A 288,358-nucleotide genomic window follows, 5' to 3' on the forward strand; every position below is an offset into this window, starting at 1 on the left:
ACCTTGTAGAGTCTTCAGCTGGAAATTTCCTCGAAGTTGCCGTCACTCTGCCGCTGCAACCTCACCAGAAGCGTGGCTGATGCTCGATTTTTGGTGAAGTTACAGCACTGGAGTAGCAGCAGCTCTGGGGGAATTCCCAACTTTTATCATTCTGCAAATGATAGCATCCCTCATGCACCTTCGGAACATGTCCAATCTTGCGTGGTTCCGGGGAATTACTTATTTTGTCAAAACACATTTGGATTATAGAATGGTCTCCTTCCGTGCTGTAACCATTCGGCCTGTCGAGTCTGCAAGAGCACTTCAGCTAGTCCCACTCCCCCGCCCATTCCCCGTAGCCTTGCAAATTTTTTCCTTCAGGTACTTATCCAATTCCCTTTTGAAAGTAGTGATTGAGTCTGCCTCCACCACCCTTTCAGGCAGTGCATTCCAGATCCTAACCACTCACTGAGTAAGTTTTCCTCACGTCACTTCTGCCAATTACCTTAAATTTGTGTCCTCTGGTTCTCCACCAATGGGAACAGTTTCTCTCCATCTACCCCCCTCATGATTTTGAGCACCTCTATCAAATCTCCTCTGCTCGAAGAACAACCCCAGCTTCGCCAGTCTATCCACATAACTGAAGTCCCTCATCCCTGGAGCCATTCTTGTAAATTTTTCTGCACCCTCTCTAAGGATTGCTGATCCCATCTTTATAAATGCCAGGAACTGCATTAAAGCTCAGCTTTTTTTGACCTATACTAGAGGGGCATGGAAAGAATGCCACCAATCTAAAAATGAAGACCCTACAAAGTACCTATTTCATTATTTAAGCATTCATCATATACCATAGAAGGGTGCCATAGAAATTTATTTAGGAAAAGGGAGGCCCTATGAATGTGCCAAAACACATCTACTGAAAATATTGTCCTGGGTATTACCCAAATTTAAACAGTAATGTCTGGCTGGTGTGCGGGTGTAAGGAAAGGGTTAATTCATGATATCAGCTTTTCAAATGTGTTTTAGTAATGTTCAGTTAATCTGTGGGAATTAGAAGTGACCAGATAGAGATGTTTAGCTGATTAAAAAAGGCTGTAACTATTTACAACACCAGATTTCTGATTGGTCAAAAGTCACAAGTTCCCTTTGTTCCAGTCTCATAGGTCTTTCAGCTGCCCTGCCAGGACATGAACACAACAGTGCAAGACAAGTGATAACGTCCCCTGTAGGGGTGCATTTGTTCATTAATCGCTAACTGTTGAATGGGAGTTATTCTCGTTAAAACTGAAGTTTTCAAAGAGGGAGAACAGCTAATTGAATTTGGATTAGGTAGTGTAGAAACATCCAGATCCTCACATAGCCAGTGGAGAGAAAAGGTATTAAAAGAGGGTGTTGAGAGATATCTCAGAATTCGTGAAGGTTTGGCCAACCGACAATCTCAAGCTCGAGAACTAACATCTGAATTCTCCAGTGAACTCGCTATAAGTGTGCCGTTAAATGTATTTGTAATTGTTATCACTGTATGCTTAAAACTCTGTATATCAACAATAAATGCTTTTGAACCCTATTTTTAAGTTTGTTACTCAAATTAATAAGAACATCCATCCTCTAACAAGGAGTATTTCACGTAACGGCCATACAGACATTGCCAATGGAAATCTCACCGAGAAGCCCAGGAAGTAACTGAGAAAAGGTAACTTGCCCTTAACTGGAACTCCGGGACAGTTACGAATGGTAAGTGGTGAAATTTTGCTATTCACTGCATCATCATCAGAGTTACTCAAGGTTCTGTTTCCATGCGTCAGGACTTTTACCTAAAAGTCCTGGGTTTGCTGATCATATAGGGATGACTTTTCCATGGGGGTGCTCCCGATCATCCATTTGCACCATTTCTCCAGGGTTTCCACAGATCGGAGGAGATGTTAAACCAACGCCATCTTACCTCAGGTGGACGTAAAAGATTCCAAGGCACTTTTAAAGAAAAGCAGGGGAGTTCTCTTGGTGTCCCAACCAACATTAATCCCTCAACCAACATCACTAAAACAGATTATCTGGTCATCTAGCTCATTGTTGTTTGTGGGACCTTGCTGTGCACAAACTGGCTACTGTTTTATAATATAGGGGACTGGACTGAAAATATCTTAAAGTGCACTGGGGTAAGACAAAAGTTTGTGGTCAAATGGAGAAGGGTACCATTTCCTTAATCTATCTAAGTTTAGACTCTGCTGCCTAGCTGCTAGTACTGGGGAAATACTGGATTGAATGCATTTTGACAGTTTTTTTTAGGGTAAAAATATAGGGAAATTAGGCTTTTCTTAGCATAGAGGCATTCACCAGGTGAAGGCAACAGCCATAGACAGGGAGAAGCAACAGCCATTCAGTTACAGGCCCCACCTAAAATTGGACCAGGTAATATAATTTCTTGCTCAGTTTTGTTAATTACTTTGTTTTACTTCTCAAAATAAACTATTATAACCCAACAGTGTCAGCTCTAAGCTATTGGACTAAAAAAAGGTTTCTTACTCTATGGCTGTATCTATACCTCCAGCACGAGCACACACACACTATGCTTTTTTCACTCTGGCCTCGTGTGCACCCACCATTAATTGCAGAGCCATCAACCTTGACCAGCCACACAAATATTCCCCATAAACACCTCCCGCCTTGCTACTCCTCTCCTCCTCTTGAAAATCTCTCCCACCATCTCTTTAGTCACATCCTCTTACTTTTCCCATTTTATTGCTCAGCATGTTTCTCCTTTAAAAGCACTGTGGGTCATTTGCGTTATATAAACACAAGTTGTGAATTGAGCAATCAACTTCTAGGTTATCCTGATAAAAAGGTAGAAGAGCTTTTCTGAGGAAGGGTTTCTATTCTAACATTCATTTGCATGGAAGCAGTAATTAGACAGTCAACCCTAACTTAGTTTGATTTTAAAACTGTGGCCTACTTTTATATGCCAAAGACAAGCCCAGCCCAATAAATTACAAGACTTGAGCTCTGGTACTGTTTGGGCTCATAAAAGTCTCACTTGTGATAATGAACCTACCCTACCTTCAATAATAGGGATCATTTACAAGTCCCATGCTGGAGTCTCACACCTGGAGGTCCCATCAGTTTACACGAATACCTTTGAGAAAAGGGTGTATAACTTTACTCCTCCTCAGGGAGTCCATAGTTTGTGGATGGAGCAGGCTTCATATCCTGAATACAAGAGCAAAATACTGCAGATGCTGGAAATCTGCCAATATGCAACGGAGTTAATGTTTCTGATGAAAGGTCATCAACCTGAAACATTAACTTTCGCTCTCTCTCCACAGATGCTGCCTGACCTGCTGAGTGTTTCCAATGTTGCGATAAATGAAGATATTCAGTCTGACTCACCTGGGGTTAGATTTTAATATCGTTGTCAGCCTGGTCCCTCAGACAGGAGGCCCAGTCCACCGAGACGGGGCCTCTAACGTACCACTGACGAGCTGCAGATACCTTGCACTTGCTGCAGCTCCCATTGGAGGGATGAGAGAGACACTTGATAGTTAAAATCAACCCCCCAGGTGCAATGTTCCCTCAAATTGTGTGAGCGCGCGGCCCCTGTAAATTTGCTGTACGCCATCTTACGGGGAACAGCTTGAGCGGTATCTGCCAGATTGCTGCGCGACCACACAGCTTAGAGGAAACACTGCCCAGGTGTCTTAATAGTAAAACCATTTGATTTGTAACAATTACAGTCCTGTACCATTTATCCATTTTAGACGTGCAGGCTATTTCTACATCCTAATTTTAAACTCAACCAGTAAAACCACTTCCTGATAAAGAGAGAGATTATTCTTCACCAAAATAAACAATTGCAGCAATATGGAACATTAAAAATATAAATTTTCTTACTTCCCCCACCACCCAAAATATCAGTAACTCAGCACATGGAGAATTCAGACATCTGCATCCCACTAGATGTCAGATCCTCTATTCTAGAACAAGATAGGGTTTTAACAAGTTACTCGTATGAAATTTAAAAATGGAAAGATGTTTTGTACTTACAATAGCAAAAATCACACGGGTGTTAAAGGTTAACAGAAAATTTAATATTTTATTTATACATCCTCAAGTATGGAAAATACAGAAAGCATATCCTTTCGTCTCCATTTCCCAGTGTGTGTGATGGAGGGGCAATCCTGCCACTCATTCCAAGTTTCCTGTAAATAAAAAAGGTTTAAAAGAAATTCATATTAATACAACTCGGATGGAGAGCAAGTCTTCTACCTCAAGATGGAAGCTGTTGCATGCAGGATCAATTCAACAGCCTACCACTAATCACCACTGGTTTTATTTTAAAGTTTTTACACAAAAAAAACATATGAACCAGGTTCATAAACATTTATAGTTTTTTTACATTTATTATTGCAATCAAGGGAAAGAAACATTATTGAGGATCAATACAAGAACAGCAGCTCTGATTGTGCTGGAATGAACATGGTGATCCAAATACAATCTCTATACAGGAAACTTTCTGGTATCCGGTACTGACGGGACCGAGCTGGTGCCGGTTGATCAACACTGCCGGAGAAACCAGCGCTAATGTTAAAACATACGGAGCTTCTGAGCTCCGTATCTAGCAACAAACCCGGTTGCTTAACAGCTTCAAAACAGTCGGCGCAGCTTGCAAGCGTCTCTAGCTAAGCAACAGCTTCAGCTAGACGCTTGCAGAGCCAGGAATGGAGAAAAAAAAAGCAACGAAAAGTAAAAGTTATCTGAACCGACTCCTGAATTTTGCCGGTGGATAGAGCATTCCGGAGATTTAACCTCCGTTTAAACAAAAGTTTCCTGTATTGTCTGTCCTCTATCAATTGACTAGAAGAACAGTAACTCTCCAATATAGAGTTAGATTTGGCATAGCTCTATCAGCAGTGGTAAAAGCTTGCAATCCCACCCATTCACCTAAAAGGGAAGAACTGCACAGTTGGCTGCGCTTTAGCAAGCTGCAAAACTCACAACACATGCCAACGCGGTTCACGATTGAGATCTTTCACAGTGCAATAGTCTACTTGCCAGACATTTATATACAAGCTGCAGTCAATCTGCCCCACTGCTATGCCAAAAAGATCTTCGGAGTTGGCTGAAAGGAGACACAATAAGCACAGCCTAGTGACAATTCTCTCTTCAATTATCCCCATCCCTTGTAACGCACCTAGCCTTTGCTTGGTACCTTCCCATAGCAACAGCAATGCTCAGGAACAAGGTTTGAAGAGGGAAAAGCAGAAAGGTGGGAAAACTATACACTACACACTTGGTCCTCCAAAGCTATGGCCCAAAAATTGTCGTCAAAGTAACAATGAGGCTAATGGCACTTGCCGTTATGTATGTGCAAATGCCACAGCAATTTTAGGAGAGGGCAAATGTGCGATTAAACACAGAAATTGAAAAGTTGCCATCGTAGATACGCTGCTCCACCGTTAGCTTTGCGGAAATGGCATCTCGCTGTCTGGCTCCTCATTCAACTGCATCGAGCATGTGAAGTTGCTGTACTTGCACAGCAGTACGAAGTAATCTCACCACAGAAAGTCAAGTCGTCATTGCACCCTTTTAACAGCGTGATAAGTGCTAATTACTGCCAGTCAACTTGCCACTGAAAATTATTAACTAATACAAGTGTGGAGTCTCATTCTCTCTGGTTAGAGTTTTTATTAATATATATATTTTTTCTTTGTCTCTTTTCTCAATCCAATCTTTCTTTACCTGATTCGACATTGAATTTACCCATTCTAACTTACACTCGTTCAGATCGTGCTCAGTTAATTTCAGAATCCTTTAATCGGATTGGTTAAGGATATACACGGTTGCTTACCGTGCTCACTCAGGTCCCAGATGCCCTGTGGAGGGCGCGCACAATTTCCATCTCCCACTTCCATCGACATTAAATGGACAAGTCTAACTAACGGGCGGCGTTCGTTGGCCTGCCACAGCAATTTTTGGGACTTTTTGTTGTTGTAAAGTTATTCGGCATATTTTAAAACCACGATACTTTATATGTACTAATCATAATCTGTACCTACAGGACCCAAGTTTCAGATCCTGCCCTTCTTTTGACATCAGCCTTGGCAAGAGTGTAGTGTATACTAGGGAAAGTGATAGCAGATTCATTACATTCTAGTCCATCACAAACTTGTGAGCGGAAAATAAATTGTTCAGTGGCAGTTTTGGCAAGTGCATTGCAATAGCAATATCCTCGATTCATTTAATGACTTTAATGAAAATATTACTGTACTAGCCAATAACCATGGGATTACCTTCCTCAGTCACCTTTTAAGTTTTTATACCAAAAACTGGGCATCACTTAATCACTACTTCCTGATTTACCGAGTCTTCTATTCAACCTCGACATCCTCCACTATGGAGCTGGCCCTTGTTTTCTCAAAAAAAGCTGCAGAATTTATTTCCCTTCTCCCAAAATTATCTATTAAAACTGTTTCAACTGCAGTGTTTCATTCAGAAGAGCTGTTGAGACACAAGTGAACCTATACTTGCATTTAACAGCAATTTAAAGAATTACCTTTGCAAGAATCTAGTGGCTTCCCTTCTTTGGTTTCACACTTTCAAATACACCAGCTTCCCGCATGGCTTCAAAATCCTTCATGGCATCATATTTCTTATAGAAGTCAGCATAGGCTTTCTTCCTGGAATCACCTACCGCAAACTGCAATGGTTAAGAAACAGAGTAATTTTACACTTTCAACATTCTACCAACTTGAGGCATATCTAAACAGCTGTGCAAAAGGTGTTGTGGCATCTCATGATTGAAAGTTACAGCCTATGTGTAACAGATTTAGAAATGTGGGATTTGAATCAAGGGTCTGGGTCAATCAGGGCAAAACAAAGCACACCAAAGCAGCAAATCATGTATTTTGCCAGTGAAATTTATTTTAAAAACTACCTGCAGTATTAGGATGTTGCAGTTTAGGAAATAATTAAAACAACCATTATCTGAAGTACAACAGCAAGTATTTATACAACACCTTTATCGTATTACAGGAAAAATTTTGGGTTATCCGGAGGTTGTATGTCCGGAAACCTCGATCTAACGGCAGAAATCAGCAGCCGTTTTGTTCTTTTTTTTTCTTCTAGCATTTTAAATTTTTTTTATAAACAGTCAGTCTCTGGAAAGCCTCTCTAAAGCTGTTGCTAAGCTACAGAGACGCTTCCAAGGTACAGGCCGACTATTTACAAGCTGTTGCTAAGCAACAGTGTTTGTTATCAGATACGGAGATGAAAACCTCCATATCCTTCAACATTAGCGCTGGTCTGTCCGGAAGTTTTCATAGATCGGCATCACGCCGGTCCCGTCGGTGCCGGATATCGCGAAGTTTCCTGTAAAATGTCTCAAGACGCTTCACAGGAGCATTATAAAACAAAATTTGACACCGAGCCATGTAGGGAGATATTAGGACAGATGACCAAAAGAGGTAGGTTTTAAGGAGCATCTTAAAGGAGGAAAGGGAGGTAGAGAAGTGGAGAGGTTTTAGGGAGGGAATTCCAAAGCTTAGGGCCTTGGCAGCTGACGGCACGGCCACCAATGGTGGAACGATTATAATCAGGGGTGCCCAAGAGACCAGAATTGGAGGAGCACAGATATTAAACATCATTAAATCAACACCTTGCTAGTCACACGTGATCAGCTCCTAAGCATCATTAACCAGTATTATTTTGGGTCATCTCGTCAAACCTGTCTCATCAATTAAGGAAAGAATGACATGGATATTGGGACCAGATCTGTTAACACAATGTGACAAGGTGAGGAAAAAAATCCATGACATTTTCTTATGTCCTTACTACAATATACAGAACATCTCAAAAATAATGTTAATGAACCTACTTTACAAATGTTTGCAACTCATATAATGATACAGCACAGGAGGCGGCCACCTGGCCCATCATGCCTGTGCCTCTTTGGTAGAGCTATCCAATTAATCCCACTCCCCTGCTCTTTCCCCATAGCGCTGTAATTTTGTTCCCATCAAGTATTCATCCAATTCTCTTTTGAATGTTACTATTGAATCTGCTTCTACCTACCCCCCCTTTCAGGTAAACTCGCTGTGTAAAAAAATGTTTCCTCATGTCACCTCTGGTTCTTTTGCCAATCACCTTAAATCTGTCTCCTCTGGTTATCTACCCTTCTGCCACTGGAAACAGTTTCTTATTTAATCTATCAAAACTATTCATGATTTTGAACACCTATCAATTCTCCTTTTAACCTTCTCTGTTCAAAGGCGAACAACCCCAGCTTCTCCACATTAACTGAAGTCCCTCACCCTGGTACCATTTTAGTAAATCTCTTCTGCACCCTCTCCAAGGCCTCGACATACTTGCTGAAGTGTGGTGCCTAGAATTGACCACAATACTCCAGCTGAGGCCTAACCAGTGATTTGGAAATTGTGGTATAATTTCTTTGCTTTTTGTACTTTATTCCTCTATTAATAAAGCCAAGGATCCCACACGCTTTAACAGCCTTCTCCACTTGTCCTGCCATCACTTTGGTAGGAAAAATAGAAAAGCAGGGTATTTTTTTTACATGGCGAGATTGGGAAATGTTGGGTGTTCAGGAGGGACCTGGGTGTCCTTGTACACGAATCACAAAGTTAACATGCAGGTACAGCAAGCAATTAGGAAAACAAATGGTATGTTGGCCTTTATTACAAGAGGAATTTGAGTATAAGAGTAAAGACATCTTACTGCAATTATATAGGGCCCTGGTGAGACCACACCTGGAGTATTGTGTACAGTTTTGGTCTCCTTACCTAAGGAAGGATATACTTGCCATAGAGGGACTGCAATAAAGGTTCACCAGATTGATTCCTGGGATAGGGGGATTGTCCTATGCTGAGAGATTGCGTAGACTAGGCCTATATTCTCTAGTGTTTAGAAGAATGAAAGGTGATCTCATTGAAACATACAAAATTCTTACAGGGCTTGACAAAGCGGATGCAGGGAGGATGTTTCCCCTGGCTGGGGAGTCTAGAACCAGGGGTCACAGTCTCAGAATAAGGGGTCAGCCATTTAGGACCGAGAGGAGGAGAAATTTCTTCACTCAAGCTGCTGGTGAATCTTTGGTATTCTCTACCCCAGAGGGCTGTGGAAGCTCAATCATCAAGTATATTCAAGACAGAGATCGATAGATTTTTGGATATTAAGGAAATCAAGGGATATGGGGATAGTGCTGGAAAGTAAGAGTTGAGGTAAATGATCAGCCATGATCTTACTGAATGGTGGGGCAGGCTCGAGGGGCCAAATGGCCTACCCCGTTTAACCAAGCCATGCTAGTATATTACCCCCAATCCCATGAACCCTAATTTTGTTTAATAACCTCTTGTGTGGCAACTTATCGAATGCCTTCTGAAAATCCAAATACACATCCACTGGTTCCCCCTCAGCTATTCTGCTAGTTGCAACCTCAATAAACTCTAACAGATTCGTAAAACACGATTTCCCTTTCATAAATCAGTGTTGACTCTGCCCAAGCCTATTATTATTTTCTAAGTGCCCTGTTATCATGTCCTTAATAATAGATTCTAGCATTTTCCCTACTACTGATATCAGGCTAACTGGTCTATAGTTCCCCGTTTTCTCCCTCCCTCCTTCAATAGTGGGGTTACGTTTGCCACCTTCCAATCTAGAACCGTTCTAGAATTATGGAATTTTGGAAAATGACAACCAATGCATCCACTATCGCTAATGCCACCTCTTTCAAAACCCTAGGATGCAGGCCATCAGGTCCAGGTGATTTATTGGCTTTCAGTCCCATTAATTTCTCCAATACTATTTTTTTTACTAATTTATTTCAGTTCCTCACTCTCGCTAGAGCCTTGGTTCTCCACTATTTCCAGGAAGTTTTTTGCGTCTTCTTCCATGAAGACAGACATGAAGTATTTGTTTAATTTCCCTGCCAATTCCATATTCCCCATTATCATTTCTCCGGTCTCAGCCTGCAAGGAACCCACATTCGCTAATCTTTTCCTTTTTTACATACCTATAGAAACTTTTACAGTCTGTTTTTATGTCTCGCTAGTTTACTCTCATTCTAGTTTCCTTTTCTTTATCAATTTCTTGATCCTCCTTTGCAGAATTCTAAAATCCTCAATTCTCAGGCTTACTACTCTTTTTGGCAACATTATAAGCCTCTTCCTTTGATCTAATATTATCTTTAATTTCTCTTGTTAGCCACAGTTGGACCACTTTTCCTGTGGGGTTTTTGTGCCTCAAAAGGAATGTATATTTTTTATAAATTATGTATTAATTCTTCAAATGCTAGCCATTGTTTCTCTACCGTCATACCTTTTAAGGTAGTTTCCCAATCTACCTTAGCCAACTCGCCTCATAACTACATAGTTTGCTTTGTTTAGATTGAAGACCCCAGTTTCGGATTTAACTAAATCACTTTCAAACTCAATATAAAATTCTATCATATTATGGTCACTCTTCCCTAAAGGCCCCTTTACTACAAGGTTATTAATTAACCCTTTCTCATTGCACAATACTAGATCTAAAATAGCCTGTACCCTATTTGGTACCTCAACATACTTATCTAGAAAACTATCTTGCATACATTCCATGAATTTGTCCTCCACACTATTACTGCAAATTTAGTTTGCCCAGTCTATATGCAGATTAAAGTCCCCCGTGATTACTGTATTACCCTTGTTACATGTGCCTCTAATTTCCTGATTTATACTCCACCCTACATGACAACTACTGTTTGGGGGCCTATAAACACCTCCCACCAATGTTTTCTGCCCCTTGCTGTTTCTTAGCTCCACCCAAACTGATTCTACTTCTTGATTTTTGGAGCGAAGATCCTTTCTCTCTACTGTCTTTATCCCATCCTTTATCAGGGCTACCCCGCCTCCATTTCCATTTCGCCTATCTCTTCTAAAAGTTAAGTATCCTGGAATATTTAGTTCCCAACCTTGGCCACTTTGCATCCACGTCTCCTTTATGGCTATTAGATTAGATCAAACCTGTTCATTTCTATATTTTATTGCGAATGTTTCGCGCATTCAGCTATAGTGCCTTCAGCTTTGACTTATTTCTATTTTTCCTTGATGTCACCTTAGTCACTGATGCTTTATTACCTTTGTTACTCTCTCTGTCCCTTCCTGACCCACTCTGCTTATTTTTACCCAAAACTCTACTCTACTCTAGAGCCTTGACATTTCCTTCACTGCTTTTAAATTTACACTGTCCTGAATCCCCCCCCCCCAATCATTACTAAAGCCCTGTCTACTACCCTAGTTATTTGGTTCACCAGGACACTGGTCCCAGCCCGGTTTAAGTGGAGCCCGTCCCAACGGAACAACTCCTCTTTCCCCAGTACTGTTGCTAGTGTCCTATGAACTGAAACCACTTCCTCCCATACCACTCTGCCATGCATTTAAACCTCTAATCTGTTTGTCCCTATGCCAATTTGCACGTGGCTCAGGTAACAATCCAGAGATTATTACCTTTGAGGTTCTGCTTTTTAATTTGGATCCTAGCTCCTCAAACGCCCTCAGCAGAACTGGTCAGCAGAACCTCATTCCTAGTTCTACCTTTGTTGTTGGTTCCTACGTGGACCACGACAACTGGATCCTCCCCCCTCCCACTCCAAGTTCTTCTCCAGTCGTGAGATGTCTTTAACCCTAGCACCGGGCAGGCAACACAACCTTCAGAACTCTCGGTCGCAGCTGCAGAGAACAGTATCTATCCCCCACCAACCCCCCCACCCCGACTATACTGTCCCCTACCACAACTACATTCCCTTTCACTCCCCCCCCCCCCCCACTTGAATGACTTCCTGCTCCATGGTGCCATGGTCAGCTTGCTCATCCATCCTGCAGGCTTTTCCCTCATCCACAGGCACCAAGAACCTCATACTTGTTGGACAAGGGCAAAGGCTGAGGCTCCTCCAGCACTGCACCCGAGGTCCCCTTACCTGCCTGAGTTGCAGTCACACTCTCCTGTCCCTGACCACTAACCAGACCTGTACTACTACCTAACCCAAGAATTGTGACTGCCTCCTGGATCAAAGTGTCCAGGTAACTCTCCCCATCACTGATGCCCCGCAATGTCTGCACCTCGGACTCCATCTCAAAAACTCTGAGCTGAAGTTCCTCAAGCTGCAGGCACTTACTGCAAAGGTGGTTGTCTGGGATCACAATGCTCTCCACAAACTCCCACATGCTGCAGTTGCAGCACATCACCTGCACTGGCATCCCTATATGACCTTGTTTTATTTAATTCAATTAAATCTTTTATTGGTCCACACTTTAAATGTAAAGATTAATTACATTTGTGTGTAAGAATGCCCCACTCTATACCATGCATTCTCCTCAATGAAGCGTTGCGATGCACTCAAGTAGGAGAGGGAGAAGAGAAAATGTAGAAAACACTGTTGTGCCAAGATACTTATAAAAGTAGTAAGATTACCTTGAAGGCACCACCTACTGCAAAAGATAGAGCAAAAGCTATAGCCAGGTGAAACCGCAGACGTTTGGCCAACAGGCCTCTCATCATAGGTCTGGCAATTGCAGTGGCAGACATGGTTTATCTGGGGGGGGGGGGGGGGGGAAAAAAACAAGGTGATTAGGAACGTCTAAAACATGCACAATATTTAGTACTGGATCAATCACCCCCTCCCCAAAACCCCAGGGACCCTCCCCTGGGACCCTCAGCCCCCCCCCCCACTTCCCATACCCTCAGGACCCTCTGCCCCCTCCTCCCAAACCCCCAGAACTCTCAGCCCCCCCCTCCTCCCAAAACCCCGAGACCCTCAGCCCCCCCTCCTCCCAAACCCCCAGGACCCTCAGCCCCCCCCACCTCCTCCCAAACCCCCGGGACCCTCAGCCCACCCCCCCATCTCCCAAACCCCCGGGACCCTCAGCCCACCCCCCCCAAACCCCCGGGACCCCCAGCCCACCCCCCCATCTCCCAAACCCCCGGGACCCTCAGCCCACCCCCCCCATCTCCCAAACCCCCGGGACCCTCAGCCCACCCCCCATCTCCCAAACCCCCGGGACCCTCAGCCCACCCCCCCATCTCCCAAACCCCCGGGACCCTCAGCCCACCCCCCCCAAACCCCCGGGACCCCCAGCCCACCCCCCCATCTCCCAAACCCCCGGGACCCTCAGCCCACCCCCCCCCATCTCCCAAACCCCCGGGACCCTCAGCCCACCCCCCCCCCATCTCCCAAACCCCCGGGACCCTCAGCCCACCCCCCCCATCTCCCAAACCCCCGGGACCCCCAGCCCACCCCCCCATCTCCCAAACCCCCGGGACCCTCCGCCCACCCCCACACCCTCAGCCCAACCCCACCCCCCCATCTCCCAAACCCCCGGGACCCTCAGCCCACCCCCACACCACAAGACCCTCAGCCCACCCCCACACCACAAGACCCTCAGCCCCCCCTCCTAAAAACCCCCAAGACCCTCACAGGGAGCACGGGTTTGGGGGGGAGGGCAGTACTGTTCCCGGCTCTGCTACTTCCCGTGAAGCCGCTGTGACCCCGGGCAGCGGTTCCAAGGTGACCGGGTCGCCCGGGGCCCGGCGAGGAAGCGGGCGGATCCGCACCAATTCTCACAGTGCTGCCCCTCCCCCCCGGTGCCGGGCGCGGGTTTGGGAGCTGGCCTTGTGGAGTCGGGCTGGACTGACCTGGGCTGGGGAATCGGACTCCCTCACTCACTGTATCCGACTCGGCTCGGCACTCTGCTCTCTCCGGAACCAGGCCACCCCTCACTACGCATGCACCAAAACTCACTTCCAACTTCCGTCTTAGCGTTAGCGCACCCGGAGCCGTATATGGAATGAGTAACGGTTGGCACATCCTAGCATCGCCGCTCCACTGCACGTCATTAGCCCTGCCCCCTCACATCGCGTCATAGCCCCGCCCCTCGCCAGCGCGTCATTAGCCACGGCCCCGCGCCCGCGCCTCTGTCGACCGGAGGGGGCGGGCGGGGCGCCTCTGTGGACTGGAGGGGGCGGGCGGGGCGCCCAGCGCTCCGAAAGCTTGTGATCTCAAATAAAGCTGTTGGACTATAACTTGGTGTTGTGTGACTTCCTACATTTGTCCACCCCAGTCCAACACCGCATCGCCACATCATTAATAAAAACCATAAGAGGAGGGTTGCTCTCCTCTCCACACAACGAAGATGGTTTTGAGCAAGGGATGGTAACAGGTGCTGTTTTTGTAGACCTGTCAGCAGCATACGATACAGTGAACCATAGACGTCTCCTCTGCAAGATTCTAGAGATGACAAAAGAGATTCACTTAACAGAGCTGTTAGAAAGCATGCTTCAGAATCGCCGGTTCTATGTTGAACTAGGTGGGAAGCGCAGCAGGTGGCGTATTCAGAAGAATGGTCTTCCTCAGGGAAGCGTGCTTGCGCCGCTGCTGTACAACATCTACATGAATGACCAACCTATAGACGGTGTCATACGCTGTTTTATATATGCTGATGACTTATGTGTCACTGCCCAAAGCACTGATTTTAACACCGTGGAGAAAACGCTTTCTGAGGCCTTGGAGGGACTAAAATCCTACTATGAAAAAAATCACCTTCGCGCAAACCCATCAAAGACGCAAGTTTGTGCATTCCACCTCAGAAACCGTGAAGCCAAACGCCTGCTGAAAGTAACCTGGTGTGGAGCCACACTGACGCATTGCGAGCACCCTATCTACTTAGGAGTCACCCTTGACCGATGCCTCACCTTCAAGAACCACATCGAGAAGACAAAGGCAAAAGTGAGCGTATGAAACAACATCCTGAATAAGCTCACTAACACAAGATGGGGAACAAGCCCGAAAACATTGCGAACCAGTGCACTTGCTCTTTGCTATTCCACTGCCGAATACGCCTGCCCTGCACGGGAAAGGTCTACTCATGCCAAGAAGATAGATGCCGTTCTGAATGCAAGCTGCCGATTTATCACAGGTTGCTTAAAACCAACAAACACCAACAGTCTATATATCCTGGCGGGTATCGCTCCCCCTGATATAAGAAGAATGGTAGCCAGCAAGAAAGAGCGACTCCGTCAAACATCAGATGAGAGACACCCTCTGCATTGTCATACACCTACACCCAGCCGCCTAAAGTCAAGAGAGAACTTCATGAACAGTGTTGTTCCATTACAATCAACCTCATCTGAAGTCCGCATCGCCTTGTGGAAAGACCGGCTCGCCAGTCTTGAACAACCCCCAGCAATGGAAATTTTACTTGATGAAAGCCTTCCCCCAGGAGCTAATTGCAACTGGGCAACCTGGAAGTGCCTTAGCAGACTTAGGACCGGTGTAGGTTGCTCAAAGGTGTCACTAAGCAAATGGGGATATTCAACCAGCCCGACAACTTGTGAATGTGGAACTGAGGCACAGACTATGCAACATCTCCTGCAATGCCCATCGTTAGAGGAACCCTGTACTGTTGCAGATCTTGCCGAATTCAACAACAAGGCGCAAAAATGTGTCCAGTTCTGGCTGGGCTATGTATAGACTGTCCGTGGACACGATAAGAAGAAGTCTCCACCCATCCAGTGTCATTAAACAAATTACCTAACACAAGTTCCCTGTCTTTTAGAGTGGCAAGAAACACAGAAAGCTAGCATGCAGGTACAGCAAGCAATAAGGAAGGCAAATGGCATGTTGGCATTTATTGCAAGGGGGTTGGAGTATAAGTAAGGAAGTCTTGCTACAATTGTACAGTGCCTTGGTGAGACCACACCTGGAGTACTGTGCACCATTCTGGTCTCCTTATCGAAGGAAGGATATACTTGCCTTGGAGGTGGTGCAACGAAGGTTCACTAGATTGATTCCTGGGATGAGAGGGCTGTCCTATGATGAGAGATTGTGTAAAATGGGCCTATACTCTGGAGTTTAGAAGAATGAGAGGTGATCTCATTGAAACATGCAAGATTCTGAAGGGGATTGACAGGATAGATGCTGAGAGGTTGTTTTCCCTGGCTGGGGAGTCTAGAACTAGGGGGCAAAGTCTCAGGATAAGGGGTCGGCCATTTAAGTCTGAGATGAGGAGGAATTTCTTCACTCAGAGGGTGTTGAATCTTTGGAATTCTCTGCCCCAGAGGGCTGTGAATGGTGAATGAGTATATTCAAGGCTGAGATAGATAGATTTTTGGACTCTAGGGGAATCAAGGGATATGGAGATCGGGTGGGAAAGTGGAGTTGAGGTCGATGATCAGCCATGATCTTATTGAATGGCAGAGCAGGCTCCAAGGGGCCGTATGGCCTACTCCTGCTCTTACTTCTTATGTTTGCCATATTGTAAAAAGGATATAGAGGCACTGGAGAGGGTGTAAAAAATATTTACAAGGATAATACCAGCTATGCGAGGGTATACCTATCAGGAAAGGATGAACAGGCTGGGTCTCTTTTCTCTTGAAAATGGAAGGCTGAGGGGTGACCTAATAGAGATTTTTAAAATTATGAAAGATTTTGATAGAATAGAAATGGAAAGAGCGTTTCCACTTGTGGAGAAGAGCAAAACTAGAGGCCATCAATATAAGATAGTCTAAAAGAAATCAAATAGGGAATTCAGAAGAAACTTCTTTACCTAGAGAGTGGTGAGAATGTGGAACTTGCTACCACAGGGAGTGGTTGAAGCAAATAGTATAGATGCATTTAAGAGGAGGGCTAGATAAGCACAGCTCAGTCTTGGGTCTCACGTGCTGGAGGAAGCCCATGCTTAGGATCTCGGAACCATGGACGTATCTTATATGCTACAAGCTTAACCAGCATTGGGACTTTTCTGCCATTGAAGAAAGACGAGAAAGAACATAGGGCTAGATTTTCAGTTGCTTGCGCCAGCAGTTAGCGCCTTAAGAGAAGTGATTTTCGGGCGCTATTCGTGTAGCGCCCAGGCGCAGCGCAGTTTGCGCCCCGCCCCAAATTAAGTTGCCCGTTAGCGCCGGCGCAAAGTTTAGCGGCCGCCCGGATGCGCGCGCAGAAAATGACGTCACATCCTCGTGCAACGCCCTTTGGCCGCCCCGAATCCAAACTTCAGTCGGACCGCCCCATTGTGCGGCTGGCGTCCAGAGCGTTTGTAAAATGGAACGCAACACACCCTGGGGAGCGCAAATTAAAGGGCACTCCTCCTGCACTATAAACGGCAGTCTGCATGTGTTGTGTGGAAGGATCCAGTGTGTTGTTGTGAACGGTGTATTTATGTTTCCGGCCACCACCACCAACACCACCACCACCACCTCCTCCTCCTCCGAAAAAAACACATGCACCCTTCCCCTTTAAGAGCTCACTGGCACCAGAGTGTCTGCCGTGCGCTGCGCCCGAGCTCGGGCGCTGCGCTCTGCACCGCCGGCTTAGCGCCTAAAGATAGTAGTGGAACGCCTCTTTTAGCGCTCCACCAACCTTTTAGGGCGAAGCCACTGAATTTCCGGCAACGGGGCGCTACTTTGGGGCGGGCGCTAACTTCGGGCGGGCGCTAAGGTTAGCGCCCCAAAACTGTCTATACTGAAAATCTAGCCCATAGTGTCCTTGGTCTCTTCTCAGCATGGTCCTAAAGGCTGAAGTTGTCAACCATTCAGATACCAGGTGCCGATATAAATGAACAATTGGATTAGATGCTCTTTTTTTCAGTTACTACCTTAGAGATCCTCTCTTGGGCTGTCCAAAGCTACACTTGTAGGTATTCACTGCCGTATTCCACTGGTTAGCCCATTAAGCTGACGAGTGGAGCACTGTTACGAAATTTGGGTCTGCCTTAGATATGCTCTCTGGTTCAGCGGTGCTTGTAAAGTATGTGTCTATACTTAATCCAATAATGAAGAGACAGCTTGGAAGATTCAACGTAGGTCTTTACTTAATACCAACAGGCGGGAACTGAGGGGAGATCAGTACCCACAGTACTATTTATACCCCTATGGCCAGGAGTGGTACTATGGTATCACTACGCCCTACAAAGTAGTGCCGCCCTGGCCATAGGTTTAAAGTAACATACATATTACATACACAACATTCCTCCCCTTTTAATTAAAACGTACCCGTGCAATTAAGTCAACAGATGCACCATGACTAGGGCTAATAACATTTGGTAACACAATATACATAACATATTTACATCAGAGTTGTCTACCTATATATATATATAAAAAGAAACATGTTATAGATTCAGTCTCTGAGGAGGCTTCCTGTCTCGACTAGGATAACGTCTTTCTCTAGTCGGTCTCGGTGTAGGCGGTGGTACTTCCGTCACCACTTCATCGCTGGAGTCGTCGGTGTCTGATGGCACATCCTGTGCCGTTGAGACCACTGGAGTGCTGAACTCCTCGCAATCCTGAGACCTCTGTAACGACGAGCTGGGCCGTGATTCCGCTGTAGCAATGTGCTGAGACGTTTGAGGTAGTGAATCAGTTGGGTTTCTGGACTCCACAAGTTGATCAGCATGTCGTCTAATTATGCCGTCCCCTGTATCCACTGTGTACATCAAAGGTCCCTGGCGGGCCTTTATCGTACCAGACCGCCACTTTTCATTTCTATAATCACGGGCCAACACTTGCTGCCCCACCTCAAAGCTCCGTGTCTGTCTGTCAGGAGCCCTACGAAATACTCGGTTTTCCACATCTCTCCGGATGTTTGGTCTGAGCAATTCAAGGCGAGACCTTAACCTTCTATTAAAGAACATGACGGCGGGGGCCTGGTTGGTCACCGTATGTGCAGCATTACGGTACGCGAATAGGAAATTGTCCACCTTGTGTTGTAGTGGCAACCTTTCCTCCCCCATCGCCTTGATGGCCTTTTTAAAAGTCTGTACAAAGCGCTCTGCCAGCCCATTTGTAGACGGATGGTATGGTGCGGACGTATAATGTCGCACTCCATTCCTTTTTAGGAATGCTTGAAATTCTTCTGCCACAAATTGTGGCCCATTGTCCGAACAGACTTGCTCGGGCACGCCGTTTCAGGCAAAAATGGTCCTTAAGACTGCGACCGTCTTTTCGGCTGTCGTTGATGACATCGTTATGACCTCTGGCTATTTTGAGTGGGCGTCCACTACAATAAGGAACATCGCATCCAGGAAGGGCCCAGCGAAGTCCACGTGGATCCTTTGCCACGGCGTTGAGGGCCACTCCCGCGGATGTAGTGGGGCTTGGGGTGGTACGTTCTGTACCATCTGGCACCCTTGGCACGCTTTTGCTACTTCCTCGATGTCCCTGTCAATGTCGGGCCACCAGACGTAGGTTCTGGCGAGGCTTTTCATTTTGACACCCCCCAGATGACCTTCGTGTAAGTCCCGCAACACTTTATGTTGTAATTTTTGAAGGACCACCACCCTGGCTCCGCACATCAATGTGCCCCGGCAGACGGACAACTGGTCCTTCCTTGCCGAAAACGCCGGCAATGATGCGTCACCCTGCGCCGGCCAGCCTTTCACGGTCAATTCGTAAATCCTTGCCAGTGTCGAGTAGTTCTGTGTTTCCCGCTCGATACATTGGCTGGTGATGGGCAAGTGTTCCATAACAGCCATATGATATATTTCCACGGGGTCCTGTACTATCTCTTCGATCTCGGCAGGCAATGGTAGCCGCGACAGGCCATCCGCATTGCCATGCTGTTTGGTACCCTTATATTCGATAAGGCACTGGTGTGCGCCTAAGAACAGTGACCATCTCTGTAGCCTTTGGGCCATCATCAGGGGCACCCCTTTTGTTGGATTAAATATCGACACCAACGGTTGATGATCCGTCAGTAGTGTGAAACGTTGCCCATATAGGTAGTGGTGGAATTTTTTTTACACCCCACACCAGACTGAGGGCCTCCCTGTCGATTTGCGCATAGTTTCTTTCGGCTGTAGTTAACGACCTTGAGGCAAATGCTATTGGCCTCTCTGTCCCATTGGGAAATTTGTGTGACAACACTGCCCCTATACCATACGGGGAGGCGTCACATGCCAACCTCATTGGCATTTTTGGGTCAAAGTGTGTGAGCACTTCCTTTGATGTAATGAGTTGTTTACCCTTTTTAAAAGCAGCCTCACACGCTTCGTCCCAATTCCAGGAGACTCCCCTTTGCAGCAATGAATTTAGTGGATGTAAAATGGACGATAAGTTCGGGAGGAACTTATGGTAATAGTTTATAAGGCCTAAGAATGATCGTAACTGAGATACATTCTCAGGGGGCGGGGCCTTCACTACTGCCTCGATCTTTTCCGGGGACTTATGCAGGCCTTCCTTGTCTATAATGTGACCACAGTATGAGATACGTTCCTGGAAAAACTCACATTTCTGCTTGTTCGCCCTGAGTCCGTATTGTTGTAACCGCAGAAGTACTCGCTCCAGGTTAGTGAGGTGGTCGTTATCCGTTTGTCCTGTCACCAGGATGTCATCCAGGTAGCATTGCGTTCCTGGAATGCCCTGTAGGACCTGTTCCATGGTCCTCTGCCATATTGCCGGGGCGGACGCCACACCAAATACCAGGCGATTGTACTGGTACAATCCCTTGTGTGTGTTAATCGTTAGGAGCTTTTTCGAGTCCTGCTCCACCTCCATCTGTAAATAAGCTTGACAAAGGTCAATCTTCGTAAAGTGTCTACCCCCAGCTAACGATGCGAATATGTCCTCTATCCGCGGCAGCGGATACTGTACCGTGTGCAGGACTGGGTTAATAGTTATCTTAAAATCCCCGCAAATGCGAACCTTCTTTGGTTCCCCCGGTGTGTTATTTGCAGATTTCTTTATGGCCCACTCCACTCAATCTTTGTAAGGACACCTGCACTCTCTAAGACATCCAGTTCTGCTTCCACAGCTGGCCGAATGGCGTAAGGCACCGGTCTGGCCTTACAAAACTTGGGGTTTGCGTCTTGAGCAATAGTTATTTTTGCTCTAATGTCCTTTAAGGTCCCCAGCCCTTGTTGGAACACCTCTGGCGTTTTTGCCAATATTTTCGACAGCCTGCTTGTAATGGTTGTATCATCCTTGGTGGTCTCTACTTTTAACTCGTGTATCGACTTCCAGTCGAAATGGATTTTTCTTATCCATTCCCTACCCAAAAGTGGTGGTTCACCGTTTGGTAGGACGTATAAATAAAGTCCTGGCACTTTTCTGCCGTTGTATTTAACTGTTACTTGCATTTTTCCCTTCGGGTAAACTTTTTGTCCCGTATATGTTTTTAATTTAATTTCCGTATCCTTTAAGGGAATGCGTTTGAACAGCCTGTTATAATCTTGTTCATTAATTACTGATAGGGCTGAACCCGTGTCCAGCTCCATATTAACTTCGACGCCTGCTACCTTCATTTTAACCCACATTGTGCTGTGGTCCTCCGTTTTGTCTACACCATATAATTTGAGACATCCCAGACCTTTAGGCTCTGCTTTTGTGCCTTCCTGTGACTCGTCTGAGCTACTGTCAGACATCTTATGTATTTTTGTCCTTGCCTTGGTACTGCTCGGACTGCCCCCACTATTGGGTTTCGTACCCGACCGACAAACCTTCGCTATATGCCCCTTTTTCCCACACTGCCGGCATATTTTATCACAAAACCAACAATTACTTTGGTCGTGGGTGGTTTTGCCACAACGGTAGCATTTACCTTTGTGAAATGTCACCTCATGGGTGTCATAGCAGGTTGTGTTTTGTCACATTTGAGCAGCACCCTGTGCTGCTGCTTCATGGTCCGATGCTATTTCAATCGCCTGATCTAGGCTGAGCTGTTTCTTGGCTAGCAACCGTTTTCGTGTACTCTCATTTAACATGCCACAGACAAATCTGTCTCTGATCGCGTCCGCCAAAAAGGCTCCAAACTGGCAACGTTTGGACAACCTTCTGAGCTCAGCCAAATAGGCTGCCTGCGACTCATCATTCCTTTGGTCGCGTCTGTAGAAGCGGTACCTTTCCGCTATAAATGGTGGCTTAGGGTTTAAATGTTCCCTTAACGTATCAACAATTTGGGCATACGTTTTGCCTGCTGGCTTTTCTGGAGTAAGAAGATTCCTCAGCAGACCGTATGTTTTTGCCCCCATAAAATTTAATAAGGTTGCTGCCTTTTCGTCATCTTTCACCTTGTGTACTATGCAATAAAGTTCATGCCTTTCGACATAGGCATCCCACTCTTCTGTGTCCTCAACAAATTCTGACAACCAACCTTCTTTAGACATTTTAAATTGCTGAAGAGCTTTTCCCGCCTTTGTCCACTAGATGGCGTTTAAAAAAAAAAAATTATTTTAAACTGCTGAAGAGAAAAAACTTTTCCCCTTTGTCCACTAGATGGCGTTTTTCCCGCCTTTTCTCCCTCTGCTGTCAACGACCTCTCTCCAGCATCGTTATTTTTGGCCCTTGCAGCTCCCGTTATTGCCACCGCCGCTATTAACAATGGCCTTCCCCTCTCGTGGCTTGCTAGTCCTCGTGGCTCCGTTTGTTCCCCAGATCGCCTGCCCGTTCTGGCCCTTGCAGCTCCCGTTCCCCGGGAAGGATTTCAGTTTACCTGGCCCTGGGTGGACTTTTGCCCCGTGGCTGGAGCGCCCATTCAGCCTCTTCTCTCAGCTGCAGCAGCTTCTGTTGGAACCCTCTCTCTCTCTCTCTGTTGCTGCTGCTCCTCCCGAACCTGGAGTGCTGGGCGGTTTCCTTTGGTCGACGCTGGACTCTGCAGGCTGGCTGGTAAGAAGCCTCTCTCCTTCTCTCTCCGTACTGCTGCCGTTCCTTTGTTGCACCGTGTACTGGTGAGTTCGAACCTTACTCGTCGCCAGTGCAAAGTATGTGTCTATACTTAATCCAATAATGAAGAGACAGCTTGGAAGATTCAACGTAGGTCTTTACTTAATACCAACAGGCGGGAACTGAGGGGAGATCAGTACCCACAGTACTATTTATACCCCTATGGCCAGGAGTGGTACTATGGTATCACTACGCCCTACAAAGTAGTGCCGCCCTGGCCATAGGTTTAAAGTAACATACATATTACATACACAACAGTGCTGATCACTACAATAAGCAGTGTGAGTGTCTTACACCCAGGAGTGTGCCTGGACTGCTCAGTATCTTATTATTTGATAACATTTAGTGGGCTGGCTTAACTTTTCCTAGTCAGCCTTCTGGTTTTAACTGGCAATAACCTTCAAATGAGTGGGCTTTCCCTCGCTAGCTAGGCTCCCTTCCCAGACCTAACTGGACTGACTGACCTTCACATTTGTCCTTTTTCTCCCTAGGTGGTCCGAGGAAGTGGAAGAGCTGTTCCCTCTGACAGCTTCCCCGTTCAGTTATTCACCTGTAGGCTTGTCAATAAAACTGGTAACCTCTCCCCCACCCTCTTGGGGTGTGAATTTTTAGAAAGCATCTCCTGCTAGCCTCAAAATGAGTGGTGTGCTGCCTTCCTTTAGGAATTTATGTTAGTTTTCAAGTTAATTCAGGGGTTTAAGTAATTTGGGTCGATTTCCATTGTGTGCCGCCACCTAGTGGATATTTGGTACTTAGCAAGTGCAGTGAAGTGCAGTAAAATGCAGTAAAGTGCAGTAAAGTAAACTGCTGTATAGGACAGACCTGCAGCTCGACATATGGTCTTGCAGTTATTTTCTTGTTACGCTCCGGCCTTGGACACTATTTGTCTGTAAGTACTTGAGAATGTTATAGATGATTAGTGTACACTATATTTTGCAGAAAATGTTTAGTTTGTAACCTTTCTCTGTAAGCAAACTTGCACAGCTAGCCGTGAAGTGCTCGCTCTCTGTGTCTAGCTGGTTAACTTGTAGCTGTATTTTGATGCACTATGTACAGGGCTAATTTAAAGTGAATGTAAGAGAATGCCTTTCAGTTTGCTAAATGTATATTCGCAGTAAGCTGTGTTTCCACGTGTTTTGGTAAGTTACATGCCAAATGTACTGTGTTGCTCAGGCTTACCTAAATTTGTGTATGCATATCAGTTATGTGCTTGTGTACTAATGTGTGCTTCCATTTCTGTATTGTATTTCAGTTTCACAATAAGAATCTTTCAGTAAAGTTTACAAGAAAAGTCAAGCCTTGTAATTTTTATGGGAAGATATCAAATTGTTAGCTACCTGCCTAGCTCTGCATAGGAACATGCTGCAAGGGCAGAAAAAGTGGAGACCATCCTGACTGAATGGGTTGGATAGCAACAAAGAGGGAGAAATCGAGTGGTGAAGCCTACATCTGTTCTCACTGAACTTGATTTCCTTCCCCCACCAGGATGGTCACTCGCTGTTGTAGCAGTCGGCGCAGACTCCATGGATTTTTTAGATTATGAACATATGCCCTTATTAAAAACTGGACAGGCTGTTTGGGGGGAAGCAGTGGAAAACCAATCAAGCTGACGGTGGCTGACATAACCAGGTTGCATTCGTATGGTAACGGACTGTCCTTGGGAACAATGGCCTGAGAAGCCCACTCCCAAGACATGAATAACAAGGCTGGTGACTCATTGTTTCTGGAGAAGATGAACTCGTTAAGTTAATCGGCTGGGAGATCGAAAGGAGATCTAAACCATCCAAACCTGGGAGGAGGCCTGGAAACCATTTCCCTGAGGCCATGTGTTCATTAAAACCACAGACAGCAGTCTGTGTATTGGAGGGGTATATCAGAGAGCAGTTTGGATAGCTTTCTCTCTCCTGCCCTCCACACAACGGAACATCAAGAGGAGCTGAGCCTTGCTCTTCCAACCGAGATGGACTTCGACTCAGACTGGGACTCACATGCTGCAAGGCTGGTACGGAACCAGGTAGCCGAGACGTACCGAGAGGAAGCTACAAGCAAGATCAAAGGCAACCTAGGTGAGCATTGTCAAGCCTACACACCCACAAGATCACTTAGCTGTGTGAGGGGGTGCCTGTATGTTCCTACCAAACCAGAGGGGGTTTAGCATTGGAAGGGTCCTGTGATAGTTTAGTTCACGGGAGGGTGCTTTTAGGCCGTGGTAAGTCAGCACGGCAGGGGCTTGTTGGACAAGTCAGAGTTGTTCTGTTTTAAACTGTACTGTTGTGTTCACACCGCTCGTACTGTAGGCGAGTGGAGTGGTTTTGTCAACCTCAATAAACACTGTACGGGTGAGCCCGAAAATGCTGTCCGTGTTTAAATCTGTCCTCAGTAATCCCTATCATCTAGAACTTGTAGTAAGGGGGTTTGCGTGCTCGCTACGGGCGGGGCGAAACCACTTACAATAATTGGTGATTGCGGCAAGGCCATAGGAAATTGGCCACCGCAAAAAACGGTTACACTGTATGTCAATGACAGCAGTGGGACAGGGACCGGGTTCCAGGCCAATTTCCCTCCTTACCTCCATGCCCAGCGACTGCCAGGAGACAAGTGATGGTAGGCCCTGAGGCAGCAGTGTTAAGTTCCCAAAATTTATCAATGGAATGAGAGGACCTACTATTGGCCACCGCTCCCTCCACAACAGTCCCAAACACGGCAAACAATGACCTTTCGATGCCTCAGTCTTGGCTGAGGCCTGAAAAAAATGTTGCTCCCTCCTCTTTGGGGTACCTCCACCCTGCTTAAATATGCGGCCAGAATCTATTGCTGGAATTTCCCTTACTGGTAAAGGCGGACTCCCTCTTAGTGGTGGGACTGCCACTGGGGGTCCACTATACAACAGTTATGAGCTTCAATCCAGGAAAATGAGTCGGGTTTTGGCGGGGTCACAGCAGCGGGCAGAAATCCCACTCCTCGCTGTCGGAAGGAGAAACCAGTCAAATGAGCTTGGGATGAATCAATTGAATCTTAAGAGGAAAATTTAACTCGGGGGGGGGGGGGGCGGGATACTGGCGGGCACCTGCCCGGGAGTCTCTGTGGGACGCTCGGCCGAAATTAACTGGTGGGTCTTATTTCCATCCCGCCGGCCACCTGCCTGCCCAAAACAAGCGTAGAAAGGTAGCTGCCAGCAGACGAAAATCTCACCACCTGAAGGCCACCCGCCGACACTCAGGTTAAGTCACAGGGATGGGTTTTGGCAGAGTTTCACGGGTAGAAAGAAGTGACAGCCTGAGCAGCAGAGGCCTAGAGGACTTCAGTTCCTTCTGATGACACCAGCATTTCCCAAACCTTGCCACAAGTTTCACTAGAAATGTGTACCTGGACATGAAATATTTCTTATGTTCTACAGTATAATCTGCAGAGAGGGCATTCTTGCACAAGTTCCACATCCTACAACCCCTTGTTTACTCCAGCAAACTGTTGCAAAAACAGGAAGACTTTCAACAATTTTGAAAGGGTTCTGGTGTCATTAAAAAAAAGTTTTTGCAAACCTTTTATTTTCCATTTGCAAACACATAACACATTAGCGTAACCAGATCAACACGTACAACTGCAGCACTTACAGGTGGTATCATAGCAAAAATAGTTCACAGTTCTTCTGGCTTTTCTTTCTTGAGCAGAGAGGAATGTTTTCATAATATTTATTAATAATGCATTTATTAATATGTTCTATTTCTATTTGCATATACAGAGATGAAACAAAGCTTGCCAGTGCAAGGTAATGGTCAGACATGCACCCTTGGTACTTCGCTAAGCCCAGCAGCACTGAGTCACATACATATGCTACTCATTAGATCTCAAATAGCTCGGTACATTGTCGTACTCGGTGGGCCCATCCTATTCAATGGGGTCGATTTTCATTGACCCGTGGAGTTGGGATTGGAGGCATGTGGGGGGTTAAAGTCCCGAATTCGGGGGGTCCCGACACCATCCCGCCCCAACCCGCCTCCATGTAAGTTTCAAAGGAGGCGGGTACCCACCCCGCACTGGGACCCGCCTACCCGAGGCGGGAAGGGATTAGTGCCAATTAACTGCCTGTTAACAGGTAGTTAACAGGTAGTTTTTAGCCTAATTCCTATTTTAAAGCTTGAAGTGAGGGATTTCCGACGGCTCCAAACCACGCCAAGTTAGAGGAGTCGGGCCGTCGGGTTGAAGGACTTGGAGGGGTCGCGATGTTGGTGTTCAGGTGAGTGATGTGTGCATGAGTGCAAAGGTAAGTGTGTTTGGTGTGTCTAAAGTGTGTAAAGAAGTTTACATTACCTGTACTTACCGTTTCAGCCTTCCTTCCTTTAGGTTTCGGGAGTCCATCATCTAACCGGCACAGAAAGCAGAATGGCTGCGATCTGTCAAAAGTGACAGCCTGCAGCTTTCTGTGCCGGTGAGATTTCTAACTGAGTCTGTGTAGAAGGACTCAGGTTAGAAGTAAGACTGTCAGTGTTTGACAGCTTCAAATAGCTGTGAAACACTGATATTTCATCTGTCAAAATCTCTTGACAGATGAAATTTCAGTCTGTGACGTCACCTGTTGTCGGGTGGCCCTTAATTGGCCTACAACAAGATCAATCAAGTTAAAATTGCGTGGATTGGCCGCATCACGATGGAGGCGGGACTATAACCCTGAAAGTTGTAGTCCCGCCTCCTTCCCGACTTCTGAATGAAAATCACTCCTGATGTCTTCATCAATGGAGGCATCATAAGGGACGGACTGTTACAAGCATTTCTGAAAGTATTATGTTGCTGGCAACCTGAATATCCAAGGGATACTTTTTCTGAATGCATGATCATATGTGGAGCCTCATACACCAGAAACACATAACAGGAGAGCTCACCATGATTTGATGGAAAACCATGGGAAGCGCTCCTGCGATTTCCTAATATCACTCCTGGTAGGCAAGCTGTGCAACCAAAGCAGCGATTTGTCAAATTTATCCTCTGCTGCAATTGCCATATTTCAGGATCCTTTGACTGTTTTCCACAGAAAGGATTTGGAAGCGAGCTACATTTGAGTGTCAGATTTTAAATCGAAGTGGATTCACACAGTTTTAAGATGCTCTTTACAGCCATGTCCTGCAGCTGCTGAAACAAAGAACTTATTTGATAATGAACTAGGCACTGAAGATATGTCTTAAACCGAGGTGGATCAGTAGAAATCGAGCGGAACCTGAGTTAAAATTGAGAGGCTGTATTTGCCACTCCATTCCTGCCCCACCCTGCTGTTTTCAATGGCAGTTGAGGCACCCGCTTAACTCAGGGGGGGAGCGTCACTAATATATGCTAATCGGGATCCTATGACACATAGGACTCCAGTGGAATTTTAATGGCGCACTGAGCGGGGAGCATGCGCAGCGGGTGACGCGGAGTCCCTAAAATGTAAGTTTTAAACTTGACACTTGACAGCTCGCGATTTTCTGCCCATTCAGTGTAATTGTCCTGTCCTGGCCAATATTTATCCCTCAATCAACATAACAAAAACAGTTTATCTTGTTATTATCACATTGCTGTTTGTGGGAGCTTGCTGTGTGCAAATTGGCTGCCGCGTTTCCTACTTGACAACAGTGACTACACTTCAAAAAGTACTTCATTGGCTGTAAAGCTCTTTGAGACATTCGGTGGTCGTGAAAGGCACTATATAAATGCAAGTCTTTCTTTTTCTTTTAATGGTGGAGCTGGTGAGTGCAGAAATGGAAAACCCAAACCCTGATCTATGCCTTTGATCCAAAGATCAAGTTAGTTAGTTTCTTTAATGGGCAGCATTGATTATTTGATGTCAAAGAATTAGTTTGTCCTATTGCAATATTTTGTATGATTGATAGAGCCATGCAGTGTTTATATTATTTTTTAGGATGTGGGTATTGGTGGCAAGGCCAGCATTAATAGTAACCCCACTTTTAAAAAAGGAGGGAGAGAAGAGGGAACTACAGACCGGTCAGCCTAATATCAGTGGTAGGGAAAATGCTAGAGTCTATTATAAAGGATGTGATAACAGGACACTTAGAAAATATCAACGGGATTAGACAAAGTCAACATGGATTTATGAAAGGGAAACCGTGTTTGACAAACCTACTGGAGTTTTTTGAGAATGTAACTGGTAGATTAGATAAGGGAGAGCCAGTGGATGTGGTGTATTTGGATTTTCAGAAGGCCTTTGATAAAGTCCCACATAAGAGTTTAGTGCGCAAAATTAAAGCACATGGGATTGGGGGTAATATACTGGCATGAATTGAAAATTGGTTAACAGACAGGAAACAGAGAGTAGGAATAAATGGGTCTTTTTCGGGTTGGCAGGCAGTGACTGGTGGCGTACCGCAGGGATTAGTGCTTGGGCCCCAGCTATTCACAATATATATCAATGATTTGGATGAGGGAACCAAATGTAATATTTCCAAGTTTGCTGACGACACAAAACTAGGTGGGATTGTGAGTTGTGAGGAGGATGCAAAGAGGCTTCAAGGTGATTTAGACAAGTTGAGTGAGTGGGCAAATACATGGCAGATGCAGTATAACATGGATAAATGTGCAGTTATCCACTTCGGTAGGAAAAACAGAAAGGTAGAGTATTATTTAAATGGTCGTCATCATATGTGCCTTCATACTGTTCCCTTTGGGGAACTGTATGAAGTGGTGGAAGGATTTCTGGCCGCAATTAACACTCCTTCCGTGACCGTAACCATCTTCGTACCAGTTAGTCCTATGGTGGGAGGGTTTTACGGGCTCCCACAACCCATACAAGGGGGGGGCCACCCACACCCACGGACGCAAGTATCCCGCTGGATGTCAACCCAGAATTTAGAGCTGGAGCTCTGACTCCACTTGCCGGGACTGTCTGGAGCGGGGTTCGAAACCCTACGCCTTCTAGCCCAGCGGCGGGGATGCTACCGCTATGCCAAAGGCCCACTCCATTTAAATGGTGATAGATTGGGAAATGTTGATGTACAAAGGGACCTGGGTGTCCTTGTACACCAGTCACTGAAAGCAAACATGCAGGTGCAGCAAGCAGTTAGGAAAGCAAATGGCATGTTGGTCTTCATTGCAAGAGGATTTGAGTACAGGAGCAAGGATGTCTTACTACAGTTATACAGGGCCTTGGTGAGACCACACCTGGAGTACTGTGTGCAGTTTTGCTCTCCTTACCTAAGAAAGGATATACTTGCCATAGAGGGAGTGCAGCGAAGGTTCACCAGACTGATTCCTGGGGTGGCAGGACTGTCGTATGAGGAGAGATTGGATCGACTAGGCCTGTATTCACTAGAGTTTAGAAGAATGAGAGGGGATCTCCTTGAAACGTATCAATTTCTGACCGGGCTAGACAGACTGGATGCAGGGAGGATGTTTCCCCTGGCTGGGGGTTCTAGAACGAGGGGTCACAGTCTCAGGATACGGGGTAGGACATTTAGGACTGAGATGAGAAATTTCTTCACTCAGAGAGTGGTGAACCTGTGGAATTCTCTACCACAGAAGGCTGTGGAGGCCAAGTCACTGAATTTATTTAAGAAGGAGATAGATTTCTAGACACAATAGGCATCAAGGGGTATGGGGAGAGAGCGGGAATATGGTATTGAGATAGAGGATCAGCCATGATCGTGTTGAATGGCCTACTCCTGCTCCTATTTTTGTATGTTTCTATGTTATTGCCCATCCTTAATTGCCCTTGAGAAGGCTGTGGTGAGCCGCCGCCTTGAACTGTGTGGTGAAGGTACTCCCACAGTGCTGTCAGGGAGGGAGTTCCAGGAATTTGACCCAGCAACGATGAAGGATCGGCAATATATTTCCAAGTCAGGATGGTGTGTGACTTCGAGGGGAACTTGGAGGTGGTGGTGTTCCTATGCTCCTGCTGCCCTTGTCCTTCTAGGTGGTAGAGATCACGAGTTTGGGAGGTGCTGCCGAAGAAGCCTTGGTGAGGTGCTGCTGTGCACTACAAAGATTTCTAAATTCGAATACGCTCTTTGACCAATTGAAGATTTTCTCATTATTGGGTAAATCCACTGCTCCTGCATGCCCAGTGGGAATTTGCATTCAATGGGAGGTGGGTCGCTAATAGTACAACACCATACCTCCAATTCTATGAGCTGTGAGAGCACAGATTGGTGAATCTCCTTATATATGCATGTTTATATGTATTGTACTTTAATATTTGCCACTTTTTTGTGCTTCATATTACCTACCTAATTGTAAATAAAGGGAATAGTTGTAGTCCAAAAAACATGCAAAACTTCTGCCCGTATCCTAACTTGCACCAAGTCCCATTCACCCATTGCCCCTATGCTCACTGGCCTACCTTGCTTCTTGTCCAGCAACACCTCGATTTTAAAATTCTCATCCTGGTGTTCAAGTCCCTCCATGGCCTCAACCCTCCCTATCTCTGCTCCTCCCGCCCTACAACCCTCCAGGAAGTCTGTGTTCCTTAAATTCTTGCCTCTTGCACATCCCCGATTTCCTTTGCCCCACCACTAGCGGCCATGCCTTAAGCTGTCTGGAATTCCCTCGCTAAACCTCTCCACCTCACTCTCTTCCTTTAAGACGCTCCTTAAAACCTACCTGTGACCAAGCTTTTGGTCACCTGTCTTAATATCTTCATGTGTAGCTCAGTGACAGTTTTTGTTTGATAATCATTCCTGTGAAGTGCCTCGGGACGCTTTACTACGTTAGAAGTGCTATATAAAGGTGAGATGTCATTGTTGGTCTGTAAACCTCTGAGTTGTGTGCAATATCTTCTATTTCAAAGTATGTTTAATAGAGCAGCAAGAAAGAAAGAAATAACTTGTTTATAAAGCACCTTTCAAGACCTCAGGACACCACACTGTCTTTTACAACCAATGAAGTGTAGTCACTGTTGAAATGTACGGAACCGCGGCAACCAATTTACACATGGCAAAGTCCCACAAACAGCAGAGATAAATGACCAGATAATCTGTTTTAATGAGATATATTAAGAACATCAAGCATGCAGTTCTTTGAGGTCAGTTTATAGAAAATATACCATTTCTGGATCATAGTGGACAAGGTATGCTAACAGCAACTGCAATTAGGCTATTGAAAGAGAAAACAGGTCTATAAATAAAACTAAAATTAACAAAATTCTACTTTGTTCTCCACCACGACCTTTTGCATCTAATTGCGTGAGGAAACGGAATGTAATGCAGCATACAACAACATGTATTTATATAGCACCTTTCTTTTAAAAAGGCCAAAGGCACTTCACAGGAGTATTATAAGACAAAGATTTGACACATAAACCAACATTCCTATACAAAAAAAAAAGCAAATTTGATAATTTTATTCAAAAATTGGGTGGAGGAGCAAATATCGTCGATTTTTGCCGTTGTGGCCGATGGTGGTGTTCTGTTGTGTTTATCGTCACTCTGGAATTATTTCAGGACTTGCTCCTCCTGCTGGTGGGTTCTCAGCATTTCTGGCAACAACTTCCCTTGGCTGTATCACCAATAGAGTGAGAAGCCTATAAGGTGCAAGCAAGTGGCAAGTGTGATGTAATTTTAAAGTTGAAAATCACTTTTAACAATCCCCAGATTGCTGTGCAACATATATAGGAATCCTGCATTATTACTCCCCCCTCCCATTGAAGGAACGTTCTCAAGACTAAATCAAAGCGCAGGGACAGGTGACAGATGTCATGGCTTCTTTTTTTTTAAATTGCCCCATCCCAATTTTCTTTCCACCTCTCCTGAAGGTGCTGAGGTACATCATTAACTTCCCCCTCCCAACCTCTCAATGAACGTATGTCTTCAGCCATTTTACATTACTGGTAACAACTTTCATTCTTTGTAAAATGTGGATATGTACTTAAATAATTAAACAATATAGATGAACTGCCAAGATACTCTCATTCCACAAATTAAAAAAAATGAATCAATAAGGTGCAATAGTAGCTGCTTTAAAAATATCCTCACCAGCTGTAACTTTCATACCAAACTCCAGATTCAAATTACTCACATATACTAGCATCCCATCTTAAAAGTTTCAAATATCTGATACATGTGCGCGCTTTGCTTTCATAAATCTACAACCAACTACCAGCTCTGTTTTTTCAGAATTCCATTTGATTCTATGTCTGGGGATCTTAACTCGAATACACGGTGTTTCGAGTCATCATTTGCTGTCGGGAAGTGCAGACGACAAGTGAGGCATTTATTACTCAGGAGGTTCATGTGTGAGGAGGGCTCACCTGAATAGCTCTTTGTGGCTGGTTTCAGAGGTCTGGGGGAGATTGCCCAGCGAACCTCTTGGCAGAGAAGAAACCACAAGCACACTCCAAGCAGAAGAAAGCCAAGTCCATCTGTTCAAACTGCTCATTTTTAGTCCACATCAATGGCATAACTTAACAAATGATAAATTGACTACAGTTGCCATAGGAATAATAGTCCAACCACCATACAATTTTTTTAAAGAACTAAAATGATTGGACAGAAAAGAAAAAAGAAAAGACTTGTATTTCTATAGCACCTTTCACGACCACCAGACATCCTAAAGCGCTTTACAGCCAATGAAGTACTTTTTGAAGTGGAGTCACTATTATAATGTAGAAAACGTGACAGCCAATTTATGCACATCAAGCTCCCACAAACAGCAATGTGATAATGACCAGATAATCTGTTTTTGTGATGTTGATTGAGGGATAAATATTGGCCAGGACACTGGGGAGAACTCCCCTGCTCTTCTTCAAAATAATGCCGTGGGATCTTTTACGTCCACCTGAGAGAGCAGACGGGACCTCGGTTTAACGTCTCACCCAAAAGATGGCTGATACATAACATCACAGTGCCACTTGCACCCAGAGACACTCACCATCAGAGCATTGAGCAAATACCCACCAGCGTCAAAAATCAAGTAAATTCGGGCGCACGTCTGTTACGCGGGTAATTTTGCTATGTCCTAATTTCCGCAATCTTTTATGTTGTCTATCGATCCCTGCATCCAAATGCATCTCGCTCATTATAATGGCTCTGTCCCCTATGCTAAAGAGCCATACAGGGGATTTTTCTGCAAATGAGCTGGTTCAAAACAGGTGTAAATTACACACAGTAGGAAGCAAAGAGGGGAATTTTAACCCCCAAAAAACAGGTGGGTTGGGGTCAGGTGGGAGGTTAAAGAGTTAAGAATCTGAATCCTGACCCCAACCACTTCCGGTTTTAACAGGGGTGGGACAGGGACAGGCGACCAACTTGCTTGCAGGACACGGGTTGGCATTTTAAATATTATAATGAGGCTCCATGGCTCACGGTGAGCCACCATTTTAAATTTAACTCTGGGCGGGCGTGTTTCCCAGGCCTCAGGGAACACGCCAGCTAAAAGGAGGCAAGGACTGCTGGATCCAGTGTTCCTGCCTCACCAAACCCCGCGATCGCCTTCCGATCTCACCTCCCCCCACACCCCGAGGCCTGCGACCTCCACCATTAGACCTCGGATCTCCGATCACCTCTCTGACCCCCGATTACCTTCCGACCTTCCCCGCGCCAGCCACCAATCACCCTCTGGCTTTTCGACCTCCCCGCTCTGGCCCCCCGATCACTTTCCCACCTCCCCCCCCTCCGGCCTCCGATCACCTTCCCACCTCCCCACTCTGGCCCCTGATCCCCCTCCGGCTGTAATGATCAGTAACCTGTCATTCTGGAATGGTACACTAGGTGGTGCTGTATGTATATAAGAGTGGGCTACCCATGATGCACTAGGCTACCCACAAGGCAGCAGTCAAGATGGAGGCCTCTACAGATACTGTACCTAGTCCACATGTGCTCAATAAAGTGTCTAGCAAAAGCTAGCTGTTCTTAATAAAAATGACTAGTCATTAGTGAACATAACATGGTACCAGGATTGGTAAGATCTGCGGAATATTGTGCAATGCGACATGGAGAATTTGAAGCCACCAGAGCGTTTGAAACTCACAGGAAATGTTGACTACAATTGGCAGACTTTTAAACAACAATTCGAAATCTACATTGCTGCCATCGGGTACGGTACGAAGCCAGACGCAAGGAAAATAGTGTTGCTGCTCACGGTTGCAGGCCCACAGGCGATAGAGGTATTTAATACATTTGTATTTAATCCAGAAAAATTAGACAATGTGCTAAAGAAGTTTGATACACATTGTTCTCCCAAAAAGAATGAAACCTATGAGAGGTACATCTTCTGTTCTCGGACACAGCAGCAAAATGAGACTTTTGATAGCTTTTTGACTGATCTGAAACTGAAAGCACAGACATGTAATTTCTCTGAGCTGAAAGCATCCATGATTCGTGACCAGATTGTGTTTGGTATTCATGATAAAAAAGTCAGGGAACGTCTGTTGAGAGAAACCGAACTAATATTGGAAATTGCTGTGAAAATATGCCAAGCTAGCAAGCTAGCTCAAAAGCATGCCAAGACTTTCAGTGAAATCAATGATGATGCGATTGCAGTAAGTGCTGTTGTCGGTGCTGTGTCCTACAAGGGGAAGAAACATGGGCAGAACAGAAGTGAAAAGCAATCGGAGGAAGGAATTTTTAATTGTAAATGCTGTGGTTACAAACACCAGTTAAAACAATGTCCAGCGTTTGGAAAAATGTGCACAAAATGTCATGAAAAGAATCACTTTGCCAAACAATGCTTTTCAAAAGTAAAAACTAAGAAAGGGCAACGAGTTAATGTAATTGAGGACACTGATTTAAGTGAGATATGTTTTGTAGGAATGGTGTCATGTGACAATATCAAAAAGGATACAGAAAATGTGCAGCCCTCAGGAATTAACAATGCTGAACATAAAGTTAATGCAGTAAAAGAGGACAAATGGATGATCCCACTGCAGGTAAATGGAGCATTAGTTACATTGAAACTAGACATTGGGGCAAAAGCAAACTTAATTAGTATGAGTGACATTAACAATATGAAAGAAAAGCCCAAAATACAGAAAAAGTCAGTACTACTGAAGGACTATAATGGACAGAAAATAGATAGCTTAGGTGTATGCAGACTTAAAGTGACAGTCAAAGACAAAGTGCATCATCTCATGTTTTCTGTTGTGGCTGAAGGACTTGATTCACTACTGGGTGACAAAACTTGTGAGGACTTAGAACTGGTCAAGAGAGTCTACCGTATAAACTGTGCCATAAGCAGACCAGATGACTCGATGGATTCTGTAGTGAATAATTTCCAGGATGTGTTCAAAGGATTTGGAGTTCTACCATTCACTTACAAGATCCAGCTAAAGGAGGATGCTCAGCCAGTGGTACATGCTCCACGAAGAGTTCCAGCACCCCTGCATGACCGGCTCAAGAATGAACTGGACAGAATGACCACACTAGGAGTCATCAGGAAAGTCGAAGAGCCAACAGACTGGGTTAACTCCATGGTATGTGTAAAGAAAAAGAACAATGATCTAAGAATATGCATGGATCCAAAGGACTTAAATGCAAACATAAAACGTGAACACTGCCAGATTCCCAAGCGAGAAGAAATCACCAGTGAAATGTCAGGTGCCAGATACTTTACAAAGCTCGATACCTCACAAGGATTTTGGCAACTAAAACTGGATGAAGAGAGCGCCAAATACTGTACCTTCAACACACCATTTGGCAGGTATTGTTTCCTCAGAATGCCTTTCGGGATAATATCTGCATCTGAAATCTTTCATAGAGCGATGGAACACATAATTGAAGGTCTGGAAGGAGTTCGGGTCTATGTTGATGACATCATCATCTGGGGCTCCACACTGAAAGAACACAATGAGAGACTGGCTAAAGTGCTACAGAGCATACACCGGAATGGACTGAAGCTCAACAAAGCCAAGTGTCAGTTTGGCGTCCAGGAAGTCACTTTCCTAGGAGATAATCTATCTGGTAAAGGAATAGAGCCAGATATGGAAAAAGTAAACGCCATACTCAAAATGCCCCGACCCACTGACAAAAAAGGAGTGCTACACATCATGGGGATGATAAACTTCATTGGAAAGTTGATTCCTAACTTGTCAGCCAAGGCAGCCTGTCTGCGAGACCTGCCACGTAAAACAAATGAGTTCGCATGGACAGAAAGACATGAACAAGAGTGGATAAACCTCAAAACAGTGCTGACAACCACACCTGTACTCACCTTCTTTGACCAAACAAAAAGAATCAGTGTCAACAGATGCATCAAAAGATGGCCGAGGTGCGGTCTTGCTACAAGCAGAGGGTGAAGATTGGAAGCCTGTTGCCTATGCCTCCAGGTCTATGACTGATACTGTCGATACGCCCAGATTGAAAAGGAATGTCTAGGCTTGGTAGTTGGACTAGAAAAGTTCCATGGCTACATATATGGACTTCCCACCTTCACAGTTGAGACAGACCACAGCCCACTGGTTGCCATCATAAAAAAGAACCTGAATGAGATGTCTCCAAGGATTCAACGACTCATGATGAAGCTGCAAAGATATGACTTTGAACTGATCTACACACCAGGCAAATACATAATGTTAGCAGATGCACTATCCCGAGCACCCACAATGAGTCATGTGAGCTCTACTGAAGAAGACGTGGATGTTCATGTGAGTATGGTCACTGCTGCGCTGCCCGTGTCAGACACAAAATCAAAGCAAATAGCAGAAGAAACAGTAAAAGATACAGTATTACAAACAGTAATAGAGAACATTCATCATGGTTGGCCAAAAGGTTCCTGTCCAAAATATTTTCACATAAGGTCAGAATTGAGTGTCGCAAGTGGACTATTACTAAAACAGAACAGAATAGTAATTCCACAGGCTCTACATCAAGACATGCTCAAAAGGATTCATGAGGGACACCTCGGAATTGAAAAATGCAAAAGGAGAGCAAGAGACACTGTTTATTGGCCTGGCATAAATAAGGACATTGAGAACATGATAGGCAAATGTGAGACATGTCAGAAACACCAAAACAAACAAGCAAAGGAACCAATGATAGTAGCTGACATACCAGCAGCACCATGGCAAAAGGTTGGTATGGACCTTTTTCATTTAAATGGTAAAGACTATCTAATAGTGATTGACTACTATTCTAACTATCCTGAGATGGCGCTGCTCTCAAGCACCACAGCAAGCAGTGTCATAATGCATGTGAAATCCATCTTCGCCAGACATGGAATTCCCAGGATTGCCGTTAGCGACAATGGTCCGTGCTTCAACTGTAAGGAGTGGCAACAGTTTGCAGCACATTATGACTTTCAACACATCACATCCAGTCCTTTGTATGCTCAGTCGAATGGTAAGGCAGAGAAAGGTGTTCAAGTTCTCAAGCAGCTACTGAAGAAAGCAACAGAAAGCAAGTCTGATCCTTATCTCGCCCTGCTGAGCTACCGAGCCTCCCCTTTAGACTCTGGTTCTTCACCTGCTGAACTCCTAATGGGTCACAAGTTGCGTACCACGCTACCCTGCTGTGCAAAAGAAAAGCAGAGTAAGGAACTGAGACAGAGACTTCAACTGTTAAAGCTGAAACAGAAATCATACTATGACAAGTCATCCAAAACTCTGAAACCATTGACAAGGGATGATGTTGTCACGGTTGAGGATCCAGATGCATGGAACAGGAAAGCTACAGTTCTTGAGGAAGTAGGACCAAGGTCATACACTGTTAGAACTGAGGAAGGACAGATTCTCAGGAGGAACCGCCGTTCCCTCCTAAAAACACAAGAGACTATCAAAGAGCAAATCGATGACAATGCCGCAACTGAATCTTGTCACTCACCACCAGAACAATCTAACACAAATACACATACAGGCTCTCATGAAAACACATCAGACTTACCTGTGCTGAGAAGATCCACACGTGAAGTAAAAAAGCCTGATAGACTTAATCTTTGAGTACAAAGAAAACTACATTGAAAATGTATTGACTGTTGAAGATGTTTATGTTGTTATTGATTGATACTGATTTTGTTTACCCTCAAAGGGGGATGTAATGATCAGTAACCTGTCATTCTGGAATGGTACACTAGGTGGTGCTGTATGTATATAAGTGTGCTACCCATGATGCACTAGGCTACCCACAAGGCAGCAGTCAAGATGGAGGCCTCCACAGGTACTGTACCTAGTCCACATGTGCTCAATAAAGTGTCTAGCAAAAGCTAGCTGTTCTTAATAAAAATGACTAGTTATTAATGAACATAACACCTGCCTCCAGTCCCCCCCCACCTGATCCCTTCCTCCATCCAGTCTGCGGCCTGGTGCCGCAGGCCTACCCACCTGACAGCCAGCCAGCCTCTCCATCAGTAAGAGTCACGTTAAAAATTGAAAATCGTCCACGATTGCATGTTCTTAAACATGCTGGCCTGGAGTTTCCATTAGGTTGCGTTGGTTCCTCGCTCAAAATCAGCCAAAGCAGCGCAAAAGATCGAGGAATTTCAAGCACAAATTATGTTCAGCGTAAATCGAGTTTCTGCGATCTTTTGCCCCGCCCACACCCCCCGGATCAAATTAATCACCATGGCGAGTTTCCGCTCATTATGCCTGTTTACGGGTCTTTGAAGAGGCTCTTAAAATTAAGCTGCTTTTTTGGTGTGCAAGAACACCTAATAGGCACCTATTAAAAGCTTTTAAATATAATTTTTATTTTAGTTTACTAAGAAACTGACTACTGTACACCAATGAAACTAGTAAATGGTTCTGTACAGTTTTTTAGTCATTTTCAGTTATTTAAAATCGGGTTACTCACAGGTGGTGGGCTAGACGCTCTGATTAAAAAATGCTTATTTTTGGTGATAAATCCATTTTCAGCTGTAGTAATCAAGCTGCACCAGGTTACCACTCTTAAATACATCAAGGAATATTTTTTAATGCAAATTTAAATAAAAAATTACGTTCTAAAATGCTACTCGATTGTGCTGGTTCATGATAGATTTTACATTCGCCGATATGTAATTGAGTTTGAGCAGAAACTTGAGCAAATAATTCACTTTGCAAAACTGGCCCAATTTTGAGCGCAAAGCGGAAACTCTTGGCTGCTGTGCCTAATGTGCATGAATGATGATCAGATGGGTTTTTTTGTTAGAGAGCCATTCTTATAATTATTTTCAGGAAAAGTTTCGTGCCCAACAAGATGAGAGAAGTTAAGCCTGGGGAATGTAGGGGTAAAAATTCACCAGGGCGCTAAAAGTTAGCGCCCAGAGAGGGAAGAGTGCCCCATGTCCCTCTTGGGGAGCTTCGAGACAATATCGCGGCACTATGTGCTGTGGTACTGCAGACCTTCCTCCCCTTATAAAAGGGGAGGGGCCCGGCGCAGTGCTTCCCGGCGCCCAGCTGGGCCACCAGGGATCGGGAGTGCCGGCAAACGAGCCCGGCACTCGAGGCGTGACGGGCTCACTGAGAGTAGCCGGCACCCCACGGGGGGGCTTCACGGGCACCGGGGACAGCAACGGGGGCAGATGCTGGCATGCGCCCGCCACCTCCCCTTTAACTATCGCTGCCCAGGCCGCAGGTAGGCCCCCCAACCCCGGCAGATATAGCGTCCTGCGGTATGTCAGGGGGCGCCACCTAATATTACAGCCGGGGCGCTGCACACGGCGATTATGTCATCGCCGGCGGCGCAGTGCTGCCACTAACTTCCCGCTGAATTTCGCGGGAGGAGTTAGCAGCGCCGCGCCCAGGCGTTAGTTGATTTGCGCCCTGTTAGCGCTCTCAACTGCAAATCAATCGAATTTAGCCCCCGTAATATTTTTGTTTTAGGCACCCTATGTCAGTATCAAGCATTCCCAGGTCAGGTATAGGGTTAGATGTAAAGTAAATCTCCCTCTACTCTCCTCAATCAGTGTGTCTCCATCCTGACCTCACAAGAGCATCACATACAGCACCAGTATAATATTTTTCCACTTCCCCCATGAGCCGTCCACTGTGAGTGAGATTGACAATTTAGTGCCAATTAGTGAGGAATCGGGGCAGTTTGGTATTGTGGACCATCCTCACTGGGAAATCAAGCTGCTCATTTCACATAATGACTGAAAAGACTTTCATCCCAGCAGTCTGGGATAGATTGGAACCCGCAGCCCAGAGGTGAAAGTCTCGCACAGAATATGTTCAACAAATACACTAAACAATAGAATGTATATTAGTCCTTCTGTGGAAGCAGGAAAACGATCTGAGGTTGCAATTTTGCATCACTTCTGAAAGCCCAAAAAGACCTGGAGGACTTTTATGCTGGATTGTCAAAAGGCAAACCAGAGCCTTCCGCGACTCAGCCAACCACCCCAATTACAATTTGGGCCTCAACGTAAATGGGGAGGAAACCCATCGGATCCAGGTTCCGCCCTAAATTCCTGCCACTGGTGTCCTCTCTCAGGCTAGGAATTTGAGCCCCCCAGAACTTAAATACTGCAGCAGTCATTTCCTTTTTTCCCCATTTCTCCACCACAACCACCTATTCTTTAAAATATGAGGCTAAGTTTTCCTATCCCTAAAACCATGATACAGAAGCTGCTGAGAACCAGAAAACCTGGCTAATATCCGTTCAACCGGATGTGTGGCACTTTAGTGCCAAGTGCAAGTTTCCAGATATGGTTAGTTGGATTGTAGCCAGAAAAGAAGGAATCACTTCATTTAAATATTATAATACAGTTAAAGCGAGACTGATATCATTAATTGTTCTCTCTCCTCAGGTACTGTGTCCATCCCCTTCAAATCTGCCGTCATCACCCCCTCAAGAAACCGACTCTTGACCCCTTTGTTCTTGCAAATCACCGCCCTATCTCCAACCTCCCTTCCCTCTCCAAAGTCCTTGAACATGCTGTCACCTGCCAAGTCCATGCCCATCTTTCCCACAACTCCATGTTTGAACCCTTCCAATCAGGTTTCCGCCCCAGCACAGCACAGCACAGCACGGAAAAGACCCTTATCAAAGTCACAATTGACATCCTATGTGACTGTGACCATGGTAAACTATTCCTCCTCGTCCTTCCTGACCTGTTTGCAGCCTTTGACACATTTAACCACACCATCCTCCTCTAGCGCCTCTCCCATATTGTCCAGCTGGGTGGGACTTCACTCGACTGGTTCCATTCCTATCTATCCAGTCGTAGCCAGAGAATCACCTACAATGGCTTCTCTTCCTGCTCCCGCACTGTTACCTCTGGAGTCCCCCAAAGACTTATCCTTGGCCCCCTCCTATTTCTTATCTGCGTGCTGCCCCTCGGCGACATAATCGAAAAGGACATCAGGTTCCACATGTATGCTGATGACACCCAGCTCCACCTCACCACCTCTCTCAACCACTCCACTGCCTCTAATTTGTCACACTGCTGGTCCGACATCCAGTATTGCACGAGCAGGTATTTCTTCCAATTAAATATTGTGAAGACCAAAGCCATTGTCTTTGGTCCCTGCCACAAACTCCGTTCCCCAGCCACTGACTCTAACCCTCTCCCTGGCCACTGATTGAGGCTGGACTAGACTGTTTGCAACCTTGGTGTCCTATTTAACGCTGAGCTGAGCTTCCGACCCCAAATCCACTCCAAGACCACCTACTTCCACAACCGTAACATTGTCCATCTCTGCCCCTGCCTCAGCCCATCTGCTGCTGAGACCCTCATTCATGCCTTTGTTATCTCTAGACTTGACTATTGCAATGCTCTCCTAGCTGACCGCCAACCTTGCACGCTTCATAAACTTGAGCTCATCCAAAACTCTGCTGCCCGTATCCTAACCGGCACCAAGTCCCTTACTTCCCAAGTATTATCAATCTTTTTATACACCTCAATTAACTTTACATTTGTGGCCTTCTGCTACTCCAGAGCTAGACTGCCCACACCCACCATCGGGTCACCAACTATATCTGCAGGATCTGAAACAGCTATTTGCAATGACCATGTGGAACTGACTCCACAGGCTATAGGTCAGCAAGGAGCCAGTTGCAGATCTGCGGGCAACTGCTCCAATTACACCTGAAGCCAACCTGCCAATGGCAGTCAAGGTCAACTCCTCTCTTGACAGTTTTGCCACCACCTTATGCCACGCACTGCTGGGCTCTGGGGAGGGTGCCCTGGAGTGGTAAACACCCACCCCTCATGCAGCAACACCTCCAATTCAGACAGGAGGTTTGGGTGCTGTGCTGGTCCATCACTTGCCAACACACTATTTCTGCCTCCACATTCATTTTGCCTTCTCTTGGGTTTTGCCAGCTACTTCTTTTGCGCCATACAGACTTTGGAAAAGGCTGATAAATACCTGGGAAATATGTGCACATTTAAGAAAGGCTAAAACAACTTTCACCTCCTCTCTTTCAGTTTTCCAGAAGCCCTTTAAGGGGTGTGATTCATGTCATTTCCTGCCACTGCCCTTTTTGAAACTCTCCCAGTGGCAGGCCCAAAATCGGCTGGGGGTGCACTTGAATATTTAATGAAGGTTGCTCATGGAAAGTTCCGGGAGGTCAGCGCTGCTCCAAATCAGCAAGCATTGTGTTCACTGCTGCATTGCAGTGCTGGGTTGTAGCTGATTGTAGAACATATATGCAATAGTGTAACACCTGTAACTTAAAAGGTGAATTCTAGTACATTGGAGTTTTAATTTTTTGACACCGTTTGATCCCTGATAAGAGCAACTCTCGCTTTGGTAAAACTGATTTGACGACAGCGTTAAGGGAATTTCTATTATTTGGCGATCCCAGCAAGGAGTGGAGCGTGCAGGCGTTTCCCGGGATGTACCCCTTGCCAGAGGAACAGAGAATCACAAAATCGGCCCCAAAGCTCTACTGCACTGTAAAAATGGATACAGATTTCATCCGAATCCTTCAGTGTGGCTGTTTCTCATCTTCGTTCTCTTAAATGTGAAAAAACACCCCCCCCAAAAATAAAATAAGCAAACAAATAATGATTTGGAAGAGATTTTTGTGTTTCAAGATAAAACTGAAAAGAAAATTCAAAGCTCAGAGGATAAGTTCCTTTAGTCCACAGAATCCAGTCAAGTTTATTTTCAGCTGTCAGCCTGCCTTAGATGGGTTTTATTTCCTGCAAAAAAAACAAAACAAAGTTATTGTAACTTCTAACACTCGGTACCACCAGTGTGGTGACATACAGGCTTTATGTATAATTTCCCTGGCTGTAATCATTCAAAAGCTACTCGCAGATCTCCAGAGGCACTGACCACCTTGGAGAATGGACTAGGGCCGATTTTAAGGGCCCCCGCCTGGTGTAAACAGGGCGATAGTGGCCTGACAATGGTATTGGATCACTTTGCACTGCTGCTCCAGCCACCGCTATCTTGGTAGGGTCCTGAGATGTGCGGCCAAAGCACCTGCCAGTTTCAGGTGGGAGGCCACTTGTAATACGCGAATCGGGATCCTATAACATACGTAGACCCCCGATTGCAATTCTGTTGTACAAATGGACACAGTGGGCAGGATTTTCATTGGGCTGTGGAGGCGGGATTGGAGGCGTATGGGGGGTTAAAATCTCAAAATCGGGGGGGGTATGAACCCATCCCGCCCCCAACCCACCTCCATGCCAGTTTCAAAGGAGGCGGATACCCGACCTGTGCTGGGACCCGCCTCCCCGAGGCGGGAAGGGATTAGTGCCAATTAACTGCCTGTTAACAGGTAGTTAACAGGCAGTTTTTAGCCTAATCCCTATTTTTATTGCTGAAGTGTGGGATTCCCGACGGCTCCAAACCAAGTTAGCGAGGCGGGCCGTCGGGCTGAAGGGCTTGGAGGATTCGAGATGTCCGGTGTTCAGGTGAGTGATGGGTGCATGAGTTCAGAGGTAAGTGTGTTTGGTGTGTGTAAAGTGTTTAAAGAAGTTTTACTTACATTTACTTACCTTTACAGCTTTCCTTCCTTCAGGTCTTGGGAGTCCCTCATCTCACCGGCACAGAAAGCAGAATGGCCGCGAGCTGTCAAAAGTTGCAGCATTCAGCTTTCTGTTCTGGAGAGATCTCTAAATCAGCCTGAGAAGAAGGAATTAACTTGGAGTACAAATTGTCAGTCAAACGCTGATATTTCATCTGTCAAAAGCTTTTGACTGACAGATGAAATGTCAATCTGTGACATCACCTGTTGCTGGGTGGCCCTTAATTGGCCTGCTGAGCCCACTGGGCGGGCTCAACAAGGTCAATCAAGTGAAAATCGCGTGGGTTGGCCACAACTCGATGGAGGCGGGACTACAACCCCGAAAGTTGTAGTCCCGCCTCCTACACACCTCCTCAATCAAAATCCAGCCCTGTGTGTGCCACACAGGCTCCGCCCATTTGCACCAGGCACTGAAGAGCCTAACCAGCAGTCCTTAAAGGGACCGCTGGGGGCCGCTCAGGAAGCAGCCAAAGTTTTGTTTTAACTTTTATTTTTGTGGGGCCAGGAAAAGCAGGAGTGCTCCTTCTATGCCTACAGGAAGACTATGGGAGGCTCTCAGCCCGTGCAAGCCCCTGCCCCCAAATCCCCTCCCCTTTCCCCGGCTCAACGTGGGAGCCAGTTATTTCGCGCCCTCCTACAACTGGCGGAGTGTGCATCTGGTGCCCGCAGCTCGACGGCTGCACTTAAATCAGGGCCGTGCCTTAAAATGGCTCGGGCCACATGGTGGTAACAGGAGCTCTGCCTGCTGCCCGTCCATGGTGTGCCTCAAGTTAAAAATCGCCTCTTCTGTCTTATAAAAGCAGGAGCATAATATCATGTTGTGCACATCGCCTGGGAGAAATGGACATTTAAACCTCAAAATTGTATGTCTTTGGATCCCGATTTGCATATTACAGGTGGCCTCCCTCTTGAAACAGGCGGGTGCTTCCACTGCCCTTCTCAGAACCTTACCACGATAGTGGCAGCTGGGGCAACAGTGTAAATGGAGGTGTAATTGACACTACATCATTTTCAGGCTTCTATTCTCTCATTTAAGCCAGGCAGGGGGCCCTTAAAGTCAACCCTAACGTTTTCATCCTACTTACTACAATCAGTGTCACAGGTGATCTGCTGATGACTCTCTGAATAGGTGTTATTCTGTTGCTAAGGTGCAGCTACGTGTAACCTGGCCTGTCTCTAAGTGCTAATTGCTGTAAATAGGCACATCCTGAGGACAAATTAAATTACTGGATACATTTCTCTGTAGATTGGCAGCTGGTTCCTTCCCCAGGGTCAGAAAAAACAATGGAAAATGACTGGCTTTCTAGGGGTAATGCTACGAGTTTGCACTCCCAGCGTGAAGCTTTGCCTGCAAGGAGCACACATCAATAGATCAGCTGCACGGTCGCATGATTTGCTGTCTGGTTGATGTTGCTTTTAAAACATTGTGGCGTGGAAGCTTACGCCTGACACCCAAAATCTGACGGCGGCGACTCAAAACTTTTATATTTACCAGCTGATCTCCCACGGCATTGACCCCGATGAGTCTGAGGATATCCTGGGGGTCATGTTCCACCTGGCTGCCTGGGCGGTAATGTGGCGGAGTGGATTGTAAAACTCACCTGATTTCATTCCAGTCAAATCAATGGAATTAAAATGGGCTGAATTCCATAATGGGCGGGCGATCCCACTCCACCAGGTTACTGCCCAGGCGGCCAAGTGGAAAAATTACCCCCATTGTTTTATAGAGACAACAGTATTACATCATGCAGCACAAAAGTATTCTGCTGCTGTGTGCCTTAAGGCTGTAAACAGGTCCATCATATTGGTAGGGAAAATATTCCAGTATTTGCCAATTAACTACTGAAAAATGTAACCATAAACCCTTTTAACTGCAATTCAATGCACATTGCAACACCTACTCCTACTGTATTACGAAGTGCTGGTATAAACAATTTTCTTCAGACATGACTTTGATATTCAATATTTACCTCAACCGTATACATTCCTATTCCTTTTACTAAATATGAAGATGAATGGCCAAACTTTTATTCCAGCTCAGCAAATAGTTGTAAATACTTTTTAAAAATTTGGTTACTCACTATAGAACGAGTTGACTTTGGGTCTCCTCAATAAGTTGTGATAAAACAGATCTGATTAATTCAGATGAATCAACAGATGGCTATTTCAAGTCATCTGCTGTGGTGTGGTTGCTTGAAATTTCTGTGAAGAGAAAAGTTATTGTTGATGTTAATGTTAAGTTCCCAGGGATGGAAAATGGACTGTCACAAGGAGCACCAGTACTTCCTGAAGGGTTTTTTTTGGGCATGTTTTGAAGACTCATAACTCAAAAGTGCCAGCCACCTCTTAGATTTTTTTGATTTTTGCACTCAATCTGTGCTGAAGTATGGTTATGCATAGTAAGCAATAATGATGTATGGTTGTGTGAGGGCTTGGTATGGACCTGCAGTAAATGTAGAAGAGGTTGACATGCAATAATTTGTGGCATGCATGCCATCTATCTCACAAATGGCACTGTTGGCTAGTGTTATCTTGGTGGCTCCCTTAAGATGTGCTATCTTTTTCTGTAATAGAAACAGAAAATGCTGGAAATACTCAGCAGGTCAGGCAGCATCGTTGAGAGAGAAACAGAGTTAACATTTCAGGTTGATGACCCTTCGTCAGAACTGGAAAAAGTTAGAGTGTAACAGGTTTTAAGCAAGTGCAGGGGCAGAGAAATGAGGGAGGGGAGGAAAGAACATAAGGGAAGGACTGTACAATCATACCTGTTGTCATTTAATCTCGCCTGCCTTCCACCCGATCACAGACCTTCCCTTTTGTTCTTTCCTCCCCTCCCCCTTTTCCCTGCCTCTGTACTTGCTTAAAACCTGTTACATCTCTAACTTTTTCCAGTTCTGACGAAAGGTCATCGACCTGAAACGTGGGGGGTGATTTTATCAATGGGGTCGTGATGGAGGCGGGACTGCTGCTTGTCGGGTTTTAGTCCCGCCTCCATCGACCTCTGGCCAGCCCACGCTATTTTCCCTTGATTGACCTTGTTAAGCCCGCCCAGCGGGCTTTGCAGACCAATTAAGGGAAAGCCGGTGACAGAGAACGTCAGCGTATGACGTTTCATCTGTCAAAAATTTTTGACAGATGAATTGTCATCGTTTGACAGCTTTGAGAAGCTGTCAAACACCGACAATCTCTGTTCTTTGGTGAGTCATTGTACTCAAGACTCACCAAACCTCTTTCCTGAGCAGAAATCAGATGGCTGTTGCATCAGAGAATGCAGCAGTCATTCTGTCATCTCTGCCGTGGAGATGAGGTAGCTCCGCAGCCTAAAGGGATGAAGCCTGGAGGAAGAAGCAAAGGTAAGTAATCTTATTAAAACACTTTAGAATCACCTCACACACTTACCTCTCCACACTTGCACTCATCACTCACCTGCACACCGGACGTCTTAGCCACTCCGACCCCCGCAGACCCACGGCTCGCCTCGCTGACCCTGGTGAGGTTCGGAGCCGTCGGGAAGCCCACACTTTAGGGTTCAAAATAGGGATTAGCCAAAAAACTGCCTGTTAACTACCTGTTAATAGACAGTTAATTGGCACTAATCCCCTTCCCGCCTCGAGGAGACGGAACCCGGTGCGGGTCGGGTACCCGCCTCCTTGGAAGATGGCACGGAGGCAGGTTGGGGGTGGGATGGGCACCTGCCCCCAGATTCTGCCATTTTCCCGGCAGTCCCGCCTCCATACCCACCTCCCCAGGGCTGGCAAAATCGCCCCTGTTAACTCGGTTTCTCTCTCCACAGATGCTGCCAGACCTGCTGAGTATTTCCACCATGTTCTGTTTTTATTTCAGATTTCCACCCACCCACGGTATTTTGCTTTTCTATCTTTTTCTGTATCTGTTCCCAGGCAATTTACATGGCTTTGAGCCTGGTCACCATCTTCTGCCAGGCATGCTGCCCTCTTGTCTTCTGGGGAGGATGTCCTGGCATGGCAAAGAGGGTAAACCTTTTTGAGGCCACCTCATGAAGCAGCACCTCCACTTCGCCAGTCATCAAACAAGGCTTGTGTGCGATGCCACTTAATCACTTGCCCACAGACATAGTTCCCTGTTTCCAAATTTGCTTTACTTTTCCCTTGAATTTTGGCAGCCACATCATTCTCCCCACAAAGCCTTTGGACGGGTTGACAAATATTTTAAGACTAGCGGTACCCATTGGAATGGCTGAAATGCTTTTGCTCCTTTATGTGTACCTTTCAGCAGCTACATCCCATCAATCTTTTGCAGCAACCCTTTAAGGACTTCTTATTCACGTCAAATCTTGCCCTCGCTCCTTCTGTGAGATCTCACCTGTACACCAATGCTCCCTCTAAGCTGCGCCTTGCGCGGCTGTGCAGTAATTTGCGCAGGCCACTCACAAGTTTTTCCATTTGAAATACCGCAGAAATTTAAAGTGCATTAAAATAAACAGGGCGCGCACAACAAAGTCAATTTAAAGGGAACATTGCTGCACACACAAACTAGGCAGGGAGCTTGACAGTCTTATGTAAATGGGAACATTCTGCAAAATCACACAGGCTCAGTCTTTGGCAGAAACAACAAGCCTAACACTCACTCCGAGCTGACCTCACTGCCTCTGGAAAATTGGCACTTTCGTTAAGAATTTGCCGGAAGAACTATGAACCCTTAACAGTCAATCAAGCTTATGTAGGGTAGATTGCTGATTTGCTGTACAATGTCTTACCTATGTTATTACTTCTGTGAATCATTTTATTTAATAAATAAATCTAAATATTAGTTAGCAGGGGTGAAATTGGATAGCGTGAAAAAGCGGACGCGGGCACGGCGATGTGAGTTATGCCTGTTCAAGGAGCGCAGTCAGCATGTCAACTTTGTGCTGACTGCTAATTATAATGATTGTACCACACAGCCGGGCACTGAACACCCTGCTGACAAGCTGTGCGCTCAGCAGGGGGCTGAAGCTTGCGTTGTTCGAGCAAGGCTGGCTTTACTTAAAGCTAGCCTGCTCCTCTTAAAGGCAGTCTGCACCTCTTAAAGGTGAGCTGCCTTCTGCTGATTGAAAAATGGTAAAAGTGCTTCAGCACTAGGCAGTCTGCACCTCTTAAAAGTGAGTTGATGTCTGCTGATGAAAAATGGTAAAAGTGTTTCAACACTAACACAAATGGTTTAACAGGCCAGGGAAAGGGCACCCAGGGTCTCAGACGCAGCTCTCTAGCTTTGTGCAGAGGGTGAACACTGCAAGAGAGCTCTACTACCCACAGGCACCAGGAGGCCCTCCAGAAAGAAGGACCAGATCACCGAGGCCATCACTGACAGCAGTGTTACCTCCATGACCTGACTCCAGAACCCAAAGAAGCTTCAAGACCTCAGACCAGTGGTCAAGGTCAGTGAATACATCCTGAAAAGTCGTCTCCTACCAACTGCACCACTAGCCTCACACACTGCTCAATGCACAACGCCCCCCCCCACGCCCAATCACGCACCTACCAACAATCTGCACCAAACATGAGGCACATCTCACATTCCTAGCTTCACCTCACCCCCTTGGAGGAGCTGGCCATTCTTGGCAGGGACATGGCTGAGCCCTTGGTGAGCGACGGGGCTGAAAGAATACAAGATGCTGGTATCCTCATATGTTATCTGTTGTGTATGTAATAGGTATGTTACTTTAAACCTATGGCCAGGGCAGCACTACTTTGTAGGGCGTAGTGATACCATAGTACCACTCCTGGCCATAGGGGTATAAATAGTACTGTGGGTACTGATCTCCCCTCAGTTTTCCCACCTGTTGGTATTAAGTAAAGACTTACGTTGAATCTTCCAAGCTATCTCGTCATTATTGCATTAAGTATAGACACATACTTTATACTGGCGACGAGTAAGGTTTGAACTCACCAGTACATGGTGCAACAAAGGAACGGTAGCAGTACGGAGAGAGAAGGAGAGAGGCTTCTTACCAGCCAGCCTGCAGAGTCCAGCGTCGACCGAAGGAGGCCGCCCAGCACTCCGGGTTCAGGAGGAGCGGCAGCAACGGAGCAAGAGAGAGAGGTTTCCAGCGGAGGCTGCGGCAGCTGAGAGAAGAGGCTGAATGGGCGCTCCAGCCACGGGGCAAAAGTCCACCCAGGGCCAGGTAAACTGAAATCCTTCCCGGGGAACGGGAGCTGCAAGGGCCAGAACGGGCAGGCGATCTGAGGAACAAACGGAGCCACAAGGACTAGCGGGCCACGAGAGGGGAAGGTCATTGTTAATAGCGGCGGTGGCAATAACGGGAGCTGCAAGGGCCAAAAATAACGATGCTGGAGAGAGGTCGTTGACAGCACAGGGAGAAAAGGCGGGAAAAACACCATCTAGTGGGGAAAGCGGGAAAAGTTTTTTTTTTCTCTTCAAAAGTTTCAAATGGCTAAAGAAGGTTGTTTGTCAGCATTTGTTGAGGACACAGAAGAGTGGGATGCCTATATCGAAAGGCATGAACTTTATTGCATAGTAAACAAGGTGGAAGATGACCAAAAGGTAGCAACCTTATTAAATTTTATGGGGGCAAAAACATACGGTCTGCTGAGGAATCTTCTTACTCCAGAAAAGCCAGCAGACAAAACGTACGCCCAAATTGTTGATACGTTAAGGGAACATTTAAACCCTAAGCCACCATTTATAGCGGAAAGGTACCGCTTCTACAGACGCGACCAAAGGAATGATGAGTCGCAGGCAGCCTATTTAGCTGAGCTCAGAAGGTTGTCCAAACATTGCCAGTTTGGAGCCATATTGGCGGACGCGATCAGAGACAGATTTGTCTGTGGCATGTTAAATGAGAATACACGTAAACGGTTGCTAGCCAAGAAACAGCTCAGCCTAGATCAGGCGATTGAAATAGCATCGGCCCACTGCTCAAATACGACAAAACACAACCGGCTATGACACCCATGAGGTGACATTTCACAAAGGTAAATGCTACTGTTGTGGCAAAACCACCCACGACCAAAGTAATTGTTGGTTTCGTGATAAAATATGCCGGCAGTGTGGGAAAAAGGGGCATATAGCGAAAGTTTGTCGGTCTGGTACAAAACCCAATCGTGGGGACAATCCGAGCAGTACCAAGGCAAGGACAAAAATACATAAGATGTCTGACAGTAGCTCAGACGAGTCACAGGAAGGCACAAAAGCAGTGCCTAAAGGTCTGGGATGTCTCAAGTTATATGGTGTGGACAAAACGGAGGACCACAGCACAATGTGGGTTAAAATGAAGGTAGCAGGCGTCGAAGTTAATATGGAGCTGGACACGGGTTCAGCCCTATCAGTAATTAATGAACAAGATTATAACAGGCTGTTCAAACGCATTCCCTTAAAGGATACGGAAATTAAATTTAAAACATATACGGGACAAAAAGTTTACCCGAAGGGAAAAATGCAAGTAACAGTTAAATACAACGGCAGAAAAGTGCCAGGACTTTATTTATACGTCCTACCAAACGGTGGACCACCACTTTTGGGTAGGGAATGGATAAGAAAAATCCATTTCGACTGGAAGTCGATACACGAGTTAAAAGTAGAGACCACCACGGATGATACAACCATTACAAGCAGGCTGTCGAAACTATTGGCAAAAACGCCAGAGGTGTTCCAACAAGGGCTGGGGACCTTAAAGGACATTAGAGCAAAAATAACTATTGCTCAAGACGCAAACCCCAAGTTTTGTAAGGCCAGACCGGTGCCTTATGCCATTCGGCCAGCGGTGGAAGCAGAACTGGATGCCTTAGAGAGTGCAGGTGTCCTTACAAAGATTGAGTGGAGCGAGTGGGCCACACCCATCGTCCCAGTTATAAAGAAATCTGCAAATAACACACCGGGGGAACCAAAGAAGGTTCGCATTTGCGGGGATTTTAAGATAACTATTAACCCAGTCCTGCACACGGTACAGTATCCGCTGCCGCGGATAGAGGACATATTCGCATCGTTAGCTGGGGGTAGACACTTTACGAAGATTGACCTTTGTCAAGCTTATTTACAGATGGAGGTGGAGCAGGACTCGAAAAAGCTCCTAACGATTAACACACACAAGGGATTGTACCAGTACAATCGCCTGGTATTTGGTGTGGCGTCCGCCCCGGCAATATGGCAGAGGACCATGGAACAGGTCCTACAGGGCATTCCAGGAACGCAATGCTACCTGGATGACATCCTGGTGACAGGACAAACGGATAACGACCACCTCACTAACCTGGAGCGAGTACTTCTGCGGTTACAACAATACGGACTCAGGGCGAACAAGCAGAAATGTGAGTTTTTCCAGGAACGTATCTCATACTGTGGTCACATTATAGATAAGGAAGGCCTGCATAAGTCCCCGGAAAAGATCGAGGCAGTAGTGAAGGCCCCGCCCCCTGAGAATGTATCTCAGTTACGATCATTCTTAGGCCTTATAAACTATTACCATAAGTTCCTCCCGAACTTATCGTCCATTTTACATCCACTAAATTCACTGCTGCAAAAGGGAGTCTCCTGGAATTGGGACGAAGCGTGTGAGGCTGCTTTTAAAAAGGGTAAACAACTCATTACATCAAAGGAAGTGCTCGCACACTTTGACCCAAAAATGCCAATGAGGTTGGCATGTGACGCCTCCCCGTACAGTATAGGGGCAGTGTTGTCACACAAATTTCCCAACGGGACGGAGAGGCCAATAGCATTTGCCTCAAGGTCGTTAACTACAGCCGAAAGAAACTATGCGCAAATCGACAGGGAGGCCCTCAGTCTGGTGTGGGGTGTAAAAAAATTCCGCCACTACCTGCATGGGCAACGTTTCACACTACTGACGGATCATCAACCGTTGGTGTCGATATTTAATCCAACAAAAGGGGTGCCCCTGATGACGGCCCAAAGGCTACAGAGATGGTCACTGTTCTTAGGAGCACACCAGTACCTTATCGAATATAAGGGTACCAAACAGCATGGCAATGCGGATGGCCTGTCGCGGCTACCCTTGCCTGCCGAGATCGAAGAGATAGTACAGGACCCCGTGGAAATATATCATACGGCTGTTATGGAACACTTGCCCATCACCAGCCAATGTATCGAGCGGGAAACACGGAACGACCCGACATTGGCAAGGGTTTACGAATTAACCGTGAAAGGCTGGCCAGCGCAGGGTGACGCATCATTGCCGGCGTTTTCGGCAAGGAAGGACCAGTTGTCCGTCTGCCGGGGCACATTGATGTGCGGAGCCAGGGTGGTGGTCCCTCAAAAATTACAACATAAAGTGTTGCAGGACTTACACGAAGGTCATCTGGGGGGTGTCAAAATGAAAAGCCTCGCCAGAGCCTACGTCTGGTGGCCCGGCATTGACAGGGACATTGAGGAAGTAGCAAAAGCGTGCCAAGGGTGCCAGATGGTACAGAACGTACCACCACAAGCCCCACTACATCCGCGGGAGTGGCCCTCAACGCCGTGGCAAAGGATCCACGTGGACTTCGCTGGCCCCTTCCTGGATGCGATGTTCCTTATTGTAGTGGACGCCCATCCAAAATGGCCGGAGGTCATAAAGATGTCATCAACGACAGCCGAAAAGACGGTCGCAGTCTTAAGGACCATTTTTGCCCGAAACGGGGTGCCCGAGCAAGTCTGTTCGGACAATGGGCCACAATTTGTGGCAGAAGAATTTCAAGCATTCCTAAAAAGGAATGGAGTGCGACATTATACGTCCGCACAATATCATCCGGCTACAAATGGGCTGGCAGAGCGATTTGTACAGACTTTTAAAAAGGCCATCAAGGCGATGGGGGAGGAAAGGTTGCCACTACAACACAAGGTGGACAACTTCCTATTCGCATACCGTAACGCTGCACATACGGTGACCAACCAGGCCCCCGCCGTCATGTTCTTTAATAGAAGGTTAAGGTCTCGCCTTGAATTGCTCAGACCAAACATTCGGAGAGATGTGGAAAACCGAGTATTTCGTAGGGCTCCTGACAGACAGACACGGAGCTTCGAGGTGGGGCAGCAAGTGTTGGCCCGTGATTATAGGAATGAAAAGTGGCGGTCTGGTACGATAAAGGCCCGCCAGGGACCCTTGATGTACACAGTTGAGACAGGGGAAGGCATAATCAGGCGACATGCTGATCAACTTGTGGAGTCCAGAAACCCAACTGATTCACTACCTCAAACGTCTCAGCACATTGTTACAGCGGAATCACGGCCCAGCTCGTCGTTACAGAGGTCTCAGGATTGCGAGGAGTTCAGCACTCCAGTGATCTCCACGGCACAGGATGTGCCATCAGACACCGACGAGTCCAGCGATGAAGGGGTGACGGAAGTACCGCCGCCTACACCCTACACCGAGACCGACTAGAGAAAGACGTTATCCTAGTCGAGACAGGAGGCCTCCTCAGAGACTGAATCTATAACATGTTTCTGTTATATATATATATAGGTAGACAACTCTTGATGTAAATATGTTATGTATATTGTGTTACCAAATGTTATTAGCCCTAGTTATGGGGCATCTATTGACTTAATTGCACGGGTACGTTTTAATTAAAAGGGGAGGAATGTTGTGTATGTAATAGGTATGTTACTTTAAACCTATGGCCAGGGCAGCACTACTTTGTAGGGCGTAGTGATACCGTAGTACCACTCCTGGCCATAGGGGTATAAATAGTACTGTGGGTACTGATCTCCCCTCAGTTTTCCCGCCTGTTGGTATTAAGACCTACGTTGAATCTTCCAAGCTGTCTCGTCATTATTGCATTAAGTATAGACACATACTTTATATTATCCTCCTTCTCTCAGGCACCTCTTGCTTTCCTGCCCTCCCCTCACCACAACTCCACCCATGTACCTTCCTCATTTCACACACCCAAAAAATGGAGGCTTCCCAGCCAGTGGTTGGCCAAGACGAGGGAAAGGAAAGTGAAGAAGAAGAAGAAGAAAAGAAGAAACACCGTCACTTGATTTGACACTCCCAGCCACCAGCTCCACAGGTCCACCAGCAAGGCCATTTGCAGTGTCCCCCACTGAAAGTCAGCAGCCTTCCACCAGCTAAGCTGCAGCCACTGGGGTAGCCCTGCATGACATCAGTAGGATAGGCAAAGGCACACACTGTCACTAAGGGAATGCATAAGGGTGACGAGTTGATTTCTTGATGTCATATTGGATGGATAGATGTACAAAGTTGGATTGGAAAGTTTATTTCAGCATTGTGGCCAAGAGAATGCTGTGATGGTCAGTAACAGAGGGAAGGTAATGTGTGGGACAAATATTGAAATGGGAATTGGAGTTGTGGTCACTGGGACCGCAGGCAGATGAATCCATCCCGGATATCATGGCCAGGAAGGTGCCGTCTGGGTTGCATCCTTCCTTCTGCTTCCTCCTCATCTGCGTCTTCCTCTTCCCTCTAAGAGTGGATGCTGTAAATCTGAAATAAAAGCATAAATTGCTGGAAATACTCAGGTCAGGCAGCATCTCGCCCTGAAACGTTAAATCTGGGTCTCTCTCCGCAGATGCTGCCTGACCTGCTGAGTATTTCTAACATTTGGGGGGAAAAATTCAGTTGCTTTACGCCTCCCGTTGGTGTCCTAAGAGGGCGCTAATGGGGCGCAAAGCAACTTGTGCCCGGGCGCGGCGCCGCTAGCGCCTCCATCGAAATTTAGCGGGAGGTTAGCAGCGGCAGTAACCAGTAGTGCCCTGAGGCGCTGGCGATGATGTCATCGCTGTGCGCAGCTCCCCACTCGCGCCCCGGCCACGATCTTCGGGAGCTCCCCCGACTTACCGCCGGACGCTATGTCCAACGGGGTCAGGGGGCCTACCTGCGGCCAGGGAGGCGCTATTTAAAGGCGAGGTGCGGGGCGGCCATTTATGTTGCTGGCCGCCTGCCAGCACCTGCCTGCACTCCCGTCCCCGGCCTCCTTACCTGCCCCCCCGCAGAGTGCCAGTTGCGCTCCGTGAGCCCGGCACTTCTCTTGAGTGCTGGGCTCTTTTGCCGGCACTCCCGATCCCTGGGGGCCCAGCTGGGCCCCGGGTCGCGCTGCGCAAGGCCCCTCCCCTTTAAGAAGGGGAGGAAGGCCTGCAATACTGTGGCCCGTAGCACCACAATATTCCCTCACAGCGCCCCAAGAGGGAGGCGGGGTGCTTCCAGTAGCGCCCCGCTTCCCTCTTAGGTTGCTACCACTCAATTTCCGTCACAGGGGTGCTAATTTTTCCGGGGCGCTTAAAGTAGCGCCCCGGCGAAGTTAACGTTGCCTCAGTTTTTAGCCCTAAAAGTTTAAATACAAACTTACCTGAAAGATATGTGTGTCCCTTTAAGAAGTGCTGACAGCGTCTGTCAGTCTGCTGAATGCTGAGTTTTCATGGCGAGCTTAGGACCCAGTGCTAAGGTCGAGGTTTGCAGAGCGCGACGTTAAGTCGGTGTGACGTCACACTCTCCCCATTTGCATCTCCAGGGCCAGTGCTGCTATCGGCAGCAATAAGGCCCTCACCAAAATGGTGGCCGTGAGTCCCACGCCAGAGAAGGGCGTTAGAGTGGCGGCCGCCTATTTTCGCCAGGATTGCGGCACTAACTCGTGGTGTTAAGGTAGGGAATTTCTGGGTCCTAATGTTTTACTGTTCCTAATATTGTTTGCTGCAGGTGTGTTCAGAGCGGTACCCCGGTGCTTCCCATTTGTCACAGGGTATGGGGTGGTGTTTCTTCCCTTGTTTAGTCACAGGACAGCCTTTAGAAAGAACTGCAGCCCTTTAACAGCTGGATATCCTGATATTCCAAACCTGACCCTTTTGTGTTTTCACTGTGTCATGTTTTGTACACAGAGTGCCGCCGTATCATCTAAATGAACTAACCTCACTAGCACGCAGTCACTCCTCTGCACTACTGGTGAAGTGTCTAAGGAGCAACAGACCGTTGCCAGGACAGCATTATTGGCCCCATGATTTATGCCATAAAATTCTGCTTCTCAGTAATTTACACCAGTCTCAGGGTTTACTATTACATATATTTGTAAGGAAATAAGAACATTGTTCAATATATTGTGAATGTGCTGTTATATTCCTGCTATGGAGACTGTGCAGTTGTAAGCCTATTCTGAGTAGGTTTAAAGTTTGCATCTGGGCACACAGGAAGATTTGACCAACACCTGCTTTGACTAGATCCAGTCCCTAATCACTGTCTAAATTTGAAGATTTTATGGCCACGCTGAAAATTTCTCCATCCATTCTAATTTCAGTCAAAACTCACACTTATGCCCAAAAACGCAATTTCCCACCTGTCAAACAACAAGCAGGAAATTTGCCAACATCTGAATGATTCCTTTCACTATTTTGTGGCAGATATTCCAATTCGGAATAGAATAGATTTTACCGTAATATTAACTTCTCAGGTCCTGCAACATTTAGGTGCAGAGTAAAGCTCACTCTGTATTGCTCCAGCAAAACTGCCTTAAAGGGGAAGGATACTCTTTGGAAAAGTACTTTCAGTACGAAGTTCTTTCTCTCAGATGTTTCAGCTGCAGAATGTATGTCAGTGTTAGTTACTACCAGGATGCATTCTTACATAGGATTACAAAGGATTATATGGGATATACGGCACAGAAACAGGCCATTCGGCCCAACCAGTCCATGCCGGTGTTTATGCTCCACTCGAGCCTCCTCCCATCTTTCCTCATCTAAATCTATCAGTGTAACCCTCTATTCCTTTCTCCCTCCATATGCTTATCTAGCCTCCCCTTAAATGCATCTATACTATTCACTTCAACCACTCCCTGTGGTAGCGAGTTCCACATTCTCACCACTCTCTGGGTAAAGAAGTTTCTGCTGAATTCCCTATTTGATTTCTTGGTGACTATCTTATATTGATGGCCTCTAGTTATGTTCTTCCCCACAAATGGAAACACTCTCTGTGTCTACTCTATCAAAACATTTCACAATTTTAAAGACCTCTATTAGGTCATTCTTAAGAAGATCCAATAGTGCAGTTCACATGAGGGGCCTGATGTGCTTACCTGATATCAGGTCTGGGTCCTGTCAGTAATCACACAGAGTCATAGGGGGAAAGATTCAGTTGCTTTGCGCCTCCCGTTAGTGCCCTAAGAGGGCCTCCCACGAAATTCAGCGGGAGGTTAGCGGCGGCAGTAATGGTTCGCGCCCCACTCGCGCCCCGTCCACGATCTTCGGTAGCGCCCCCTGACTTACCGGCGGACGCTACCGGGGCGGCGCTAATTAAAGGCGAGGGGCCGGGCGGCTGTTTTTGTTGCTGGCTGCCTGCCAGCACCTGCCCGCTTTGCCATCCCCGGCCTTCTGTGAAGCCCCCTTGCGGAGTGCCGGCTGCGCTCCGTGAGCCTGGCACTTCTCTTGAGTGCCGGGCTCTTTTGCCGGCACTCCAATCCCCGGTGGCCCGGCTGGGCCCCGGGTCACGCTGTGCAAGGCCCCTCCCCTTTAAGAAGGGGAGGAAGGCCTGCAGTACCGCCGCGATATTCCCTCGCAGCGCCCCAAGAGGGAGGCGGGGCGCTTCCAGTAGCGCTTCCAGTAGCACTCCACTTCTCTCTTGGGGCGCTACCATTCAATTTCGGCCGCAGGGGTGCTAATTTTTTCGAGGCGCTAAAGGTAGCGCCCCGGTGAAGCTAGCGCCCCAAAGGGGGCGTGACTCAATTTTTCCCTCATAGAGTCATGGGGGGAAAATTGAGTAGCGCTTCGCCAGGGTGCTACATTTAGCACCCCGTAAAAATGAGCACCCCCATGACCGAATTTCATCGGTAGCACCCCAAGAGGGAAGCGGAGCGCTGTGAGGGAATATCGCAGCGCTGCGGCACGTTGCGCCACGGTACTGCAGGCCTTCCTCCCCTTCTTAAAGGGGAGGGGCCTAGTGCAGCGCGACCCGGGGCCCAGCTGGGCCACCAGGGATCAGAGTGCCAGCAAAAGAGCCCGGCACTCAAGAGAAGTGCCGGGCTCACGGAGCGCAGCCGGCACCCCGCGGGGGGGCTTCACAGGAGTCCAGGGACAGCAACGGGTGTAGGTGCTGGCAGGCAGCCAGCAACAAAAATGGCCGCCCCGGCCACAGGTAGACCCCCCTGACCCCGTCGCACATAGACTCCGGCAGTAAGTCGGGGGCGATACTGAAGATCGCGGCTGGGGTGTGAGTGGGGCGATGCGCACGCCGATGATGTCATCGCCGGCAGCGCAGCACCACGGGGCGCTAAGGGTTACCACCGCCCCAAACCGCCCGCTGATTTACGCGGGAGGTGTTGACGGCACTACGCCCGGGCGCTAGTTGCTTTGTGCCCTCTTCGGGTAACCAAATTTTTCCCCCATAGAGCCATAACAGCACAGGAGGCCATTTGGCCCATCAAGTCCGTGCCAGCTCTCTGTAGAACAATCCAGTCAGTCTCATTCCCCCGCTCTATCCCCATAGCCCTGCAAGTTTATTTCCCTCAAGTGCCTATTCAGTCTCCCCTTGAAAACATTGAGGCCTAGAAATTCAGTATAGCCACTTTTGGGGCGGTAAAGTCGGGCGGCTGCTAAAGTTTGCGCCCGGTGCAAAGTCGCGCCCCTTCGCTGATATTCAGTCACTTCGCCCCAAGAGGTTGCTGCTGCGCTAAAACAGGCGATGCACGACTATCTTTAGGCGCTAAGCCGGCGGTGCTGAGCGATAGCCCCGAGGCCGGGCGCAGCGCAGGTGCGGTGAGTTCTTGATTGACAGCAGACACTCTGGCGCCGGTCATCTCTTAAAGGGGGAGGGTGGATTTGTTTGCCTGCCACGCCCTGCACACTGCAGCCCTCAACCTAGGCCTGACCACTGTACAACGCCCAGGACTATGGAGAAGGCCAGGGAGAGAGCGCAGCGCTTCAGCGACGGTGACCTGAGGGTGCTGGTTGGCGGAGTGGAGCGCTGTGGTAAACCACTGTTTGTATTCCACTGTGTACATGCCTGGACATGCCTCGGCTGACTCCTCCCACAAGTCCTAGTATAAAGGTGACTGCTCCCCAGCCCTTTGTATTTCTGGACCGGTCGACCACTCGAGGCAGACCTTCATTCTTTTGTTAATAATAGCCTTTAGTTACTCTCTTAACTCTCAGTCTTTTATGAGTAATTGATAGCGCATCAAGCGCAGGCGCCATGTTTTGTTCCCAGAAGGTGGCAAGAGGCCGCTGCCCAGCGCCTACCGGAATGCCTGGAGGGAGGTGTCCAACAGGGTGTCTTCCAACAGCGTGGTTGCCAGGACTCCTGTGCAATGCCGGAAGAAGTTCAACGACCTCACTCGGGTTGTCAGGGTGAGTACCCTTTCCAGTGTCCTCCTCATCCTTGCATGTGCACCTCACATTATGGGCAAAGGGACCTGAAAGCCCTAATGGCCAGCCCTCATCCAGCAGCTATGGGACTGGCATGAAAATCAATTGCACATTCAGCAGTTTACACACTGTCCAAGCTATTCGACCATGGGAGGCATTGCAGACAAGATCAGGGCTACACACTGTCCAAGCTATTCGACCATGGGAGGCATTGCAGACAAGATCAGGGCTTCACACTGGACTAGCTATTCGACCATGGGAGGCATTGCAGACAAGATCAGGGCTACACACTGTCCAAGCTATTCGACCATGGGAGGCATTGCAGACAAGATCAGGGCTTCACACTGTACTAGCTATTCGACCATGGGAGGCAGTGCAGACAAGATCAGGGCTACACACTGTACTTAGAGGCCGTCCTTTCTCTTGCAGGCCAAGGTTGCGCACAACCGGCGCAACCGAACTGAGACCGGGGGAGGCTGTCCTGACCTCAAAGAGCTCTCCGACCTCGACCAGCGTGTGGAGCGCATTATGGGAGGCCGGCTGATTGGCCCTGTTGCCAGTGGAGATGCCGACCCTGTTCTGGGCACCAATGGTAAGGGCATCACCTTTTGGACCTCTCTCGTTCCACTTGCGCATCAAATCAGCATCCTTTGCCACTGTCCGACCAATGCGGTGAATGGCACCACTCATGCCTCCCTCGCTGCTGCCCTGTCCTCACTCTAAAGCTACTCTTGTGCCTTCCTGCTTTCAGATGGTGAATCGCCAGGTGAGGAGGCGGGCCCTCAAGCTGCCACTGTCAGCCCTTCGGAAGACGAGGAGGAGGAAGAGGAAGCCGGCCCATCAGTGCCACCCTCAGCCGCGCCAGCCCATGGCGATGTAGGGGACACGTCTTCCCTGGAGGGGAGCCGGGGGGAAGGGTCGGAGGAGAGTGAAGCTCCGGGGCCCAGCGGCCTGCAGCAACGCGGGAGGGGTGGGGAAGCTCGGCGGACTTCTCCCCAGAGGGTGAGTGCGGCCTCCAGTCCTGCGACGGTCAGCGCAGAGGAGGTGCGCCTCCTAGAGGAAATGGCCGTCCAGGCTGAGCGCAGGCACACTGAGCTCATGGCTGCAGTGGCAAGGATGCCTGACTCCATAGAGTCACTAGCAAGGAGTGTGCAGGAATTCGGGGCAGCACAGGCCAGGAGTCTGCAACAATTCAGTGCAGCACAGGCCAGGAGTCTGGAACTATTCAGTGCAGCACAGGCCAGGAGTCTGCAGGACATCGCGGCAGCACAGGCCAGGAGTCTGCAGGACTTCGCGGCAGCACAGTCGGCTTCTAGCCAAGTGCTCAGTCATACCGTCCATTCACTGGCTGGTGTCATGCGGACACAGACCAGGGCCACACGGGCACTAACTGCTGCCGCCCTCGCTGGATCAGCCAGGCATCGCCAGGGCACTCACCGCGCAGCAGCAGCCCAGCAGTCTGTCCTTCAGCTGTTTGCTGCGCATGCTGCAGTGCTGGCCCGTGCGAGTGCCAATGTGTCAGGCGACCAGCGAGCACCTGTGATCTGCCAGGTTGCCACCATTCCTGCAGCCGACACTGCCACTCCGCCATTGCAGCTGCCACGAGCTGCTGGACAGACTGCTGCCGCCCAGCCAGAGTTGGAGCAGTCAGCAGCCGGACACTCCAAGGCCAGAGCTGGTGCAGGCCGACCCCCAAGGGCATCTGCCGTCTCGCCATCTGCCCCTCAGCAGCCTTCCCCCAGCCTTGCTGCAGCCACTGGGCTCCCATTGAGGAGCAGCAGGGCGGGCAGGGGCCAGGCAAGGATGCACAAGGCATCGCCCTCGCAGGGCAAAAAGTAGAGGTATGCACAAATGCCTGGTGCTTGTTGTAAGGCCGACACTGGTGCAGTTGTTTTTGTGTAAGGCCGAGACTGGTGTCTTTCTTTCTTTTTGTAAGGCCGAGACTGGTGTCTTTCTTTCTTTTTGTAAGGCCGAGACTGGTGTCTTTCTTTCTTTTTGTAAGGCCGAGGCTGGTAGTTTTGTGTTTTTGGAGGGGGCTTCTCCACATGAGCATGTAATGTGGGAAAGGCAGAGGTTTTCAATAAATTATTGTTGTTAAATTGCAGTGTGCATGGTTTTTTGGTTAAGTCCTGGTTGCCCTGCTCGGCTGAGGGCTTGTGGAGCGGCTACATTCATCTGCTGACATTGGCACAAGCCAGTCCCTGAGAGGGGGTCTAGAACCGACGTTCAATATGCCGGCGACGGGCGGCCCTTGCACTTTCTGCCTCCCTCCTGTGCTGCTCCTCCTCCTCCAGTGGTCCTCCAATCTGTGCTGGCAGTGGCTGAGTCCTGCGGATAGCCAGGTTGTGCAGCATGCAGCAAACAACCACGAAATGGGAGACTCGCTCCGGCGAATACTGTAGGGCTCCACCGGAACGATCCAGACAGCGGAACCGTTGCTTCAGGACGCCGATTGTTTGTTCGATGATGTTCCTGGTCGCTTGATGGCTCTCGTTGTATCCCTCTTCAGCAGGGGTGCTGGGCGCACGGAGCGGGGTCATCAGCCAGGTACACAAAGGATAGCCTTTGTCCCCGATAAGCCATCCTCGTGGGTGAGGCTGTGCCTGGAACATGTCTGCCACAGAAGTCTGTCGCAGGATGAAGGCATCGTGGCTGCTGCCTGGAAAGCGGGCATTGACAGCTAGGATGAGCTGCCTGTGGTCACACACCAGCTGGACGTTCAGCGAATGGTAGCCCTTCCGGTTGCGGTAATCCTCGGCATTCCCCAGAGGTGCCCGCAAAGCCACATGCGTACAGTCAATGGCGCCCTGCACCATGGGGAAGCCCGCGAATGCTGCAAAGCCCATTGCACGCTGTTGCTGCTTGGCAAGGGCCATGGAGAAGGAGATGAACTGACGTCTCCTTTTGAAAAGGGCATTGGTGACCTGGCGGATGCAGCAATGCACGGCGAACTGGGAGATGTTGGCAATGTCCCCAGTAGCGGATTGGAAGGAGCCGGTGGCATAGAAGTTGAGAGCCACCGTCACCTTCACTGCCACCGACAGAGACGTCCTGCTCCTCAGCTGTGGCTGCAGATCACCGCCAAGCAGCTGGCAGATCTCTGTGACCACGTCCCTTCTGAATCGCAGCCTCCGAACACACTGCTCCTCAGACATGTTGAGATAGGAGAACTGCTGGCGGTATACCCTGGGTGGGTAAGGCCTCCTTTGCCGACGCCTGTTGCCCCCTCTCCGTCTAGCCAGGGCTGCCACTCTCTCACGGCGTCTGTGAGCCCTTTGGATGTAATTGAGAAAGCCAGCGTTGACACCCATTGCAGCCCCCATAATATGCTGGCAAACAATGAGATGTCAATGAAGGCAAAGACTAGTGGAAAGCTGTGGCCTGAAGCCAGAAGTACCTGTCCGAGTGTTGGGCCAAAGCAGAAAGCTATCTACCTTGGTCTCTCTCCAAAGATCCGTTTCGCAAGAGGGAGTGCTGCGAAATGGCAGCCTTTTATATTGCAGGAGGAGTGCCCTTTAATTTGCGCCCCCCGCGCCCCGCATCGGCTGAGCACCGTTCCACTCTACAGTCACTAGGGGCGCCAGGCGCACAATGGGGCATTGCCACTGAAGTTCCGGTTGGGGGCGCACAAAGGGCGTTGCACGAGGAAATGACGTCATGATCTGCGCGCGCAGCTGAGCGCGCGCAAAGACTTTGCGCCGCCGCGAAATCTCTAGTGAAGTTGGGGCGAGGTGCAGTTCGCGCTGCGTCCGGGCGCTACCCGCCTAGCGCCCGACATCTACTCCTCCTAAGGCGCTAACGGCTGGCGCAACCAACTGAATTTCTAGGCCTGAGTGTCTCCGCTTCCACCACTTCCGTCGGCAGCGAGTTCCAGGTCCTCACCACTCACTGCGTAAAAAAGTTTTTCCTCACATTCCCCCTGCATCTCTTGCTCAAAACCTTAAATCTGTGTCCCCTAGTCCTTCTACCATCAACTAGTGGGAACAGCCTTTCCCCGTCTAGCCTATCCAAACCCGTCATAATCTTGTACACCTCTATCAAATCACCCCTCAACCTCCTTTGCTCTAATGAAAATAAATCCAGCTTCTCCAACCTGTCCTTGTAGCGAAGATCCCCCATCCCTGGAACCATTCTGGTAAAACTCCTCTGAACCCTCTCAAGGGCCTTCGCATCCTTCCTAAATTGTGGTGACCAGAACTGGATGCAATACTCTAGTTGTGGCCTAACCAGCGCTCTATAAAGGTTCAGCATAACTTCTCTACTTTTGTAATTAATACCTATATTTATGAAACCCAAGATCCCATATGCTTTGTTAACCACTCTCTCAATATGTCCTGCCACCTTCAGGGACCTATGCACATTAACTCCCAGGTCCCTCTGTCCCTGCACACTCTTTAAAACTGTGCCATTAAGTGTATATTGCCTCTCCCTGTTCCTTCTGCCAACATGCATCACCTCACACTTCTCTGTATTAAATTCCATCAGCCACTTGTCTGCCCATTCTGCTAGCCTTTCTATGTCCTGTTGCAGTTGATTGGTATCATCATCACTGGTTGCCACACCCCTAAGTTTGGTGTCATCGGCAAATTTAGAAATTCTACTTTGTATTTCAATATCCAGGTCATTTATATATATCAAAAAAAGCAGTGGCCCCAGCACTGACCCTTGGAGCACACCACTGTCTACCAGCTACCAGTCTGAAAAACAGCCATTTACTACAACTCGCTGTTTTCTGTCCTTAAGCCAATTCCTTATCCAAGCTACCACTGTCCCACCTATTCCATGAGCCTCAATTTTGTTAACCAGCCTTCTATGTGGTACTTTGTCAAACGCCTTCCTAAAATCCATGTAGACAACATCCCTTCATCAATCCTCCCTGTTACTTCATCAAAAAATTCAATTAGATTAGTCAAACACGATCTGCCTTTTACAAATCCGTGTTGGCTCTCCTTAATTAGCTTAAACCTCTCCAAGTGCCCGTTAATTTTTTCCTTGATTATTGTTTCTAAAACTTTACCCACCACGGATGTTAAACTGACCGGCCTGTAGTTACGAGGATTGTCCTTACACTCTTTCTTGAACAATGGTGTCACATTTGCCACTTTCCAATCCTCAGGCACCTCCCCCTCATCTAGGGAAGATTGGAAAATTATGGCAAGCCCTTCCGCTATCTCCTCCCCCAATTCCCTTAGCAACCTGGGATGCAAGCCATCTGGACCAGACGACTTGTTCACTCTAAGCATACCCAGCCTTTCTCGTACATCCTGTCTATCAATTTGCACCCCTTCCACTGCTACCGATATTTTGTCAGCATCCACCTCCTTAGTGAACACCGATACAAAGTACTCATTGAGTATTCTAGCCTTGCCCTGCATATATCACCTTCTTTGTCTCTAATAGGCCCCACCCCGCCTCTTACTACCCCCACTTGCTGTTTACATGCCAGTAGAAGATTTTTGGGTTCCCTTTTATGTTAGCTGCCATTCTACTCTCATATTCTCTCTTTGCCAATCTTATTTTCATCTTCACTTCCCCTCTCAACTTATTGTATTTGGTCTGGTTCTCCCTTGAAGAATTCACCTGACATGCATCATACACCCTCTTTTTTTGTTTCATCATCTTCTCTATCTCCCTCGTCATCCAAGGAGCCCCTGCTTTGGTTCCCTTACCCTTCCCACTTGTTGGAATGTACCTAGCCTGTACTTGGAACAACTCCTCCTTAAAGATCACCCATTGTTCCGTTACAGTTTTTCCTGTCAGTCTTTGGTTCCATTTTACCCTGGCTAGATCCCTTCGGTTCCCATTGAAGTTAGCCCTATTCCAGTTTAAAAGTTCTACTCTAGATTGTTCCTTGCACCTCTCCATTGCTAATCTAAATCTTATGATACATTGATCACTTGTACCCAAGTGTTCTCCCATACACACTTGGTCGACCTGGCCCACCTCATTCTCCAGCACCAGATCCAGCAATGCCTCCTTCCTAGTTGGGCCAAGAACATACTGTTCAAGGAAATTCTCCTGAACACATTTCAGAAATTCCTCCCCCTCCTTTCCCTTTACCCGAGCATTAGCCAATCGATATTTGGGTCATTAAAGTCCCCCAATATCACCACTCTATGGGGGAAAAATTTGGTTGGTTATCGCCTCCCGTCAGCGCCTCGGGGGGCCGCTAACGGGGCGCTAGAAAGTTAGCACCCGAGCGTGGTGATTTTAGCGCCGCTCACGAAATTGACCAGTCGTTTTGCGGCGGTGCTAAACACTACCGCCACGAATTCCTGCGCCTACAGATCGTGATGTTAGTCAAGTGTGCAACACCCCGGTAGTGCCCCAGACCGGATATTGAGTCGCGCCCCCTGCCATAGCACCTGCTGCTAGGAACAACAGGTAGAGGGGAACTTTTTCAAGTCGGGAAGGGGCTGGGAGAGCGCTATTTAAACGCGCGAGCTTACTGTCTTTTCTTGTCGGCAAAATTTTTGGTTTTAATGCTGTCCTAAGGAGTTGTGGCCCTCACCACCACTTTTGAGGTTCCTAAGCGCCGAGCTCTTTCCCTGGGCCTATCCATTAGTGTTTCCAACACAATTGCTTTTGAGGTCTCTCCAGGCCGAGATTCAAGGCTGCAATGAGCAGGGAGTGGCTGGCCAGCAAGATGGCCCCTCCCCTTTAAGAACTGGCCAGCGCCAGTCTGTCTGTGTTCCGTTGCTAACTGACATCACTTGAGCTTCGGCAGCGCTATGAGGTAGCGTCTCACTCCTCGACATTAGCGCCTTGAGAGAGGTGTGTAGCACCTGATTTAGCACTCAAATCACCTCCAGGGGTGATAGAGGCCAAGTTTGCAGTCGGAGGCGATAATTAGCGCCTGGCGCTAAACTTTGCACCTGGCTGACAATAGTGCCCCAAACAGGGCGATACCAAATTTCTCCCTCATAGCTCTTGCACGTCTCTGCGATTTCCCTGCAGATTTGCTCCTCTACTTCCCTCTCACTATTTGGAGGCCTGTAGAACACCCCCAATAGTGTGATCATACCCTTTTTGCTCCTCAACTCTAACCAAATGGATTATTCAAGAGGATTATCAGCACCCTTTGTAGTTCTAGATGCAGCTTCAAAGCTGTGTGCCAGTTAAGTACAATACAGTGCTGTACCATTTTGGGAGAAATAGTGTTATTTGGGGATCTGCCCAGGCAGATTTCCCGGTGTTCTCTTGAGCACTTCAGTTTAAGTTTGCAATGGCGATTACCTGAAGGTACACTATTTACTGGTGCAGACTCTATTCTGGCAGCCTCACGCTCACTTAAAATCAGATCCTCTTCTCTAGTCAGTGCTTCTATGTATTTGGAAAAAGACCAGGAAAGCTGTTAAGGAAAAAAGTAAAATTAGGTTTCTGATTGACTCACTGTTAAAAGTATAACAGCAGCATTTTCATTTCCTACAGTATAAGATCTATTATTATTGACTAAATACAGGGTAGTGAATAAATTGCCTCAAAAATACATTGCATAATCCAATGACTGATGTTAAAAATTAAATCTAACGGGTGTAGCTATGCAGAAGATGGTAGAGCACACTAAGGAAGGCGATTGATCTTCTGTAAGTACAATGTAGGAAGCAAGCTTGGATAGATATTTTAGTGCAATAACAACAGAAAATGCAGGAAACATTCAGCAGGCCAGGCAGCATCCGTGGAGAGAGAAACAGAGTTAACGTTTCAGATCTGTGACCCTTCGTCAGAACGTTCTGATGAAAGGTCATCGACCTGAACCGTTAACTCTGTTTCACTCTCCACGGATGCTACCTGGTCTGTTGAGTGTTTGCAGCATTTTCTGTTGTTATTTCAGATTTCCAGCAGCCGTAGTATTTTGCTATTGTAGATATTTTAGTGCTTCATTTGAGTTATCTTATGGGGGTGGAGGAAGAAACTTCGCAAAACTTTCCCTCAGGATATTAAATAGCTTAGAGTGAGTCTACAATAAAGTACATTGTACATTGTGGAAAGAGGGGACTGAATGTCCCTTTCTCATTTTGCATTAAATTATGCTCTTAAATTTGTCGATGCACAATTATTTCATATGTATAGTCTTAACAACTAGAAATAACGTGCATTTATATAGCGCCTTTCATGGCTTCAGGACGACCCAAAGTGCTTTACAGCCAATGGAGTACTTTTGAAGGGAGTCACTGCTGTAACGTAAGAAATGCGGCAGCCAAACTGCATACAGCAAGCTGCCACAAACAGCAACGTGATAATGACCAAATAATCTGGGTTTTTTTTAGTGATGTTGATTGAGGGATAAATATTGGCCAGGACATAGGGGAGAACTCCTCTGCTCTTCTTCGAAATAGTGCCATGGGATCTTTTACGTCCACCTGAGAGAGCAGTTTAACATCTCATCTGAAAGATGGCACCTCTGACAGTGCAGCACTCCCTCAGTACTGCACTGGAGTGTCAGCCCAGATTTTTGTGCTCAAGTCTCTGGAGTGGGGCTTGAACCCACAACCTTCTGACTCAGAGGCTGAAGTCTTTTCCAATTAAAAATACACTTTCTGGATGAAGAACCACATCAAGATTCAGTAGTGGAGAAGGGTTTTTAGGGCTTTGTGATGGAACTCAGAGCAGGGGCAAGAAAATTGGAGAGATTAGCAGGAGATGACAAGCACAATATGGCCTTCCAAGAACTGGGGGAGAAAACCAGAGAGTAGAAAAAGAGGGCCACAGTGTGTGGAGAATAACATTGAGCCGATGGCCAGAAACCAAACCAGGCTATTAGGGAGACAGTTTCATTATTCCTTACCTTTTGCCTCTGCTTTGGAGCCTGCAAAGAAAATTTAAAGAAAAAATGAAGTTATAAAACTTAGTAAATAAAAATTCTGAAAGAGTGCATTACAGTTCAGGCATTTTCCAAGAACTTATTCTGTGCTCACAGCTTAAAGGCAATTTCTGCAGGCAGACCAGGTCTGCTATGAACTGAAACCTGTGCCCTTATACGTGACATGAGTGAGAAAGCATGTAGCTGATCTAAGAAGTACCTTTAGTTATGGTATATAGTGCACCAGAAATGACATGGGATGCCCACCACAATCTCATACCTTCTTTGAAAAGCAAAAAATATCATGCCACCGTACCAATATGTACAACATGAACCAATAGATTTATTTACAGGTAGAACAATATGGAGAGACACAACTAGATACAACAAGCTAACCCTCTGCACACCCACACCTCCACGATCTCTCCACGATCTCCCCCATCCCCTGATCTGTCATCTTCCCCCCCCCACGATCACCCACCCCCCAACCATGCTCTACCCACCCCCCAACCATGCTCTACCCACCCCCCCATGATCACCGACCCCCCTACCATGCTCTACCCACCCCCCCATGAGCACCGACCCCCAAACCATGCTCTACCCCCCCCACGATCACCGGCCCCACAAACACACTCTACCCACCCCCAATGGTCACCGACCCCCACAAACACATTCTACCCACCCCCCCACGATCACCGACACCCCAACCATGCTCTACCCACCCCCCAACCATGCTCTACCCACCCCCCCACGATTACCGACCCCCTACCATGCTCTACCCACCCCCCCATGATCACCGACCCCCAAACCATGCTCTACCCCCCCCCACGATCACTGACCCCACAAACACACTCTACCCACCCCCCCATGGTCACCGACCCCCACAAACACATTCTACCCACCCCCCCCCACGATCACCAACACCCCAACCATGCTCTACCCACCTCCCGCGATCATCAACCCCCCAACCATGCTCTACCCAACCCCGCATGATCACCAACCCCCCAAACACACTCTACCCACCCCCCCACGATCACCGACCCCCCCAACCATGCTCTACCATGGGTTATCATGGGTGACTTTAATCTACATATAGATTGGGCTAACCAAATTAGTAACAATACTGTGGAGGAGGAATTCCTAGAGTGTATACAGGATGGTTTCCTGGACCAATATGTCGAGGAACCAACTAGAGATCAGGCCATCTTAGACTGGGTATTAAGTAATGAGAAAGGATTAATTCGCAATCTTGCTGTGCGAGGCCCCTTGGGGAGGAGCGATCATAATATGATAGAATTCTTCCTTAAAATGGAGAATGAAGTAGTTGACTCAGAGACTAGGGTCCTGAATTTAAATAAAGGAAACTACGATGGTATGAGGCACGAGTTGGCTAGGATGGATTGGGGGTTGACGGTGGATAGGCAATGGCAAACATTTAAAGATCGCATGGAAGAACTACAGAATTTGTTCATCCCTGTTTGGCATAAAAATAAAACAAAAAGGTTGACTCAACCGTGGCTAACAAGGGAAATTAGGGATAGCATAAGATCCAAGGAGAGGACATATAATTTGGCCAGAAAAAGCAGCAAACCTGAGGATAGGGAACAGTTTAGGATTCAGCAAAGGAGGACAAAGGGATTAATTAAGAGGGGGAAAATAGATTATGAGAGTAAGCTTGCAGAGAGCATAAAAACTGACTGTATAAGCTTCTATAGATATGTGAAGAGAAAAAGATTGGTGAAGTCAAGCGTAGGTCCCTTACAGTCAGAATCAGGGGAATTTATAATGGGGAACAAAGAAATGGCAGACCAATTAAATACATACTTTGGTTCTGTCTTCACAAAGGAGGACACAAATAATCTCCCAGAGATGTCGGGGAACATAGGGTCTAATGAGAGGGAGGAATTGAATGAAATCAGTATTTGTAGGGAAATGGTGTTAGGGAAATTGACGGGATTGAAGGCCGATAAATCCCCAGGCCCTGATAATCTACATCCTAGGGTACTTAAGGAAGTGGCCCTAGAAATAGTAGATGCATTGCTGGTCATCTTCCAAAATTCTATAGACTCTGGAACAGTTCCCATGGATTGGAGGATAGGTAATGTAACCCCACTATTTAAAAAGGGTGGTAGAGAGAAAACGGGGAATTATAGATTGGCAAGCCTGACATCGGTAGTGAGGAAAATGCTAGAGTCCATTATAAAAAATGTAATAGCAGAGCACTTGGAAAACAGTGACAGGATCAGACAAAGTCAACATGGATTTACAAAAGGTAAATCATGCTTGACTAATCTACTGGAATGTTTTGAGGATGTAACTGGTAGAATAGATAAAGGAGAACCAGTGGATGTGGTGTATTTGGACTTTCAGAAGGCTTTCGATAAGGTCCCACATAAGAGATTGGCGTGCAAAGTTAAAGCACATGGGATTGGGGGTAAGGTGCTGTCTTGGATAGAGAACTGGTTGGCAGACAGGAAGCAAAGAGTTGGAATAAACGGGTCTTTTTCCGAGTGGCAGGCAGTGACTAGTGGGGTACCGCAGGGATCGGTTCTAGGACCCCAGCTATTCACAATATATATAAATGAGCTAGACGAGGGAACTAGATGTAATATCTCCAAATTTGCAGATGACACAAAGCTGGGTGGGCGTGTGTGCTGTGAGGAGGATGCAGAGAAACTCCAGTACAATTTGGACAAGTTGGATGATTGGGCAGATTCATGGCAAATGCAGTATAGTGTGGATAAATGCGAGGTTATCCACTTTGGTGGCAAAAACAGGAAGGCAGATTATTATCTGAACAGCAATAGATTGGGAAAAGGGGGAGTGCAACGAGACCTGGGTGTCCTTGTGCACCAGTCGCTGAAGGTAAGCATGCAGGTGCAGCAGGCGGTTAAGAAGGCAAATGGTACCTTGGCCTTCATAGCGAGAGGATTTGAGTACAGGAGCAAGGATGTCTTGCTGAAGTTGTACAGGGCCTTGGTGAGACCACACCTTGAGTATTGTGTGCCGTTTTGGTCGCCTTATCTGAGGAAGGATGTTCTTGCCATGGAGAGAGTGCAGCGAAGATTCACCAGACTGATACCTGGGATGGCAGGAATGACGTATGAGGAGAGATTAGGCTTATATTCGCTAGAGTTTAGAAGAATGAGAGGGGAGCTCATTGAAACTTATAAAATTCTAACAGGACTAGACAGACTAGATGCAGGAAGGATGTTTCCGATGGCGGGGGAGTCCAGAGCCAGGTGTCACAGTCTAAGGATAAGGGGTAAGCCATTTAGGACTGAGATGAGGAGGAATTTCTTCACCCAGAGAGTGGTGAACCTGTGGAATTCTCTGCCACAAAGGGCAGTTGAGGCCAATTCATTAAATATATTCAAGAAGGAGTTGGATATATTTCTTGAGGCTAAAGGGATCAAGGGATATAGGGAAAAAGCAGGGACAGGGTACTGAATTTGGATGATCAGCCATGATCTCATTAAATGGCGGAGCGGGCTCGAGGGGCCAAATGGCCTACTCCTGCTCCTATCTTCTATGTTTCTACCCATCCCCCACGATCACCGACCCCCCCAACCGTGCTCTACCCACCCCCCATGATCACCGACCCCCCAACCATGCTCTACCCCCCCACGATCACTGATCCCCCAACCGTGCTCTACCCCCCACGATCACCGACCCCCCAACCGTGCTCTACCCACCACAATCACCGACCCCCCCAACCGTGCTCTACCCACCCCCCACGATCACCAACCCCCCAACCATGCTCTACCCCCCCACGATCACTGACCCCCCAACCGTGCTCTACCCACCCCCCACGATCACCGACCCCCCAACCATGCTCTACCCCCCCACGATCACTGACCCCCCAACCGTGCTCTACCCCCCACGATCACCGACCCCCCAACCGTGCTCTACCCACCACAATCACCGACCCCCCCAACCGTGCTCTACCCACCCCCCACGATCACCAACCCCCCAACCATGCTCTACCCCCCCACGATCACTGACCCCCCAACCGTGCTCTACACCCCCACGATCATCGACCCCCCAACCATGCTCTACCCCCCCCACGATCAGTGACCCCCCAACCATGCTCTACCCACCCACGATCACCAACCCCCAACCATGCTCTACCAACCCCCCACGTTCACCGACCCCCCAACCGTGCTCTATCCACCCCCCATGATCACCGACCCCCCAACCATGCTCTACCAACCCCCCACGATCACCGACCCCCCAACCGTGCTCTACCCACCCCCCACGATCACCGACCCCCCCAACCATGCTCTACCCACCTCTCCCCCCACCCCCACAATCTCTCCCCCCAACCACCACTAAACCTAACTGCTCCGAGGTCGCAGCCTTCTGCGTCTGACAGGCAGCCCAAGCCCCGTCAATCAGGCTGGCTGTCAAACGGGGAACCTGGGGGGAAAAAGTTCAATCATGCCCTTGAGTTAAAACTCCACGGCGTTCGTTTCCCGACCATAACTCCTCCCTCCCCCACCCACCTCCCACTCCGAAACCATACCTCAGGAAATATCGGGGCCAATGAGTTCCCCTTAGAGTTAAAGTTGACTGAAGCTATTTTTTTTTTAGAAAATTAATTTATCCTACCTAAAATATACAACCCATTCAATGATCCAGCTGAAATGGTGCTGGAGGTGCTGTACTCCTGCGGGATTTCACGTTACTAGAGTGGCCAGCTGACCTCAAGGATGGTCTGTTGTGTATGTAATATGTGTGCTACTTTGAACCTATGGACAGGACTGCACTACTTGTTGGGCGTAGTGATACGCAGTACCACTCCTGGCCATAGGGGTATAAATAGTACTGTGGGTACTGATCTCCCCTCAGTTCCCGCCTGTGGGCATGAAGTAAAGACCTATGTATAGTCCCTACCTCCAACCAGTAAAGATCTGTTTGAGTTATACGTTTAAGTCTTTGTGTTAATTGTTCAATACAATATACATACTTAACATGGTCGATTGGCTCACTATGCATTTTTCAAAAATGCAATGTCTGAAGAACAACTCCCACTGAAAACCAGCTCATTTTTTTTTACCTGCAGCAAATCTCCAAGGACAAGAATGGAAGATGGGTAAAGGAAAGTGGCCAGAAGTTCCCCCTTTAATGAAGACAGCTTGGGTCTTCTTCTAGATGAGGTGTTGCAGAGGAAGGTAGCCTTTGAGGCTGAGCTGAACCCTGCTCTGTGCCAGAACGTGCAACAAGCATGGCAGGAGGTGGTACGTTCAGTCAACGTTCTCTCCCGTGCTCATCCGTAGTGGGAGTAGACAAGAAAAATGTTTTTGAGCCTGAGCAAGACTGTCAATATAAGGCTAGTCATAACGGCACAGAAGGAGGCCATTTGGCCCATCGAGTCCGTGCCGGCTCTCTGCAGAGCAATCCAGTCAGTCCCATTCCCCCGCTCTATCCCCGTAGCCCTGCAAGTTTATTTCCCTCAAGTGCCTATCCAGTCTCCCCTTGAAAACATTGAGTGTCTCCACTTCCACCGGCAGCCTTTCTATGTCCTGTTGCAGTCGATTGATGTCATCATCACTGTTTGCCACAGCCCCAAGTTTGGTGTCATCAGCAAATTTAGAAATTCTACTCTGTATTCCAATATCCAGGTCATTTATATATATGAAAAAAAGCAGTGGCCCCAGCACTGACCCTTGGGGAACACCACTGTCTATCATCCTCCAGTCTGAAAAACAGCCATTTACCACAACTCGCTGTTTTCTGTCCTTAAGCCAATTCCTTCTCCAAGCTGTCACTGACCCACCTATTCCTCCCCCTCAGCACACCAAGCCCCGATCTCTCCCTCCCGACTGACGGGAACTGTCCCAAAGCATTCCTGACTCCGGTTTCCTGCTGTTTGTTTTCCCGCCTGGCAGGCGGCCAGTCTGTCAATTTGGCTGGTTGTCGGGCGGGAAATGGAAGAAAATTGGGCGCCTGATTTCAATTTACCAGTTGCCATGCGGGTTTCGCAGGGCACAGGAAATCTGGCAGTGAATACGAGGTAGGAGCTGCCGGCTCCAAAAGTGCCTTTTTGCAGCATTCCCTGTGGGCCAGGAGGAGCAGGAGTGCTCCCCTCCCTCCCTCTCTCTCCTCCCTGCCATGATCGGCGACCTCCCCCTCACCACACCAAGCCCCGATCTCCCCCCTCCCGACTGACGGGAACCGCCCCAAAGCATCCCCGACTCCCGTTTCCTGCCGTTTGTTTTCCCGCCTGGCAGCCGGCCAGCCTGTCAATTTGGCTGGTTGTCGGGCGGGAAACGGAAGATAAAAAATTAGCATGAGGTCACGTCACTGGCCTTGCCAGATTTTCCCCGCACCCTCCCTGCCTCCCCGCAAATATCAAGGACAACTCTGATTCTCTCTCCACAGATGTTGCCTGACCTCTGAATTTGTTCCAGACTCTTCTGTCTTCATTTTTTGCTGATCCTTTGTTGGTTCATCACTTCCACCCTTTAAAGACATTTGACTTCCACTGGACTTGCTAACAGCATCGAAATATTGTCGCTCATTTTTCACATTCAGAACAACATTCTATAAAATAAAACCAAACACAGTCATCTTCAGCGAGTCACCTTATATGGACAGGAGCAAAAAGGTAATTAGATAAAGATAAGCTGATACAGTAACATGCTGCAATAAAATATACAATAAACTGAGAGCCTGGACTGTAGAATTCAATTGGATCTTCTGAGCTGTGTTTTTTTTGGGCAGGGAAGGGAAATATGTTACCCTCTGATTACTCAGGTCTCCTCTGCCCAAACACCGAATGGAAATGGACCTGCAATTTACTCCCATTCCCATATTATTCCCATATCTGCCATTCTTATGCTAACTGCCAGAAGGCATATGAAGGTGGCTAATGATAATGAGTCCCTGCCCCCTGCTAATTTTACTTTGGGTCTTTTAATATTCATTCTTGGGATAAGGGTGTCGCTGACAAGACCGGCATTTATTGCCCATCCTTCGTTGCCCGTGAGAGGAAAAAAAAACTAGTCTGTGGTAAAGCTCTCATCCTCCATCTCAGCACTTCTTCACAGAAACACAATTAAGATCAGCAATTCAGTGGAGTGCCAGATGTGAGTTCTGTAGTAATGCAGTATGATCACACAAGACCATGAAATAGGTTTGTGTGAAGAAGGTTCTTTCGTCCATTTGATCTCAGCCTTTTCGAATACTACAACCAACAACATTTTGCATTTATATAGCACCTTTAACATAGTAAAACATCCCAAAGTGCTTCAGAGGAGAGATTATCAGACAAAATTTAACACCGAGCCACATAAGGAGATATTAGAACAGATGGCCAAAAGCTTGGTCAAAGAGGTAGGGTTTAAGGACCATCTTAAAGGAGGCGGAGGGGTTTAGGGAGGGAATTCCAGAGCTTAGGGCCTCAGCAGCTGAAGGCACGGCCGCCAATGGTGGAGTGATTAAAATCGGGGTGTGCAAGATGCCAGAATTGGAGGAGCGCAGAGATCTCGGAGGGTTGTAGGGCTGGAGGAGGTTACAGAGATAGGGAGGGGCAAGACAATGGAGGGATTTGAAAACAAGGATGAGAATTTTAAAATTGAGGCGTTGCCAGACCAGGATCTGATGTAGGTCAGCGAGCACAGGGGTGATGGATGAACGGGACTTGGTGTGTGTTAGGACACGGGCAGCAGAGTTTTGGATAAGCTCAAGCATACACAGGGTGGGAGATGGGAAGTCGGCAAAGGAAAGCATTGGAATAGTCAAGTCTAGAGGTAACAAATGCATGGATGAGGGTTTCAGTAGCAGGTGAGCTGAGGTGGGGTAGAGACGGGCAATGTTACAGAGGTGGAAGTAAGCAGTCTTGTTGATGGAGCGGATATGTGGTTGGAAACTCATCTCAGTGTTAAGTATGACACCAAGGTTGCAAATGGTGTGGTTCAACCTCAGACAGTTGCCAGGGAGAGGGATGGAGTCGGTGGCTAGGGAATGGAATTTGTGGCGGGGACTGAAGGCAATGGCTTCGGTCTTCCCAATATTTAGCTGGAGGAAATTTCTGCTCATCTGGTACTGGATGTCGGACAAGCAGTGTGACAAATCAGAGACTGTGGAGGGGGTCGAGAGAAGTGGTGGTGAGGTAGAGCTGGGTGTCAGCAGCGTACATGTGGAACCTGAGGTTGTGTTTACAGATGATGTCGCCAAGTGACAGCATGTCATTGAGAAATAGAAATAAACATAACTTTTCCCTATATACCTGTTTCTTAACTGATGTCAGCTTGCTGGTTTCAATCATATTTCTTGGTAGGTCATTCCCGCTGTTAGTCGCCCACTGTGTGAAGAAAAATTTTACAACACTGAACCTGTGCCGTTTTGTCCTGCTGCCCTGGCATATCTGAAATTATTATTCTGGGTTTATTTTCTCTGATCCGTTATTTATCTATAGTGTCCCTGCCTCCTGTGCTAAGGGAAAAATAACAATGTGAATCCAGTTGTCAATTAAATCCCAACATCCAAATACTGACTGTTATTACTGTGCCATTGGGGTACACATGCTGTGACCTTCATGTATTTACACTGAGATTTAATCAATTTAAGCAAACTAAAATGGACATTTATTTTTTGGAGGGGCTATGTTATGCTCCACACAAATTCTGTTCTCCTTTTCTTTCCCCTCTCATAAATTCCCTAGTTCAAAGGGTGAGGTGGGAAGCCTGTGTCCCAGGTCACCACCCATGCTGTTGTTCAGTACTTGGCATATGAAGAGGCTGGTGAAGAAAACCCTTTAAGCTTTTCCTCATCTCCATGGGAAGATGCCTGGTCATTCCCCAGTGCCTTGCTGCGCAATGTGGCTCAGAGTAGAACATATCAGAATGGGTACTGAAATCTGTAGCGCTGTGCGTCAGTGCTCCATCACAATGTGCTGTTACGTTATACTGATATTGTAATTCAATTCCTATGTGAACACATTAAGATGCATACTTTTAATGTTCAAACGTCTAAATATTACACTAAAATACATAGAAAAAAAAACAGTTCAAAAGGAAGAACTTGCATTATTCTGAAATATCGGCCTAGATATTTACTGGGGCAGGTTTTGTGAGCAGAGTGGGGGCGGGGGGGGGGGGTGGCGGTGGTTAGGAGTTTTGTTCCAGAAACCTGGAAGTCGGAGATTTGACATCACAGCAGGCATCGTTTTTTCCAGCAGGTTCCTCGCCCGGAAGCCAGCCTGACAGACAGGCTTGGCTCCCTGTTGGGCGGGGAACAGTCCGGATTAGTCGCTGACTCCTGGGGGGGGGGGGGGGGGGTCATTACCGAGCAGGGAGGGGGGATCTGATTGCTGGCCAGGGGGTCACTGATCGGAGGGGGGGGTGGTCCGATGGTGGGCAAGGCAGAAGGTAAGCTTGGTGGGCTGGGAGGAAGCACTCCTGCTCTTTTTGGCCCACATTCAGTGCTGGAAAGGCACTTACCTTTTCCACAAAGCTGTCCTCACCTCCCTTTAGCTGCCGGGTTTCCTGAGGCCCAGGAAACCCGGCCAGCCAGGGATCAGCCTGGAAGACAGGTTAAATATGAGGCATGCAGTCTCGTTATAATACGTAAATGGCCAACCTACCTCCTGGGAGCAGGTTGGTTGCTTGCCTCCACCCGCACCCCCCCCAACGTGTCCCACCTCCGTTATCACTGGAAGTGGCCATGTTGGATGTGAGTTGGGGTTGGGTTTAAGATTTAAAACTTTTTTAACATTCCACCCGACCCCAACACACCCGTTTTTTTTGTGGTTAAAATTACCTCGTTCATCTCAGTTAAGCTCTCTTCTATTCCATTACTTTTCTGCATTTTTTGTTGCTTAATTCTTATTCTCTCTAAGCTCGGCAGGATGCTTTCAACAGCGACACTACATCGGAAATCAGAAAACTCCGGCCACAGTTTGAAGAGGGCATCAAAAACTGCCATCTGTGAAGTGAAACCTCATTACTTTTGTAAACTAGGTATTTTCAATCTATACATTTTGAAAAACAGGAAACTTTCTGGTATCCGGCACGGATGGGACCGACGTGGTGCCGGTTCAGCAACAATTCCGGATAACCGAACGCTATAGTGAAAGATACGGACCTTAGAGCTGCGTATGAAGCAACAAATCCTGTTGCTTAGCAACAGCTTCAGAACAACGTCCAGAAGTTGCAAGCGTCTCTATAGCTTAGCAACAGCTGCAGCCAAACCCTTGCCTTCCTCAATTTGTTGCTGTGCAAGTAATAAAAGTTATAAAAGTTACCTGAAACCGACTCCTGAATTTTGCCGGTTAACCGACATTTCCGGTTATTTAGGGGCCAGTTAATCGAAAGTTTCCTGTACTAGATTATCAAATCAACCCTTTGAAAATATGTGCAGCTGGATTTTCCAATGAACATTGTGTCAACCTTATTGAATTCTTTGAAGAAGTAATGGAAGGGGTAGTCAAAGGTAGTAGATGTAATATAGTTGGATTTTCAAAAGGCCTTCGATAAGGTACCGTATAGTGGACTCATGACTAAGGTCAGAACATGTGGAGTCCGGGGACAAGTAGCACAGTGGATGACAAACTGGCTACAAAACAGAACACAGAGAGCAGGGGTTAAAGGTGGTTACTCAGACTGGCAGTAGGTGGGAAGTGGTGTTCCACAGGATCGGTGCTGGGACCACTGTTGTTCGCCATTTACCTAAACAATTTGGACTCTGAATCAGAAGTACAATTTCAAAATTTGCGGACGGCACCAAATTGGGTGGTATAGTTAATACAGAGGAGGACTGTGACAAAATACAGGAAAACATTAATAAACTTTCAGGATGGGCGTGTAATTGGCAAATGAACTGTGAGGTGGGACATTTTAGTAAGCAGTATAATTCTTTGGGAAATAAGTGTCTAAATGGGATAGAGGAGCAGAGGGATCTGGGGATACAGATACACAAGTAATTAAAAGTAGCGATGCAGGTTAATAAGGCCACAAAAAAAGCAAACGAAGAGCTGGGGTTCATTTCTAGAGGGATATAATTGAAAAGCAGCGAAGTTATGTTAAACTTGCATAGAACCTTGGTCCGACCACACTTGGAGGACTGTGAACAGTTCTGGTCTCCATATTATAAAAAGGATCTGGAGGCACTGGAGAAGGTGCAAAAATGATTTACTAGGATGATACCTATCAGGAAAGATTGAACAGGCTGGGGCTCTTTTCTCTAGACTGAGGAGAAGACCTGATAGAGGTCTTCAAGATTATAAAAGGGTTTGATAGGTTAGATGTAGAGAAGATGTTTCCACTTGTGGGGAGACCAAAACTAGGGGTCATAAATATAAGATAGTCACTAATAAATCTAATAGGGAATTCAGGAGAAACCTCTTTACCCAGAGAATGGTTAGAATGTGGAATTCACTACCACAAGATGTAGTTGAGGTGACTAGCATAGATGGATCTAAGGGGAAACTAGATAAACACATGAGGGAGAAAGGAATAGAAGGATATGTTGTTGGGGTTTGATGAAGAAGGGTGGGAGGAGGCTCATGTGGAGCATAAACAATGACATGGACCTGTTGGGCAGAAGGCCTAATTCTGTGTTGTAAATACTATGTAATATTATGTAAGTTGTGTCCTATTTTTCTATGTGATTTATCGATATTGAGCAGGTAAAATAATTTCCCATCGGGAACAACACCAACTTATATTATATATAGCTCCCTTAACGTACTAAAACATTCAAAGGCACTTCACAGGAGCGTTATCAAAAAAAAAATTTGACACCGAGGCATATAAGGAGATGTTAGGGCAGAAAACCAAAAGCTTTGTCAAAGTGTTAGGTTTTAAGGAGCGCCTTAAAGGAGGAAAGAGAGGGGGAGAGGCGGAGAGATTTAGTGAGGGAATTACAGAGCTTAGGACCTAGGCAGCTGAAGGCACGGCTACCAATGGTGGAGCAATTAAAATTGTGGATGTTCAAGAGACCAGAATTGGCGGAGTGCAGAGATCTTGGGGGATTATACGGCTGGAGGAGATTACAGAGACAGGGAGGGGCGAGGCCTTGGAGGAATTTGAAAACAAAGGCGTGAATTTTAAAATCGAGGCATTGCTTAACTGGGAGCCAATGTAGGTCAGCGAGCACAGGGGTGATGGGGAAGCAGGACTTGGTGTGAGTTAGGACATGGGCAGCAGAGTTTTGGATGACCCCAAGTTTATGGAGGGTAGAACTAGGGAGGCCGGCCAGGCGTGCATTGGAATCGTCAAGTCTAGAGGTAACACAGGCATGGATGAGGGTTTCAGCAGCAGATGAGCTGAGGCGGGGGGGGAGACGGGCGATGTTCCGGAGGTGGAAATGGACGGTCTTAGTGATGGAAAGGATAAGAGGTAGGAAGTTCAACTCATGATCAAATACGACACCAAGGTTGCGAACAGATTTGGTTGGCCTCAGACAGTTGCCAGGGAGAGGGATGGAGTCGGTGACAAAGGAACAGAGTTTGTGGCGGGGACCAAAAACAACTGCTTCGGTCTTCCCGGTATTTAATTGGAGGAAATTTCTGCTCATTCAGTGCTGGATGTCAGACAAGCAGTCTGATAGTATAGAAACGATGACGGGTTCGAGAGAGGTGGAGGAGAGGTAGAGCTGGGTATTATCAGTGTACATGTGAAAACTCACGCTGTGTCGCTGGATGATGTCAGCGAGGGGCAGCATGTAGATGAGAAATAGGAGGGGGCAAAGGATAGATCCCTGAGGGACACCAGAGGTAACAGTGTGGGTGTGGGAAGAGAAGCCATTGCAGGTGATTCTCTGGCTACGATTGGATAGATAAGAATGTAACCAGGCGAATGCAGTCCCACCCAGCTGGATGATGGAGGAGAGGCGTTGGAGCAGAATTTTGTGGTCAACCGTGTCAAAGGCTGCAGTCAGCTCTAGAAGGATGGGAAGGGATGGGTTACTTTTGTTGCAGTCAATTAGGATGTAATTTGTGACCTTGTTAAGAGCCGTTTTGGTACCGTGGCTGGGGCGGAAACCTGATTGGAGGGATTCAAACAAGGAGTTTCAGGAAAGATGGGCACCGATTTTCAACATGTTGAAGGACTTTGGAGAGGAAAGGGATGTTGGAGGTGGGGTGATAGTTTGCAAGGACGGAGGAGTCAAGGGTTAGTTTTTTGAGGAGAGGGTTGATGACGGCAGGTTTGATGGAGAGGGGGACAGTACCCGAGGAGAGAGAACCGTTAACAATATCAGCTAACATGGGAGCCAGAAAAGGAAGTTGGGTGGTCAGCAGTTTAGTAGGAATATGGGCCGAGAGATCAGGAGGTGGGTCTCATTGACAAAATGAGCTTTGAAAGGGCAAGAAGGGAGATAGGAGAGAAATGAGAGAAATATGCAAATTCAGGGTTAGGGCATGGTGGAAACTGAGAGGAAGCTAGGCCCGGTGGGCTAGGGGAAGGGATTAGCATCAATACCCAAACACTCCCTGGCAAGTTTGTTTTAAAACTGCATCCACTGGACATGCTGGAGTTCTGTCCTCAGTGAGCTAGGGGGTTGAACAAAAGTATTGCAACCAATTTAATGACTGGATGGTCTTCCCATCATGCCCTTCCACTGGCAATATCCACGTTGCTCCCAAAATCCGACTCGGCCATCTCACTGAGCTCCTTCACATTCCTTTCTTCACATACCTGTGCTTCTCTGAAGATATATGGTCCCATCTCTTGCCTCTGATTAATCATTTTACATGCATATTCTGGTGGAATGTCGATCTGCACAGGTGGTGGGATGTTGGAATTGATGAAACAACTGATAATGACGGTGATCTTATTCTGAATGATTTCCTCACTCGCATGAGAATGACACAAGTCCTGAAAGAAAAAGCAGCGCAGACATGCACATTTTTTCAGTGGCAATCTGTTAGTGCTTTTTCAACAAGTTAAACATCTGACTCATTTGAAAGAAGTTTTGAATTATTATTTAACTTTTTTGTAATCAGATCTCATTATCCTGTACTTTATTTACCTTGTATTTTTGAACCTCAAGCCAGAAGAGCATATTATTCTCCATCAATTCGCCCTTCAGTGACACATACTTCTGAAATTGGAGAGCTGTTACTGGATTTAACAAGGCTTTACGGAATGCAATGATTTCCTTTGATGAGGAAGCCCATTTGCTTTCCAGGTGCTGTTGGAAACATAAACGTTCACAATCACTTACATCATCCGCATTTTCTCAAACCATTAGAAAAGAATACAAGTATTGAAAATATTGGACAGCTGGTGTTTTCAAGCTTCTGCAGCCCAGTGAACCCTTGGAAACATTGGTTCAACAGCATTGGGTGAGGGAAGCGGGACAGTGGCTTTAAGGAGGCTGAGATTGCAGGCAAGAGGTTCAAATTTTCAGCATCAGAACTCCATAAAATGAACAGAGTTCTTCTGAAGTTTTGGAAATTTAATCCCATCTCTATTCAGGCCCGTAAACTCTTTCTAAATTCAAATGACAGTTACTGTTCATTGTGTGAAACCTGACCTCTTTGGTTGCTTCACTGTAAAGAAATAAACACTTTAACCTATTTTAATGGGTTCACAGCTTACGTCATTGACAACACTTGCCCAGTTGGAAAGCCAATACTTCATAAGTGGACATATTCTTTCATAAAGTATGCATTTCTGAGTCACACAATACAGGACATTAAAGCCTGTTGAGACCTTGGCCTGAGTTTGGCTGAGTATTTGCTGGAAAATTGCTAGAAATGCAAGCTGATGATGGCAACCGAAGTGTGTGGGCTACAGGGAATCTGGGACCTTGGTGGACAATGGGACAAAGAGTGTATCTCCTTAACCAATGAGATTAAAGGATTGAGAAAGAAAGAGGAACAACAGCGAACGATTGTGAATTAAATGTACTTTTATCCCACAAGCAAAATCCAGAGGTAAAGAAGCTCTTTTAAAGATACAGGTAATCCAAAGCCCATTCTTTAATTCACATTACTCTGCTTATCTAAAGTCATATGAAAAAAGCTATCACACAGAAATGCTCCCTATGCTGCATGATGAAGCCCTGTTTCTGTCACAAGCATATGTCATTGAAGACCAACTAAGAGCCTTTAACTCTGCTTCTCCTCCATTTCTTTTATAATTCTCTTTATATAGATGCACAATATTAGGTATATTTTCCTCTGGTCAGTAATGTGAGCAAAAAAGTTGGTATGAATATAAAATGAAAACCTGCTTTACATTCACGTAGACTTTCTTGCTTACATTAGAAGCCAGGAAGATATATTCATATAAAGGAAATTACTACTAGTGAAGTTTCATTTTTAAACAGACACTTTGATTTTTCTCCCTCCATCAAAAACTAAAAAAAAACACTCCTCCATTTTGCCTGTCAATTTTGTATGTTTGTATGTCTCTTATACTGCCAGTGCCAATCATTGTTTTCTGTGGAAAAAAACTCATCACTTTGCAAAAACAAAGCTGTATTCACCTTAATGGATTTTCAATCCATATCTTAAATTCTCACCATTTCTAAAGACCTGACTTTGACAATACAGATATAATAATGATTCACGCGAACTGCCAAAGTATTGCATTTTTGAGGTACAAGTCCTCACCCTCATTACATCTCGCTTCTTCCTACTCTTGTGTAACATCTGGTCCTCCACCACGTCTTGCAATTGTACCTGGAGAACCGACACCAAGAAATAAAACTTTAGAATCAAATTACAAATAGATACCCTCGTGAGGTCAAATATATTCTTCTCAACCCTTTCAATATATTTCACTTAGTGTTTCTTCACAAATTTCATACGTGCAAAAGGGAATTGTATATATACTTGAACAATTTGCAGGGCTATGGGGAAAGAGCAGGGGAGTGGGACTAATTGGATAGTTCTTACAAAGAGTAGGCACAGGCACGATGGGCTGAATGGTCTCCTTCTGTGCTGTATGATTCTATGTAGGATAACTTCAAAAAATATTTTTTAAACTTACAGCTGAAAGGATACTAAGATTAGTTTGGATTCAGTTCCTACAAGAGTCTATACTATAAAACTGCCCATGGTTACGCATTCATTGTGACTAAATTGGAAATCTTACTCAGACGCAACATTAGGATAGCTGCTTCGGGAAGTGGAAATGTCACACAAGGTGCAGAAAGAAGCTTGGGGTTATGGCACATTGTCAGGCAGCTTTACTCAGCATTTAGCTGTGTGTTATTCATAACCTACGAGTGCTAAATATTGACACTTGATGTGAAAATGAATACAGTTCCAATCTCCGTATGAACATGCCCCATTTCAATGAGCACATAATTTCACCTCAAAAAAGATCAAGCCTCTGTAATCATAGAAGTCTTGGTGAGAAGGGGGCCAATATGCCTGTGGCAGTGCTAACACTGCCACTAGAGATATTGGGTTACATATGACATTGTACTATAGTGGTAAATGGTTGATAGCGAATCGGCAGCCTGTTTTACATCTTTCCCGATTTTGAAGTCAATGGAAATAAAAAATCAGGAGATGTAAAGGTGATAGATTCGCTATCACCCATTTTACATAACTGCACAAAGTCAAAATCTACCCCATTGACTCTTATCCTATTTCCCTGTACACGTTAATATTTTACTTTTTTTTAATCTAATTGATATTTTAGCGCTACGATTGACTCAGCTATGGTCAATAGTCTATTCCAATACTATAATAGCATTCTTTATTCCAATGACCCCTTGCATGAAAAAGTTCTTCCAAACCATCTCCTTTACGCTTCTAGTATTAACCCTCCTTTTTGCTAATTCATCAACCATTCACTATTCACTCTCCCAAAACCTTTCACAATTTTGAACACTTTCATTAGGATCTGCCCTTATACTTTCTCAGTTCCAGTGAATATAGGCTAGTTTTTGAAGTCTCTCATCATAACTTTATCCTCTTAACCTTGGTAATATCCTAGGAATTCTACACTGCATCTTTTCCATGGCGCTGAAGCTCTTTCGATAATGCACACAGTACACCTATTGCAGTCTAGCCCAATATACAGCTTCGCTATAAACTTCCTGGCCTAGAAATTCAGTGCCCTTAGCACCGATTTTGCGGCGCTAGAGGGCCTAGCGCTGCAATTGGCGCCGGTTCCTAAATTGCCTGGGGCCCTTCCGCGGCGGTAGACCGGTAGCGCTGCGCCGGCACCGATGACGTCATCGGTGTGCACAGCGTCCCGGTTGCCATGGTAACCCGGCCCCAAGCCGAAATTCAGTTGCAGCCGCCTCGCCAGTGGCAGCCGCAACTAAGACTCCGGCAAACGAGTGTTGCCGGAGTCTGCGCCGGCGCTTTAAGGAGGCGCGGCGGCCGGCTGCTTTCCCGCCGGCCGCCTGCCCGCAGCTCCCTCCCCGGACTTCTCCCCCCCCCCCCCCCCCCCGGAACAGATGCAAGCCCGGCACTTGTCCGAGGTGCCGGGCTCATTTTTGAAGAGATTTGCGCGGGCCGCGGCCGGGTGCAGGCAGCTCCTCCTTAACGGAAGGAGGAGGCCTGCACTTCCCGAGCCTGCCGCACCGCAGCGGGCGCCGCAGCGCCGGAATAGCGCCGCAATGCGGCGCGTTGCGCCAGTTTTCAGGCGCTAAAACCCTTCAGTAGCGCCGGCAGCCGTTTGGGCGCGGCGCTACTGAATTTTTGGTGCGCGCAAAGGGACTTAGCGCCGGCGCTAACTTCCGGCGCTAAAGCCCTGGCGCAGCGCAAACTCAATTTCTAGGCCCCTTTCTTTTGTATTCATTGGGGTGAATTTCAACTTTGGCGGAGTGTATAACTGACGGCTGTTCCATTACCGCCCATTTAACGCCACACTGGAACTGAATTTTACCGCCAATGTCTCTATATATATAAAACCCATTGGGGGAGAAATTCGGTATCGCCCCGTTTGGGGCGCAATTATCGGCCAGGCACAAACTTTAGCGCCTGGCGCTAATTATCACCTCCGACTGCAAACTTAGCTTCTATCGCCTCTGGAGGTGATTGGAGCGCTAAATCAGCCGCTACACACCTCTCAAGGCGCTAACGCCGAGGAGCGAGGCGTTACCTCAGAGCGCTGGCGAAGCTCATGTGATGTCAGTCAGCAATGGAACACAGACACACTGGCGCCAGCCAGTTCTTAAAGGGGAGGGTCGATCTTGCTCTCCATCCACACCCTGCTCATTGCAGCCTTGAATCTTGGCCTGGAGAGACCTGTACATCAATTCTGCTGGAAAGAACAATGGAGAGGCCACAAGAGCTCAGAGTGTAGCCCCCATAGTCTCTTCTAAATCGATGCAAGGAAGGTCAAATCATAATGAACCTGCAAGTGCTGCTCAGTACCCAAAACTCCTTCACACAGGGTTGAATCTCTCCAGAAGTCTCTCTCTCTCAGAATGCATGGTGCAAAAATGTCGCAGACAAAAAAAGGCAGGAAGCGGCCGCCTTTAAATAGCGCTCCGCCAGTCCCTTCCCGACTGCAAAATGTTCCCCATTACCTGTCGTTGCTAGCGGCAGGCGGAAAGGCAGGGGGCGCCACTCAATATCCTGTCCGGGGCGTTGCACGCTCGACTGACGTCACGACCTGCGGGCGCAGCAGATCGTGGCGGTAGTGTTTAGCACCGCCGCAAAATGTCTGGTCAATTTCACAAGCAGCGCAAACATCGCCGCGCCCAGGCGTTAATTGCTTTGCGCTTAGGGCGCTAACGGGAGGCGCAAAGCAACCAAATTTTTCCCCCATTTTCTTTTTTGTTTATTACTTGCAATCCCCGTTTTAGCTATCTGTGTATCTGTACCTCAAGATCGCTCTATTCCTCTACTCAATTGAGAGTTTTACAGCTTAGGTTATAATTCCATTCTCTGTTCTTATTCCCAAAATGTACCACTTCATACTTATTATTTGCCACATGTACATAACAATTTTTGTTTAAAAAAATTCCAATATAGATCATGTGTCATTGATGGTTAACTGTTCATAAATATAGTTAATCTCAGTTATTTCAACAATGCTTTTCTGATACGTGATGGATGTAAAGCAGTAAAGGTCTAGTTTATATTTTCAATATAAGGTGTACAGATAACACTGCTTTACACTCAGTGTCAACGGCGCAGCTTGCTATGACAGGTTGGTCAACTGCAGGATTACCATACCCGTTTATGGTGCCTCTCAGCAAACTCCGGTGAGGCCAGGAACATTGGCAGCCATTTGCTTTCCAGACGAGCTTTTGCATATTTTTGCACCTCAATTCCAACCGTTGAAGACAACTGATCGTGGAGCAACTTGTCCTGTCCCCCAGCCAACGTCACCACCTAGAGAGAAGAATTACATTTATGGTTTCTTTGTTTTCCCCAAAAATTGCTAGAATACATTATTTTTTTTCACGATAATAGGAGTAAATTTATGAATGTGCACTTCCGCTGCAAAGCCTTGCCCACCTAGAATGTATGTTGGAAATTCATGTGCATGTTCCCCATGACTTTGCATCCATTAAAATGAATTGGATAGGCCCAAATTCCCAATATGTGCTATCAGCTCGACAGATCATCCGCATCCGCTTGAAATTGACATTCGCTGGTGGAGAGTGGGGCTGTTTGCCTAACTACTGCCCAGCGAACGCCCACGAAACTCTTCCGCCTGGTAAAAGCAGGGTAGGGCCTTCTTTTACCAGCGTAAGGGTTTAAATAAATATTAAAATAACATTTTAAAAATCATTTAAACATTATAAAACCTTTAAAATTAATTTAGGTTATTTGTGGCCCCTTTAAAAATGTTTACATTTATTTTTCAAAAAATTACATTTTTGTTTTAAATGTTTAATTAAATTGTATTTGAATTAATTTTGAACATGTGATCATTTATTTTTACTTAAGTGGGGTGAAAGTGTGTTTTTTATGTTATTCCTATTATGCTTACAGGGGTTCCGTATATAAATGGAATCCCCATAAGCATAATAGGAATATTGAAATAACTTTAACCTGTAAAACGTTCATTTTGCGGCAGCCCTATTATGCTTATGGGGATTCCATTTACATACGGAACCCCTTTGTGATTGGTTGGGCCAGCCCACGTGATCCTAGGGACGCCTGCCAACTGCCTGCGTCCGTGGGCCTTTACGCAGGCCTACGCCTGCAGGCCCAGGAGCGCAAGAGTCCGAAGCCCCAGAGACACCAGGTAGGTGCGTACTTTTCTTGCGGTTCGGAGGCGTTCGCCAGCGGGACGCCTCCGACCGCAATTTCTACCCCAATGTATTTAATTATCTAAAGTTTCAGGATTCCTATTAAATATATAAATGATAATTTCTCAACACAATCAAGCACTGAGAATACTTATGCAGGGGTGAATCCAAACATTTAAGGGCTGATTTGAACGCTTGGCGCTGGCGGAAAACAGACGGTAAAGCCCATTGTGCAGCCCAGCCAATTTTTCTTTCCACTGAAAGCAATGGAAAGGATGACCAGGTGGGGTGTGCAGTGTCCGCCGATTTGCTGCTACCCATTTCCCGCCAGGGCTGAGAACCAACACCAGTCCTTTAAAGTGAACATGGAATTTACATCCAAGGGTAATTTTATGAGTTCCTACTCCTGATGTGGAGCTTCGGCTGCAGGAAGCACCCATCCACCCCCCCACCAATGATTTTCCATCCATTGATTTTAATGGATGTAAAACCATGGAATCCATGTTCCTGAATTGCCAATATGTGTTCCCAACAGGTGAAGCAACACACCAGGATTGTAAATTTGTAAAATTACTCCTGTAGTCCATTCTTGCTTACACCCCAATTTATCCCAATGGATAGCTATTATTTTGAGGGGTGGGGGTAGCGTGTCATCAATCACACTATGCACTGGAGTGCAGAGGAGACATAAAACAATCAAGGCAGGTACACATAAGCATTCCAACAATAGAAAGTAGGGTCAGAACACCCAAGAGTGAGATTCGAACTAGTTATAATCCATTCTCCAGCATTGAGGGAGAATATGTTTCCCAATAGTCAGAAAACAACCTACTTTCTCCTAGAGATGGAAGGTTGATTTTTCCAGAGATGCCATTAACCCAGATCATTATTTTATTGGATGTAAGCTTTGTAAGACTATTATTTGCACAGCCAATAGACTCGCTAGTTGGAGATGTACCTTGTGAGGAGAGTGAGGAACATCAGGACACCAAAGCCTAGATTTTCTGATGTGTGTTATTTTAATGCCAGTGGTAAGCCATTATAGTAACACAAATCAGAAAATCTAGCTTCAAGAAAGTGAAATGTTGTGGATCATAAGCGACTTCCTAACGAAGTCAATCATCTTTTATTGGAAGGACTGTATCCTCCGACATTTCCAGGGAAGGAAAAAAACATTTTTCACTGTTTTAATAATCCTCCAGCAAACATTACCTCATGATTTCTGATATTTTACAGTTTAACGGATTTTTTTTAACAACTTTAAATTAGATTAGGCACAGTTAAGCATTAGAGTTCCTGCATATGCGTCACTCAGTCTTCATTAACAGAGAAAGGTGCTTCAAAACTAATTAATAAATAGAGGGGGAGAAATTTGGTATCGCCCCGTTTGGGGCGCAATTATCGGACGGGCACTAAGTTTAGCGCCTGCCGCTAATTATCGCCTCTGACTGCAAACTTGGCTTCTATCGCCCCTGGAGGTGATTGGAGTGCTAAATCAGGCACTACACACCTCTCTTAAGGTGCTAACGCCGAGGAGCGAGGCGCTACCTCAGAGCGCTGGCGAAGCTCATGTGGTGTCAGTCAGCAATGGAACACAGACACATTGGTGCCGGCCAGTTCTTAAAGGGGAGGGTTGATCTTGCTTTCCATCCACACCCTGCTCATTGCAGCCTTGAATCTCGGCTGGAGAGACCTGTACATCAAAGCTGCTGAAAAGAACAATGGAGAGGCCCAGGAAAAGAGCTCAGAGTGCAGCCCCCATAGTCTCTTCTAAATCAATGCAAGGACGGTCAAATCAAAATGAACCTGCAAAGTGCTGCTCAATACCCAAAACTCCTTCACACAGCGTTGAATCTCTCCAGAAGTCTCTCTCTCTCTCTCAGAATGCGTGGTGCAAAAATGTCGCCGACAAAAAAAGGCAGGAAGCGGTTGCCTTTAAATAGCACTCCCCCAGTTCCTTCCCAACTGCAAAACGCTCCCCTCAACCTGTCGTTGCTAGTGGCAGGCGGTAAGGCAGGGGGTGCCACTTAATATCTGGTCCGGGGCGCTACACGCTCGACTGATGTCACGATCTGCGGGTGCAGGAGATCATGGCGGTAGTGTTTAGCACCGCTGCAAAATGCAAAATGTCTAGTCAATTTCGCGAGTGGTGCAGACATCGCCGCGCTAGTTGCTTTGCGCCCCATTAGCGCCCTCTTAGGGTGCTAACGGAAGGTGCAAAACAACCAAATTTTTCCCCCTAAAGCTTTAGGTTGCCTTTTACTACTGCCATTTCCCACATGCCACAATTAATTTCAATATACATCACCCCTGTATTTCATAATCCCCTCTGAATTTTGTAAGATAGTTGCTCTAGAATAGAAAGATGGTCAGGTGACCCATTCCCGGACCTAAACCCATTCTGTTCTTCAAACTGTTGCTAAGGGAACATTGGCCTCTTGAGCCTAATCCATATTCTATTAGAGCATGGCTGATCTGTACCTTTAACTCCACTTACCCGCCTTTGATCCCTATCCCTTGATACACTTACCTAATAAAAATCTGTCTATCTCAGTCTTGAAAATTTCAATTAACCCAGCATCCATAGCCTTTTGTAAAAAAAAGTGCTTCCTGACTTCAATCCTAAATGGCCTGGCTCTCATTTTAAGCTTGTGCCCCCTTGTTCCGGATTTCCCCACCAAAGGAAATAGTTTCTCTGTATCTACCTTATTGCATACTTTTTTCATTTTAGGTCACCCCTCAACCTTCTCAACTTAAGGGTTTATAAGCCAAGTTTATGCAACTCATCCTCATAATTCAACTCTTAAAGCCATGGCATAATTCTGGTGCATCAGCGCTGTATCCTCTCTCCAAGGCCAATATATTCTTCCCGAGGTGCCGTGCCTAAAACAGAACGCAGTACTCCAGATCGGGCCTGACCAAGGCTCTGTACAACTGAAGTATCACTTTGTCCCTTATATTCCAGCCCCCTTCAGATAAAGGCCAACATTGCATCAGCTTTTTTGATTACTTTTTGTACCTGTGCACTAGCTTTTAGTGATTTGTGTATCTGGACACCCAAATCCCTTTGTTCCTCCATAGTTCCAAGTCTCTAGCCATTGAGAAAATACTCAGATTTATCTTTCTTGGATTCAAAGTGGATGACTTTGCACTTCCTCATATTGAACTCCATCTATCACAGTTATGCCCGCTCACTTAATGTCAATGTCCCTTTGTAGCTTCCTGGTACGTTCATCTGCACAATGTACTGTGCCTGCTAATTGTTACCCGAGCCCTGCGCAAATTAGCATAGGGACAAGCAGATTAGAAATTTAAATGTGTGGCTGAAAGAGTGGTGTGGGAGGCAGAGGTTTTAATTTATGGGGCACCAGCACTAGTGCTGGGGAAAGAGAGAGCTGTTCCATTGGGAGGGGCTTCACTTAAACCAGGCTGGGATCAGTGTCCTGGGGAATCGAGTAACTAGGGCTATAGATAGGGCTTTAAAGTAATTAAAGTGGGGAGGGGGGCGGGGGTGGGGGGAGAATTCAGGAAAGAGTAAATTTAAAAGCAGCAAGAGAAGTGTCAAGGCTCTAGAGTAGAGTATAGTTTTGGGTAAAAATAAGCAGAGTGGGTCAGGAAGGGTCAGAGAGAGTAACAAAGGTAATAAGGCATCAGTGACTAAGGTGACATCAGGGAAAAATAGGAAAAAGTTAAAGCTAAAACCACTATATCTGAATGCGCAAAGCATTTGCAATAAAATGGATGAATTCATAGCACAGGTAAAATAAATGGGTTTGATCTTATAACCATTACGGAGACGTGGGGGCGTTTTTGCCAGCCCTGGGGAGGCAGGTTTGGAGGCAGGACTGCCAGGAAAATGGCAGAATCTGGGGGAAGGTACCCATCCCACCCCAACCCGCCTCCGTGTCATCTTCCCAGGAGGCGGGTACCCGACCCGTGCCGGATCCCGTCTCCTGGAGGCGGGAAGGGGATTACAGCCACTTAACTGCCTGTTAACAGATAGTTAACATGCAGTTAAGAGGATTACCCCGTTTTTCCAACAGAGGTGCAGACTTCCCGACGTTGGGAAACCCCGCCAGGGTCAGCGAAGCGAGTAGTGGGTCTGCAGGGGTCAGAGGGGTCCAAAAATGCGCTGTGGAGGTGAGTGATGGGTGCAAGTGTGGAGAGGTAACTATGTGAGGTGAGTGAAAAGTGATAGAAAATGTTTACTTACCTTTGTCTCTTCCTGCAGGGTTCAACTGTTGGGGAACCGGAGACTCCGGCATCTCCGCGGCAGAGATGACAGAATGGCTGCTGCATTCTCCGATGCAACAGCCATCTGGTTTCTGCTCAGCAAATAGGTTTGATGAGTCTTGAATACAAGGACTCATCAAACAACAGAGAATGTCAGTGTTTGACAGCTTCACAGAGCTGTCAAACGATGACAATTCATCTGTCAAAAGTTTTTGACAGATGAAATGTCATTTGCTGATGTTCTCTGTAACCGGCTTCCCCTTAATCGGCCTGCTAAGCCCGCTTATTAACAAGGTCAATCAAGGAAAAATAGCGTGGGTTGGCCACAAGTCGGTGGAGGTGGGACTAAAACCCGACAAGCAGCAGTCCCGCCTCCAACGCGCCCCCATTAGCAAAATCATCCCCATGGTTGCAGAGTGACCAAGGTTGGAAACTAAATATTCCAGGACACTGAACTTTTAGAAGAGATAGGCAGAATGGAAAAGGAGGGGGGGGCGGCAGGTAGCCCTGATAATAAAGGATGGGATAAAGACAGCAAAGAGAAAGGATCTTAGCTCTGAAAATCAAGATGTAGAATCACTTTGGGTGGAGCTAAGAAACAACAAGGGGCAGAAAACACTGGTGGGAGTAGTTTATAGGCCCCCTAACAGTAGTTGTCGTGTCGGGCACGGTATAAATCAGGAAATTAGAGGTGCATGTAACAGGGTAATAAAGTTATCATGAGGGACTTCAATTTTCATATAGACTAAGCAAACAACATTTGCAGTAATAGTGTCGAGGATGAGTTCATGGAGTGTATTCAAGATAGTTTTCTGGATCAATATATCAAGAAATCAACTAGGGAACAGCTATTTCAGATCTAGTATTGTGCAATGAGACAGAGTTAATTAATAACCTTGCAGTAAAGAAGGATCTGGGGAGCAGTGATCATAATATGATAGAATTTTATGTTGCGTTTGAGAGTGATTTAGTTAAGTGCAAAACTAGGGTCTTAAATCTGAACAAAGCAAACTAATTTGTATAAGAGGTGAGTTGGCTAAGGTAGGTTGGGAAACTAGATTAAAAGATATGGCGGTAGATAAACAATGGCAAACATTTAATGAAATAATTCATAATTCACAACGAATTTACTTCCCTTAAGGAATAAAAACCCCACGGAAAAATGATCCAACTGTGGCTAACAAGAAGTTAAAGATAGTATTTGATTAAAGGAAGAGGTTTATAATGTTGTCAAAAATAGTAAGCCTGAGAATTAGAAGGATTTTAAAAATCAGCAAAGGAGGATCAGAAAATTGATAAAGAGAAAGAAAATAGAATGAGAGTAAACTAGCGAGAGACATAAAAACAGATTGTAAAAGCTTCTATAGTTATGGAGAAAGGAAGAGATTAGCGCAAGTAAACACGGGTCCCTTACAGGCAGAGCCAGGAGAAATTATAATGGTGAATAAAGAAATGGCAGAGACATTAAACAAATTATTTGTATCTGTCTTCATGGAAGAAGACACAAAAAAATTCCAGAAATAGTGGGGAACCAAGGGTCTAGTGAGAATGAGGAACTTAAAGAAATTAGTATTCGTAAAGAAATAGTGCTGGAGAAATTAATGGGACTAAAAGTCAACAAATCCCCTGGGCCTGATGGCCTACATCCCAGGGTTTTAAAAGAGGTGACTGCAGAGATAATGCATGCACTGGTTTTGATCTTCCAGAATTCCCTAGATTCTAGAATGGTCCCTGTGGATTTGAAGGTAGCAAACGTAACACCACCATTCAAGAAAGGAGGAAGAGAGAAAATAGGGAACTACAGGCCAGTTAGCCTGCATAATGGACCAAAAGGGAGACCTACGCATGGAGGCAGAGGCCATTGCTGAGGTACTAAATGAATACTTTGCATCTGTCTTCACCAAGGAAGAAGATGCTGCAAAGGTCATAGTGAAAGAAGAGGTAGTGGAGATACTGGATGGGATAAAATGGATAAAGAGGAGGTATTGAAAGGCTGGCTAAAGTAGATAAGTCACCAGGACCAGATGGGGTGCATCCTTGGATACTGAGGGAAGTTAAGGTGGAAATTGCAGAGGTACTAGCCATAATTTTCCAATCCTCTTTAGATACAGAGGTGGTGCCAGAGGACTGGAAAATTGCAACTGTTACACCCTTGTTCAAAAAAGGGTGTAAGGATAAACCCAGCAACTAGAGGCCAGTCAGTTTAACCTCGGTAGTGGGGGAAGCTTTTGGAAACGATAATCAGGGACAAAATTAACAGTCACTTGGACAAGTGTAGATTAATTAAGGAAAGCCAGCACGGATTTGTTAAAGGCAAATCGTGTTTAACTAACTTGATTGAGTTTTTTGATGAGGCAACAGAGAGGGTTGATGAGGGCAATGTAGTTGACGTGGTGTACATGGACTTCCAAAAGGTGTTTGATAAAGTGCCACATAATAGGCTTGCCAGCAAAGTTGAAGCCCAGGGAATAAAAGGGACAGTGGCAGCATGGATACGAAATTGGCTAAGTGACAGGAAACAGAGTAGTGGTGAATGGTTGTTTTTCAGACTGGAGGAAGCTATACAGTGGTGTTCCCCAGGGGTCAGTACTAGGACCACGGTTTTTCTTGATATATATTAATGACTTGAATGTACAGGGCACAGTTTCAAAATTTGCAGATGACACAAAACTTGGAAGTATAGTGAACAGTGAGGAGGTTAGTGATAGACTTCAAGAAGACATAGACAGGCTGGTGAAATGGGTGAACACGTGGCAGATGAAATTTAACACAGAAAAGTGCGAAGTGATACATTTTGGTAGGAAGAATGAGGAGAGGGAATATAAACTAAAGGGTACAATTCTAAAGGGTGTATGAAGAGAGAGACCTGGGGTATGTGTGCACAAATCATTGAAGGTGGCAGGGCAGGTTGAGAAGGCGGTTAAAAAAGCACACAGGATCCTGGGCTTCATAAATAGAGGTATAGAGTACAAAAGCAAGGAAGTTATGATGATCCTTTATAAAACACAGGTTCGGCCTCAACTGGAGTTTTGTTGCCAATTCTGGGCACTGTACTTTAGGAAGGATGTGAAGGCCTTAGAGGGGGTGCAGAAAAGATTTACGAGAATGGTTCCAGGGATGAGGGACTTCAGTTATGTGGATAGACTAGAGAAGCTGGAGTTGTTCTCCTTAGAGCAGAGAAGGTTGAGAGATTTGATAAAGGTGTTCAAAATCATGAGGGGTCTGGACAGAGTAGATAGAGAGAGACTGTTCCCATTGGCGGAAGGGTCGAGAACCAGGGGACACAGATTTAAGGTGATTGGCAAAAGAACCAAAGGCGACATGAGGAAAAGCATTTTTATGCAGCGAGTGGTTAGGATCTGGAATACACTGCCTGATAGGGTGGTGGAGGCAGACTCAATTGTGGCTTTCAAAAGGGAACTGGATAAGTACCTGAAGGGAAAAAAAATACAGGGCTACAGGGAAAGGGCGGGGGAGTGGGACTAGCTGAAGTGCTCTTGCAGAGAGCCGGCACGGGTTCAACAGGCCGAATAGCCTCCTTCTGTACTGTAACCATTCTATGATTCAGTCGTTGGGAAAATGCCAGAATCTATTATTAGGGACGTGGTAACAGGGCACTTAGAAATTATAATTTACCTGTATCTGTCAAGAAACTAAGCAGGCAGGATCAATGGTCAACCCCAAATCACTTTGGATAGACCTTAGCTTCCTGATATCTTCAACCACCTTGAATCACAGCGTGAAGCACTAATCTAGCATTAAAACTTTCAGACAATTACCTCATCCTGTTCTGCTTTTGTAGCAGGGCTGCTGGGCCCCAAGAAATACTTTTGATTCAGATATTTGGTGATGATCTCTTTGGACTTGTTATCTTTAATTTCCGTTTCATTGTTAGGTATTTTTCTATAGTGGTCAATGTCCAACCAGCACAAGAGATCCATGCTGCAAGAAAAGAGAGACAATTTTCCATGCATCAGCAATGCTGCATTATTACAAACTATTATTAAACCAATTAAGGGCGCCAGTGTTATTACTGCACCAAATTAAGTTACGGCGAGTGTCACAGTATTACATAGTATTTACAGCACAGAAACAGCGTCAATTAGTCCTGTAGTTATAATCATATTGAAACAGTAGCATTTTGTAAATTCCCACTGGTATCATTGTTACAGAAAGATCCTTTACAAACGAAAGAACAATAGGTTATCTAAACAATGCGATACCATAAGCCATGTTGAAATACACCACTGCATCTGATAACACTTATGCGCTACTTTCCCATAATGTCAATGTGAAGAATATGACAAACGGATCTTCCTCCTTTACCAAACAACTATGATCCCCCTTTAAAAAAAGAGAAATGTTTTTTCAAATTGGTGTGCATCTGAGTGGCTGCAGGGTGTGCCATTGATTAGAATATGCATCAGGTTGAGCAGAAGGGATAGTGTGGGGGATGGTCTGAGGCAGAGACGTGTCACACAGTAATGTCCCCAAATGAGCTAAAATGATGATTCTATGTGCAAATGCTGGCTCTAATCGGGATGGGTAGCATAGGTTTGCAAAGTCAGTATGGGAAACTCTACATTGTACAGCTTCACCGTACTTTATTACAGAAAGATTCATGGGCACTTACCCCGCTAAATTTTCTCTAAGAAATGCCTGGAAATTCTCAAGTTCTAAGCGATTGCGAAGAAGAGCACTAAAGGTGTAACTATGGAATTCCTCAGAAACCATCTGCCAGTGGCTTGAGCTTTTGGGATCCTTTGGAATTTGTACTGAATCGACAGGAAGAGGAGTATCCTAAGAAAAGTGACATCACAGTTAAACTGGCAGGTACAGTTTCCGTAACTACAGATAGTAATAGTGTTACAATTTTCCCCATATGCCTACAACATATCAACAAGTTGTCACTTTTTCCCCCATTTTTTGTATCTCTGTTTCAATTATGTATTTACCTGTACATAAAGCCTGATTCTCCGGTCTACACTCCCATCTAGCAAGGCTCTGCATCAGAAGCCAAGCCTCACTGATCGTGCCTTTAAATATGCTCTTGACACTACTATCCTCTCAGGTCTCCTTATTTGCATGCAGGACAAGGCGTCACATAACAGAAGAAAGCACATGCAGACTGGAGGAGACTGATGGAAAAGTAAATCCTGAGTGCATTTGAAGATGCCACTTTGTATATCATTGGACAAGGAGCATAGAGGAAGTGAGGGAGAGTGAAATTCAGAAACAATACCAACTTTTTCATGCACTTACTATTTACCCTACTCACACACTCACTTCATCACTAACCTACAGGCACACAATCAAGCACAATAATTTGTGTTACAATCTACTCTCATGTTATGACTGTTTGATGGTAGTCAGTATTTGTACAGTGTCAGTTGGTAGCACCCTTGCCTCTGAGACAGAAGGTCGTGGGTTCAAGTCTCACTCCAGAGACTTGAGCACAAAAACCTAGGCTGACACTGCAATACCGAGGGAGTGCTGCACTGTCGGAGGTGCGGTCTTTTGGATGAGACGTTAAACCGAGGCCCCGTCTGCCCCCCCTCAGTTGGACATAAAAGATCCTACGGCACTATATTGAAGAAGAGCAGGGGAGTTATCCCCGGTGTCCTGGCCAATATTTATCCCTCAATGAACATCCATAAAACAGATTATCTGGTCATCTGCACGTGTCCTAACAGGCACCAAGTCCCGTTCGCCCATCACCCGTGCTCGCTGACCTACATTGGCACCCGGTTAAGCAAAGCCTCGATTTTAAAATTCTCATCCTTGTTTTCAAATTGCTCCATGGCCTCGCCCCTCCCTATCTCTGTAATCTCCTCCAGCCCCATAACCTCCCCCCGCCCCCCCCCCCCCCGCACCTCTCTGAGATATCTGCGCACCGCTAATTCTGGCCTCTTGAGCATCCCTGATTTTAATCGCTCAACCATTGGTGGCCGTGCCTTCAGCTGCCTAGGCCCTAAGCTCTGGAATTCCCTCCCTGAACCTCTCCACCTCTTATTCCTCCTTAAAACCTACCTCTTTGACCAAGCTTTTGGTCATCTGCCCTAATTTCTCCTTATATGGCTTGGTGTCAAATTTTATTTTATGACACTCCTGTGAAACACCTTGGGATGTTTTACTATGTTAAAGGCACTATATAAATACAAATTGTTGTTGTTGTTGAAGGCTAGTGTGGAGAAGCCCACTATCCATTTCTGTGCAGTCATGATGGTTTCTTATCACTGCAGTCTATCATGAAGTGCATGGCGACTCCAATGGACATCTTCATCTTGGTTGGCTCCTCCTGATTGTGGGTGGGTGTCTTCTTCCTCTATCTACTCCATGGGTTTGTCTCTTTGGATGGCAAAGGATAGCGTTGCGTCTCGTAGGACCCAACCTTTGTGGCTCGAATAATCCCTGTGGCAATTTGAACTGCCTTGAAATGGAAGCATTGTGGCTTTTTTTCCCCCACAGAGGATAATTAGAACATGGAATGCTTTGCTACGAAGGCAGAGATTATAGAATTGTTTAAAAGAACTAAATAAAAGGATATGACAAAGTATAGGAATATGGGATTGGAGTAGACAGCTCCAGATGAACAGTTAGGTCTGTTGCAGACACAGAGGCTGAATGTGTGGTAAATTCTATGATTTTGTGACTGCTACCTGAGAAGTGAACATCCCCTTGAATTATACTATTTTGATTGTCACAGGTGATCTGAAAATTGAAGGCTGGAAGCCCTTACGTTTCATGAAGGCAAAGGAATTGTGTGTAGGAGCCTGTCCAGCCATTTTGGTGCAATGAATGAGACCCTCAACCTTGGGGAATCCTGCCATGTGAACAATTCTGCTGTAGGCTGTCCATGGGGAAAGCGATGGAATAACTCACACTGGTGAAGAACACATTAGTCATCTGCTTTAGACGTCTGTAAACTGCAGAATGACTGATGTTGCTGATATCCCCTGCGGCAACGTGGAATGAGGCAAATGCACAAAAGTTCAGCTCCGCAGTACCTCTGGCAGCCAAAATCAGTATAGTCCCTGCGGTGGAAGTTGGCTGGAGGTCACTTTCCATGAGATAGCACAACTCTGTCACTGCCTTCATGTCAAGTGCAGCCTGTGAAGACTTTTCCTGAGGCGTCGCAAGGGCGGTATGCCTCTGCCTGTAGTCTGTGAGTAGTGGTGGGTGCGGACAGTCTGCCTCAGGTGTAATTTCAACAACAACAACTTGCATTTATATAATGTCTTTAACACAGTAAAACACCCCCCAAGGCACCTCTCCATTCCTTCTCTTCTTCAGCCCAATAATACAGAAAGAATGGGATTTTCATTGGAATGCCGATATTGTAAATTACAGTTGCAGCAACTGAAAACATCTCAGCCAAAGCTCTTGGCTCATAACCTACAAAAATAACCCAGGAGAAAGCTGTCAAAATAACCTGCAGCAAAAAACTTCAGATTTAATTCTCAGCAATACAAAATACCAAACTCCTTTAAATGCTGAATTCATATCAGCACAGAACAGCCCTCCCTGCAACACCCACTTTATACTGGCGACAGTAGGTTACAGTGCTTTCCTGGCGAGAACTATGGAAAATTCTATATGAATACTATTATAATTAATTCCATTATTATTAATGAAGCTCTCACTCATTTTCAGCACAAGCTTAATTCACGTGGTTTACATCTCCCACTGCCCATTCTGCATCACTGTCACCAGGAAATATAACTGAGCAGCTCATCGACAAGCTATATGGACCTGCCTACATCAAGATAGGAATTCAGGTACTGGCAGATTTTAGTATTTAATTAATAGTTACAGCAATCAATTGGAAGACACACCCAGGGACTTGAGTGCACACTGCATGTACAACTTCACTAATGAAGTTGACATTTGGGGCCTTTGGAATTACTACTGTTCACTCATTATGAAATGGCTGACTCAAACAATCCTACCAGTAAGTCATTATTCACGGAGGGGGAAGAGGGAGGGTGCACTAACAATCATTACGTGTGCATATTGGGAGGAAGCCACCTATCCCCAAAGAAGGTAAAAGTCCTGTAGTATATAGAAATATAAAAAATATAAACATACACATATTTTAATGGACATACCAATTACAATGATAAGCAACAGACTATGAGCAGCCATTCCTTGCTAGCACATCTGACAGAATGGGAGCTTTTGGCTTTGGATAGTATAAGAAGCTAAACACAAATATTTGAAATGCTGGTTAGGTGCAAATTCAGAGTGGTCAGTGCCAAAAATGTCCCAGCATCATATAACAAAAAAATCAACTCAATGTGTCACCTCGGGTTAGGTAATTGAGACTAGAGAGTGATTACTTCCTTTGCTTTGTGTATCAGTAGATAGACCTAATTTTCTTTTTGGCTGCGTTTATTTGCACCACAAGTGCCTGATCTTCTCCCCCCGAGTTGCTGACCTTCTCCCCGCCCCCCCCCCCGCCGAGTTCCTGACCTTCTCCCCCCCGAGTTCCTGACCTTCTCCCCCCTCCAAGTTCCTGACCTTCTCCCCTCCCAAGTTCCTGACCTTCTCCCCCCCCCCCGCAAGTTCCTGACCTTCTCCCCGCCCCCGTGATCTCCTGACCTTCACCCCCCACCCCGATCTCCTGACCTTCTCCACAGGAGGTGGTTGAGGCCGCAGGACACAGCACTGCGGCTAAGCGCATGCGCAGTTGGATCCTCCAATGCGCATGCGCAACCGTAATATTGGGTGTGCATGCACGGATCGGATGGGGGCGAGATGGTGTTTAGGCTCTGCCCCTATACAGTGCACAGGCACAGAACGACTCAAACCTGTTCGTGCAAATACATAGGATATACGGCACAGGAACAGGCCATTCAGCACAAACAGTCCATGCCGGCGTTTATGCTCCACACAAGCCTCCTCCCATTTTTCCTCATCTAAATCATTCAGCATAACCCTCTATTCCCTTCTCCCTCATATGCTTATCTAACCACCCCTTAAATCCATCTATACTATTCGCTTCAACCGCTCCCTGGTAGCGAGTTCCACATTCTAACCACTCTCTGGTAAAGAAGTTTCTTCTGAATTCCCTATTTGATTTCTTGGTGACTATCTTATATTGATGGCCTCTAGTTTTGCTCTTCCCCACAAGTGGAAACATTCTCTCTGTATCCACTCTATCAAAACCTTTCATGATTTTAAAGACCTCTATTAGGTCACCCCTCAGCCTTTGCTTTTCAAGAGAAAAGAGACCCAGCCTGTTCATCCTTTCCTGATAGGTATACCCTCGCATTTCTGGTATCATCCTTGTAAATCTTCTCTGCACCCTCTCCAGTGCCATTATATCCTTTTGATAACATGGCGACCAGAATTGTACACAGTACTCCAAGTGTGGTCCAACCAAGGTTCGATACAGGTTTAGCATAACTTCTCTACTTTTCAATTCTATCCCTCTAGAAATATACCCTAGTGCTTGGTTTGCTTTTTTATGGCCTTGTTAACCTGTATCGATACTTTTAGTGATTTGTGTACTTGTACTCCGAGATCCCTCTGTTCCTCTACCCCATTTAGATCCTTATTTTCCAAGTAATAAGTGACCTCCCTATTTTTCTTACCAAAATGTAGTCTCTCACATTTATCTGTGTTGAACTTCATTTGCCAATTATATGCCCATTCTGCAAGTTTATTAATGTCTTCTTGTAATTTGTTGCAGTCCTCCTCAGTATTGACTATACCCCCAATTTGGTGTCATCCACCAATTTAGAAATTGTGTTTTTGATTCCAAAGTCTAAATCGTTAATATAAATTGTGAACAGTGTCCCAGCACTGATCCTTGTGGAACACCACTTCCCACTTTCTGCCACTCTGAATAGCCACCCTTTACCCCTACTCTCTGCTTTCCGTCTTGAAGCCAGCCAGCTATCCATTATGCTACTTGTCCCCTGACTCCGCATTCTCTGACCTTGTTCATCAGTCTATTATGTGGTACCTTATCGAAGGCCTTTTGAAAATCTAGATAAATTACATCCACTGTATTACCCTTGTCTACTCTCTCTGTTACCTCTTCAAAAAATTCAATAAGGTTGGTTAAGCAAGTCTTTCCCATTTGAAATCCATGCTGACTATTTATTATTATATTTTTGGTTCCTAGATGTTCTTCCATTTTCTCCTTTAGTAGGGATTCCATTATTTTTCCTACTATCGATGTTGACTGGTCTATAATTCCCTGGACATGTTCTATCTCCCTTCTTAAATATAGGTATTACATTACCTATCCACCAGTCCTCTGGCACTACACCTTTTTCTAACTAATCACTCTGTCTGTTTTTTAGTACCAAAGAGCTAATTACTTTGTTGGGTAAAAACTTTCTCTGCAGTTCCTGAAGTTTCTTGTAGTATATTGAATCCAAATATCGAGTCTTGCTTACCAACTCCACCTAGAAATAAAAGATCTTCACTGAGTATCAATGAACAACACTAAAAACAATAACAGCAGTACTACAGGATGAGTGAGCAATTTACAGCAAGAGACAGACCACAGAGGGAGACAGGAGGGAAAGTGCGCGCCAGGATCACTCGAGAATATTGCATATATTTTCTGATCATCGGTTTTCAGGCACAAATGTTCAATGTGCTTGCACTGCATTCTTCTGTGCACTATTTTCAGAAAGCTGGTAACCATTTGATGAGTCAACACCTGAGTAAAAATAGTGCAAACATACGGAGCATTTTGGCAGAGCAGGCTCGAGGGGCCAAGTGGCCTATTCCTGCTCCTATTTCTTATACAAGCACAGTAAGTTTTCGTACCCTGTACTTCTTCAATTGAAAAATATACCCTGAACACAAAAATGGAAACCCTTTCAAAATTGTATTTACAAGGTTTTTTTGGGGAGGTGAGCGGTGGGGGGGGTCAGTAATTTTCTGCCCTTCCTCCTCTTAGGACTCCAAAGGACATACACTGTGATCCTCTGAATGGGCCAACAACTTGTAAGGACCTGCAAACAAGCCACTGAGCTTCACCCATTCAGCTGCTGATCTTAGTCAGGCTGTCAAGGAGATCTGGCAGTAGGCTTCACCACAAGGCGGCTTCTGAGTAACTGCGCTCACACACTGTCCCTACTGGCTGGCCTCAGAGCAGATTGTCTGTCCATTCTCTCATCCAGGAAAATATTCATGAAAAGAAAAAACAGGAAGTTGGAAAAAATATAAATGTCTACGGACTAAATGCAAGTCTGTACAAAATATGAAGTGGACCATTTTCTACAGACTCATTTAAAAAGGTGGTTGGATGCATTGACTGTACCTTTCTGTATCTTGACATGTCCATTTCAAGCATTTGGATCCAAGGTACCAGTAGCAAGATGAGAGTGTGTTCCTCTAACTGATCAAACAGCTCCTCAAAGGGTGGCTCCAGTTTTCTATAGATCATTTTCTTATTCTCTGTATCTATCTCGACATCTGCTGGAGCCCCTTCAACAGTGTATGTTGCAAAAATGAACTGAAACAAGTGAACAAATCGTGAAAAGATCAGTTTGCAGATGGAAATTTTCAAACAGCCAGTTAAGGTTTTAATGGTTCATTAAAATCATACAAACAAACTGCTTTTTCATCATAAGTTATATTGGTGACTCCTGGATTGCAGAGTCAGTCCCACACACAGGCAGGTCAGTGACCAAAGAAGTTCCTGTGGGGTCTATTATGGGTCTACGGCTGTTTACTCTATTCATAAATAAAAAAGAGAATAATTCTAGTAATAATATTATAACGTGTTCTGAATGCCTCTTCCTCAGTGGCTTAGTGGTTAATGCGCCACATGTTGCGGCACTGAGCCACACAGACAAGAAGGTCTAAGGTTTGATTCCTGCCTTGTGTTGAGTTATCTTATCTCAGCCAGGGCAGGAAATAGGATACTGCAGCTGGCCTCAACATTCCTGGGCTAGAGATAGGAAAAATCAGGCTGCAGCTCGCCAGCCTTATGTAATTGAGACCCACGACCCAATATCGGGTGTACCAAGGGCCTACCCATTCTGGCGGAAGGATTGTTCCCTGTGCCCAATTCGTGCTGGTAGGCTACCATGAACCAGTCTCTAGGCCATAATGTCCTGTGCATTGGTACCAAAAAAACATGAAACCTGGATTAACAATGGACGGGTCCTATTTTAAAATTCAATAGATACCTTCTCCTACAGGAAGGACATCACTAAAACTTTAGGGAGGGGGTGTTCCACTCAAACTGATTTTTAATTAAACTGACAAAAATAACAAATTAAATTAAGAAAATCAGGAATAGTATAAACAAAGGCACCATGTGAGGCCCACTGATCATGGAAGGCATCCAGTGAGCTAGTATACTCTATGTTGGTGCTCAAGGGTCACCTGGTATGAATCAGAGCTTGAACCAGACAAGTAAGTCTGCATCCTGGACTTATAGATTGAGCAAAAGATGGGTCTCACTATATTGGGCAGGCTACACTGCAGTGTCTATTCACAGGGTCAATCCCACTACTGAGCAGCACTGGGGCTTTGACCTGCTTGGTTTCTGATCTGGGCCAGTTAAGCTCTCTTTAGCAGACTTGGTGGTCTTAGGTTTACCTGGAAACATCAAACTTAGCAATGGATTGCCAATCAACATAACCCAGAACTCCTGACCTGAAACAATTATCCAACCTCAGCCTCCATGGAGCTGTATAATAGGGATGTCCCACCCTGTCTGGCCAATGCCCATTTTAAGTATGGAAAAGGAAAAGGATTTGCTGCGATTACCGATCATTCACAGAAAATATCTGGTCAATACAAAACAGATAACAAAGCTAATCAATTACTGGCATGCAACCCAGGTATTTGATGATAATTCATAGTAGGTTATTTCAACCCTGTATAAGGTCACATTTGGGATCTTGTGTGTAACTTTAGGCATCTTACTTTCAAAATTTGATTCAATGAATGTAAAGTATAGGCGAGTGACATATACATTTCTGTGATTTAAAACTTTAAGTTATCATAAGATGTCAAGATCATTACATACAGGTTTGGAACTGATCCCATCCTTTCAGAATTCCAGCTGCCATCGGTGGGTTCTGAGCCCCCCCCACCCCACCCCGCGCAACCTCTCCCACTTTGAAGGAAACATGCTGGCCATCACGGGCAGAGGAGAGTCATGGCCGTGGCGAGTAGCAATGCTGGAGGAGATGTGGTGCAGAGATTTTTCACACCTTACCCTCTTTTCCCCTCTTACTTCTATCTCACCCTACACACTCTGCATGACAAACTGCAGCTGCTTTCAACAACCAATTCCTCCTCTGCTTTTACTTTCACACTAAAAGCTAACCCTGGTCCCTCTCTCATTTCAGGTGCTGGAAATGTGGAGATATCTCTGCCATTTCAGGAAGAGCAGGCCAGCCTTTCTGAAGATGCACCGTCACTCGGGTCTGACCCTAGCAAGCACCAGCTCAAATACTGGCACCACGCCTACTTTAGAGGCTAGGTTAGAGGAGGGGTTTACACGCGGTGAGGCACCAGGCACAAGTGCAGCAGCTGGGGCAGGGAGATAGGATGCCAGAGGTGCCAGCACACTGGAGGGTGAGATCACATACTCGCTCTGCTGCAGAGGACTCAGATGCAGATTTCGAGGGCGCAGGCTACCGAAGAAGGCTAATGGGCATACACCGGGAAATGTTAGGTGCACTGGACAGCTTGCCAGCGAACTTGCACACAATGGCTCAGAGCATACAAGAGTCCAGCTCTAACTTATGTCAAGGCCTGGCACAGAGCATGGAGACCATTCGATACTTTTTATTTAAAATTTCCCTGCATGGCCATGGGATTCACGCAGCTCGGGAACCATGTCTGTCAACCTGAGGCGTGAGTTCCGTGGCCATTGTTCCAGCTGATGACTTGAAGCATGAAAAACAAACCAAAATAAAAACATGTTGATTACATTATCTAACAGATTGAGGGAGATTCTGTTCTACTTGAAAAGCTACTGGTAAATGTTAATTCAGAAATTCCTGAAGGGATGCGAGTGCTGAAGGCTCTCATCCTACCCTGGATGGTGAGGGAAATACATTTTCCACTGGCCATTCTCAGCTGTTGCCTTCCATCTCAACAGCAATTGCAGTGAATTGATCTGCACGATAAAACAACAACAACAACTTGTATTTATATAGCACCTTTAACGTAGCAAAACGTCCCAAGGCGCTTCACAGGAGCATTATAAGTCAGACAATTTGACACTGAGCCACATAAGGAGAAATTAGGGCAGGTGACCAAAAGCTTGGTCAAAGAGGTAGGTTTTAAGGAGCGTCTTAAATGTTGGAAAGAGAGGTAGCGAGGCGGAGGGCTTTAGGCAGGGAATTCCAGCGCTTAGGGCCTAAGCAACAGAAGGCACGGCCACCAATGATTGAGTGATTATAATCAGAGATGCTCAAGAGGGCAGAATTAGAGGAGTGCAGATATCTCGGGGGGTTGTGGGGCTGAAGGAGATTACTGAGATAGGGAGGGGTGAGGCCACGGAGGGATTTGAAAACAAGGATGAGAATTTTGAAATCGAGGTGTTGCTTAACTGGGTTGGCAATGTAGGTCAGCGAGCACAGGGGTGATGGGTGAACGGGATTTGGTGCGAGTTAGGACAAGGGCAGCCGAGTTTTGGATGACCACAAGTTTATGTAAGAACATAAGAAATAGGAGCAGGAGTAGGCCAATCAGCCCCTCGAGCCTGCTCCGCCATTCAATAAGATCATGGCTGATCTGATCCTAACTGCCAATCCACTATCACAGAACCATCTCCTGCATCTAACAGAATTAGACACACGAAATAGGAGCAGGATCAGGCTACACGGCCCCTGGGCCCGCTCCGCTACCCACAGGGCCATGACCGATCCGAACCTAGACTCATGTCCAAATTCCTCCCCGCTCCCCGTAACCCTTAATTTCCTTTACTTCTAGGAAACTGTCTATTTCTGTTTTAAATTTATGTAATGATGTAGCTTCTACAGCTTTTTGGGGCAGCATATTCCATGGACCTACCACCCTCTGAGTGAAGTAGTTCCTCCTCATCTCAGTTTTGAAAGAGCAGCCCCTTATTCTAAGACTATGCCCCCTAGTTCCAGTTTCACCCATCATGGGGAACATCCTCCCCGCATCCACCCGATCCAACCCCTTCACAATCTTATATGTTTCAATAAGATCGCCTCTCATTCTTCTGAACTCCAATGAGTAGAGTCCCAATCTACTCAACCTCTCCTCATATGTCCATCCCCTCATCCCCGGGATTAACCAAGTGAACCTTCTTTGTACTGACTCGAGAGCAAGTATGTCCTTTCTTAAGTATGGACACCAAAACTGTACGCAGTATTCCAGGTGCGGTCTCACCAATACCTTGTACAACTGAAGCAATACCTCCCTATTTTTATATTCTATCCCCCTAGCAATGAAAGCCAACATTCCATTGGCCTTCTTAATCACTTGCTGCACCTGCATACTAACCTTTTGAGTTTCGTGCACCAGGACCCCCAGATCCCTTTGTACTTCAGTACTTTCCAGTTTCTTGCCATTAAGATAATAACTTGCTCTACGACTTTTCCTGCCAAAGTGCATAACCTCACACTTTCCAGTATTGTATTCCATCTGCCAAATCTCTGCCCACTTACTTAGCCTGTCTATGTCCCCTTGCAGGTTTTTTATGTCCTCCTCACTCACTACTTTCCCTCCCATCTTAGTATCATCTGCAAACTTTGATATGTTACACTCGGTCCCCTCCTCCAAATCGTTAATATAGATTGTAAAGAGTTGGGGACCCAGCACTGACCCCTGCGGAACACCACTAGTTACTGATTGCCAGTCTGAGAATGAACCATTTATCCCAACTCTCTGCCTTCTGTTAGATAGCCAATCCTCGATCCATGCCAGAATATTACCCCAATCCCGTGATTTTTTATCTTAAGCAATAATCTTTTGTGTGGCACCTTGTCAAATGCCTTTTGGAAGTCTAAATACACTACGTCCACTGGTTCCCCTTTATCCACCCTATATGTTACTTCCTCAAAGAACTCCAGCAAATTTGTCAAACATGACTTCCCCTTCATAAAACCATGCTGACTTTGTCCTATTAAATTATGATTATCCAAATGTCCTGTTACTGTCTCCTTAATAATGGACTCCAAAATTTTACCTACCACAGATGTTAGGCTAACCGGTCTATAGTTTCCAGCCTTCTGTCTACTGCCCTTTTTAAATAAGGGTGTTACATTAGCAGTTTTCCAGTCTGCCGGGACCATTGCCGAGTCCAGGGAGTTTTGGAAAATTATTACCAATGCATCCACAATCCCTACCGCCACTTCCCTCAAGACCCTAGGATGTAAGCCATCAGGTCCAGGTGATTTATCTGCCTTCAGTCCCATTATTTTACCGAGTACCACTTCCTTAGTGATTTTGATTGTGTTTAGCTCCTCCCCCCCTTTAGCCCCCTGTTTGTCCAGTGTTGGGATATTCTTAGTGTCTTCTACTATAAAGACTGATATAAAATACTCATTCAGTGTTTTTGCCATCTCCATATTTCCCACCATTAATTTCCCGGTCTCATCCTCTAAGGGACCAACATTTACTTTTTATATAACTATAAAAACTCTTACTATCTGTTTTTATATTTTTTGCTAATTTACTTTCATAATCTATCTTCCCTTTCTTAATCAATCTTTTTGTTATTTTTTGCTGTCTTTTAAAGTTTTCCCAATCCTCTATCCTCCCACTAGATTTGGCTACCTTATATGCCCTTGTTTTTAGTCGAATACTATCCTTAATTTCTTTACTTAGCCACGGGTGGCTGTCTTTTCTTTTACACCCTTTTCTTCTCAGTGGAATATATATTTTTTGGAAGTTGTAAAATAACTCCTTAAATGTACACCACTGATCATGTATCGTCTTACCCTTTAGTCTATTTTCCCAATCCACTCTACTCAATTCCACTCTCATACCTTCATAGTCTCCTTTATTCAAGCTTAGCATGCTTGTTTGAGATCCAACTTTCTCACCCTCTAATTGAATATGGAATTCAACCATGTTATGGTCACTCATTCCAAGGGGATTCTTTACTAGGACATTTTTAATTAATCCTGTCTTGTTGCACAGGACCAGATCTAAGGTTGCTTGCCCCCTTGTCGGTTCAGTTACATACTGCTCAAGAAACCCATCCCTAATACACTCAATGAACTCATCCTCAAGGCAGCCCTGCCCAATTTGATTTGTCCAATTAATATGATAGTTAAAATCCCCCATAATTATAGATGTAGGGTAGCATGTGGGAGGCCAGCCAGGAGTGTGTTGGAATAGTCAAGTCTAGAGGTAACAAAGGCATGGATGAGGGTTTCAGCAGCGGATGGGCGGAGACGGGCGATGTTACGGAGGTGGAAATAGGCGTTCTTAGTTATGCTGCGGATATGTGGTCAGAAGCTCATTTCAGGGTAAAATATGACATCAAGGCTGCAAACAGTGTGGTTCAGCCTCAGACAGATGTTAGGGAGAGGGATGGAGTCAGTGGCTAGGTAACGGAGTTTGTGGCAGGGACCGAAAACAATGGCTTCGGTCTTCCCAATATTTAATTGGCGAAAATTTCTGTTCATCCAGAACCAGATGTCGGACAAGCAGTCTGACAATTTAGAGACCGTGGAGGGGTCGAGAGAAGAAGTAGTGAGGTAGTGCTGGGTGTCGTCAGTGTACATGCGGAAACTGACACTGTGTTTTCAGATGATGTCGCCAAGGGGCAACATGTAGATGGGAAATAGGAGGGGGCCAAGGATAGATCCTTGGGGGACACCAGAGGTAACAATGTGGGAGCGGGAAGAGAAGCCGTTGCAGGTGATTATCTGGTTACAATTAGATAGATAAGAATGGACCCAGGCGAGCGAAGTTGCACCCAGCTGGATGACGGTGGAGAGGCGTTGGAGAAAGATGGAGTGGTCAACCATGTCAAAGGCTGCCGACAAGTCAAGAAGAGTGAGGAGGGATAGTTTACCTTTGTCACAGTCACAAAGGATGTCATTTGTGACTTTGATGAGAGCCGTTTCGGTTCTGTGGCAAGGGTGGAAACCTGATTGGAAGGACTCAAACATGGAATTACGGGAAAGATGGGCATGGATTTGGGAGGCGACAACACATTCAAGGACTTTGGAGAGGAAAGGGAGGTTGGAGATGGGGTGGTAGTTTGCAAGGACGGAGGGGTCAAGGGTTGTTTTTTTTAGGAGAGGGGTGATGATGGCAGATTTGAGGGAGAGGGGGACAGTACCTGAGGAGAGAGAACCATTAAAAATGACATATACCATTTAATTAAATTTTTGTGTTGTTTGTGGTCATGTTTTTCTCACAGTATACTGTGATTGTCCAGTTACAGATTAAATCAAGTCATCAACCGTAACAATTTCATTCTCATCACTCATTCCACTGGTTCAATTTGATTTCAGTCCCTGAATATGACTAATTTAATTTTTCAGTCTGAGACTTTGGAGGTGAATTTCTGTGGAGGTTCTCTCACTTGTCCATTGTTAACTTCAACGGAAGAGCTGCAGAAATCCCAGAAACACATAAGCACCACTTACACTGTTTGTTAGGGATTCCGCAGCTCTTCCGCTGAACTTGCATAAGATTGTAAATCCACGCCTTTACAATTACATTTAAAATCTGCTTAATTTTATATATTACCTATACACACACATCTTTTATTTGTACCAGTTAATGATACAAAAGTCTATAGATTTGTGACTAAAGCACCAATAACTTGCCAACTAATGCACTTTTTTAAATTATGTTCTTGATTGTATTTGTAGATGGTGTCATATTACTTAATAATATTATTTAAATATTTCTTTGTCACTCATATATAGCTTTTATTATATTATTGTAGAGTAAAGATTCAACACCCACTATGTTAGATTAAACATTAAATGTAACGTAGCCATGGTCCCTTTAAGGATCCCGGCTGAAAACGCGTCACGGGTGAAGTCACCAGACCCGCTCCATCTCATTGGGCCAGGTAACACACTGGGTGGGCTTAATAGGCCCCATTAAGGTAAGTTCATTTTCTAGAGTGGGATGGAGCCAGCAGCGGGATCACAACCCGCCACAGACACTGACCGCACCAGACCCGCCCAGGTACAGAAAATTCCGGCCCTTATTTTTCGGTAACTGAAATTGTGCAGTACTGTGCAATGCCGCGAGTCCTTAAGATTTTAGCTTCCTCTCTGACTACCTTCTTGTTGGTATAGTATTAGAAGACATTTTTTGTATCTGCCACTCAGAGTTATTCTAACCTAACCCGCCCAGCGGAAACTGACTGGATCGGATTGGCTCCCTGTTTTACAACCCGCCCGGTTTTATTTTCCATTGGCTTCAATGACACATATTGTTTCAGTTTGAATTCATTCTCTCTCCAGCCTGTAACTGATAAAACTTACATAATTGTACTGAAATTAAGCTCGTTAAAACATCTGAACGGCAGCTGATTTTTAAAAATTGCTTACCTAGCTTTAAAGGAGCACTCACTAAATAAAAAACGGGCAAAAAGATCTCAATTTTGGCGCACTCTCTAGCCCCGACATGTACTGGGACGTGATTTCCAACCGAGGGGAAGGAGTTCTGATCACCGAACGCTGTGGAGTTACAGCGAACGTGTGTTTTTTTAACATGTTCCCCGTCCGGAAGCCAGCCTGATTGACAGGCTTGGCTCCTTGTCGGGCGGGGAACGCTCCAGAAGAGGGAGAAGCCCAGGAGCAGGTAGGGGGCCTGCTCCTCGGGGTAGAGATCATGATGGGGGGGCTGGGTACAGCGTAGCTTAAAGGGACGGGGGTGATCGCAGAGGGTCGGAGAAAGGCCGGGGGCAAAAATGGGGAGAAGGGGGGGAGGGGCGGCAGTGATCGTGCGGGGGGGGGGGGTCCGATGACGGGGGCGAGGGGGTGGGGGGAAGCTGGTTAGCTTGGGGGGGCCGGGAGAAAGCGCTCCTGCTCCTCCTGTCCCACAAGCAGTGCTGGAAAAGCATCTGACTCTTCCACGCAGCAGTCCTCACCTCGCTTTAGCTGCCAGGTTTCCCGAGGCCCGGGAAACCTGGCCTGCCAGCATTGAAGCTGGACGAGAGACAAAATCTGAGCCTCATTAAAATATTTAAATAAGTGGGCCACTTCCTGGGAGTGGGTTGGTTGCCCGCCCCTTGTCCCACCTCCATTAAACCTGGAAGTGGGTGGGTTCGAGGCAGGATGGGGTCGAGTTTGAGATTTAAAACATTTTTACATCCCACCTGACCCAAACCCACCCATTTTTTGTGGGTTAAAATTACCCCCTTTGTTGCAACTCTGATGGTCTCCTTACCCTTCCCATTTGCAACCCTAACATAGGGGGTGATTTTATCAATGGGGATGTGATGGAGGTGGGAGTGCTGCTTGTCGGGTTTTAGTCCCACCTCCATCATCATCCAGCCAACCCATGCTATTTTCCCTTGTTTGACCTTGTTAAGCCCGCCCAGCTTTGTGAAGCTGTCAAACACTGACAATTTGTCTTCTAAGTTGAGTCATTTACTCAAGACTCACTTAGAAAGCTTTCCCGAGCAGAAAGCAGAAGGCTGCTGCATTTAAGAATGCAGCGGCCATTCTGCTTTCTCTGCCGGTGAGATGAGGCAGCTCCGCAGCCTAAAGGGATGAAGCCTGGAGGAACAAGCAAAGGTAAGTAATCTTATTAAAACACTTTACAGTCACCTCATACAATTACCTCTCCACACTTGCACTCATCACTCACCTGCACAGTGCACTTTTCGACCCTTCCAGCCCACGGCTCGCCTCGCTGACCCTGGCGAGGTTCGGAGCCGTCGGGAAGCCCACACTTTAGGGCTCAAAATAGGGATTAGCCAAAAAACTGCCTGTTAACTACCTGTTAACAGGCAGTTAATCGGCGCTAGTCCCCTTCCCGCCTCGGGGAGACGGAACCCGGTGCGGGTCGGGTACCCGCCTCCTGGAAAGATGGCACGGAGGCGGGTTGGGGGCGGGATGGGTACCCACTCCCAGATTCTGCCATTTTCCCGGCAGTCCCGCCTCCATACCCGCCTCCCCCGGGCTGGCAAAATTGCCCCCATAATCTTGAAGCCCACCCCGCCCATCCAGATCTGGGTCACCACATATTGATAGCTGTTGAAACAGTGCGTATTTCATAGCTTGCCTGAGCTTGTCTCTTAAGTTTAAAAGGTTGAAAGACTTCTGCATAAAAAAGTCGCTGATATTCCATTAGATCAAACCACAAGTTCACGCCATTGCTCCATAACTGCAAGATAAGAAGAAAAATTAGTTCATATTCTACACAGTAATAGCTTGTTTCTATCCAGTGTAGTCATTCCGCAGAGCTGCTTGAGCCTGAAATAGGAATACAGTGGTACCATATAACTGATGAGTTTGATAAAGATTAGATGCTGATTACCAAGTAGGAAAAAGGAAAGACTCATCATGACCGAGAAAAGGGCGCCCTTAAATCTGTACCATGAATCTATAGAAATAATAATGGTCAGCATCCGGAGGGCAATTAAGTGCCCTGTACAGAGTAGACTAAGCCCAGAGAACAAGGGAAGCTGGAGAGTAGCGTCTGGAACAGCCCAACATTATTGAGCAGTTCCCTGCATTGTGGTGAAGTTCTGTTTAGTCCCTCCTATTGTGCCTTCCAGTGGCAAAACGGTCAGTAACCAAAGGACACAGATTTAAGGTGATAGGCAAAAGAACTAGAGACGACATGAGGAAAAAAAATTTACACTTCGAGCTGTTGTGATCTGGAATGCACTGCTTGAAAGGGTGGTGGAAGCAGATTCAATAATAACTTTCAAAAGGGAATTGGATAGATACTTGAAGGGAAAACATTTGCAGGGCTATGGAGAAAGAGCAGGGGAGTGGGATTAATTGGCCAGCTCTACCAAAGAGCTGGCACAGGCACGATGGGTCGACTGGCCTCCTTCTGTGCTGTATCATTCTATGATTCTAACATACCAGCTTGGAAGTGTTGGTTGTTTTGATACTCAGCTGGAAGTCGGATTTCAGTTCTGTTCTCAAACTGACTGAAGAATAAATAAAGGAGCTCTCTCTCCACTAATCCGAGGTTCAGTTTACTTACCGCATTCCCCATTTGTTCGCAAAAACGTGTGAAGATGTATCCAGTTCTGCCTTCATGGTACAGGGCCTGTAGCATGTCGTCCATTTTATAATCACACACAACCTCATGGTATTTTGTAATCTGCATTTAAAGAAACACACACAAACAGGACTCTTTAATTCAGTATCAGTGAGCATAAAGCTTTCAATGTGTGCTGATGACACCAAGCGTTACCTCTCTGCCACCACGCTTGATTCTTTGACCACTACTATGTTACTCAACTGCTCAACCGATATCAAGGGGCCGATTTTGCCAGCCCCGGGGAGGCAGGACTGCCGGGAAAATGGCAGAATCTGGGGTCGGGTACCCATCCCGCCCCCAACCCGCCTCCGTGCCATCTTCCCAGTAGGTGGGTACCCGACCCGCGCCGGGTCCTGTCTCCTGGAGACGGGAAGGGGATTACAGCCAACAACTGCCTGTTAACAGGTAGTTAACAGGCAGCTAAGAGGATTATCCCCATTTTTCCAACAGAAGTGCAGACTTCCCGACGTCAGGAAACCCCACCAGGGTCAACGAGGCGAGCAGTGTGTCTGCGGGGGTGAGAGGGGTCCAAAAGTGCGCTGTGGAGGTGAGTGATGGGTGCAAGTGTGGAGAGGTAAGTATGTGAGGTGAGTGAAAAGTGTTAGAAAAAGTTTACTTCCCTTTGTTTCTTCCTGCAGGCTTCAATCGTTGGGGATTCAGAGGCTCGGGCATCTCCACAGCAGAGATGACAGAATGGCTGCTGCATTCTCCGATGCAACAACCATCTGCTTTCTGCTCAGGAAATATGTTTGGAGAGCCTTGAATATAAGAACTCACCAAACAATGTTCTCTGTCACCGGCTGGGCGGGCTTAACAAGGTCAATCAAGGGAAAATAGCATGGGTTGGCCAGACGTCGATGGAGGCGGTACTGAAACCCGACAAGCAGTAGTCCCGCCGCCAACGCGTCCCCATTGGCAAAATCACCCCCTAAGCGTTGGATCATCAAGAGTTCCCTTTAACTTATCACCAAGGGCTGAAACAATTACGTTTGGCTCCCACCTAAAGCTATGCATCCCACCTAAAACTCTACTCCTTACTATAAAACTCTACACCTTTCCTACCTATCTCTTGCAACTCCCTCAGATTAAGCTGATGGCGTGCAGCCAGTGTCATGCATGTTCCAGAGCTGAACTTCAAACTCCACATCCTATCACTGACCATGTCTCACTACCCGCCACCCACCCCCCCGCAGCTGCTGAAATACTCATCCACACCTTTGTCACCTCCAGACTTGAGTACTCCAATGCTATTCCTGAGTGCCTCCAGAGTTCTGCCTTTTATGAATCTCAATTTATCCAAAACTCCATCATCCTAACCTACACTAAATCCTGTTCTCCTATTACTCCTGAGCTTGTCAACTTTCACTGTCTCCCTATCCACCTAAATTTGAAATTAAATCCTTCCATGGCCTCTGCAACGTCATTCAGCCTTATAGCTCCATTATTAATCTGGAACACGATTCAGGCAGGTAGGGAGTGGAGCAAAGCCAAACCCCCCACCGCCCACCCCGGTTCGCCGAGGCGATTTTAACTTCCAGGCCTCATCTGCATTCTGCCGGTCAGCTGCCTGCCCGAAACAGGCGGGAAACGGCCGCTGTCCGGTGAGTGGGAGCGGAATTTTGAGCTGCAGGAAATCAATTTTTCACCAAGGTGCACTAATATTTTAATTTGTATGGAATTTTATGACGGATGTTACATGTTACAGGCGAGGGAATCAATTGTTCGGGGAGTGCCAGGGAGGGTGCCCTGGGCAGTAGGTGGGAACATTCATGTCCTCCTGGCCTCACAAAATTCAGTGGCACCGCGGTTTCAGTCCTGTTCTCAGAGCAGCCTGCTGGGGTCCCTTTAAGGGCAGCTGGTTGGGCCACTCTACGTCCAGTAAACCTGGGTGGATTATGCATGGTGCATGCACCACCCATTTGCACCTGAAGATTGCGCTGCAGTCCTACAACCAGCATAGGCTCCAATTTAAATGTTATTAAATCGATACAGGACAACATGCTGGCCACCTATTTCGAGGAAAACTCTAAAATCAAGTCGGGCGGGCCTTGGGCATGATTTCAGTAGGAGATTTAAAAAGAAAAAAAATTCATTCCTAAGGGCGATAGCGAGACAAAAATCGACTGCTAGTGTACCAGGAACCCCATTATTGTTGGTACTCAAATCTCAGGTGCAACAAAACCTTGTCCAAGTCACAAACTTTCAACCACTGATATCTGATTCTGCATGACAACCACCACCAGCAAAAGAGCAGCACCAGAAATCTGGCTGTCAGTCGTCATCTGATAATAAGACATCTTCACTGTATGTTGCTCAGAATAGATTTGTCTTCCCCTCTGGTGAAGTGAACGGTTAAATGTAAACTAGTCGTTGCCTTGTAAGGATTTTCTCAATTCTTTTCTGTTGGTTAACGTTTTCAGCCGAGTACTTACAAACGTCTCTAAATTGCGAAGGTCCTTTGCTCTACGTAAGGCCAGGTCTTCAAAAGCTTCCATAGGTTTTGAGCCTCGAGTCCAAATACTGCCGGTTGAAGTGAGCGGTCTGTGGGAAAGGAAATAATGACAATTTAGTAGAAAAACATAAAATAAGTATGCTATAAAAAGGATATCTATCAAGGTACCTTTGACACAAGTGGAACACATAACCAGTAGATGTTGTATCAGAAGTTTATTGGCATAGCAGTTTGTTTTATTGAGGCAATGTTATAAGGAGCAATGTGCTATAAAGAGTGTATTGAACAAGATTTGTGAATTTAGTTAGACAGAAAGCAACATGTGTTAACTTAAGAAACCATTGTACTGTATATATCAATATTAGAGTGATAGGCATGCACACACAGAGAGTGCTTTAACAAACTATGCCTATGAAATAGGAATCTATAAGCAGTGTTATATCAGAGGCTGGGGCATATTGAGAACCACAATAGGGCCGAAAGTAAACATTTTGGTTGTAGAGATAACTCCTAATTTAGAAATATGAGGCACAAAATCTAGCCTTTAATTTCAACTCTGTCAAATAAATTTCCTGTTCTCTGGTATTTTTATTTGCATATATACTTAAAAAAAACATATTGCAAAGTATATTTGCCCACAGGATTGCTCATAGTAGCAATAATTTATCTTTTCCCTTCCATGAGAGCTTTTGCTTTCATTTAAAATAATCCTTCATTCACAAATGTTACATTTCCCCAAGTAAAATACTGACTCGGGGCTGTTTGGATTGGAGCGATTTGAGCATAAATTAGAACTTATACTTAACAACAAAGGGACATTTTCTGATTGGGAATTTTTAAGATGTTTGCACCAAATTCCTACCTTTAAAATAAATAGGTTAAATGGGTTAATGCCTACCTTATGCATACCCACCAAAAAAATTGCTCTTCAGAAAATTTTCTCTTGGAGCAACTAAGAAAAAAAATGCTGCATTTGCTTCCACAACCGAATTGTGCTTTGGCTCCTTCACATTGTTTCCAGTGGAGGTAGTTTTGAAGAGCCCCATCTCTCACTGAGCAGAAGCAAGGCTTCACCGGCAGTGGGAAGTACTCAGGGTCTCCAGACAGGGCTACTTGCTGCTGACCAGTCATAGCCATTTACTTAGATCTGCAGCTGCAAAATAAAAAGGGGGGAGAAATTTGGTATCGCCCCGTTTGGGGCGTAAGTATCGGCCGGGCACGAAATGTTGCGCCCGGCGCAAATTATCACCACCTACTGCTAAATTGGCCTCCTCGCCCCAGGAGGTGCTTGGAGCGCTAAAACAGGCGCAGCACAACTGTCTTAAGGCGCTAAGCCAGAGGAGCGAGGCGCTACCTCCGAGGGCGGGCGCAGCGCAGGTGCTGTCAGTTAGCGATTGCACACAGACACGCTGGCGCCGGTCAGCTCTTAAAGGGGAGGGTCGATCTTGAATTGCAGCCACACCCTGCGCATCTGAGCCCTGAATCTCGGCCTGGACAGACCTGTTGGCACATACTTAAGCCAAGGACCATGGAGAGGGCCAGGGAGCAAGCGCAGCAGTTCAGCGAGGGGGCCTCGGAGGCTCTGGTTGGCGCGGTGGAGCGCAGGCGATCTCTCCTGTACCCGGACGGTGGCAGGAGGCCACTGCCCGGTGACTATCGAAAAGCTTGGAGGGAGGTGGCTCACAGAGTGACCAGCATCATGGTGCCTAGGAGCCCTGTGCAATGCAGGAAGAAGTTCAACGACCTCACTCGGGTCGTCAGGGTAAGTGCCCTTTTCAGAATCCTCTTCATCCCTGCATCTCGACCTCACTTTATGGCCAAAGGGTCCTGAAAGCCCCAATGCCCAGCGCTCATCCAACACCTATGGCCCTTTCAGGAAACTCACATGCACATTCAGCACTTTGCACACTGTAAGGGCTATTCGACCATGGGAGGCATTGCAGCCAAGATCAGGGCTGCACACGGTAAGGGCTATTCGACCATGGGAGGCATTGCAGCCAAGATCAAGGCTGCACATTGTACTCAGACCCCGTCCTTTCTCTTGCAGGGCAAGCTGGCGCATAATAGGAGGCAGCAGCAACGGACCGGGGGAGGCCGGCCTCACCTTCAAGACCTCAGCGATCTGGAGCAGCGAGTCCAACGGATTATGGCAGGCCGGATGCTTGGCCCCGTCGCCACTGGAGATGTCGACCCCGTTATGGACAGCAATGGTAAGGTCATCACCTTTTTGACCTCTCTCCTTCCACTTGTTCCTCACACCAGCATCCTTTGCCACTTTTGAGCCAAATCAGTACATCGCAGCACTCATGCCTCCCTCGCTGCCACCCTGTCCTCACGCTAAAGCCACTCTTGTACCTCCCTGCTTTCAGATGCTGATTCACCAGGTGAGGAGGCGGGCCCTCAAGCTGCCACTGTGAGTGATTCTGAAGGTGACGACGAGGAGGAAGCCGGACCATCGGTGTCACCCTCAACCGAGGCAGCCCATGGCCATAATGGGGACACGCCTTCCCTGGAGGGGAGCAGGAGGGAATGGTCTGAGGAGGGTGAAGCTCCGGGGCCCAGCGGGCTGCAGCAACGCGAGGGGGGTAGGGAAGCTTGGGGGCCTTCTCCCCGGAGGGAGAGTATGGCCTCGAGTCCTGCTACAGTGAGCGCAGAAGAGGTGCGGCTCCTCGCTGAAATGAGCGCCCAGGCGGAGCACAGGCAAACTGAGCTCATGGCTGCAGTGGCAAGGATGCCAGATTCCATTGAGTCACTGGCAAGGAGAGGACTTCGGAGCAGCACAGGCAAGGATGGTTCAGGACTTCGGCGCAGCACAGGCGGCTGCCACGCAATTGCTAAGTGCTGCAATGCAGTCAGTGGCTGGTCTCATGCAGACGCAGTTTGAGGCCACACAAGCACTGACTGCTGCCACCCTCGCTGGATCGGGCTGCAGTGCTGCCCCGTGGGAGTGCCAGTGTGTCAGCCCAACAGGGAGTTGCTGTCCTCTCTCAGGATGACAGCATTCCTGCTGCCAGCACTGTCACTTCTCCTCTGCAGCTGCCACCACCTGTAGGACAGACTGCTGCCGCTCATGCAGAGCTGGAGCAGTCAGCAGCCGGGCCCTCCAGGCCCAGAGCTGGTCCAGGCCGTCCCTCAAGGGCATCTGCAGTCTCAGTTTCTGACACTCAGCAGCCTTCCCCCAGCCTTGCTGCAGCCACTGGGGTCCCATTACGGAGGAGCTGCAGGGTGGGAAGGGGCCAATCTCGCAAGCGAAGCAGATCACCCTCGAAGGGCAAAAAGTAGGAGGTGTGGCAAAATGCTTTTCATTATTTTATTGAAGGCCAAGGATCGTGGTCATATTTTTGTTACTGTTTTGGTCATTGTCTCCAGGTTGTGAGAGCCAGTTATGTGACTGACTGTTTTTTTTGGGGTTTCTTTCTATTACTTTGTCATGCGGGAAGGGTACACAGTTTGTTAAATAAAGAAATGTCTTTATTCAGAATGTGCATGATTGCTCTTTGAACTAATTGTTGCCTTGACCGGCTTAGGGGTTGCGGCACGGTTCCATTCAGGTTCTTTGAATGGCAGAAGCCATTCCCTCAGAGGGGGCCTAGAAGCGACTTGCTATAAGCCTCTGACGGACGGCCCTTGCACTTTGTGCCTCCCTCCCGTCTTGGTGCTGCTGCTCCTCCTCCTCCTCCTCTGCTGGTGCTCTAATGTCTGGTGGCATTGGCTGAGTCCTGAGGATTGCCAGGTTATGCAGCATGCAGCACACAACAACGAAGTGGGAGACTCGCTCAGGTGAGTACTGAAGGGCTCCACTGCAATGGTCCAGACAACGGAACCATTGCTTGAGCACGCTGATTGTGTGCTCAACGATGTTCCTGGTAGCTTGATGGCTCTCATTGTATCGTTCTTCAGCAGGGGTGCTGGGCGAACGGAGCGGGGTCATCAGCCAGGTGCACAGAGGATAGCCCTTGTCCCTGAGAAGCCAGCCTCCTGGGTGAGCCGGGGCCTCAAAGGTCTGCCACAGAAGTCTGGCGCAGGATGAAGGCGTCGTGGCTGCTGCCTGGAAAGTGGGCATTGACAGCGAGTATCAGTTGTCTGTGGTCACAGACCAACTGGACGTTCAACGAATGGAACCCTTTTCGGTTGCAGAAATCCTCGGCATTCTCTTGCGGCGCCCGCAAAGCCACATGCGTGCAGTCAATGGCGCCCTGCACCATGGGGAAGCCCGCTATTCTTGCAAAGCCCATTGCGCGTTCTTGCTGCTTGTCCAGGGTCATGGGGAAGGAGATGTACTGACGTCTCCTTTTAAAGAGGGCATTCGTGACTTGACGGATGCAGCAATGCACCGCGAACTGGGAGATATTGGCAATGTCCCCAGTAACGGATTGAAAGGAGCCGGTAGCATAGAAGTTGAGAGCCACTGTTACCTTCACTGCCACCGACAGAGACGTCCTGCTCCTCAGTTGAGGCTGCAGATCTGGCTGAAGCAGGTGACAGAGCTCAGTGACCACCTCCTTGCTGAATCGCAGCCTCCGAAAACACTGCTCCTCAGACATATTGATGTATGAGAACTGTTGGCGGAAAACCCTGGGAGCGTAAGGTCTTGTGTGGCGACACCTGTTGGCCCTCCTCCGTCTGGCCATGATTGCCACTCTCTCTCTCTGCGTCTCTGTGCCCTCTCAATGTAATGGAGAAGCACGACGTTCCCATCCATTGCAGCCCCCATAGTATGTGGCCACTCAAAGTTATGCCGGTGAAAAAGCAAAGCAACTACAAAGTTCTGGTCAGAAGCCAAAAGTACCTCAGCGAGCGCTGACTCAATGCAGAAATCTCTCTCCCTTTGTCTCTCTGCAAATCTCTCTCTCTCTCCTCTCTCAGAAGGAGTGGTCCAAAAATGGCTACCACAAAGAAGCCAGGAAGAGCCCCCTTTAAATAGCGCCCCCCCAGCCCCACAGCGACTGGGAACCGTTCCAGTCAACCTGTCGTTGGGAGCGACAGGCGGAAAGGAGGGGGACGCCACTGAATTTCCGGTCCGGGGCGCCCCAAGGGCGTTGCACTCTGAAATGACGTCAGGGTCTGCATGCGCAGCTGAGCGGGCGTTGCGGTTTAGCGCCGCCGCTAAATGTCCGCTCAATTTCGCGAGAGGCGCAGGTATCGCCGCGCCCGGGCGCTAGCTGGTTCGCGCCCCACTTATCACCCTCTTGAGGTGCTAACGGGTGGCGCAACCAACTGAATTTCTCCCCCAAGGTGTTTTATCCCTAAAGTCATTCATTCTGCTGACCCCTGCTCGCTGGCCTACATTGGCTCCCAGTCCAGCAATGCCGCAATTTTACAATTCTTTTGCTTGTTTTAAATTCCCTCCATGGCCTCGCCCCTCCTTATCTCTGTAACCTCCTCCAGCCTTATAACCCTCCAAGATCTCTCCAATTTTGGCCTCTTGCCCATCCTTAATTTTATTCGCTCCACCAATGGCGGCCATGCCATTGGCCGTCTAGGCCCTAAGTTCTGGAATTCACTCCCTTGAAGTCTCAGCCTCTCTACCTCGCCCAGCTACTCATGGTGCTAGCAGTCAGCAAGGACCCTGCAGGGGCACTACTTAAAGGACTCACCCACTCCATAGAGGTTAGTTGCCGGTTTGTTGCCTGAGGATGTTAGTTAATTTTTAGTCTTTTTCTTTTGCCTATTTTCTCCATTCCAATAGTGAATTCAAACTTTGTGTTGGTGCCGGACTGCTTCTGTCTGCTTTGGAAAGGGTTTCTTCAAGTCATGGGTGGGTCTTTGGTAGGTCTGTCTTTGGGACTGGAGGAGGAGGGGGAGCAGCGAAGAAGTCAGGAGAGAGCAGGAGCAGCAGGGAGAAGGAGGAGGAGGGCACTGTGTAGGAGGCCATACCCTCAGCGGGTCTCAGGGAGCTCTTCCCATACCGCAACTTCACTGAGGAGCACTGTGTCACCAAGGAGGCTGTAACTGAGCTATGTCACCTACAGCAGCCACAATTGTTGGAGCCTCAAATCAAGGCATGGACAGCAATGCCTGTGGCCTTGAATGTTTATGACACAGGGTTCTTCTAGGCTGCAGCAGATGACATCAGCTACATGTCCCAGTTTGCTTTGCACTGCTGTGTCAGGGAGATGACCAAGGCTCTCTACACCAGGAGGAACATAAACATCTCATTCTCCATAGTCAGAGGAAAGCAGGATGAGAGAGTACTAGGCTTCGCCCGCATTGCAGGCTTCTTCAGAGTCCACGGTGCAAGAGGCTGCACCCACATTGCCTTGATTGCCTTGATTGCTCCCATTACCAGCCTGGCATCTTTATCAATAGAAAGGGACACCACACCCTGAATGCGCAGCTTATTTACAATCACAAGTAGCGCATCATGCAGGTCACTGCCCGGCTTCCTGGCAGCAGCCATGATTCATTCATGCGGCACCTGTCTTTTATGCCACCTTTATTCTAATGAGGCTGCCAGGTCACAGGCTGGTGATTTTGCGACAGGGATGTCCCCTCTGGACATGGCTCGTGACTCCTGTCAGGAAACTAGGCACAGATGCAAAGTGCTCAAGCAAAGCTTCCGCTGCCTGGATCGTTCAATAGAAGTTCTGCAGTACACCCCTGGCCTTATTTTCAGATTTTTGCTTGTGTGCTTGGATGGACAACTGGTTTAGCCATTCATCGCCAGACCGGGCTGGACTACATAAAGCACTATTGGATCTTGCACTCCTCTGTCAAATTCCAGGAACATTCTGGAACGCAAAGATAACCCCTAGCATCTCTTCTCCACTACCAACCATTTCCTTAAACCCCACTCCCCTTCCCCCTCCACCCTCACCTCCAACAACAAGTGCGAGGAGCTCATGGACTACTTTGTCACTAAGATTGAGACCATCCATTCAGCTGCCTCTGCCACTTCCCTCCCATCCCCTAGCCCTCCGGGCCAAACTTCCCCTAAGGTTACACCCTGCCCTAGCCGTGGCCCTGAACTCGCATCTCTCTAGTTACTCTCTTATCTCCCCTCATGCCTCTCTAAGTTCATCTTGTCCATGAGACCCATCTCCTGCTCCCTCGACCCTATTCCCACTAAACTGCTGACCACCCAACCTCCCTTCCTGGCCCCCATGCTAGCTGATACTGTTATCGGTTTCCTCTCCTCAGGTACTGTCCCCCTCCCTTTCAAATCTGCTCTCATCACCCCTCTCCTCAAAAAATACACCCTTGACCCCTCTGTTCTTGCAAACTATCGCCCCATCCCCAACCTCCCTTTCCTCTCCAAAGTTGTTGAACGTGTTGTCGCCTCCCAAATACATGCTTATCTTTCCCGCAATTCCACATTTGAGCCTCTCTAATCAGGTTTCTGCCCTCCCACAGCACTGAAACGGCCCTTATCAAAGTCACAACTGACATCCTATCTGACTGTGACCATGGTGGGCTATCCTTTTTGACCTGTCTGCAGCCATTGACATGGTTGACCGCACCATCATCCTTCAACACCTCTCCTCCATGTCCAGCTGGGTGGTTCCATTCCTATCTGTCCAGTCATAGCTAGGGAATCTCCTGCAATGGCTTCTCCTCCACTCCCGTACCAGTACCTCTGGTGTCCTCCAAGGATCCATCTTTGGCCCCCTCCTAATTCTCATCTACATGCTGCCCCTCGGCCACATCATCGGGCAGATCCTACATCTACGCTGACAACACTCAGCTCTACCTCACCACCAATGTTCCAGTTAAGCTGTGTGGCTGCACGGCAATCTTGTGGTCCCGCGCAGGCCGTTCACTAGCTTTTGTATGGGGAAACCGCGCATCCGTGAACATTTGAATGGGCCGCACAGCCAGTTGAAGGCAGCCAGTTGAAGGGCCCGTGCACCGAAAAAAAATAAGAGGGAACATTGCTCACCACCACCTCTCTCGGCCCCTCCACAGTCTCTGATTTATCACGCTGCTTGTCCGACATCCAGTACTAGATGAGCAGAAATTTTCTCCAATTAAATATTGGGAATACCGAAGCCATTCTCTTCAGTCCCCGCCACAAACTCCATTCCCTAGCCAGCAACTCTATTCCTCTCCCTAACATCTGTCTGAGGCTGAACCAGACTGTTGGCAACCATGGCGTCCTATTTGACCCTGAGCTGAGCTTCCGACCACATATCCTCTCCATCATAAAGACTGTCTACTTTTACCTCCGTAACATCGCCTGTTTATGCCCCTGCCTCAGCTCATCTCCTGCTGAAACCCTCATCCATGGTTTTGTTACCTTCAGACTCGACTATTCCAATACTCTCCTGGCCGGCCACCCACCTACCACCCCCCATAAACTTGAGCTCATCCAAAACTCTGTTGCCCGTATCCTAACTCGCACCAAGTCCTGTTTAACTATCCCCCCTGTGCTCACTGACCTACATTGGCTCAAATTTAAAATTCTCATCCTGTTTTCCAATCCCTCCATGCCCTCGCCCCTCCCTATTTCTGTAACCTCCTCCAGCCAAGCTTTTTGGTCACTTGTCCTATTATCTCTTTATCTGGCTCAGTATCAACTTTTGTTTCATAAGGCTCCTGTGAAGAGCCTTGGGACAATGTTAAAGGCGCTATATATATGCACGTTGTTGTTGTAAAAAGGTGCAGTTTGTCAGGAGCTGTTCATCAAAGTGGAAGTATTTGATTAAAGAGACACAACTCACTGAGATTGCTTGTGGAGACTTGTAGCTCACTGTAGATGTTGCAACATTTTTTGTGCATACGCAGGAAGCCTTCCCCATAATTCTGCATTACCCTTGGAAAGCATTAAATATCAAGAGAATTACTGAACTAGGATCTGAGACCTGCACAATCCACTTCCCAATGGGAAACTCACTTATGGTGGCGGAAGAGAAGCCTGTAAAGGAAGCCAGACTAATCAGGCAGCACCAGAGGACAGCCAGACCTTCCAAGCACTACCCACCCAGCAAAATACCCATTTGCTTCTCTGTGGCTTAGTTAGCTGTTCTGTTACTCATCTGAAAACACGCAGGGGCTGAAATTTGATACTGCTGGAAAACGGGCGCTTGCACCTCGATGCGAAATATGCCCGCGCCTGTTCATAAAGCACAGGCAGCATGTCAATATTGTGCTGCCTGCTAAATACCATGATTGTAGCACAAAGCCTAGCACGGAACGCAAACTGTGCGCTCAGCAGAGGGACAAAGTTCGCATCGCTGGAGCGAGGCTAGCTTACTTAAAGCTAGCCTGCTCCTCTTCAAGGCAGTCTGCTCTTAAACATAGAAACATAGAAGATAGGAGCAGGAGTAGGCCATTCGGCCCCTCGAGCCTGCTCCGCCATTCAATGCGATCATGGCTGATCATCCAAATTCAGTACCCTGTCCCTGCTTTCTCCCCATACCCCTCGATCTCTTTAGCCTTAAGAAATATATCCAACTCCTTCTTGAATATATTTAATGAATTGGACTCTACTGCATTCTGTGGTGGAGAATTCCACAGGTTCACCACTCTCTGGGTGAAGAAATTCCTCCTCATTTCTGTCCTAAATGGCATACCCTTTATCCTTAGACTGTGACCTCTTGTTCTGGACTCCCTGACCATCAGGAACATCCTTCCTGCATCTAATCTGTCCAGTCCTGTCAGAATTTTATAAGTTTCAATGAGATCCCCTCTCATTCTTCTAAACTCCAGCGAGTACAAGCCCAATCGACCCAATCTCTCCTCATACGTCATTCCTGCCATCCCAGGTATCAGCCTGGTAAATCTTCGCTGAACTCCTTCCATGGCAAGAACATCCTTCCTCAGATAAGGCGACCAAAACTGCACACAATACTCAAGGTGTGGTCTCACCAAGGCCCTGTACAACTGCAGCAAGACATCCTTGTTCCTGTACTCAAAGCCTCTCGCTACGAAGGCCAACATACCATTTGCCTTCTTAACCGCCTGCTGCACCTGCATGCTTACCTTCAGCGACTGGTGCACAAGGACACCCAGGTCTTGTTGCACTTCCCCTTCGCCCAATCTATTGCCATTCAGATAATAACCTGCCTTCCTGTTTTTGACACCAAAGTGGATAACCTCACATTTATCCACGTTATATTGCATCTGCCATGCTTCTGCCCAATCACCCAACCTGTCCAAATCATCCTGGAGTTTCTCGGCATCCTCCTCACAGCACACACGCCCATCCAGCTTTGTGTAGTCTGCAAATTTGGAGATATTACATCTAGTTCCCTCGTCTAGATCATTAATATATATTGTGACTAGCTGGGGTCCAAGGACCGATCCCTGCGGTACCCCACTAGTCACTGCCTGCCACTCGGAAAAAGACCCGTTTATTCCAACTCTTTGCTTTCTGTCTGCCAACCAGTTCTCTATCCAAGTCAATACCTTGCCCCCAATCCCATGTGCCTTAACTTTACACGCTAACCTCTTATGCGGGACTTTATCGAAAGCCTTCTGAAAGTCCAAATATACCACATCCACTGGTTCTCCCTTATCTATTCTACCAGTTACATCCTCAAAAAATTCCAGTAGATTAGTCAAGCACGATTTACCTTTTGTAAATCCATGTTGACTTTGTCCAATCCTGTCACTGTTTTCCAAGTGTTCTGCTATTACATCCTATATAATGGACTCTAGCGATGTCAGGCTTACCAGTCTGTAATTCCCCGTTTTCTCCCCACCACCTTTTTTGAATAGTGGGGTAACATTAGCTACCCTCCAATCCATGGGTACTGTTCCAGATTCCATCGAATGTTGGAAGATGATCAGCAATGCATCTACTATTTCTAGGGCCTCTTCCTTAAGTACCCTAGGATGTAGATTATCAAGCCCTGGGGATTTATCGGCCTTCAGTCCCATCAATTTCCCTAACACCATTTCCCTACAAATACTGATTTCTTTCAGTTCCTCCCCTTCATCAGACCCTATGTTCCCCGACATCTCTGGGAGGTTATTTGTGTCCTCCTTTGTGAAGACAGAATCAAAATATGTATTTAATTGGTCTGCCATTTCTTTGTTACCCATTATAAATTCCCCTGATTCTGACTGCAAGGAACTTACGTTTGACTTCACCAATCTTTTTCTCTTCACATATCTATAAAAGCTTTTACAGTCAGTTTTTATGTTCCCTGCAAGCTTACTCTCATATTCTATTTTCCCCTTCTTAATTAATCCCTTTGTCCTCTTTTGTTGAATCCTAAACTGCTCCCGATCCTCAGGTTTACTGCTTTTTCTGGCCAATTTATATGTCCTCTCCTTGGATCTTATGCTATCCCTAATTTCCCTTGTTAGCCACGGTTGAGTCACCTTTTTTGTTTTATTTTTATGCCAAACTGGGATGAACAATTTCTGTAGTTCATCCATGCAGTCTTTGAATGCTTGCCATTGCCTATCCACCGTCAACCCTTTGAGTGACATTCCTCAATCAATCCTACTCAACTCGCGCCTCAGACCATCATAGTTTCCTTTATTTAAATTCAGGACCCTAGTCTCTGAGTCAACTACTTCATTCTCCATCTTAATGAAGAATTCTATCATATTATTATCGCTCTGACCCAAGGGGCCTCGTACAAAAAGATTGCTAATTAATTCTTTCTCATTACATAATACCCAGTCTAAGATGGCCTGATCTCTGGTTGGTTCCTCGACATATTGGTCCAGGAAACCATCCCGTAAACACTCCAGGAATTCCTCCTCCACAGTATTGTTACTAATTTGGTTGACCCAATCTATATGTAGATTAAAGTCACCCATGATGACTGCAATGCTCTTATTGCACACTTCTCTAATTTCCCTTTTAATGCCATCCCCAACCTCCGCATTACTGTTTGGAGGTCTATATACCACTCCCACTAAAGTTTTCTGCCCCTTGGTATTTCTCAGTTCTACCCACACAGATTCCACATCATCAGAGCTAATATCCTTCCTTACAATTGTGTTAATCCCTTCTTTAACCAGCAATGCTACCCCACCTCCCTTTCCTTTTTGCCTACCTTTCCTGAATATCGAATACCCCTGGATGTTGAGTTCCCAGCCTTGGCCACCCTGGAGCCATGTTTCTGTAATCCCAATCAAATCATATTCATTTACCTCTATTTGTGCAGCTAATTCATCCACCTTATTCTGAATGCTCCTTGCATTAAGACACAAAGGCCTAGAAATTGGGTATAGCCCTGCTTGAGGCGTTAGAACTGGCGCTGCGCAAAGTTTATAGCCTGACGAAACTTATCGCCGCCTGGCGCGATATTGGGTTGCATCGCCACTAAAGGGGATTGAGGCGCGAATTCAGGCATTTACACGGGACTCCTAAGGCGCTAATCTTCCGGCGCAACCCAATATCGGAGCAGACGGGCACAGCGCAGGTGCTACCTATTACTGATGACCACGAGACTTCCAGGCGCCGGCCAGCTCTTAAAGGGGTGGGTCAGTCAGCTTCAGCATGCACACTCTTCGCCTTGCAGGCCTCAGAATCAGCGCAGGCCCTTCTCTGGCGCTAAAAACTTGGACCAGATGGAGAAGGTGAGACAGAGAGCAGAGCGCTTCACCAATGAGGCTCTGGAGCAATTGGTGGCCGCAGTGGAGCGCCGGCGAGATGTTCTCTACCCAGACAATGGCAGGAGGCCGAATCATAAGGACTACCGACGAGCTTGGAGGGATGTATGCCAGAGGGACAACTCCAGCAGCATGGTGACCAGGAGCCCTGTCCAATGCAGATAGAAATTCAACGACCTCACTTGGGTCGTGAGGGTGAGTGTTGTTTCTGCAAACTTCTGCATCCCTTCATTTGCACCTGACTTTATGGCTACAGGGTGGGCTGTGCCCCATTGGCCATCTGCCAGCAAGCACCCATGTCCCTTTCTGGGCACACACATGCACATTTGACTCAAGGCATCATGTAAGGGCTCTTGCACCATGGGGGCCATGAGATGATCACTCAGGGCATCATGTAAGGGCTCTTCCACCATGGGGGGCATGAGATGATCACTCAGGGCATCATGTAACATAACTTCCCCTCCTTTCCCCTGCAGTCCAAGCTGGCGAGGATTGGCAAAGACCAGCTTCGCAGCGGTGGAGGACCTCCACAAGTGGTCACTCTCACGGATCTCGAGGAGAGAGTCCACCAGATTCTTGGAGGACGTCTGAGTGGTCCTGTAACCACTGCAGCTGCCGACCCCATTGTCGACAGCGATGGTAAGGTTCTCACCTTTTACAACTGTCTCCTTCCACTTGCTCCCCCCGCCAGCATGCTTTCTCACTGTGGACCCATGTCATAGCCTTGCCGCAATCTGGCATCCCTTGCTGCCAAGCTGTCCTTTTGCTAATGCCACTCTTCCACCTCCCCGCTTTTAGATGCTGCATCACCAGCTCGGGAGCCGGGCCCTCAAGCTGCCAGTACCAGTGCCTCCAAAGGCTCAATGAGAAAATTACTGTCCAACAGAAGGTCAGCAACTCTCTCCAGCAACGATCAGAATGGCCAGCCCAAATGGCTGCAGCTTTTATACTAGTGCTGTCCCCTTTAAATAGCGCCCCCCGAGTCCGAGAAGAGCCTGGGAACGCTCCATCCAACTGTCACTAATTGCGCCAGGCGAAAAGGTTGCGGGCGCCACCGAATATCCGGTCCGGGGCGCCAAAAAGGCGTTGCACACTGAAATGACATGATCTGCCTGCGCCCGTGGGCGAGCGAAAAGAGTTAGCGCCGGCGCTAAAAGGATACTCAATATGGGAGGTGGCGCTATATTCACTGCGCCCGCCCGAAAATTGGGTAACGCCCCAATTCTCGGGCTCTTTAGGCGCTAATCGCTGGCGCTACCAACCGAATTTCTAGGCCAAAGTCTTCAGGCTTGTTTTTTTAATGCTCTTAGACCTATTAGAATTATTATTTACTGTGGCCATGTTTGATTTAAACCGCTGATTTCTCTGACTGCCACTTTTGTTTTTCTCCTTCCTATCTTTTGCTTTTATCCTTGTTTCCCTTTCCTCCTGCCATTTTAGTTTAAACCCTCCCCAACAGCACTAGCAAACACTCCCCCTAGGACATCGGTCCCGGCCCTGCAAACCGTCCGGTTTGAATTGGTCCCACCTCCCCCAGAACCGGTTCCAATGTCCCAGGAGTTTGAATCCCTCCCCCCTGCACCATTCCTCTAGCCACGTATTCATCTGAAATATCCTTCTATTTCTACACTGACTAGCACGTGGCACTGGTAGCAATCCTGAGATTACTACCTTTGAGGTCCTATCTCTTAAAGGAGAACTGTCTTCTGCAGATAAAAAAAACCTAAAATTCCTTCAACACTAGGCTGTCTGTACCTCTTAAAGATGAGCTGCTTTCTGCAGATAAAAAATTTAAAATTCATAGCATCATAGAATGGTTACAGCACAGAAGGAGGTCCGTTGAGCCCGTGGCAGCTCTCTGCAAGAGCACTTCAGCTAGTCCCATGCCCCTGCCCTTCCCCCGTAGCCCTGCAATTTTTTTCCTTCAGGTACTTATCCAATTCCCTTTTGAAAGCCACGATTGAGTCTACCTCCACCACACTTTCAGGCAGCGCATTCCCTATCCTACCCACTCGCTGAGTAAAAAAGATTTCCCTCATGTCGCCTTTGGTTCTTTTGCCAATCACCTTAAATCTGTGTCCTCTGGTTTTCGACCCTTCCGCCAATGGGAACAGTTTCTCTCTATCTACTCTGTCTAGACCCCTCATGATTTTAAACACCTCTATCAAATCTCCTCTCAACTTTCTCTGTTCTAAGGTGAACAACCCCAGCTTCTCCAGTCTATCCACATAACTAAAGTCCCTCATCCCTGGAACCATTCTTGTAAATCTTTTCTGCACCCTTTCGAAGGTCTTCACATCCTTCCTAAAGTGCGGTGCCCAGAATTGGACACAATACTCCAGTTCAGGCCGAACCAATGTTTTATAAAGGTTCATCATAACTTCCTTGCTTTTGTACTCTATGCCTCTATTTATGAAGCCCAGTATCCCATATGCTTTTTTAACTGCTTTCTCACCCTGCACTGCCCCCTTCAATGACTTGTGCACATATACCCCCACGTCTCTCTGTTCATGCACCCTCTTTAGGATTGTACCATTTAGTTTATATCGCCTCTCCTCATTCTTCCTACCAAAATGTATCACTTTGCACTTTTCTGCGTTAAATTTCATCTGCCACGTGTCCGCCCATTTCACCAGCCTGTCTATGTCCTCTTGAAATAACAACAGAAAATGCTGGATAAACTCAGCAGGCCAGGCAACATCCATGGAGAGAAATAGAATCAACGGGCCGGATTTTCATTCAGAAGTCGGGAAGGAGGCGGGACCAATACTTTCGGGTTGCAGTCCCGCCTCCATCGAGATGCCGCCAATCCACGTGATTTTCACTCGATTGACCTTGTTGAGCCCACCCAGCGGGCTCAGCAGGCCAATTAAGGGCCATCTGGCAACAGGTGACATCACAGACTGAAATTTCATCTGTCAAGAGTTCCTGACAGATGAAATATCAGTGTTTCACAGCTGTTTGAAGCTGTCAAACACTGACAGTCTTACTTCTAACCTGAATCCTTCTACGCAGACTCAGTTAGAAATCTCGCCGGCACTGAAAGCTGCAGGCTGTCACTTTTGACAGATCGCAGCCATTCTGCTTTCTGTGCCGGCTGAATGATGGACTCCCAAAGCCTAGAGGAAGGAAGGCTGTAAAGGTAAGTACAGGTAATTTAAACTTCTTTACACACTTTAGACACACCAAACACACTTACCTTTGCACTCAAGCACCCATCACTCACCTGAACACCGACATCTCGATCCCTCCAAGTCCTTCAACCCGACGGCCCGACTCCTATAACCTGGCGTGGTTTGGAGCCGTCGGGAATCCCACACGACAACCTTCAAAATAGGGATTAGGCTAAAAACTGCCTGTTAACTACCTGTTAACAGGCAGTTAATTGGCACTAATCCCTTCCTGCCTCGGGTCGGCGGGTCCCAGTGCGGGGCGGGTACCCGCCTCCTTTTGAAACTTACATGGAGGTGGGTTTTGGGCGGGATGGTGTCGGGACCCCCGAATTTGGGATTTTAGCCCCCCGCACGCCTAAAAGCCCGCCTCACGGCACACTGAAAATCAACCCCAACGTTTCAGGTCGAAACCCTTTGTCTTGACAAAGGGTTTCGACCTGAAACATTGACTCTCTTTCTCTCCACGGATGTTGCCTGGCCTGCTGAGTTTTTCTAGCATTTTCTGTTGTTATTTCAGATTTCCAGCATCTGCAGTATTTTGCTATATGTCCTCTTGAAGTCTATCACTATCCTCCTCACTATTCACTGTACTTCCAAGTTTTGTGTCATCTGCAAATTTTGAAATTGTGCCCTGTACACCCAAGTCCAAGTCATTAATATAGATCAAGAAATGCAGTGGTCCTAGTACCGACCCCTGGGAACACCACTGTATACCTTCCTCCAGTCTGAGAAACAACCGTTCACCACTACACTCTGTTTCTTGTCACTTAGCCAATTTCATATCCATGCTGCTACTGTCCCTTTTATTCCATGGGCTTCAACTTTGCTGGCAAGCCAATTATGTGGCACTTTATCAAACGCCTTTTGGAAGTCCATGTACACCATATCAACCGCATTGCCCTCATCAACCCTCTCTGTTACCTCATCAAAAAACTCAATCAAGTTAGTTAAACACAATTTGCCTTTAACAAATCCATGCTGGCTTTCCTTAATTAATCCACACTTGTGCAAGTGACTGTTAATTTTGTCCCGGATTATTGTTTCTAAAAGCTTCCCCGCTACCAAGGCTAAACTAACTGGTCTGTAGTTGCTGGGTTTATCCTTGCACCCATTTTTGAACAAGGGTGTAACATTTGCAATTCTGCAGTCCTCTGGCACCACCCCCGTATCTAAGGAGGATTGGAAGATTATGGCCAGTACCTCCACGATTTCCACCCTTACCTCCCTCAGCATCCTAGGATGCATCCCATCCGGTCCTGGTGACTTATCTACTTTAAGTACAGCTAGCCTTTCTAGTACCTCCTCTTTATCAATTTTTATCCCATCCAGTATCTCAACTACCTCCTCTTTCACTATGACTTTGGCAGCATCTTCTTCCTTGGTAAAGACAGATGCAAAGTACTCATTTAGTACCTCAGCCATGCCCTCTGCCTCCATGCATACGTCTCCTTTTTGGACCCTAATCAGCTCCAATTCCTTCACCACTAGGCAGTCTGCACCTTTTAATGGTGAGCGGCCTTCTGCTGATCAAAAGTGCTTCAGCACTAACATAAATGGTTCAACAGGCCAAGGAAAGGGCACCCAGGAGCTCGGACACAGCCCTTGAGCTTTGTGCAGGAGGTCAACACTGGAAGAGAGGTCCTCTATCCACAGAGGCCAGGAGGCCCTCCTGAACAAAGGATGTGGGACCAGATCACCAAGGCCGTCACTGCCAGCAGTGTCACCCCCAGGACATGGCTCCAGTGCCCAAGAAGTTTCATGACCTCAGACCAGTGGTCAAAGTCAGTGAATGCATCTTCAAAAGCCATCTCCTACCAACTGCATCACTAGCCTCGCACTCTGCTCAATGCATGACCCCCTCACCATCACTCACCTACCAACAATCTCTACCAAACACAAGGTGCACCTCACATTCCTAGCTTCACCTCACCCTCTGGGTGGAGACAGTTTTGGCCATTCTTGGCAGGGGCATGGCTGAGCCCTTGGCCAGCGGTGGGGCTGAAAGAATATGAGATGCTGGTACCCTCATACGTTATCATCCTTCTCACATCCCACTTCCCTCTCATCCCACAATCTCTTCTGATTTACAAGCTACATATGGTGTAAGAATGCACCTTTTGAATTATCCCTCTCCGCTCACCACAACCTTGTACGTTCCTCATTTCACACGCCCAAGAAATCCAGCCTGCACAGCCAGTGGTTGACCAACAAGAGGGAGAGGAGAGTGAAGAAGACGAAGAAGAAGAAACACCATCACTCGATTTCACACTCCCAGCCACCAGCTCTCCAAGGTTGTCCTGCAAGGCCATTTGAAGTGTCCCCCACTGAAAGTCAGCAGCCTTCCACCAGCCATGCTACAGCCACTGGGGTAGCACTGCATGACATCACTAGGGTAGGCAAAGGCACACACAAGACAGTCACTGAGGGAAAGCACAAGGGTGATTAGTTGACTTTTTGATGTAATATTGGATGCATATATGGATAATGTTGGATTGGAAAATTTACTTTGTGGTGGCTTGTATTTTAACATTGTGGCCAAGAGGATGCTGTGATGGTCAGTAACAGAGGGAAGGTAAGGTGTGGGACAAATGTTGAAAGGGGAATTGGGGTTGTGTTCACTGGTAGTGCAGGCAGATAATTCAAACCTAGATAACCCGGCCAGAAAGGGGCTGTGTTGTTTCCTTCCTTCTTCCTCCTCTTCTCCTTCCTCTGCCCTCTGCAAGCAGCTTGTCCCTTTTGCTGCCTCTGCTCCATCTCCATAACCTTCCAGAGATGTGGGGGAACATAGGATCTAATGAGAAGGAGGAACTGAATGAAATCAGTATTTGTAGGGAAATGGTGTTCGGGAAATTGACGGGATTGAAGGCCGATAAATCCCCAGGGCCTGATAATCTACATCCTAGGGTACTTAAGGAAGTAGCCCTAGAAATAGTAGATGCATTGCTGATCATCTTCCAAAATTCGATAGACTCTGGAACAGTTCCCATGGATTGGAGGGTAGCTAATGTAACCCCACTATTTAAAAAAGGTGGTAAAGAGAAAACAGGGAATTATAGCCTGACATCAATAGTGGGGAAAATGCTAGAGTCCATTATAAAAGATGTAATAGCAGAGCACTTGGAAAACAGTGACAGGATCGAACAAAGTCAACATGGATTTACAAAAGGTAAATTGTGCTTGACTAATCTATTGGAATTTTTTGAGGATGTAACTGGTCGAATAGATAAGGGAGAACCAGTGGATGTGGTGTATTTGGACTTTCAGAAGGCTTTCGATAAGGTCCCGCATAAGAGATTAGCGTGCAAAGTTAAAGCACATGGGATTGGGGGTAAGGTACTGATTTGGATAGAGAACTGGTTGGCAGACAGGAAGCAAAGAGTTGGAATAAACGGGTCTTTTTCCGAGTGGCAGGCAGTGACTAGTGGGGTACCGCAGGGATCGGTGCTAGGACCCTAGTTATTCACAATATATATTAATAATGATCTAGACGAGAGAACTAGATGTAATATCTCTAAGTTTGCAGACGACACAAAGCTGGGTGGGCGTGTGTGCTGTGAGGAGGATGCAGAGAAACTCCAGGATGATTTGGACAGGTTGGGTGATTGGGCAGAAGCATGGCAGATGCAGTATAATGTGGATAAATGCGAGGTTATCCACTTTGGTGGCAAAAACAGGAAGGCAGATTATTATCTGAATGGCAATAGATTGGGACAAGGGGAAGTGCAATGAGACCTGGGTGTCCTTGTGCACCAGTCGCTGAAGGTAAGCATGCAGGTGCAGCAGGCGGTTAAGAAGGCAAATGGTATGTTGGCCTTCATAGCGAGAGGATTCGAGTACAGGAGCAAGGATGTCTTGCTGCAGTTGTGCAGGGCCTTGGTGAGACCACACCTTGAGTATTGTGTGCAGTTTTGGTCGCCTTATCTGAGGAAGGATGTTCTTGCCATGGAGGGAGTGCAGTGAAGATTCACCAGATTGATACCTGGGATGGCAGGAATGACGTATGAAGAGAGATTGGGTCGATTGGGCTTGTATTCGCTAGAGTTTAGAAGAATGAGAGGGGATCTCATTGAAACTTATAAAATTCTAACAGGACTAGATGCAGGAAGGATGTTCCCGATGGCGGGGGAGTCCAGAACCAGGGATCACAGTCTAAGGATAAGGGGTAAGCCATTTAGGACTGAGTTGAGGAGGAATTTCTTCATCCAGAGAGTGATGAACCTGTGGAATTCTCTACCACAGAAGGCAGTTGAGGCCAATTCATTAAATATATTCAAGAAGGAGTTAGATATATTTCTTAAGGCTAAAGGGATCAAGGGATATGGGGAGAAAGCAGGGACAGGGTACTGAATTTGGATGATCAGCCATGATCTCATTAAATGGCGGAACAGGCTCGAGGGGCCAAATGGCCTACTCCTGCTCCTATCTTCTATGTTTCTATGTTTCAATGGGATGCTGCAGCCCAAGGGGGACTGCAACTAGAGCCCCCAGGACTGGGAGGAAGTGGTGTTCTCAGAGGCCTTCCTTTAAGTGCCAAAGCCTTGCAAACATCCAGCAGCACTCCCTGCACACTTTAAGAACTTTTTTAATGTATTGCACCAAGCCACTACTCCAATAAAATGTAAAGAAACCAGTCCAAAAGCTGCCTGAAAGTTGTGTGTGTCCCTTTAAGAAGTGCTGGCAGCATCTCTGTTGTACTGCTGCACACATGTTCTTCTATGCATGGTTTGGAGAGGGCATTATTAAGAGCGACGACATCCAAAATCACAGATTGTGGATCAATTCAGGCGATGCAGTGCTGAATGGATAGCAATATTTGACAATGTTCAGGATGTTTGTGATTGTATGGGTTACCCTGGTCAATTAAACAATTAACACTTTAGATAGCAAAACATAGGTAGAAAAAGTGTTGAGGTCCTTCAGGCAGAGTTTCAGGAGCTAGGAAAAAGGTTAAAAAAAAATGACCTCAAAGGTAGTAATCTTAGGATTACTTCTAGTGCCACATGCTTTTGAGTATAGAAATATGAAGAAAGCGCAGGTAAATGCGTGGCTGGAGAAATGGTGCAGGAGGGACAGTTTCAGATTCTTGGGGCATTGGGACTGGTTCTGGGGAAGGGGCACCTGTACAAGATGGACAGTTTGCACCTGAACAGAGCTGGGACCAATGTTCTCGCTGAGAGATTAACTAGTGCTTTTGGGGAGGTTTAAACTAGTTTGAGAGGGAGCAGAACCAGAAAATAGCAGAAAGCAACAGAAATGAGATCAGAGGACAGAGATATAAACAGCAGTAAAATTGGAAATTTCCCCAAAATTGCAGGGACCAGATTGAAGAAAATAGCAAAAGTGACGAAGGAGGTATTAAATTGTATGTACGTCAACATCTGTAGTGTAACTAATAAGGTTGGTGAGCTGCAGGCACAAATTGCTACATGGGATTACGATGTGGTTGCATTAATAGAGACATGGCTCAAACAAGGCCAGGAATGGGTTCTTAATATTCCTGGTTACCAAGTAATCAGGAATGATAGAGAAGGAAAAGGAGGGGAGCGTGGTAGTATTGATTAAGAATGATGTTACAGTAAAAAGGTTATACTAGATGGTTCTAGGACTGAATCTATTTGGCTTAAGTTGAGGAACAGAGGAGGAGCTGTTACATTGCTGGGAGTTTTTTTATAAAGCTCCAAACAGTGAGATGGAGATAGATGAGCAGATTTGTTGTCAAATTTCAAAGGTGTGTAAGAAAAATAAAGTAGTAATATTAGGAGACCTTAATTATCCTAATATAGACTGGGAAAAACATAGTGCTCAGGGTAAGGAAGGAGAGGAATTTCTGATGTGTACAGGAGAACTTTCGCGATCAATATGTCTCCAATCCAACAAAGAAAGAAGCAGTGTTGGATCTGGTTCTGGGAAATTAAGTAGGGCAAGTGGAGTGTATTATAGTAGATCATCATCTAGTTAATAGTGACCACAACATAATTGGTTTAGAGTAATTAGGGAAAGAGACCAGAAAATATCGAAGGTAAAAATGCTCAACTGGGGAAGAGCTCATTTCTGTGATTTAATAAGGAACCTAGCACAGCTAGATTGGGAAAAGGTGATTGCAGGGTAAAGCAGTAACGGAGCAATGGGGGGCATTCAGGGAAGAGATAGTTCAGGTACAAACTAGGCAGATTCCTTTGAAGGGAAAAGATAGAGCATCCAAAGCTAATGCGCCCTGGTGACAAAGGAAATAAAAGTTAAAATAAAACAGAAAGAGGAGGCTTATGACAAATGTCATGAGCAAGATTCAGTTAATAACCAGGAAGATTACCGGAGGGAATTGAAAAAGTTAATACGGGAGGCAAAGAGAGGTTACGAGGAAAGATTAGAAGGCAACATTAAATGGAACCGTAAAACATTTTATAAACAAAGTGGAAGCTGGAGAAAGAGTTGGGCCTATTGAGGACCCAAAGAGAAATCTTCATGTAGAGGCTAAAGTATTAAATGAATATTTTGCATCTGTCTTCACAGAGGAAGCAGATGATGTGAAGGTTACACTAATAGAGGAGAGGGAAGGTACAGACAGGGTAGTAACAGATAGAGAAAACATACTAAAAAGATTAGCATTACTGAAAGTTGGTAAATCACCTAGTCCAGATGAAATGCATCCTAGGTTGCTAAAAGAAGCAAAGGTAGAAATAGCAGAGACATTTGTCACAATCTTTCAGTCCTTACTGGATAAAGGAGTAGAGCCAGAGGACTGGAGGGTTGCTAAAGTTATACCACTATTCAAGAAAGGGGAAAGGGATAAACCAGGAAACTACAGGGCAGTCAGCCTGACATCGGTGGTGGGGAAGTTATTAGAAACCATTATCAGGGACAAGATAAACTTTCATTTGGAAAGGCATGGGTTAATCAAGGAGAGCCAGCATGGATTTGTTAATGGTAAATCTTGTCTGACTAACTTCATTGAATGAGGTAACAGAGAAGATTGATCAAGGTAGTACAGTAGATGTTGTATATATGGACTTTCGGAAGGCATTTGACAAAGTGCCACACAGGAGGCTTATTAAGAAGATGGAAGCCCATGGAATTAAGGGGAAAGTGGATACAAAATTGGCTCAGTGGCAGGAAGCAGCGGATGGTGGTGGATGGATGTTTTTCAGACTGGGAGGTGGTTTGCAGTGGTGTTCCTCAGGGTCAGTTTTGGATCCATTACTCTTTTCAATTTTTATAAACGACCTAGACTCAGGTGCAGGGAGCAGCATTATAAAGCTTGCAGATGATATGAAACTTGGCAAAGTACAGTAATAGATCATGATGAGGATAGTTATAGTCTTCAGGATGACATAGGTGAAATGGGCAGAAGCCTGGCAGATGGAGTTCAATGCGGAGAAGTGTGAAGTGATGCACTTTGGGAGGACTAATATGGAAAGACAGTATACTATAAATGGCACAATTCTGAAAAGTGTAGATCAGCAGAGAGACTTTGGTGTCCAAATACACAAATCCTTAAAGGTGGCAGTGCAAGTTGATAAAGTGGTTAAAAAAGCATATGGGTTACTTGGGTTTATGATTAGAGGAATAGAATTTAATAGCAAAGAGATCATGCCAAAACTTTATAAATCACTGGTTAGGCCTCAGCTGGAGTATTGTGAACACTTCTGGGCAACACACTTCAGGAAAGATGTAAAGGCCTTAGAAAGGGTACAGAGGAGGTGTAGCAGGCTGTTACCAAGGATGAAAGACTTCAGTTATGAGAAGAGGTTGGGAAAGTTAGGACTGTTCTCTTTAGAACAGAGAAGGTTAAGAGGTGACCTAATAGAGGTTTTCAGGATGATGAGAGGTTTTGATAGAGTGGATAGAGAAAAACTATTCCCTCTGGTGAGTGGGTCAATAACCAAAGGTCACAGATTTAAAATCATTGGCAAAAGATCTAGAGGGGAGATGAGAAGAATTTTTTTCACTCGCAGTGTTGTCAGGATCTGGAAAGCTCTACCTGAAAAGGTGGTGGAAGCTAATTCCATAAATAATTTTAAAAAGGGAGTTGGACAGGTACTTGAAGCTAATTCCATAAATAATTTTAAAAGGGAGTTGGACAGGTACTTGAGGATGAGGAACTTACCGGGTTACGGACAAAAAGCAGGACTAAGTGTGACTGCTCTTTCAAAGAGCCCGCACAGGCACGACGGACCGAATGGCCTCCTGTGCTGTGAGTTTCAATGATTCTATGATTCTAGATAATCCACTGTTGCTGCAGAAACTCACACCTTCTGGAACCCCTTGCAGCCAACCTGCTTGGTCCAAGCTATGAACTTTCTGTTGAAGAATATTTGGTGTAACCTTGAGTATTAACCGTTTAAATCCTGTTTCTAGCAATAAAAAATATAAGTAAAAAATCCAACACAGGCAAAAAACTCCACTAAACTAGTGACAAGCCATTTCCCCATATAGCATGGCATATGAACTTACTCCTTACTCTCCTGGTTGCTGAGAGGGGTGTCGAAGGTGATCCCAGTGCAACACTTCTTTAGCGACTGTCTATTTTGTGGAACTTTTCTTTGGGATTGGTGAGGTTTGCAAGTCTGCGCTGGGCGTTTCTGTTAATGAATAGAAATAGAGATTAACAGAAATCTAATTTAGATGTCTGAAGGCAGTGCTACTATATTATACACCACATAGGCTCTGCCAAATGGGTTTCTTCAGCTCTCACCTTGAGTAGATATCTCGTTTTGTTTTCTTTCTCTCTCTTACTTCAGTGCTTCTTAGTACATTTATTTATTCCTATCGTTACTATAATATTGTCCTTGAATTTCCTTGCTGTCTGTCGTGCTGTTACAGTGAATGAAAATAACACCATTCACCAGCAGGAGTAGCACGGGTTCATTTGCCTATGAAGTGGCATTAGTTGTTTCATAATAACATTGCAAAGTTGTTGTGGGCAGTGACTCCAGGAAATTTCAGTGCAAAAGACAGCACTCTTCACCAGAGCACTTGGGAGGCTGCAGATATTCTTTCCTTGACCCCTTTTTATTTGATCCACCCAGGGCATCTCCCACCGTCAGCTGGAGTGCTCTTTGCCAGATGCCTGACCAGTCACAGGCCAGCAGTGCCCAGGGGGCACCATGAGAGCGCAGAAAGTCGCTGAAGGGCTGTGCATTTTTCACACAAACAGCCATGGATGGCAAAAGGGGTAAGGGACAACATTAAACTAAAAGAAAAGCATACAAAAATGCAAAAAATAGTATCTGGGAGCGATACAAAGAACAACAAAAGGTGACAAAACAGATAGTAACGGCTATAAAAAGGGAGTATGCAAAGAAACTTGCAAGGGATATCAAAATCAACACAAAAACGTTACAATTATTTAAGAAAAAGAGGGTGGTCGGGAGCAATGTGGGCCCCTAGAAAACTGGGAGAGAGCAGAGGCGCGACCGGCGGCAGTTAAAAGCGGCGGCAGCGAACGAGGCCCGACCAGAGAGCTTGGACCTGGGAGAGAGCAGAGGCGCGACCGGCGGCAGTTAAAAGCGGCGGCAGCGAACGAGGCATACCAATTCAACAGCAGAGGAGAGAGGTAAAAAGTAATCCAAGTGTGACGTCACCAGGAAGCAGGTAAGTGATTGGTTGGTGAGTATTTCTTTTATTACAAGATTAAATTCTGCGGTTTATATTTTCTTGGGTCTCTGTGGTGTAGTGGGGACAGTTGGTAAATAAGCGCCCTAGAGTACATCTTTAACTGGTGGTATAGAATTAATTTAAATTAATTAAAGGGGTAAGTCATGCCAGGAGAGCCCAGCCCCGTGTTATGCTCCTCTTGCTCTATGTGGGAATTCAGGGACGCTGCCAGTGTCCCTGATGACCACGTGTGCCAGAAATGCATCCAGCTGCAGCTACTAACGGGCTGTATTGAGGCGCTGGAGCTGCAGATGGATGGGTTGTGGAGCATTCACGATGCTGAGAGGGTCGTGGATTACACGTATGATGAGTTGGTCACGCCGCAGGGTAGGGCTGCTCAGGCAGAAGGGAAATGGGTGACCACCAGGCGGAGCAGTAGAAGCAGGCAGGTAGTGCAGGGGACCCCTGTGGTCATCCCCCTTTCAAACAGGTATACCAATTTGGATACTGTTGAGGGGGATGACTCACCAGAGGAAGGCAGCAGCAGCCAACTTCCTGGCACCGGGGTGCTTCTGCTGCTCAGGAAGGGAGGAAAAAGAGTGGGAGAGCAATAGTGGTAGGGGATTCTATCATAAGGGGAACAGATAGACGGTTCTGTGGCCGTAGACGTGACTCCAGGATGGTTTGTTGCCTCCCTGGTGCCAGGGTCAAGGATGTCACTGAACAGCTGCAGGGCATTCTGAAGGGGGAGGGTGAACAGGCAGAGGTCGTAGTTCACATTGGGACCAACGACATAGGTAGGAAGAGGGATGAGGTCCTGCAACAAGAATTTAGGGAGCTAGGTAGCAGATTAAAGAGCAGGACCTCAAAGGTTGTAATCTCTGGATTACTCCCGGTGCCACGTGCTAGTGAGTATAGGAATAGGAGGATAGAGCAGATGAATGCGTGGCTAAAGAGTTGGTGCAGGAGGGAGGGCTTTAGTTTCCTGGATCACTGGGCCTGCTTCTGGGGAAGGTGGGACTTGTACAAGTCGGACGGGTTGCACCTGAACCAGAGCGGGACAAATATCCTTGCGGGGAGGTTTGCTAGCACTGTTCGGGGGGGTTTAAACTAAAATGGCAGGGGTTGGGAACCTGAGCAGGGAGACAGAGGAAAGGAAAACAGGGATAAAAGCAAAAGATAGGAAGGAAAAAAACAAAAGTGGCAGTCACAGAAATCAACGGTTTAAATCAAACGTGGCCACAGTAAATAATAATTCTAATAGGTCTAAGAGCGTTAAAAAAACAAGCCTGAAGGCTTTGTGTCTTAATGCGAGGAGCATTTGTAATAAGGTGGATGAATTGGCTGCGCAAATAGAGGTAAACGAATACGATTTGGTTGGGATTACAGAAACGTGGCTCAAGGATGGCCAAGACTGGGAACTCAACATCCAGGGGTATTCGATATTCAGGAAAGATAGGCAAAAAGGAAAGGGAGGTGGGGTAGCATTACTGGTTAAAGAAGGGATTAATACAATTGTAAAGAAGGATATTAGCTCTGATGATGTGGAATCTGTATGGGTAGAATTGAGAAATACTAAGGAGAAAAAAACATTAGTGGGAGTGGTATATAGACCTCCAAACAGTAAGGTGGAGGTTGGGGATGGCATTAAAAGGGAAATTAAAGAAGCGTGCAATAAGGGCACAGCAGTCATCATGGGTGACTTTAATCTACATATAGATTGGGTCAACCAAATTAGTAACAATACTGTGGAGGAGGAATTCCTGGAGTGTTTACGGGATGGTTTCCTGGACCAATATGTCGAGGAACCAACCAGAGATCAGGCCATCTTAGACTGGGTATTATGCAATGAGAAAGGATTAATTAGCAATCTTGTTGTACGAGGCCCCTTGGGTCGGAGCGATCATAATATGATCGAATTCTTCATTAAGATGGAGAATGAAGTAGTTGACTCAGAGGCTAGGGTCCTCAATTTAAATAAAGGAAACTACGATGGTCTGAGGAGCGAGTTGGGTAGGATTGAGTGGGGAATGGCGCTCAAAGGGTTGACGGTGGATAGGCAATGGCAAACATTCAAAGACCGAATGGATGAGCTACAGAATTTGTTCATCCCAGTTTGGCATAAAAATAAAACAAAAAAGGTGACTCAACCGTGGCTAACAAGGGAAATTAGGGATAGCATAAGATCCAAGGAGAGGACATATAAATTGGCTAGAAAAAGCAATAATCCTGAGGATTGGGAGCAGTTTAGGAGTCAACAAAGGAGGACAAAGGGATTAATTAAGAAAAGGAAAATAGAATATGAGAGTAAGCTTGCAGGGAACATAAAAACTGACTGTAAAAGCTTTTATAGATATGTGAAGAGAAAAAGATTGGTGAAGTCAAGCGTAGGTCCCTTACAGTCAGAATCAGGGGAATTTATAATAGGAAACAAGGAAATGGCAGACCAACTAAATACATACTTTGGTTCTGTCTTCACAAAGGAGGACACAAGTAATCTCCCAGAGATGCAAGGGAACATAGGGTCTGATGAAAGAGAGGAACTGAAAGAAATCGGTATTTGTAGGAAAATGGTGTTAGGAAAATTGATGGGACTGAAGGCCGATAAATCCCCAGGGCCTGATGGTCTACATCCCAGGGTACTTAAGGAAGTGGCCCTAGAGATAGTAGATGCATTACTGGTCATCTTCCAGAACTCGATAGACTCTGGAATGGTACCCATGGATTGGAGGGTAGCTAATGTTACCCCACTATTCAAAAAAGGTGGTAGAGAAAAAGCGGGGAATTATAGACCGGTAAGCCTGACATCGGTAGTGGGGAAAATGCTAGAGTCTATTATAAAAGATGTAATAGCAGAGCACTTGGAAAGCAGTGACAGGATCGGACAAAGTCAACATGGATTTACAAAAGGTAAATCATGCTTGACTAATCTACTGGAATTTTTTGAGGATGTAACTGGTAAAATAGATAAGGGAGAACCAGTGGATGTGGTGTATTTGGACTTTCAGAAGGCTTTTGATAAGGTCCCACAGAAGAGATTAGCGTGCAAAATTAAGGCACATGGGGTTGGGGGCAAGGTATTGACTTGGATAGAGAACTGGTTGGCGGACAGAAAGCAAAGAGTTGGAATAAACGGGTCATTTTCCGAGTGGCAGGCAGTGACTAGTGGGGTACCGCAAGGATCGGTCCTAGGACCACAGCTGTTCACAATATATATTAATGATCTGGACGAGGGAATTGGATGTAATATCTCCAAATTTGCAGACGACACAAAGCTGGGCGGGAGGGTAAGCTGCGAGGAGGATGTCGGGAAACTCCAGTACGATATGGACAGGTTGGGTGATTGGGCAGAAACATGGCAAATGCACTATAATGTGGATAAATGTGAGATTATCCACTTTGGTGGCAAAAACAGGAAGGCAGATTATTATTTGAATGGCAATAGATTGGGAGAAGGGGAAGTGCAAAGAGACCTGGGTGTCCTTGTGCACCAGTCGCTGAAGGTAAGCATGCAGGTGCAGCAGGCGGTTAAGAAGGCAAGTGGTATGTTGGCCTTCGTAGCAAGAGGGTTCGAGTACAGGAACAAGGATGTCTTGCTACAGTTGTACAGGGCCTTGGTGAGACCGCACCTTGAGTATTGTGTGCAGTTTTGGTCACCTTACCTGAGGAAGGACGTTCTTGCCATGGAGGGAGTGCAGCGAAGATTCACCAGGCTGATACCTGGGATGGCAGGAATGACGTATGAGGAGAGATTGTGTCGATTGGGCTTATACTCACTGGAGTTTAGAAGATTGAGAGGGGATCTCATCGAAACCTATAAAATTCTGTCAGGTCTGGACAGACTAGATGCAGGAAGGATGTTTCTGATGGCCGGGGAGTCCAGAACCAGGGGTCATAGTCTAAGGATAAGGGGTAAGCCATTTAGGACTGAAATGAGGAATTTCTTCACCCAGAGAGTGGTGAACCTGTGGAATTCTCTGCCACAGAGGGCGGTGGAGGCTAGTTCATTAAATATATTCAAGAAAGAGTTGGATATATTTCTTGAGGCTAAAGGGATCAAGGGATATGGGGAAAAGGCAGGGACAGGGTACTGAATTTGGATGATCAGCCATGATCACATTGAATGGCGGAGCAGGCTCGAAGGGCCGAATGGCCTACTCCTGCTCCTATCTTCTATGTTTCTATGTTTCTATGATAATGGTGATATTGTAAATGAAAATACGGAAATGGCAGACATATTGAATAATTACTTTGCATCAGTATTTACAGTAGAGGAACAGGATTGCATGCCTGACATCCCTTCAAAACTAATATTGAATCAGGGACGGGGACTCACCAAAATTAACGTAAGCCAAATAACAGTAATGAAGAAAATAATGACACCAAAGAGTAACAAATCCCCAGGACCAGATGGTTTCCATCCCAGGGTTTTAAAGGAAGTAGGTGAGGACATTGCAGATGTCCTAACTATAATCTTCCAAAGTTCTCTCGATTCAGGAACCGTTCCTTCAGATTGGAAAATTGCACATCACTCACTATTTAAGAAAGGTGAGAGAGGGAAACCAGGGAATTATAGACCAGTTAGCCTAACAAATGTTATCAGGAAATTACTAGAGTGAACATTTTCAGCTGATCAGAGAGAGCCAGCGTGGATTTGTAAAGGTAGGTCATGCCTGACAAACCTGATTGAAGTTTTTGAAGAGGTGACTAAAGCAGTGGACAGGGGAATGTCTATGGATGTTATTTATATGAACTTCCAGAAGGTGTTCAATAAAGTCCCTCATAAGAGACTGTGATAAAAATGATAACTTCCGGGAAGTTATGTCATCACTTCCTGTGAACTATGAACTATGAACTGTGTACATACCTCACTTCCTGTCATATGTCACTTCCTGTTGGACTGGTATAAATACTGGTCTGTTCAGTATTGTAAGAGGCTTCTACCAGAGGCATGGTAAAGACCTCTCTTGTGTATATAGTGTGTTTATAAGTTACTTAAAGCTTAATTTAAAGTTACTTGATGGTAAGTCTCCTTTTTCTTACATCAATTTAAGTAACTTAATATTTACACTGACAAATACTAGACCTTCAGACAAACTCGGAAGTTAAGGATCCAGGGAACCACCCATCATGGAGAAAATCCTTAGACCTATTCGTCTGGACTTGGACCCGAATACACCAGCAGCTGGCAGGGTATGGAAGCATTGGTATCGTACTTTTGAGAATTTTCTGGATGAATGTAAAGCGGATGCTCCTGCTAAATTGAAGATACTTGTCAATTATGTGACCCCAAAAGTGTTCGAATATGTTGATGACTGGGATAATTACGAAGAGGTGATTCGGGCACTTAAGAAACTGTATGCGAAGACCCCAAATGAGGTCTATGCTAGACATCTACTGGCCACAGCCCGACAAGGGCCAGGGGAATCAATTGACGAATTCCTGCAAGAACTTCGCAGGCTCAGCGTAGATTGTAACTTTCAGGCAGCCTCAGCTGAGCTGTACCGCCAAGAAATGATTCGTGATGCTTTCATCTGCGGGATTGCCTCTCCATTTATACGCCAGCGTCTACTAGAAAGTAAAACACTTGAGCTACAAAAAGCTTTTGACCTAGCTTGTTCACTGGATTTGGCAAAGAGAAATGCAGACCTCTATCAGCTGCCCAGATCTCGATCTGCTGCTGTAGCTGCAACCAGACAATTCAAGCGGTCTCAGGTGAACCCTATCATGGGGGAATCTAATTCTGATAATTCTGATGAAGAAGAGGAGGACGACCCCACTTTAGCAGCCTCTTGGCAATCTAGGAAGGAATGCTTCTTTTGTGGAGATGCTTTTCACCCTAGGAAAACCTGCCCTGCTCGCAATGCAATCTGCAGTTATTGCGGGAAAAAAGGACACTGCTAAAGTTTGCCTATCAAGGGCCTCTACGAGGGCCAATCCAGCTAAGGCCTACCGAACTGCCCCAATTAGGGCCTATCAAGATGCTCCAGCTAGGACCTATCAAGCTTCCTCTCGAGCTCTCTCCCGAAGAAGCACACTGAGAGTTTTAGCCACTCTCTGTGCAACGACACCAATTACAGCTGCTTGCCCCAGAACCTGTCTCATGCAGCCACAAAAATTTCAATTAAAGGGCATACCTTAGATGCCTTAATTGACTCAGGAAGTACTGATAGTTTCATTAAGGAACAGATTGTTGCGAAATTGAAACTACATGTCTTCCCATCGGACCAGGCAATTGCGATGGCCCAGTCATCACTTAATACCAGAATCTCCGGCTTTTGTGTTGTTGATATGACACTTCATGGTCGTATGTATCCCTCCACCCGACTTTCGGTGCTCAAGGACTTATGTAGTGATCTCCTCTTAGGGCTGGACTTCCAAAAACAGCATAAGAAACTCACCATTGAGTTTGGTGGATCCAAACCCGGACTTACTATTTCTAATATACCGTCTAAATTACCATTTTGTGCATTATCAGCAGCTTCACTTGATGAACCCTCATTATTTGCCAGTATTCCGCCTCAATGCCAAACGATAATAACGAAATCGCGGCGCTTTAATCAGGAAGACCAATCTTTTATTGCGGCTGAAATCTCTCGACTTCTAGCAGAGGATATCATTGAACCATGTTCGTCGCCCTGGCGGGCTCAAGTCGTCATTGTCAAGAACCCTCTAATACCACACAAACAGCGACTATGCATCGATTATTCGCAAACCATCAATCAATATACCGACTTGGACGCCTACCCATTGCCACGCATTGATGATATGGTTAATAAACTGGCCGAATACAAAGTGTTCTCAACTTACGATTTAAAAAGTGCCTATCATCAGTTACCCTTGAAGGTCTCAGATAAGCAGTACACAGCCTTTGAGGCTAATGGACGGCTGTACCAATTTCGTCGCCTCCCATTCGGGGTTACTAATGGAGTGGCTGTCTTTCAACGGGCAATGGATGGCCTGGTTAAGCAGGAAAACCTAAGGGACACTTTTCCCTATCTTGATAACATTACCATTGCAGGTCACGATCAACAGGAACACGACGCCAACCTCCAAAAATTTCGGGATGCCCTCCATCACCGTAATTTGACCCTGAATGAATCCAAATCTGTTGAGTCGCAACCAACCATCAACATCCTTGGCTACTGCGTAGGCAATGGTATCATTAAGCCAGACCCAGAAAGACTTCGCCCGCTCCAAGAGCTCCCGTCACCTAAGAATCCGGCTTCTTTACGTCGGGCTCTCGGTCTGTTTGCATACTACGCTGAATGGATTCCTCATTTTTCGGACAAAATCCAACCCTTGCTGCATGCTAGATCATTTCCACTGGGAACAGCGGCTGTTGCAGCCTTTAACCTTCTCAAAAAACAGTTGGAGAAAGCGGCTCTTCACTCCATCGATGAGAATCTCCCTTTCGTGGTTGAATGTGATGCCTCGGAGGTGGCGATCTCGGCTACTCTGAATCAGGAAGGTCGTCCTGTAGCATTTATGTCCAGGACCTTACAAGGTGCCGAGCTACATTATCCTCCGGTTGAGAAAGAAGCCACAGCCATCATAGAGGCAGTACGGAAGTGGAACCATTTTCTAGCTCGCCAGCACTTTACATTGATCACGGACCAACGATCAGTCGCCTTCATGCTCGATAATCGAAAACGAACCAAAATTAAGAATAATAAAATACAACTTTGGAGGATGGAACTGGCCTCTTTTGGTTATACCATTCTCTATCGGCCTGGCAAGGAGAATGTGGCCCCGGACACCCTCACACGGGCATTCTGCTCCACTATGTCATCCTCCACTCTCATGGATGTCCACAATGGTTTGTGTCATCCTGGCGTTACGCGCATGCTACATTTCGTACGATCACGGAATCTCCCTTTTTCCACTGGAGATGTAAAGAAAATATGCTCAGAATGCCGGCTTTGTGCGGAATTAAAACCTCAGTTCTTCCGCCCCTCAGATGGTATACTCATACATGCAACCCAACCGATGCAACGACTTAGCATCGATTTTAAGGGCCCAGTGCCCTCTTCAACTCGGAACACATATTTGCTCACCATGATCGACGAATATTCACGTTTTCCGTTTGCCTTCCCCTGCTCCAATATGCTGGCGTCCACAGTAATCTGCTGCCTTGAGCAGGTATTTTCTCTCTGTGGCATGCCGGCTTATATTCACTCAGATCGGGGTCCATCCTTTATGTCAAGGGAACTCAAGGACTACCTCTCAGAACGGGGAATTGCTACAAGCAAAACAACACCATACCATCCCATCGGAAATGGGCAGGTAGAGAGGTATAACGGTATCATCTGGAATTCCGTACGTCTCGCTTTAAGATCTCGGGGCCTACCAGACCAGCAATGGGAAACAGTGCTTCCGGATGCATTGCACTCTATACGGTCCCTGCTTTCTACAGCCACAAATACTACACCTCATGAGCGGTTCTTTGGATTCCAGCGTCGCTCATCTCATGGGACATCACTCCCGTCATGGCTAACTACTCCTGGACCTGTATTACTCCGAAGATACGTTCGGACGTCTAAAAATGACCCTCTTGTAGACGAGGTCGAACTAACCGATGCCAACCCCACCTATGCAAACATACGATATTCCGACGGCCGAGAATCTACCGTATCATTACGGGATCTGGCTCCCTGCCCACCAGGACCTAGTGGGACATCGGGTGATGGCATTTCACCAGGAAACTCTTGGGACCTATCGGGTACCCCTCTCCAGGATCCTGATCGGACACCAACTAGCTTGGTGCCGGTAGAACCCCGTGCTCAAGGTTGCGACCCTCCCAGTACCGCGCATGAAAGTACTGATCCGCCACAGACCAGCTCTGCACCTCCCTCTGAACAGAGGCAGTCCGACTTTGAACCTATTGGGGCTCGTACTCGAAGCCATGATCTCCCCGACCCTTCACAGGGCAATCCAGGCCACACAGACTCTGACCAATGGCCAACCGCATGTAAGCGGACCAGCGACCCTCTACGACGGGAATCCAAACGGGTGCGACTCTTCCTTGTTCGGCGGCTGCGGACCAAAAGGTAGACCACAGCCTCCTAATCCTGCAGGAGGGAAGAATGTGATAAAAATGATAACTTCCGGGAAGTTATGTCATCACTTCCTGTGAACTATGAACTATGAACTGTGTACATACCTCACTTCCTGTCATATGTCACTTCCTGTTGGACTGGTATAAATACTGGTCTGTTCAGTATTGTAAGAGGCTTCTACCAGAGGCATGGTAAAGACCTCTCTTGTGTATATAGTGTGTTTATAAGTTACTTAAAGCTTAATTTAAAGTTACTTGATGGTAAGTCTCCTTTTTCTTACATCAGAGACTATTAGTTAAAGTTGAAACTCATGGAATTGAAGGCAAATTATTGACCAGGTTAGGAAATTGGTTGAGCGGCAGGAGACAAAGTGTAGGGATAACAGGCAAGATTTTTTTTTAAATTAATTTAAGGGATGTGAGTGTCGCTGGCAAGGCCAGCATTTATTGCCCATCCCTAATTGCCCTCGAGAAGGTGGTGGTGAGCTGCCTTCTTGAACCGCTGCAGTCCGTGTGGTGAAGGTACTTCCTTCTCCTTCCTCCTCTTCTGCTTCATCCTCTTCTGTTTCTTTCTCTTCCGCGCCTTTTCTTCCCTCTGCAAGTGGCTGCTATAAATCTAAAATAAAAGCAGAAAAAGACCCACAATCTCACCCTGGCAGCCCGTAGCATTGCCAGACACACTCAACCTTCCACCCTCTTTTCCATCTCTTCTTGATCCTGAGGGGGGTCATGTTCACTCCTTCTCACCTTCTGCCACCCTTCCCTGCAGATGCACCGTGGCCACAGGGGCCTCCAATGGCAGAAGAAGACTATGAGGAAGAGGAGGTGGTGAACTGGAGCCTCAGCAATAGAGCAGAAAATAATCATTCTAGAGGAGGAATGGAGCAGACAGCAAGCCATGGCACAGAGCAAGCAGATTGATTCAATCTCATCTATCTCATTTCTAACCCGCCCAGCTTGTCACCTCTCTCCCAGGCATCAGCCCATGGAGTTCCACCCAGGGAAATGTATATAGTGAGGCTCAGGATGTGTCACTGGCAGAATCTACCAGCGTGGAGGTGGGCAAGGATGTACCTTCTTCCCAGAGTCATGGGACCTAAAGCTCATGGGTTCTCACCAAAAATTAAGGACGCTTGAGGAACTTTGTTCGTATCTGCAGGCTCGGAAGACAATCGTCCGGATCGCAGTTGTGCTGTTAAAGCAGGAAATTGTCATGCATAGGGCAGCCAGGTGATTGGTGCTCTTACGAAAATGAGCCATATTTGGCTTTGGTGGGCAGATACTTAAAGCTGACAAAAATATCGAGGCCGTTTATGTCTAGTGCAGTAGCGGTGCACAAGCGGCAAAATGCGCTGAAAGGCAAATTTCCTCAAACTTTTTGGTGCTAAAATGGTGTAAATACGGTGTTAATGTTGAAGATTATGAGGAATTTCAACCCCATTACTTCCTATAATCTTCCTAATATCACTCCCAAACCCACAAACTTTACCACCTAGAAAGACAAGTGCCGCAGGTGCACAGGAACACCATCACTGCCAAGTTCCACTCCAAGTCAAACATCATCCTGACTTGGACATATATCACTGTTCCTTCATCGTCGCTGGGTAAAATCCTGGAACTCCCTCCCTAACAGCACTGTGGGAGTACCTTCAGCACACGGACTGCAGCGTTTCAAGAAGAAGGCTCACTACCACCTTCTCAAGGTCAACTAGTGATGGTCAATAAAAGCTGGCTTTGCTAGTAATATCTGTTGTGTATGTACCTTTAAGAGAAGAACTGATTCTATACTGCAGTACCGGCAGTGACCACCCATGTATATAAAGCCATAGCAGGCTTCTGTACTTCAGTCTTAAGTTACCCTCTGTTCAGTAAATACCTGTTATTATTGTTCTCCTGCAGTCCGTGTATTATTGATACTCGGACACTACACTGGCGACGAACAGGTTCGAACTCACCTGCAGTACTGCATCACCTCACGGGGATCTTTCCCTGAGAAGAAGCTTCTTGGAGGTCGAAGTCAGAGCAACGGGCGTCGACCGCGGGCAACCGCCCAAGGATCCATCGGAGTTCGGAGAGTTGCAGGAGAGGCTGTGGAGAGCTGGGCTTGGCTCCCCAGTCAAGGTGTTCCAGCAAATCGTGCTGGTAGCAGGTAGTGCGCTGACCCTTCCGGACTGCAGCGGGCTCGAGCTCGATCGAGCAGCTCTGCAAAGGGGCCGTGCAGCGTCGTCGGGAGGAAAAGAGAGAGAGGGTGGAGCGCACAGGGCGCGGTCGGTGCTCAACAACCGGGCAGCGTAGCGAAAATAAAACAAGGGGAAGGAAAAGTGAGACGCGCCGAAGCCGCGGGTCGCCGCCATTACCCTGCAGAACGCTAGGAGCAGCGTGGCAGCAAGGGGAAGAAGGAAAAGCGCGGGAGGCGCCATTTTAAATCACCCAAGATGCCGAAAAGTGGCAGTATCACTGCTTTCGACAACGAGGTAGAAGACTGGACCACGTATGTGGAAAGAATTGAAGTGTACTGCAAGGCAAATGAGGTGGCCGATGGAAAGAAGGCATCGGTATTATTAAATTTGATGGGCGCGAGAACGTACGGCCTATTGCGGAATTTAATTACCCCAGCTAAACCAATGGAGAAAAGTTTTGAAGAGATTGTTAATATCTTACAGGAACACCTAAACCCTACACCACTGCTGATAGCAGAAAGATTCAAGTTCCATAAAAGAAACCAGCACAAAGATGAGAGCAATGCTGACTATCTTACGGAACTACGCAAGTTATCGAAGCACTGCCAGTTCGGAGCAGGACTGGCAGACACCTTAAGGGATAAGTTTGTCTGCGGGCTCCAGAGTGAAGGAACCCAGAAACGACTACTTTCGGAAAAGGACCTGACGCTAGAACAGGCTTTCAGTGTGGCAGTATCCTACGAAGCAGCAGCACGGGGAGCTGCGGAAATACAACAGAAACCACAAGAATACAGCGCTAACGAAATGGCGTATGGAGCAGAAAAATGCTATCGCTGCGGCAGAACAACCCATGATCAGAAGGACTGCTGGTTTAAGGACAAATTATGCAGGCAATGTGGGAAAATGGGACACATAGCAAGAGTCTGCAGGTCGGGAAAGAAAACTAACACTACAAGAACTACTAAGGAAAAGTACAAGAAAGTAAAGAAATTGACAGACAGTCGTTCGGAAGATCAGGAGAGTGATAAGGACTCCGGGAGCAGGAGACTAAGTTGTCTAAAGTTACACAACGTGATCGCAAAGGAGGATCACCGAACCATTTGGGTCACCCTCATGATAGCAGGGTCCCCAGTAAAGATGGAATTGGACACAGGATCAGCCCTAACTGTCATGAATCGACGAGACTATGAGCGGCTATTCTCACACATACCCTTGAAGGACACGTCCATTGTATTGAAGACATACACGGGGCAAAAAGTCTACCCCAGAGGAAAAATAAGGGTGCCAGTTGAATACAACGGCAAGGAAACACAGAAACTGTATCTATATATACTACAAGATGGAGGACCACCATTATTGGGACGTGAATGGATCCAAAAAATACAATTGGATTGGCATTCCATTCAGGCGCTAACTGTGACTGACAAAAAGGATGATGACGTCACACCTGGATGACTGTCAAAAATTCTAACTGACGCGAAAGAGGTGTTCCAACAAGGACTTGGGGCCTAGAAATTCACTATGGCCCCGTCAGCTGGCTAGCGCCCAAAAGTTAGCGCTGGGCGCGGAGCCATTTGCGACCGTCAGATATTCACTTTTTGCGCCCCAAGTCGGAACCGGGCGCTATTCCAGGGTGTGCCCGCCCCCACTTGGGGCGCTGAAACTGAATTTCAGCGCTCTAGGCACCGCTGCGCCACCCGCTGCGGTGCAGCAGGCTGCGGTACTGCAGGCCTCCTCCTTCTCTTAAGGTGGAGGTGCCTGCAACGGGGAGATCGCCGCTGGATTGTGCCGGCAAATGAGCCCGGCACCACGGAGAAGTGCCGGGCTCGCGGAAAGCAGCCGGCAATGCCGCGGGGGGGGGGTGGTGGAGGAGGCCGGGGAAGGAGGTGCGGGCAGGCGGCCGCCAAAAAAGCGGCCGGCCGCACCTCCACCTTTATGCGCCCCACTAAGGCTGCAGTAAGGCCCTGGTCTCCGGATGTTAGTAGCGGCCGCCACGGAGGAGGCGGCGGCAACTGAATATGGGCGTCGGGCCGGCATCGGGGCGGAAACGGGGCACTGCGCACACCGATGATGTCATCGGTGCCGGCGCAGCGCTACCGGCTACCGCCGCCATTACCGCCGAGCTCAATATCAGCGCAACCTCCTCTACTGGCGCAGAAGCCCTCTTTAGGCGGTAACTGGGCGCAAAGCTTGCAGCGCCTTACTGAATTTCTAGGCCTGGGACTCTAAAAGGAGTAACGGCAACGATAAAAATCGAAGATAACGCAAACCCAAATTTTTTTTTAAGGCCAGACTGGTACCTTACGCGATCCGCCCAGCCGTTGAAGCAGAGCTGGAGAGTCTGGAGCGTTCGGGTGTGCTGTCCAAGGTGGACTGGAGCAAGTGGGCCACACCCATCGTTCCTGTAATGAAGAAATCATTGAGCAGCAAGCCTGGGGAGCCGAAGAAGGTTCGCATCTGTGGGGACTTCAAGGTAACTGTGAACCCAGTCCTGCACACAGTACAATATCCACTTCCATGGATAGAAGATATTTTCGCCTCACTATCTGGAGGGAAACGCTTTACAAAGATTGATCTGGCCCAAGCGTATCTACAAATGGAGGTGGAAGAAGCATCTAGGAAATACCTCACGATAAACACTCACAAAGGCCTTTACCAGTACAATCGACTGGTATTCGGGGTAGCATCAGCCCCGGCTATTTGGCAGAGGGCGATGGAACAAGTCCTGCAAGGGATCCCGGGGACCCAGTGTTATTTGGACGACATCATGGTTACGGGCGAAAATGAGTGAACACCTTGCCAACCTGGAGCAGGTGCTCACTAGATTACAGGAATATGGGCTACGAGCCAACCGCCCCAAATGCGAGTTCTTCAGGAGACAAATCTCGTATTGTGGCCACATGATTGATGAGGAAGGGTTGCATAAGTCACCAGACAAGATTGAGGCTGTAGTCAAGGCTCCAGCACCGGAAAATGTGTCGCAACTGAGGTCGTTCCTCGGGTTGGTGAACTACTACCATAAGTTCTTGCCGAATTTATCTACAATTCTGCACCCACTGAACGGCCTGCTGCAAACTGGAGTAACATGGAAATGAAGTGATGAGTGTAAGCGTGCCTTTCAGAAATGTAAATGCCTAATCACTTCAAAAGAAGTATTGGCCCACTACAATCCAACACTACCGATTCGGTTAGCATGTGATGCGTCTCCCTACGGCATCGGAGCGGTGCTGTCACACAAATTCCTTGACGGTTCAGAGAGGCCAATAGCCTTTGCGTCGCGCTCGTTAACCTCAGCCGAGCGTAACTACGCCCAGATTGACAGGGAGGCCCTCAGCCTGGTGTGGGGGGTGAAGAAGTTCAATCACTATCTGCACGGGCAGAAATTCACCCTACTGACTGATCATCAGCCCCTGGTCTCCATTTTTAACCCAAAGAAGGGCGTTCCGGTGATGACGGCGCAACGGCTGCAAAGAAGGTCACTTTTTCTAGGGGCACATCAGTACGACATAGAGTACAAGGGTACGAAACAGCATGGAAACGCTGATGAGCTGTCGCGCCTACCGTTGCCTACGGTAGAGGAAGAACCTGCAGTGGACCCTGTTAAGATATTCCATGCGACCATAGTCGAATGTCTACCTGTTACAAACTCAAGTATAGAGAAGGAAACGCGAAATGACCCAACACTCTCTCGGGTCTATGATTTGACAGTGAAGGGATGGCCAGCACATGGCGACTCACTGTTGCCAGCATTCTCGCCAAAGAGAGAACAGCTGTCAGTGTGCCGGGGGACCTTGATGTGTGGATCCCGAGTGGTAATTCCACCCAAGTTGAGAGATAGAGTGCTCAATGAGCTTCATGAGGGTCATCTGGGAGGGGTAAAAATGAAGAGCCTAGCCAGGGCGTTTGTGTGGTGGCCGGGAATCGATAAAGAAATCGAGGATATGACCAAGAGATGCACAGGATGCCAGAAGGTCCAAAACGCTCCACCACAGGCCCCGCTACATCCATGGGAGTGGCCCTCATCTCCATGGCAACGGGTACACATTGACTTTGCTGGTCCATTTATGGACTCAATGTTCCTAATCGCTGTGGACGCCCATTCGAAATGGCCAGAGGTCATCAAAATGTCCTCCACCACCACGGAGAAAACTATTGCAGTCCAACGGACCATCTTCGCCAGGAATGGCTTGCCAGAACAGATTTGCTCCGACAATGGGCCACAGTTTGTGTCCGAGGATTTCCGGAGGTTTCTGAGGAATAATGGGGTGAAACATTACACATCTGCCCCATATCATCCAGCCACAAATGGATTAGCTGAGAGGTTTGTTCAGACCTTGAAAAAGGCAATAAAGGCAATGTATAACGACGACATACCACTACAACACAAGGTGGATAATTTCTTGTTTGCTTACCGGAATGCGACACATGCAGTCACCAACCAAGCTCCAGCCATAATGTTCTTCAACCGAAGGCTAAGATGTCACCTGGATTTGCTCAAACCAAACATAAGACGAGATGTTGAGGATAAGCAATTCCAGCACATAAATGAGAAGCCAACCAGGAGCTTCAAGATAGGGCAACCAGTCTTGGCCCGCGACTACCGAACAGAAAAATGGCAGCCAGGAACGATATGCACACAGCAGGGACCACTAATGTACACAGTGGACGTTGGAGAGAGCATCGTGAGACGCCATGCTGACCAGATTCTAGAGTCACAGGAACAAGCCAAACCCATACCACGAGCAGGTGCACCTGGTAATCAACCCAAAGTACAGATTGCGTCTACCTCAGAAGCAGTGGTATTGGAAGCTGACGAACCAACCAATGACAATGAGCCAGAATCAACTCCGCCGCAAGAACAGGATACTCGAGAAAGGCGCTATCCAGTCAGGATCAGGAAGCCTCCTCAAAGACTGAACTTATAAATGATTATTTCAGTTAACGTATATAGTACAGAGAAAATTGTAATTGTAATTAGTTATTATTTAGTTGTTAAATGAATGTTATGGACTGTTTATCTAAAAGGGGAGGAATTGTTGTGTATGTACCTTTAAGAGAAGAACTGATTCTATACTGCAGTACCGGCAGTGACCACCCCTGTATATAAAGCCATAGCAGGCTTCTGTACTTCAGTCTTAAGACCCTCTGTTCAGGGCAGCGGGCGGTCGAGGGGGTCGTCCAGCCGGATTGCCTGCCTCTCTTCCGCGGCCATGTTCGCGCCCGGGTGGCCCTGGAGATGGAGCACGCGGTGTCCGCCGGCGCGCTTGAGTATTTCCGTGACCGGTGGGCGCCGCGGGGACTGGAGTGCATTATCAACCCGGAAAACAAAATTTTAATTTGATTTGTTAAGTTTTAGTTGAACTTTTGTTTATTTACAGTTCAATTGGTTTTTTTTGGGGGGTCCAAACAAAAAGAGTACCCTCTGTTCAGTAAATACCTGTTATTATTGTTCTCCTGCAGTCCGTGTAGTATTGATACTCGGACACTACAATATCCACACCCGAGAATAAATATTTTTTAAAGTCTTCTCTTTTCCTTCAAGCATTTCTATTACCATTTGACTTCTGCATTCAAGGGTTCCTCTTATACTAGGATCCAGCTCACCTCTATGGGCAGTGTCAATGTTGCTCTGGTTCAAGGAGGTACAGAGGTAGTGTGGATGGGACTCCCCTCCCATGCATCGATTTAGGACATTTTCTCCACTGTGCCAATCTGTCCAAGATAAACAACTTACATGTGGATGAGATCCATAGGATATAAATATCACCAGAGACTCTGGGATTTGAGCCTATTTCCTCCTGTGCCTGACCTCATATGAGTATGAGAGTGCATGAATGAGAGGCATAATAAGGCCCGGCTTGAGGCTGTGTTCTAAAAATGCTCAGAAAATAATCCAAATAACTTTGGTACAAAACTGTAGAGCACCAATGCATTTGCCACTGCTAGCGTATTATGAGTGCCTACAGTGCCCAATCTCAAGCATACTGCGATGGGCAGATAGTGAATAGAGTCTATAGCCTCAGAATTCCTCTGTTGTGGAAGGGCAAAGTCAAGATTTGTGTCTTTATGGGTCCAAGAATTTCAGACTTGGACAATTTATACCATGGTTCCGCTGGAGAAATGCCCCGGCCGAAACATTGTGCAGTTTAATCAAATTAAGGGACCTCCCACTAAGCTTGTGAACTTTAGCAGGGTCAGCACCGGAAGTCACGGGTGGGTGCATCCGAGCGCTTATGCCAGGATGTTAGGCCTATGGGTTTCTGGGCCTAATGGGCTAGAAATTCAGCTCCTTTGTGCCTGCTGTTAGTGTCTCCGGGGTGGGGGGCACCTACAGGGCGCAAAGGGCTAATCGCCCGGGGTGGGGCAAAAAAAGCGTCTCCTGAGAAATTTGCCAGGCGTTGCTGAGGCGCTACCTGATAGCGCTGCGCCCCCGCCAATAGCTATAATGTTATTTTTTATGACTTATATCATTTATTATTTAAATTATAAAAACTTTTGAGATGACAACTTTATATCTGAAACGTTCACTAATACTGCTATATACTTAAACTCAAAGAAAGGCGCCAAAATACAAGTTTGCTCAGGTGCCACTTTCACTAAGGATTACTGGATAGCAGCCAGCACCTGTAAAACTATATATCCTGTCAAGATGTCAATGGATTCCAATTTACAATGGCACCATTCTAGAGTGGAACTTTTGCCTGTCTTGAGATCTTTTCCCTGAGCCTGTTGAAAGCTGAAGGGTCAGCTAATTTAAGTAGGCAGAGATGTGCAGGCTGTATAAATTCTGCCTGCAAAACCTCAGATACACTGGAAAGGCAGAAAATGCAGTGCAGGCAGTGAAGAGGGCAGGCTGGAAAATGCCTGGTGTTTCAGCCGGTTAAAAAACTTGTTGGTGCTTAAAGCAGCAATGGCAGCACTGGAGGAAGCAAGCAACGCGGGCAAGAAGGATAGTAGCCAGATCGAAGAATCAGGTGGCAAACTTCAGGGAGGTGGACCTGAATAACCTTGTAGCAGAGATAGGAAGCAGAAGGCACAATCTGTTTGTTGGCCCACCAAGCATGTAGTACACATTTTGTAAAGGAAGGTGGCTGCGGCAGTGAGTTCCTCCTCCTTGTACACAGGACTTCTTTGAAGTGCAAGAAGCAGTTTAACTACCTCACCAGAGCAGCCAAGGTAAGCTATCTGCTGCTCCCTGACCTTTCCTTGCAGTGGCTTTGCTCGTGTGGCACTTCTTCCTTCATTACCCTCACAGTGCCAAAGGAGTCAGAGGTGAATGTGGGATCTAACAGTGGGGAGTGGAGGCTTTGCAGAAGTCAACCCCTGATTCCTCAGCCTGCAGAATCAGATCTGTGGGTTCCCGCTCTAAAAAGAAGGATGTTGGATGAGCATCAAATGGAGGCACTGAGGACCATCTCAGAGGCCCTGAGATGGATGGCATCCTCAGTGCCAACATCCAAGATGGATACAACTCAATGCAGCATTACTTGGATCAGGTGTGGAACCATGAATATCCATAGAGAACCCCATGGTATGACTGAAGGTGGGAAGGAAAAGATGCCTCGGCCTGAAATTGCTGAAAGGCAGCTTGCAGAATCCTTTCTTAGTTGTACAGTTGAGAAAAGATTTTTCTAATCACTTCAGTTAAAGCTGACGGTTTAGACAAGGTTCATGGATGTTCAAAAGCCTGGTTTGACAAGTCATGCAGGTGATTTACCTTCTACAACAGACTTAACTTAAGCCAGGTGCAATTCTGACCTAAACGGTGGGATTTCTAGGACAGCAGCCTTTTTCCTCATTATGCTGTTATTTGCACACTTGCACAATTTAGAGTATGCACATCCTCGGCCAGCAGCCAATTTTAGTGAAATTTCGTGTATATTTTAGAATGGGTGCGGTTCTGCATATCTGACTTATGCTTCAAATTCTGGCCCTCTGTGTCAGAACTGCACCAAATAAATCTCAGAATTTCATCCCAATGTCTGTATGAAAGAGGAATAGAAGAAAAATTGGTGGAGAAATTCGAGGGACAAAGCAAAGAAAGAAGTTTGCATCTATATCACTTTTTTCTTGACCACTTGATTCCAGCCTTCCTTGGCAGTGGGAATAAGACCATCTTTGGTATTTGGGCCACCACCCCCTCATATGAGCAGTTTCAAACTGGGAGGTTAGGCAGGATGTCCATTGTAAATAGTAAAGTTGAAAAATAATTGTTTGATAAAGTTTTTAAAAATTACTTCTAGAAATTGCTGAACTCTGTAACCACAATGCGATACTAACCTCCTTTGGAGTGCAATGTATCTTGGCAGGATTTGGCAGTGTCATAGCAATTGAGCCTACTTCTGGTCTCAGCTGACGATCTTCCCAATCTTTCAGTACAATGCCAGCTTGTCCCATGGGAAATCCTTGGTTAATACAGTACCTCGGACCCCTGTAATTGTTTGAAACAAAAATAAAAATGAAAAGTTCAATTTCATAAGAATATATTTGTAGGGCTTCTAATAATCATTTAGGTGGCAATTCATTTTTTTAAAAATATCTCTATTGCATGATTTGACTGGAGCTTGTTTGAGCTGGAATATCATAGCCATACTCCAGTAGCTTCAACAGCAGGGAAAAAGAACACTCAAAAGGCTTTTTCCAAAAGCATGATTCACGCCAATCAGTACTGATGATAATTGCCATATAATTTATTTTAAATGTTTCATTTTGCTTTGCTTAAAAGTATACACCTGTCAGAATTGTAGGCATTCTAGTCCTGTCATAATCATGGGGAAACCATTTTGTAATCGGCACACAAAGCTTCTTTAGTGTAGTTTTCAGTTAATACATTTCACGGCACACAATATATTGTTTAGATGTAAATAAATACACATTAAACACATTGACCTGCATTGACCAGGCTTGTGCCTGTACTCACCAATACAGAAGCAGAGGCGACACTATATTTGACTGAATCTTACACAGGTTTTCCACAGTCCACTGTGAGATAAATGACAGACCCAGCCTTGCACGTGTCTCTGCATTCAGGCAGTATTCACCACCGCTAAACAAGTACCGATTCCGTACCTTGTTCAGGTAGCTTTAAACCAAAGAACAAGAAAAATAATCAATACTTTGTATAGAACAAAGCAAAACTAAAAAATAGATTGGAGAATGATTTGAACAAATAGTATCCACGATAAAGAATGATAAACATGAAATAGTACAAATCGAGATTAATTAATAATGGATCCTAATCAAATCTAATTTGAATGTCTTTCGGTGAATTTTGTTTTATTGGAAATAGATTGGAGTGGACCAATCAGAAAAATAATCAATAATTTCTCAGGAACTGTAGGCTTACAAAGATTGGCACAGTTGTAAACCCAGTGAAATGATACTTTACTTCAGGCAGTCACTCTACCTTCCTGCCAAAAATACATCACGGCTAGACAAAAACATTTTGGGAAGAAACTGCCCATCAATTCTCATCTTCCCTGGCCAACCTGCTGTTGGGTACCACATCAGCAAAGTAATAGAGCAGAACAGCAATAAGAAGAGCCCCAGAGCCTGCAGTAAAACAAACACAGGGAAATATTTGAAAAAATGATGTCATGGTCAACCCAATGGGAGGAATGGTGGAGCCCGAGGAATTTAAGCTACGTGTTTAATTTATTATCCACACTCTAATTTTAAATATAAACCAATCTATCAACTTTAAATAAGTAATTAAATAAATACAGAGTAATTAATTACAAATTAATCTGTAATCAAACTAAATCCATCTACTAATTATAACCTAGACTACAAGTGATTCTATTAGTTCTAGAAATAAATAATTGCTAACAATAAATAAATAAATAAATAAATGAATGAATAAATATTAGAAATGGCAACACAGGCAGTGTGTCAGGAGTGCAGTATGCGGAGATTTGTGGCAGCGAGACTGTCTTGGATGATCACACCTGTAGGAAATGTCTCTGCCTTGAAACACTCTAACTCAAAGTCATTGGCTGGAGTGCGAGCTAGAGACCCTCTGACACATAAGGCATAGTTTACTGTAGAGCACAGTCACATCTCATAGTAAAACACAGGTGCGGGAAAGGGAGTTTGTGACTGTCAGTTAGCAAGGTAGGGGGAACCTAAGGGAGGCAGACAAGGAGGTACAGTAGTCACTGGTCCTATCCAACAAGTACCATGTACTTGCTATCTGTGGGGATAAGGATGCAGGCTGTAGGGAGGATGGCCAGAATGCTAACCATAGCACTGTGGAGCAGGAGGCAGTCCAAAAGGGGAGAGCAAAATAAATAATTAGAGGGATAGATAGCATCCTCTGCAGTTGTAACTGAGAGTCAAGGAGGGTGTGTAGCCTACCTGGGCTGCATCTGAACCGGAATGGGACCATGGTCCTAGCGGAATAGAGCTGTGGATAAGACTTTAAACTAGTAAGATGGGCGGAGGCATCCGGTAGAAATAGCAGTAGCCTCAAGATAAAAGAAATATGAGATGAGAGTAAAGGTCAGACCAAGGAAAGGATTAGTGTTGGCATAAACGATCAGGGAACACAAAGTTATAGAACATAAGCATAAAATAAGTTAAAAATAAAGCAAGAAGCGCGATTAATAAAAACAAATTAAATTGTCTGTACAGCAATATACACAGCATTCAAAACAAAACAGGGGAACTGAAGGCAATAATTCGTAGAGAGGAACCAGAAGTAGTAGGGAAAACTGAAACATGGCTGTATAAAGAACAGGATTAGCAGTTAAATATTGCCAGATATAATGTATTTTAAAAGGATAGGGATGGAAGAAGGGGGTAGGGTAGCTCTGCTAATTAGATATAACACAATGGCAGTAGAAAAAAAGGACATAACTAACAGTAAGATAGAAACAGAATCCAAATGCATTGAGATAAAGGATAAGACGAATAGCAGAGATGCATTTAAGGGGAAGATATTTAAGTACTTGAGGGAGAAAGGCATAGAAGGATATGTTGATAGTGTGAGATGAAGTAAGGTGGGAAGAGGCTTGTGTGGAGCATAAACACCAACATAGACCAGTTGGGCCGAATGGCCTGTTTCTGTGCTGTAAAATTCTATTTAATACTTGTATAATTTCAGCTGTATAAATTCATTTACAGAAAAATGACCAGTTTTAGGGAGCCATCAGGTCCGTTCAGTTGCAAAAGCACACAGTTTAATAGAAATGTAAAGTAAGTGAGCTCCCCCAATGGCCTAGTCGGTAAAGGTTCCAGTCACTGCACTACTAGACTATCAAAAACAGAAGGTCCCAAGTTCAATTCCCAGTCTGTGCTGAGTTAGCTGATCATGCAGGAGTTAGAGCACTATACAGGAAACTCTTTCGTATCCGGCACCGACGGGACCGGGATGGTGCCGGTTGATTAAAAATTCCGGATAACGGAGAGGTATATCTACCGAGCCTATTTTTAACAAACAAACAATAAAAAAATCAAGAAATGTGCAGTATATTTGGGTACTCACAGAATGTTGTGTTAAATGGATGGTGGAAGATGCTTGATTAAGTATAGCACTGCCAGTTGAGGGTAATCCATAACTCGGATCAGAAGAGACTACCGGCAGCGCAGGAGAGTCCGACCCCTGTTATTGAGGTGTTCGGATCGGAAGAGACTTCCGACAGTGCCAAGAAGCCGAGTAGTGGCAGTTTGGAGAACTACCCCCACTGACTAACTCGGCCACTGCGGGAGACTCGGACTCGGCAACATTTCCGGTTGTTGAGGTGCTGTTTTCGGAGTATGAATTTTGCCGGTTATTAGAGAATTCCGGATATTTAGGTGCCGTTTAAACGAGAGTTTCCTGTAATTGGCCTATAATATACCGCTGACCTACAGTGGTGAAAAATTAGCCAAGGTTACTGTTCCTGATTGCTATCTAGCAATCCTTAATGAAAGATTAATAGTGCTCTTGTGTGTGGACATCATATGAAGACAGGATCAGGGTTAGCTATGATGTCCCTATGCTAGATATCGGGCATCTCTGATGCCACCCAAAGGCAGCCAGCACCTCTTAACGGGCAGGTGCACTCTAGCTGCAGAACAAAGGGAATACTTATAAAAATTGAAATGGCTTCAACAAGGTTCTCTGTTGCTGCCTTGGAGGCCTTGGTGCAGGCAGTGGACAGGAAGATGGACATCCTCTTCCCTCCCAGAATCAACTGGGAAGAGGTCGCAGAGCATATCAATGCTAGGAGCTTAACACCCAGGGCATGGCTACAATTCCGGAAAAAATTCAATGACCTCACTAGAGTTGTCATGCTAAGAATACTGCTCTATTACTTTCTGCTCATACCTACACCCTCACTACTCATAAGGCCTCCCTTTCCCCATGGTGAGCAGTTCTTCCTGCTGGTTAGCACCATGTGTTGCTGGGCGAGTTCAGTACGTGCCGAGTCATGTGCTGGGGCATACCAAAATCGAAAACAGGTCCCCCAAGATGGGTGAATTGCTTGGATGGATGCAGCTGCAACACCACTCAAGAATTTTGACACCATCCAGGACAAAGCAGTCCACTTGATCAACAGCCCATCCACCACCTTAAACATCTACTCCTACCTCCACTGGCGCACCATGGCTGCAGTGTATTCTATCTACAGGATGCAATGCAGCAACTTGCCAAAGATTCTTTGACAGCTCCTCCCAAACCATTGACCTCCACCACCTAGAAGGACAAGGGCAGCAGATGCATGGGAACTCCAAATCACACACCAACTAGACTTGGACGTATATCACCATTCCTTCATCATCGCTGGGTCAAAATCCTGGAACTCCCTATCTAACAGCATTATGGGAGTATCTTCACCACACAGACTCCAGTGGTTCAAGAAGAAGGCTCACCACCATCTTCTCAAGGGCAACTAGCAATGGGCAATAAATGCTGGCCTTGCTAGTGACGCCCATATCCCAAGAATGAAAATTAAAAGAAGCGCAGAACACTAATGTACATAACATATTTAACTCTTTAAATAACCTGGACGTGCACTCGGCAACCAGTGGAGTTGCCTATACCATTATGGTAGGAAGCGCATTTCTGGCTTGTAATGAGTGCCAATGATGCGTGACAAATTGAAAGTTTAAGAGGCCGAGAAACCGGCACTGCATGGCCGAATTTCTAGGCCACTGAGGAGAAAAATGTGTTTAAAAAAAACATGTCTGGACATTGGGTAAGGGTAGAATGGAGCTGTTCAGTAATACCATCCACAGTCAATCAAATTACATGACAATGCTCATTATCCAGGTTATCACACATGGAGAGCAAGGTACCATGGGGTGGCCAGCAACAGTAAGACTGCACTGAGTTGGACCCTTCAGGAGTGATGGGCAGAAAATTGGAGGGAAGAGAGAAATTGTAAAAGAAAAAGTGAAGGACTTGAAGAGTCTGGACAATGATAAACGTTACATGCTATGAAGATTACATCTACAATATTCCCAAGTACAAACAGTCACTAGAAGCAATCAGAATAAGGACCATCGTCAGCAGCCATTTATCAGCTGTCATCAGTATATGGAGGTTCAGTCAAGCCAGGGTATGTCATCATTCATACCTGTGCAGTTTGGTACCTTTTTTCACAAAATTAGTAGCACATGGGACAGAGTTTACTCTTAATGACGACAAGACTCAATTTCAATTTGATGGTTGCAAGGCACCTGGGAATCTGACCCCAATTACTACATGAGAGATGACATCAGCTTCCAATTGACCCTGTGCTTGCTAATTGTAAAATTGGATGGTGGATCACTGTTACCTGCTCCTTATGGTTTGCCCTTTCCAAACCCCAATTTGTAGCTCGCTGGAGCTTTTACTCAAGAAGAAGGAACTTACATTTTGTCTTCAGGATGTCCTAAAGTGCTCCACAACAAAGTAATTACCTTTGAAGTGCAGTCACTATTGTTATGAAAGCAAATGTGGCAATCAATTTGCACACATCATGGTCCCACAAAAGGCAAATAAGATGTGTGACCAGTTAATCTGTGTTTGTGATGTTTATGAGAAAAGAATGTTGGCTAGGCACTGGGAGAACTCCCTGCCATTAAAATAGTGTTGTGAGATCCTTAATATCCAACTAAACAGTCAGACAGGACCTCAGTTTAACGTTGCATCCAAATGATGGCGACTCCAACAACTCCTTCAGAACTGCACTGAAGTCTCAGCCTAGATTCTGTAATCAACCTTCTGACATAAGCACCTTGGGATGTTTTGCTACGTTAAAGGCGCTATACAAATGCAAGTTATTGTTGTTGATAAAGGGAGAATGCTACCAATTGAGTTAAGCTGACACGTGACTCAAAGTCTAAAACAAAAGCTAAACTCTTGCATGATTAATATCGCATGTAAAGTTTACATAAAAAGTATTGAGGTTTGCATTTCAGTTGAGAGCTGTTATACAGAAACAATTGGTCCCCATTTTCAAAAATCTGATCTCTAAGTTTGTAAGACAAATCTTGGACTAACCTTTGCTTCTTTTTGGCATCCTTGATAACCTTTAATCTTTCAATATCCATCCACAGCCACCAGTATTTCTCACCAGCTGTTCCCTGAAGAAACTTCTTGAATTTTTCAATGTCCTTTCTACTCTTGAAATTATAACTGTGACGTGGTGTCACGTAGCAGAAAGCTCCGATATCATCTTCCTCATCAGAAGAATCCTTGCCCATACTGTCGGAAAAACCTTTTGTACTATCACTCGCTGCAGACGATCGCTCTACATTCAGCTGAGCAGTTGGAGAAACATGAGACTTTGGTGCTGTGTGAGTATCAATCTTTGTATTACTGTCCAACTGAGGTTTTGTTTCATCAGGCATAGAAGGGAGGTTGGTCGCTGTACTTTGGGTTGTTGTTTTATCGTCGATGTTGACCTGCTCTTCATGGGTTGTTGTTTTATCATCGATGTTGACCTGCTCTTCATGGGTTGTTGTTTTATCGTCGGTGCTGACCTGCTCTTCATGGGTTGTTGTTTTATCGTCGGTGCTGACCTGCTCTTCATGGGTTGTTGTTTTATCATCGATGCTGACCTGCTCTTCATGGGTTGTTGTTTTATCATCGATGCTGACCTGCTCGTCATGGGTTGTTGTTTTATCATCGATGCTGACCTGTTCTTCGTCCTTTTCTTTTTCTTCTAGGTAATCTTCAGTTTTACTCTCTGATTTCACTGCAAGGAAAACTGCTCTTGGTGTCTGCAAAGGGTACTCGTGGATGAATTCAAATAATTTGTCATCCACAACTTTTGGTTTGGAAAGACCCGAGCTGCAACTACCTTGTTCATTGTCGCTATTTAGTCGGCGTGACTGCCGTTTGCTACTGTGAAATCCATCCAGCAGCTTTCGAGCTTCAACACTGAACTTAACTTTATCCAACAGTGAAATACCTAGAGCAATTCAATATTAAGAAATGTAAATCATAGAATCATAGAACACTACAGCACAGAAGGAGGCCATGCGACCCATCGTGCCTGTGCCGGCTTTTTGAAAGAGCTATCTAATTCGTCCCACTCCCCTGCACGTTCTCCATATCCCTGCAACATTTTTCTTTTCAAGTATTTATCTAATTCCCTTTTAAAAGGTATTATTGAATCTGCTTCCACCCTTTCAAGCAGTGCATTCCAGATCATAACTTGCTGTGTAAAGAAATGTTTCCTCTTGTCGCCTCTGGTTCTTTTGCCAATCACCTTAAATCTGTGTCCTCTGATTAGCAACCCTTCAGCCACTGGAAAGTTTCTCCTTATTAACTCTATCAAAACCCTTCATGATTTTGAACACCTCTATCAAATCTCTTAGCGTTCTCTGCTCTAAGGAGAACAATCCCAACTTCTCTAGTCTCCCCACTTTCATAGGAAAAGGGCAAGGATTCAGTGGCAAAGTCATGGTATGTGACACATTCCCATTTCTCTCTATATTCCATTTAGAAACTGCTAGCCCCAACAGGTCAAGACAACATGGGACGTATTCTCCACTAATCTTGGCAGTTGGGCTGGAGTCACAGGCAACCCTGAAATTCAAGCCTTATATCATCGGGTTTGGAAACAGGTGTTCTACTATTTGAAAGAACTGAAGTCATGCTTTTTGTACCAGCCACACAATACATTCACAGGGGTCTGAAGAGGGAGGGGGTAGAAAATGTTTTCAAAATGTATAACTAGTAATTCATTCAGGCAATATATAATTTGCCAATTTGTACACAAAGATCCTGGAATAAGTGAACGGGGCTAATAAACAAATCATATGTCATCAAATTGTATGACATTTCTAGCCAATAATGTGTCAGCCAGTGGCTCAGTGGGTAGCACTCTTGCCTCTGAGTCAGAAGGTTGTAGTTTCAAGTCCCACTCCAGTGACTTGAGCACAAAAATCTGGGCTGACTCTCTTCTATGGCACTATTTCGAAGAAGAGCAGGGGAGTTATCCCCAGTGTCCTGGCCAATATTTATCCTTCAATCGACATCACAAAAATAGATTATCTGGTCATTATCACCTTGCTGTTTGTGAGAGCTTGCTGTACGCAGATTGGCTGCTGCATTTCCTACATCACAACAGTGACTACACTTCAAAAAGTACTTCACTGGCTGCAAAACGCGTTGGGACGTCTGGTGGTTGTGAAAGGCGCTATATAAATGCATGTCTTTCTTTTATTTTTATAACTACATAATAACATATAGGCCCAGTAATTTGGGTCCCAACGCGTGAGTAAGCACCGTGTACTCACGCATGGGCCCGATGGAAGTGCCGGTTTTCAGCACGCACAGTATTTTTTTTTTTTTTTTTCTTCAAAAATTTGAATAATTGTTTAAATTAGTTTTTTACAGTTATTAATAGTTAATTTAATTAGTGGGATTTTTTAAAAACTTTTATTTGAAGTTTAAGTACTGTTTTGGGCGCCTGGAGTTTTCATGAGTTTGACAGTTCTTACTATCAACCTCATGAATGAACTTTTGCAACCTCCGATTGGTTGCCCAGTGCTCACGTGATCCCAGCCGGCTCATCAAACTAACTACGCCGCTGGATCACGCAAGCACAGCGCGCCGGGAGCTGAACCGGGCCACTGACAGGAAATCCATGCAGGGCCAGGCTTCAACTGTCGGCGCGCTATGTAAGTGTAGGTCGGGGGCTTGCACCCGCGGGAAGCCCCCGACACCAATTTCTGGGCCATTGTCATTTATACAAATGTAATATATTTCTAAAAATAAAATAACAATATATGGTAACTTTTTAACAAAACATTTCTTTTGGTTAATATTTTTAGAAATACAAATTTTACTTTATCTTTGAGAAACAAACTCACAGATATCATTGCAAAGAATGGCTATAATTTACCTATCTGCAGTGTTTTTACATTTTCAGTAAAGAACTATTACTTCATCAATATTTATTATGCAATGGTTGTTGAAATATCAAGTGATCATGGTGCACTGGTGAAGTAAATAATGCCACCTAGGCCCTTTGCATATGTAAATAAGGGAACCAAACGCCAGTTTGAGGGCCCCTTTGCAAAATAGGTCTGCCTATTTAAAAGAAAACATAGTCTACCTGCAGCCGAATCAGTGGTGCTTAAAGGCACTGTGGAGGCCGCCACCAAACAGGTAAATTTGTTTAAAAAGTACTTGCCTGAATGTGGAGCCGGAAAGAGCACTCCCGGCTCCACTGCAGCACCAAAGACCATTGCCGGCTCCCCTTGGTCTCCTCCCAATCACCCCCACCTCCCGATCACCCCCAACCCCTCCCTCCCAATCGGCACCTGCCTCCTGATGAATGGGACTTGGTGCGAGTTAGGATATGGGCAGCAGAGTTTTGGATGAGCACAAGTTTATGTAAGGTGGAAGAAGGGAGGCCGGCCAGAAGAACATTGGAATAGTCAAGTCTAGAGGTAACAAAGGCATGGATGAGGATTTCAGCAGCAAGTGAGCTGAGGCAGGGTCGGAGTCAGGCGATGTTACAGAGGTGGAAGTAGGCTGTCTTGGTGATGGAGCAGATATGTGGTCGGAAGCTCATCTCGGGGCCAAACACAACACCAAGGTTGCGAACGGTCTGGCTCCGCTTCAGGCTGTTGCCAGCGATGGAATCGGTGGTCAGGGAATGGAGTTTGTGGTGGGGAACCGAAGACAATGGCTTTGCTCTTCCCAATATTTACCATGCATTAAGAGCCATATTCCTCTAGATGTTGAGCTTAACAAAAAAGTACATGTGAGTAAATAGGGGAGCAAGAATTGAAAGCAGTCTTGGAACTTCTTTCCATCTTTACTCTTGTTCTCATAGTCATTTAGTCTTGCTCTCATGCTAAAATATGTCAACAGAAATTAGCCAAAAGGAAAGCATGTTATTCGTCATGAGAAAGTTAATTGAAGGAACGTACGAATGATAATTGAGTTCTGAACCCCAGGCCTGACTTGGAATTAGTTCTACAAAAGAGCAAGATTTCAAAATGTCAGAATAGTTAGCACTTATTGTTGTGTAAAAATAATCTAAATCTTTTGCTGATCAACAAAATATGATATTGCTGTGGAGAATTGTGGGTAAAATGTTTTCTCTATTTTTGAGGAGTGGATATGTATGGCACTCTATAGTTGGGTCGGGGAATATTTTGGCAGTCGCACTGTTTAAATGGTAATTTAGTTACTTAAGAATTTTTTTTTAAAACATTGGCCCAGAAATTCGGGTCTCCACGGGTGAGTACGCACGGGGTACTCACCCGTAAACCCAATGGAAGTGCCGGTTTCGTGCATGCACTGCGCATGCGCGGGAAACCGGCACTTCTGTTCCCCTGAAAGAAGGGGTTAAGAGGTGGAACGCGTGCGCAGGAGAGGCAGCGCGTGCACATCGAACTTGCGCTTTTTTTCCAGGTTTTCCCGGGAAGGTAAGTCTCCAGAAGTTAGATATGTAAAAAGCAGTCGCAAGGCCTGCTTTTTACAAGGTAAGTGGTGAATTAATTAAAATTAAAACATTTTTTCCACAGGTTTATTATTTTTAAATACTTTAAAGAAAGGTAAGTTTAATTTTAGCCCTGTTAGAAAATAAAATTACTTTTTTCAAAAATTTAAATTATTGTTTAAAATAGTTATTTCATGTAATTTATAGTTTATTTTAAAAATGTGATGTTTTTTTAAAAATTTATTTGAAGATTTAGTGATGTTTTGGGGCATATAGTATTTATAGGTTTGACAGGTCTTCCTGTCAAACTTAGGAATGAAGCATTCCCTGCTACCATTGGCTCTCCATGGTCCACGTGATCCCAGGGGACGCATCGAACTAACTGCGCCCCCGGGATACACAAGCACTGCGCGCCGGCAGTTGGAGGAGGCCCAGGATCGCAATTCCACGGGGACCCACAGCTCAACGGCCGGCGCGGTAAGTAAGTGCAGGTCGGGGGCTTGCACCTGCGGGAAGCCCCCGACCCGAATTTCTGGGCCATTATTATAACATGCCATTCCTAAAAACGAGTTCATGTTTCACTAAATCACCTGCAGGAATATTACATCACCCACCATTTTGGATGGCATTCATTAAATTCTATGGTATGTGATACAGAAAACTATAATCCTAAGTGTCTTACCAGAAATGCCGCTTTCTACGGCCGTCATAGAAGTTGCAGGAGGAGTTGCAGAAGTTGTAGTTGTCCCAATGCTGATCACAGCGTCGCCTTTAGGCTGGATGATAATCAACGGCACTTCTTCCTCTGCCTCTGTGTACAATGCTTCAGTTTGGGTAACAGAAGGCTAGGAAGGCAAATTTGTTACTTGCGATAATTATTTGGAACGTTATACGCAAAAGCAAGTTTATAGTTGGTTGTGCATTTAGTTAATAATACACTCATCTAAGCTAATAGCAGGAACTCAATAGAGCTATGAACAACATGAACATGAACATGGCCATTAAAGGATAGTCAGGATAATACCACAGGTAACGATAGAGAGATGGCAGAAAGATTAAATAATTATTTTGTATCAGTTTTTACCAGGCAGGTAGAACAGGTGGACACACCATTGGATGATGAGTTTAGTAATAAGATAAGGGCATTTAAAATAAAAAAGGGCATATATTAAATAAATTAATCAAACTCAAAGAGGATAAAACCTCTGGTCCATGCATTTCAATAGAATCTAGGGAAGAGATAGCAGAGACATTGCTACGCATATTTAATAATTCGTTAGAAAAAGGTGTAGTGCCAGAGGACTGGCGGATAGCTAAAGTAATACCTATATTTAAGAAGGGGGATAGAACATGTCCAGGGAATTATAGACCAGTCAGCTTAACATCAGTGGTAGGAAAAATAATGGAATCTCTACTAAAGGAGAAAATAGAAGACCGTCTAGAAACCAACAATATAATAATGAATAATCAACATGGATTTCAAAAGGGAAAGTTTTGCTTGACCAACCTGATTGAATTTTTTGAAGAGGTAACAGAAAGAGTAGACAATGGTAATGCAGTAGATGTCATTTATCTGGATTTTCAAAAAGCCTTCGATAAGGTACCCCATAATAGACCGATAAACAAGGTCAGAGAATGCGGAGTCAGGGGACAAGTAGCAGAATGGATTGCTGGCTGTCTTCAGGACAGAAAGCAGAGAGTAGGAGTAAAGGGTAGCTATTCACAGTGGCAGAAGCTGGGTAGTGGTGTTCCACAAGGATCAGTGCTGGGACCACTGCTGTTCACAATTTACATTAACGATTTAGACTTAGGAATGAAAAACACAATTTCTAAATTTGCGGATGACACCAGATTAGGGGGGATAGTCAATACTGAGGAGGACTGCAACAAATTACAGGAGGCCATTAATAAACTTGCAGAATGGGCATATAATTGTCAAATGAAGTTCAACACAGATAAATGTGAGGTATTACATTTTGGTAGGAAGAATAGGGAGGTCACTTATCACTTGGAGGGTGCGAGTCTAGGTGGGGTAGAGGAACAAAGGGATCCAGGAGTACAAATACACAAATCACTAAAAGTTGCGACACAGGTTAGCAAGGCCATAAAAAAAGCAAACCAAGCACTAGGGTTTATTTCTAGAGGGATAGAATTGAAAAATAGGGAAGTTATGCTAAACCTGTATTGAACCTTGGTTAGACCACACTTAGAGTACTGCGTAAAATGCTGGTCGCCATATTATAAAAAGTATATAGGGGCACTGGAGAGGGTGCAGAGAAGATTTACAAGGATGATACCAGAAATGCGAGGGTATACATATTAGGCTGTGTCTCTTTTCTCTTGAAAAAAGGCCAAGGGGTGACCTAATAGAGGTCTTTAAAATTATGAAAAAGTTTGATAGAGTGGATACAGAGAGAACTTGTGGGGAAGAGCATAACTAGAGGTCATCAATATAAGATAGTCACCAAGAAATCCAATAGGGAATTCAGAAGAAACTTCTTTACCCAGAGAGTGGTGAGAATGTGGAACTCGCTGCCACAGGGAATGGATGAAGCGAATAGTATGGATGCATTTAAGGGGAGGCTAGACAAGCATATGAAGGAAAAAGGAATAGAGGGTTATGCTGATAGATTTAGATGAGGAAAGATGGGAAGAGGCTCGTGTGGAGCATAAACGTCGGCATGGACTGGTTGGGCCGAATGGCCTGTTTCTGTGCCGTATATCCTATGTAATCCTATGTTATGAGGATCTGTACCTTTGCTTTCTGCTTATGAATGCTGAGAAGTATTGACACTCTACCCAATAATAAGTCCTTCACACCAGCCCCCACTTAGGAGACTTTCCATTTCTTTTCTCCTTCCTATCTGTCCACTTACAATGACTCCTCTTGAACCTCAAGAAAATCTATTCTTGGTGTTTATTATAAGTCATTAACCCTGGGGAAGATGTGAACTGCTTCATACAATGACATTGCCATCAATGTAATAGGATATAAACTTATCCAGATGGTCATACACCATATTATGTAGATAACCACCATAAGGATTCAAAGAATAGCCTATGCTACATGGGAATGTATAATTCATTGTGGCCCCGAATTTCTTCAGGGCCAGTAGAGTTCCTGGGGCGCAATTTGGCAGTGAGGAACTGGGGTGGGGACCTAGTGAAGCTGGGTTTCCATCCCAAGGATCATCAACATTGAATTCCTGCTGGGGGCAAGTGTGGGGAGACAATAGGAGACAGGACAGATGGAATGGTGTAACCCATTGGATAAACTGCAGCTCTCACTTCCTATTGACCAATTGTACCATATGCTGGCATGATACCATCGTCCAGTACCATGGAGGGCTGTAATATGCAAGGACAGTGGAGTTTAGGGTGTGTTTTTTGAGAAGGGGTTATGACAGTGGTTTTGAAAAGGAGGGGGACAGTACCTGAACAGAAGAAATGTCACCCAGCATGGAGACCAGGAAGGTAAGTTGAGTGGTCAGCACTTTAGTGGCAATGGGGGTCAAGTGCACAGGAAGTGGGTCTCATGGATGAGATGAGCTTGGAAAGGGCATGAGGGAAGATGGAAGAGAAACTAAAGAAAGACGGGGGTTCCAGGGCTAGCCAGGGGGAGCCTGGGGGAGGTTTGATTTGGTGGGCAAGTGGAAGGGGAGGAAGCAGCAGAGGCAGCTGAACAGATGGCTCAATCCAAGTAACAAAGAAGACTATGAGCTTCTCGCACTTGTTGTTGGAGGTGAGGGTGGAGGCTGCAGGGGAGAGGGATTTAGGAAGGTGGTTGGTAATGGAGGAAAAAACCTAGGGATTATCTTTGCTCCAAAGGATGATCCTGGAGTAGTGGGGAGTTTTGGCAGAGGAGAGTGAAGCCTGATGGCACTTGATGTGGTTCAGCCAGATCTGCTGATGGATGGCTAAACCAGTTGTAGGTCACGGGGCCAATCTCACCGATGCCATAATTTGTAAAGTGGTGCTGCTGCCTTACTTCAGTGCAGTACTAATGGAGTGCTTCACTGTTGCAAATGCCGTCTTTTGGATGAGGGGTTAAACCGAAGTCCTGTCTATCCTCTCGGGTGGATGTAAAAGATCCCATGGCACTAATCGAGGAACAGTACGGGTATATTCCTTATGCCCTGACCAACATTTATCCCTCAAGCAACACCACTAAAATAGATCATCTGGTCATTTACCTCATTTCTGTTAGTGGGACCTTGCTGTGCACAAATTGGCTGCTGTGTTTCCTGCATTACAACAATGACTACAATTCAAAAGTATTGCATTGACTGTGAAGTGCTTTTTGATGTTGAGGTTATGAAAGGCTCTAAATAAATGCAAATTCTTTCTTTGTGCATCAGTCAAGCAGCTTTCCAACACACCATTTGGCTCCCCCACCCAGCGGGCACCTAGGGTGCATTGACACTGGTTAGGAGACCCATTGGTTATAATTAAAGTCCTTGAATCTGCCCTGCCCCAGAAACTCCAGCAGGGTCAGTCTCTCACTCTCCAAGTGGATCACAATTCCTGATTTCTCACAGTTATGGTGGTGGAACAGAATCACAGATATTCAGGGCCTATGTATTCCTCCACCATATATGTGCGTGATAGCTAATCAATCTATATGCATAATTGACCACCACTACTTTGAAAATCCAAAATATGCATGCATTTTAAATTAGACCCATCTCGTGAAAATCTAGATTTTATGGCAAGTGTCAAAATTAAACTATATACGTGGGAAAAATTGGGTTGCTTTGCGCCTCCCATTAGCGCCCCCGGGGGGTGCTAATGGGGTGCAACGCCCTTAGCGCCCGGGCGCAGTGCCGCTAACACCTCCCACAAAATTCAGCGAAAGGCCAGCAGCGGCAGTAGCTGGTAGCGCCCCACGGCGCTCCGTCTCCGGTGTTGATGTCATCACTGTGCGCAGCGCCACCGCTTATGCCCCAGCTGCAAATTTCGGTCACGGCCCCGACCTACCGCTGGACGATATGTCCGACAGGATCAGGGCGCCGTTTCTGAAACCGCGGTGGAGCAAATTAAAGGGCAGGTGCCGGGCGGCTTTTTTTTTTGGCCGCCTGCTAGCACCTGCCCCCTTCTGCTTTTTTATGCGGGGTGCCGGCTGCAATCGGTCAGTCCGGCACTCCTCGAGTGCCGGGCTGTTTTCTCGGCACCCCGCTGCCCAGTGGTCCAGCAGGGCCCCAGTACGCACAGCGCTAGGCCCCTCCGCTTTAATTAGGGGAGGGAGGCCTGCAATGCCGCGGTGCTACATGCCAACGCGCATGGCACGGTTGCATGTAGCGACACGATATTCAATGGTAGCGCCCCAGGAAGAAGGGGGGAGTGCTTCCAGTAATGCCTCACTTCCTGCTTGGGGCGCTACCGCTGAATTTACGGTGCAGGGGCACTAACATTTTCAGGGCGCTAAAAGTAGTGCCTCGGCGAAGTTAGCGCCCCAAAGGGAGCGCCACCAAATCTTTCCCCCTACATTTTTGTTGTATTTTCTCTGTTATTATGCTATAAGTGTAAGATTAAACATCAATTCAAAGACAGTGCCACTGTTGTATCACTAGCTTAGCAGCACAGGAAGGCATAAAGATATCACTGGCAAACTTGCCTCCCTGTACACTGACACCAGATCACTTTGCTCTTCATGGCCGATAGACAACTCTTCCATGGTAGCTTCAACCTTGTCCATAATTTTAGGCGTGGGGTTTTCTTCTATTTCAATAACCCATGGGCAGTATGCAGGATCTATTTGTGGCATGCCGGGTCCAGTGAAACAGCTGTCTAACTGAGACAGCAACTTTGCAAGCCTGTAATTGATAATAGGAACAAAGCCTCGGTCAGGCAGATGATATTTATATGATTAATAACACGATTCCTTTCTTTTTTAGATATTAAACATCAACGCACTACTTTGTGTAACACTACGCAGTCACAATTTCTCTCTTTAGAGTACAAGTATGAATAACACCTGAAATTAAATTCAGTGATGTACAGCAGACTGCAGGAGATAACAAGATATTAAATTGTATTGATGTTTGTAATGGCCTCTGTAAGAGCTGTGATATACTGTGTAGTACTTCATGATGTATAAATATTTATTCATTCTAAAAGAATAAAGACAACATTTTAAAGCTGTTCGAAGTTTCTTATCCAGTTTGAGAGGAGCATGTTGAAGGAGTTTTCTGCTGCTGTTTACTGACACACAAGTGTCTAGAGTATGTTCTCGAACTCTGCATTGTATTATTATAGTTGAAATTGTTTACACAATCGGTTCACAATATTCAAAGCTGTTTGAAATGTGTTGCCCTGTTGTTGCAGGGATCAAGCTGCTTTGTTACCAGAGTGTATAATTAAGGATAGGGTGACTGAATACCTTGAAAATTTTCAGCTGATCAGAGAGAGCCAGCATGAATTTGTAAAGGGTAGGTCATGCCTACCTGATTGGATCTTTTGAAGTGGTGACTAAAGTGGACAGGGGAATGTCTGTAGATGTTATCTATATGGACTTCCAGAAGGCATTCAATAAAGTCCCTCATAAGAGGCTGTTAGTTAAAGTTGAAGCTCATGGAATTGAAGGCAAATTATTGACCAGGTTAGGAAACTGGCTGAGCAGCAGGAGACAGAGAGTAGGGATAATGGGCAGGTACTCTAATTGGTAGGATGTGACTAGTGGAATCTGTGTTGGGGCCTCAACTATTCACAATATTTATTAACAACTTAGATGATGGAATAGAGAGCCACATATCCAAGTTTGCCGATGACACAAAGATAGGCAGCATTATAAGCCGTGTAGATGGAAGCATAAAATTGCAAAGAGATATTATTAGATTAAGTGAACCGGCAAAACTGTGGCAAATGGGTTTCAATGTAGGCAAGTGTGAGGTCATCCGCTTTGGATGTAAAAAGGAAAGATCAGTGTACTTTCTAAATGGTGAAAAGCTAAAAACAGTGGAGGTCCAAAGAGACTTAGGGGTCCAGGTACATAGATCATTATAATGTTATGGACAGGTATAGAAAATAATCAAAAATGCTAATGGAACGCTGGCCTTTATATCTAGAGGACTAGAATATAACGGGGTAGAAGTTATGCTACAGCTATACAAAGCCTTGGTGAGACCACACCTGGAGTACTGTGAGCAGTTCTGGGCACCACACCTTAGGAAGGATATATTGGCCTTGGAGGGAGTGCAGCGTAGATTTACCAGAATGATACCTGGACTCCAATGGTTAAATTACGAGGAGAGATTACAAAAAATAGGGTTGTATTCCCTGGAATTTTAAAGGTTAAGAGGTGATTTCATTGGAATTTTCAAGATATCAAGGGGAACTGATAGGGTAGATAGGGAGAAACTATTTCTGCTGGTTGGGGAGTCTAGGATTATGGGACATAGCCTAAAAATTAGAGCCAGACCTTTTAGGAGTGAAGTTAGAAAACACTTCTACACACAAAGTGTGGTAGAAGTTTGGAACTCTCTTCCACAAATGGCATTGATGTTAAGTCAATTGTTAATTTTAAATCTGAGATTGATAGATTTTTGCTAACCAAAGATATTAAGGGATATGGGGCAAAGGCGGATATATGGGCCCCGATTTTCTGCCAGCCATTGGGCGGCTTTCCAGGCGGCCAGAGGCCGAAAATCGCCGAAAAAGCGGGTCGCGACCCCCCCCACCTGATTCCCCGCCCCGTCCGACTTTCAGACTGCCGTTTCTCCGCGACCCACTTCAGTCCCGGCCGTCACTGGCGGGACTGGCCGTCGAAACACAAATCACCAATTATTACCTTGTTTAAGTAGATTTTAAGGGGCCGTTGTGATTTTGGGGCTTTCCCCACGTGAAACACGCCTGCGGGGAACCCCGCTGATGAGACCTGGCGTGAAAACAGTTGGCTTGCTTGCTTGCAGCTGCAGGTCAATGAGGACTGAAGAGATTTAAACAGGCAGCATTTGCAGGCTGCAGGACCTTGTTGATGAAGGCTTGGGGGAACTTTTTGAAGGCTTAGGCACAGCTGCAGAAAGTTGGAGCCTCACACACTTCTCCAGTGTGAGCTCCTGGGAAGCCCCTCTCACCACCCTAACTCAGCGCCTCCTCAACGGAGGCATCTGCCAGAAGCATGGGAGGCCTTTGGTACCTTCCCTTCCTGGCATTAGAGGATCTCCAACAGCAGAGGAGGCTGGAGCAACTCCAGCAACAGCATCACCAGCAACTTCAGCAGGAGCGGCAGGCTGCGGCTCGCCCACCTGAGGCAGCACAGGCCAGAAGGGGTCAGCGCATGGAAGGCCATCGGCACAGGAGATACCCCCCAAACAGGGTGTACAGACACTGGGTCAGCTACCTCAACATGACTGAGCAGCAGTGCCAGAGGCGGCTCCGACTTTCGCGAGAGGACGTGACTGACATCTGCGCAATGCTGCGGCAAGACCTGGAGCCCAGAGCAACGGGTCCACACTACTTGCCAGTGGCCATCAAAGTCACCACCGCACTCAACTTTTATGCCTCAGGCTCATTCCAGGGATCAGCAGCAGACATCAGCGGCATCTCCCAGGCTGCCGCACACACATGCATCACGCAGGTAACCAATGCCCTCTTTGCATTGCGCACAATCACATCCATTTCACCAGGGATCGCGCAAGTGTGAGGGCGCGAGCGCGTGGATTCGCTCAGCTGGCAGACTTTCCAAGGGTGCAGGGCGTCATTGACTGCACACATGTGGCCCTTAGGGCACCCCACCACAATCCAGGAGTTTTTGTCAACCGCAAGGGCTTCCACTCCCTTAACTTTCAGCTGATGTGTGACCACAAGAAGGTGATTTTGCATGTTTGTGCCAGGTTCCCTGGCAGCTGCCATGATGCCTTCATACTGTGCCAGTCTACTGTGCCTCCGCTATTCATTCCGCCAAACGAACTTCAAGGATGGCTTCTTGGAGACAAGGGATATGCCCTGCACTCTTGGCTAATGACGCCCTTGAGGAGACCAGCCAGCGAAGCTGAGGAGCGCTACAACTCCAGCCACATTACCACCAGATGCATTAATGAGCAAACCATCAGATTGCTGAAGATGCGCTTCAGATGCCTCGATAGATCAGGTGGAGCCCTACAGTACTCATCAGTCAGGGTCTCCAAAATCGTTGTGGTATGCTGTGTGCTTCACAACATGGCATAGCGTCGTGGCTTGCCGATTCCACAGGCCCAAGAGGCTCCTCACAGAGCTGCCTCGGATGAGGATGATGCTGAGGAGGAGGAGGACGACAGAAACGAGCATCCTGTAGAGGCCCACCAACCAGCGGCACCAGTGCGCGAGAACATTGCTGGGCGGAATGCAAGGAACGCACTCATCCTGGGCAGATTTGCGTAGCCTGGAACATCAAACACTGCAGCCTCACTGCTTCTGAATTGACCATGGACAGTGGCCCATGCCTGCACTTTCCAACAACTTTGACCAGCTTGCAGTCATCTGCAAGTTATCCTAAGGCCTCTATGTGACATCCCCATTCGCCAAATGACAAACGCCATAACTGCAGCAGCTGGCACCAGATTTTTTATGTACAGGAAAATGATGGCATTAAAACTATTTACAAGACTGGATAGTGGAATAGTTATGTGAATGTGAGCATAGAGAGGGAATGGGTAAGGGTGCATGGATGTGACTGTGAAGTGGGATGTGGAAGAAGAGATTGCTGAAGCTGAGTGCTGTTGGGGAAAGGCAATGGGGATCAGGTTGAGGGTGATGGAAACTTCATACTTGCTTTCCCTGTGCGGTGAAGGTCATGGAAGTGCTTCCTGCACTGCAGCCAGGTGCGACAGGTGATACCCAGAGAGTTTACCTCTGCTGCTACCTCCATCCAGGCAGCCGTGGACTCTTTGGGAGGCCTCTTCCTCCCTGAGCGAGGGTAGAGGATCTCCCTGTGGGCCCTTACCCCATCCACCAAGGTCTGCAATGACGTCTCGTCGAATTTGGCCGCAGCTCGGCCTCTGCCGCTGGCAGCAGCTGGTGCAGGCTCCTCTGCCATTGTGCAAGAGTGGTTGAGAAGCCTGCAGAGGTGGAGAAGCTTGCTGGACACTTTGAAAGCACCACGAATGATGACATCATACTGTGGGGCTTTCTGACACGAATTGGACAATTAGCAAGGCTGCCCACATGCTGGGAATTAATTGGCCACTTGAGGGAAAATTGCGTGGAGTTGGCTGACACATTTTTGTGTGTGTCAGAAACCCCACATTCGGGGAAACCCGACCATTTCCCACACAAGCCAAAAATCGGGCCCATGGAGTTAGGTCACAGATCAGCCATAATCTCATTGAAAGGCATAACAGGCTCGAGGGGCTAAATGGCCTCCTGCGGTTCCTATGTTCCTATATTCTTCTGCTTTAAAGATTAATGGGAAGGACATTGTGAATAAATTAGTGTACTTTATTGCATGTGTGAAGAATAATTGAGTGATGCATTGATTTGATTATAATACAAACTATTTCATTTCTGGGATTGATTCATAAACTTTAATTAGCATTCTCCTTGCCCTTATCACCATGTTGTTAATTTTATGTAATCAATGTCAGTGATCTTATGTGCCTGGGTGAGAGCCATTTCTAAGAGTTCTAGAGAAGGGGAGGAGACAGGGTATTTTCTTTTCATTTTGATGGAAAAGTGGATGTGGTCAGTGTTAGGTTTTGGGCGGACTTCAGGTGGGAGATGAGCGGTGTAATCACGTTGCTCGCCTGAACTCCCTGCCAAGGGACTGGAGCCATTCTGAGGGCCGGGTCTCATTTATATTAGATGGGTGAGCAGTGAACACTAATCCAGCGCTCACAGGCAGCTCGCCGGATGCGGGGAGGGAAGGGGGGAGTCAGGAATTCTGGCAGCTCCAATGCAGAGTCGAGTCAAAGTGGTATTCTTTGTTGGGGGGGGGGGGGGGGGGGAGGGGTAATTGTGGGGGAGCGCACCGGCAGTGGGCCAGAATTTTTATCTGGGGCCAGGAGGAGAATTTTAAGGACTGGCCTCTGGTTAAACCATTCAACAACTGGTACCAAAGGTACACACTCTGCCTGTTGGTACCTAAAGATTGCATCAAGGTCCCAAACATCACAGGACCCCAATTAGCATATTTAAACGTGGCTCCAGCTTGAAACAGGCGGGCACCAGGGCCGCCAATGGAGGAAAAGGATGGTGGATGGGAATGGAGCAGAAATGGAGCAGTGCTTCTTAAAATAAATTATTTTAAATTAGGTTTGTTTTTTTTAAAAAGAAAATCGCAATTCCGGGAAACCAACCAGCGCCAGCAATGGTCCCAGTCACATTGCTCCCACACGGACATCCACATATTGATGGACATCCAGTGCGGACACTTCTTAGTTGCAACGTGGCAATGTTTGACATCAAGCCCTACTAAAGTTTTACTGTACGTCAATTGGGCCACAAAAAACACCCACCCATTCCACTCCGAATGTACATAGTGGCCACCTGTAAATTACAGCCAATCCAGCCTTTGGCTAAAGCAGCAGTCAGGTTCCACTATACAGGAAACTTTTTTTTATCCGGCACGGACAGGACCGACGTGGCACCGGTTCATCAAAAATTCCGGATAACCGAACGCTATAGTAAAAGATACGGAGCTGAGAGCTCCGTATAAAGCAACAAACCCTTAGCAACAGCTTCAAAACAATGGCCACAAGTTGCAAGCATCTCTGTAGCTTAGCAACAGCTGCAGCCACACCCTTGCACAGCAACAAATGGAGGAAGGCACGTAATAAAAGTTACCTGAACCTACTCCTGAATTTTGCCGGTTAACCGAGATTTCCGGTTATTTAGATGCCGGTAAATCGAAAGTTTCCTGTAGTAGGTTTGATAGCCTGTAAATAGATCTTAAAATGCTGGATAAAGGGTGTTAAGCGTGCACCTGTTAAGTTGTCTTATTAAGTTTGCACATTTTAACACTTTCGGTTATTTTTAGTTGGCAGCAACACTGATACTTTCAGTCATTAAATTTTGTTGAAAACTCTGCCGGGGGTAAGGTCTGTGTGCTAAGCATAATGAGACTGCAAGCCCATTCTTTGTAAACAAGTTTATGTTTTTGACTCTGTTTCTCTCTCCACGGATGTTGCCTGGCCTGCTGAGTTTTTCCAGCGTTTTCTGTTGTTATTTCGGATTTCCAGCATCCGCAGTATTTTGCTATCATTATGCTTTTATTCCAGAATTTATCTTTCTCCACTGTTTTCTCCAAGCAATATCTGTACAGAATTAGTTGGTTGTCAGTACTGAAGGAGTTTTAAAATGTCAAACAGCTGTCCCAATAAACCCTACATGCATTGAAGAAAGGTCAGAAAATAAACACAGTTTTAGTAATGGCTTGCTGGATAAGCACAACGGCCAGCTGAGTGCTCAGCCAGAAGGGCTGGGACGTGCTGAAGTTCCGCCTTCAGTTTGTAATGAGATAACTGATCTCAAGTGAGACAATGGTAGTTGACCTCAACATAGTAGACTAGAGAAAGAAACAAAATCAGGGTTCCCACTTCTGACTGCTATATTGCGACCCCTGTTGTAAAGTGTGCACATGTGCACGTGTGCGCCTGTGCACACTCCACCTGATAACGACAAAATTGGAATAGGGTCTGCCGTTCCCCGCTGTTGAACGGCTCATCAATACTCCATCCCTATGCTCACATGTTAAGAAAGGCTTTTTTTTTTTTTTAAGCGAGATACTGGAGTGCTGTGACATCCATGGGACTGTGTCGGTGCCTTCAAGAGAAGAGAGGGCAAAAGTAATGGACAAAAGTAGAGGTGAAAAAGGAAAATAGGACCAAGACACAAGAAGGAGCTGCAAAAACTTTTTAAAATGTTAGGATTCCCATATCTTCACAGCCATCATTCCCAACTTGAGATCCTAATCCCAGGTGTGCCTCATGGCAAAGAGCCAAATGGAAGCCAGGTGCTTTCCTATTGGGAGGAAGGAAAAATCTAAAGGAAAAGTGATTCTCCGGTCACTTTTGCACACCTCCTAATGGCTGGTTAGAAAGTGCCCTTGGCAGATGCCCTGGAGCATTACTCTAGCTTTACCTGCGACAGGGAAGATGTGGTGCACACAATTTTCATGGTAGTTTTCTGTACACCTATGCAAGCTAATTGATATATACTAAGCAATACATTGATGCATTACTCACTGCAACAAAGTGTACATTACTTCAAGCTTGTTGAGAACATGTTTATCATTGTGTAAGGTAAATATTAGCACAACAATCAGTCATAGAAAAGGATGCGGAGCGTTCACCTGTACTCAAAGTAACAGTCACTCATAAGGAATGCTGGGAGTCTCTCGTTTTTTATCCAGCCAACACCCTGCTCCGGATCGAGGCACTAAAATTGAAAACATAATATAAGCTCAGATTGGTTTACTTTATTACATTACAGTTCTTCTAAACAAAGAGTCACAGATATTTGAAAGATCTGAGCAGATTATTCGCCCAGGAAGGTGTGTGAAGAAATGCACACTCTGGTGGTGCACAATTCTCATGGTTATATTTAGTCGACCTTAAACTGCCAGACAGTCTCTGAGGAGCGGAGTGCCACAGCAAAGAACTTTTTATGACGAACAGTGGACTTTCACAATTTTTCCACAATTTCAGTACTTTTAAAAACCACATTACATTTAAATCTGTTATGGCTGAAGCAGTCCCCAAATTTGAACTTAACCCTTGAACTGCTGCTTTGTGTGCCAGACCAGAGGCATGGTCCAGACTTAGTACCATTCAGAACTCCTGAATGGTACTAATAGGCTGATTTTCCAGTGGTGAGCCTCGGTTTGCCAGCTCAGCATATTGGGTCATCGCTGGTAGCATGAACTCGCAACATTACCTCCTAGCACTCAATCTGAACAGCTGGGGGGGGGGGGGGGGGGGAAGAGGTGAAATTTAAACCTACTCACCCGGCGGAAACCGGAGAGGTGGGCTGTTAAAATGCCCTGGGTTACCCACTTGCCACAAGGATCCCACTGTTTCCGATTTTAACAGACGCTTCTGGACAGGCAGCTATGCCGCCCATCCAAAGCCAGCTGAATTTGCATATGCTAATCAGGGTCAGATGATGTCTTTGGGCCCCGACAGTGATTTAACCTTCGGCCTGAGAGAAGAAGCCACGATGGTTATCCCACCAGGTGAAGGTCAGCGTGCAGAGGATCATAAAGCTAAACAGGCCTCCTTCAGGTAAGTTTTTTTTACTTTCCTTTGCAGGGTCAGGAGGAGCAAGAGTCCATTCTGGGCGGGAAGTGGACCGGCGACATGTTACTGAGACCCGGCGGTTAAAATCGCCGTGGCCTCATACTGTCGCGGATGGGCAGGAAGCTAACTGAAGCCAGTGGTTTTCCATCAGAAGCCCGATGGTAGTTAAAGTCCTTCCCGCTGGGAATCTTTTTAAAAACTCTTACTGATTGAGTGAAGCAATTACAGTAATTAGCAAACCATCATTTCGCCTCTAGGCTTGAATCCAGACAAGAGAAAACAAAATGAGACCATTTGGCCCATCTTTTGCTCGAGCAACCCAAAACTAACCCCACTGACTGCAATCCAAAATAACCCCACTGACCTGCTGTCTCCCCATTGCCTTGTATCTTCCTCTACTTTAAATATTTAACCAACTTTCCCTTAAAAGATGCAATGATCTCTTTCTCAACCACTACCTGTAGCAAAGCATTCCATGCTCCAACAATACAACAATTTCACCATAACCTCTCACCTTACTCTCTTAGTGACAATTTTTATATGACAACTCCTCATTACTGACACTTCAACCAGAGGAAACTGTCTTTCCCTATTCACTATTAAAACTTCACAATCTTAGAAATCAATTAAATCGATATTGTTAAGTCCGTGAATGATTGAGACATGGACCAGCAGGAGTGAAAACAAACAAGTCTTTACTGGTGGAAGTCAATAGTGAAACTAACAAACAGAGGCTCTCTAGCGCCTTTTATACAGGGATGGTCACTGCCGGTACTGCAGTCTGAGACCAGTTATTCTCTTAAAGGTACATACACAACAATTCCTCCCCTTTTAGATAAACAGTACATAACATTCATTTAACAACTAAATGATAACTAATTACAATCACAATTACAGTTGCCAGATACATTGGTTAAGTTTAAGCAATTATAAGTTCAGTCTTTGAGGAAGCTTCCTGATTCTGTCTGGATAACGCCTCTTTGGGGTATCAGGTTCTTCTGGCAATGTTGAGTCGGGATCAATGTCGTTGTTTGGTTCATCTGCTTCCAATATTACCGGTTCTGCGGTAGCTGCAATTGGAACGTCAATTTCATTACCAGGTGTATCAGATCGTGGTGTGGAGTTGACGTTTTCCAGTGACTCTAGAATCTGGTCAGCATGGCGTCTTACAATGCTCTCCCCAACGTCCACGGTATACATGAGAGGTCCTTGTCGTGTACAAATCGTTCCTGGCTGCCATTTCTCAGTGCGGTAGTCCCGGGCCAAAACTGGTTGACCTATCTTAAAACTCCTGGTCGGCCTTTCATTCATATTCTGAAACTGCCTGTTCTCCACATCTCTTCGGACGTTTGGCTTAACCAAATCCAAGCGGCATCGTAGTCTTCGATTGAAGAACATCATGGCTGGAGTTTGGTTGGTAACCGCATGTGTCGCATTCCGGTAGGCAAACAAGAAGTTGTCCACCTTGTGTTGTAGCGGTATATCTTCATTACACATTGCCTTGATAGCCTTCTTGAATGTTTGGACAAACCTCTCGGCCAATCCATTAGTGGCTGGATGATATGGGGCAGATGTGTAATGCTTAACACCATTGTTCTTTAAGAACCTCCGGAATTCTTCAGACACAAACTGTGGTCCATTGTCAGAGCAAATCTGTTCAGGCAGCCCATTCCTGGCGAATATGGTTCGTAAGACTGTGATAGTTTTTTCCGTGGTGGTTGAGGACATTTTTATTACCTCTGGCCACTTTGAATGTGCATCCACCGCAATTAAAAACATCGAGTCCATGAAGGGACCAGCAAAATCAATGTGCACCCTTTGCCATGGAGATGAGGGCCACTCCCATGGATGCAGAGGAGCTTGTGGTGGGGCGTTTTGGACCTTCTGGCATCCTGCACAGCTCTTGGTCATCTCTTCAATTTCTCTATCGATTCCCGGCCACCACACAAACGCTCTGGCTAAGTTCTTCATTTTTACCCCACCCAGATGACCCTCATGAAGCTCATTGAGCACTCTATCCGTCAACTTAGGTGGAATTACTACTCTGGATCCACACATCAAGGTTCCTCTGCACACTGACAGCTGTTCTCTTCTCGGCGAGAATGCTGGCAGCAGTGGTTCGCCATGTGCTGGCCATCCCTTCACCGTTAAATCATAGACCCGTGATAGTGTCGGGTCATCCCGTGTTTCCTTCTCTATGTTTGCATTCGTCACAGGGAGACATTCGACTATGGTCGAGTGGAATAACTCCATTGGATCCACTGCAAGGTCTTCTTCTTCCACCGTCGGCAACGGTAGACGTGACAATCCATCAGCATTTCCATGCTGTTTAGTTCCTTTGTACTCGATGTCATATTGGTGTGCCCCTAGGAAAAGGGACCATCTCTGCAGCCGTTGTGCTGTCATTATCGGTACGCCCTTCTGAGGGTTGAAAATGGAGACAAGGGGTTGATGATCGGTTAGTAGAGTAAATTTTTGACCGTGCAGGTAGTGATTGAACTTCTTCACCCCCCACACTAGGCTGAGGGCCTCTCTGTCAATCTGGGCGTAGTTACGCTCGGCAGAAGTTAACGAGCGTGACGCAAAAGCTATCGGCCTCTCTAACCCATCAAGGAATTTATGTGACAGTACCGCCCCAATGCCGTAGGGAGACGCATCATACGCCAGCCTGATTGGCAGTGCTGGGTTGTAGTGAGCCAAAACTTCCCTTGAAGTGATTAAGTCCTTACTCTTCTGAAAAGCACGCTTACAATCATCGCTCCATTTCCATGCTACCCCCATTCGTAGCAGGGCGTTCAGTGGGTGCAGAATCGTCGACAAATTCGGCAAAAACTTATGATAGTAATTCACCAATCCGAGGAATGACCTCAGTTGCGACACATTTTCAGGCGCTGGGGCCTTAACAACCGCTTCAATTTTGTCAGGGGACTTATGTAACCCCTCTTCATCAATCACGTGGCCACAATACGATATCTGTTTCTTAAAAAATTCGCACTTGGGGCAGTTGGCACGCAGCCCATGTTCCCGTAGTCTAGTGAGCACCTGTTCTAGGTTGTTAAGGTGTTCACTGTCATCTTCACCTGTTACAAGGATGTCGTCCAAGTAACACTGAGTCCCCGGAATCCCTTGCAGGACTTGTTCCATCGCTCTTTGCCATATCGCCGGAGCCGATGCTACTCCGAATACCAATCGATGATACTGGTAAAGACCTTTGTGAGTGTTTATCGTGAGATACTTCCTAGAGGACTCTTCAACTTCCATCTGCAAATATGCTTGTGCTAGGTCAATTTTTGTAAAACGCTTCCCTCCAGACAGTGAGGCGAAGATGTCTTCTATCCTTGGAAGAGGATATTGTACTGTGTGAAGGACTGGGTTCACCATCACCTTGAAATCCCCACAGATGCGAATCTTCCTTGGCTCTCCGGACCTATTGCTTAACGTTTTCTTCATGACAGGAACGATGGGTGTCGCCCACTCGCTCCAGTCGACCTTAGACAACACACCCGCCTTCTCCAGATTCTCCAGCTCTGCCTCGACGGCTGGGCGAATTGCATATGGTACCGGTCTTGCTTGGAAAAACTTGGGAACTGCATTCTCTTCTATTTTTATCGAGGCGGTTACGCCTTTAAGCGTGCCCAGTTCTTGTTGAAATACCTCTTTGGCGTTAGCTAAGATTGTTGACAATCGTCCAGGAGTGACGTCTTCATCTTTTTTACTGTCCACCGTCATTGCATGAATGGAATGCCAATCCAAATTTATCTTCCTGATCCATTCCCGTCCCAATAACGGTGGTCCACCATTTGGCAGTATGTAGAGATACAATTTCCGTATTTTCTTGCCATTGTATTCGACAGGCACCCTTATTTTTCCTCTGGGGTATACTTTTTGCCCCGTATACGTCGTCAAGACGATGGATGTCTCTCTCAAGGGTATGTGTGAAAATAGCCGCTCGTAGTCTCGTCGATTCATGACGGTTAGCGCTGATCCTGTATCCAATTCCATTTTAACTTGGGACCCTGCTATCGTGAGGTTGACCCAAATGGTTCGGTGATCCTCTTTTGCGATTACATTGTGAAGTTTGAGACAGCTTAGCCTCCTGTTTCCAGATTCACTATCGCTCATCTGGTCTTCGGAACTACTGTCCGTCATCTTTTGTACTTTCTTGTACGATTCCTTAGTAGCCTTTTTGTTGTCGCTGGTCTTCTTCCCAGACCTGCAAACTCGTGCAATGTGTCCAATCTTCCCGCATTGTCTGCATATTTTGTCTTTGGACCAGCAGTCCTTCTGGTCATGGTTAGTTCTGCCGCAGCGATAACATTTTTCAAATCCCCGTGTCATTTCGTGGGTGCCGTATTCCTGTGGTTTTTGTTGAATTTCTGCAGCTCCCCTGGCTGCTGCTTCATACTATACTGCCACGCTGAAAGCCTTATCCAGCGTCAGCTCTTTTTCTGAGAGTAACTTCTTCTGTGTTCCTTCACTCAGGAGTCCACAGACAAATTTGTCCCGTAGGGTATCTGCCAGTCCTGCTCCAAACTGGCAGTGCTTTGATAGCTTGCGTAGTTCCGTAAGATACTCAGCATTGCTCTCATCTTTGTGCTGAGTTCTCCTGTGGAATTTAAATCTTTCTGCTATCAACAGCGGTGCAGGGTTTAAGTGTTCCTGTAGGACAGCAACAATTTCGTTAAAACGCTTCGCCTTCGGTTTGGCTGGAGTAATCAGGTCCCGCAATAGGCCGTACGTTCTAGCGCCCATTAAGTTTAGCAATATCGATGCCTTTTTCCCCTCCGCTATTTCATTTGCCTCGAAATATGCCTCGACTCTTTCCACATACGTGGTTCAGTCCTCTAATGTATTATCAAAAGCAGTGATACAGCCAGTCTTCGGCATCTTGCAAATCTAAAATGGCGCCTACCGCGCTTTGCCTTCTTCCCCGATTTAACAAAATGGCGTCTCCCGCGCTTTGCCTTCTTCCCCGCTGTTGTTAGCGCTGCTTTCCACGGTTTCTTGCGTGTTAAATATTGATTCTTTTTCTTATATTATTTTCCCGTCGTGGAGCGGACCCTCTGGGACACTTCCCTCCCTCTTCTTAGGTCCGAACGCTGCCCGGCTTCGAAGCACCTGTGTGCTCCACCCTCTCTCTCTCTCTTTGCTTCCCGACTCGCTGCCCGGCCCCATTGAAAAGCCACCCGATCGAGCTTCAGCCCGCCGCAGCCCAGGAAGGATCAGAGCACTACCTGCCACCAGCCCGATTAGCTGGGAAACCACAGACCGAGGAACCCAGCCTGGCTCTGGAAAGTCTCTCCTGCAAGTTTTCAAACCGATGATTGACGGTCGACACCCGTTTCTCGAATTTCTTTGGACTCTATTTTTTTTTTCTTTCTTCTGGCTCCGACCTTGAACAACGTCGTCTGAGGTGCTGCCGAGTTGCAGGTAAGTTCGTTTCTTACTCGTCACCAGTGTTAAGTCCGTGAATGATTGAGACACGGACCAGCAGGAGTGAAAACAAACAAGTCTTTACTGGTGGAAGTCAATAGTGAAACTAACAAACAGAGGCTCACTAGCGCCTTTTATACAGGGGTGGTCACTGCCGGTACTGCAGTCTGAGACCAGTTATTCTCTTAAAGGTACATGCACAACAGATGTAACCTCACTCATCTCTGCCACAGCCTCCGCCCATCTGCTGTTGAAAGCCTCAACCATGCCTGTGTCATCTCCAGGCTCAACTATTCCAATGCTCTCATGGCTATCGCCCATCCTCCATCCAACTCTGTAAACCTTAGCTCACCAAAAATTCTGCTGTTTGTATCCTGTCCCATACCAAGTTCCTGTTCTCGCTGGCCTACAATGGCTTCCAGTTCTCCAATGCTCAAGTTTAAAATTCTCATCCATGTTTAAATCCCTTCATGGTCATGCCGCTCCCTATCTCTGTAATTTCCTCCAACACTACAACCCCTTTGAACTCTGTGTTCCTCCGACTCTGGCCTCTTGTGCAACCCCGCCCCCTCTTCCTCTCATCGTTGGCAGCTGTGCCCTCAGCCACCTAGGCCCCATGCTCTGGAATTCCCCCTCTATCCTATCTGCCTTTCCACCTCCCACTCCTCCTTTAAGACCTTCCTTAAAACCCACTTTTTTTTTTTTTTAAACCAAACTTTTGATCATCCTTCTTTGGTTCAGCATCCTTTGTTTTTGATTACACCACTGTGAAGCACTATTGGATTTTTTTTTACATCATAGGAACTTTAAAACTTTGGTGGGGGGTGTAAAACGGGCAATATTGAATCAGCCGCCTGTTATACAACCCGCATGATTTTCCTTTCTACTGACTTCAATGGAAAGAAACTCTGCGGGGCATATAACAGGTGGCCGACATGATATTGGCCGCTTTACACCTACGCTGAAGTGTATATAAATGCAAGTTAATTTTATATTCTGACTGCTGCTTCTGATGAAGGGCAACGCCCAAGATCTGTACTTATCTTTCTCTTTAAAACGTGGCACATTTACAGCAATTTCTGTTTTTAATTGAGATTTCTGCTGTCACAGGTTTTTCTTTTTATTCTTGGCAGAAGTCCCCAGAGGCATAATGGCAATGTGAATCACCGACCTACCTTTACAATGAAGTTGTTTTCAAATTTCAGATCCAGAGCAGTGACTTTTTGTTCAAACTGAGGATATTTTCTTTCGGATTTGGTCACATTGTAGATGGGGTCCACAGGTGTATGAGCACGCACCAAACCTTTTAACTGCCTCCGCAGATTTTTCTTGGCATCGTCAACTATTTCAAATTCCCCTGTTTCCTTGTTAAACTGAATTGGCATTGGAAAATTCTGCGAAACAAAAAGTAAAGGCAGATTTAATACAGAGAAACAGAACAATTATTTTCCTACAAATAGGTTGCCAACTCACCAGGATTGCCCTGGCGTCTCCAGGAATTAAAGGTTAATCTTCTGGGCACGCCTGCACACAACCCCGGAGAAAAATCATTGGGGCATTAAAAAAAAACCTGTGTTTATTGCATTTTCTTTGATCACTTTTGTTTATTAGATTATTAAAATATTGGAGATGGGAAAAAGGCTGTTTGACTGAGTGAGGCCGTTGGAGGCAGACGGTCAAGTGATGAAACCGCCAGGAATAAATCCAACCAGAGTTGGCAACCCTACCTCCAAAGTTTGGGGCACATTCATTCGTTCCTCTTTCTGGTTCTTTGGCAAAAAAAGTTAAAAAGACTATTTTATAGCTGTTATGTTAAACACATGTCAAAACCTCTCAGATGTATATCTTGAGGCACTGCAAATCTTTATAAGAACATAAGGAAAAAGACAGCATGCTCATAAAGCCTCGTACTTCCACAGACATGTACAACCTGCTCTTTGAGGAAGTAACGTATAGGGTGGATAAAGGGGAACCAGTGGACGTAGTGTATTTAAACTTCCAAAAGGCATTTGACAAGGTGCCACACAAAAGATTATTGCTTAAGATAAAAAATCACGGGATTGGGGGTAATATTCTGGCATGGATAGAGGATTGGCTATCTAACAGAAGGCAGAGAGTTGGGATAAATGGTTCATTCTCAGACTGGCAATCAGTAACTAGTGGTGTTCCGCAGGGGTCAGTGCTGGGTCCCCAACTCTTTACAATCTATATTAACGATTTGGAGGAGGGGACCGAGTGTAACATATCAAAGTTTGCAGATGATACTAAGATGGGAGGGAAAGTAGTGAGTGAGGAGGACATAAAAAACCTGCAAGGGGACATCGACAGGCTAAGTAAGTGGGCAGAGATTTGGCAGATGGAATACAATACTGGAAAGTGTGAGGTTATGCACTTTGGCAGGAAAAAATCGTAGAGCAAGTTATTATCTTAATGGCAAGAAACTGGAAAGTACTGAAGTACAAAGGGATCTGGGGGTCCTGGTGCACGAAACTCAGAAGGTTAGTATGCAGGTGCAGCAAGTGATTAAGAAGGCCAATGGAATGTTGGCTTTCATTGCTAGGGGGATAGAATATAAAAATAGGGAGGTATTGCTTCAGTTGTACAAGGTATTGGCGAGACCACACCTGGAATACTGCATACAGTTTTGGTGTCCATACTTAAGAAAGGACATACTTGCTCTCGAGTCAGTACAAAGAAGGTTCACTCGGTTAATCCCGGGGATGAGGGGATGGACATATGAGGAGAGGTTGAGTAGATTGGGACTCTACTCATTGGAGTTCAGAAGAATGAGAGGCGATCTTATTGACACATATAAGATTGTGAAGGGGTTGGATCGGGTGGATGCGGGGAGGATGTTCCCGATGATGGGTGAAACTAGAACTAGGGGGCATAGTCTTAGAATAAGGGGCTGCTCTTTCAAAACTGAGATGAGGAGGAACTACTTCACTCAGAGGGTGGTAGGTCCATGGAATATGCTGCCCCAAAAAGCTGTAGAAGCTACATCATTACATAAATTTAAAACAGAAATAGACAGTTTCCTAGAAGTAAAGGGAATTAAGGGTTACGGGGAGCGGGCAGGAATTTGGACATGAGTCTAGGTTCGGATCGGTCATGGCCCTGTGGGTAGCGGAGCGGGCCCAGGGGCCGTGTAGCCTGATCCTGCTCCTATTTCATGTGTCTAATTCTGTTAGATTCAGGAGATGGTTCTGTGATAGTGGATTGGCGGTTAGGATCAGATCAGCCATGATCTTATTGAATGGCGGAGCAGGCTCGAGGGGCCGATTGGCCTACTCCTGCTCCTAATTCTTATGTTCTTATGTTCAGAGGGAATGATCCACATCAGTACTCCCTGCTCTCCAAAGGTAGTCTAATAAAGCTCCATCCCTGCCTCGCCACAATTCAAATCCTGGCTAGCCGCCCTCCACAGACCACAACCCCAGTCCCCAGCAGCACAGGAAGCATTTGTTCATTTCGTGCTATCCCTATCCCTATTGCCTCCAATCTCAATCCGAACCAGATATTTAACCAATTCTTTTAAAGGAGTTAACTAACTTTGATGAGATTCTGTTCCAGTAAATCCACTGCTAATTTCTCTCTCGGCTTGTTAATGGGGTGCCAAAAGTTAGAGAATTCAAGATGTAATAGTTATACTTGGGAGAAATTAATAACCTTTTTTTAAAAATTAGAATTAGATTTTTATGCAGAGCAGCTGGGTTCCAGCTAACCATTTCAATCTGGATTATTGCCTCTAGCTAACTCCCAACCCACTCTAGCCTGAAGCCAATTCTCTCACTCCAGACTCTAACCTCCAGCTAAATTTCACTGCAGATTATATCCTCTAGTTAACTCAGTCAAGACTCTAGACTCCAGCTAAGTCTCTCACTTCAGACTCTATCCTCCAGCTAACTCTTCAAATTCTTAGGCCTGGATTTTACTCTGCTATCACACCACAAATTTGGTGCGATAGCAGAGGAAACAGCAAGGAAAATCAGGTGACAAGGGTTACTTACTTCTCCCTGCCTGAGCATGATCATCTTCCTCCCCCCCCCAACCGCCACCAATCCACCGCCCCCCCCCACCCCTCCCCCCACTCCACTAAAGCCGAAAACACTGGTGGCAACCCTTTACCTACCTGCTACGTTTAAATGTGTTCCTGGCCCATTTCTTTCCATTTGCCCCTCTTACCATCACTCCCTGAGACCATCTGGTAAAAGGTGGTGGTATATTTGGGGTAGTGGTGTAAATGGTCCCAATTGTTGTCAATGGAGATCGCCTCTCCTTCCAATCCCTTATGAGGCCATCACTGGAAGACTTGCTTCAGTTTTTGGAGCTTTGAGGTCCCTTTAATGTTTCCTCCTGCTGCAGCACCCCCTCAAAATTCCTGGGGGCTACTGGACAGCTCTCGCTTGCTGGCATGGATCCCACCAAAAGCCTGCTGTGAATGCATAATAACCCCCAACCTAGGAAACTGGATGGGGTCATAGCAAGAAATAACAACAGAAAATGCTGGAAAAACTCAGCAGGCCAGGCAGCATCCGTGGAGAGAGAAATAGAGTCAACATTTCAGGTCGAAACCCTTTGTTAAGACTGGTAATCGTACTGGGGTCATAGCAAGGTTGGGTAGTGGGCTGAAGTCCCATCCTGTTTCTGTTGGAAGGGAAACCCTAAAGTGCACAGGATGAGATTAAAATACTTAATCCAACTAAATTCATTTTCTATAGTTCAGGTCTCAAAGGTCAGCCATTCACACAATAGTTTTTTTTATCTCAAGGTAGATATACCATGGAATGGCAATGGGATTAGAACACATCAGTGTTAAGAAGATACTAACAGTGAAATGAAACATTGGGCCGTATTTTCTGATCGGAGGTTACCCGCGTGCGGAGGCCTCCGATCTGTAAAAAAAATCTATGGACTTACCTGAGGGCTCCCGAGGTGCATATAGTTCAGATGCTGGGCCTCTTCAACTCCAAGTGCGCAGGGCCCACATATCCCAGGGGCGCATGTGGTTCACAAGCATCCCTGGGATCACGTGGGCCATGGGGAGCCAATCAAAGAAGGGAATCTCCCTTCATACACTTGACAGATAGACCTGTCAAATATATAAGAACATAATAAGAAGTAGGAGCAGGAGTAGGCCATACGGCCCCTCGGGCCTGCTCCGCCATTCAATAGGATCATGGCTGAACCGAACCTAGACTCACGTCAACTTCCCTGCCCGCTTCCTGTAACCCCTAATTCCCTTATCAGCTAGGAAAGTGTCTATCTCCGTTTTAAATTTATTTAATGTCTCCGAGGTAGCAAATTCCATAGATTTACTACCCTCTGAGTGAAGAAGTTTCTCCTCATCTCAGTTTTGAAAGGGCAGCCCCTTATTCTAAGACTATGCCCCCTAGTTCTAGTCTCACCCATCAGTGGAAACATCCTCACCGCATCCACCCAATCAAGCCCCCTCACAATCTTATATGTTTCGATAAGATCGCCTCTCATTCTTCTGAATTCCAATGAGTAGAGGCCCAACCTACTCAACCTTTCCTCATAAGTCAACCCCCTCATCTCCGGAATCAACCGAGTGAACCATCTCTGAACTGCCTCGAGAGCAAGTATATCTTTTCTTAAATATGGAAACCAAAACTGTACGCAGTATTCCAGGTGTGGCCTCACCAGTACCCTGTATAACTGAAGCAAGACTTCCCTGCTTTTATACTCCATCCCCCTTGCAATAAAAGCCAAGATTCCATTGGCCTTCCTGATCACCTGCTGTTTCATGCACCAGGACCCCCAGATCCCTTTGTACTGTAGCACTTTGCAGTTTCTCTCCATTTAGATAATAACTTGCTCTTTGATTTTTTCTGCCAAAGTGCATAACCTCACACTTTCCAACATTATATTGCACCTGCCAAATCTCTGCCCACTCACTTAGCCTGTCTATGTCCTTTTGCAGGTTTTTTATGTCCTCCTCGCTCGCTGCTTTCCCTCCCATCTTTGTATCATCGGCAAACTTGGATACGTTGCACTCGGTCCCTTCCTCCAAATTGTTAATATAGATTGTAAAGAGTTGGGGTCCCAGCACTGACCCCTGCGGAACACCACTAGTCACTGATTGCCAACCCGAGAATGAACCATTTATCCCAACTCTCTGCCTTCTGTTAGATAGCCAATCTTCCACCCATGCCAGTATATTACCCCCAATCCCGTGATTTTTTATCTTGTGCAGTAATCTTTTGTGTGGCACCTTGTCAAATGCCTTTTGGAAGTCCAAATACACCACATCCACTGGTTCCCCTTTATCCACCCTGTTTGTTACATCCTCAAAGTATGAATGGAGATCACCCCAAAAACACTGTAAAACATTAAATAACTTTTTTTAAATCACATTTTTAAAATGAGTTGAAATTACAATAAATTAAATACTTTAAACAAAAATTAAATTTTTTGAAAAAAATAATTAAAGTTCTTTACGGGGCTAAAAATAAACTTACCTTTTTTTTTTAAAAAGTACTTTTAAATGATAAATGAGTGAAAAAATTATGCTGGTAAAAGCAGGCCTTGTGCCTGATTTTACCAGGCGTAAGATTTCTAAGGGTTTTCTGCGGGCGGAGGTTCTGCAGAAAGCGGAACTCTCCCCCTGCAGAGGCCCTTCTCCAGGGTAGGTGTCCGATCTGTCAGGAGCATTCTTGACAGATTGGAAATACCGGTTTTCAGCGCGTGCGCTTGGCATGTCTGAACCCGGCATTTCCGATGTCCTTATGCGTGTGTACACAGCTCGTAAACACCCGTAGGGATCGGAAAATACGGGCCAATATTTTTGTTGTATTGCTGTTCTCATAATCAAGGTTTCCCCTAACGTTGCAAAAGTGGGATCCCTACACACTTTGAATTCAATGCTCTTCTTTGCCACACACATGGTTAGTAGTTCCAGAACTAGTGATACAGAGGCCTGGACTAATAATCCAGAGAACAGGAGTTCAAATCCTACTACGGCAGTTTGAGAATTTGAATTCAGTTAAAAATTTCTGGAGAAAAAAAAAGTTAGTATCAGTAAAAAGTGATCACAAAACTATTGGATTGTCGTAATAACCCAACTGGTTCACTAATGGCCTTTAGGGAATGAAACCTGCTGTCCTTACTCGATCTGGCCTATATGTGACTCTAATCCCACATCAATGTGGTTGACTCTTGACTGCCCTCAGAAGTGGCCCAGCAAGCCACTTGGTTGTATCAAACTGCTTATAGCAACTAGGGCTGGGCAATAAGCGCTGGCCTGGCCAGCGATGACCCACATCCCAAGACTGAATTCAAAAAAGTACTACAGAAAATGTATTAAAAAACCAGAAAATGCTAGAAATAGGCAGCAGGTCAGTCAACATCTATCAAGAGTTATGGCATTTTGGGTGTATCCTTCAATAAACTTATAAAACTAGGTAACACCCTCAGTTTATCATCATTCCACACTTACTCACATTAAAAACATTCCAGTACAGAATCTTGTATCCAGTAATGGTTTTGGAGACTCAATTCATAGCTAAGTGAATTCCTCCCATCTCAGACAGGTACTAACAGGAGGTGCCAAACTGCAGCAACATCTTTCTCCATAGAAAAGGAGGAGGAAATCAGAAGACAAATACATTTGGGCTACTATACTGGCTAGCAGCAGGGTAGCGTTGGTTGAAGCCACAGAGCCAATGGCCCACTTGTTTTCTGGCCTGGGTGACGCTTTCTAGTGCAAGGAAAAAAACACAATAATGGAGGGCGATGGGTTTATTGAATTATTGCAGTGTCTGTAAGGTGAGAGGAAAAGTTTATTAAGTTAGTTCTTCGTGAGTGAATTCCTCATAAGTCTTTTCAGCGATACAGCAGCGATATTATTCTGTGCTGGCTTCAAAGGATTAGTTGCACAGCTTTAATACATGAAAAAATCAGCTGTACATTTTTGTTATTAGAGACACCATAGAAACAATCTCAAGTTGGCATTATAGCCTTGACTCAGATACATTATTTTTATCTTCATAGCCACAATTGTAAATATTTATAGCAAGCAGTAGTTAAGCACAACTTAGTATCTATACAAAGTTACTTTCTTTAATAAGCACAGGAACCACTATTGTATAGCTCAACTGGGCACTTTCAGTATTCTGTAAGATACAAATAAACCTGTGTTGTAACCATGGATGGGCTGGCAGGTCACACATTATTTAGTTGTTTAGAACTAGAAGTGAACAATGCTGTTGGCACTCATGCTTGACCCGATTTTAGAAAAATCACACTGTTGCCAAAGTACTCTCTACTGGGGAGTGTTAATGTGACCGAGGAAGGGAAGTTCCTGTCACTACTATTTATAGCAGTCGGAGCTCCTGCAAATTCATTCGAACTATAGATTACTTTTCCACAATTCAGAAAAGGTGGGATTCAAACGTAAACTGAAAAAAAAAATAAACAAAGACAGATCCTTTTTTTGAACCTGTATTCGAATTGAAAATTAGTCCATTCTTCGAGGGGTTATAAGTAGATGGAATTTGGAGGCACAGGAAAGTTGGAGATACACAGTACATCTCATCAGCTCCTCACCTTTTCCACAGGAACACACCCACATAGACAATGTTTACCCACAGCAAAGTTTCCCTTACCTAGTTAGCACCCTCCACACTAGTGGCAGAAACCTTCCTGCTTATCATGTTCTCTCGGTGTACTTACTCCACAAGGTGGACAAGGGGAGTCTCACTGTTTCACTGTGTGTGGGGAGTGGTGGAGGGCAGGACTTTGCCACCTACCTTTACTGTGACGATAAAATTCATAGGTTTGATTAATAATAAAGTTTATTATGGAGTCATACATGGCTCAGTGATTCCAGAACAGTTCCGCAATTTCTGCCGGGTTACTGCAACCAATACCTGCTACTCCCTGTTCTCATTATCACGTCCCTGAAACAGTCAGTGGCAAACAATTCCTTTTGGAAAAAACACAGTTCGGTTGTATACAATTTTGGCTGCTGGAAACAAAATAAAACTGACCACTACTGTGAGTGAACCCATTCAGCATTAAACCAAGATTTAGTTGTCCTTTATAGAAGTTGGTTTCATATGCATCTTGCGCCAACTGCAGATTTGCTTGTCCTACTTGTACAAGACCAGAAATACTGAAGTAGCTAATCCAGGAGTATCCAAGCTTTTTGCCTTTGTGAGTTACTGATGTACACACCATGGAGACTCACAGGTCACTTATAAAGTTTAAATCATTATTTCCATTAATTTGCAAATATCTCAAGCTGTGGATACTAACAAATATATGTGTTACAGTGGTTGCCACAGAAATGTTCTTAGCACTGTTGACTTGTTGGCAGATAAATCCTAAATCAGGAGACCTATATAAAAATAATTAAAGTTTTTTACGGGGCTAAAAATAAACTTACCTTTTTTTTAAAAAACACCAACAATCTTTACCTACCAACACTCACACCAACATCTCACGCCTTGCACACAATGACAGCTATTCAACTATGGCTGGCGCAAGGGTCATTAGTTGTTGGAATGATTGTGATATATGTGATATGTTTATACATAAATTTATTCATGGAGTTTGCAATATTTTGTGGTCTGTCTCATTTCAACTTTATGCCCAGGAGGACGCTGTGATATGGCATGACAGAGGGATGGCATGATGGGCATGTGGTGAGCAAAAGGGATCTGGGGTTTAAGTCATCCTGGTGTGAGGCTGGAGGTCTGTTTGGAGGAGGTGGCAGAGTTCTGTGTCCACCACCTTGGTGATGCAGGGCCCTCTAATACACTGCTCCTCGCTTCATTGAAAGTAGCAGAAGTGCTGTCGGAATAGTCTCAGAGGGTAAGGCCTCCTGTTGAGAGCCCTGGTGGCCCTCCTCCTCTCTCTGGCCACATGTTCCAGTCTTTCTCACTCCCTCCGCTGTAGATCCTGGAGGGCGAGGTCAACTGCCAGTACAGCCCCCATTAATGTAACCAAGTCTAGCACTTTGATATGTTGTCAGAATAAATGTTACTAATTTTTAGTAGCCACAACACACCTGAAACTAAAAAACCTTCAAATGACTGAATTAAACTGTTGCATAGTCTCAAACTGACAAGCAAGCAGTGAAACAGCACTAACCTGAGAGTTGCGACTCAATACTAAAGATCCCTTTAAGTAGCGGCCCTGGAGCCGGCATCCACCTGCTTGACGCCTCCTCTCCCTGTCGCTGTTGGGGCGAGGTGCTAAGGTAGGGGGCGAAAATGAATTTGGCAGATTGGGCGCCCAGTGCACGCTCACTGACGTCACGCACTGCCTGGCATTGAAGTCCCCGGCAGTAACGGTCAGCGGCGGTGCTACGGGGAGCTGGATTTGGCGTGCGTCGCTGGATTCGCCTCGCCCCGGCGCTACTGCATCAGCACCCCGTTAGCGCCCCTGCCAGGCGTTAAGTGGAGGCGCTAACCAACTGAATTATTTATTTTGCCAAAATTACAATTGTTTCCTCGGAACTTATTAAAGTAGCTTATTTTGCACCTTTTGTGGCCCACTGGGTGGATCATGATGCATGGATACTCTGCTCCGTAAAACCTGGCGGTCAAGAGAAAGAGGCAAGTCTAAAATTATTTTTGTAGAGCCAGGAGGAGCAAGAGTGTTCCTCCCAAAAAATGTGGGCCGCTGCCACCCCGGACTCCTCTCCCCCTCCCGTCCGCAATCAGTCCCTCCAGATCTACCATTTCTGCCAGTTGCTGAAGGGTCCGAGCCGTCCAATATTGCACCAGCCCAAAGCCAGTGAGCTGCAGCAGGACACCCATTTGGGGTGTGCAGCTCTCCGGCAGCATGTTCATGAGGCCCAGGTCTTGAAATGACTCTGGATTCCCGGCGGATGGATCAGGCAGCTGGCCGGCAGTTTAAATCTACCCCAATATCCGTTTGAATGCCAGAGGGTAAAATTCCCAGGCGGCGTGATCTCTTCACCTGATACTGAAGTTTCAAAACATCGCTCATACGTTAGAATTCCCATGAGGAAAACGTGCCTATTATTTTTTTTTTTAAAAGGGAGGCATAAAATAAAAGTGTACTTTTTTTAAAACTTTATATTTATCCCAACATACAGTAATACACAGTGGAGGATCGTGAAGTACACAGTTTATTCCAACAAATTAGTTTTTTTGTGGAGTAAGGCACTTTGAAATTTCTATATTCAGTCCTTCAAGTTTTGTAACCATACGAATGCCCAAAAAGGTTCACAGAAAGCACATTTAAAGTTTTAGACCTGTCCGCTTATGTACGGACACAGAAAAAAACATGCTTTTAGTGATGATTCAAGTGGAGAATCAGCAAGTTTGGGAGAAAAGGATATCAGATATGTGTCTTATTTTGTATTTTTCTCTTGGATTTTAGTATTCGAAAAGTCAATCAATTCCTTCACTGATCACTTGGAAAACCCAGCAGCTTTTACATGTGATAGTATTTTCTGAATACCGATTGGTGGATTGAGGATCAAGTGTTGCATTTATGTAAATAATAATGTATTTAAAAAATCTATACTATAATGGCTCAGCAAGATCTATTATGGACATTTCCCTACATCAATCACAGTGCTTTTGCTGGAGGGCCACTGCACCATAAGATAAGAGAGACAGATATTATTGCTGCAGATGAAGTGGATTTCCTTTAATATCAGAAATCAGTCCTGTACTTAATCTCATACTAAAATGACTAACTAGCATTGAGCCAACTGTAACAAATCCTAGAACCTATCCAGTTTTAATTCACAAGTATTTCTACATGTTTTCTTTTTATATGAATCTGTAGCTTAGCCTCGGCACTGGAATGTTGGAAAAGGGGGCAGTGGTTGTTGCGTTAAATTAAGATTTATGTTGTCTTAGCTTTAAAATCTGGACCAAATGAAATGCACAACTCAGTCAGATTAAGTCAAATCTTGTTTGGTCGGGCTTTTGCTTGTTGAAGTTATTTACATTCGCAAGTTCCTTTTGTTTCTGCTGTGTCACTACAAGAAGTAAATCAAAATGAAACAGCTTTGATTAATTCCGAGGGATGTATTTTTATCTCCCAGTTCTGTTTGTGGGACCTTGCTGTGCGCAGATTGGCTGCCACGTTTCCTACACTATAACAGTGATTACACTTCAAAAAGTACTTCATTGGCTGTAAAGTGTTTTGGGACGTCCTGAGGTCGTGAAAAGCGCTATATAAATGCAAGTTAGTAGTATAAATAAAACGAGGTATATCACCAGGCTAGAGTCCCATGTTCTGCAATTTCCAATTTCACTGTGTTGAGGCTAGTAGAGGCCCCCAGGAGGATCATTTCTCACATATAGCTTTCCGTCATGGCTTCATTTTCAAACATTGCTAATGCGAATACCTGTCCTTTTATTGCTTTATAATCAATGGAGTAAGGTTAAGTTAAGGATGTATTTGATATGTTTATTTCCTGATTTATTCTTGAACTAAGTTCGGGTTCCAGTGAGGCAGAACCCTATTTATATTGCTTGACTTCAGTTCAGCTGGAAAGTTGACGGCCCTGTTTAGGAGAGAGCTCTGTGTACATCTAAATACATCTCCCAAAAGTTAGAACTTTAAATGTTTATGGAACGGGTAGCGGAGAATCTCTGCTCTCTCCATTAAGTTCAGGTAGGCTTGCAAATTGTCCACTTTGCAAACCAGGTTTGATACTGCACTGGATTTACTCCCTATGTGGTGCCAAACCAAAGCTGTATGAAAGCACCCCTCCAAGGGATTCTTATTGCACTTTGTTCAGGTTGAGCCCTGCCTCTGGTCTTACACTGCAAATGTATTCTTCAGTATGAAGTGAAAATGACTTTACATCGGAAACTTGCTGTGTAAATGTACCCGAAGATCCTGCACAGAAAAGTATAATTTTGTAAAAACTACAGCAAACCTGCAAAAACGGCACGTATTATTGCAAGACAAAAGTAATAGGATCCAAATAACCACATTCTGCAACTACAATGTATTCAAAGGGGGTTGATCTGCTTACGTAACATTCTTATTTGGAGTAAAGGAATCCTTTATACCTCATGATGATGATGACATCTATGACAATCAGCACAAATTAGAGAGAATTATACTATTACTACTACAGTGAAATTACAGACACCTTAGGGACAGGCATCAGCTGTCCTTTTTTTGCAGGAGTCCTTATTTTCCAAAATGGTCATTGTATATATTGTTAAGATGCTAAGAATCACCTTCCCACACACCAGCATTCAGCTCAGTTCACTTAACAGTTTTGCAGTCTAAATTCCTGTTTCATCTCAAACTGCTCTGACTTGGAGCAGAATGTAACTTCAGTAACGAATTGCGTTTCTCAGTTCTACTTACCAACATTAGGGCAGTCACAGGACAGAAAAAAGGGGAAGTGTGATGACTGGTTGTGCCGGTATATTGAAGCTTCCAAAGGCAAGTCTTAGAATGGATCGATAACATTTGGGCGGGAAAACACAACAGGTCACATTATGGGTAGGAGTGAAACTGCAGTTTTCTGGTTGAGCAGTGAGCCTGCAGGAAGACTGACTGACAACTGGCCTGTCCATCGCTCTATAGAGCAGCAGAGACAGATAGATCCGGGACAGCCATCCACCTTCACTTCCCGAAGCCAAAATTCCTCAAGGAAGCGGATCCACCATCAGAAGCCAAGAGAAAGAAGACGATGGTAGGGTCAGGGGCTGAAAGAATGTAGGGACGCTGGGGCAGGGAAGGACGGCCCCTCTCGCTGTTCGCATGTGCTTTCTTTGATTCGGGAGCCTGGTGAGGTAGGTCAGCATGAGGCAGCCGCGGGTTTTGTGAAAGAAACGGCTTTTGCCGAATGGGGAGTTCTTTACCTAGCATCCGTAGCGGCAGAGAAACCGCTCTATCCCTGGGAAAGAGCCGTGCAAGCATTCTGGACCCATAGCTGGGTAAAGAGCTCCCCATTCTACAAAACCCGTTGCCACCTCACGTTGACTTGCGTGTCCCGCGTTTTAAGTTGTAAAAGAGCTTGGTGCTTTGAAGGCTGTCCGTAGTTTGTAATTTGCGAGTGCCTGTGGTTTCAAAGTGCCTCTTGCATATTTTACCACGCAAGTTATTTGCGTCTCTGAATAGGTGTCCGTGTTTTCGCAGGGGTCTGTTTTTTGGGAGTGTTCGTTTATACAGGTTTCACTGTATTTAATCACGAAACCACTTACCAGTAGACTGAGAAATACATTGAAATAATCCACCAATAGATCGTCTGTTACCAAGCAGTCGTCCTAGAAGTGGAAAAAATAAGAATTAGTAAAAGAAAGCCGGCGTGTGATTCACTTCATCATTTTTCCTACTCTTTTCAAATATGGTAGTGTCTTGTACTATGGACCATGGCTCTTCATATAGGTTTCCCAATTTAAAAAAGAATGGACAGCTATGAAAGGCTGAATGCTCCTTTTAAAAAGTAATATTCCTTAGAGGGAGGTAATTTTTTTTGCGCATCACGCTGTGGGCTATCAGCGCCGGGAAATTGAACTGTTTCCCACTTTCTGAATCCAGGCAGCACACCTACTAAAAATGGAATACAGAGAAGATTAGCATTAATATCAAGCACCCTTCGATATAGCACGTGTTAAAAGCTGTGCCAGATTTAGCAATTATCCCTAACCTCAGAAGAACATTCTCTGATGCATCATTGATTAATACTGATTCGCAATAAAAATGCCACAAAGTTAAGACTGTCCATCGCACCAGCAGCAGAAATCAGGGCAACATTCTTCTAAACTTTAAATATTTCTAATGCCTTTCTGGCAACCTTTTATTGATAATAAAATGTCTCCTGTAGACTTAGATGATCATAGGATCAGAGAATCATACAACACAGAAGAAGGCTTATAAAGTTAATAAAGCATATAGGATCCTGGGCTTTAGAAGTAGATGCAGAGTACAAAAGCTAGGAAGTTATGCTGAACCTATATAAAACACTAGTTCGGCTCCAGCTGGAGTATTGTGCCCAATTCTGGGCACTACACTTTAGGAAGGATGTGAAGTCTTTGGAGAGGCTACAGAAGAGATTTACTAGAATGGTTCCAGGGATGAAGGATTACAGTTATGTGGATGGACTGGAGAAGCTGGGGTTATTCTCCTTGGAGCAGAGAAGGCTAAGAGGAGAGGTGTTCAAAATCATGAAGGGTTTAGATAGAGTGAATAAAGAGAAACTGTTTCCAATGGCTGAAGGGTCGATAACGAGAGGGGACAGATTTAAGGTGATTGGCAAGAGAACCAGAGGCGATATGAGGACATCTTTTTTACTCAACGAGTGGTTAGGATATGAAATGCTCTGCCCGATAGGGTGGTGGATACAGATGCAATAGCAGCCTTCAAAAAGGGAATTAGATAAATACTTGCAGGAGAAAAAATTACAGGGATATGAGGAAAGAGCGGAGGAGTGGGACTAACTGGATTGCTCTTCGAAAAGAACCGGCGCAAACACAATGGGCCGAATGGCCTCCTTCTGTGTTGTAATATTCTATGATTTTTTTAATTAATTCATGGGATGTGAGCATTGCTGGCAAGGCCAGCATTCAATACCCATCCCTAATTGCCCTTGAGGTGGTGGTGAGCCACCTTCTTGAACCACTGCAGTCCATGTGGTGAAGGTTCTCCCACAGTGCAGTTAGGGAGGGAGTTCCATCCTCCTCCTGACTTGTGCCTTGTAGATGGTGGAAAGGCTTTGGGGAAGTCAGGAGGTGAGACACTCGCCGCACAATACCCAGCCTCTGACCTGCTCTTGTTGCCACAGTATTTATGTGGCTGGTCCAGTTAAGTTTCTGGTCAATGGTGACCCCCAGGGTGTTGATGGTGGGGGATTTGGCAATGGTAATGTCATTGAATGTCAAGGGGCGATGGTTAGACTCGTGCTTGTTGGAGATAGTCATTGCCTGGCACTTGTGTGGCGCGAATGTTACTTGCCACTTATCAGCCCAAGTCTGAGTGTCATTCAGGTCTTGCTGCATGCGGGCATGGACTGCTTCATTATCTGAGGAGTTGCGAATAGCATTGAACACTGTGCAGTCAGTCATCAGCGAACATCCCCACTTCTGACCTTATGATGGAGGGAAGGTCATTGATAAAGCAGCTGAAGATGGTTGGGCCTAGGACACTGCCCTGAGGAACTCCTGCAGCGATGTCCTGGGACTGTAATGATTGACCTCCAACAGCCATAACCATCTTCCTTTGTGCTAGGTATGACTCCAGCCAGTAGAGTGTCCCCCCCGGCCCCGATTCCCATTGACTTCAGTTTTACTAGGGCTCCTTGATGCCACACTCGGTCAAATGCTGCCCTGATGTCAAGGGCAGTCACTTTCGTCTCCCCATCTGGAATTCAGCTCTTTTGTCCATGTTTGGACCAAGGCTGTAATGAGGGCTGGAGCCGAGTGCTCCTGGCGGAACCCAAACTGAGCATCAGTGAGCAGCTTATTGGTAAGTGTCGCTTGATAGCACTGTCGATGACACCTTCCACAACTTTGCTGATGATTGAGAGTAGACTGATGGGACAGTAATTGGACAGATTGGATTTGTCCTGCTTTTTGTGGACAGGACATACCTGGGCAGTTTTCCACATTGTCGGATAGATGCCAGGGTTGTAGCTGTACTGGAACAGCTTGGCTAGAGGCACGGCTAGTTCTGGAGCACAAGTCTTCAGGACGACAGCCGGGATGTTGTCGGGGCCCATAGCCTTTGCTGTATTCAGTGCGCTCAGCTGTTTCTTGATATCACATGGAGTGAAGTGAATTGGCTGAAGACTGGCTTCTATGATGGTGGGGACCTCAAGAGGAGATCGATATTGATCATCTATTCAGCACTTCTGGCTGAAGATGTTTGCAAACGCTTCAGCCTTGTCTTTTGCACTCACGTGCTGGGCTCCACCATCATTGAGGATGGGGATATTCATTGAGCCTCCTCCTCCCGTTAGTTATTTCATTGTCTACCACCATTCACGACTGAATGTGGCAGGACTGCAGAGCTTTGATCTGATCCGTTGATTGTGGGATCACCTCGCTCTGTCTAACATGCTGCTTCCGCTGTTTAGCATGCATGTAGTCCTGTGTTGCAGGTACCCCTACTGCTGCTCCTGGCATGCTCTTCTGCACTCCTTATTGAACCAGGCTTGGTCCCCTGGCTTGGTGGTAATGATAGAGTGAGGGATATGCTGGGCCATGAGGTTACAGATTGTGATGGAATATAATGCAACAACAACATCAACTTGTATTTATATAGTGCCTTTAACATAGTAAAATGTCCCAAGGCACTTCACAGGAGTATTATAAGACAAAAAAAATTCTGCTGCTGCTGATGGTCCACAGCACTTCATGGATGCCCAGTTTTGAGCTGCTAGATCTGTTCTGAATCTATGCCATTTAGCATGGTGGTAGTGCCACATAACACGATGTGAATGGATAATTACTAGCCCTAGCCCTTTTCTGGCATATTCCCCAGACATTCACCTTCAACTAAAGTTAGAAACAGCCGAATCCTATAAGATGCTTAATTGGGTCTAAAGGTCCAGACTATCTCTCCCTAAAGGAAAGGAATGACTTGAAGATGTTACTGTCCTCCAGATAGCACTTTTAATAAGTTTAACTAGACTGTAACCTTCCGGATATTATGAGAGTCCAGAATACTCCCCCAGAATTCTGTAACTCCTCACCAAAGGTTGTACAGTGATTGAGTTCGCGAGTTTGATACAGAAGTACTCTGTGAGACAATTCTAAAAATATATATATTTATTAAAGTACCGACATGTAGTTAACAGCTGGTGATTTCAGTCGCAACATTAACAGTTCAAAATACAAATAGCTTACAATTCTTATTCTCAAATCTTAACTTTGTTACATTTTTACATTTCTAAGTCTTATTTCTAATCCAGGATATCCACCAAAATCAAATAAAAGTACCTTTTGAGCCCAGAGACTCAGAGTTAAAAACTTACAAAGCCTGCCTCTGAAGAGTGAGAATCGCTTGCCCCTTTTAGTGACTTCTGGCTTCCTATCTGAAAGTTCTATTTTTTATACTCTTTTTGCAGTGGTATATCCTTTGAAGTTTTCAGCTGATGTAAGCTAATTATCTCTAGTCATTTCCCTGTTGATTTCTTTCTTATTCTTACTGTCAATTCAGCTGTTAGCTTGCAGAATTCTGTCTGCTATGTAGGTGTTCAAAGCTTATCATAAAAAACGGTTATAACAGATGTATTTATTTGATGCCATTCTTACGAAGGCCTTCTATTCATTTCTTAAATCACCTTAGCTGGTTGTAAGCAGACGTCGCGTCTCCTAGTTATTCCAAGTTCAACACAAACACAATGTGATTGCTTGGTGCATCTATTGATATCATATCTACAAAGTCTTCTGTTGGTATCTTTTACAACATGTAAATTAAAAACACTTCAACTAGGGTGTTCTATGCATTTCTTAGCTACTTCAATTGGTTGTATTAAGAATTATGTCTCCTGTCTTTCATTTGATGTGATATTTATGAAGGCATATGGTTCTTTAATGTTCTGAGTTTCTGTTCGAAGTGTTAGTTTTATGACACCTTAAACTGGGTATAGCTATTGGCCCAGAAATGTGGGTCTCCACGGGTGAGTACGCATGGGGTACTCACCCATAGGCCCAACAGAAGTGCCGGTTTCGTGCATGCACTGCGCATGCGCGGGAAACCGGAACTTCTGTTCCCTTAAAGGAAGGGATTCAGTGGTCGAACGCGTACACCGGAGAGGCAGCGCGTGCGCATGGAACTTACGTTTTTTTTGCAGGTTTCTCCGGGAGGCTAAGTCTCCAGGAGTTACACATGTAAAAAGCAGGCGCAAGGCCTGCTTTTAACAAGGTAAGTGGTGAATTAATTAAAATTTAAAAAAAATTTCCACAGGTTTATTATTTTTAAATACTTTAAAGAAAGGTAAATTTATTTTTAGCCCCGTTAGAAAGTGTAATTAATTTTTTCAAAAATTTAAATTATTGTTTAAAATAGTTATTTTATGTAATTTGTAGTTATTTTTAAAATGTGATTTAAAAAAAAAAATTATTTGAAGTTTTAGTGATGTTTTGGGGCTTATAGTATTTATAGTTTTGACAGCTCTTCCTGTCAATTTTATGAATGAAGCATTCCCTGCTACCATTGGCTCTCCATGGCCCACATGATCCCAGGGGACACATCAAACTAACTGCGCCCCAGGGATATGCAAGCACTGCGCGCCAGCAGTTGGAGGAGGCCCAGGATCGGAATCCCACGCGGGCCCACAGCACAACGGCTGGCGCGCTAAGTAAGTGCAGGTCGGAGGCTTGCACCCGCAGGAAGCCTCCGACCCGAATTTCTGGGCCATTGTGTTTTTTCCAAACTGCAGACTTCTTGGAAACTCCAACCCTTTGCTTCAATAGGGCCATTGTTTCAGTATTTACAACCAATTCCCATTTCAAAAGCTTGTATGGTGCTTACAGCTTTGTGTTAACAACTGATCTTATATCAAAAGCCTATATTCTGTTTACAGCTTGTGTCGTTGAGGCTTTTAGATTTTTAAACCCAGTTTTCATGTTTTAATAAAGTCAGAATTCTGTTCCTAGGATGGTGTATTTCTTGGAATATGGCTATTTCCTTTACAGATGGAGTGTGTCCTCAGTGTGAAGATGGAACTTCATTTCCACAAGGACTGTGCAGTGGTCACTGCTCCCAATGCTGTTATGGACAGATGCATCTGCGACAGGTAGATTGGTGAGGATGAGGTCAAATATGTTTTTCCCTCATGTTGGTTCTCTCACCACCTGCCACAGGCCCAATCTGGCAGCTATGTTCTTCGGGACTCGGCCAGCTCGGTCAGTAGTGGTGCTACCGAGCCACTCTTGGTGATGGACATTGAAGTCCCCCACCCAGAGTACATTCTGTGCCCTTGCTACTCTCAGTGCTTCTTCCAAGTGGTGTTCAACAGCTGAGGGAGGGCGGTAGGTGGTAATCAGCAGGAGATTTCCTTGTCCATGCTTGACCTGAAGCCAAGAGACTTCATGGTGTCTGGAGTCAATGTTGAGGACTCCCAGGGCCACTCCCTCTCGACTGTATACTACTGTGCCGCCACCTCTGGTGGGTCTGTCCTGCTGGTGGGACAGGACATACACAGGGATGATGATGGAGGAGTCTGGGACATTGGCTGAAAGGTATGAATCTGTGAGTATGACTGTCAGGCTGTTGCTTGACTAGTCTGTGGGACAGCTCTCCCAATTCTATGATTCTATAAGGCCATTCAGTCCATTGTGCCTGTGCCAGCTCTTTGAAAAAACTATCCAATTAGTCCCAATCCCCTGCTCTTTCCCCATAGCCCTGCAAATATTTCCTTTTCAAGTGTATATCCAAATCCCTTTTGAAAGTTACAATTGAATCTGCTTCCTCCACTCTTTCAGGCAGTGTATTCCACATCATAACAACTCGGGGTAGATTTTTGTCTTCACTGGTAGGTGTGTAATCTAGCAGGGCAGGGCAGCTCACCCACCCTTTATAGTACCTGATTTTCATGCCATTGATTGCAATTCATCCTGCCATCCTACTCTCACTGCTGCCACCGGAGTGTCTGGGCCGCTCTCGCTGTATAGACTCTGGAACAGTTCCCATGGATTGGAGGATAGCTAATGTAACCCCACTATTTAAAAAGGGTGGTACAGAGAAAATGGGGAATTATATAAGCCTGACATCGGTAGTGGGGAAAAAGCTCGAGTCCATTATAAAAGATGTAATAGCAGAGCACTTGGAAAACAGTGACAGGATCGGACAAAGTCAACATAGATTTACAAAAGGTAAATCATACTTGACTAATCTACTGGAATTTTTTGAGGATGTAACTAGTAGAATAGATAAGGGAGAACCAGTGGATGTGGTGTATTTGGACTTTCAGAAGGCTTTTGATAAGGTCCCGCATATGAGATTAGCGTGTAAAGTTAAAGCACATGGGATTGGGGTTAAGGTACTGTCTTGGATAGAAAACTGGTTGGCAGACAGGAATCAAAGAGTTGGAATAAACAGGTCTTTTTCCGAGTGGCAGGCAGTGACTAGTGGGGTACCGCAGGGATCGTTACTAGGACCCCAGCTATTCACAATATATAAATGATCTAGACGAGGGAACTAGATGTAATATCTCCAAGTTTGCAGATGACACAAAGCTGGGTGGGCGTGTGTGCTATGAGGAGGATGTCGTGAAACTCCAGTATGATTTGGACAGGTTGGGTGATTATACAGCATTTGCCATGCATCTGCCCAATGTGGATAAATGCGAGGTTATCCACTTCGGTGGCAAAAACAGGAAGACAGATTATTATCTGAACGGCAATAGATTGGGCGAAGGGGAAGTGCAACGAGACCTGGGTGTCCTTGTGCACCAGTCGCTGAAGGTAAGCATGCAGGTACAGCAGGCAGTTAAGAAGGCAAATGGTGTGTTGGCCTTCATAGTGAGAGGATTTGAGTACAGGAGCAAGGATGTCTTGCTGCAGTTGTACAGGGGCTTGGTGAGACCACATCTTGAGTATTGTGTGCAGTTTTGGTCACCTTATCTGAGGAAGGATGTTCTTGCCATGGAGAGAGTGCAGCGAAGATTCACCAGGCTGATACCTGGGATGGCAGGAATGATGTATGAGGAGAGATTGTGTCGATTGGGCTTATACTCACTGGAGTTTAGAAGAATGAGAGGGGATCTCATTGAAACTTATAAAATTCTAACAGGACTAGACAGACTAGATGCAGGAAGGATGTTCCCGATGGTGGGGGAGTCCAGAACCAGTGGTCACAGTCTAAGGATAAGGGGTAAGCCATTTAGGACTGAGATTAGGAATTTCTTCACCCAGAGAGTGGTGAACCTGTGGAATTCTCTGCCACACAGGGCAGTTGAGGCCAATTCATTTAAATATATTCAAGAAGGAGTTGGATATATTTCTTGAGGCTAAAGGGGTATGGGGAGAAAGCAGGGACAGGATACTGAATTTGGATGATCAGCCATGATCTCATTAAATGGTGGAGCGGGCTCGGGGGGCCGAATGGCCTACTCCTGCTCCTATCTTCTATGTTTCTATTACCACCCAGCTGGTGAAGATGAAAATCTACTCCAGTGGCTTCAGGAACAGAAGGTGCTGCTAAATCTGCTTGCAAGGATTTCCCCACAATTACATACTATTGTATATATACACCCTTATTTTGTCCACTTATTAATAATCTTTCTACTTACGCTTTTTGACCCTTGGGTCATTCGTTTCAGAATGCCCACTCCCCTGGGCTACTGGTAAATGATCTAATTGTGCACTTTTTGTTTCTAGGCACTTTAGTCTTTGCCATGGTTCGTATCTTAATTGGCTGGAAAACTGGTCTTTGGAACTGGTTTTCAGCTAATCAAGGGCTAAAGATTATTTATGTGAGACCCAATTATAGAATGGATGGCAGGATGTTTGGGGCACGTAAAAATGGGTAAGTTTGGGGAAAACAAAGAAATAATGTAAAGTAAATGATAAAATAAATAGTAATTGTAAATACAATATAAAAGTTAAAATAGTAAATATTAAATGAACAAATAGGGAAATAGAGAATACAGGCAGAGAGAGGATTTCATTTAGAATGTTTTAAGTCTATGTTGTAGCGAGAGTCAAAGTGGTGCAGTGGGTTAGAAATAGCCTTTCATTTTTGAGACATAGATTCAATCCAGCCCAGATTGATAAAAATGGAAGTTTCCCCTTTCCTTTGGCTGTAAGCCCTGTGCAAAAGGAGTTTAGACAGTCTAGACGTGGTTCCCTGTGAGTGCAGGCCTGCCTTAGATGCCTTCCCCTAACTTGGTATTAATTAGCAATCTTTCTCAGAGAGCTCACAAGATTAGGTAGTGCGGTAGATGGAAATGCTGCTCTTGAGGTTGGGGCTAAGGTACATTGTGGTGGCAGAGTGCCGGGAGATTTACCTTCCAGCTAGTTGTATTTGAAATGGAAATGACTACTCTTGATAAGCGCAAAGTTCACCTGTTCCAAAAAGTCTATATTAATATTGCAATGATACGACAGCAATAAAGTTATTCCTGATACTTCAGTAGCATTATCACTACAGGTGGTCTCCGTCTTCCTGGCCTAAGGAAAAGAACATCAGCTAGGGTTCCTGCTTCCAGCTGCTATCCGGTGACACTTGCCGGAAGCACGTGTGTGTATGAAAATTGGGTGAAGACAAGATTGGATTATACTGAATGCTGATAAGACATAATGGGGTAGAAATTGGTATGCGTTGTGTCCATTTTGTAACAATTTAACAGTGGGACGCAATGCGCCCAATCTGCACAGGTGTTGGTCCCACAGCTAAGTTTGTGGGGGCCTTTTTTTAGGCGTCCACAATAGGCATTAGGCACCTTAAATATGTAAATTAGAGTCTAACAGCTATTGAAGGACCCTATCCAGAAACTGTGCTTACACCTTCCCTTGGTCCCACCATTGGTGGCTGAACGCTCCCTCCCCTCTGGAATTACTTCCATAAAACCCTCCACCTCTCTATCTCCCTCTCCTCCTTTAAAACCCTTATTAAAACCTACCTCTGTAATAGCTTTTGGTCACCTCTCCTAATATTACATAGGATTACATAGGATATAGAGCACAGAAACAGGCCATTCGGCCCAACCAGTCCATGCCGACGTTTATGCTCCACTCGAGCCTCTTCCCATCTTTCCTCATAGCCCTCTATTCCCTTCTCCCTCATATACTTGTCTAGCTTCCCCTTAAATGCATCTATACTATTCGCTTCAACCACTCCCAGTGGTAGCGAGTTCCACATTCTCACCACTCTTTGGGTAAGGAAGTTCCTTCTGAATTCTCTATTGGATTTCTTGGTGACTATCTTATATTGATGGCCTCTAGTTATGCTCTTTCCCACAAGTGGAAACATTCTCTCTGTACCCACTCTATCAAAACCTTTCATAATTTTAAAGACCTCTATTAGGTCACCCTTCTCTTTTCAAGCCTGTTCAGCCTGTCCATCCTTTCCTGATGGGGATATTACAAGGATGATACCAGAAATACCTTTCTTTGGCTGGGCTATATTTTTTCCATTACTTCTCTGTAAAACATTTGGAACGCTTTTCTACAATAAAGGCGCTATATAAATACAAGTTGTTGAATATTGATAAATGTCTAGCTCGGATTTATACTTTTGTTTCAAGTAAAAATACGAGAGTCCTTATCGTCACTTAATCTAGCTGTCACCATAATAACTATAGGGTAATACATCTGATTCCATGGGTTCAGGGTAAGGAATAAGCTCTCTCATGTCTGTCACAGTGTCACATTTTGTTTTTACAGTTTGTCTATATTTACAAACTTTGTATCATCATTAACTAGAAACTCCCAATAAGACTAGGCTTGCCAGACTGATTCCTGATTTGCAATGCTGAGATATATTAGAGGTCACTCTAGAATTCACCAACATATAACTATGTACTACTTCTGTTCCTATGTACTGTGTCCTTTCCGTTTTCGCGTTCGGATCCACGTCATGTGGTCTGTCAAATACGTAGGAGTAAATATAATAATTGGAATTCGCACTTTTTTTAAAGCTATTTTTATGCTATTGCTTTACAACTAGATCAAAATGATGAATCACTGAAATTCACTCTGTCCATATGCGCAACTCAAATTCTGTTCCCTTAACTGTTAAAAATGGTGCAAGAATGGTTAATCGAATGAACAGCCATTAGCGAAATGCACCTGCAAAGCCAAAATATGCTGCTTTACATTTTGTATTTCTTTAACGCTCTTTAATTATAAACAAGCAGCTTCAAAACAGATTTAAATTAGCAATGAATAATGTATTTTTCCCTCTTCGTCGTAACAAGCATGTTGATACTTAGTCAATTTTAATTTTCCACTAACCAGCATGAAACTATAAACCTAAATAATAGGAAAAGAATGTGAACTTTACAATGAAACGCTTCCACTATATTAGCAGCAGCGGACAGAAACCATTCTTTCCGGGGCCACTCTCTAGGTCACCATCCAGAGACAAACACAAAGAAGCTCGTTGCAGTGCCTGTAAGCGGACTCTCGAATGACAAATAAACAGGGAACACATCACTCAACATGTCATTTCACCCTCACCCAACACGTCATTTCACCCTCACTCAACAATTCATTTCACCCTCACTCAACACGTCATTTCACCCTCACTCAACACGTCATTTCACCCTCACTCAACACGTCATTTCACCCTCACTCAACATGTCATTTCACCCTCACTCAACACGTCATTTCACTCTCACTCAATACACGTCATTTCACCCTCACTCAATACACGTCATTTCACCCTCACTCAATACACGTCATTTCACCCTCACAACACGTCATTTCACCCTCACTCAACACACATCATTTCACCCTCACTAAACACATGTCATTTCACCCTCACTAAACATGTCATTTCACCCTCACTCAACACGTCATTCCACCCTCACTCAACACACATCATTTCACCCTCACTCAACACACATCATTTCACCCTCACTAAACACATGTCATTTCACCCTCACTAAACATGTCATTTCACCCTCACTCAACACACGTCATTTCACCCTCACTCAACACGTCATTCCACCCTCACTCAACACACATCGTTTCACCCTCACTCAACACACGTCATTTCACCCTCACTAAACATGTCATTTCACCCTCACTCAACACGTCATTTCACCCTCACTCAATACACGTCATTTCACCCTCACTCAACACGTCATTTCACCCTCACTCAATACACGTCATTTCACCCTCACTCAATACACGTCATTTCACCCTCACAACACGTCATTTCACCCTCACTCAACACATGTCATTTCACCCTCACTAAACATGTCATTTCACCCTCACTCAACACACGTCATTTCACCCTCACTCAACACGTCATTCCACCCTCACTCAACACACATCGTTTCACCCTCACTCAACACACGTCATTTCACCCTCACTAAACACGTCATTTCACTCTCACTCAACACGTCATTTCACCCTCACTCAATACACGTCATTTCACCCTCACTCAACACGTCATTTCACCCTCACTCAACACACGTCATTTCACCCTCACTCAACACACGTCATTTCACCCTCACTCAACACGTCATTCCACCCTCACTCAACACACGTCATTTCACCCTCACTCAACGCGTCATTTCACCCTCACTCAACACGTCATTTCACCCTCACTCAGCACGTCATTTCACCCTCACTCAGCACGTCATTTCACCCTCACTCAACACGTCATTTCACCCTCACTCAATACATGTCATTTCAACCTCACTCAACACATGTCATTTCAACCTCACTCAACACACGTCATTTCACCCTCACTCAACACATGTACTTACAAAGTCATCCGCTGCTATTTTAGGAGGTTCTGGAAAACAAAGAATTCCAAGGTAAGGTTTGTATTATGATGTCCACATAACCTCTCTAGTCAATTAAATTACATTGATAAACATCTTCAGGTAATACAAGTTAGTAACAAATACTAGGAGTGCCTAATAAAATGCCTTTACTCAGAAATCAAATCAATTTCATTCCTGAACTGTACCCCTCCCCTTACACATTATCCCTAGAGTTTGTGAAACGTATGTCGCGCATCAATCACTTCAAATACTACAAGACTACATTTTGCTTGACGCACCGACTAAGACCATTAAAATAAAAGATTACATTTCTCCGTTTCAGAGTTACAAATACAGGCTTGTGTTGTATAAACTTTGGTTCTTCGACATTCATTCAATCAAACTCTTCAGCTCATATTGAAATATACATGAAATAGACTGCTGTGCAGACCGCGGTATTCAGAGATCAAAACCCACAAATCTGTGCCCACATACCAGTCGTCAATTTGGCCGGTGATGTGTTTCCCTGCTCCATTGGCACAGTCCCGGGTTTCAGAACAAATTCAGGCACAAGGCGACCTTCCGATCGAGATGAGATGACTTGGGCCCTGGCTGGAAATTCCCCAGCGGAAAAATTTCCGAGTCAGCGAGAGACGATTTCAGCTTCTAGATGCTGCCTCTCGGAGCCTTTTGGGATATCGGTCGGTGCAGTTGGCTCAGCTAAGACGCACGGTGAGTAATTACCTGCTGAGCAATTTTCAGGAAAAGGGATAGGCAGACAACCGAGAGAGCAGGTAGTGTGGTGCTGGACGTGTGAGTTGCTGCTTTGTGCCGATCTGGGTTGCTATGGAGGTGCAGACAAAAGCTTCAGGCATGAACTGAACAAACAAGACTCCCGCAATCCATGTCCTTTCACTTAGATACAAAACTTCCCTAGTTCTCGGCTTACTTGATTACTTTAACAGATACTTGGTCGGATTAAGAAAACACAAATGTTCAATCTATTTGCTACATGCCAGTGAATTCTGCGTTAGGGACGCGCGTCATTGTCACTCCACTGTTATTAAGACTGTCGCTCAATTCTGATGAAAGATCATTGACCTGAAACGTTAACTCTGTTTCCCTCTCCACAGACGCTGCCCGCACTACTGAATATTGTTGTTCTTAGATCAAGTGAGAGCATCAGCTAGCAGCCAAACGTCATAAAGCAGCATTTCACAATCCAGCAAAGTGAGCTTTTGCAGATCGTGTTGGTTTAAAGAGAGGGGAGGGAGTGGGGCTTAAACAAAAAATAACCATAAGTAGACATTTATGCAATCGAAATATTCCCGTGAATCAAATTTAGACTTTTCGTATGTAGCGTTCTTTTTTTAAGTCGCAACATTGCCGTCCATTTTTCTTTGAGTTCTGAAGCCTGCAGATTTATGATAACAAAAGTACCGAAGGGCGTTAGATATATAGGGCCACAAAGATAGTGAAATATGTTACAAGGAAGTGCCAGGTAGCGCCACCTGATGTTCCGAATGTGGTACCGTATGGGATCATATCCAGTAGACAAAGCACATCAGACGTAAGAAAAATCAGGGTTGGAAACTACTGTCTCTTGTACATTCACTCTCCTATCAAGGTATCTAATTATATTTGGAGTGTTTGGCCTCCATTATCTTGTTTGGTAGGCTATTCCAACTTAATCTATTTTGAAAGAAAGACTTCATTTATATAGCACCTTTCACGGCCACCAGACGCCCCAAAGCGCTTTACAGCCAATGAAGTACTTTTTAGAAATCTACTTTTCACTAATTTCCATTTATGTGCTCTGCTCTTGCTTTCCTGATGCGCTTTGAATAAGACCCTGGATTTATCATATCTAGATCATCTAATATTTTATATATTTATTTGTAGTCCCTCCTTAACCAACATTTTTCTAGAGCACAAAGCTTAAACTTCTCTAGTCTGTCCTCATAGCTCAACCTTTCAAACTTGGGGCGTTGTTGTTCTTATCAGTAGTAGTTTTCATGTACAATGCAACTGCCCAGTTTCATAACCCATCTAAATCCTTTTGCAAATCTTAGGGTGGATCTATCTATTATTTTACCAATTATTGATATTAGGCTACAAGGCAGTTATTCCCTGGGTCAGTTCTATCACCCTTTTTAATTAGGGGTACTACTTTTTCCTCCTTGCAGCCCTAAAGAATCGCAGGAGTGCTTGGTGATTCTTCAGTGACGATAGCCAATGCCCCACAAATTTCTTCTCTAGGCTCTTCCAGCAGCTCAGACTGTATATACTATCTGGCCCAAGACTAAATCCCTCCCTAATTTATCAAGTGCATCTGAAATACACACAAGAGGGTAAGGTAGCATAGTGGTTATGTTACTGGACTAGTAATCCTGGACTAATGGTCCGGAGATGAGAGTTCAAATCCCACGGTAGCTGGGGGAATTTAAATTCAGTTAATTAAATAAATCAGGAATTAAAAAGCTAGTATCAGTAATGGTGACGGTGAAACTACCAACTTGTCATAAAAACCCAATTGGTTCACTAATGTCCTTTAGGGAAAGAAACCTGCCATCCTTACCTGGTCTGGCCTACATGTGTCTCTGTATCCACTCTATTAAAACCTCTCATAATTTTAAAGACCTCTATTAGATCACGCTTCAGCCTTTTTTCAAGAGAAAAGAGACCCAGCCTGTTCATCCTTTCCTGATATGTATACCCTTGCATTTCTGGTATCATCCTTGTAAATCTTCTCTGCACCCTCTCCAGTGCCTTTACAATATGGTGACCAGAACTGCACGCAGTACTCTACATGTGTTCTAACCAAGGTTGGATACAGGTTTAGCATAACTTCCCTACTTTATAATTCTATCCCTCTAGAAATAAACCCTCGTGTTTGGTATGCTTTTTTTTTTTATGGCTTTGCTAACCTGTGTCGCAACTTTTAGTGATTTGTGTATTTGTACTCCGAGATCCCGGTGTTCCTCTACCTCACCTACACTTGCACCCTCCAAGTGATGTGACCTCCCTATTCTTCCTACCAAAATGTAATACTTCACATTTATCTGTGTTGAACTTCATTTGCCATTCTGCAAGTTTATTAATGTCCTCCTGTAATTTGTTGCAGTCCTCCTCAGTATTTACCATCTGCCCCCCCCCCCTTCCTCTCCACCACCAATTTGGTATCATCTGCAAATTTAGAAAGTGTTTTTGATTCCAAAGTCTAAATTGTTAATGTAAATTGTGAACAGCAGTGGTCCCAGCAGTGATCCTTGTGGAACACCACTACCCACCTTCTGCTACTACGAATAGTTACCTTTTACTCCCACTCCCTGCTTTCTGTCTTGAAGCCAGCTAGCAATCCATTCTGCTACTTGTTCCCTGACTCCGCATTCTCTGACCTGTAAGTATACACAGACCCTTAATTTTGGTATATATTAAAATGCTTTGCCAGGCCAAAAGGTTTTTTTTTTGAAGTGAAATAAAGTTGCAACAGACTGTCTTTCATTGATAAGTGGACATAGAATGTGCTTTACTAAAAGGCAGCAAATATTTGGGAGCAAATGTGCTTTCAAAAGGAACTGTTGTGTTTGCAAGCTGCTTTGTGTTGGAGATATGTCAAGAGCTGGGTGTCGGATAGTAGATACTGACAACAAATGATTGTGACTGCAGGGGGTTGTCATGGACAACAGAGATAAACAAACCCCCTTAGATTAGCAAACTTCGTGTCTGCAACAAAACAGGCCACAAGGTTGTAGAACAAATTTTGGTGGCTAAAGGGGCGGAGTCAAACCTTTGGAGTTCTGAAATACAGGATGCAACGTAACACGTGAAATGTGACCAAGTGGTTTACTACCACTTTTGTAAACTTCTGAGTGAATGAACAATTATGGGCTTTGATAAAGGCAGCTAACGGATAACCACACAGGATGTGAGAGTGTGAAAGTTCGACAGCTCAAACAACTTAGGCCGAACATTAAAAGGAACACCTCACAATCTCTGAATGTTTGATTTACTGAAAAGGCAAGGAAAACTATAAAAAAGTGACTAAAAATATCAGCACCGCAGTTGGAAGGAGGGGCCTGGCTGATCAGCTCAACTTGAAGAGCTGCTGCAGTCGAAAGGAAGCAGCCTACAATCAATGCTGGACTGATCATCTGTGGGTGGTTGTAGGTATGATTTCTTGTAACATTATTGGTGTACTGCTCAAATAGTGGTTGGGGTTTTGAATCTGTCTTAGCAACAATAAAAGGTTAAAGGCAGAACCCATGTGTCTGGTGTAATTTCTCATAAGTCTCAAGTCCAAACTCTATAAACTGTTGGACAGGGCAAGGGGTAATTTCACACATCCTAGACTTTATTCATCAGACTATTATGGGATACGTTTTGAAAATCTAGATAAATGACATCTACTACATCACCATTGTCTACTCTTACCTCTTCAAAAAATTCAATATGGTTGGTCAAGCAAGATTTTCCCTTTTGAAATCCATGCTGACTATTCATTATTGTACTTTTAATTTCTAGGTATTCTTCTATTCTCTCCTTTAGTAGGGATTCCATTATTTTTCCAATCACCGGTTAAGCTGACTGGTCTTCAATTCCCTGGACATGTTCTATCCCCCTTCTTAAATATAGGTATTACGTTAGCTGTCCGCCAGTCCTCTGGCACTACAGCTTTTTCTAACAAATCATTAAATTTGTGTAGTAATGCCTCTGCTATCTCTTCCCTAGATTCTTTTAAAATGTATGGATGCAATCCATCCAGACCAGGGGTTTTATCCTCTTTGAGTTTGATTAGTTTATTTCATATATTCCCTTTTTTATTTTAAATACACTTCTCTCATTACTCATATCATCCAATGTCATGTCCACCTGTTCTATCTCGCTGGTAAATACCAAAGCGAAATAATGATTTAATATTTCTGCCATCCCCCTACCCTTACCTGTGGTATTGTCTTGACTATCCCTTAATGGCCCGATTCCCATCCTTTGAAGAAGGGTTTCAACCCGACACGTCAACTCAAATTTCTCTCCACGGATGTTGCCTGACCTGCTGAGTTTTTCCAGCATTCTCTGTTGTTATTTTCAACCTTTTTATTGATGTGCCTGTAAAATATTTTACTATTTTGTTTTATGCTCCTTGATAATTTAATTTCATAGTTTCTCTTTGCCTTCCTAATTGTTTTTTTGACTTCTCTCCTAATCCCTTCGTATTCTCTCTTATCATGCACTCCTCTGCTGTCTATTTACTTAATGTATGCCTCTTTCCTTACCCTCAATAGTTCCCTTATGTCTTTATTCATTCATGCAGTCTCATTAGTGTTTAGTTCGTTCTTTCCTTTTAGTGGAATATATTTTTCCTGCTCTCTGTTGAACACCATTTTAAATGTTTCCCATTGTCATTCTACATCGTTGTTTGCCAATATTGTTGCCCATTTTATCTTCCCAAGTTCTATTCTCAGCCCCACAAAATCAGCTTTTCTCCAATCTATTAACCTGGTTTTTGTCATACTTATGTCCTTCTCTATTATTATCCATCCAGAAAACCCCAACGCCCCCTCATTACCAATCCAATTGTTCCTTAAATGGTTCCAGGGTTTTTACCTCCATTCCATGTAAACAACGTCTCTTTAGGGATTTCTCTCAGGTTTAAATTTGTGAAGAGCAAATTTAAACCTAAGTCCCCTTGTCCTAGTTTCAGTTTATTTCAAAGCAATATTACAAATTTAGCTTTTCTATTCCATTAATTATCCCATATACCTGTACAAGATCACCTCTCTGATGCTTCCTTTAAAAAATAAAAAAAAGTGAGGGAATATTGGAATTTGCTTCAAACATTAAATTGGAGCAGGGCATCATAAACCGTGACATGGATTGTAGAAGACTGGAGGAGACCACAGATAGGCTAGTAGGATGAACAGACAAGTGGCAAATGCAGTCCAATGTAGACAAATGTGAAGTAATACCAGTTGGAATTAAAAAGAGGGAAAATAGATGCACCTTAAATGATCAAATTTTAAGTGGAGCACAGGGACCTTGGGCAGATACGTAGATTAAAAGTAGCAGTACAACCAGATAAGGCGGCAAATTAATTCACCGTTTTGTACCGAGAGGTATAGAATACAAAAGCAAGAAAGTAAAGAACTTTATAAGACCCCAGTTAGGCTGCAGTTGGGATTATATGCACACTTTAGGTACCCTACTAAGTTTTACTACTTTTAAAAGGTGCTATATAATTCAATATGGTTGGTCAAGCAAGATTTTCCCTTTTGAAATCCATGCTGACTATAAAAGTGAAGGAACAGGTGCAGTGCAGATTTTCTAGGACGTTACTTGGGATAAGTTAGTATTGATGAGAATCTTTGGAATGTAGGACTTTTCAGTAGAAGACTAATGGATGACCTGCTGCACGTTTTTAAGATTATGAAGGCATGATGAAAATGCTGTCTTTTGCCTAGCATGGTGGTAGCGGTCACTTTAAAACTGTGTGTGCAAGAGTTGAGTAGCCCAGTACTGCTATGTTAATATAAGGCTGCAACAGGTGTCAGCCATGGCTCAGTGGTAGCACTTTTGCCTCAGAGTCAAAAAGTTGTGTGTTCGAATCTCACTCCAGGGACTTGAGCACAAAATCTAGGCCGATACTGTTTGAAGTGCCATTTTTTTTTTTTTTTTTTTTTTTTTTTTTTTTTATAAAGAGGAGTTGTTAAACTGAGGCCCCATCTGCTTGCTCAGGTGGATGTCAAAGGTCCCATAGAACTATTTCAAAGAGCAGGGGAGTTCTCCCCGGTGCCCTGGCTAATATTTACTCCTCAACCAATCATAGAATGGTTACAGCATGGAAAAAGGCCATTCGGCCAGTCGAGCCCATGCCGGATCTCTGCAAGAGCACTTCAGCTAGTCCCACTCTCCCGCAGCTCTGCAATTATTTTTCTTTCAGGTACTTATCCAACTCCCTTTTGAAAGCCACGATTGAGCCTGCCGCCACCACCCTTTCAGGCAGTGCATTCCAGATCCTAACCGCTCGTTGCGTAAAAAAGTTTTTTCGCAGGTCGCCTTTGGTTCTTTTGCCAATCAATCAATCACTTTACATAGAAACATAGAAGATAGGAGCAGGAGTAGGCCATTCGGCCCTTGGAGCCTGCTCCGCCATTCAATGAGATCATGGCTGATCATCCAAATTCAGTACCCTGTCCCTGCCTTCTCCCCATATCCCTTGATCCCTTTAGCCTCAAGAAATATATCCAACTCTTTCTTGAATATATTTAATGAACTGGCCTCCACCGCCCTCTGTGGCAGAGAATTCCACAGGTTCACCACTCTCTGGGTGAAGAAATTCCTCCTCATTTCAGTCCTAAATGGCTTATCCCTTATCTTTAGACTATGACCCCTGGTTCTGGACTCCCCGGCCATCCGAAACATCCTTCCTGCATCTAGTCTGTCCAGACCTGACAGAATTTTATAGGTTTCGATGAGATCCCCTCTCAATCTTCTAAACTCCAGTGAGTATAAGCCCAATCGACACAATCTCTCCTCATACGTCATTCCTGCCATCCCAGGTATCAGCCTGGTGAATCTTCGCTGCACTCCCACGTCCTTCTTCAGGTAAGGTGACCAAAACTGCACACAATACTCAAGGTGCGGTCTCACCAAGGCCCTGTACAACTGTAGCAAGACATCCTTGTTCCTGTACTCGAACCCTCTTGCTACGAAGGCCAACATACCATTTGCCTTCTTAACCGTCTGCTGCACCTGTATGCTTACCTTCAGCGACTGGTGCACAAGAACACCCAGGTCTCTTTGCACTTCCCCTTCTCCCAATCTATTGCCATTCAAATAATAATCTGCCTTCCTGTTTTTGCCACCAAAGTGGATAACCTCACATTTATCCACATTATAGTGCATTTGCCATGTTTCTGCTCAATCACCCAACCTGTCCAAATCGTACTGGAGTTTCACGACATCCTCCTCACAGCTTACTCTCCCACCCAGCATTGTGTCGTCTGCAAATTTGGAGATATTACATCCAATTCCCTCGTCCAGATCATTAATATATATTGTGAACAGCTGTGGTCCTAGGACCGATCCTTGCGGTACCCCACTAGTCACTGCCTGCCACTCGGAAAACGACCTGTTTATTCCAACTCTTTGCTTTCTGTCCGCCAACCAGTTCTCTATCCAAGTCAATACTGTTAAGTCTGTGTGTTATAGTGAGAATTACTACACAGACCACAAGAGTAAATTCAACAGGTCTTTACTGGTTGGAGGTCGGACTAAACTGAATACAATATTATTACACTGTGCTTATATACCGGTGTGGTCACCACCGGTATTACGTATACAGCAGCCAAAGAAAGTAGTACCTTTCTTAAGGTGGACCAGGCTTAAGTTCTCTTAAGGTGGAACAGGTTACATACACCACAATCCTCCCTTTTTAGCTTAACAGTCATATCCCCAAATAAACATAACATATATACATATATAACTTCAGGTATAACAGTTCAAAGGTTCAGTCTCTCAGGAGGCTTTCTGATTCGGCTTGGATAACGCCTTTCAGTGGTCTCTGATTCTTGTTGTTGAGGTGCCTCCTCTAGTTGGTTGCCAATGTATTGGGTGTCATCATCATCAAATACATTCTCGGCTGAGGTAGATGCTTCAGGTTCATGAACGTCTTCCACAGCTGTCTCTGTCACAACCATGGGTTCGACCCTTGCTCTCGACTCTACCAGTTGATCCGCATGACGCCTTATCACATTATGACCAATATCTACGATGTACATCAGAGGTCCTTGTCTGGCCCGGATTGTTCCGGACTGCCATTTGTCATTTCCATAGCCCCTTGCCATCACTGGTTGTCCTACGTCGAAAATTCCAGTGGTCTTGCTGTTAATATGCCGAAACTGTTTGTTTTCCACTTCCCTCCGCACATTTGGTTTTAACAAGTCCAACTTGGACCGCAACCTCCTGTTATAAAACATCATAGCAGGACTTTGGTTAGTCACGGCATGATCGGCGTTTCTATATGACATCAGGAACTTATTGACCTTGTGTTGCAGCGGAATCTGATTATCATTCATGGCCTTAATAGCCTTTTTAAATGTCTGGACAAATCTTTCAGCCAACCCGTTTGTCGCCGGATGACATGGGGCAGAGGTATAATGTTTAACTCCATTCTTCTTTAAGAATTGTTGGAATTCTTCCGATACAAACTGTGGTCCGTTGTCCGAACAGATCTGTTCTGGCAATCCGTTCCTTGCGAATATTGTTCTTAACACCGCAATTGTCTTTTCTGAAGTAATGGTATTCATCTTGATGACTTCTGGCCATTTGGAATGTGCGTCCACCGCGACTAGGAACATGGAGTCCATGAATGGACCAGCAAAGTCAATGTGTACGCGTTGCCATGGGGCTGAAGGCCATTCCCATGGGTGTAGCGGTGCTATCGGAGGTGCATTTTGCACTTTTTGACACCTAGCGCAGCTTTTCGTTAACTCCTCAATCTGTTGGTCAATACCCGGCCACCATACGTAAGCCCTAGCAAGACTTTTCATTTTAACTCCCCCCAGATGACCTTCATGTAGTTCTTTTAAAACTCTTTCCCTTAACTTGGGAGGAATAATCACTCTTGTCCCGTACATCAAAGTACCATGGCAGACGGACAGCTGGTCTCGCCTTGCCGAGAATGCCGGTAACAGAGGATCACCCCGTGTTGGCCATCCTTTCACTGTCACCTCGTAGACTCTGGACAGTGTCGGGTCGTTCCTGGTTTCTCTTTCAATACTTGCGTTGGTGACAGGTAAACACTCGATAATGGTCGAATGAAATAACTCAACAGGGTCAACTTCCGTCGTGTCTTCATCTTCAGGTAGTGGCAGGCGCGACAGGCCATCAGCATTGCCATGCTGTTTCGTACCTTTGAATTCTATCTGATATTGATGTGCCCCTAAGAAAAGAGACCATCTCTGGAGACACTGTGCTGTCATCACCGAAACACCCTTCTTAGGGTTAAAAATGGACACCAACGGTTGATGGTCCGTCAGAAGTGTGAATTTTTGGCCCTGTAGGTAATGATTGAACTTCTTCACTCCCCATACAAGGCTAAGGGCCTCCCTATCGATCTGCGCATAGCTGCGCTCAGCGGAGGTCAATGATCTGGATGCAAACGCGACTGGCCTTTCCGTGCCATTTGGCAATTTATGAGAGAGTACTGCCCCAATACTATATGGAGAAGCATCACAAGCCAACCGAATAGGCAGTGTCGGGTTGAAGTGAGCCAACACTTCCTCCGAGGTGATCAATTCTTTGCTTTTGCGAAATGCCTTCTTACAGTTTTCGCCCCAGTCCCATGGTACCCCTTTCTGTAAAAGAGCATTCAACGGATGCAGCACCGTGGATAGATTTGGCAGAAATTTATGGTAGTAGTTAATTAATCCTAGAAACGACCTCAACTGAGAGACATTCTCCGGAGCGGGAGCCTTTACAACCACCGCTATCTTGTCAGGAGACTTATGAAGCCCCTCCCGGTCAATGACATGACCACAGTACGAGATCCGCTTCTGGAAGAACTCACATTTCTGCCGATTTACCCTAAGTCCATACTCTTTCAGTCTGTTGAGCACCAGTTCCAAGTTAGCGAGATGCTGTTCATCACCATCACCTGTGATCAGAATGTCGTCCAGGTAACATTGTGTGCCTGGAATTCCCTGTAATACCTGCTCCATGGCCCTCTGCCAAATTGCTGGAGCTGATGCCACACCAAAAACCAGCCTATTGTACCGGTACAACCCTCGATGCGTGTTGATCGTGAGGTATTGGCGTGACTCTTCTTCAACCTCCATCTGCAAGTACGCCTGCGCCAGGTCTATCTTGGTGAAGTGTTTCCCGCCAGACAGTGAAGCGAAAATATCCTCAATCCGTGGAAGCGGATACTGCACCGTGTGAAGCACCGGATTAACGGTGATCTTGAAATCTCCACAGATGCGAACCTTCCCTGGATCTCCTGGCTTATTGTTCGCAGGACGTTTCATAACGGGAACAATGGGCGTAGCCCACTCACTCCAATCTACTTTAGACAGTACCCCTGAACGTTCTAGTGCTTCCAGCTCCGCTTCAACCGCAGGTCGTATTGCATAGGGTACCGGTCTGGCTTTAAAAAATTTTGGTTGTGCATGTTCATCAATCTTGATGTTTGCCGTAATTCCTCTGTGTTCCCAGTCCCGGCTGGAACACCTCTTTAGCCTCATCCAATATTCTGGACAATCGTTTAGGTTTGACAGCTGTTTCCCCGGAATCTACCGTTAGTGCTTTCAAGGAGTGCCAGTCCATATTCATTTTCCTAATCCACTCCCATCCTAGTAGTGGTGGACCTCCTTCAGGTAGCATATATAAGTCCATTACTTGGCTTCCTTCGCCCTTGTGGACCACTTCTACCTCTATTTTTCCGATGGGGTACACTCTTTGCCCCGTGTACGTTTTCAATATAATCTCCGTATCCTGTAAGGGAATATGTTGGAATAACCTTCTGTAATCTTTCTTATTCATGACCGTCAATGCCGATCCAGTGTCCAATTCCATTTTTACTTGGACTCCTGCTATCTTAAGAGTGACCCAAATTGTCTGGAGGTCTGTATCCTTACCAACGTTGTGTATTCTTAAGCTATCCAGTTCATTACTGCTAGCATCTGAATCTGACTTCTGTTCAGTCAAACTGTTCTTTGTCACCTTGTGTACCTTTGCATATTTTCCTTGCGGTGACTTTTTATTGCTGGTCTTCTTTCCTGACTGGCATACTTTAGCTATGTGGCCAAACCTGCCACACGTTCTGCATTCTTGGTTTTTAAACCAACACTGGTTCTGATCGTGCGTTGTCTTTCCACAACGATAACATTTGACAGAACTCAAACCCAATTTGTTTGTACCGAGTTCCGGTGGCCGTAGCTGCATTACTGCCGTGCCTCTCGCTGCGGCCTCGTGTGCTGCTGCCATAGTGACCGCCTTCTCGAGAGACAGCTCATTCTCCTCGGGCAGTCGCCTTTGTGTATCCTGTTTAAATAAACCACACACAAATCTATCTCGAAGTGCCTCTGTCAGTCCCGTTCCAAACTGACAATATTTTGCTAGCTTACGTAATTCCATCAAATATTCAGCATTGCTTTCATTTTGCCGCTGTCTTCTATCGTAAAATTTAAATCGTTCCGCTAGCATCAGCGGCGTGGGGCTGAGATGATTTTTTAGGACAGTAACAATCTGTTCGAATGTCTTATCCGCCGGTTCATCTGGTGATAACAGGTGTTTCAATTGCCCGTATGTCTTCGCACCCATTAAGTTTAGTAATGTTAGTGCTTTATCTGTCTCAGGAATTTTATTTGCCTTACAATAGTTTTGTATGCGTTCTACATACATAGCCCAGTCTTCTATATCACTGTCGAAGGCATTAATGTTCCCATGTTTAGGCATCGTAGCAATTTATCGTATTTTTAATGTTATCTAAGATGGCGGCTTCCCGCTCTTGCCGTCGTCCTCCGCCCACAAAATGGCGGTTTTCCCGCGCTTGGCGGTCTTCACCCGTCCCCCGACGCTGTCTCCGCTTCACCGCGGCTCTCGCGCCTTCAGTTTCCCCAGACGCTGCGCCTTTAGCCCGAATGCGGCCCCTATCTCCGGTCGCGATCGATGTCCCGCGCTGCGCCTCTCGCTCGAAAGCGGCCCGGCCCTTATCTCTGGTCGCGATCGACCTCACCGCCCTTATTCCTCCGTCTTCCCAGCCCCGTCTGTACAGCCAACGTGGTTGACTTTCTGTCGCGTCGCTGCCCGGCTTACTCACCACGAGGTAGTAGAAGAAGCTGACAGTCGCTGATGGAGGCTTCGAGGTCAGGATGTCTTCTGCACTCCGGTTGCTCGATGCCTGCCGCTCGACGTGTCTTCCCGTAGGTGATGAGGGTGGAAACCTCTCTTCGACGTCCTGTCTGTGGACGAAGTCGCCGTGGAAATTACTGCAGCAGGGTAAGAATCGGACTCGTCGCCACTGTTAAGTCTGTGTGTTATAGTGAGAATTACTACACAGACCACAAGAGTAAATTCAACAGGTCTTTACTGGTTGGAGGTCGGACTAAACTGAATACAATATTATTACACTGTGCTTATATACCGGTGTGGTCACCACCGGTATTACGTATACAGCAGCCAAAGAAAGTAGTACCTTTCTTAAGGTGGACCAGGCTTAAGTTCTCTTAAGGTGGAACAGGTTACATACACCACAAATACCTTGCCCCCAATCCCATGTGCCTTAATTTTGCACACTAATCTCTTCTGTGGGACCTTATCGAAAGCCTTCTGAAAGTCCAAATACACCACATCCACTGGTTCTCCCTTCTGTGTCCTCTGGTTCTCGACCCTTCCACCAATGGGAACAGTTTCTCTCCATCTCCTCTGTCTAGACCCCTCATGATTTTGAACACCTCTATCAGATCTCCTCTCAATCTTCTCTGCTCCAAGGAGAAGAACCCCAGCTTCTCCAGTCTATCCACATAACTGAAGTCGCTCATCCCTGGAATCATTCTTGTAAATCTTTTCTGCACCCTCTAAGGCCTTCACATCCTTCCTAAAGTGCACATCAGAAACAGATTATCTGGTCATTATCACATTGTTTGTGGGAGCTTGCTGTCAGCAAATTGGCTGGTGCGTTTACTACATTACAACAGTGACTACACTTTCAAAAGTGCTTTAGGACGTCGTGAGATTGTGAAAGGTGCTACATAAATGCAAGTCTTTCATTTTTCTTCTGGTCTCCCTGCTAACAGAACTGAGGGAGTCAACACATAATTTTCAAAGATATATAGACTTTGGAGTGACTGATAGCGGAGGGAAGTATCTAAACTACACATTCTCTTATTTTTTTTCCCTGAGATATGAAAGCGACAGTTTTCTTTAAGCAATGCCAGTTGCAGTTGGAAAATCTCAAAACAAAACCAGAAAACAGATTGAAAAATAACTGTCAAATGTTGATATGCCTGAAAGACTGAGAAATACTATGTATATTTATAGTTCGTTACAACAGATCAGATTAGATACTGCAAATATTTAGATTCACCACTTGTTTCAGGAGTTCAATAGGTTGTTTTCATATTTAAAGTTGAAAAGGTTGGATAATTGCTTGAAAATGAAGAACATTAAAAGGGCATGAGGAGCGTGGTTTAGACTAGACGACCTATGGAGGAAAACATCAGTGTAGAGTTAGAATCATAGGAAAGTACAGCACAGGAGGCCAATTGGCCCATCGAGTCTAACATTTCTTAACAATAAAACTCTCAACTCTATACAAAATAAATTGTCCCCTTCCGTGGCATACATGCAAGTAATCTATGAAGTTTAATGCTAAAAGTGAACACAAGATGAAAATATATCATCTCCCATTTCTTTCAGAAGCTTCCCTTCAACATCAGAATAGTTCTTGAAGCTCAACAAATGCACTTAGCCTAGGCGACCGCTTGCTCACTGATGAAACATACTTTAACAGTATGGTGTGCCTAACTTCCTGGAGCTATAGCCACATGACATTTGAAGTATGGCAGAAGATTGAAATAGTTCAGTACCTGATTTTCCAACTGGTTAAAATACCAAAAATATTCTGCTGCTACACACACACCATTCTATAGTGTTTCCACACCTAAAAAACCCTCAGAGGACCAAATTAGTACTTGATCCCACGAGCCCCATGATGCCCTTCAGTTTTGTTGCATCTGCATCCCAACACTTCATGACTTTCCTCAAGTCTTTGCTTTAGTCTTACGTCCCAGTCCTTGCCTGAAATCTCCACTTCCTCTGGATCCTGAGTCTAGCCTCTGTGCTTTCAGTACCAACTTGGCTCTCTCTTCCAGCCATTGACAAGGCTCTACTGGAGTAGCATTCCCTGCTGCCGTGTGGGAGTGGGGCCTGCTCTCACCCAAGAAACTGAAAATATAAAAGAGTAGTCAGCCCAGATTTCAGAAGGGAAGGTCATGCTTGAACAACCTTATTGAATTCTTTGAAGTAGTAACAGAGTAGACTTGGGTAATGTAGTAGATGTAATTTATTTAGATTTTCAAAAGGCCTTCGCTAAGGCATAGTAAACTCATGACCAAGGTCAGAACATGGAGTAAGGGGACATGTAGCAGAAAGGATAACAAGCTGGCTATGAAACATAAAACAGAGTAGGGGTTAAAAAGATAGTCATACTGGCAAAAGGTGGTAACTGGTGTTCCACAAGGATCGGGGCTGGAACCACTGTTGTTCATCATTTACATAAATAATTTGGAGTTGAGAATCGGAAGTACAATTTCAAAATTTGTGGATGACAGCAAATTGGGAGGTATAGTTAAACAGAGGAAGACTGCGACAAAATAGAAGATGATGACGACGACGACGACATTAATAAACTTGCAGAGTGGTTGTGTAATTGGCAAATTAACTTCAATATGGACAAGTGAGGAGGTGGTACATTTTGGTAGGAAGAATAAGGAGTTTCATACAGATGAATTTATTATGCTTCAAACATTTGAGCAGTTTTTTCAAACCAAAATAAATTAGGGTTTCTTTGCAAAGCTATTTCTTAGACTGGTAGAATAATATGCTGATTGAGGATGAAGAAAAGTAACAAGCCCTGATTTACATATCTTTCTAAAATTTAAACATCGCTTGGGCTTTCCTCATTTGTACAGCTTACCTGACTCACTTATGAAAATGTCAGTTAAGTGGAGAACAAGTTTACTTCTTCTAACCAATCATGCGCCATATCATGGCTGCTCTCCAATTGTTTTAAATTTGGAAGCCACTGCATTACCATATTATTTCCAACTTTCCCGACCAATTAGGTTGAGCAGGTGTGACAACTCCATTTAAAAAGGGACACTCCAAACATGACATTTGATGTATTCTGGAGTTGGGAGTAGAACAAATTGACAGAATGGAGTCCAGAGATTCAAAGGCTGTGCCTTGTTTTAGTGACTGCTCCCTGGAGAAGTCTGCCAGTGAAACCAAGAAGGCACGGCTAGAGGCTGCTCACGGGGTCAGTAGCAGGAGTGGTGCCACGCTCCTGAATTCAATTCCAAAAATGATTTAATAACCTAAGCAAGGTAGGAAAGTTATGTAGTGGCATAATGTATCCCCCCCCCGCAACCACCCCCCACCACCCACCCACCCCACCCCCAACCCACCCCACCCCCCACAACCCCCCACCCCCCACACACCCCCCCCCCCCCCCCACCCCTCTACCTTCTCAAGCCTACTCCAGTACCTTACACCAACATACCTTGCAAGTGCACCCAGCCACCCATCACTCTTGGTCAAGGTACTTTCTCACAGCCCCGTCTGTCCATCCACCATTGACACTCAACCTCATCTTTGTGCAAGTTATGCCTCTTCCTCACAAATCCTCAGCAAATGCTTTCCATCCATCATTCAACACCGGCCATTACTCTCACTCATGGGTCTCTTTTCCTGCAAGGAGGGAGAAAGCACAGAACACAAGGGAGAGGCAGAGAACCAGAGGTGGCCCTCCAACCATCTTGCAATGACAGCTGCAGAGGAAGTGGCATTGGACATCAGTAAAGTGTGTGTGTGTGCTTGGCCAGCAAAGATGGGAGCCTCCCGCTGCAGGTGCTTTGGCCGCATCATGTTCCACCCTCTCCTGCTTGGAACCATCTGAAGAGGGTCTATGCTCTGCACCTTGTTCCTCCTGCAAGTCCAAATTCACTGCTGTGTAATGTTAAGCAGAGTGCAGCACACAACCACCATTCTGGAGACCCTGGTTAGTGCGTTCTGAAGGACACCTGAAGCACATCTTCAGCATGCCAATGGCTTGCTCAATGACACATCTGGTGGTCATATGGCTTTCACTATATTGCTCCTGGGCTTCATTTATTTGGTTCCTCACTGGTGTCAGCCACGTTTCAAGTGGGCTTCCCTTGTCTCTAAGCAGCCACCAGCAACTCTGCTTCAGTTTGCCAAGAGATTAGGAAGGGTGGGCTGCCGCTCCCTTGCGTTCTGTGCTCTCCTCTTTCCCTCCTTGCAGACGAGACCTATGCCTGGGAATCTTGCGCACACATCTTTTGTGGTTGCACATAGCTACACATTGGAGCTGAAAGCCCTTGGAAGTTGTTGAATACTCCTGGGTGATCTGGGGGTGCCTTAATTGCCACATGCGTGCAGTCAATGATGCCCTGCACCCGAGAAGCCAGCTAGAGCTGCAAACTCCAGCACCCGCTCACTGACAGGTATCAATGTTGGCAAAGTTGACAATTGCCTGCCCTGGCAAACATGCCATCAGTCACCTGTTTTATGCATTTGTGGGCCACCAATGGAGATCCTGCAAATGTCTCTGGCAGAGCCCTGAAAAGACCCAGAGGCAAAGACATTGAGCGTGGTGGTGACTTTGGCAGCCACTGAGAAAGCGAGTGTGTCCACTTGGCAGGTCTTGTTCCAGCAGGCTGCAAATGTTGGCCACCACCTGACGTGACACCCTTAGCCTTCAGAGACACTGGCGTTCTGATATGTTGAGGAAACTGATCCTCTGCCTGTACACCAGCGTTGGGGGTATGGCCTCCTGTGAGCTGCAGCTCTCTGCTCATTCCTTCTCCTGTGGCGCGGCCGGTCTGTGAGGAGCAGGCTGTTGATGCTGCTGGTTATCTTGGTCCTCATCGGAGGTCCAAAGTAAAACAGCATAAATGCCACCTACGCTGATCTGATCGATTTCTACTCTGGAGCGGTGATCGGATATACAAACCTCCAAAGTTGCGAAAGTCACCTCTCAGCGCAAGTACTGTGAACAAAGCCTTTCATACAATCAGGCAAGAAAGCAGCTGTGACATTTCCCCATCATGTCTTCAGTCCCCTCAATTGCTGCTATGTTCTCTCCTTGCTTTTACTAGCAAGTTCCAGGAAGCATGGGAAATTCCAAAAGCCATGTTAATATTGCTGTAATTAACATTGAAATTGACAACCCACTTCACCAGAGGGGGTTGCTCACACATAGCTTAATTCACTGCAGTTAAATGCGGAAGTCAGTGTTATTATGTTCATAAATAAATAGACATTATCATTATGAACAGCTAGCTTGAGCTAGTCACTTTATTCAGCCATGTGGACTTCGTGTGCAGGCATCCAGCTTGACTACTGCCTTGTGGGTAACCTAGTGCATCATGGGTAGCCCACTCATATACATACAGCTCCACCTAGTGTACCATTCTAGGATGACATGTTACTGATCATTACAAGCAGGTTGGAGCCAGCTTGCCGATGTGCTGTCAATTTCAACGCTTGTAACTCCTGTTCCTGCAAGTTAAAATTCACCTCAACATTTCAGGTCAATGACCTTTCATCAGAACCTTGGATTATATGTTCACCCTTGTGTATATAGTGTTTAAAAAAAATAATAAAACCCAGGATATGGAGGAACAGGTCACAGGTACTTGCACAGCAGCAGCATGGAGAGCTGTCTAGAGGTCTAGCAGGAACAGACTGTTATGAGGGTAATGACATATGGGAGGTGTGGAAGGGTGTTAGGATTGGAGGTTCTGCGGGTGAGAAGTAATGTGACAGGATGTCAGCGTGTCAGATGGGAGTTCTCAGTTGCAGTAGTGCTCGGATAGGATAGTGGAAGTAGTGGAAGCTGGGGGTGTACGGAGGTCAAGGGATCGGAAAAATAAAAGCCTAGCAAGTAGAAGCACTGGGTAGGTGATCCTAGACTGGGAACAGTGTAGAGGGTAACCGAGCTACCGCTGAGAAAGGCACAAGAAGAGTTCTGCCAGGAGCAGGTCAGCAGATTTGATACTTGGGGGCAAAGGGAAAAAGCAGAGTGGCAAAAGGCATTAGGAAAGGGAGAGAAAGGAAGTCACAGATGCTTAGAGTTTGGGTGGGGAGTGGGGTTGAGAGGAGGAGGTAGGGGAAGGGGGGGGGGGGGGGGGGGGGGAAAGAGAAAGTGCAAAAAAAGGCCAAGAATACTTCCCCAGATGTTCAAGGCAAAAAAAAAAGTCTTGCCCAGCAGTGAGCTGGAGAGCCTACAATTCAAAAAGACTGAATTGTGCTAGCTGGAGAACTCTCCATTTCTTACAAGGGCTGGTAGTAAACAGCGCTGGGGAGCACTCAAATTAGAAAGTGTAGTGATATAGTTTCGACGGACAGGAATGACAGGACACCTATGCATACGCCACTCATATTTGTAAATGTGGAAGGCAACTACATTTTGTAGAAGAGAAAAGCTTTCACAAAAACAAAACTGCACCATTTGAAGGCAGTGAAGAAAATGCATTCACATCATGTAAACAAAAAGTTTATTAAGCATGTAATAGATTAAAATCCACTTAAAAAAACACTAATTTATAGATACATTTATAAAAACTATATACACATTCAAAACTATCAGGAATCTACACATACCTGCTGCCTTGAATTTGGGGACAGCCAACAATTTTTACAGTTCTTCATAAACATCTGAAACAATGGAGGAAAATTAGATTTCAAAGTCTGTGGTCTCCATTTATTCAGTGTCCAAATCAACTAGAATGTTTTTTGAAAAAGGGAATGGGGAGGAGCAAGAGGGGGAAAAAATGTTGCAAGTTTTCTACCCCCTTCATTTAGTCTTCCAAGACAGCAAGAAACTGGAAACATTGGGCTAGTGGATTGTTGACACTCTGGTTTTTAATCCTAGGATCATTGATCTTGGATTGCCTTATTTAACTGTGTTCAAGAAATCTTAACGATTTTGAAATCAGGTTTTCTATCACATCTTTGAGTGTTACTAATGGTACAGCACAGGGTTATTCTGAAGACCCAAGAGGAAGAAAAAAACCCAAGATTATTGGCTAAAATCAGATGTGCAATTTAAAACCAACAGAAAAGGGGAAATTTCACCCACCCCTGCCCCATTAGCTAGCTAGCTTTGTACAAATTGAAAAATATCAGGTAGTTTTCAAAGAATCTTTCTGAAATGTTTCTATACAGATGCACAAGCTAATAAAGCCAAGAGGTTGGTGGGGCAGGGGGAAGGCTTAAATGGTAAAAGGCTCAAATGGTTTCATATATACACACACAAGTTTACAATCTCCTTAAATTCCGCTTGCTTTGAGCACTTCCTGGTGGTCCATCCTTATTGCCCAAACGTTTGGCAGACCTGCCGCCACATTCCTTGGAACCGTGGAAAACACAAAAGCACTGCGTGCAGAAGTCAAACGCACAACCTTCTCGACTGCAGAGGCCTCGTTTCTTCATTGGATTGTACCTGGCAGGCGACTGGCACCGTGGGCATGGTTTTAGAGCCTCGTCATTAAACAGTGTTTTGGCAACCTGGTGGTGAGAATATATATTTAAGACACTTCATTTTCTTGGGGCACAATTGCAGAGCAGAAGCTGTCTAGTATCGCACCCTGAAGCATAAGCAAGCCCTGTGGCCATCACAGTCAAGCGCAATACAGTCACTTCTAACAGGAGGTTAACAAGTGTAGCAGTAACAGATGCCATAGCAGATTTTTTCTCCATAGCTTAGAAACACAGCAATTGTAATAATATTGACCCAGAAACAGTCTTTCCGCATTTGGAGAAGAATTGCACGGCAGTGCACTGTATAGCTAACCTATGTAATAGGCCTTCACAGTGATTAGTAGTTTACAGGAAATAAACTGCTTGCATCACCAGCTATACAACTGGCACTTGGGTTTATTTTCAACAAACTACTGGCTCCTGACATCACAGGTGCTCCAAAGCAGGCCAGAGTCAAAGTACTCAAGTCTAAACTGAAATACACATGGTGTTACATTTCTACTTGCTTAGCAACTGACTTTTGCAGTGTTGTCTAGATGTTGACAGGTTACAGAAAGCTCCAAGGGGTTTCCTTCTACTTACTTTTAAAAACTCCTCTCGTTTACTAGTTGACCTAGAAACATTGCTCCATCCACCAAGAGTGACTTCTTGCAGAGAGGGAGGAGTTGGGGTGAAGGCAACCCTTGCTTGTGCCTGAACAGGTTTCAAAGCAGAACGACTTGGGAGATTACGTCTGGTTTCAGCATCTGCGGCCCAAGGAAAGCTATCCTGTTGAACAAAATTTATTCAATTTCGTATCCCAGGTCAATGGTGATAAAAGTCCATTTCAAAACATGCAAGTTTTCTATTAGTTAAAATCAAACCCTTCAGGAAATGTATAGATTTAGATTTTTGTTATTTCAATGTAGAAATTTCACAGGGGATGGCTAGCTGATTCAGACAGCTGGTGTTGCAAGAGTGGGAAAATGCCAAGCTCCGACTTATTGCATATCTAATCTCCAATTCTGACTAGGATGTTGAGAGTGATGCCAAGCAGACACCAAGTGCTTCAATTGCTCACATTTCTCACTATTTAGCTCAAGACCAGTTAAAGTCTGGAATATGTCAAATACCTGCCCTTTCCGCTAGGGAAAATGGCAGCCAGTAACAGGGTGCCCGGGGGATTGGGGGGGGTGGTTGGGAAGAAGACAGCAGAGAAAAAGTTCAAATTCATATCTTAAATCTTATTCATTTAACTATTAAATTTTATTTTAAAAAAACAGTAAAACTGACCTGAATGCTTCAATAAGTCACCAATGCTAATTCCAACTAGGACTAATCACTAACGAGCAAGGTAGAGGAATGAAAAACCAAGGAATCCAATTTCCATCAAGTTCTAGAATGTATTTTACCCACCTGGTACAGACCAAGTCATCAGAAAGGATCAAAGCTCAGTTGACAGTGTACAGACAGACATCATAGAATGATTCAGCACAGGAGGCCATTCAGCCCATCGTGCGCACTGGCTCTTTGGTAGAGCTATCCAATTAATCAGACTCCCCTGCTCTTTCCTCATAGTGCTGTAATTCTTCCCCCCCACACCCCGCTTCAAATATTTAATCAAATTCTGTTATGAATGCTACAACTGAATCTGCTTCCACCACCTCAGACAGTGCATTCCAGATCATAACCAAGAGAGTTACCAGGTCACCGCTGGTTCTTTTGCCAATCAACTTATATCTGTCCTCTGGTTACTGACCCTTCTGCCACTGGAAACAGTTTCTCCTTATTTAATCTATCAAAATTCTTCAGGATTTTGAACACCTCTATCAAATCTCCTCTTACTCTTCTCCGCTCCAAGAACAAGCCCAACTTCTCCACATAACTAAACTCACTCATCCCTGGAACCATTCTAGTAAATCTCTTCTGCACCCTCGCCAAGATCTTGACATCCTTCCTGAGGTGTGGTGCACAGAATTAGACAATACTTCAGCTGAGGCTTAACCAGTCTTTTATAAAGCTTTAGCAATAACTTTTTCTTTTCTACTCTATTTATATAACTAAGAATCCGACTCAGGTATTAGCCCATACTCTACAAATGCCAATTAATTTTGTCTCGGGATTATCATCTAAAAGTTTCCCCACCACAGACATTGGGCTTGTAGTTGCCGGGTTTAACTTTTATAAATAGAGGTGCAACATTTGCAATCCTCCAGTTGTCTGGCACCACCCTCGTATCCAAGGAGGATTTGAAAACTGTGGCCACAGCCTATGCAATTTCCATCTTTACTTCCTTCAGTAACTTGGGAGGAGTCCGATCTGGACTTGGGACTTTTCTACTTTGAGGATTGCCAATCTTTTAAGTACCTCTTATTTTTAATCCTATCCAATATCACTACTGTCTCATCCTTTACTGCTACATTGCATCGGTCTTCAAGTACTCATTTAGTACTTCAACTATGCCCTCCACCTCCACAAAATCTCCCAATTAGCCCTGCCCTGTCACTATTTCTGTTCATAAAAGACTCCTTAGTTCCCTTTTATGCAAGCTGCCAACCTAGTCTCATACTCTTTGCCCTCTTATTCCCTTCAAGATCTTCTCTGTACTTTCTATAATCAGCTTGGTTCTCTATTGTATTATGAACCATACAATTATCAAAGCCTCCTTTTTATCTCTATTTTTAGTCATCCAGGGCCTCCTTTTTTCTGTCTCATTTTAACCTCCAATTAGTCATCCAGGGAGCTCTAGCTTTGGATGTCCTTCCCCCCCCCCCCACTCCCTCATGAGAATGTGTCCACTCTGTACCCAAACCACCTCTTCTTTGAAGGCCTCCCAAGGATAACTAGAGCATTCTCAATTTTGCAAACTCTGCAAGTTTAGATTAAATAATTCTACAATTGTTGAGACCAGGAACTAATTGTTGTCTTGGAAAGTCAGCCAGTGACTAGAATTTGCCAATCTGAATCATTTATGGCACAGTTTTATTGTTAAATGTGCATTTGGCTTTCAAATGCAATATGTGATCAAAAATAAAGATACTGTTCAATCAGATTTAAATATACAAATATAGTCTGCACACTTTCATCTTGTGTTCACAGCAAAAAAAGGCCATTTCCATAAACAGACCAATTCTCATGCGCTTATACCTGCTGTGTTCGAGATAATGTGCCCAGGATTAACAATTACTCAGAATCGGTCAACCAAGCTCGCATGGGGTGCCTACCATCTTCTGTCTTCTCCAAAAGGCAAAATATACAACACTATCAAACCAAGGGCTAAAACATAGATTTACAAAAAAAAGGTAAGACATGGCAGGTTAATTAAAGCACAATATTAAAGATATAAATCAAAATACCCTTTTTAGAACATTTAAAAAAAGACAGAACTCTTCGATGAAATGGTCTTTCATAAGCCTTCATGATGTAAAGTTGTTTGTAGAATAATGGACATTAGATCACTAGATAGAACTAAAAAAATAGAAGTCACTAATATATATTTCAGACCAAAGGGGCTGGTGACAGATTGGTCAACCAAAACCAGTGACACAATTGTGCATATTATTTCCACAGAATAACTGATGAGCAGGTTGCCCATTTATCCTGGGCCTATGAATACTTTGAGCAAGGACAATTTAATTAGCATCCAAGCCAAAGCCTCTGTATCATGATTCAATGTCCAGATAAAACTAACCTTAGACCCAAAGTTAAATTAATTTCCAGGCATCCATTTTGAAATTTGGTACAGTAGGACAGGTTCCATCTTAATTTAGTTGCTCAAAACTTAGTATGTTGGTTGGGGGGGGGGGGGGGGGGGGGGGGAGGAGAAAGAGAGCAAGAGCAAGAGAAAAGAATTACTACAGCTATGATGGCTTGAGAAAATTAGTGAGGCTTTAAAGTGGTCAAATCCAAATTACTGCTTTCCTTGGATAAATTAGTTAGCTCACTTAGTAGAAAATTACAAAAGGAAAGCAAAAGTAGTGCTCTGCAGTCAAAAATTGAGGGGGTGGGGCAGGGGAGGGGGAAAAAAAATGTAGATCTATTGATCTGGGCGCCAGCAGGTTGAAATAACCAATGGGATCCAACCCCTCAATCCACTTCAACAAGAGTTTAGAAACCAGCGAGAGAGCAGAAAAGAGATTCCCTCCTCTTACCAAAACCCTCCCTGGGGGCAAGTTGTTCATCTTCCCAACCAATTGTTGCTACTTCAACTTCCTTATCTTGATCTCTAGAACTTTATGGGCTGGATTTTGCAGTAGGAATAACGGGCGAGGCTCAGTGCTCACCGTTATTATGGAGTAAACTGGACAGCAACCTCCGGAGTACACACATGCACAGTTAAACGCAGAAATCAGGAAGTGGTTGTCCGATTTGCCCTGTTCCTGCACAAGCTTTGCTACATCAGTATCTCGCAGAGATTTAGCATTAAAACACATGAAGGGTGTGAAGTTGCTGTACTTACCCGCTAGACATGCCAGAAAAAGTATGGGGTTGTCCACTAAAGTGTAAATGAAATTTTAACAGTGTGATAATCGTTCATTACTGCCAAGCAACCCCTCTGGTACTGAAAATTTACTTTTACAAGTATGGAGTTTCATTCCTTCTGATTTTAATTATTGTTGTAGATTTTAAATTAAAATTTTACCATTTCTCAGTCTCTCTCTCAATCCTATCTTTCTTTCTTTCCCTCTCTTGTTTTCTGTCCATGACTTTACATTGAATTAAATATTCTAACTTATGCATGCCTCAGCAAGGATTCTTCAATTGGATTGGTTGAAGACACATGCTGTTGCCTGCCTTGTTCACACATGCCACAGATCCCCCGTAGAGGGAAGACATGCTGTTCTGGACTCCCAATGACCGCAAATTGCCGCTCAAAAACCAATTAAATGTCTCTGGGCAGCTGCAAGTGTAATGAACGGTGAGCACAGTTTGTTTGCCGCTGACTGCAAAATCCAGGCCATTAATCTTTTGGTTAAGCACAGTCCATCAACTGTTGACTTTTCCTTGTCCGAAATCATTATTCTGGTCAAATTTCACATTTAGTGACGACTCAGTTTCCTCTCTCCTACTGATCAATTCAGTAATAGAGCCCTATACTACTCCGAATAGCCTTGAAACAACTCAAGTTACACACATCTTGGATTAAATTAATTCATACTTGCCTACTGCAGAATACCCATTAAAAAAAGACAAAAATCCCTAAACAGGTCCCAGCTCATTTGGTAATGCAAAGCTAACCCCCCCCTTGTTTTCCCCATTACAAACCATCTCCACCAATAATTGTTACTTCCAGGCTCACCTATTCTAATGCAATGATGGCCAGCCTCCAGAGAATGCTCATCTAAAATTCAGCTGCCCAAATCCAAACTTGCACCAAGTCCCACTTTGGGGGACTGGTCCTGCAATTTACAATTCTCGTTCAAAATAAAAAACGCTCATGACCTCCCCACTTCTCCATCCCCACAACTCAGATCTCTGCATTCCTCCAACTCTGGTCTCTTGTGCATTCTCACTCCCTTCATCCTACCATTGGCTCCAAGTTGTGGAATTCCCCCTCTGCCCCTCCTTTCTCCTCGAAGACCCTTGTTAAAACCTCGATCATGGCATTAGAGTTTCCTCAAAATTATTCTGCGTTGTATTCAGACACATCCTTTGGCACTCTCCACCCACCATATCAAACACAAGGGTTCCCTATGGTGCTGTCCTCTGATGAAATATATACCTTCATCACCCCGTGTTTTACCTGCTTTGTATTGTGTGTACCGCCCCCTTTTTCCTATTGTGTGTATTGGCTACGCCCCGGTCTCTTGCCATATAAAGGTCTCAAGAGCTGTATGAGTCATTCTAGCAGGCGAACCCGATGTGTAAAGACCTGCAAAGTTCTTAGTGATTAAAAGCCTTTAGTTGAATCTTTAAACTCCTTGTCTTTGAGTTATCGATGGCACATCAATTTTAATCACTAAAACAACAAGATGGATCGACTCCTGAAACCAGAGCGCTTGGATCTGGACCCCCATGCCTCAGACGCAGCCAGCCACACAGCTCGGACACTGGTTCCAATGCTTCGAATTTTTCATTGCAAACTCATCCACCGCCATAGCAACCGCCACCGGAGACGTGAAACTGGGAATCCTGCGAAACTGAGTGAGCCATCGGGTCTCCCCTCTCATCCAAGACGCCACCAGCTACGGGGATGCCTGCACCATTCTGAAGGCCCACTACGTGCGGCCAATAAACGAGGTGTACGCCAGGCATCTTCTGACTACTCGCACGCAGCGGCATGGTGAGTCACTAGAGGACTTTATGCTAAGCCTAAAAGTACTGGGCAGAGACTGTAACTGTAAGGCCGTGTCTGCCACCGTGTACACGGAGGAGCTGATCCAAGACTCCTTTATTGCGGGCCTCAGCTCAAATTACATTCGGCAGAAGCTGTTTGAAAAGGAGGGACTGGACTTAAAACAGGCTATGGGTATAGCGCGATCGCTGGATATGGCCCAGAGGAACTCCGAATCCTGTTCCCCAGGCCACGCGGCCCACTCCGCCTCGTGCGCGCCGCCATCTTGGAAGCCATCTTCACCTCCCAGGTCTCAGGCCAGCCCAGCACCGTCGGAGCCCCAGCCCCCACCCAGGAGCCCCACTACTGCCGCGATGCATCGGGGCCCGAAATGCTACTTCTGCGGCCAGGACAAACACTCCAGGCATCTGTGCCCAGCGAAGGGCACCACCTGTTTTAAATGCGGGAAGAAAGGACATTTCAGCAAAGTCTGCAGAGGGAACCCCGCCTCCAACTCCACCACCGCCGCGTGCGCGCCGTGGGAGCGGCCATCTTATCCACCCTCATGGAGTCCACCATCTTGCCCCGACTACACGGACCTCCAGGACCCACTGGTGGCCTCGATCACAGTGGATCAATCCAGGCCGCATCCGTTGTCTAAGTCGATGATGGACATAGAGGTAAACGGGAACAAGGTTAAATGCTTGATTGACTGCGGGAGCACCGAAAGCTTTATTCATCCTAGCCTGGTAAAACGACTTTCACTAACGATAGTCCCCACACAGGGCAAAATCGCCATGGCTGATAAGACTCATACCTCAAAAATCACAGGTTTCTGCGCGGTTATGCTGTCGGTAAAAGGCACTGATTACAGAGATTTTAAACTATTGATAATGCCAGATCTCTGAGCGTGATCTTGGGTCTGGACTTCCAGTGCCACCACCAAAGTATCACGCTTACCTACGGTGGGTCCCAGCCGCCCCTCAGTGTGCGGTCTGGCTACCCTGAAGGTCAGGCCCCCCCCTCTCTGTTCGCCAACCTCGCACCCAACTGTCGACCCATAGCGACCAAGAGTAGGTGGTACAGCTGGGAGGATAGACGGTTCATTGCGTCGGAAGTAGAAAGACTCAAGCGGGAGGGTATCATCGAATGCAGTACCAGCCCGTGGCGCGCCCAGGTAGTAGTAGTTAAGGGTAGCGAAAAGAAGCGGATGGTGATAGATTATAGCCAGACGGTTAATCTATACACCCAGCTAGACGCCTACCCTCTGCCCCGCATAGCGGATATGGTTAACCAAATCGCGCAATACCGGGTGTTTTCGACGATCGACCTAAAATCGGCATACCACCAGCTCCCCATTAGGCTGGAGGACCGTCCATACACCGCCTTCGAGGCGAACGGACGCCTCTACCACTTCCTCAGAATCACCTTTAGGGTAACGAATGGGGTCTCGGTCTTCCAGCGGGAGATGGACCACATGGTCGATGAGAACCAGTTAACAGCCACCTACCCATACCTAGGCAACGTCACCATCTGCGGCCACGACCAGCAAGACCACGACTCGAACCTCGCGAGATTTCTGAAAACCACCTTCAGACTCAATCTCACCTACAACGAGGATAAGTGTGTCTTTAGCACCACGCGCCTCTGTATCCTGGGCTGCGTGGTGGAAAACGGGGAAATCGGTCCGGACCCCGACCGATTGCGCCCCCTATGGGAGCTACCCCTACCAAACACTCCCAAGGCCCTAAAAAGGTGCCTGGGGTTCTTCTCCTATTACGCCCAATGGGTCCCCAATTATTCAGACAAGGGCCGTCCCCTCATGAAATCAACGTCCTTCCCGCTCACGGCCGAGGCCCACGCCGCCTTCAACAGCATTAAACATGACATTGAGAAGGCCGCGCTGCGGGCAGTGGACGAAAACATCCTTTTCCAGGTCGAAAGCGATGCGTCCGACTTCGCCTTAGCAGCCACCCTCAACCAGGATGGGTGGCCCGTAGCCTTTTTCTCAAGAACCCTCCAAGGGCCCGAGATCAGGCACTCCTCGGTAGAGAAGGAGGCCCAGGCCATAGTGGAAGCAGTGCGGCACTGGAGGCACTACCTAGCCGGCAAACGCTTCACCCTGCTTACCGACCAGCGGTCAGTAGCCTTCATGTTTAACACCAGAGGGGGAAGATCAAGAACGACAAAATTCTCAGGTGGCAGATCGAACTCTCCACATTTGAGTATGACTTAATATATAGGCCGGGGGCCCTCAACGAATCCCCCGACGCCCTATCACGAGGGATGTGTGCCACCATCCAGGGGGACAGGCTACAGGGCCTCCACAATGGCCTCTGCCACCCGGGGGTCACCCGGCTATTCCACCTTATAAAATCCCGTAACCTGCCCTATTCTATTGAGGAGGTCCGGTCTATGACCAGGGTCTGCCGCACCTGTGCGGCATGCAAGCCCCGTTTTTACAGGCCCGACCGAGCCCACCTGATCAAAGCTACACGGCCATTCGAGCGCCTGAGCTTAGATTTCAAGGGACCACTCCCCTCCACCGACTGCAATGTGTACTTTCTCAACATTGTGGACGAGTACTCCCACTTCCCATTCACCTACCCCTGCCCAGACATGACCAGTGCCACGGTCATCAAGTGCCTCGGCAACCTGTTTTGCACGTTCGGCATGCCCAACTACATCCACACTGACAGGGGGGGGGGAATCGTTCATGAGCGACGAACTGCGCCAATACCTGCTGTCGAAGGGGATAGCCACGAGTCGGACCACTAGTTATAATCCCCGGGGTAATGGGCAAGTGGAGAGGGAGAACGTGACAGTGTTAAGGTGACCGCCTTCCACACTAAGGTCTAAAGGCCTCCCCACCTCCCGCTGGCAAGAGGTCCTCCCAGACGTGCTCCACTCGATAAGGTCGCTACTGTGTACTGCTACTAACGCCACTCCTCACGAGAAGATGTTTGTTTTTCCCCGCAAATCAACCTCAGGAGTGTCCCTACCCTCGTGGCTCTCCACCCCAGGGACCGTCCTATTACGAAAGCATGTGAGGGGCCACAAAACGGATCCACTCGTGGAGGCAGTACACCTACTCCACGCAAACCCACAGTATGCGTACGTCAAGCACGCCGACGGGCGCGAGGACACCGTGTCCATAAAGGACCTCGCCTCGGCAGGAAGCGACGACAACGCATCACTACCACCCCCAGAAGAACCGCTTACCACCCCCAGAAGTACCTGCAACACTCCCAACACATGGGTATGCCAAGGAGGGCACCACGGACTCCCGGTCAGAACCCGAGGTACTGTTGCGACGTTCAGGAAGGACTATCACACCCCCAGACAGACTAAATCTGTAGAAGGGGTGAATGTGATGAAATATATACCTTCATCACCCCCTGTGTTTTACCTGCTTTGTATTGGGCATGTACCGCCCCCTTTTTCCTATTGTGTGTATTGGCTACGCCCCGGTCTCTTGCCATATAAAGGTCTCAAGAGCTGTATGAGTCATTCTAGCAGGCGAACCCAATGTGTAAAGACCTGCAAAGTTCTTAGTGATTAAAAGCCTTTAGTTGAATCTTTAAACTCCTTGTCTTTGAGTTATCGATGGCACATCACTCTCTACTCCATGTGAAAGACCTCCACCCATTATCCAAGCTCACGTACTCTTGATTAATGTGGAATTAATTTGTCAGATTGGTTCAGAAACCACACTACTTCACAGCCTCCCATCAGCTCAGTGAAACAGCCGATTACCTCGTTATACTGAATTTCTGTGGAACAATTAAGATTTTCAACTTCAGAGACTGTTCATTCATGTCTCCTGCAAGTCTAACCAGCAGCTTTCAACTGACTGATAACATTCTCAGCCTGACTACCTCCTTAAGCCACGTGAAATCAAATCTCATTTCTAAAGCTATCTGCAAGAAGCTTGGTTTCATCTTTCTTGCCAAGCACTTTTCACACCTATCCAAGAAGTGAATGCTGCTTCCATTTAGGAATGGTGGAGGGGGTGTGGGAAAAGAATTATATAAAAAAACTCCAACACCTCTCTCGCACTCAACAGGGTGCAAGGAAATGCTGGTAGTTGGTGGATAAGTGACCCCATTTTGATGTACAGTTCTTTTTTCCCCTGCCCCACCTGTATCCTAGCATTTTTATGGTAGAGATTTCTGGTATATAAACAATTCCAAGTCAGAAGGATGATGCCCTGCCACTAGAGGCCAAAGATCTTTGCTCATCAGGTCCACAAAGGCAGAGTCCTTAAAATTGGTCAGAAGATGTAGTATTTGATGAGCTGTATGCCACTGTATTAAAACATCACTCGACTGAGCCCAAATAAGTTGAAAATATACTTAAGTGCCGTGTAAAGTTTGCCTAATCTCACCATAATATTGTCAAGATTACCAACTCAGCATCCAGAGGGTGAGGCGGTCAAATTCTGGACACCACCATATAACTCAGCTTGTTGTCTTGAACAAAAGCTAACAACATTTACTGAAAATTGGATCCTCAATAAAAATTACCCGGGTTTCAAAAAAAACTGAAAGCCACATTTACAGCATGTAGGTCATCTGCTATTAAACTGAAGCGCACACAGATTATTTTTCCTCCAAGCTAGCTTTATAAAGCGAGGGCCCAAAAAAGTGAAAACATACCACTCTGAGGATTCGAATTTCATCCAGGTACCGCTTCCACTTGAGACACGTCGTCTGATCTTGCTTGACAATTTTCTTCCAGACTTTGCTCACCTTCCTTATTCTGACACGAATACAAGCATTTTATTTGCAAAACAAAGAAAGGGAAAAACCTAAATACACGTCAGGTTTAACTTACACTGCACATCCCACAGCATAGGCAGATGACATTTAAAGCCAGGAGCCAAAGTCCAGCACTTTCAGACAGAGAGTCAAGATAGCAGTCATACATTTCCATACCCATTCCATCAGTCTGGATGCACAAATTCTGGACACCATATCCAAGTACTTTAATATGATGAAGGTTCCTGCCTCTATCAGCCTTTCAGGCAGCAAGTTCCAGACCCCACCACCCTCTGGGTTAAAAAAGTTCTCCTCAACTCCTGGTATACAATAGCCATGCACATCCGTTTGCACAGAGCAGGATTAAACGGAGTGGACTTGAACAGTGTTTTATTTGGGAATGGAGAAGAGGGGGAAGGAATTGCTGCTTTTTGCCTACTGCTTTGTGTTATAGGTAGACATTTAATTTCAGTACCCTTAACCCTCAAGTAAGTAGTCAAGAAACTACACTGTAAACTAAGTTATTTAATTAAATATTTGTATTTAGGTAAAACAAGGTCATAATGATGGCAGTGCAGGTGGTGTGCCGCAATTGCTGAATGTGGGAGTTTGTGGAGAGCATGGTGATCCCCGACAACCACTTTTGCAGTAAGTGCTGGCATCTTGAGGAACTTCAGCTCAGAGTTTTTGAGCTGGAGTCTGAGGTGCAGACATTGTGGGGCATCAGGGATGGGGAGTGTTACCTGGACACTTTGATTCAGGAGGCAGTCACACCCCTTAGGTTAGGTAGTGGTACAGGTCTGGTTAGTGGTCAGGGACAGGAGGGTGTGACTGCAACTCAGGCAGGTAAGGAGACCTCGGGTGCAGCGTTGGAGGAGCCTCAGCCTTTACCCTTGTTCAACAGGTATGAGGTTCTTGCTGCCTGTGTGTATGAGGGAAAAGCCTGCAGGATGGAGGAGCAAGCTGACCATAGTGCAGGAGGTCATTCCGGGGGGGGGGGAAAAAGAGAGAGAAAGAGAAAGTGAAAGGGAATGTAGTTGTGGCATGGGGACAGTATAGTCAGGGGGATAGATACTGTTCTCTGCAGCCACAACCAAGTGTTCCGAAGGTTGTGTTGCCTGCATGGTGCCAGGGTTAAAGACATCTCGGTGCAGCTGAAGAAGAACTTGGAGAGGGAGGAGGACGATCCAGTTGACGTGGTCCATGTAGGAACAAACGACATAGATAGAACCAAGAATGAGGTTCTGCTGAGGGAGTATGATCTAAATTAAAAAGCAGAACCTCAAAAAAGGGTAATCTCTGGATTGTTACCTGAGCCACACGCAAATTGGCATAGGGACAAACAGATTAGAGGTTTAAATGTGTGGCTCAAAGAGTGGTGTGGGAGGAAGGGGTTTCAGTTCATGGGGTACTGGCACAAGAGGGAGCTGTTCCGTTGGGACAGGCTCCACTTAAACCGGGCTGAGACCAGTGTCCTGGCAAACCGAATAACTAGGGCAGTAGACAGGGCTTTAAACTAACGAAGGGGAGTGGGAGGATTCAGGAAAGAATAAATTTAAAAGCAGCGAGAGAAATGTCAAGGCTCTAGAGTTTTGGGTAAAAATAAGCAGAGTGGGTCAGGTAGGGACAGAGAAAGTAACAAAGGTAATAAGGCATCAGTGATTAAGGTGACATCAGGGAAAGAGACATAAGTCAAAGCTAAAAGCACTATATCTGAATGCGCGAAGCATTCGCAACAAAATGCATTAATAGCGCAGATAAAAAACAGGCTTGATCTAATAGCCATAAGAGAGACTTGGTTGCAAAGTAGCCAAGGTTGGGAACTAAATATTACAGGAAACTTAACTTTTAGAAGAGATAGGCAAAATGGAAAAAGAGGGGTAGCCCTGATAATAAAGGATGAGATAAAGACAGTAGCGAGAAAAGAACTTAACTCCGAAAATTGTTTGGGTACAGCCAAGGAACAGCAAGGGGCAGAAAACATTGGTGGGAGGTGTTTATAGGCCCCCAAGCTGTAGTTGTAATGTAGGGCAGAGTATAAATCAGGAAATTGGAGGGGCATGTAACAAGGGTAATACAATAATCATGGGGGACTTTAATCTGCATATAGACTGGGCAAACTAAATTTGTGGAGGACAAATTCATGGAATGTATGCAAGATAGTTTTCTAGATCAGTATGTTGAGGAACCAACTAGGGGACAGGCTATTTTAGATCTAGTATTGTGCAACGAGAAAGGGGCCTTTAGCGAAGAGTGACCATATGATAGAATTTTATCTTGAGTTTGAAAGTGATTTAGTTAAATCCAAAACTAGGGTCTTAAATCTAAACAAAGCAAACTACGTAGGTATGAGGGGAGAGTTAAGGTAGATTGGGAAACTACATTAAAAGGTATGATGGTAGACAAGCAATGGCTAGCATTTAAAGAATCAAGACATAATTTACAACAAATATACATTCCTTTCAGGCACAGAAACCCCACCAGGAAAACTGGTCCAACTGTAGTTAACGAGAAGTTACAGATAGTTTTAGATCAAAGGAATAGACTTATAATGTTGCCAAATAGTAAGCCTGAGGATTGGGAGGATTTTAGAATTCAGCAAAGGAGGACCAATAAATTGATAAAGGGAAAATAAAATGAGAGCAAACTAGCGAGACATAAAAACAGATTGTAAAAGCTTCTATAGGTATGTAAAAGGGAAAAAGATTAGCAAAAGTAAATGTGGGTCCCTTACAGGCTGAGACAGGAGAAAAGACAGGGAACCAGTGGATGTAGTGTATTTGGACTTCCAAAAGGCATTTGACAAGGTTCCACACAAAAGATTACTGATCAAGATAAAAAAAAAATCACAGTATTGGGGGTAATATACTGGCATGGGTGGAAGATTGGCTATCTAACAGAAAACAAAGAGTTGGGATAAATGGTTCGTTCTCGGGCTGGCAATCAGTAACTAGTGGTGTTCCGCAGGGGTCAGTGCTGGGACCCCAACTCTTTACAATCTATATTAATGATTTGGAGGAAGGGACCGAGTGCAACATATCCAAGTTTGCCAACGATACAAAGATGGGAGGGAAAGCAGTGAGTGAGGAGGACATAAAAAACCTGCAAAAGGACAGACAGGCTAAGTGAGTGGGCAGAGATTTGGCAGATGGAATATAATATTGGAAAGTGTGAGGTTATGCACTCTGGCAGAAAAAATCAAAGAGCAAGTTATTATCTAAATGGAGAGAAACTGCAAAGTGCTACAGTACAAAGGGATCTGGGGGTCCTGGTGCATGAAACACAAAAAGTTAGTATGCAGGTGATCAGGAAGGCCAATGGAATCTTGGCTTTTATTGCAAGGGGGATGGAGTATAAAAACAGGGAAGTCTTGCTGCAGTTGTACAGGGTATTGGTGAGGCCACACCTGGAATATTGCGTGCAGTTTTGGTTTCCATATTTAAGAAAAGATATACTTGCTCTCGAGGCGGTTCAGAGAAGGTTCACTCGGTTGATTCCGGAGATGAGGGGGTTGACGTATGAGGAAAGGTTGAATAGGTTGGGCCTCTACTCATTGGAGTTCAGAAGAATGAGGCGATCTTATTGAAACATATAAAATTGTGAGGGGGATTGATCGGGTGGATGTGGCGAGGATGTTTCCACTGATGGGCGAGACTAGAACTAGGGGGCATAATCTTAGAATAAGGGGCTGCCCTTTCAAAACTGAGATGAGGAGAAACTTCTTCACTCAGAGGGTAGTAAATCTATGGCATTTGCTACCCCAGAGAGCTGTGGAAGCTGCAACATTAAATAAATTTAAAACGGAGATAGACAGTTTCCTAGCAGATAAGGGAATTCGGGGTTACAGGGAGGGCAGGGAAGTGGACGCGAGTCTAGATTCGGATCAGCCATGATCCTATTGAATGGCGGAGCAGGCCCGAGGGGCCGTATGGCCTGCTCCATGTTCTTCTTATAATGGGGAATAAGGAAATGGCAGAAAAATTAAACAAACACTTAGGGCTGGATTTTCATTCAGCAGTCGGGAAGGAGGTGGGACTACAACTTTCGGGTTATAGTCCCGCCTCCATCGACGTCTGGCCAAGCCACGCGATTTTCCCTCGATTGACCTTGTGGAGTCTGCCCAGCGGGCTCAGCAGGCCAATTAAGGGCCACCCAGCAACAGGTGACATCACAGACTGAAATTTCATCTGTCAGGACGTGCTGACAGATGAAACATCAGTGTTTCACAGCTGTTTGAAGCTGTCAAACACTGACAGTCTGAGTTCTAACCTGAGTCCTTCTACGCAGACTCAGTTAGAACTCTTACCGGCACTAAAAGCTGAAGGCTGTCACTTTTGACAGATCGCAGCCATTCTGCTTTCAGTGCCGGCTGAGTGATGGACTCCCGAAGCCTAGAGGAAGAAAGGCTGTTAAGGCAAGTACAGGTAATTTAAACTTCTTTGCACACTTCAGACACACCAAACACAGTTACCTTTGCACTCATGCGCCCATCACTCACCTGAACACAGACATCGCGACCCCTCCAAGTCCTTCAACCCGACGGCCCACCTGCTCTAACCTGGCATGGTTTGGAACCGTCGGGAAACCCACACGACACCCCTCAAAATAGGGATTAGGCTAAAAACTGCCTGTTAACTACCTGTTAACAGGCAGTTAATTGGCACTAATCCCTTCCCACCTCAGGTCGGCGGGTCCCAGTGCGGGGTGGGTACCCGCCTCCTTTGAAACTTACGTGGAGGCGGGTTTTGGGCAGGGTGGTGTCGGGACCCCCGAAATCGGGATTTTTGCTCCGCGCGTGCCTAAAAGCCCGCTTCACGGCACACTGAAAATCTAGCCCTTTGTGTCTGTCTTCATGGAAGAAGACACAAAAAAATTCCCAGAAAGTGGAGAACCAAACTGAAAGAAATTAGTATTAGCAAAAAAAGGTACTGGAGAAATTAATGGGACTGAAAGCCGATAAATCCGCTGGACCTGATGGCCTACATCCTAGGGTTTTGAAAGAGGTGGCTATAGAGATAGTGGATGCATTGGTTGCCATTTTCCAAAATTCCTGATTCTAGAACGTTTCCCACGGATTGGAAGGTAGCAAATGTAACCCCACTATTTAAGAAAGGAGGGAAGAGAGAAAACAGGGAACTACAGACCGGTTAGCCTGACATCAGTAGTAGGGAAAATGCTAGAATCTATTATTAAGAATGTGGTAACAGGGCACTTAGAAAATAATAATAGGATCGGGCAGAGTCAACATGGGTTTATGAAAGGGAAATTGTGTTTGACAAATTTATTAGAGTTTTGAGGATGTAACTAGCAGAATAGATAAGGGGGAACCAGTGGATGTGGTGTATTTGGATTTTCAGAAGGCATTCGATAAGGTGCCACACGAGATTACTAAACAAAATTAGGGTTGAAGTGATTGGGGGAAATATACTAGCATGGATTGAGGATTGGTTAACAGACAGAAAACAGTAGGAATAAACGGGTCATTTTCAGGTTGGCAGGCTGTAACTAGTGGGGTATCGCAAGGATCAGTGCTTGGGCCTCAGCTATTCACAATCTAGATCACTGATTTGGATGAGGGGACCAAATGTAATATATCCAAGTTTGCTGATGATACAAAGCTGGGTGGGAATGAAAATTGAGGAGAATGCAAGGAGGCTTCACAGGGATATAGACAGGCTACGCGAGTGGGCAAGAACATGGCAAATGGAATATAATGTGGAGAAATGTGAAGTTATCCACTTTGGTAGAAAAAAAAGTTTTTTTTTTTTTTTTTTTTTTAAATGGAGAGATTGGGAAATGTTGGTGTTCAGAGGGACCTGGGTGTCCTTGTACACAAATCACTGAAAGTTAACATGCAGGTACAGCAAGCAATTAGGAAAGCAAATGGTATGTTGGCCTTTATTACAAGAGGATTTGAGTATAAGAGTAAAGACGTCTTACTGCAATTATATAGGACCCTGGTGAGACCACACCTGGAGTATGGTGTACAGTTTTGGTCTCCTTACCAAAGAAAGGGTATACTCATCAGAGGCAGTGCAACAAAGATTCACCAGACTGATTCCTGGGATGGAGGGATTGTCCTATGAGGAGAGATTGAGTAGACTAGACCTATATTCTCTGGAGTTTAGAAGAATGAGAGGTGATCTCATTGAAACATACAAAATTCTTAAAGGGCTTGACAGAGTAGATGCAGGGAGGATGTTTCCCCTGGCTGGGAGTCTAGAACCAGGGGTCACCATCTCAGAATAAGGGGTCGGCCATTTAAGTCTGAGATGAGGAGAAATTTCTTCACTCAAAGGGTGGTGAATCTTTGGAATTTTCTACCCCAGAGGGCTGTGGAGGCTCAGTCGTTGAGTATATTCAAGATAGAGAGAGATCGATAGATTTTTGAATATTGAGATCAAAGGATGTGGGGATAGTGCAGGAAAGTGGAGATGAGGTAGAAGATCAGCCATGAAACAATGTGTCTAATTAAAACCTTTAAAATGTAAGATGTACTAAAGATAGTGTAGATGGTGAGGTTACTGAAAATAAAAAAAGGCACAAGAGACCGATTATTCCAAGGTTACGATAATTTGCAGAAAGTTTAGTGTACATCCAAGTTCGTTAAAAAAACTAAAATGCACTGTATTTTTTTGGGCAGGAGTGGGAAGCAGAGGAATCTAGCACATCTGGCTACCAATATAAAGAATTGGAGAAGCCTTTGTTTGCATATTACCAATCTTACCTGCAGATATCTTCTACAGTTAAGTGGCACAAAATGAGAGAGAGAATATGTGTCAAATATCTGTTAAACAGTTCTTTCAGAATATCCACTTTTTCTAAACCCATTTTTCTGCCAATGAGTCTAATTAGTGAGGGCATCGATTCAGCCAATGCCTGGTCCTCAGAAAGACTCCGATCCTGCACAGTGGTATCTCCTGGCCTTTTCCTTTTCCTCATGCACATTTCCTGCACCAACTGTAAAGCAGGGGTGCGAGACAAATCCTCAAACTTTAGTAGAGATTCCTCACAGGTTTTGTCCTCAAAGACCAACTCATCCTCTTTAATGGGAGATCTTAGGTTGCAATCTGATCCCATTAGAAGAGCTCCTCTGTTTTCATCTTCTGCCTCAGACTGGGAATCTCGCTCATTGAGAGTGGATAACCGCTTGGTTCTTTCCAAATTTCTTTGAGACTTTTTACAATCTAGCATCTTGGGGGTTTTCTTCTGGTTTTGCACCAATTCCTGGAAGGAACATTCATTGTTTGAAAAGGAATCAGATTTTTCCAAACCAACTGAATTATAGCCACTGTCCTCAGTTGTTGAGATATCCAGTTTGCCATGTGAAGGGGTCCTGGATGATGACCTACCCTCAGACAAGTTTACATTGAAGTTCACTACAAAGCTGCCCACTGGAGTAAGAAACTGGTCGCCTCCAGGTACTTTAGGCTTTCCATGGCTAGATGGGGTTTCAAAGGGCTCTGCCGAAGTGCATTCATCATAGTCTTCAGAGCAAGAGAAACCACTCAAGTCAAGCTTACTGTATATAGTGGATTGATCAAGGGTTACACATTCAGCAGGTATTAGCTGATTCTTACCCTTTAAGTCATCTATTGTGGAGGTCCGCTGCTGTGCAAACAAATACCTTTTAGTTCTACATGAAGTGCCACTTTCCTCACTGTTTAAAGTGCTGGTTACCAAAGGTTCAAAGTTCAAGTCTCCAGGAGAGTCCAGTGAGCTATCTGAACAGAAAGAGTCCTTATAACATATTCTGGTACAAGACCATTCTACCGTACCAGCTTCAGTAGATTGAAGAAGAGTTTTGCACAATTCCACACTGCCACTGGAGGCTAGGTGCGACTCAAGAAGTCTCCGCCGTAATGTAATGGTCTTGCCAGTTATCCGAGGTGTTTCAAATTGAATTGGTGAAATGGAGTTGGTCCTTTTCTCAAACTTTTTTCTTTCAACTGAAAAGGATGATGGTCGACCAATACGGAACTGTCTTTCTTTGCACACTACAGGAGACATATTAACAGTAAGTGAATCAAGCTCTCCAATAGTTCCACTGGAATAATTAGCTGAATGAGTTGTGCTTTCTGCTTCATTATATCCACTGTCTTGTCTTAATGACTTATGCCCAAAGGATTTAAAGCTTTCTTCAGGATTGGCCCCTTGTTGCTCAGTGGCAGTTGACAGATCACAAGAATGCCTCAGTAAACTCAACATCTTGACACAAAGGACAACACAACTAAGTCTTCTAGTCCTGGAACAGAAACACAAATGGCTACATTATATTTAAAATGAAGAATCAAATAGATCATTTGAATTTCTGAGTCAAGCCAGAAATTCATTTATAATTCTTGAATTTTCCCAATTTTAGATCATCACTGGTCTACAGTAAATGTAGAAATGTAGATTGTCAGCCAGAAATATGGTCATCCTATTCTTTGTATTTGGCAGTGGCATTTTGCTAAAACTTTGCTCCTAGCCATTCCCTCACATCTGACTGTATGGCTTGGAGAAACAGGTTTAATTTTTTAATTGCATTTATATTTTTCAATCAGTTAATTGGCATCTCATATGGTATCTTTATCAAACAGTCTGGAATGAGACCTTATGCACTTCAAGATTACCAGACAGGCTACTAAATTTTAGAGGCAGAGGTCATTGCAGAGGACTGAAGACTCTCCCTCTCTTTCCTCCACACACCCCTTTTCCTCCTCTACTCCATCAGTAAGTGTGCCAGCTAGTTTTTAAATAATGGATTTATGTAAAATGTTATAAAGGAAAAGCACCTAAATTAACAAAAACTCTCCTATGTAAAAGATGAATGAGGGAAGAAAATTTGATTCTTACATACAAGTCACATCTATAGTACACCACACATTAAAAAAACTTCTAAATCCTCATTGTAGTTTTGGACTTGAGGCATAAATGTGGCAGAGATCAGCTCCATATTTTGGAACAAATGTGGTGATTCAAGAGAGAAAAAGGAACACCGTTGGGAAACAGCCAAAAAGGACATGGATGAACTACATGGAGAAAACCGAAAGAAAAAAAGTATTCTTTTTAATTCTGCACAAGGAGCTGGCTCAATATGTTCATTCTCCCACCAAAGTTTAATTGAATGCAAAAGTGAGCATCTTATAAAAAAAAAAAAAAGTTTTAAAATATTCATCCAGCTCCTTTTGGTGGCAATATCATAATGAAGGGAGAACCTGCCTCTTAAACAACCTCAAGAGAGCTATAATTTGTACCTTTGAATCCCAAGACTGAGTTGACCATTTGGGAATCAAAAGGTCTGAACCTACACCAATGGGTTTGGTGATTTTAACAATCAAGGGAAGTCCTATCAGATATCAATGCACATCTTCTGTTGCAATTACTTCATGAACACATTTTCACAAATACAAAAATCTGTATATATTTCACCCCTCCCCTACTGTAACACTGTCCCTTTAGGGAAATGAAAACTCAGTTGTTTGGTCAAGATTATGTATTACATATGGCAAGATTAGGAAGAGGAGATGGCATGCACTTTCTACATACACTAAGGCAATCTTTCAGAATTGCCATTTTATAGAGACAGACAGATTTTTCCCTTCTACCATGTCCCAAGACTCTTCTGCTCCTCGCCTAGGGTAATAAGATGTACTGTACCAATAGTCAGAGATCAGTTAACATCACAACCCTTAGATCCTCGTCTACATGGACACTGGCAGGACACCAGTGCATTTACTCGCTACTGTTAAACAATCAAAATTGTTGAGGGGGGGGGGGGGGGGAGAAAGAGTAATAGTATATCCCAACACATCTAAAGCTCTAAAAAAAAAGGAAAAACACGCATGGTCGTCGTTTAAATTGTTCCCTAAAAGGTTTAAGCGTTCCTTACAGATTTCCTGTGAAATGCAGCAAGTACAGAATACTCCCCATACCAACACCAGTTCGTTTTCCCCACAGGAGTGCAATACTCCTTTACTCAGGATAGAACGGCACCCAGCCACCTCCTACAAAGACAAGCAAAAAAGGTGAAATAAAAATACCATGGTACACTCAACATGGGAACTGAATTTTAAAACGACTTTCTAATTCTATTAAAAAAGGGTCACCTTTCAGAATTGTACAGTCGCTCCATGTATTCCCTTCCGTGGAAAGCACACCGTGTGTACATACGCACAGTTAGCTGTGGCTGATGACAAACGCTGAGGATTAAATTCATTACACTGGGGTCCGGTGTAGTGCGCGGCCGAGGGAGAGCTGCTGGAAGAGATGCACTCGCAATAGCAACGTGTCGAGCGCGCTCTGCCCGGCCCATCGTCTTGGGAACCAGATGCTGCCTCCACGCGAAGCCCTCTTTGCAGGTTCCCTCGTTTTGATTTGAATTTTGCGCCACTACGATCCAAGCCAGCCGTTTGCGTTTGCCCGCTAAACCAGCTTTAAATGACCGCCAAAAAAAAAAGCCCAGACAGGGACAGACGCGCACAAACTACCTTCCCCGGGACAGACTGCAGCTTACAGAGCGCAGAGAACCAGATAGAATTTTTTTTTAAATTTTTTTAAAAAGGGACTGGCCGTGGCGGTCTGCACACTTAATCTCTGTGTACAGCTTTTTAAAATTATTAGTGGCGATTGTACGAGGCGATCAATATCGTTGACGTCAGTTTCGCACACACAAAACGCCGAACAACCGCCTCCAAGTAAGCTACCTTGAGAGACTTCGCTTTTTACCTTGGAGACACCCTGGGAATTTTGACAGACTATAAAGACGAAATATATGCCGGCAAAATTCGTATGATCCCCAAAATGCTGTATATTTATTACACAAGATTAAATTTCATTTTTGAGGACTACTTTGCTATTGGAATTGTGTCACCAGTTGGTCACCGATGCTTTCGCTCTCTTATTACAATGTCAACAAGAAGCCAAGTTGTTTTGGTCTGCTGGGGCGTTCTTTTTGCAGCGTTAGTCCAGTGCAATGTTTGTAGGGGGTCAACAGTTCCGCGCTGGTAGCCAGCGCACCTGAAAAACACTGGTTTTGCAGCATTACTATGTCCAGGCAATTATTATCTTGTGTTTCGAATCACTAGAAGATCCGGCAAGAGTCAGTGTTTCGCAGAGCTCCATCTCCCCCCCCCCCCCCCCCCCCGCCTCCCCCCCCCCCCAAAACTCGAGTGATGTGAACTAGTGAGAATACAAGATACTAAAAGGCAGAAAAGGCAATTTCCTCCCACAAGCCCAGATCTTTAATCGGGGATGTCAACCCTACCTATTCATCATATTCCCAAATCCTGTTGCCAGAAGCACACCTAGTTGTCTGGAACCCATTTATCCTATTCGCTTGATTTTTTTTGGTAATTTATTATTCTATATTTTGATTACTCTTTGTGAAATAGTTCAGTCTCCAGAGAGCTTGGTGAGGAAAGAGCTGGGTGAAAACCCGATCGAGTTGGCCACCCTGCAGCCAGTGGGAGAACTCGGGAGGATAGCAAGTGGGTGGCCATCCGAGTGGGTAGGAAGAGGCAGGCAGTGCAGATTCCTCCAGGAGTGTGGTGCTCACACCGGTTTTCAGTACTGAATACCGGAAAGGGTGACAACACCTCGGAGTGCAGTGTAGAGCACATCCATGGCGGCGGCGGGGGCAAATGACTGCAAGAGTGTTAAAATGCAGTGGTCGTAGGGGATTAGATAGTCAGGATAGACAGACGTTGCTACAACTGCTACGAGTCCCACCTGCTGTGGCCGCTTCCCTGGTGCCAGGGTAGAGGACATCACTAAACAAGTGCAGAACATTCTGCGGGGGAGGGGAAAAAAGGAGACAGCTACAAGTCGTGGTTCATGTCGGAACCAATGACACAGGAACGGGAACAGTCGAGGTCCCACAGAATAAGTTTCAGGAGCGAGGGAGGAAGTTAAAGAGCAGGACCTCAAAGGGTAGTAATCGCTAGATTACTCCCAGTACCACGTGCTAGTGAGTATAGGAACAGCAAGATAAAGCAGGTCCACCTGCGGCTGTAGAAATGGTGCAGGAGGGAGGGTTTCAGATTCCTGGGGCATTGGGACAAGTTCTGGGACAGGTGGATGGATTGCACCTCAACAAGGCTGGGACCAATGTCCTTGCGGGGAGGATAACTTTTGTTCTGGGGGGGGGGGGGGGGGGAAGAAAGGAGGGGGGAAAGAATTAAAAAAAAAAAAAAAAAAATATTTGGCTGGCACCAGGATCAAGCATTAGAAAAAGGAGCAGAGAAGTGCCGAGAGGACTGGGAGAGACAAACAGCATTAGAATAAAGAGTTCAGAAATAGGAGGGATCAGATGGGTGAAATGCAAAACAGACAAAGGCAGGTTTGGAGTGCAATGCATGGAGAGTTAGAAATAAAGTTTGGTAAGCTGTAGGCACAAGAAGCCACATGGAACAATGATAGTGGCAATAGAAAAACAATGTGAGCAGGAATAGGCCCTTCGTGCCTGCTCTGCCATTCAATATCATGGCTGATCCTCTCTCAATACCATATTCCCACTCTCTCCCCATACCCCTTGATGCCTTTTGTGTCTAGAAATCTATCTCCTTAAATATATTCAGTGACTTGTCCTCCACATGCTTCTGTGGTAGAGAATTCCACAGGTTCACCACCCTCTGAGTGAAGACATTTCTCCTCATCTCAGTCCTAAATGTCCTACCCCGTATCCTGAGACACTGACCCCTCGTTCTAGACCCCCCACCCCCCCCCCCCCAAAGCCAGGGGAAACATCCTCCCTGCATCCAGTCTGTCTAGCCTGGTCAGAATTTTATACGTTTCAATGAGATCCCCTCTCGTTCTTCTAAACTCTAGTGAATACAGGCCTAGTCAACCCAATCTCTCCTCAAGACAGTCCTGCCATCCAGTCTGGTGAACCTTCACTGCACTCCCTCTATGGCAAGTATATCCTTGCTTGGGTAAGAAGAGCAAAACTGCACACAATACTCCAGGTGTGGTCTCACCAAGCCCTGTATAACTGTAGTAAGACATCCTTGCTCCTGTACTCAAATCCTCTTGCAATGAAGGCCAACATACCATTTGCCTTCCTAGCTGCACCTGCATGTTTCCTTTCAGTGACTGGTGCACAAGGACACCCAGGTCCCTTTGTACATCAACATTTCCCAATCAATCACCATTTAAATAATACTCTGCCTTTGTTTTTCCTACCGAAGTGGATAACTTCACATTTATCCACGTTATACTGCATCTGCCATTATTTGCCCACTCAATTTGTCTAAATCGCCTTGAAGCCTCTTTGCATCCTCCTCACAACTCACAATCCCACCTAGTTTCGTGTCGTCAGCAATCTTGGAAATATTATATTTGTTTCCCTCATCCAAATCATTGATATATATATAGTGAATAGCTGGGGCCCAAGCACTGATCCCTGCGGTACCCTACTAGTCACCACCTGCCACCCTGAAAAAGACCCATTTAGTCCTACTCACTGTTTCCTGTCTGTTAACCAATTTTCAATCCATGCCAGTATATTACCCCCAATCCCATGCGCTTTAATTTTGCACACTAACCTCTTATGTGGGACTTTATCAAAGGCCTTCTGAAAATCCAAATACACCACATCCACTGGTTCTCCCTTATCTATTCTACCAGTTACATCCTCAAAACTCCAGTAGGTTTGTCAAACACGATTTCCCTTTCATAAATCCATGTTGACTTTGTCTAATCCCTGATGTGCCTCAATAATCCCGAGACTCGATGTTGGCGGAACAAAACAAGGCTTTTATTAACTTAGAAGATAACACGCAGTGGAGAGAGGTATCTTCCATCTGGAGCTCTGCAGTACTGGATATGAGGCCAGACTGAGCTGGCTTACATAGAGGCCAGGTATGGGCGGAGCCCTACACACAACACATTCCAATATACAATACAATGGTGAGGAGAAACCTGAAACCAACCACAGTCACAGGCAATACAATGGTGAGGGGAAACCTGAAACCAACCACAGTCACAGGCAGTGATGAATGGAATATTTCATCACAATCCCGTTGATATTTTCTAAGTGTCCTGTTATCACATCATTTATAACAGACTCTAGTATTTTCCCTACTACTGATGTTAAGCTAACTGGTCTGCAGTTCCCCATTTTCTCGCTCCTTTTTTAAATAGTGGTGTTACATTTGCCACCCTCCAATCTGCAGAAACTGTTCCAAAATTCTATAGAATTTTGGAAGATGACAACCAATGCATCCACTATTTCCACGGCTACCTCTTTTAGTTCTCTGGGATGCAGATCATCAGGCCCTGGGGAATTATCAGCTTTCAGTCCCATTAATTTCTCCAGCGCTATTTCTTTACTAATACTAATTTCCTTTAATTCCTCCTTCTCACTAGACCCTTGTTTCCCTAGCATTTCTTAGAAGTTATTTGTGTCCTCTTCCGTGAAGACAGAACCAAAGTATTTGTTTAATTGCTCTGCCATTTCCTTGTTCCCCATTATAAATTCTCCTGTTTCTGACTAAGGGACCTACATTTGTCTTCACTAATCTTTTTCTTTTTACAATAACTGAGACCTGGCTCAAACAAGGAGGATTTGGAACTTAATATTGCTGTATTCAAGAAAGAGAAGGATGGGGGAAAAAAGAGCGGCAGTAGTGATCAAAGATACAGCATTGGAAAGCAATGTTGCACTTGAGGGATCAAAGATAGAATCTATTTGGTTAGAATGAAGGAAGAGGAGCTATTAAACTGCTGGGCATTATAGGCCACCAAATAGTGGTAGGAAGATAGAGGAGCAGATTTGCAGTAAAATTGCAGAAAGGTGCAAGAACTTTAGAGTAGTAATAATGGGGGACTTCAATTATCCTAATCTAGACTGAGAAAATAGCAGTGTAAAAGAGCAAAGAGGGGCAGGAATTTCTGAAATGTGTACAAGAGAACTTTCTTGATCAGTAATTTCCAGCCTACCAAGGAAGGAAGCAGTGCTGGATCTAGTTTTAGGGAATGAAGTGGAGCATGTTTTAGAGAGCATTTGGGAGTAGCGATCACAATATCTGGTTTAGTGTAGTTATGGAAAAGCACAAGGAACAATCAAACGTAAAAATACTCAACTGGAGGAGGGCTAATTTCAGTGAGCTGTAAAGGGATCTGGCCTAGGTGGATTGGAATCAAAGATTGGCAGGTACAACAGTAAATGAGCAATGGGAGGCCTACAAAGAGGAAACAGCTCAGGTACAGACTAGACAGATTCCCACAAGGGGAAAGGAAGGGCATCCAAAGCTAGAGCTCCCTGGATGACTAAAAAAGGTTAAAATGAAACAGAAAGGAGGCTTTTGATAAATGTAGAGAACCAAGTTGAATACAGAAAGTAGAGGACTGCAACAGACAATAAGAGGGACAGAGAGTGTATGAGAATAGATTAACAGGTAACACAAGAGAACACAAAAAGGTCTTTTTTAAACAAAGAGTCAAAAGGGTGGGGCTGATTCAGGACCAAAAGGAGATCTTGGAAGCAGAGGGCATGCCTGAGGTACTAATGCATACTTTGCATCTGTCTTCACTAAAAAGGATGCTGTCAATGTCAGCAATGGAGTATAGAAATTGAATAGGATAAAAACAGATAGAGGAGATATTTAAAAAGTCAGGAGCACTAGAGTAGAAAAGTCACCCGGTCCAGAAGGATTGCATCCTAGGTTGCGGAGGAAAGGAAGGGTTGAAATTGTGGAGGCCCTGGCTATAATCTTCCAATCCCCTTTGACATGGAGTTGATGCCAGAGAACTGGAGCATTGCCAACATTACACACCTGCTCAAAAAAGAGGGGGATAAACCCAGCAACTACAGGCCAATAAGGCTAATGTCAGTGGTGGGGAAACTTTTAGAGCCAATAATCCAGGAAAAAGTTAATGGGCACTTGGAATAATATGGGTTAATAAGTGAAACTTAGCACATATTTGTTAAAGGCAAATAATGTTTGACTAACTTGATTGGAGTTCTATACTGAAGTAACAGAGGGTAATGGTTGATGTGTACATGGCCTTTCAAACAAGGGGTTTGACAAAGTACCACATAATAGACTTGCTAGCAAAATTAAAGCCCATGGGATTAAAGTGGCAGTGGCATGGATAGAACTATTGCTCTTTGATATACATTAATGACCTACATTTGGGTATTACAGGACATATTTTCAAAGTTTGTAAATGACAAAACACAGAATAGTAAACCATGAGGAGGATAGCAACAAGACTTCAGGGAGGACATTGAAATGGGGAGACACATGGCAGATGACATTTAATACAGAAAAGTGTGAAGTGATGCATTTTGGTAGGAAGAATGAGAGGGGAGGCAATATAAACTAAAAAGTACAATTTTAAAGGGGATGCAGGAAAACAAACCAGCAAAAAATATAAAAATGGATTGTAAAAGCTTCTATAGGTATGTGAAAAGGAAAAGACTGGTGAAGGTAAATGTAGGTCCTTTACAGTCAGAGACAGGAGAATTTATGATGGGGGAAATGAGAAAATGGCAGAGAAATTAAATAAATAAACTTTGTTTCTGTCTTCACAGAGAAAGACACAAAAAACCTCCCAGAAATACGAGAAAACCAAGGGTGTGGCGAGAATGAGGACCTTAAAGAAATTAGTAAAAAAAAAAAAAAAAAAATGTACTAGCAAAATTAATGGAACTAAGTCGATAAATCTCAAGGACTGGATGCCTACATACTAGGGTTTTGAAAGAGGTGGCCATTGGGATAGTGGACACATTGGTTGTCATCTTCCAAAATTCTATAGATTCTGGAACGGTTCCTGCAGATTGGAGGATAGCAAATGTAACCCTGCTATTTAAGAAAGGAGGGAGAGAAAACAGGGAACTACAGACATGTTAGCCTCACTCCAGTAGTTGGGAAAATGCTGGAATCTATTATAAAGGATGCAGTAACTGGGCACTTAGAAACTAATACAGGAAACTTTGGTTTATCCGGAGGTTGTATGTCCGGAAACCTCGATCTACTGGCAGAAATCAGGAGCCGTTTAGTTAGGTTTTTTTTTCTTCTCGTGGCTTTTTCCACCCCCCCCCCCCCCCCCCCACAGTCAGGCTCTGGAAAGTCTCTCTGAAGCTCAGCTACAGAGACGCTTCCAAGGTACAGGCCGACTGTTTAGAAGCTGTTGCTAAGCAACAGTGTTTGTTGTCAGATACGGAGATGAAAACCTCCGTATGCTTCAACATTAACGCTGGTATGTCCGGCTGTTTTGATAGATCGGCAACAGCTCGGTCCCGTCGGTGCCGGATATAACAAAGTTTCCTGTAGCAAGATTGGGCAGAGTCAACATGGATTTATGAAAGGGAAATTCTGTTTGACAAACCTATTGAAGTTCTTGGAGGATGTAACTAGTGGAGTAGACAAAGGGGAACCGGTAGATGTGGTATATCTGGATTTTCAGAAGGCCTTCAATAAAAGGTCCCACACAAGAGGTTGGTGAACAAAATTAGGGCACATGGAATTGGGGGTAATATACTAGCATGGATTGAGAATTGACTAACAAACAGAAAACAAAGTAGGGATAAACGGGTCTTTTTCAGGATGGCAGGCTGCGACTAGTGGGACACCACAAGGATCGGTGCTTGGGCCCCAGCTAGTCACAATCTATATCAATGATTTGGATGAGGGGACTAAATGTAACATTTCCAAATTTGCTGATGATACAAAGCTAGGTGGCAGTGTCAGTTGTGAAGAGGATGTGAAGAGGTTTCAAGGGGATCTCGACAGGCTCAGTGAATGGGCGAGAACATGGCAGATGGAATATAATGTGGATAAATGTGAAGTTATCCACTTTGATAAAAAAAACAAAGGCAGTGTATTTCCTAAATGGTGAAAGATTAGGGAATGCAGATGCTCAAAGGGACCTGGGTGTCCTTGTACACGAGTCACAAAGTGAATGTGCAGGTGCAGCAAGCCATTACAAGAGGATTTGAGTACAGGAGTAAAGAAGTCTTACTCCAATTATATAGGGCCTTGGTGAGACCACACCTGGAGTACTGTGTACAATTTTGGTCTCCTTACCCAACAAAGGATATACTTGCCATAGAGAGAGTGCAACGAAGGTTCACGAGATTGATTCCTGGGATGGCGGGACTGTCGTATGAAAAGAGATTGAGTAAACTAGGCCTGTATTCTCTTGAATTCAGAAGAATGAGAGGGAATCTCATTGAAGCATACAAAATTATTATAAGGCTCGATAGGGTGGATGCTGGGAGAATGTTTTCCTTGGCTGGGAAGTCTAGAACCAGGGGCCACAGCCTCAAGGTAAAGGGTAGGCCATTCAGGACTGAGATAAGAAGAAATTTCTTCAGAGGGTGGTGAATCTTTGGAATTCTCTACCTCAGAGGGCTGTGGAGGCTCAGTCATTGGGTACATTCAAAACAGAAGTCGATAGATTTCTGACTAGTAAAGGCATCAAGGGATATGGCCGGTGAATGGAGTTGAGGCAGATCAGCCATGATCTCATTGAATGGTGGAGCAGGCTCGAAGGGCCGAATGGCCTACTCCTGCTCCTATTTGTGTTCTTAGAGACACCTCGGGATGTATGGACACAAATGATGGCAGGACAAGTTGAGAAGGCTGTTAAAAAGCCAAACGGGATCCTTGGCTTTATAAGTAGAGGAACGGAGTACTAAAGCAAGGAATTTATGCTAAATCTTTATAACACACCAGTTAGGCCTCAGCTGGAGTATGGTGTCCAATTCTAGGCACCATACTTTAGGAAAGATGTCAAAGCCTTGAAGAGGGTTCAGAGGAGACTTACTAGAATGGTACCAGGACTTCAGTTATGTAGAGAGACTGGGTTTGCTCTCCTTAGAGCAGAGAAGGTTAAGGGGAGAGGAGCGAGAGCATCACCACTAGAACCACTTTTTAATGACTCAATCACATGATTATATTGAGACGTCAGGATTTCATATTTCCGGAATCATTCTCTTAAAACCAAATGGCTTCCTTTTTGGCTGTATCGTTCTATGATGTTGCAGCTTAATATTGAACAATTAAACATGACTACAGATGCACAGTTATTGTTTAAAACAAGATACTGAAGCAAAAACAAACTAGTCGTATTACAATTATCAAAACCGAGTTTACAAATTAAAAAACAGGTGAACAGTCAGAGAAACACACATCGACCTACCGTACACAGAATGGTCAAACACTACAAGGGCCACAGTGACTAACTTTTTTTTTTCCCTCTTAATTCATGGTCACTGTGCCATTTATGGTTTGTTTGGCATTACAACACCTCTACTGCCAACAATGCGGAGAATCACTAGGAACAGCTCTCTGAATGGTGGTAGTATTTGTAACCAGACATGCAACAAACCAAGTCATCTCCAACATTCCAACACCCTCCTATGCATGTTCCTATATAAGCTGCAACTCAGCCAAAACTTTAGACCTGCATCTCATTCGAACAAGTCCCACATCACCCATCAGCTCTTCCCCATAGGGGATGTTCAACAGATTTCAAAAGCCACATTTAAATATTTCAATGGCTTCACCTCATCTACCACAGTAACCTCTTCCAGTCTCAAGTCCTAGCTACAGTACATGTACATTCAACACTGATGCAAATTTTTTTGCTCACACACACACACACACCATACCTTCATCCTCCACAACTAGAGTCCCTCTCCAATTATTGAGCAATCCTAGCCTTTCAACTATTTTTTGCATTTCGTATGCTTAGGAGGAAATAAGGACTTTTATACAATTGCTAGCCCCATCCCCCACCATGTTATTTTGGCCCTTTTCATCTCTTCCCCTAAATTTTCTACATGCTTTATTATTTTTATTACTATTGTTAGGCCTGGTTTTATCATTCAGTTTCAAGTTTGTTTAAGTTTAATCTATTACCATGGAACTATCACTTTATAGGAATAATAAATTAATTTTGTATTCTTGGCATCTCATACATGGTGGTGTGCTTGGTAACTTTTCTGAACAGTTAATTCTGGCCATATCTCTTCATATTGAATTGAACTTGCCCTTTTCTGGTCCAGCACCCTTATCTTTGACTCATCCATTATTCTTTTCTAATTCTACACTGAACCAATTATGCTGTAGTTCATGGCTACCCTCCAAATCCTTTGTGTATAACCATGGCTGTATCGCTCATTACAGATCCCCCATGGTGCAAATCCCATGTAGTAAATTTAAAAAGCATTACCAGCAAATCAGTGGGGGCCCTTGTAAATGCAGATTACATTAAAACACAAGACACAAGACTAGCTAAAAAGGGAAGCACCCATTGTTCAATGTATTTCCCAATTTTAGGAGAAGGTTTTTACTGCCATCACAGGGACCCTGAAATAGGGTCTCCCTTGATGCTACACAGCTCCAGTGACAAGTTGTAGGGAACATACCCACACATCCCAGGAGGAGCTCCTTTGCCAACAGCACTGGAACAAGACGTCAGATGAGTCAATGCTATTGTAAATCTGCCCAACCCTAGAAATCCATGCTGCAGAGGGTGCAAGATCTGCATTCCCAGCCTAGACCATGGTATCCCAGAGACAGGGCATCCTTGGAGCAAGCCTCAGGCTGGTTTGAACACACACCTCTTGCTATCTCCAAGAGAGCTGCTTTGGGATGCTCCATGTAAAGGTGACATCATTGGAATAGTTTAGCAGGCAGCAAAACCCTACTCAAGGGTCTTCAAGACAAGAAAATTGAGTTAATAAAAAAGACATTTTCTTTTATGAACATAAAGTACTTCCTAGGTTTCCCTTTATGCATGCAGCTGTGCTTCAAGGGAATGCTGCCATCTGATAATTTATCCTTACAAGGTCAAATAACTTTTGCTCCCAACTCCTCCTCTTATAAAAGAGTGACATGTTGGCATACAGTTCACAGGCACTGGTACCCCTTCAAATATGCCACTATCACTCACCTTCCAAGTACACAATAGCCAACTGGGCAAGATCACAGGGACTGCCAGTGAAAAATGAAACCCAACATGTCCAGTTGCAGAGCTGATAAGCATCCAATCAGATTTCATAGAATCAAAAGCTAGTGCAGTGTATAGATATAAAAAAACTCAAATCTTTTATTCCCTTGGAAGAATGCAATACTTTTACCCAAAGTCATGGAAGGTTACATAGTCCCATGTAAAAAAGATACCAAGTACCAGCCCAAGAATCATTCAACTGAAGACATGATATGTTATGCAAAGGAGCTCTACCTCTGAGCAAAAAAAGGGCGTGGAAAGGCAATCTAAAGGAGAAATTCTGGAAATGTATTATCCAAATAAAAAAGGAGATTTTTATAAACCAAAAAAAAGTTACCAAAACATATGGAGTGGTATGATCTAGGTGAAGCCAAGCATTCTACAGTGGAATCACTAAACGTTGAGGCTAAAGTGACCTTGGGAAAGTCAGTAAAATTGAATCTTCTAAATATTTCAAAATAGGGATCTTACAACAAAAATTGGCCCTAAACTCTCTGCATTTATGTTACTAAGAAAGTACTGCAGGCTGCTTTTTGTAGTCAACAGCTGCATTATCCATACTAAAATAAAAACAGCCACAATTTATTAATTGCCAAAATGACATAGTCCAAAGCAAGTGTGGTGCTTGGGTCAGGATGCACATATTTCTTTTTTGAATTGTGTCAGGTAGGCATTTGACATGCAGAAATTCATCATCCCATTGAAGAGCCTCAAAATCAAGCGACAAAGAAATCTACACCTGTAGAATTTTTGCTTGCCCGATACAGGGTGCAAGGTCGTGCCCATAGGGATGCACCCCACTTACTAAGTCCAGAGACCTTTGGTGCAGGTTAGCAAATACAAGGTTAGACCACTTCCTCCTATTCTGTTGTCTAATCAACCCTTAAAATTATAATGTAAACTTAACTATTTTTTAAGTTTGGACATGCAATCCTAAATTTAGATGTGAATCTAGAATATTCTGATAGTATTGGGTATGCCCAACAAAACCCTACAAGACCTTCTTCACCTAGGCTGATGGGTAATCTGTAACAGCAGAAAAAAATCCCAGCCCCCCAGTGACAGGTCTCTCCTCTGCATTTCATTAAAGAGATAGACTGCCAATCACCACAATACATTGGAGTAGTGCAGGTCTGCCTGGCTCAGGTATCAGATTGTCAAGTCTGTTAGAGGGTTGACTTGGTTATAAATTTCTATTACCAGATGAGTCACTTTAGAACTCCTTCTACTTCTACCTTCTCCAAGATGATAGTCAATCATTCTTTCTGGAGTGATGAGCTAACTTACCTTCATCTACATCGTGTGGAGATGCCAGTGTTGGACTGGGGTGGACAAATGTAAGAAGTCACACAACACCAGGTTATAGTCTATATTTCTTGAGGAGGCTGAAGGGATGTAATCTGTCACCCCCGATCCTCTCTAACTTCTACCGCTGCACTATAGAGAGCATCCTGACAAACTGTATCACGGTATGGTACGGCAGCTGTAGCTCCCATGACCGGAAAGCCCTGCAGCGGGTAGTCAAAACTGCCCAACGCATTACCGGCACCCAGCTACCGACCATAGAACATATATATCAGAAACGCTGCCTACGGAGGGCACGGTCCATCATCAAAGACCCTACCCACCCCAGCCACAATCTGTTCGCCCTCCTACCATCTGGAAGACGCTACAGATGCACTCGCACCCGTACGTCGAGATTTAGGAACAGCTTCTTTCCCAGGGCTGTCATCCTACTGAACTCCACAAATAAACACTAAAGCCTGCACATCTGCCGATGCACTTTATTATGGTCATATTTATGCTAATATACATGTACAAATGTATGTTGAAATGTTTAAGTGTCCAAATCCAAATTGTACACTCTCGGGAGCCGCAAGCCTACATTTCGTTGTACTGCACTTGTGCACTAACAATGACAATAAAAGTTGATTTGATTTTGAACAGTTTTATTTGAAATCACAAGCTTTCGGAGCGCTGCTCCTTCGTCAGGTGAAGTCGCTTCACCTGACGAAGGAGCAGCGCTCCTAAAGCTTGTGATTTCAAATAAAACTGTTGGACTATAACCTGGTGTTGTGTGACTTCTTACATTCATCTGCATCAGCCTTGTAAATCAAGTCAAAAGAAATTACCATGGGAGGTTTTTTTAAAAATATATTTTAAACCCTTTTTAAAAAAAAGACAGTAAAGTTACAACATGGAAATAGACCAGTCAATCCATGCCAGCATTTACCATCCACACAAGCAGACCTACAAATTGAAAACTCTGCTACGCATATCCTAAATTCCACCAAGTCCCGTTCACCCATCACTCGACCTACATTGGCTACCGGTCCGCCTAGGCCTTAAACTCTGGAATTCCCTCTCTAAACCCCTCTGCCTCTGTCCCTCTCGCCTCACTTAAGACACTCCTTAAAACCTACCTCTTTGACCAAGCTTTTGATCATCAGCCCTAATTTCTCCTTATGTGGTTTGGTGTCAAATGTTGTTTGATAACACTCCTGTGAAGCACCTTGGGATATTTTACTACGTTAAATGCGCTATATAAATGCAAGTTGTTGTTCCCATATGCCTTCATTCACCTATCCCCCATATCTTGAATGTTTCTGCCTCAGCCACTAACCCCGGAAGTGAATTCCACAGCATCACAACAGAACAGAAAATCCCAAGAGGGGTTTAATTAACAAATGCAACATCCATTTAAATTATGTTACGTTCCACTGTCAGGCTCGGTAAATACTTAAGCTTTACAATTTTGAGTGAGTTTTAAATGGAGCCTCGGGTCATGGTAAGTAACAAAATCTATTAAGAATTATTTTGGTGTATCGGAACTACTACTTTAACCAGTTTTTTTCCTTTGCAAAGAACTAAAAGTACCAGGCTCAAATTTGGTTTTCGCCAAGGTCACGCAATGTTTTCCTTACAACCAAGATGTGCGCGCACAAAAGTAGAACCCACTGCACATAAATTGGACAGTGGTGGAGCTCACAGCTACTCCCCCATTTCCTACTGGCAAGAGAAAAAAAAGTTAATCAAGAATGGCTGTCATTTTTTTTTTTTTTTTTTTTTTTAGTGCTGTTCTCTTCCCCTAGAGTCCAACCATTTCGCCACCCAATGGGTCGAAGGAGGTATTAATTATTTCCCCACTTACTCAGCATTGAAATTACGATTTTTAAAAAGGTGGAAAAAACAATTAAAAAAGACTGTGGGCCCAATGCTGCAGGTACAGCTGGGGGAAGAGGCAGCAGTGTGTGTGTGACAGACAGGCCAGTGAAAGGGAGCCCGGTATTGTCAGGGGGGACGGGATGAACCTTCTCTCCTCTCGCCCCTTTAAACCATGAAGCGGAGATACTTACACAACTGATGCAGGAGGAACATGCGGCAACTTCCTGGCCACTCCTTTTAAAAATGTATAAAGCCCCTGCGGTTAACCCGCTCCTACATGTTTTCTCTCTCTGTGACCGGCTTTCCTTCTCCTCAAATTACCATCGCTGACAACACACTCCGCGTTCGAATTTCGTATCCAAACCCCTTATTTGTCACTCAGCGCAGCCAATCAGCAAGCGCCTTACTCTCCACCCTCCCCGAAGATTGCCGAGCGATCCTCAGGTCGCTTGTCAGAGGAGGCTCGTCGAGATAGGTCGCTCGGCGGTTGCCGCTGGAGGCTCGCGGACTGGCACCGAAATAACGACCAACAGACAGCAGGCAGTGAGCAGCTCCTGGCACTCGCCTCGGGTTAGGGCCCGGCTGCTGGTGGTTAGGCCACAGGCCTGGGCACTGGTGGCGTTGTGTGCTCTGTGTGTGTTTTGGTCGCATGCGATGTAATGAGGCTGGGATTAAAGAGTTCTTCAGCTGGTGGTGGAGGGGAACTTTTGTCACCTGCAGTTCAGTGAAGTCATAGAGTTATAACGGCACATAAGGCCATTCGGCCCATCAAGTCCATGCCGGCTCTCTGTAGAGCAATCCAGTCAGTTCCATTCCCCTGCTCTATCCCCATAGCCCTGCAAGTTTATTTCCCTCAAGTGCCTATCCAGTCTCCCCTTGAAAGCATTGAGTGTCTCTGCTTCCACCACTTCCGTCGGCAGCGAATTCCAGGTCCTCACCACTCGTTGCGTAAAAAAGTTTTTCCTCGCACCCCCCCCCCCCCCCGTATCTCTTGCCCAAAACCTTAAATCTGTGTCCCCTAGTCCTTGTACCATCAACTAGTGGGAACAGCCTTTCACCGTCTAGCCTATCCAAACCCATCATAATCTTGTACACCTCTATCAAATCACCCCTCAACCTCCTTTGCGCTAATGAAAACAAATCCAGCTTCTCCAACCTGTCCTTGTAGCGAAGATCCCCCATCCACTGAACCATTCTGGTAAATCTCCTCTGCACCCTCTCAAGGGCCTTCACATCCTTCCTAAAGTGTGGTGACCAGAACTGGATGCAATACTCCAGTTGTGGCCTACCCAGCGCTTTATAAAGGTTCAGCATAACTTCTCTACTTTTGTACTCAATATCTCTATTTATGAAGCCCAAGATCCCATATGCTTTGCTAACCACTCTCTCAATATGTCCTGCCACCTTCAGGGACCTATGCACATTAACTCCCAGGTCCCTCTGTCCCTGCACACTCTTAAAACTGTGCCATTAAGTGTATATTGCCTCTCCCTGTTCCTTCTGCCAAACACACTTCTCTGTATTAAATTCCATCAGCCACTTGTCTGCCCATTCTGCTAACCTTTCTGTGTCCTGTTGCAGTTGATTAGTATCATCTTCACTGTTCGCCACACCCCCAAGTTTGGTGTTATCGGCAGATTTAGAAATTCTACTTTGTATTCCAATATCCAGGTCATTTATATATATCAAAAAGGCAGTGGCCCCAGCACTGACCCTTGGGGAACACCACTGTCTACCATCCTCCAGTCTGAAAAACAGCTATTTACCACAACTCACTTTTCTTTTATCCTTAAGCCAATTCCTTATCCAAGTATATTTACTTTGTGTCAGCCAGTGGCTCAGTTGGTAGCACCCTTGCCTCTGAGTCAAGAAGGTTGTGGGTTCAAGTCCCACTCCATAGACCTGAGCACAAAAATCTAGGCTGACACTCCAGTGCAGTGCTGTGGAAAAGCTGCACTGTCTGCGGTGCCGTCTTTCAGATGAGATGTTAAACCCTTTTTAGATTATACCCAGGACAATTGATTGACGCAACCCCCCCCCCCTTTGATTGTACCATCTTAATCTTGTCTGTTTCTGCAAATCTAGAGTGCTTAATTTGAATGGTCCATCACACAAGGAAATATCCTCATTCTGTTCGATGTTCAACCATTATCACACAAAGGTGTTTTGATGGGGAAAATTTCCGGGCTTATCAGCATGCTGAAAGGTTGGCGAATGATTTTGATATTAACATCTCCAAAGGATGAGGGAACCGACCCAGACTCGGTAGAGCCATGGTCGTTACCTGTTGTGTTGATTTGTAAGTCTTATTAACAGCCTGACCACAGGAGTTCAATGGACGGGACAGTCAGTTAAATTTAAACAAACACATGTCATTGTGTGATCTGATTACTCCAGCTACTTCCTTGGTTAGCATATTCATAAAGTCAATCAATCGTGTCTGTGTCTCTGTATGAATAATTTCCTCCTGCATTCCGTTCGGCTCACAGCTTTTTAAAAGTTAATTTAAAAGTCCCGTTGGCTCCTCGAGGCATGCTGCAATACGAAGCTTGGTCAAATTCTTATGATTGGTCAATTTACAAAACTGCCTTTACAGTACAGCTGCTTAACTCTTTAATGTCGGTTTACTTTAAGTTAAGTGCGTTCTTGCTGCAGGACTGGCTATAGCTGGAGAGCACTTTGGGACTTCCTGAGGTCGTGAAAGGCGCTATAGAAATGCAAGTCTTTTATATCAGTTTCTTGTCAAATGACGCAGATACAGTTCAAAATGGTTTTTTTAATTGGGTAGATGTGCTTTTTAGTGGCTTGGAATTATTATCTGTTTTCATCTGTCAGCTGTGGCTCAGTGGGTAGCACACTTGCCTCTGAGTCAGAAAGTTGTAGGTTCAAGTCCCACTCCAGGGACTTGAACACCTAAAGCTAGGCTGACACTCCAGTGCTGCACTGTCGGAGGTGCCGCACTGTCGGAGGTGCCGTCTTTCGGATGAGATGTTAAACCGAGGCCCCGCTTGCTCTCTCAGGTGGGCGTAAAAGATCCCAAGGTGCTATTTTGAAGAAAAGCAGGGGAGTTACCCCCGGTGTCCTGGCCAATATTTATCCCTCGACCAACAGATTATCTGGTCATTATCGCATTGCTGTTTGTGGGAGCTTGCTGTGCGCAAATTGGCTGCTGCATTTCCCACATTACAACAGTGACTACACTCCAAAAGTACTTCATTGGCTGTAAAGCACTTTGAGACGTCCGGTGGTCATGAAAGGCGCTATATAAATACAAGTCTTTCTTTCATTTAGGAATTTTGAACCAGCACATGAAAAATTCTTAGTAGCAATGCTTCATTAAAATCTCACTAGACACTCAATCTTTTAAAGCATTGGACACTGTGGAGGTTTTTTATGATTGTTTGTTTAGCACAGACTGGATGCCCTGTAAGTTAAGGTACCCCAAAATGCTATTTTATTATTTTTGTTTTTCTAACACACTGAAGTCAACTGAGAGAATCCCTGGGTTCTTGGCTAAGTTGCTGTGTAAGAGGAGTCCTGGAGCTATTATTTGTCCGAAGTGCAACATTTAAAGTATGAAATTGATGCAGCTGGGGGACTGGGTAGCCCAGTAAATTAAGTTGCAACTCTGGGATGTGACTGACGGGATCAAAAACACTTGTCTGAAAACTCTGGAGCACAGGATAGAAAGGCATTAAGTGCATGAGATATCTCTAACCTTCAAATGTCATTAGGCATGGTGTCAGCTTGTGAAGATACCCAGTTTTATTTCTCTCCTTCATCAATCCTAAGTTTCTTGTTACACGCTTCCATTACCTGTGTAACGTTAAGGCCTGGACAACCTGAAATTTCCTCTCGTATCATCTTATCTGAAGCCATTCTCTTCAGCTCCCACCAGCACTTGTGTGCCTCTGGCATTGATTCCATTAATCTTGATTAGGGTTGCAAAGGGGTGGAAAGTTTCCGGGAAATTTCCGGAAATTTTCCACGGGAAGTTTAGCTTGGGAATTTTGCCCAAAAAAGCACATGCTAGCATAATATTGTTTTTTTTGTATTTCTTTTTTTTCCACAGGTCCTCTCTTAAAATTACTAACAGAGATGGAATCTTAATTATTAAGGAATTTCTTAATCAATATATGTTTATCTTCTTACTTGGCTTGTTTTAATAATTACAAGTTTTGTGTGTGACTGTGAACAAATGTGTCCTGATTGGTTGGATGAGTGGATGAGCGATTAGCTCCCTCTATTTGTAATATTTGCATATCGAATTGTGATTGGCCTGCAGGCATCTGTAAGACTGCTATAGTTTTTTTAAGATCCAGGTTAGGGGTCCTGAGGGAAGTCATTTTGTTTTCTGCTGATGTTGTGATGATGCAGTAAGTAAATCAGACTTTATACCAGTTACTTGTTGAACTCTGTTGTCCTTCAATTTAAAATATACAAAATAATACACTATTGGTGATGTAGCGTCGTGTGTGTACAGGTCATGCTTCCATCACATGGAGCATCAGCAAAAATGTACTCACCCTGTTGCAATCGTGCTGATCGACCGCAGTTCGACACAGAGATGAATGCCCTTTATTTCTCTGCATAGAACAATGCCACGTTTACCGTCGGATGTGTGGAAGCATTTTATCCCAGGCATTAAAGATGGAAAGACTGTGTACATGTGCAAACACTGTAGAAAGCCATATGTAAAGAATGCCACAAAGATGCAGCAGCATTTATCCAAATGCAACAACTTCACTCATATTACGTCTATTGGGTGCGCAGCTCATGGGCTTAACCTGCTCCTCAAGGACATCATGGGTTTGAGAACCATGGAAGCATTGTACAAGAGAGCCAAGCAAGTTGTTAAGTATGTCAGGGGAAAACAGGTAGTTGCAGCAACCTACAACTCCAAGCAAATGACAAAGAACAAGAACACCACACTGAAGCTGCCCAACAACACTAGATGGGGTGGTGTTGTCATAATGTACAACAGCCTTCTGGAGGGTAAGGAGTCGCTGCAAGAAATGGCAATATCCCAGTCTGGGGATATGGAAACCACCATCAAGAAAATACTGCTGGATGATGTGTTTTGGGAGAGAGTGGTTAGCAGCCTTAAACTACTCTCACCAGTAGCATCTGCAATTGCTCAGATTGAAGGAGATGACGCTGTCTTGTCAGATGTTCTCAGGCTTTTTACTGATTTAAAAGAACAAATCAGCATTGCCCTACCCACATCCCTGCTGCTCAAAGCAGAGGAGAAGGCAATTGTTCAATTCATACAGACGCGTCAAGAATTTTGTGTCAAGCCGATTCATGCTGCAGCATACATGCTGGACCCAAAGCATATTGGGAGACCAATACTTTCTGGAGAACAGAACAGCGCTTACAGTGTGATTTCTACCCTCTCACACCATCTCAATCTGGATGTGGGCAAAGTTCTGGGAAGTCTGGCAAAGTTCTCTACCAAGCAAGGTCTTTGGAATGGGGATGGGATATGGGAATCATGCAAGCATATCAGTGCACATACCTGGTGGAAGGGACTTTGTGCATCTGAGGCCCTGTCACCTATTGCATCGGTGACACTCCAAATCCCACCTTCATCAGCGGCCTCTGAACGAAACTGGTCACTTTTTGGGAATATGCATACAAAGGTGCGCAACAGGCTGACTAACAAGAGAGTGGAGAAACTGGTGGCTATCCGGGCGAACCTACAACTTATTGAGCCAGATACAGAAGTGTCCACCACACAGCTAGACACTGACATAGAGGAGGAAATGGACACGTCAGAGTCAGAGAATCAGGAGGAGCAATGAGGAGTAGAAGACTCAGAAGACTCATGAGTAGAAGACTCAAAGGGACAAAATAAGGACAAATTACAAGCTAAATAAGCTGACGCTCTTTTTATTTTATTTTAGATGGGTCTTTTTTGTGGGGGTTCAATAAAGTTCAAAATTATAACCTAAATAAAGTTTTGAAAGCCTGTTTTTATTTGTATGGAACAGTATGTCTATTTTGACGACAAAGATAATATAAGGGTCAGAGACAAAAACCATCAGTGTGCAAAAAAACTCAAAATTCCCATAAATTCCCAAAATTCCCATGGAAAGTTTCCTCTTTTAAAAATTCCCAGAATTTTGCAACCCTAATCTTGATAGTCCCTACAGGCTAAGTCTGGAAGTGTGGACTGCACTCCTATTTCTTCCCCTATTAATGTGGAAGCTCTATCCACACCTTTACCACCACAAACCTCGATGTCTTTAATACCTCTCATGTTGGCTTCTCTGTCTTCACTTTCAACAGATTACAACTCATTCAGAATAGGGTGGCCAATGTGCTTACCCACAGAAAATCCCACTCTCCCAGCATTCCTGTCATTGCTAAACTCCACTGGTTTCATGAGCTGTATTGAATTGACTTCCAGATCCTCATCCTCACTTTTACGTTCCTGCTTTGGCCCAGGTTACCTCAGCGATCTCCAGCCATATATCCCTGCAGACCATCCTCTGCTCCTTCACGGTGGCATAGTGGTTAGCACTGTTGCCTCACAGCGCCAGGGACCCGGGTTCAAATCCGGCCCCGGGTGACTGTCTGTGTGGAGTTTGCACATTCTCCCCGTGTTTGCGGGTTAGGTTGATGGGCCATGATAAAAAAAATTGGCCCTTAGTGTTAGGGGGAATTAAATACATGGGGTTACGGGGTTACGGGGATAGGGCTTGGGTGGGATGGCTGTCGGTGTAGGGACTGGGTGCTAGGGTTTGGATGATCAGCCATGATCTCGTTGAATGGCGGAGCAGGCTCGAAGGGCCGAATGGCCTACTTCTATGTTTATGTTTCTCCACTGCAACCATTCTGTCATTACTGGATGTCTTTTAGCCAATACACTCCTGTCCACTGGCACTCCCTCCTAAATCCCTCCACTTACCTGTCACTCTCCCTGCTATCAAAGACCTCTGATAACCTTTCTCTTGGACTGGGCTTTTTTTTTCCTTTTTCCTTTTTTCTTCCTGCTCAGCATCTGCTAGTTTTCTGAGAGGGCTTTCTGTATGTGAAGACTGCTATAGAAATGTAAGTTGTCTGATAAACAATACAGTCAATTGAAGTTAATGAAATGACTATCTAATCGCTGTGACTGTCTGAACACTATAATCATCTATTGCTAATCTGACAAGAAACAACATTGTACCTCACAAATTAATGGAAATCAGTGCCTCTATTAAAGTACTATATGTCAGCACACTGAATCTCTCATACTGTACTTGATTTGAGATTGGGCTGCTGATTCATTGTACTTATCGGCTCCAAAAAGTGCCCATTTATTACAACAAATGAAAGTACACCTTGCTATAGTGAAACGGAATTTCCAGCTGGTGGGAGCAGTAAGACCTGGTTATTGCTAGATGATTTTTGTCACGTAATTATTTCCCCCCTCAAAATAAGAGGACTGAAAGAATGCTTCAGATAAGTCTAAAATACACAAATTGTTGCTTCTGCTGATCTGCCACCCAGACATTTCCAGATTAGTGTTATTGTGGTCATATTCCCACTAAAGCACATTATCTGCATATATTGCATGCCTTTCAACTGTTACACATCAATGTAGTGTGGCCACCAGCAGGATATGTTTTCTTTTTAAATAAGTTCACTTGTGTCTTGGATATCTGCTGACATCTGTAGCCATCAATGGCTAGCTAAAATGCCAGCTGTAATATCAAAGTTTGCTCGTAGATAATAACACATTTAAACTTGTGTTGTGTCACTGTGATGGGAAATAAAATTGGATGTTAGGTTTACCAATCAGAGTTTGTGTTTTTGTATTTAATGAGTTAGCTGACAAACTTCAAATCTGACATTTTTACAACTGGTTAATTCTATAGGAAATAATGAACAATGCTCGGATATTTAGAAAACCTGAGGAGAAACTCACTTAAACTAACTTAGCAAAAACTTCAGTGCACTATGATTATTTACATTTGTTTGGTTGTCTTTCAGTTTAAACCGAACATCTGATAGAAATGGATATCCAAAAGGACTTGCAGCCTCCAAAACAACAACCCATGGTCTATATTTGTGGAGGTAATAATTTCAACAACTGGGACCACAATTGACATATTTAATTTTGAATAACAAAATTATATTAGTCTGTTACTTCTTGGAACTTTAGTCAATTTTATGGTCAGATGAATCTGGTGTTTTGTTTATTTACTTTATGCACCACGAGAGCTCTTGCAAAATCTAGAAGCTTTAAATGGTTTAAGGTTGAAGCGAAGACTCACCTTGAATATCATATGAAATGCTCCAGCTTTAAAACAATGTCTATTTGTTATATGGAGCTCTCTTCCAATATTTAATCCCTAGTACTGACTCAGCTTTGTTTTTTCTTCATATATTATCAGATTACAAAAGCATTTCTCCAAGACATACAAGTTGCTTTTGTTTCCAAGTAATTAGTGCAGCAACGGGCACACTGCAGAAAATGCTGGTGTGTGACTCAACTCTTTGTACTATATTATTCAGCACCATTGTTGAGGTTCCTCTCAAGGATACATCTCATCGCCAGGCATGTTTGGAGACATGTAAAGTTCTGCCAGTAAAAACTGGCAGATTGTTTTGTTTGGGTTTATGTCCCACTTGCAAGTTTGCATTCTTGCTCACTAGTTTTCCCCTCACCTAACACAGCTGTCCTCTGAATCTATCATGTTAAAATAAAAATAAAGAGGGCACTACTCTGGAGTGGCAGGACACAGGCTTACATCTCTAAATTGCCAGTCTCATCCAACAACTGTGGGCAGATACTGAGCAGGGAATGCTGTTTCACTTTTGGAAGGGGAGTATGGGTGGCGGGGGGGGGTGCAGGTGAGAGAAGGTGAGTTGTTGTCAGAAATAACAACAGAAAATGCTGGAAAAACTCAGCAGGCCAGGCAACATCCGTGGAGAGAAATTAGAGTCGACGTTTCGGGTCAAACCCTTTTTCAAAACTGGAAAGGAAATGAAATAGATCGAAAGGCAGGGCTGGGGAGGGAACAAAAGCAGTGAATAGACATTAAGAGGTATTCAAAACGAGACGAGATGGTGATAGGACTAGTAAAGAGACAAAAGACGGCTCAGATTAGGTGTGAAATATACTGGCAGAATGAGAGACAGCTGCCATGTAAAAAAAAGAGGAAAGGGGGGTGGGAGGGAAAACCCCCAGGTTGGTTTGAGCACCTTTTAGTAACTGGCTTAAGAACAGCATAGACAGCAACTGGGGAACAGATTGTTATAGTTGATATGCCTGCTATAAAGGCAGGAACAGGAAACGTTAGGGTACAACCCTCGCCAAAGTTTGCACAAGTAACGGATGAATATTTAATTTTATCATGGTAGTTCCCGAAATTATTAACATTGGGTGGAGAAGAAAAAGCTTATTAGAAACATAGAAAAATGGAGCAGGAGTAGGCCATTCGGCCCTTCGAGCCTGCTCCACCATTCAATATGATCATGGCTGATCCTCTAACTCAATACCATATTCCCGCTCTCTCCCCATACCCCTTGATGGCTTTTGTGTCTAGAAATCTATCTATCTCCTTCTTAAATATATTCAGTGACTTGACCTCCACATGCTTCTGTGGTAGAGAATTCCACAAGTTCACCACCCTCTGAGTGAAGAAATTTCTCCTCATCTCAGTCCTAAATGTCCTACCCCATATTCTGAGACTGTGACCCCTTGTTCTAGACCCCCCCAGCCAGGGAAAACATCCTCCCTGCATCCAGTCCGTCTAGCCCTGTCAGAATTTTATATGTTTCAATGAGATCCCCTCTCATTCTTCTGCCTTGTTGCCTTCAGTATCAGTGGAAATACGCTGCAGTATAAATTGATGTTGAATTACTTTATAGCACTGTTGCTGATGATAGCCCTGATTTTAGTGGCAGAGCTGTAAAGGAAATGCAATGGTACTGCTGCAGTTGGAAGTACTGGAACTTGCCTAAACAAGCCAGCATAGCTATTTCCTGATCGCTGTCCTGCACAGACCTTGCCCATCCATCAGGGAAGGTCTGGTGGTAGGAACTGTGGAATGTTTCCAGTGCTGTGGAATCCATCCTGCAATAATAAGCACTCAATGCCTAGGATATTAAGAACTACTTCTAGAACATAGAACTTTTTCAGCATACCATTGGACAGCTAACACGCTGAATACTTGTTTTCCAAACATTTGATTTTATGACATTATTAGGAAAAAAGACGCCCTATATTGAAAATAGTTAGAAGAATTTGTTAGATTTTGTAGAATTTATTTGGGTGTTTCTTCAGAGGAAATTTAATGAAATCTGAGCCATCGATTCCAACCACAACACCCAGAATATATCCAATTATTATGGAAACCTGAAGCTAGTTATCCTGCACATAAAACTTGCGTCCTGGCTGTTATGTGCAAGAAAAAAAATATTGATCCTATCGCTGTAATAAATCAAAGCTGTATGTAATGTGTCAGTGTTTCATTAGTTCAGATGTTTGTGGCTGCACTTTTATAAATTATAATAGACATTTTTGAACAGTATGTTGGTGTAGATGCTGCACATGATGATCTATATTATAAGTGCTCACTATTAATGTGACAGCTTCAAAAATAGTGTCCATTTTGTAAAGTCAATAAATTATGTTACATTTTCACTTGGTTTGTAATGGTAGCCAGTTTGATGTTTTGTTTGATGAGTTGTTTACAATCAGAACTTTCCTTTTAAGAAGCTGCATTTGTTACATGATCCTGATGGCAATTTCTAAGAAAGCTTCATTCTTGAGCTTTAGAGGCCTTTGCATGCTTGTTGTGTCAAGTAGTCTTACTTAATCCCCTTCTTAGGCAGTCCCTCGGAACCAAGGATGACGCTTCCACATTAAAAATGAGTTCGCAGGTGACTGATGAGTCCAATGCGGGACCTACAGTCTCTGTCACAGGTGGGGCAGACGGTGGTTGAAGGGGCGGGTGGGTGGGGTGCTTGGGCTGACATGCGCTCCTTGCGCTGCCTGCACTTGGCTTCCGCTTGCTCCCGGCGAAGAGACTCGAGGAGTTTGGCGCCTTCCTGGATGCTTCTCCTCCACTTTGTGCGGTCTTGGGCCAGGGATTCCCAGGTGTCGGTGGGGATGTTACACTTCTTCAAGGAGGCTTTGAGGGTGTCCTTGAAGCATTTCCTCTGCCCGCCTGGGGCTCTCTTGCCGTGCCGGAGCTCCAAGTAGAGCGCTTGTTTTGGGAGTCTCGTATCGGGCATGCAGACAATGTGACCAGTCCATCGGAGCTGATCGAGCGTGGTCAAAGCTTCGATGCTGGGGATGTTGGCCTGAGCGAGAACACTGACGTTGCTGCGCCTATCCTGCCAATGGGTTTGCAGGATCTTGCGGAGGCAGCGTTGGTGGTACCTCTCCAGTGCTTTGAGGTGCCTGCTGTACATGGTCCATGTCTCTGAGGCATACAGCAGGGCGGGTATCACTGCTGCTCTGTAGACCATGAGCTTAGTGCCAGATTTGAGGTCCTGGTCTTCAAACACTCTCTTCCTCAGGCGACTGAAGGCTGCACTGGCACACTGAAGGCGGTGTTGGACTTCGTCATCGACGTCTGCCCTTGTTGACAGTAGGCTCCCGAGGTATGGAAAGTGGTCCACGTTGTCCAAGGCCTTGTCGTGGATTTTGATAATCGGGGGGCGGTACTGTGTGGCGGGGGCAGGTTGGTAGAGGACCTTTGTCTTATGGATGTTTAGTGTAAGGCCCATGCTCTTGTACTCTTCAGTGAAGGTGTTGACGATGGTTTGGAGTTCGACCGCCGAGTGAGCACAGACACAAGCATCATCTGCATACTGTAATTCGACGACAGAGGATGGGACGACCTTGGATCTGGACTGGAGGCAACGGAGGTTGAACAGTTTCCCGTTTGTTCTGTAAATTATCTCCACTCCAGTGGGGAGCTTACTGAGGGTGAGATGGAGCATTGCAGCAAGGAAGATCGAGAAGAGCGTTGGTGCGATGACACAGCCTTGCATGACCCCGGTTCGTACGTGAATTGGGTCTGTGGTGGAACCGTTGGTCAGGATCACGGCTTGCATGTCATTGTGAAGCAGGCGGAGGATGGTGACAAACTATTGAGGGCAGCCGAATTTGAGGAGGACACTCCATAATCCCTCACGGTTGACAGTGTCGAAGGCCTTTGTGAGATCAAAGAAGGCCATGTACAGCAGTTGGTGCTGTTCCCTGCATTTCTCTTGTAATTGACGTGCAGTGAAGACCATGTCCATTGTGCCCCTTAGTGGGCGGAATCCGCATTGCGACTCTGGGAGGAGCTCTTCGGCCACTGGGAGAAGGCGATTGAGGAGGATTCTTGCGATGACTTTCCCTGTGGCAGAGAGCAGGGAAACTCCTCTGTAATTACCGCAATCGGATCTGTCACCTTTCTTGAAGATGGTCACAATTACGGCGTCTCTGAGATCCCCTGGCATGCTCTCCTCCTTCCAGATAAGAGAAATGAGTTCATGAATTCAAGCCAGTAGTGCTTCTCCGCTGTGCTTTAGTGCCTCGGTGGGGATTCCATCTGCTCCTGAGGCCTTGTAAGCGCTCACCATTAATGTGACAGCTTCAATAATAGTGTCCATTTTGTAAGGTCAATAAATTATGTTACATTTTCACTTGGTTTGTAATGGAAGCCAGTTTGATGTTTTGTTTGATGAGTTGTTTACAATCAGAACTTTCATTTTAAGAAGCTGCATTTGTTACATGATCCTGATGGCAATTTCTAAGAAAGCTTCATTCTTGAGCTTTAGAGGCCTTTGCATGCTTGTTGTGTCGAGTAGTCTTACTTAATACCTGAGTTCTGAATGGCACCAATACAAGTGAATAGATTTGCCAATATAAACTGGAATGAATTAAGGTCTAATTGCCAAATGTCCAATCGATTCCTCCAGCTGACGTAACTTTTTTCAAAAAGTAAGTACTCAAGCAACATTTAACAGACATGTGCATTTGTCTTAAATAAAATGATTCTGGCATCAATTTAACTGTGTGT

The 288,358-nt window shown here is 45.4% G+C and overlaps 4 protein-coding genes and 1 long non-coding RNA gene across 14 annotated transcripts in view; 1 reads left to right on the forward strand and 4 right to left on the reverse strand.

Annotated features, from left to right (window-relative positions):
* Window positions 1-4,039: 4,039 nt before the first annotated feature.
* On the reverse strand, window positions 4,040-13,831 carry cox6c (cytochrome c oxidase subunit 6C). 3 transcript variants are annotated; one of them, XM_085993446.1, is made up of 4 exons: window positions 13,760-13,831; window positions 12,433-12,553; window positions 6,527-6,670; window positions 4,040-4,172 (listed from the first exon to the last, which is right to left on the reverse strand). In XM_085993446.1, the coding sequence occupies exons 2-3, from the start codon at window positions 12,544-12,546 to the stop codon at window positions 6,539-6,541; spliced, it is 246 nt and encodes an 81-aa protein (XP_085849572.1). In that variant the 5' UTR covers window positions 12,547-12,553; window positions 13,760-13,831; the 3' UTR covers window positions 4,040-4,172; window positions 6,527-6,538. The 3 variants fall into 3 exon arrangements, with proteins under 3 accessions (XP_085849572.1, XP_085849571.1, XP_085849570.1); XM_085993445.1 differs by having other exon boundaries at window positions 13,685-13,773; XM_085993444.1 differs by lacking the exon at window positions 13,760-13,831 and adding an exon at window positions 13,654-13,753.
* A 23,635-nt stretch (window positions 13,832-37,466) lies between these two features.
* On the reverse strand, window positions 37,467-179,697 carry LOC147115153 (regulator of G protein signaling 22-like). Its single transcript, XM_085993988.1, has 25 exons — window positions 179,548-179,697; window positions 174,616-174,778; window positions 169,529-170,441; window positions 163,979-164,140; window positions 163,339-163,489; window positions 142,685-142,805; window positions 142,500-142,577; window positions 118,521-118,768; window positions 116,029-116,148; window positions 115,093-115,194; window positions 105,206-105,478; window positions 104,253-104,339; window positions 98,555-98,721; window positions 97,701-97,863; window positions 88,664-88,822; window positions 85,130-85,198; window positions 83,539-83,700; window positions 83,205-83,384; window positions 79,327-79,491; window positions 77,795-77,869; window positions 75,958-76,107; window positions 69,547-69,567; window positions 67,995-68,109; window positions 46,565-46,685; window positions 37,467-43,647 (listed from the first exon to the last, which is right to left on the reverse strand). The coding sequence occupies exons 1-24, from the start codon at window positions 179,695-179,697 to the stop codon at window positions 46,645-46,647; spliced, it is 4,035 nt and encodes a 1,344-aa protein (XP_085850114.1). The 3' UTR covers window positions 37,467-43,647; window positions 46,565-46,644.
* A 7,456-nt stretch (window positions 179,698-187,153) lies between these two features.
* Window positions 187,154-221,056, reverse strand: LOC147115154 (regulator of G protein signaling 22-like). Its single transcript, XM_085993450.1, has 5 exons — window positions 220,434-221,056; window positions 219,939-219,967; window positions 207,757-207,819; window positions 194,752-194,970; window positions 187,154-187,283 (listed from the first exon to the last, which is right to left on the reverse strand). Exons 1-5 carry the CDS (start codon window positions 220,471-220,473, stop codon window positions 187,194-187,196), a joined length of 441 nt encoding a protein of 146 aa, XP_085849576.1. The 5' UTR covers window positions 220,474-221,056; the 3' UTR covers window positions 187,154-187,193.
* LOC147115155 (uncharacterized) overlaps window positions 220,652-288,358 on the forward strand; it is an 82,248-nt gene continuing 14,541 nt past the window's right edge. The window contains exons 1-3 of one of the 6 annotated variants that reach the window (XR_015079062.1): window positions 275,746-275,888; window positions 277,980-278,062; window positions 283,326-283,409. This is a non-coding gene — a long non-coding RNA (uncharacterized LOC147115155). Of the gene's footprint in view, window positions 220,671-274,896; window positions 274,969-275,745; window positions 275,916-277,979; window positions 278,063-283,325; window positions 283,410-288,358 lie in introns of those variants that run through there. The other 5 variants (XR_015079060.1, XR_015079065.1, XR_015079064.1 and 2 more) reach the window with 5 other exon arrangements.
* Window positions 239,220-275,677, reverse strand: fbxo43 (F-box protein 43). Of its 3 annotated transcripts, XM_085993448.1 has the most exons (6): window positions 275,537-275,677; window positions 261,109-261,223; window positions 257,962-259,479; window positions 251,133-251,235; window positions 240,804-240,989; window positions 239,220-240,248 (listed from the first exon to the last, which is right to left on the reverse strand). In XM_085993448.1, the coding sequence occupies exons 2-6, from the start codon at window positions 261,147-261,149 to the stop codon at window positions 240,000-240,002; spliced, it is 2,097 nt and encodes a 698-aa protein (XP_085849574.1). In that variant the 5' UTR covers window positions 261,150-261,223; window positions 275,537-275,677; the 3' UTR covers window positions 239,220-239,999. The 3 variants fall into 3 exon arrangements, with proteins under 3 accessions (XP_085849574.1, XP_085849575.1, XP_085849573.1); XM_085993449.1 differs by lacking the exon at window positions 261,109-261,223; XM_085993447.1 differs by lacking the exons at window positions 261,109-261,223; window positions 275,537-275,677 and adding an exon at window positions 261,326-261,482.

Source organism: Somniosus microcephalus, chromosome 7 (genome assembly GCF_052327205.1).
Source record: "Somniosus microcephalus isolate GS21.2 chromosome 7, FLI_Smic_1.0, whole genome shotgun sequence".
NCBI lineage: Eukaryota > Metazoa > Chordata > Chondrichthyes > Squaliformes > Somniosidae > Somniosus > Somniosus microcephalus.

Bases quoted from the DNA above. Each gene is read 5' to 3' on its own strand.
- LOC147115153 (XM_085993988.1), bottom strand. From the start codon at position 179,697: ATGCCACAAATAGATCCTGCATACTGCCCATGGGTTATTGAAATAGAA. The intron at 83,385-83,538 runs GTAAATAAAGTA...TTTTTCTTTCAG, and splicing joins TTGAGGTTCAAAAATACAAG to GACTTGTGTCATTCTCATGC. The intron at 76,108-77,794 runs GTATATAGGGAA...TTTATTTTATAG, and splicing joins TGACATCAGTTAAGAAACAG to AATGTTGTTCTGAATGTGAA.
- fbxo43 (XM_085993447.1), bottom strand. From the start codon at position 261,435: ATGAATTTAATCCTCAGCGTTTGTCATCAGCCACAGCTAACTGTGCGT. The intron at 259,480-261,325 runs GTGACCCTTTTT...TTTCTGTTCCAG, and splicing joins CGACTGTACAATTCTGAAAG to GACTAGAAGACTTAGTTGTG. The intron at 251,236-257,961 runs GTAAGATTGGTA...TATTCGTGTCAG, and splicing joins ACTGTAGAAGATATCTGCAG to AATAAGGAAGGTGAGCAAAG.
- cox6c (XM_085993446.1), bottom strand. From the start codon at position 12,546: ATGTCTGCCACTGCAATTGCCAGACCTATGATGAGAGGCCTGTTGGCC. The intron at 6,671-12,432 runs GTAATCTTACTA...TAACCATTGCAG, and splicing joins CAGTAGGTGGTGCCTTCAAG to TTTGCGGTAGGTGATTCCAG.
- LOC147115154 (XM_085993450.1), bottom strand. From the start codon at position 220,473: ATGGAGCAGGGAAACACATCACCGGCCAAATTGACGACTG. The intron at 219,968-220,433 runs GTATGTGGGCAC...TTTGTTTTCCAG, and splicing joins ACCGGCCAAATTGACGACTG to AACCTCCTAAAATAGCAGCG. The intron at 194,971-207,756 runs GTAAGTGGTTTC...TTTGTTTCGCAG, and splicing joins ATGTATTTCTCAGTCTACTG to AATTTTCCAATGCCAATTCA.